Here is a 288,358-nt window from a genome sequence, read left to right on the forward strand (position 1 = left end):
TACAGCAAGTCATGTAGCATACAGCAGGACAGGACCTGACACTGGGGTATGCGTTGAATGAATTGTGCTTAGATCAATGAGGCAACGGAAAGGTGCTGTATGCAGATACATTCTGTCTTAAAATGTTCATGGTATTGAAAGGTGTATTTTGCACTTCTAAGGAAGAAAAGTTTAGCACACTTAGCATCTCCAACCTGGAGTTTGATATGTAGTCCCACAGCAAACAGAAGCTTTCCAGTGAATTCATGTGACTTCCTTGTTTATTTGGGCAGAAAACTCTGTCTGAAGACCACTATTTCTGAAACAACTGCCCCAACTTTTCCAAAGTTTCACCACAGGCTTTCAGGTCTTATTAACAGGAGCACTTGCTTTACAAATCTAAACCTAGACAGAGTTGCATAAGATTACACACATATAAAAGAAATAAAAGTTCCCCCAAAACAGGCTGCATTTCAGAAATCAAGATATTACTTAGAGTATTTAATTAAACAAGTATTGTTTGAAATACATTCAGAGACAACTTTTTGTTCATAAGCTGACTGGCTTTTTTTTGGTCCTTCAAGGGTAGACATGCTTCCCCTCCAAAACAAGATACTACATCCAAGAGTATGCAGAATGAATCTTAACAAGAGCAGAAGTCTTAGTCTGTGTTCTCAGATATTTGGTCCTAAATATCCTTACTTCTTAAATAATGCATTTCTAACACTGCCAAAAAAAAACCCACTATGGTAGTATTTTTTTCTATTTTACTCAGTCTTTCGCTGAAGATTATTTTTTTCTGGTTGAAAGAAGTGTTTTTCAAGAGCATTGACCAGTTCATCTAGTTCCTTCTTCAATTGCTCGACGTCACTAAAAAATGAAATCCACACAAATACAGAAAACGTTGTCAGAGTAGAGAAGCTAAAAAGAACATTTACAGCCTGATATATTGTTTTAGACAAACATTTTCTATCAATGATAAAAGTATATATACTTGAGTTCTTGAAGTGACTACAGGAGTAGTATTCAATAATGAATAGCCCTTTCCCCACCAAAGCAATACAGAAAAACCACTCAGCCCCTACTGCACAGCATTTACCCCTGTAAGTGACAATACCTGTTTCCAGGAGGTGCACAAAGTTCAGAATAGTATTTGATTTTGGGTTCTGTCCCACTGGTTCGCATCGTGGCCACTCCTCCATTAGCAAAAGTGAATGTAATCATTTGGCTACTTTTACTAGTGGGAAGTATCTAGAAATAGTAAGAAGAATATATTTATATATATTTAACATTTAGAAAGGGACTATACTGACTTCAAAACAAAACCCATGACCTGATGTCATATAACTAATGCATCAGCTAAAATTAAGTTTTGTTCCATTTTCTTCAGCATTGTGGTCTTGTGACCACAACAGGCAAATGACAGCTTTACCCTCAATCTGGTAGTAAAACTGCTGCTAAATATCACTGCTGGGTAGCTTACATCAACTCTAGTCAACATTTTAGCTGCAAACAGGAATTGCTCTATGATGAGCTTCCCCAGGAGGAAAAAGAAACATGGCTCATGGAAGGCTGAGGAACCCCAAACCACATCTCAGTAGACTGTCTAGCTTACACTTACAATAAATTAACTTAAGACTGCTGCGGCACTACAGCAAGATCCTCCTCCCTCCCTCTACAGACTGCCACCTTGGAGAGTAGAGAAAGAGGGGAGATGGGGAGAGAGAGAAGGAAGAAAAAGAAAAGAAAGGAAAAAAGAAATCAACCTTGATTTATTCCCCACTAAAACAAAACAATCATCCCAAACCTAACTCATCTTAGACTCAACATTGAACATAATGTGTTTTAGAGTATTTCTCTGTAGAATATTTTCAGATGTGTTTGCACATACATACACATGATTGTGTGTAATAAAAATGCACTTACAGCTTTTTGATCTGGCTGGCTGCTGTCATACCCAGTAGTTAGATCCCTTATTCCAGAAACTTTAAATCTACCACAAGATTTTGGGTATGTGTTTTCTCCATCATAATTCCTGAGGTTGTCAAAAAGCTGTTGAATCACTTTAGGATCGTGACAGATGAAATATGAAGCTTTGGTAATATGGAGGCCGTATCTGTGAAGACATGATACTAATGAATATTAGTCATATAACTAATAACTAAAGACAAACCAACATTCATTAGAATATATGCTCTATAAAGCAAGAATCTATACTCATGGTCACGCAGCTGTAGCATAACTTCACCCCGTTACACTTTTTAAAAGGCTTTGACGCCCTAATAGCCCTATTTTACACACTTTAAGAGGGAAAGGTCTCTGCACAGAAATTTCCTTAATGATCGAAAATGAGAAAATTTACTTTGAAATCAGAAGGAAAAAAAAAGATGCCATTATTGCCTTGAGAAGATCTAAACACCACAGGAAGAGAAACGAATATGTCTAAATAGGTCCCTTGACTGGATGCTAGCTGACCTCTTCTGAGTAAAAGTAATTCCAGACCTTTTCCCAATCCAACTTCAGAGGCTGCTCTCCCATTAAAGTCTTTCTATTGAACTAAACTGTTCCCGAACATCACCTCTTTATGTTATCTATTTGCTGCCAGATGGTATGATGCAGAATCTGCATTAAAAACAAGTTGCCTGATAATACAGACTTTTCAAAACAGCACGTTATTGGAAAGCATACAAGCCTGGGCTGCTGCTTTAAGTGAACTTTTCCTAAAGATGAATAGTTGTAGAGTATCCTTGGTGCCAGGGAAAGTCTGAAGGGCAGAAGCTTTCGCTAACACTAGGATGTTCATGCTAGAAATCTGGAAAGCTTTTAAAGTAGCAACACATTTATACCTAAATGGAAATCTTGAATGTCAATAGTTGTTAAATCAGTCTTGAGAATCCAGCAAGGGAATTAAAAAAGCCTATCCTACATTTGAAAGAAGTAACGAACCTGTTAGGACTGTGTCCTTTTCCTGATCTACCTTGGCTTTGAGAGGTAACAATGAGAACAGATCCCCGTACTATACCTCCAAAATACAGAGTAGAGTTTCTTCTGCTTCAACAGCAGTTCACAAGACAATCCTGACCAGGAAAAAAAGAAGTAAAGGAGTAGAAAAGTGGAACACTATACTGGCCACAAAAACAAGCAAACAAAAATAACCCCAAAGCAAGACAAGAAAAGCCCCACAGTTACCAAGCATCTGTTAAGAAGACAGACTTGTTTTCTGATCTGTAGCTTTTCCATGAATAGTGGCCATGCACATTGACATGAACAGTCTCACTCTGAGGTGCATCTGCAGGCTGCTTTTACGCTAAATAAGCTATGACTTTCAGAGGCCTCTTCAGTGGCTATTAATACAGCGGCACTGTGGCATTGCTAAGTTCCACTCAGCTACATTTTCTGATTCTGAAGGCAAGCTGAAGCAGGTGTTTGTTTACTGAATGAGCATTTAAAAGAGCACGTCAGAGTGTCTAGAGCAACTAGCAGTTAAGGGAATTCCCAAGTCAGATACTGTATTTGCAGCTCTAGGCATGATTTTCTCTTCCATGTGTTTGTCTTACTGTTTCATGAACCCACCTAAACTACCATGTACAACAGCTGATAAATTCCACAATTCATGCATTGGTTTTGCCACCCGATTCCTTCTTGACCGGTTGATAAAACAAGCTTGTCTAGTACTGCACACAAGTGAGAGCTCTGAGGACTGGTGAAACAAGCAGCACAAAGGCTAGAGTTTTCCATGACTCTTTCTTCAGGTTCCACCAAAGCATTGTTAGTGATGCTACCAGACATAAAGAGGTGGAAAATATCCACCAGCCTGTGCTGCTCCTTCCTTTGTAACTACAAACCCCAAAACCTCGTAAGAAACATGCCCTGCCCCATGAAATCCCCAAACCATCTCAGCTATTGATTTCTGCAGGTCCTAGAATATATTACAACAAGGAGTAGCACCTAATATTGAAAGCTCTCTGAGGGACATCCAGCTGGATACAACAAATAGAATCAGTTATAGAACTTCAGCTGAATCAGCTCAAATATCAGTATTCAGGAGCAGAAAGCCAAACCAACATATACCATTGATCCAAAAATGAAAGACAGAATGATATAGTATAGCTATACCGCCACCTAGAATTAATTTAATCACCAATAGCCCTGCAAGCAGAACAGAAACAAGCTGGTTTCAATGGGTAACATAAATATGCCAGAGCTACTTAGGCACACTCTGCTGTTAATGTTTTTGTACATCTAGTATGTTTAAGCAGCAAGAAGCACTATGAGTTCCACAGTGCAACAATACTACTGGGGAAAACAAAAGAAAACAGACAAAAAACTCCAGTCTTTTGTACAAGAAAGAGCCCAAGAGCAGAACTTCTCAAATAGAGGAAACCCTTCAGAAAAAAACAAGCAAAAATGCTATGAAAAATCTCATTAACAGATTAGGAATTAGAAAAGTAATTCTTTTAATAACTTAAAACTACATAAAAACAAGTCATATGTGTATTCATACCCATGACACAGGAGAGCTTTCTAGATCACTGTTACCATATTCCTGTACTACTGTTTCTTCATGTACAGTAGGTTACTATCAAGTCCTGTTAACCAATGTATGTGTCATGGAGAAAATCTGGTTATTAGACAATTATAATCAAACTCACTCATCATAGACTGCTTTCAGCTGCTGAGACAAAGACATATTCCTGGTTGCCAAAAAACTAGCCATCTCTGCAGTTATAACAGCAGCGCTGACACCATCTTTGTCCAGAACAGCAGGACAGCACATATATCCTAAACAAAGGAAAATTTAATATATATTATTTATATATTTGATTGATTTTTATAAGGAAAGTAGATAGTATGGGATACAGAAGTAGCACTGGTGGAGGAGGGGAACGTAAGAGGGGACATTGTTCAAAGGAAAAATGTATATTGCCATACTACACACATTTTAGAATTAAACCAAAAATTTTTTCAGCATAGCCTAGGATTTGAAAATTGTTTACCTTCTAATTAGCGTTAATTTCAATAATCAAAGTATTTAATGAATTTTCAGCACTTATTTGTATCTTATCTGTGCCACGTGCTCCTGAGTACTTTTGGAACTCTCATAAAAAGAAATGCACACTATAGCAAAAATGCAAGTATGGCGCTTTCTCTTAAATGTGAGTACCCTTACATAGTAGCATATGTTAACACTGGGAATTATCCATGAGGTAGTCACATTTCCTCTGATTTTCAGGCACTGAGATACTTAAGAAATTGTATTACATCTTTACAACCTGTCTCACATACTAATAGCTTTTATCCATGTCTTTCCAGTTTACAGGTATTGTTTGGAGGAGTTTTTACTTTCATGTTTAAACTTAAGTGTCAGCTACACATACTCAACTTGAAATTTAAAGAAATGTGGTTGGTTTTTTTGTTTGTTTTTAAATAGCTTGTAGGGAATTTGCAGTCCAAGTCTACATAGCCATTACCGAAAATATATCCACCTAGTTTGCATCACCATACTTGGTGCTAAACAGAGATTAGGACTGCATACTAGTAATATCAATCAGCCAAATGGATGATATCAATTACTCCTATTAAGTTGAGGCCATTTGGCTACGCAGCTATTTTTGGCAGTAGTCCACTTTCACTATTTTACAGGATTCTAGAACGCAATATTCTCTTTCATACCTATAGCCTCTTCAAATGCAAAAAGAACAGCTTTTCCCTGATCCATGAGCTGCTTGGCACGGTTCCCCATCCACTTAAAACCTGTCAGTGTTTCCTACAGCAGTGAGGAAGAAAAAAAAACACGTTAAAAATAAAAGCAATGTTTGACAGAGATAGAGGACACAAAACACTGTGTAGGAAAGCAAATAAAAAGATATAGAATAAACTTGTAACAGCTTACCTCAAAGTGAAAACCTTCCTTTAGTGCAATTGCTCTCAGGATTTTGGAAGAAACTGTACTAGATAACATGTAGACATCTTTGATGGCACAAGAATCCCTATTCTGATTTTTCCAGCAAGTGAAGATCCACCATCCCAAAAGAGCTCCCAGTTCATTTCCAGAAAACACCTTCCATTCACCACTGGAGAAAAAAAGAAAAAAAGTATATGAATTCAAAGGACAGTACTGGAAAAAATCATACATGAATACTAGCAAATAAACCCACCACATTTTAATTCCAAATAACAGTAACATGACATTTTGTATCCATTAAGAAAAAAAAAAAATCTTCCCCAAAGAATTCTGAAGTTATATTCCTCCTCAGTCATACGTATCAGCTTATGAATTTATCCAAAGATGAAAGTGATATTTCCAGCGTATTTTAAATAAATAAAAAAAAAGCCAGTAGATACAAATTAGAAAAATCAATGGCACAGACGTGAAAATACAATTCTCAAACAATCAGTAGTTTTCGTCGACTTGGTAACAAATACATAGATCTGTCATTAAGGAAAATTGGAAAAAAAAAATCAAATAGTTTAAAAATATATACATTAAAACTGACCCATTGTTAGAGCAAGAAAAATTGAAGGAAAAAAAGGAAAAAACAGATAGCAAAATTGCCCAAAAATCCCAAACATGAAAGGGGACAGAGGAACTGTCAAATTGGCAAAAATGAATACCTACAGAAACAGTACCTGTCATGAAAGAGAACCAGACTCAGTCTCCTGCATTTATTGATGCCATCAGGCACTAAGCAATGCACGGTAACAATTAGCCTAAGAGAGCTGAGAAAACGTGCTCTAGCAGGAGTTTGTGTCAAAGCAGACATACAGATACTATGGAAGCCTACATTTGTATATGATTAGTGTACGAATAGCTGCAGTGGAATTTGAAAACGACGCAGGACCAAAAGTTAGGTGACAATTAAGGCTTGCTAAACAACTAGCAAAGAGGCAGTTGAATGAAAGCACCATACTTTCAATTGTGGTAATTACAATAAACTTAAGAACCCCACCAAGTCTCTGGTAGCTATGTTTTTAGACAAAATAATAAATAAATAAATAAATGAGTGGTTTTCCATTTTTTTAAACCCATCATAACCAGAACAAACTAAAGCTTTTTATGTATCTTCCTCAATGCTGAATTGCCAACTGAGGCCAAAACCAAGGATATTCCAGCTAAAATATGGAAACAAACCAAAAAAAAAACGTGAAAGAAACACTGCCATCTTTGAAGGTGGTACCAGATGAAAACAGGTTATCTGGTGAGCAAAATGGATACTTGCACTGTCCCCTTCTCCTGGGCTTTTGGAATTTGTGGATGACAAATATTTGAGCCTGAAATCAGTTATGCAATCACTGAAGATACCTTTCAAGAAACCATTTCATGTTTTGGGTACCAAGGACTGTTGCCATGATTTTATCTCTCTTTCTCGTGTGTAAAAAAGAATGAGTTCATTCATACTACATATTTCTGTGTCTTAGTCCAAAGAAAAAAGACTACTGTGACTATTCTGCAACCCAGGTAGCCAGAATACCTCAAATCTGTCTGACCTTTAAGTCCAAAATGGTTTGCATTTATTTGTTACCATACCTTTCCTGTTTCTCAGCCACTGCAAGTCGATCAGCATCTGGATCATTTGCTAAAATGATTTTTGCCCCATCTTTTTCAGCCAAAGCAAAAGATAACGTCTGGAAACAATGATAAGCAACATCAGAGAAGCATTAATACTCCCAAATAACATTTTTGCTTTCTTTACAGACTTTAAATAAACTTTGCTGGTTTATTTAATCTCAAACACCCGAAGTCATGATGTGTGTCTACAAACAAACAAAACAACAACAACAAAAAAGACACTACCCCAACCACTTCATTTACATTTAACCAATTCACAGGATATAAGCCTGGCAACAGTTGAGCATGAGCAGGATATTTAACTTCACCGACATCTTTCCACTTTTGTAGCCACCGACATCTTTCCACTTTTGTAGCCTGATTCGAAAGGTAATTATATTCAATAGGGTCTTTAATAATAAAATGATCATACTCATATCAGAAATTCCAGCCTCGTAATGATCAGGATTGCCACTGTGGTTTGAGAACAATTTAGTCTTTGTATTTCAGATGTAAACTAGAAGCTTTCCAAAATGGGGGGGTAAAGATCTTTTCTTTTTATTTATTTATTTTTAAAAGGAACTGTATTACTTTGCTCTGTGTGCAGATGCTGTATATTCTGATAGCAGAACAAAGGACAGTTTAAAGTTACAGCTAATTATTACCTGACTGGTTCAAAGAGAGTTATGAATTTTAATGAAATGATACAAACAAAATCCTTGATAAACGTAAAGATATAAAAACAGAAATAAAATAGATTTTTAACCAATATTTATAACCATGACTGCTGGCAGAAGGGAGACAGGCAAGTTGCTTGACAGACTTTGTAACTATTAATGTATATATATATTTATAAATATTAATAAGTAATATATATATATTTACCAGAACACCTTTGCCTTCTTCAGGATTTGGATACTTCACTGTGGGAAATTCTGGATCAGGATCCTTCTGCTCCGGAACAGCAAAAGGAGGTCTAAGGTCAAATGCCTTGAAGGCCAACTGCACAAATTTATGACCTACACCATGCACGGAAGTATGAACAAATTTCAAGTTTGTTTCCTTGTTGATATTCCTGAAATAAAACAGATTAAAATTAAACTTGAATATGGCAGAATATTCTACATGAAAATTCACTATGTTTGGGAACTGATGTGACTCGTTATTCTATAGCACTGTTAACATGAAAAACTAAAGGAGGTTGCTTTTTAAAGGTAATGGCTTCAAAATTGGTTTAGCCACATTTTTCAGCTCTGCAAGTTATTGTAGATATCTAATGTTCTGGTACATGGAAACCACTGGAATAAAAAAGATAGTACACTCCATACACCTCAAAGGAGGTGAGTGGAAAACAAATACAACTGACTAGTAAGACTCTACATCCCCGACTCTGGCATTTAAGCCATCTCCAAAGACTGAACACAGTAAACCTAGAAGAGCATGTCTCATTTGAGCTCATTCATTTTTATAGATTACATTGCTAAAAATGTGAGACATGTAAAGACATTCAAACTCCTGAGACATTTAACTCCTATTCAGAAAAAAAAAGCAGCCTTTTTTCTCACTTAGGCCTGCCTTTCTAGTAACATTGACTTAGCTTTTAACCAGTTACTAGTGACTACTGGTAGTTAAAATTTTGATGCAAGTAGGCAGATTAACAGGCTGTTGCTTATCTAACCCACAAATTGATTCTACCTGATAATCACGAAGAGAAACATCCACTTCATTTCGTTAGGTGAAGTTTATGCTGAGCAAGTGACAGCAATACACTGGTGCAAGGCTTCCGAGGTTACCAGGAGCACATGCAAGGCTAGAATTATAGAGCAAGATCTTCTGTCAAAACTGTCTGAAAAGCCTGGGTCACCTCCTCTCTTAACAGTTCATTTTAAGGCCGTGATTCAACAGCATTAAACTGGATAGTCAGTGGCAACCCTTAGCTTGCCTCTAGCTGCACAGAATAGTCCCAATCTTCCAGCAGCATTTGGCTGATGCATGGCCACACTAGTCCAGGGAGAAAATATAATCAGAAACTAACTTCTGCTGGGTTAGATTTCTGCCAGAACAACTTCATTAACTTGCTTGCTATGTCACCATGCCACTGCCAGTACTACTGCAAAAGATCACAGGAATGCACAGACAGAACTGAAAAACACAACAGAATTGTGGCTGCCCTGAGTTTGATCAATTTAAACTGCCATGCTGACATACCAGATGAAAAATCCCGTACCTTAGCAGAGTTAACATCAGTTACCTGTGAAAGCACTGTTTCTGTATGTCTTTGAAGTATTCCTTATTAACAGTGGCATACGGGTCATGAAGTAGCACGCTGCTGTCAATTAGTTTATCATCCCAAGCCTGAGGCCATGGCTCTTGATTCTCCTCAATAGCCTGAGAAATTCCTTTGTCGTGAGGGGAAATGATCTGAGCACCATTTTCCCAATAAACCTAAATGATAAACGTGGTAAGAGAGTATTTTGGTCGTTAATAATGTAGGATAGCTTTGCAATTTTCTGTTGGCTAAGATGTATTTGATAGGATATTACAGTAAATTCAACTAAAGTATACCCAGAATATTACTCTGTTCATATTCCCAGTGTTTCCTCTCAAACCCCATTTTTATTCTACAAAAAAAAGCTATTATATTTCATCAGAGCATATTGAAGTTGATAATGAAACACAAAACGAGGCTCAGCTCATTTACTGAGAAGATTCAAATATCAGTCTGGCTGCTAGCCTTGGAATTGATGATATTGAATTCCCCATGATATTTCAGATACTTTCCACATGATTTTGAGATATAATTGTTATATGTAAAAGAATTCTTTAGAGAAAATAAGTGTCAATGAAATGCACTTATCACAAAAAACATTAAAGAGAAAGGCACAAAACCTTGTAGCTGCCTACTGCAGCAGCCTTGCCACAACAGCAAGCACAAATTCAATTAAGTTTCAAGATGTTCATTACTTTAGTCCTCTGTTGTTTTTGTTAATCGCCTACACATCCAACAGCAGGCTTTATGTTTTATGTATAAACAGAATTATGTTTTGATTTTTGGCAGTTGTTTGCACAGTTCCTCCTACTGATGGTTTACAAACTGCAGATTTAAGGAAAGATACCTAACAGCATCTGGGTCATGTATACATGTAGCTCAAATAACAAAAAACATCAACAAAAATGAAGTTATTTTAAAAAGTAATTGATAAAATATCCAAATGGATGTGAAAAAGCTATCAAAAAGAATACATGAAACATTAAAAAAGAGCAATTCAAACAACAAGACAAGAAGTTCTGAAGCAACAGGCAGCAAGAAATCCTCCCTGTTAATAGCTTCTTTTTCTAATAAAAAGACAAAAAAGATTTCCTAACCTCCATTTTTGTGTTCTTAACACAGCCTGTATATGACTAGTTCAGCTAAGTGATTGGCAGACATGCAACTCAGCCATGTTTTTTTTAGTGAAAAACAGACTTCCGTCATTTGTTTCTTGAAATACAAAAAAAAAGGCACACTGATAATTGCGTAATTTAGCAAAACAAAAATACATTACATGAAATTAATGGAATTCAATCAAAATGATTTGTACAAGCAACTCATTGTGTTCAACATATTTTATTATTTGTATTTGTAAAGGTAAAGACATCTTTTTAAAATCATAAATTGGAGAAAGGACCAATGTTTTTTGAAAAGAGGTCATTTAAAGTGGTCCAAAAGTTCCAAAACTATACTGACCTTTCTGCTTTTTAAAGCTAAGTAAGATATTGTGTTATTACTCACTACTAGCTCTCAATACATATGTCTAGATCAGAGATCTCAAGAATCAAACTACCTATTTGTTTGGTTGATAACATGATAGGAACTATACACAATAGTATTAGTGTCTCTACATGGAAAAAATTATTAAAAAGCAACCAAAATCCAGAAAATAGATCATACAGGTTTACCTTGTAACCATTATCTTGTTTTGGATTGTGGGAAGCCGTAACCATAATTCCAGCACAAAGCTTCAGATGGGTTACTGTATATGGCTGTAACAAGAAAAGGTTAACTGAAGTTGAATATGAAAAATATTATAGGAGGTTTTATTCTCATTCTTATGAGAATACTTCCATACTGCTAAATAAAAAGGTCAGGATATTATTTCTACAGACTGACTCCCTAAAGCAGAAGCTAAGCAGTACTTGATCCACTAGTGTGGAACAACCTTAGTCCTTGCCACTTCTTGTGCTTCTTTCCATTAATATATATTATATATATTTAGCACTGTTTCAGATACTTTGTGGCTCACTAAAGTAGCGTTTTGATAGAGGGAAGCTGAATGCATGTGTTGCCTGCTGCAGAATGACTTGAGATACCTCAGGTCTGTAGGAGTGTAAATGTTTGGTGACGTAATGACAGAACTCTGTGTACGGTAGAGAGAATGAAAACTGCAGCGTTCTCATCCATACCTTCTGTTGAGAGCAGGCCTCTGAGCAACTACTCCATCATGGTGTAGAAGAAAATTGTTTAGGAGAGAGCTATTCTAAATTAATCCAAAACAGATGGAGTGAATAACATAAATAAAGCATTATTTGTGACCGAAGGTCCAGTTCGAATTCACTTCTGGCTCTCTATTTAATAGCAAATAAGATCAACTGTAGTTCTTGCAACACTGCTTTAAGCTGTTCCACAAAGAATCTGGCACTGTATCTACCAGAATTTGTATCAACACAAGAATGCTATACACAAAGTCTTCAACCCTCTATGCTCTGTTTCCAGCATTCACTGGAGCAACTGTTATCAGAGGAGAAACTGTTGCACCTAGTGTAACAGTAAGTTTTTCTCCATTATTCTAGAGCACTGACCCTTAGTGTAACGTACACCTAGATGTCTAATTTACACCTAATTTACACCTGTGTACGTGCAGACACATTCAGTAACTTCTGGCATAATGTCACTGCAATCTTAACAACCTGTATTTTCAGAAAGCTACCGTGGATTCAATATCCTAAAAAAGAAAAAAGAAAATCATGAACTAAACTTCAAAGTTTCAGAAGTTTCAAACTTCTTAGTTTCAGTCAGACTTCAGACTCCCCCAGCATCTAGCTCTACAGCTTCCTCACGAGGGGAGTGGAGGGGCAGGCGCTGAGCTCTGCTCTCTGGGGACAGCGACAGGACCCGAGGGAATGGCCTGGAGCTGGGACAGGGGAGGGTCAGGCTGGGTGTCAGGAAAAGGTTCTGCACCCAGAGGGTGGTTGGGCACTGGGACAGGTTGCCCAGGGCAGTGGTCACGGCACCGAGTCTCTCGGAGTTCAAGAAGCATTTGGACAGTGCTATCAGACACATGGTCTGATTTTTGGGTGGTCCTGTATGAAGCCAGGAGGTGGACTCAATGATCCTGGTGGGTCCCTTCCAACTTGGGATATTCTATCGTTCTATTAAACTAGAAACTATGAGATGTCTTCTACAGGAAATATGCCTGGAAGTGTGAGTGAATACAAACATGGCCCATTGTCACAGGTATTCTACTAAGCTTCTTCAGTCTACCGCTGTGGATGTTGTAAACCAAATCTAGATAAACAAGCATAAAACAAACTGAAGTTAAGCTTAAAAAGTCAAAAGTGATTTGTCTAGTTTTCCTTAATGTATTATTTTTTGATATCTCACAGAATTTGTGTGTATATAAATATGTTATAGAAAAACCTACCACAAAAGGAGTTGGTGTTATATCAGAGAACAGATAAACTGGAACTCCCTGGCTGATGAAGGTATTAGCAGCAAGTCTTGCAAACCTAGTTAACAAGAAAAGAAGCTGTGGAAATTTATTCCTTTTCTCACCAATTAATTTCCTAGAATTCACAATTTTTTCTCCCCTCACTCCAATTAAAAAATAAATCCAAATATTATATGCAACTCAAATGTTTTCACTCCCTATTCCCAATGGACAAAACACAACTATAAAACTGCTTCGGTATTAAGAAAACAAAAATACTATAAAGCCCTCAAATTAATTCATTCTAGAGAAAGAGAATATATTGTTGAAGTAGTTATAAGACCTTAACAAACCATGTAAGACATCTACAAAATAGTTAGTAACTAAAAAGTACCTTTTGCTACTACCTCCACTTGAAAGATGGGCACGAGCATCAAAACCAATCACAACTCCTCTCTTTTTCAGGTCACTGAAGTTCTTTTCAAGGTATCTGCAAAATCCCTGAAGACAACAACAAATCCACTTCATTAGCATAATCGTAATATTTCATATATCATTGTATAAAGACAATCACTAAAATGTTCATATCTTAAAAAGATAAGCACACATCAGCTCACTGAACTACACTGCAATGCAATTCATCTAGGACCAATAAACACCGGTACCAAAACCCTTCAAATCAATATAATGATGTTTGACAGCATTTAAGCATTTTTCCAAAAATGAGAACCAACTCCAGAAAGAAACACTTAACACAATTAGGCTGAACTGCAGATTTTGAGAAATGATTTAGTTCTTTTAGGTCTCAGATGAGGAAGTGAACAACTGGCCAACATTTCACTTTCTGAATTGAATCTCATCCTTAATAACGACACCTCTTTAGGGCACAATCAGTCCAGGCAGCAGTAATTTTAAGGACTGATCTACTTTAGTACCTACATGTGTTCATACATATTCACTGCACTTATGTAAATTTACATACAACATGCACGAAGTTTAGCTGAATGCTGGCTACCTTCTTTTTTGTTGGTTTGTTTTGCAGTTGTTATGCCAGGACTAACTCATCCTTAGCTTAACTGCCGTGTATGAATTTAATTGCAAATCAAATCTGGAAGATAACTTATTTTACCAGCTTAAGAGCTTCACTCTGCATATTTTTGGCGATCAGCACTAAAAAATTATTTAAATAACTTCTGAAAATTGGGAGAACAGTAAAAAAACAAACAAACAAAAAACTTGTACTTCCACAGAATGACCATTTGCTTGTTGTGAGGCCCTTCCATTCCTACATACACCCAGCTAAATGAGATAATATGATGAACACAATACCTGTGTTGTCTGGATAATAGTCAAGTCATTCATGTGAGAAATTCCTGCTCCCATGGCAGCCCTGAGCCCTGCTGTGCCAAATTCCATCCGCAAGCCAAAGCATTTCTGTAGTTCTTCCACATTTTCTTCAGCAAGCAGTTGCTTCACTATTGCAGAAGTTTTTGGATTCTGCAGATAAAAAAAACAAAACCAAACAAATAAAAAGCATTTCTAAAATATCTGAATTTTGTGGGGTTTGTTTTTAAACACCCTTAAGCTTCTTAACAGAACTGACATTCTTCCCCATGTTCTCTACTGGATTACTACAGTATTAAAACTGCACACCACTTCAGGAACCCAGGAACTTTTGCTACATATTCTGAATTTAAAGTCAGTACAATTTCAACTATTCCTTATTTATCTTTATCTCCTTAAGTAAACATGCTGCCTTGGCAGCAGCATATATATCAATTAGGAAAGTGAAAAGATTTCCAAGATGTCAACTTAAGTTTTTCTTGTTTTAAAACAAACCCCAACCTTTGCAGTTCAGAGAATTTTTGTTATCAGAACACAATTACTCTAAAACTATCAGAAAATAAGATAGGCTCCTAACTATGAAATATGACTAAGAAATATTACTTCCACAGTGCTGTGAGTTAGAAACAAACAAAACAACAAAAAACAGATATAGTTGTCTGAAGGTTGGCTAACAAGAAAGAGCAGTAACAAAACTAAACAGACTGGTCAGAAGATAGAGGTAACAATTTACACAAAATATATTTCTGAGTAGTGTTTGTGAAAATATATTAAAGGTAACACTCAATATGAAAGCTTGGCCGAATTCTTAAATACAATGACTGCGCAGAGCACTGATGTGCAGTCTCATCAGGCTTGTTATAAACAGTGAAAAGTTTCTTTTCTAAGTCTTCCTCCTTTTCTTGGTGTATTACTTGCATGATACAACTATTACCAGCTCTTTGTTTCTGGAATTAGTAGTCTTGTATTTCCCAACACCTCAGTAACGTAGGATTTGTCAAGTTTAACATTAGTTTGCCTCTCTGAAAACTGATGAGCCAAGAGGGCAGACGGCACACTCCAGCCACTAGGCAACGGCGTTATGCAAAGAGGCGGCATGCTCCGCAGGTTAGTCACGGCACGATTACACACACTTTACACTGGAGTACAAAGATTATTATTTCCAAATGATCATAAGCTTTGACTTCTGGTCATCCGAATGACCTCATGAAACTCATAGACTTTACTATTTCCTGGATAACCCAGGCATGCTTAGAGCAAATGAAGGCATATCATCCTGGGCAGAAATAGATTTTTTTCCCTGCATCTCCAGAAAGTGCTGAAGAACATACACAACAGCAGTCATCTGAGTAAACTTTCATAAAAGCATGTAAGTATTCTGCGCATCAAACTGAGACCACAGTTTGAACACCTAATGAACAAACCATGTTTTTCTTAGACATCATATTATGCTTACAGATTGTGGATGCCTCCTGCCCCAGTCACTGCACCTGTTGCCGAAGGGCAAACGTGATAGTTTAAATAAATACTCAGAAAGCTAATAAGGCTTTGCTGCAACTAAGCAAACTATATAATGCAGAATAAGCTGGACTCATTAAAGAAAAAAGTTGTTTTTCCCAGGTGCGATAAGCAATTATGAACCCCTGAATTACTGACTTCCAGTTTAAGAATTAGCAATTTACCAACCCAGGAGTGCTGTAACTGAACCCTCCTTGTAGGAGGCTCAACTTAATTCCGATAACTTGATAGAAAAAGCTTGGTTGCTTGACTTCAGTTGTTTGGGCTATCCACCCCCCCCATCAGAAACATTACAAAAATATAATGGTAAAAGTTTAGCCCAAGTCTCTTTAATATAGACCCAGGGTTTTTCCAGAATTACTATTATAATTGTTTATGGCTATGTTCTCCTAAGAATCTGCTTTTTTTTTTTTTTTCCTCCCCTCTTTTTGACTGTACATACTGTTGTTCCCATTTTATTTCAAGCCTTGCAGAACTCTAGGAGCATTATAATGCCAGTGTATATAGTTAGGGGAAAAACAAACAAACAAACAAAAATAAACCAACTTTTTAAAAGCAGAAGAATCTCTATAAAAGGACCCAATTGTATCTGAAGGATGAAGTGCTGCTTTTTTTCATTCCTCTTTGGTTCTCTCTTTTTTCTATTCTCAAACAAGCTGGATAAGATTATGAGAATACTGTCTCTGACTACAGCAGCAGGTGTTATAATACAGAATTAATACCCATTACTGCAATTTGTTTAAACATCACCTTGTTACATACGAGTTATTTATACTAAATGAAAGCCCTAGAGATGTTTCCTCAGTGCAAAAAGTCCTCTCAAGGTTTTAAAGTAGAGGGACAGCTACCGACTAAACAAGTTTTGTTTGTAATAAAAAGAGAAGCTACCTTCTATCCGTAATTTTATGTTTGATAATAGAATGAATGAAAAATATGATGCTTATGTAATGAATACAGTGACGAAAAGAGCCTGGTAATATGCACAGTAATTGTTACCTCCAGTGAAGTCAGCAGGACCATTTCCACGTGTAAGGGTTTGCTCTTGCAAACTATTCTTTTGCAGAAACACTCAGCTTATCATCATTAAAAATTAACTTCTCCCTTCAAATTCAAAAGCAGTCCTTCCCATGAAGTTTTTTTTTTTTTTTTTTTTATTTATATCAGAGTGAATGGACAAGGGTTATATCAGATTAGGCTGTTGCTCAATGCAAACACGGTTGGAGCTCCCTGAGAAATGAATGACAATACCTTCCTACTTTTCAGCAATCTGCAATGAGGTATTGCATACTGGTCAAATATTACTGCAATCAAAGACGCAACTGTTAACAAAGAGCTAACCTTCAAAAAGGTAAAGATAGTTCAAGGGATGCTGAATTTCACAAGGGTTTCACAAAATAATTGGAATAACCAATTAAAATGAAATGATTAAGCAGAAAACTGGAATATAATTAACATTAGTCAAAGAAGTTATTTTACTGAAATAAAGCACCCTTTAAAACCAGACTGTTCTCTCTAAAATCAATTAAACTGAAAAAAATTTACACAGAACCTGATCTAATACCCTAACAACTCTGAACGAAGGGCTGGTATGGCACTGCAGCATCATTAACAGGAATAGAGCTGTCAAACAATCTTTAACGAAGTATCACAGTACTTATTGGAAGTAATTCCAATTATGGCCTTTAGAACCTGGAAGTATTTGTTAATATATGTGTGTGTGTACTTTGTTTTCATTAATGGTCTTGAATAAGCAGAATACCACCTACCAAACAAATATGTAGGTTACACAAAACCTATACAGTATTGTACAGTGATAAAAAAATAAAGGGCAGTCATTGAAAGCAATATAAGGGAGACAAACGGCCAACATGTTCCACTACAGCCAAATGAACAAATTTCACGTATATGGACAAAAAATGCAAACCACATATAGCAAATGCAGACCTGAATCTTAGTGGGAAATGCAGCAACAAGCAGCTACATAAGCATTTCCAAAACACCCCCATGGCAAAAAGTTTCTTTAGACATGTAGAACATAGAAATAAACAGATGATTTTACATCTGTGTACAGTACTACCCAGATTAAAACTGCAGACAGAGAGATGTTTTAGGGAGTTTAAGCACCTTCCCAGGAACAGATGAACTGCGTACTAAAGCGACAGCAGAAAAAGGGAGAGAAAGTGCCAAGGCACCAGACCGCCGTGGAGGTTGAGGTTCAGCCGTCACGTTACTGAAGGCAGGGTCGCCAAGCGCTGGCTGCCACTACCACGGTGATGCCTTCTGCGTCTCCTGGTCCTTTCGAGGCAAGCCTTTTTGGAAACAGCATTTGAGCAAAGGGAAACATGGAGGTACCCGGAGGTTTTAATACTTTGAGACAGACAACACGGCAAGTCATCCTCCCCTTGAGCGTTTTACGTCTAGGAACCTGTAAGAGGAGAGGTTAGGAACAACGCGGAAGGGAAATTCAGAGAGAAAGCAGAGAAAGGCGTGCAGCAGAGGCTGTGTCAGAGGGGGCTGCTATGACCGGGGCAGGGTCCCCACAGCGGGACTGACAGACAGACAGACAGCATCCCCGTTGCCTGAACCCCCAGGAGCCCATCGCCTCCCTCCCCAAGCCCCCAGGAGACCAAGACCCCCCTCTCCGCCCCGGGCCGGCCTGGCAGGGCCCCCGGCGCCCCTCACCTTGTCCCACAGCAGCCACTGCTCCGCCGCCCGCCTGAGCGCCGCGTCCCCAGCCATGATGCCGCCCGGCCGCCTCAGCCTCAGCCTTCTCAACCGCCCCGCTCCTTCCCTCTTCCGCAGCGGGGCCGGGCCGGGCCGAGCCGCCCCACCTCCGCCCCGCCCGAGGCCGGGGTCAGGGCCGCCATGTCGCGGTTTCCTCGGCCCGGTCGCGGGGGCTCAGGGCCGCGGGGTAGGGCTCGGGGCTTTCAGCGGCGCTTTCGTGCGTTGGGTACAGAAATCGGCAGGGTCCTGCGCCTGTCTGGGAGGGCAGAGCCCCTAGCCAGGGGAAATGCGAGCCGAGAGCTGCCTTCGCCTGCAGGCAAGGAGGCGAGCAGCCCGGGGGCTCTGCTGCCATTGCTCCCCCCCGGTGCTCACTCCCGCATGCTCCAGAAACAGGAGTTTTGCACAAGTCGGGGTGAATCCTGCAGTGAACCGACCCGCAACTGTTTTTTTGTTTGTTTGGTTGGTTGGTTGGTTTTGTTTTTATTTTTTTATTTTTTTTTTCTCCTTAGTGTTTAATCTCAGACTTTGGACAGCACCCAGCAGCATGACTCCAGCAAAGCCCCTTCCAAGATACCACCCAAAAATATCCCGGAGAATTCCTGCTCAGTGTTGTGAGACGACTGCTAACTCCGTTCCCACTCTATGGGACTCAAAATCCCATTCGCGAAAAGAGCTTGTTAATTGTGAATGTTATTCCCATTAAGGAATACTTTTTGTTTGTGAATACATTTTCTACAAATTACAGCGTCAAGTTTGATCTGCTCATTATCTGCCAAAACATGCATGATTTCTATGTGTTATCATGTATACTATAAATCAGATATTAATGGCAGGTAAGACCAATAATAAAAGAAAATAGACCAAATATAGTTAGAATAATGAGTACAAAATTTTGTAAATTTTGATGTAAATAATAATTTGTAGAGATATTTGGAAAGCTTTCAAAGTTCGGTAGTATGTTACCAGAATGCATGCAAACAAGAAAAATCCTACACATCATTTTCAAAAATGTTAATGAATATCCTTCTACACTAGAGATCAATATAAACATCAATTAAAATACCCTTTTGGAAAAAGTCTGAGATGAAAGATCAGTTGAACCCAGCAGAAAGGAAAGCAGACAAAAGTCTGTTGCTTCACTGCTTTTGTCTGCTCTCCTCTAGCGCTTTGGTAATGAACCTTTGGCAGCAACTCGTGGCCAGTTTGATTTTTTGGGACAGAATAGCCCAGAGCACGTTGAACCCTCTTTCTTGCATAACATGACACCTGGCATCAGCTTTCCAAAGTATTAATGGAGAAAGCAGTCTGATTGCTGAGTTTTAGGGGCAAGGCACTTGCTGTTCAAGAGCTTTTCCCTAGATTTTGTCAACCTCTGTCTGCATCTGAGCCAGACCGGGTGCCACGTAATTCCAGAGAGAGTTGAAAGGAGTGACAGAGATTTTCCTGCAGCTGGCTCAATTCTGCAGTACAGGCCAATGTCAGGGAAAATCCCTGGGGATGATAGAAATGCAGTGTGTATCACTGACGGAATGAGGTCCTGGGCAATGCGATGGCACTGTGAAGGTGACATCTAGGAAGAAGAGCAGACACCCTGGAGCCAGGAGCGTGACTTGCTGCCAAGTCCTGAATCTGAACTCACATGAAGGATATAGCTATTCAGATGTTTTCCAACAGTATTTCAGTGGGAACAATTTGAGCATCCCCTCTGTCCCACGTTTAAAAGGATGAGGCAAGTGAGGAAGTGGCTGCCCTTTGTCAAAATAACACTGAACTTCTGCTATGCTTCTCAAAGGCAGCAGACAATAACCACAGGAAAAAACAGCATTTGTGTAAGTGAAGAATGATACATTAACCAAGACTTTGACTCTGCAAAGCCGTCTGTCAAAGTACTACAATTGACTCAACTGGAGGAGTGGTGGCAGACATCAACAGATCCTCAGAGTGGCTCCTTTTTCTCCTTATAGCCTCAGTTTAACTATAAATCAAACATTTTCTTCTAGAAGATGGAGGAAAATGGCCATCAGGATTTATCACATAGCATAGGTTCAGCTGTGTCACTGAAAATCCATTTGAAAGTCCTTGTCTAGTACCTCCTGGGACTACTCTGAACGAAGTGGACAGAACCACTCAACATGCCAAGTGCATCACTCCTAAAAACTTAATTGTCTAATGGGATTAAAAGATGCTGAAAAAGAAACAGTCAACTTCTGATGCATTTTCTCCTGTGATTAACATCATTTTCATGCAATTAATACAATCCAAATAATTTCAAAATGTCAGGCAATCTAACAATCAGATCCTTCTTAGTGACTTTTCCCAGAGAACAAATTTCCAAGAAAGAATTAGAAAACCAACAGTAATTCATGAGAACATGGAGATACTGGGTTATCAGAGAAAAGATGTATTTGTTTGACCACAGACTGAAAAAAAAATAAAACACAAATAAAACCAAGTCATAAAGGATGGTGTCTTTTTCCTCTCTTTTTTCCAGTTGTTACCTAAAACAGTCAAAGTTAGCAAAATGAAAAAAGAAGAAAACAACTCAAAAAAACAACAATTAAAATAAGTCAATTTGCTGACCTGATGCTCTCCAGGAACTTCAAATACTGTAGCTAATTTTACTTGCATCTTCTTCATGTGGTCCCATTACTAAATTCAGCTTTATGCTAGAATTTCATTGGAGGACTTTCTAAAGTTCTTAAAGCATCCCTCTTCACTGACACATACAGAAGCCAAAAACTTCAGATGAATAATGGATTTTGTAAGTCAGGCTCTCTATGAGTCTACCTGTACAGACTTTCTACCTCATGCATGAACTAAACAGCATCTACTTGTTAACTGTGTTTTTTGTTGGTGTTTGTTTGTTTGTTTGTTCTTTAACTGACACCACAGCAGTAAACTGCTTTATTTAATTTGTAGGCAGGGAGACAGATTCTGCCATTAAGAAAAATGAGTAAAATGATTGATATTTTCTGGCACATTTTGAGTTTTGTTATGCTTTTTGTTTGTTTGTTTTGTTTAGGGATTTGGTCCAACATTTAGAGAACCAACAAGTCGTGTCTTGATCAAATAACATATAATTTATTTTCAAAGAATGGCAGTCAGGGAACATGCCTACTCCCTGAAATAATAATTACAACAACAACAACAACAATAATAATAATAAACTGGAATGAATCTAAATCTCCAAAATCACTCATGACCCTGTCAGCCTCAACACAGGACATCTTTGGATCACGTCATACTGTTCAAATCATACTTGACTGAGTGACTGCTGCTTTTGGTACATTTTTTTTTTCTCTTTTAGTAAAGTAGTCTGTCAGAATAGTCTTTGTTGTCAATCAGAAGAATAGGAATCAGTCTGCAACCTTTTGGAGAACATTTAGGCATAGTAAAAGGACATTTCATAGGGAACCTTCTGTGCCATACTATGTGCCATACTATTTGGCACATGCTGAAACAATATGAGAAGTTACCAGCTAACTGGAATCAATAATAATTAAATAAAAAAATAAAAAAAATCTATTTGTCTATGACTAAAGGTTGCATAGAGAGACCTTGTTAAAGTATAAAAACATCAGAAGGGAGGGTGTAGGAGGACAGGGCGAGGCTCTTCTCAGTGGTGCCCAGTGCCAGGACAAAAGGCAGTGGCACAGACAGGAGCACAGGAGGTTCTTTGTGAACACCAGGCAGCACTGCTGTGCTGGGCAGGTGACAGAACCCTGGCACAGGCTGCTCAGAGAGGCTGTGGGGTCTCCTCCTCGGAGATCTCCAGAAGCTGCCTGGACGTGGTGCTGGGCACCCTGCTGTGGGTGTCCCTGCTGGAGCAGGGGCTGGAGCAGGTGCCTCCAGAGGGCCCCACCGGCCTCGATTGTTCTGTGATTCTGTGATAGGTGAGATGCTGTGTGTTCTGGCAAGGAACCTACATTTTTCATTGCTGACTTCTTCAGACCTGTGATATAGCTGTAGAGAAAATTTGTATAATTGTAACAGAAAGTGCATTTCAATTATCACAATCAGTGATAATTTCCTGTTACATATGTGGATATTACATTTAGACTCTTCTACCTGGTTTTACCATTTTAAATATGCTTTTAGTGCATAACTACTCTCCATTTACTTTAAATTGGGACATAGTGATTGATATTTGTGGTACATAAAGAAACAAAGAAGACAACTAAGGATTATAGGATATTACTATTAAGAAGTTCAACTTAGCTGTAGCTTCTTAAAGCTTAACCTGCATAAAGGTTTTCCTACTTTGTGCAGTCTTAAAATTTCAAGCTATTTTATTACTTTTCACTTCATTCATTCTCCAGCTTGGAGTACCAGTGGGAGGTGGGAGAGAGGAAAGCTTTGTTTCTGTACCACAGATTGACTGGCAGACGGTGGCATACATGGCACATTTAAAAGAGCACATATAGCACTCACAATAGGATGTTATCTTAAATACAGAACCATTCTCGTAACCCAGCGAGAGGGGAGGGGGAAGCAGGGGAAGAGAAGGAAGGATGTAGTGGAAATTGTATTCCTGGCTTGAATTTTAGTATTTGTTCTGCATTTCTGTGGTCTACCAGCTAACCCAGGATGTGTCAGGTTATTTTTTATTTCCTCTTGATTTTTTTTTTTCTCCATTGTTAATTGTAGGCCTCTCACAACCAAGGGATATTTTCTAATTTCCACAGTCGGGCATAAACTCCTGACCTCTGGCAGGCAGGAGATCTTGGATGCCGTGGCAGCTGAATTACCAAAACGTGCTTTTTCTTTCTTGTTCCAGACAGCAGCCAGTTTCCAGGTTCAGGGACAGACTCGGTTACGTTAGTCTGACAGACAGGACATAGTTAGAGCTAACGCCAGTTCTCTTCAAGTATATTTTGGATTGCTGCCCCTTTCCTAGATGTTACTTCACTTTTAAGCCCCCAAATGAGAGTTAATTAGTCAGTTACACTAAAAAAAGGCATGATCTTGAACTCGCCCTTTATACAAATGACTTAAGTTTTGCTGTGACAAAACTGAAATATTTAATGTTTTGGTATCACAGAGTTAAAGAATAATATGCACAGATTATTTTGTCCCAATTTCTTTGTGAAAGAATTGAGTGGGGTACAGTACTTTATTATATATGTTCTTCAGTTCTGCTGTGACTGTCAGTAAAGTTTCTTTCCTTGTTAGGTAGCTTTCTGGGCACCTAATTACACTTACTAAGCCTACAACCTATAACTGTTACAGGAATGGAGCTGAGAGTGATTCTAACAGTTCTCTTGCACTAAGTTATGAAAAAGTGTCCTTAAGCAGTATTAGTTATCCAAAGTAGAAGCAAAAAATCTAAACTGGTCACAGCCTGAATATACTGGAAAGATACCTGCCTTAACAACAGTATGTTGTGAGGGTTATAGGCAAGTTTCCCAAAATGTTAAGCTCCTAAAGCTGACTTTAGCCTTCTAAAGAAGCTATTTCTCAAAACTGCTGAACATGCAGCAGTGCCCATTGAATGCTCAAGCTTGTAAATACATGACTGAGAGGTGGGACAGCAGTATCAAAGGGGAAAGGAAGTTGCTTATTTAAAAAAAAAAAAAAAAAAAAAGGAGCAGTATGCTTTTATAATATGTATCTACACTAGCCAGCAAAACTGAGCTCACATGCAAAGAATTTCTCTGATGTCCCACTGATAGAGGAAATAGTATCTAAAATATGGAAAATTGGTAGCTTCACATTTGTGATAAAAAGCTGTTCTAAGTAAAAGGTACTGCTAAACGCCCTACCTTGCTTTTGCTAAATAAATAAATCTGAAATTAAGGAAATTATTTAAAAGAGGTAGACTCTTATTATCTTGCAGATTATTTACTCTTTGGAGAGGAGATAAACCATGCCTTACTGAACCCATAAAAACACTAAATGAAAGGCTATACTGAGAAGTTTGTATGGCAGGCCTTACAATGGCCTCAAAGAGCTGGGTGGGTGAACTACAGTCTGCTTTTTAAACAGTTTCATTTTTAAACTTCAAAAACTTTTAGTTAAAATGCAGAAGAATAATTTCAAAAATTAACTAGGTTCTTCAAAAGCTTTTCTTAGTTCCGTGTTCCTGTCATGATTCCATAGAGAAAGGATGCCCTCTGTCGGTCCTAGCAGAAATAATTACTGAGATAATACTTATTGCTGTAATTGCTGAGAGAGCTGCATTCACAGTGTCTTGCCTTGTCAAAGAAAAATATTTCTTTCAGATAACAATTATTCCATAATTTATTGCTCCTCTTCCTACAATTCTGGGGCAGGAGTTTTCTCTCCTCATCTCTAGAGCTGTGCAATAGAAAACAAATACCGAGGAATAAAAAGGAGCAGCACTGTTTCTCACCCTGCTACAGCATTCCTGTTTCCATGATGTTCCATCATCAAGGAACGGAAAGAAATACTGAAAGCATAACAGCAACTTCATGCATTTGGAGAACTACCAGCTTTTTCTGTGTAAAGCTTTGAGTCAAAATTGTATTCAACTAAATTTTACTTTCTGATGTCCTATTATTAATATATGGAAAACTTAATTAACTTATCATAGTGATATTCTTCAGCAAAGACTCCGAAGCTTCACCTTGGGCCCAGGGTTTTGGTTTTGGTTTCTACCTTCTGTGCCAAACTGTTGAAAAGAATAAAAGTCACCAGCTCTGAGAACAATTTGCCTCTGTAACCATTCCTGTATAAAGAGATTTTTCTGGTGTCATGTGCTTGCTCAGTAAACACAAATAACTCACTAGGTATTTGGCTTGATGCCTTCACCACTTGAGATATTGTCTGGAGATTGGCTTTCTGATTTGCATAATTATGCTCATTTTTATTTTTGATTTACTTGCCAAATACTCAGACTCAAAGCAGCTTCCCGCTGGCTCACATTTTGTAGGTGATAGGCTAGTCACAGGCTGCTTGTTTTGCATGGAGGGATCGCAGTGATACATGATGAATAACTGGGGTAGGAAAAGCACTATAATGTCTTGGAATTCTACCCCATGTCCTAGAACGGGAATGCACTGAAAAGGTTTGAACATGTCTGATTTATACTACAGTTTCTTTCTTATAAAATAAGAAGAATTTCATAATATCACAAAGAGTAATTAACTCTTTGCAAATATGCTGTAAGTGATTCATAGTATTTGTTCCCTCCAGCACAATTTTCTCATACCGGTAAGTGAGACATTTCTGCCTTGTACAGGCATGTGTGACCACCATTCAGAGTCTGAAATTTAATTATATATATATTTGAAATTGGTATTTCATAGCGTAGTGCCTCAAATCGTAAGGTAACCAAACCTTCAAACAGACAGACTAGGAAAAAAAGTTTTACAAAACACTTACTCTTATGATTATAGCATATCCCAAGTTGGAGGGGACCCACAGGGATCATCGGGTCCAACTCCTGGCTCCACACAGGACCACCCAGAAACCAGACCTTGTGTCTGAGAGCGTTGTCCAAACACTCTTGAACTCTGGCAGGCTACTGCTGTGACCTCTGCCCTGGGGAGCCTGTCCCAGTGCCTGAATACTTTCGAGGAAGAAAAGCACTCCTTACCCAAAAAAAAGAAGACTCCTCAGCCACACTTCTTGAGAAGCTTGAAATCTGTCTGAAACTTCTTAGGAAAACGTAATGTAGTACACAACCAGCATTGCAGAAGCCCTGAAGTACAAGTTCTGCAAATGTGACATTATTGATTTTGGTGACCACATAGACAGGAAATCACTGCCATTCAAACCACTGAAGATGAAGGGAGAGAGCAAGGTTTATGTCAGTGCCAAACGACTGTATTGAATGACGAAGTTTCAGAACTACTTTCTGAAACCTCTTCATTCTTATAGCACTCTCCTGTTGTTTTATTGTACATAACGCTGTTGTATTGTCATACAATGTTATTGTAGAGGAAACTGTACAATTTCCTTTATACATGTAAATATTTGCCGGAACAAAGTCTTGTTCCTGACAAAAACACCATTAAAGAATTCCCAAGTAATTCAGCATCAATAAATGAGAGTATGTCCCTCTTTTTTAAGACTTGCTTTAAAGCAATCATTTGTTTTATAGATTAAGCTTAGTAAATCTGAAGTAAACTGGAAGATTAAATCCCACATACAGCAAATACTTATCTACTCATATAATCACTGCTGGCGAGCACACGATGCAGGCACAGACAACGGAGCAGCAGCATGTTTGGCCACATACCCGATAAATGGTCAGACAGAGGAGCTACTGAGCACACTATTCTAAATTCTTAGCCGAAATGATTAAATACAGCATTCAGCTCATGCTTTAAAAACAAAGCAGGCAAATACACTCATAGACAAAAGTGACTCAGTTCCCCATGCTACACATTTTGAATCACGCAGTAGCTGCAGCTTTATTAGCATGTCTCAAAGTGTATGGTGAATACATTTTGGGTGCTTCCTTTTCAGATACGTAACCTCTTATTTTCTCACCCTTCCCTATATGGTGTGAGCACATGTGTGAGCATACATTTCAGGAAATTTAAACAGCATTAAAGGCTTTACACACAGCAATCTAAAAGTAACAACTTTGTGCATTTCAATATCTTTTAAAACTAACTTTGCAATTTTTTAAAGAGATATGACTCTCTTCAAGTTATTTTCTCAGCTTTCTTGTTAAACATTGCAATTTTAGGAATCACTGTTTTTTTATTGCTTTAATTGTTCAAAAAAGAAAAAAAAAAGATTCAGCTTGCGTATCTTAACAGGGAAGTTGATTAATATTTGTGGAAAAATCGGGAAACAAAAAACATAAGGAAATATTTTCCTTCCTGTGCTTCTAGCAGATGGGTGCTGTCTGCCTGAGGGATGCTTGCAGGCCCTGTGATGAGATCATAGAAGATCACAGAATCACTAAGGTTGGAAGGACCTCCGAGATCATCTGGTCCAACCATCACACTACTACCAATGTCACCCACTAAACCATGTTCCTAAGCATCAGGTCCCACCACCCCACTGCCAGCTCTGAGCCCCACTGGCTGCAGGGCTGCAGGGTTTCCACTGGTCCAGGGAGCCGAGTTAGTGCCTGCTGGGCTCAGCGAGTGCCAAAGCAGGGCAAGAAGTCATGACAAAAGAAGGAGGCCTGTATAGTGGAAAACAAACAAATAAACAAACCCTTTTAGATGGACTTCACCATCTAGTAGAAAAATACTTTTTCACATAATTAGGTCTGAAATAGATTTTTTTCAAGACATATTTCTATAGTCAGCAAAAAAAAAAAAAAAAAAAAGATTGGCGAAAAGATATATGGTGACCTTTCTCTGGAAACAATGTTCTAGATTTTAGATATTACAGTGTTAAATTATAAATTGATTCAACTATTCGCTTCTTCATTTCCAACCGTTGTCACGTAGGCAGACCGAGTGGTGAGGCAGCTCAAAAGAGGCAGAAGCAGGGTTCTGGGGGGAAACACAGAGATAGTTGAGGAAACAGCAGGGAGATTTTGGGGGAAGCACAGAGAATCCTCAAAGGGGTCAGCGGAAGATTTTGTTTGGGAAACAATTGGGTACCTGAAGGGGACAGTGGCAGGATTTGACAGGAGGTATTAAGGTGCCCTCAGAGGGGACAGAAGGAGCTGAAGCAATGAAGAAGTGTCTGCAGAGGGGGTTTAGGTGGGAATCAATGAGGAGGTGTGGCGGTGTCAGTAGGAGAAATTAAGGTGGGGCTAAGGGAGTGGTTTTGGCAGGAATTGCTGAGGTACTGTTCTAAGTAAGGCAACAATATATGCTGAAGACAAAACTCAGTCTTATGTTAATTGACAGTTACCATACTTCTGAAAATACCTGAAATGTCTTCATTACTCATACAATGAAATTTTAATTGGAGCTTTAGACAAGCTAGTTTCATGTTTCGCCTATGATGCTTTTAGCGTAGAAGCTTATTCTGATGTGGACCTGATGCCAATACTGAGGTTAGCAAAGCATTTGTATTTCAAGTGGTGTGAATTTCAATGAACATTAACTCAACTTACAGAGTGGCGGTGGATAAAAGTCATGAGTTGCCTTTCTCTACCCTGACTCTGAAGTTACTCGTTGGAGACTAAATTTTGCCTTATGTTGTCTTCACTTTGAGGACCTAAAGTTTATCAGCTAAATCCTGATGGAGTGACTTATTTTTAGTGGACAGAAGCTCCTCAGAGAAACAATGAGCCACAATTTCCATTTCACATCTACTGGAAGGCTTACGAGCTGTTTAGAAGCCTTTTGGGTTGCTGTGACAGCTTGCAGGCTCCTGGCAGGTTAGTCAGCACTGAGGCACCAATTGCAGTGTCAACATCACTGTTAAACACATGGGGAAATTTTAGTTGCCAAAGAAAGGAAGGTGCTTTGACCATAGCACAAGCAAGCAAACAAACAAACAAAAAAAAACCCTCTCCATCATTATTTGGGATATTTGCAAGTATAGTCACTTGTACAGACAGATGAATATAAACATACAGAAAATACAGTCAGAAAATAGAGGAAGGGACTGGAAGAAAGAGAACGACTGAATGAAACAAAATCCCATGTGTCAATAGGGCACTTCTCCACAGATTTACTATAGGTAGATTTTATCTTAATCGCCTGCTGGAAGTATTGCTTTGAACACTGAAACAGTCAGCAATATAAGCTTTAACTGCTTGTACAACTAGGGGAAAAAATAAACAAAACCAAGAATGCACAAAGGAGCAAAAGCAAACCCTTCCCCCAGCAGAGCAGCACCCTAGGTTAGCCTGAAAACACCACTACCCACGGCCTGAAAAGGGCTGCAAGCAGACCTCGGTGTGAGGATCATGTGCCAGCATTTCCTCAGCTGATTAAACCACAGCTCCTGGCATGGCTCTGTTGGAGTTCTAACCTTTTCAGCTGCTAAAATAAATCTGTGTTGCTATTTTAAGGTGCAGAGATGCTGCTTCTGCAATGCTCAGCTGAACTGATCTTGCTGCCTGGCCTTATCTATAAGCTGCCTACCTTAGGAAGCAGCTGTGGGCTTTGTGGCTACGAACTGCGACAGTCAGATCTCTGCTGCAAGAGTCAGAGCTTTGCTGAGCTCTTTCAAAAGCAGCAACCTAAACCGGTCAGTGTTTTTTTTTTGGAGAGACAGACGTGCAGCTAGCATTTCCTCTCCTTTTCTGCAGCAGAACGTCCTGCTTCAAAAAGCGGACTCATTTGGCCACAACCAAGTTTTGTTCCCCTTCGTTTTCATGGGTTCCCACAAACACTGTGACGATGTGACTGCAGTGTCGTGTTTCCATATCAGCTGCAGCGATGATGACCACTGACAGTGTGCTGGTGAATCACCCCTTCCTCGGTTTGTTGCTCTGATCATGCCTCTAGGCTTTTCTTCAGCTCCGATACTACCAGCGGCCCTCCAAGATTCACCAAAATTCATCTCTATAATTTGTCTCCTAATAGCAGAACATCATGCAAATTCCTGTTTACTCACCTACCAGATTTCAGGTGCTTTTCAACTATAAATTGCTTGAAAGGCAGAGCAAGAAGCTGTGTTGCTTTTAAACACAAGTCTGAACCTATAGCAAATGCAGACTTGACTCGCACCCCTCAGACACTAACTGGTTCTCCAGTTATTTTGGGCTGCTTCAGTGGCGAGGTCCCTCCTGCTTCCAAGCCCTCCCACGCCACGTGATAGCGGCCTGGAAGAAAGGCAGGAGCAAGAGCTGAGAGGGAGGTAGCATAAAGTACCGATGCTTAGTTTACAGACTTACTGTCTGATGGTATTTTCTCTCAGCAGAACTTACCTCACCATTTGAGTTTGATTTTTATTTCAGAAAAGGGTATTTCATATTTTAAAGGCAAAACAGAATCCTCTCATCAGAATTCCTTGCAGTGGAGAATTAAGCGAAGGATCTGACCTTATACAGCAGTACTGTTTTGGTTTGGCTTGCACTCTGTTGTTAGTGTGGTGCATGGGCAAACACCATTAACAAAAATGCCTTTGCTTTTTTCAGTCAAAATATTTTGAGTTGAAGGAATGTGGAAATGTTCAACAGGAGCTTCTTACCTTTACCACAGGACCTCGGTAGCTGAGACAAGATTACATTTCACAAACATCAGGTGGAAACCCTGATTATGGCTTCTGTTTGCAGTGTGCTATCATCAGAGGCAAATATTTGGAGACACAAGGCCTTTTGTTGACTTAACACTCTTGAGAGATGCTGTGGAATAATTTAAACGTTTACTTTAGGAGGCTGAATAAAGGTCAAATGAATCCTTAGAAAATAATATCTAGCACCATATTCTACTTATATGTTGCCTGTGAAGCAATTTAAGAGTCTGTGATTTTTAGCTAACATAATTCTAGGCAATAGTATCTCTCTATATTCTATATTATATTATTATATATGTCATAGAGAGATGTATCAGTCTAGGCACTAATATAATTCTAGGCCATGACTTTCCAGAGGAAGGCTGGGCTAAATATTGTTCCTGTAATAATGACCGTTAAGGATATAATTGTTGCAGATTAGTGCTTGGCGTACATAGTGATTCATATAAAAAACATCCTTTTTAAGCCTGTCCTCATCCTAATGTATTAATATTATTTGCACTCTTTTGAGATTCTGCTTTGCAAGTCTAGGCAAGTCAAGCAATTTTCTTAGTATGATTTGTTCCATCTCCCTACCCGCCAACATTTCCTTTAGTAAATACTCTGGCAGGAAGAAATTGGTTTGCTTTATGTTAAAACTGGGAGCTTCCCCCCAAACAAACAAACAAACAAACAACTTTATAATAACCATTTGATTTAACATGAATTTAAATAGTTCATTGAAGATATTAGTAGGGAAAAATCAGTTACGAATTTTGGAGGAATTTCCTTTTTTATTTTTTTCCTTTTCCAGTTGTCCAGCATCTGCTATATTCTCCTAGAATACAGAAACAATGTAGTCTGACAGTGTGTGTGAAGTCATCAAAATCAACAATATTTTGAGATAGGCACACTGGTTTAAGCACAAAAATCTTTAAATAATCATTGAAGTGGTAGGAAAGAAAGACAATTACTCTGTATCTTTGTGGTTAGGACACAAGATACTGGATTCTAGTTTCTGCTGCTGCAAAGATTTGGCTGGTTGTGTGAAGCAGAGCAGCATCCACAATTGAGAAGAGCAGCCAGCCTCAGCTTCCATAACCCCTTGATTTGAGGCTCTGTTTGACAAAGCAGGACCTTTGGATTTAAGCCATTTCAGACCCAGAAGGAAAGCAAACAACTTGTCCACACTGCAAAGGCAGGCTAACATAGCAGGCTTTTGGGTTAAACAACGTCTCCTCCCTCTGCAAATGAATGAACTTGATCGCACCTTTTGTAGTATGTTTTCTATGTCAACATAGTCAAACAAGTTTGACTGAATTTAATAAAAAGTTTAGGAACTTCTGAAATCACATATTCTAGGAAATTTAATATCCGCCCCTCAAAAAAAAAAAAAAAAAAAAAAATTCTCCCTGTCCATAAGAAGCTCACTTGCTAAGTCTTGATGTGTATGGGGCATGTCATGACCAAAAAATAGCCAATTCAACTACAAGATGTTTTTCATATTAATTTAATTATCATACACCTTTTAAAATCCTGTAAGAGATCCTTCCACAAAATGCCACAAATCTTGTGGCAAGGGTAGGCGATATGGCCAGTAAACAAGACAATTAACAAGAGCATGCGCTCCACACAAAACACAGAAGATGAGCAGTTCCTTTATCTGCTCCTGTCTGAGAACACATCCTACTTGTTTCCATTAAAAAGAAGAATGCTGCTTGCTAGTAAAAAAAATAATCCTTTACTAGAATTTGTATTGAAGTTAACAACTATAATTTTTAAAAGCATGACGCTAAAGATAAGTGAACTGTACAGTGGTCTTAATTTAACCAGAGCAGGCCCAGGTTTGTGGCATTCGGTGAAAAGCAACAGAATCTTGCCTAGTGTCTCTTCAAAGAATATAGTACCACAATCTATTTTGCTTCCTGAGCCTTCTAACTTTTCCCGAAGTGACTGTCAGCACTCAGATCTATGCCAATAATTGTTTCCTGGTAACAGTTTTTTTCTGTCCCTAGTGAAAATTGTATTTCATTTAAAGCAAACTAACTAGAAGATCAGTCTACAAGTAAATGATTTTTTGGGGGGGGGCAAAAAAATGGACTTCTCAGATTTACATATTTTACATTTTTAAAACTTTCACCAACACTGATTTTTCATGAGTTGTTAACCAAAAAATATTCTTACTCATGCTTCAGATCTCAGATCTGTCCTGATATGAAAGAGAGAAAGCTGTCAAAACCTTGAAAATCCTTACAGTCGGGGACATGATTTCCTGCCCAGCTTTGGGACACCATTCCTTCCATACAGAAGTCTTCCCTAGACTCCCAGCTGTTCATATCCAGACTTTTAACTGTTCTTCATATCCAGATTTGTGGGTAGTTGATCCAACAAGGTCTTTTCAATACAATGAAAACTTTGCACACCAGATATCATGTAGGATTTCAGTAGCTGTTTGCATTTCAGTCCCTGACAATAACTCTTCTGCCTCTTCCAGAGAAAAATATTTCTTAGCTGCAGAGCTTGTGCAAGTGTCACGAAGGACTAACCTAACAGCTTGAACGTGACATGTGGAGAGAGGTTGAAGGAATTGGTTTTGTTCAGCCCAACAGGGGAAATCAAATCACAGTCCTCTAATATCTAAAAATGAGCTATAGAGATGAAGGTACTTTCTTCACAAGGATGTGTGGTGACATAAGAGGCAACAAGCACACATTCCACTGCTGAACTTTCCCTATTCACTTCTCTGAGACTTCCCATTTCAGCTCCAATTACCAGGTAATTAGGTATCCTGTTAAAGGATCCCATCGTGCTTTTGACACTCCCAGTGAAGTGTCAGCAAAGGAATTTCTAATACTGATAGCATTTTAGGAAGTCCTAAGCATTTTCTGCCAGAAAAGGACCAAAATAATGCCTATTGTATTGCATTCAATAAGCATCCACACAACCATGTCTGTTGCATATCTTACTGCATTCCAGTCTATATATTTTTCTAACATTGTGTATTCTCTGGCTGTGAATGATTGGTGATCTACCAGGGATTATACCTATCAATAGAAACATTGTTGTAAACAAAGGAATTCAGATCACATCTGGAATTCAGATCACATCTCTTCCCTCTCCTTACAGTTTTTGATCTGTGTGTGGCTTCTTATCTAAGAGTTTCACATAAAAGACAGTGGGAATAAACAGGCCTAACAAAATTTGAAGTTTATCTCAACAGATCTATTCTTCACTGAGTTTTCAACAGAGCTTCTTGCATGCAAACTTGACAAGTCCCTTTTTTTTTTTTTTTCAGAGCATACTTCTGAAATGTTGGAAGAAATAAAGGCTATCCTCTCCACACCATGATACTGTAATTTAGCAATTGCTTACTTGCCTCTGGAATTTGACCCACATAATCTAACCATGCTTCAGGAGTTTAAATATGGTAGCTAATATTTTGGTCAACCAAGTCTAACCATGTCAGGCTAAGAGATCACTTTCCAGATTTCCAAGCCATGAAAATATTTGAGGAATAATTACCACTGCAGCATGACTTATTTTACTCTAATAGCTCCAGCCTCGGTATTATGTTCAAGGAATGTACTATTCCAATTGCATAGCCAGTATGCTCGAAGTAGGGCTTTTCATGAGGAGGCAAGCCTCTAAGTTATTAATTAAACCACATAAGTTTCTTTGCAGGACCTCTCTCTTGCAGGCCTACATCCTATTTTCTTCCAGGAAACGAAGTTTGTAATTCCTAGAATAAAATTCCTAGATTTTCTGAAAACTAATACTTCAGAGTGACTAAGTCCTGAGACAGCAGTCTCTGATCGGAGGATTGAGAAATCCTCCAAAGTAGTGAGGTAGCATACAGTTGAACTTAAATGTTTCTGACAGACCAGAATCATAAACCTTGAAATGTGAATGCCAAACAGATATATTTATATCTCCTTACTAGTTTACCTGGCTTTTGTTATTAATACAATCTTCAGAAAGTTATTGATGATGAAATATCAGAAGCTAAGGTGACTTCAAATCTTACCTGAAGTTTTGAATGTAAAATTCATCTAATATGAAATAATCCCAACTGGCAGATAAGCTGTTTTCATAATAGAGACAAAGAAGATGAGGATAACAAATATCCTTGAACTCGATGAAATGAATAAATAAAATTTGTCTAATTAGAACATCCAAGCTTTTCAGTTTGTCCTTATCTTCTGACTTGGCTCTGGGAACTGGAAAAGATCTGCATGTGTTGAAAACATCTGCAGTGTAGCACACCCTGCAAGTCTGCCTACGCAGCAGCTGGGGAGGGACTCTGCTCCCAAGTACTTTCTGCACCCCCCGTACACAGCCAGCCAAAGTCACTGCAGAACTAAGAAGCAGCTCCAGGTTTCCATGAGGGTATCTCCATGCACCCCTCCTGCTTCTCTGAAATGCAAGAGTGACCTTCCTCAGTTACTTCGATAGTTTCGCTTACAGATGTTGCCAAAAGGAATGAATGGATTTCTATTAGTAGAATATGCATATTTCTAAATTCCCTTGTATATATATATATATATGTATGTATAAATATAAATAAATATATGTATATTGTATATATATTTAGCTTTAGGCACATAGAGGTGTGAATGTGCTATTTGTATGAGGCCATTAATGAAACCAGCTCTTTCATGCCTTGTGACTTCATGTAACATTATTGGGCTTAGTTTTCCACCCACCTGTACTACCACTGAATTCCCTGATAAGTATTGTTCAGCTGTGACAAATTAATTTGTAACAACTTAACAGCACGTAATGTGAACCAGTGGATTCTGGTTTCATTACTATAGGCCTTTGATTTACTTCTCATTTGCTTAAAACACGCATTATGATACAGAACCTTAGAGCAGTTACATGCTGACTTTTCCTTACTAGGTACTGTGTAAAAAATTCCTTAGCATCTGTGGCAGCGTAAAACCAAAAGGAAAGCCGTCATCTGGGTGGCCGTGGCCTACCTTGTGCTGCATCACGTTCCACATCTGCCACACACCAAATAAGCCACGCTATGCTGCGTATTTACAACATGGTTCTCCACAACATTCAAAACCACCAGTCTTCTTTCACAAATCCTTTCAGTTTAGGATGAACCTTGTTGTTTTCCTGTAATCTTTTTGTCAAACTCAGGCATTGCTGTGGTACTTCCTCGAGCTCCTCTGTTTTCCCTGTGTCCCAAGAGACCGGTCTAACAATAGCCTGTACATCCTCATACTCCACTGAAGTCCAAAGCTGTTGATTAACTCAGGAGGCACCTGAGCTTCCTAACAGCCATAGCAGAGCCTTTAAAGCTCCCCAAATATTTGAAGGCACATCTGTTTTGATGCTTAGGACCCAGCTAACACCGAATCATGCCTAAACCCGATCAGAATCCAGATCGTCAACATTCCTGTCCTTCAGCTCCCTGAGGAGAGCTCCATCTGCCAGGCTTTCCTGGGGAACACCTACCAAGTATCAACAGGATCTGGTGTCTCAAGAACATAATGACAACCACAACAGTTTAAAGAGTTAAAGCTAATTGCACCACTTCCTTCTTTATTCCCTACCAAGATTGCTCTAACGCTATGGGCTGGCATCCTAGAGGGAAGTGCTAGGCTCCAGTTCTTGTTTTTAATTGTTTTCTTCCAATCCACATGCAGATATTTGCAAAGAATTGGCTCTGTCCTTGGGACAGTGTCTATAGCCTTGTGGTCTTCTTCTCAGCCAGGTAGCTTAATGATTGGCTCCAGAATCAAGTATTTTTTTATACTCACTGGTCCGAAGAAACAGATTCTACCCTCATCAGTGGGACCCACCACAAACAAAGGGGAGACAGTCCTGACTAAACCAAATATCTCTTTCCTCAAATGGTGAGAACCACAACCCTGACCTCACATGGGTACAAATAAAATTGAAATTGAATTCCTACCGACAAAGAAAGTCCTGCAACCTAATTGCATTAGAGGGACAGAATCACGAAAGAAAGAGACAGGAAAAGAAAAAGAGGGAAAGGGAGATTGCATCTAGAAAAACACTACTTTAAAGGCTTGGCTTGTTTTCTCAACCAGACAGGATGAAATATTGTAGAAATGGACAATTTGTTAAGTATAAAGTTTAAAATTTTAGAGCAGAACTGCATTTTCTTTACAGTTCTGCTGGCTTTAGAATCTTCTTTTTCCATGTGAGTCAGTGCCTTTCAGAAATACATTTACTTCCATCAGTAGCAACAGCTGCATGTTAAGCAAAATAGAAAGTAATAATTAGGTTAGCTTTCAAACAGCTTGCTGAGAATGTCCCTTCCAACTTTATTTATTTATTTATTTATTTATTTATTTATTTATTTTTGACTAGGGGCTTGATAAATGTAGCTGCCTTAAGTTAGAGGTATCATTTCCAAGGTAGGTATATTGTCTGGGTCCAAGTATTTTGTTTCAGGTTAGCTTTTATTTATTTATTTATCTATTTGTAATATATATAATTTCTTAAAAGCAAATACCCAAGATGTCCTAGTCCTCGTATTTGGATATACATACTAAGAAATGGTCTCAGCCCTATAGAAATTTGCAATTGCTCTTTTATAAGTGAGGAATCGAGCCTCTGGATACGTAAAAGTTCTGTCAGAAAACCAATAATTAAACTTGAGTTTTATGAGTGTCTAATACCTGACACATGAAATTACTTTGTTTTCTTCCCATCATCCCTGTTCCTGATGTTAATATCTCTCTTACTGTTCTACATTATTATTTGGCTCACTCTGGTCTGTAAAGTAAAACACTGTCAGGTAAATTACTGCTACCAAAGGCTGCCTCTTTAATATACGTGGGTGTTTTAAACACTGCTGGCATTTGGATGCAGCTTTAAAATGTTTTAGAAGTAGTCTTGCTTTGCATGTATAGGTAATACTAGATAATACATATGATTTATATTTATTTATTTTTTTTTGGCGGTTGAGCGTGAGGAGGTTAGAAAGAGCTCTTAGAAAGCAGACACAAAGAAGCTTGTGTCTTAACTGTGATTCTAGCAATAAATAAAACTGAACAATTAAATGGTGTGGAAACACGTACCATTTTAATTTCAAAGGGTATTTTATGTGTTCAAGCTTTACTTGCAGTAGTATTGGCTAATTTTACAATGAAATATTTGTGTATACGTAATCATTTTTATACATGTTATGGGATTATACAGCTGTGAGACTAGCACCTTGATTAACAATTTTCAAGTATCTTGTTAAGTCATATAAAAGAGACTGATGATATGACATTTCCAGTGTCAAAATAAGATATTTTCCTTGTTTTGACGTTCAAGACCATGTTGCTTAAGATTTCAGAGCAATGGCTTCTCTATCTTCTATTTACTGCTGCAAATGTTTTTTTTCTTTCTGTAACTTTTACAGATGAGAGTTGGCTAGTTGTTTGTTCTGTTCTGATATTCCTACCAACAAAAATGAGACGCGGAAAAAGTCTTCTAATAAAGAAAGTCAACAGTGGAACAATAATGAAAAAAATTAAATTAATCAATAGGACAACTTCTCAATAACATGTAACTTAGTGTGTGACTGAAATAAAAATAAGAGGCAAAACAAGTAATACTTACTTGCCTCATAGTTATAAAGGTCAAGTAAAGACAAATATTTTCCAAATTTCTAGTAACAGTAGTGAGCACTTCTAAGGGAAATGCAGAAATGAGTAGTAATACATATTGGCAAAACTTGAGCTCTTCAAAGTGCATGCACAAAGTACAAAATAGGATTTTTTTTTTCTCAATGGTGTCAACAATTATTAGTAGGCAATGCCAAAGGCTATTTAAACAAGAAAATTCCTCGACTGCTTTGCATTAGAAAAATTGGTTGCATGCTTCCTAATTCATTGCTTTATCTGCTAATAGGAACATACTAGTAGGAATAAGTTAATAGGAGCAAACTAAACGTTACTAACTATTAATAGGAAGAAAACAAAGATGTATTTTAGAAATCTTGAGGAAACAGTTGACATAGATTGTGTTAATTAAATCTTCTCGCAAGTTTTGAGTCTGTTCAGGAAACTTTATGGTTTACAGTGTTTTTAATGAGGTTTATTATTGTCTGTAGGAGTCTGTGGGTAGTTTCACAGATCTTCTAGTGGCAGAGTTTCCCAAGGGCATTTGTTCCAGTGGCTGAAGAAGGCCAGGAAGTTGCTGCCTTAGAAATTGTGCCAACTCACTGCTTGTGGGCTGTGTTTTAAACTGAGATTAGTTCTCTAATTTTTTTTTTTTAAAGTACAACCAGTGCTTCTGAAGTCAGAAAGAGACCCTGAGAGAGGGACTTCCTCTGGATAGCTTGTTTCACAGAGGCAGATGTGGTTCAGAAATTGTGCTGAACTTTGTGGATAACCTGTCAGCTGGGAAATGGAGTTTCATACTTTCCAAGCAAAAAAAGGAGCATCCCCCCTTTTCCTCACCTCTATCTCCCTTAGGATGCTAAATGCAGTTGACAGAGAACCACACTGCAAAAAAAGAAAAAGTCACGATTTAGGTGGCAGAGAAGAAGCTACTCAGGTGAGTAGCAGTACTTTCTGTAGGAAACCTGAGAGGATCACAGACATGTTTTTGAAAGTTTGATTCCCCCCTCCGTTGAAAAGGACACTTTTGTTCATTCCTTCTTAGTTTTCCTTGCTAATAAATGAATAAATCTGCAACCAATTGTTCAAATAAGAAATCTGAGACTTCAAGTTCTTGGTTATCTACTGGACTCAGAAGAGGCATTTCCACTTATAAGCACTTAAATTCTTGAACTCCTTCAGGCTGAATACACAAGTAACCCTTGGCAAAAAGTTCAGCCATACCTAGTGATACTGCTTAGGTACTATATTCCACAGTTGTATTTTTTTTATTAAGCTTTAACTTTTTATTTTCTATGTCATAACTGTCTCTGATGGCTTAGTCTATTCTCAGGACTGCTGTGTTGCCTTTCCTAAGGCTGATGATGGGCAAATAGCAGTCAAACTCAGCTAAAGATAGAAACAAATTCTGAAATATAGTATTCAACCTCAAATTGTCAAAGGAATTGTAAAATCACTTTAATAGATGCTAAAAATGGGTACCTAAACAAGTATCTGAACAATCAGTAGAGCTCTGTCACTGGATTCAGAAAATGCTTATTCTTTGAAAAGTATTTTTCTCTTGCTCCCAAAGAAGGAAAAGAGAGCAGTTTTCACCCTTACTTGTCAACATGTTTATCTTGGGTGTTAAATCATCCTGATCTTTTCATACATGTATCTCTGAAAAAATACTTTTATGTACAAATAATGGCTACAATTTGTACCACGAACAGAGCTGACAGTCAAGCACACAGTAAAAAGATTAAGACTGGTTATTTCCAGAGTTGCGGTTTCCAGTGCACTCTGTCAATGGTACTGATCTACTACTTTTAAGAACGTGATTTTCTGCATATTTTCTTTACCAAAAAGGATGATGGGGAAAAGATATTAGATGGACTAATTGCTCAAACACAAAGGTGTCAATCTAATGTACTTGATATAGCTGAGAATAGCTCTAGTCAATAAAGGTATTTCTGCCCACATTGTTGGTACTAGATAAATAAATAATTCCAGCATGTGTATGGCTTTATAATTATTGCAACATTGTTTCTTAAATTAATGGTATTTTTTGCTTAGGTATTTAAAATGAGTAAGAGCAAGTATAAATAAATAATTTAGATCAGAATAATTTAGAGTAATGTATTTGGAACTAATGGGAAGCTGTAATTGCCACTGCCTTGATGTAAGAGTATGATTTAGGTTTTTTGCCATGACAGCAGAAAAGTCCAGTTATAGATGCTGAAATACAAAGTGGGCCAAGGTCTAAGCATGTGAGCTGGTTTAACAGGATGTAAATCTATGCTGGAGTTGAACTGTGAAGAATCAAGGTGTACAAGTACAAATTTGAGGTCTCATGGATTGGAAGAGGTAAAAAAGGGCAAGCGTAGGAGTGGTGCCCTGTGAGCTAAGGGCTAATTAATGAAGAGTTGCATGAAGGTTATGAACATTTGTGAGCCTCAGTGTGAATACTGAGGCAGTGGCACCTTCACCATTGCCATGCAGGCCCCTACTGCCCCACCATTACACTGAATAGCTTCAACTGGCTCTGGTAACCAGCACCGCTCCTTGTGGGTGTGGGGCAGTCCTGGTGCAGAGCGACCATCCCCACCAGATCTCCTCAGCCTTTGTGCCATGCCCTGGCAGTGAGGGTCCCCCAGGGGCAGTGGTGGCAGAGGGGTCTTCTCCAACTGTGGCTGAAACCCTTGAGAGAGATGCACCTGAACCAGCCCTCCTGAGATGCTGTGGGCAACCCCAAGAGCTCGGCATGGCACCTAGGTGCTTGGGAGCTGCTGCAGCACCTGATCAACACTAAGCAAGTTGGGCAAGGAGCAAACTCTACTGGCCTCAGGGGCTGTTGGGCCACGATGCCACACTTGGCAAGCAGCCCTGCCTCCACCTGGCGCTAGCACGGTGCTGCTAGGGGTGAGGTGCTTCGCGGGCAGGGAGCGGCTACAGCTGTCACCAGGGCTAGAAAGCCGTCCTACGGGCTTTGCTGTATGATACCAGGCTGGTGAGGCCGGCAGGGCCCTCTGGGCGCACCTGTTCCAGCCCCTGCTCCAGCAGGGACACCCACAGCAGGGTGCCCAGAGAAGCTGTGGGGTCTCCTCCTTGCAGATCCTCGAAAGCCGCCCGGGCACCCTGCGCCAGCGCTCCCTCACCCCCGCTAATGTTATCTACGAAGGGGGCGAACATCGAAAACTCTTTATAAGGGCGCACCACAAACACCTTCCCCCTCCTTACAGCCAGGCAGAAAGCACCGGTCCACCCCCCTCCGCCACAGCACCGCCCCGGGCCGGCGACCCGGCGCAGGCGCCATGCGGGCCGGGCGCGCCCCGCCGCCGGTGGGCTGGGCTGGGCTGGGCCGGGCTGAGCTGGGCCGGGCCCGGCGGCGCTGCCAGCGCGGAGTCAGCGGGAGCGAGGCGCAGGGATGGCTCCGGCAGCGACCAGCGGGACCCCGCCGGCTGCCCCCTCGCAGGGCCCGACGGTCGCATGGCTCGGGGGGCACCGCTCCGCTCTCGGTGGGTCGCGGCGGGGGCGGTGGGGGGAGAAAATGGGAGCCGGGACCCCCCCCCCCCATCGCCCTCGACCGGTCCCGCCGCTGCTCCCCGGGGAGCCCGGCGCTCTCCCTGCCGGGCACCGGCTGCTCGGGGCCCGCCCGAGCCCTGCTTGGCCCAGCCGGGGGAAGCTGGGGTGTCCCTTGCCGGGGGGAGCCGGGTGGGCCCTGCCCTGCTGCTGCCGGGATCGGTGCGCGGAGCTTCGGGGCAGAGCGGCTCGTCGCGTCCCTGCTGCTGGTGTGGCCGGGAGCCGGGTGGGAAAATGGGGGAAAAAAAGTAACTAACTGTACAAATCCGGGTCCGGTGACTGTCCTGGAGTTGGTTCGCTCAGTGGGTGACTCACGGAATAGGAGCGGGTCGAAGAACTAACTGCTCCTGCTCGGCTGGCTGCTGTGCAGTTAAACCTGGCGTCGTGTTTGGGGTTTGGGAGCTCGGTTTCTTGGGGCCCTTAGGAAGTCTGGAAGCTGCTCGGGTGCATGCAAGCTCCACAGGAAGTTAGTTTTTAAGTGACGTTTTCTTTGTTTATGTCTAACTCCAAATGTTGTGGTACTGATAATCTCGGAGAGAAACTGAGCTTGTCTGTCCTGTCTGGAGTGCAAAACACACAGCAAACGTACTGCAACGTGCTCCTTTCTGCGCGGGTCTGCGCTCCTCACGCTGCCCAGGCTGATGCTCGTTTTGAGGCGGCATGACTTTGTGAGTGCCTTTATTCCGCTCGGGTGGTAGGGCACCGATAAGAGTGCACCGGGCTGGTCGAGAGCAAACACAGTGGGAGCAGTTAAGATGAGCGTGATTATTAGCGTGAAATTGGGCGCTGCGTGTTTTGAGTGCTTTTATACTTACCTTTGTAAATGGGGCATTACTGGTTGGCGCAGGCTGGCTTGGTCAGGAAGGGCTGAGATACCTACCACCTACTATTCCTTTTTCTGAAAGAAAGAGGGTCGGGAGGCTCGTCGTCCAGTCCACCCTTTCTCTTCAGGAGAGCAGAAAGTAGTACCAGTAGGCACAACCGGGACCTGTAGGATGGTGCTGAAGGTATTAACAGTATCAGACTTCTTCCTCCCTCCTCCCCGCCTCAGTCCAACTAGTCAGTTTCACTGAAAGAGGCCAGCCAGCCTGAATTTTAGGTCTGTGTTGACTGGTAGTTGGTATGACGAAAAGATGGATATATGTGGGCTTGTGCTGACTCTTTTGAAATGTTATAAACAAGCTTGTTTCACTGAGCTTGAAGGCACTTATACTGAGGAGCCGTTAGTATGCCACGTGCGTTGGTAGGATTTAGTGACTATACCTGTAATTTAGACTCGTAAATCAGATGAATAGGGCTGTACTTCTGAAAGCTGAAAGTTGCGAAGTGTAACAGGAAATGCAAAAGCTGTGAAAGAATGGGTCTTTTTTTTTTTTTTTTCCCTCCTTCCTCTGAGGTTTGTAAAATGCTTTCTGCTGTATCTTCACACAGAAGTTATACTGGTTTTGATTAAAATTGATTTGTGACAGATCTCAACTAGTGTGAATGTTTGCACAAAAGCACTGATTTGCTGTGTTTGGTAGCATTGACTTCATGCTGTTTGCACTTCTAAATTTACCAATAGTGTGGAATAACTTCAAATATCTGATATGTCCAGGAGGGTTTTTTTTGACAGCCACATCGGTTAAGTGCACTTTGTTAATTGCATGGAGTGCAGGCTGTATTTGAAAGCTGAGATCTGAGGAAAAGTGTTCCCGCAGAAATGCAAATGCAAAGCATCAGTTCTGCATGTTTTTGCAGTATGAACTCTCGGCTGCTCACATAGTGACCCAAGCCATTACCCCATAAGCACTGCAGTTTTAACACTGGCAAGTAGCAGAGCATAAGGTTTTTGTCTCAGTATTTGCTCGGTATTACCAGCTGCATCTTGTATCACATACAAGGAATGGACTGAGCCTCTCTTCCTGCTGTTCGTAGCATATTTTTTTTTTTTGTCAGGGCTGAACTGCTCTAGATATTTTTGTCTTCATTGGTTTTGGTTTTGAATTCTTAATAATGCCAGATATCCTCATGGTGTGGTTATTTGGACAGACTGGGCAACTGACAAGATTAAGTTTGTCCTTTCTTCTGAGCTCATAACAAGCTCTGTCTGGGAGTGTAGAAATTGCGATGGTTTAAAATAGCTGAGAGTTACACGCATTGTACACTGATGCTTTTGGCTATGCTTTGCTGTTAATGGGACCTGCCCTTGCTTAGGAGCTATCTCCTCTCTCAGCTCTCCCCCCAGCTTTCAGGGAAGCCCGTCTAAAAGTTTTTGTAGACAGCTTGTCGAAACAGTGTTTGTATGGCATGTAATTGAGAAATAAATAGGGACTGGGAAAGAGTTCATCCTGGCAGAGACTTAACTCTCAAAGTTCAGAGGAGAAGGCTTTCTTTCAAAGACCTACTGCAAAATTTGCCTTTGCTGAGGTCATTACAAATCTTGTGATAACTTTAGTGAGCCAAAAACTCAGCCTCTAACTGAAGGGCTCTAGCGGGATCCAACATGAGGTACTGTGAAAGACTCAGTTCTATGGTTTTGCATGTGATGTTGGGTAGTGAAGGTGCTGCTAGGTGTTTTGTAAAGACAGGTCATCCCTGAGACCGTCTGCATGCATCTGACTGTTAAGGTTCAGGATGTGGAGCTAGTTTTGGGTGAGGAGCCCTGGCACAGGCTGCCCAGAGAGGCTGTGGGGTCTTGGAGGTCTTCAGCAGCCGCATGGACGTGGTGCTGGGCACCCTGCTGTGGGTGTCCCTGCTGGAGCAGGGGCTGGAGCAGGTGTCTCCAGGGGGCCCTGCTGGCCTCACTGTCCTGTGGTTCTGTAAAGCAGCGTGGTTGATCCTTCTGCTCTCTTGTTCGAGGTACTTCTTGTGACAAACCTAATGAAGGTTTTGAAGTCTGTTCGTAAGTTCCTGACAGCAGACCTTGAACAACCTTGCTTAACCTCTAAGGCAATTGGCAGTACCGTTACGAGTTGTCATTATGTTCTGTCATCATGTGGCTTCCTTTTCTCATCAGACTTCCTGCTTATTTCGCTTCTCTTTGTAGCTTCTTGTTACTACTACAAGGAAGCTAAAAGCTAAGCGGAATTCACAAACTTGCTGAATGTTCCTCCTAGATGATAACATTTGTTGTTCAGTTTGTGGATATTCCCTAATGTACAATTTCCGTGAACAATAGGTGAAGCAAATGGTAGGCAACAGGTTGTCTTCCCTTACAGTTTTTCCTTTTGGAAAAAAAGCCTTTTTTAACCTGTTCCTTGCAGCCTTTTCTATAGTCTACCCTGGTCTCTATAGCTATGATGATACTAATAAGGCAGAGAAGCCCCAAGAGTCCCTAAATGTATGTATGTTTTGACTTGTGACCAAAACTTCTTGTTGTTTCATCTGCTTAGTTATGCAAAGGAAATTTGACTCAGAATAGGAAAATCCTATTTAAATTAGGTAACTCTTAAAAAGTGTATTTAATTTGAAGTTGTGGTAAACCGTTCTGGCTAGGTTTACTGTAATTAAAATAACTAACAGCCTGTATTAAATCAATGCATATTTACCATCAACGGTCTGTGGAAAGTCACTGCTCAGTGTTTGAATTGTGATTCTGAAAAGTGAAATTACTGTGACAACAGCAACCTCTACTGCATTTTATTTTACTTATCTAAATATGTTGAATGTACTGAACAAAAGTAAAGAGCTGATTTAGAGCTTGTTTCTTTTAAGAAAATATCCACCGCTTCTGAATTGCTAAGGGACATAAGCCGGCCAGTTCGTTAAGTTCCCTAAAACGTCATTACCTTAGGGAATTTTTAAATGTTTTCTGAAGATCTTAAGATTGAGATATTTAGCATGTATTCAGGAAATTGAACTAATAAACAAAATTTTTGACTTATGTCTGAGTTTAAAAGTATGTAATTGAATTAACAAAAGTTTTACATTGAATCATGCTTAAAATGAGTGCTTTATATCAAGGTGTACATCCGTCTACCTTTATAGATGTCCAGCATGGAGATGGGAGGTGTCGTAGCTTAATCCTATGTAAGAATACTTCCACTAGAGCCAGGAGAAAAAGAAACACGGGGTGTGATGCCCAGCTGCCTTTCCCTTGCAGCGTGAGCCTGTCAGGTTTGCCTGCCCATTTCTGGTGGCATTGCTGGGCTGTGCAGTGCTTTCATTGTGCCTGGTAGATGTTTCTAGGATCACATGGTGAGTTGAATGGGAAAGTGGTTCAGACGTTAAAGAAAGAAAAACAGAAAACGCCCGAGCATTAAAAAAATAAAACTATATAAAAGTATATAAAACTATATAAAACTATATAAAACTATATAAAAGTATAAAACTATTTTTTTATTTAAACTATTTGAACCCTGGCTGATTCCCCCTTTTCCACAGATGAGTGAACTGGCACAAAAAGAAGCAGGGAGAGAATTGCTTAAAGTAATGCTGCTAGTGAGGTGTGTCTTCCAGCTACGCTAAGCTGAGATGTTTAAGCAGTGTCTTTTCTGAACATTTCATTTGTCTTGTACTGCACTTCAGTAGGTTGTACGTCAAGCATACCTAATTTTTCCAACAATTCAATTGACATTAAGGCCAACAATAGTTTGTTTCTGTATATTGTGAGATTGAAACCTGTATTTCATTTTCATGCCTGAAAGCAGGAAATATGGTCATGCAACTCCTTGAACGGCATGGATATGGTAGTACATGTGTATGTAGTTATTTTTAGCAGATTGATTGCTAGAACAATCCAATTCATAAAGTATAAACAAAGCTCTTTAAAAGGTATGCTGTAATATTTCAATATGGCATGGGCATAATAGGCAAAACCTGATGTAACAGTCGGATTTATCGGCAGAGCAGAGAGATTACATCATTGTTTATGGGTTTATTGCTATAAATTAAACAATGCAATAAGTGGAATGTGCTTAAAGTAGTCCGTTAGGATGTGGCTTATACTTAAGTTCAGTATGGGAGATTCAGAAAAATGAAGACAATGCATTATTTTAATGATGTTTCATATTACTTATAACTAAATGGTTATGTTCTTTGCTACAAAAAAACAAACAAAAAAACTTTTCAACAGACTGAGCTGTTGTTTAGGGAATATTAAATCTTTCTAGAGATTTCACTTGTGCTTTATGAGAAGTCTGAGAACTGTCTGTTTAGATTAACGCTGACGGCAAAGCTTTTTGCTGAACTGGAGCTTATCTCAGGGAGTTGAGAGCGATTGTGCTAAATATGAAACCTTTTCATGCTGCAGCAACCAAGGAGAGCGTAATTCTGTAACCTGGCGCAAGCAAGATCTGGTATTGTGGCAGTAGGTACTGAGGAAGGACTTGTTCTGCCCCTCTGTTTGTGGTGAGAGGGAAACCCGTACGTGTGGGAGCTGCTGCCCTTGCCGGCTCTTTAGGCCCGGGTGGCCTGCGGCGTGCTGGAACAGTTAATCCTGCTGGGGACACCAGCACCGGGTGGGGCGGCCTTGCCGAGGTGCTGCGGTCTCTGTGTGCTGTGAACCTCGGAAACTTGAAGGGGGAAGAAGGTTTATTACAGAGTACCTTTGCGTACGTAGTCCAGTCCAGCCTCATTCTTCTTACAGCCATCAAGATGCTGTGGTCACAGAGGTTTTGTTGTGGTCAGACATCGTTTTGCTAACGTGAAGTGTTTAACTAGAATGTTAATAGGCCTGGCTAGGCCAGGTAAAAGGTGTAATTTAATGAAAGATGAGGTATTTTTTCCTTAATGTGCCAACTTCTTTCCTCATATGTTCTGTTTCCTAAAGGTTTTGTAAAATATTCTTGAGCCGCTGCTGAGGTGGAGAGGGAGATCACGGTCTTTGGGTGTGGGTAGTAATGCTAGAACCAGTATGAAGGTTCAGCCTTCATAAAAAGGGCTGGGAGCGTTAACCTGAGGAGTGCCTGGTGGCTTGCTATTTTTTTTTTTGAAGGGTGGGGATCAGCTATAGCTTATAAAAGACCTGTCCTTCTGAAAACGTGATGTGGCTCTGTCGTTAGTTTCTTGTGAACTTGGGGTTGGCTTGAGTTCATGCAGAGGTTCTTGTTCGCTGTGAGCATTCAGTAGCAGTTGGGATCCATTTTCTTGTTTCTTTTGCATAATTTTTCTCTTCTGTTGCTCATGTCCACCTTTGGTTAGCTTTGCATTCTAAATTGTATGCATATCTTCGGTGGCTGTCAAGTTGATGATCTAAAAACAATTATGCAGAACACTATTCGTTACACGTAGTTTATTCCCCCCCCCCCCAGCCCTTTATTTTTGTAGACGTCCTGCAAGACCATGGCTCCATGTTACTCCAATTACTTCAGGAAGGCTTGTTCTAGAGATACTCATCTTTCCTTGCCCACGGATGCTTGTTCCTCCACCTCAGCTTGCTCGGTCTCTTGATGGCCTTGATAGAGCAGTTTGCCAAACCGCAAGTATACTGATTCACTCAAGCGACTGCTTTAAAAAGCAAATGCTACTTAAGGCATTTTTTCCTAAACCTGGATCATCTTGGTGGTCCACTTTAAAACTGGTTTCAGGATAATGGTCTGTCAGGAGCAAATCAAGTGGGGTAGGACCAAGGGGACCTCACAAAGCAATTTTGCATCTGGAGCCGCAGTAATGAACCACAGCTTGGAGAGCTGGAGGCACTTGCTCTCTGGTTTGAAGTGGGAATTACCTACTGTGGTTATGGAGGAACGTCAGGAGATATAATTTGTTAGGGTAATGCATGCTGCTTTTGCCACAAAGAGGTGGAAAACATTAAAAAACAATTGAGTCAAATTCATTTTGTGGCACTTCTCATTTGTCCTTCCACCTGTTGGTTTTGTTAGTGACTGCTGATGTCCTTGCAATCATGCGCTGCATCTTTCCCATTCATTCTTAAAATGGATAACATGCACCAAAATCAAAGCGCCTGTTTGCCTTACAGTTGAATGAATGCTAATTTATTAATACCTTTTTGAGCTTGTGATATATACTATTTCAGTTGGATTTCTTAGGTTCTGAAACATTGTAGTCATCAAAATAAAGATGATATGATGGCTCTTTGCCTGCCTAGGAAGTAAATTCTGTGATGAACTGGAGAAATTTAAAAGCCTATTGTTTTAAGGTCGTTCCCTTCCCCCCTCAAGAAAAACAAACACATTTCATTTTAATATATTAAAATGTGAATTAAAAATTCTTAGAAAAACAGTGAAAGCAACTTTTTCAGTTATTTTTTTCTTTTGTTTCCATGTAGTGAGTGTAAAAGAATTGCAATTTCTGTGTTAGATTGTGTATATGCTGATCAGTTGTCCTATCTTGGCATAAGTTAGAGCTACTAAAGGGTAGCTACCTAGTAAGTTCGGCATACAGTTATCTGTAGGGTAGCTGGCTTCTTTAAAAAAAAAAAAAAAAGTTTTGGTTTTGTAAGCAAGCTAGGCCATTTGGCTTTGTCCAAAGCAAACATCCTGAGATTTTATTTTAACATTTAGAGTTCATTCAGCCTCCAGATCTATTCAGACGTTTATTTGGATTTCCTTCTGTTTTCCGCATTCCTACTATCGTGTAGCAAATTGGTTCAGAGAAATGCTTAATGCGTTTTTTAAAGCTAAGGGAGGTTTTGATCAATTATTTCAAAAAAGTGCCAGTATTTTTCACTTTGAGCAAGTCTTGTGTATTAGTTATTACTGAACTGATATTCAAAGAGTTCTGAAAAATTCAGAAATACTTTAAAAGTAAATGGATAGTGTTTTGGTATAAAGAAAATTTAAGATAAATATCTAAATGCAGTTTTACGTATCTTTTCTTAGCTATCTGTCACCATACTGCTATTTTTCGAATACAACGTAGTTATGTAGCTGGCACAGTAGACGTGGTTATGGAATAATGCTCTTTCTGCAATTTTCTGGAGATTATTTTTTTTTAAATGAGGATGCAGATGGTTTTACATATTTCTCTTGTGGAAGCATCAATATCATGTAAATGGTTTTCTGATGAGTCTTCATTCCTTCAACTGATTTAATAGAAAAATTATGAATTGCCTCGTCTGTTTTAAAATAAGTAGGTAGAAAATAGGCTAAAATACAATGTTAGTTTTTTTATTGGTCTCTTTTGTTGTTATTCTAAAAATGTTTTTCAGCTAAAGTCAAGGAGAATAGAAAGTAGAAATGCAGGAATATTCTTGCATATTGAGTAATATACAAATCTTTATAAATGAGGTGTATGTGCCTATATACTCTAGGGTCTCAGAAGGAATTTTGAATATGTGAATATATTTTTTGGATTTAGCTGAGCAGTCGAATTTAGTTGCAATCAGATGTATACTTTAATATCTGATGTATAAGAAGGTGCGGAGATTTTAAATCTGTGTATTTGCCCTAAAGGTGGTCAAATATTGGAACAGTTTGCACAGAAATATAGAATCTCCATCCTTCAGACTACGTGGGTACCTGAGCACCCTGATCTACTCAGAGCTGCTTTTAGCAGGGTTTGGACTAAGGAGCTTCAGAGGTTGCTTCCAATCTAAATTCCCTATGACCTTGTAATTCAAAAGGCCAATCTTTAACATGGAATATATACCCATTAACTTCATAGTTTAATATTAAAATGCCTATTTTTTGTTATTGAGTTAGTGTTTGACCATGCTACAGCTTAAATACTGACTGTTACAGGGGTGAGCTCTAAACCTAGAGTACACCTTGCCCTTCCAAGTCATTGCAGGAGGTACATCCCGTTAATGCTCTTGGGATTTGGCCATACTCACAGTTTTCTAAAGGCTTCAAAGGCATTTGTGGTCTATTGTAAAAACTGTGTTTATTCCATTACGCAGGCAACGGAGAGTTTGTGCAGGTCTTGGAAAGCCGCGGTTTACAGACAACTACTGTGACAACTGGCAACAACAGCACGCCTGACCATCTGGAGTATATTGCCTTTGCATTGGTTCCTGTTTTCTTCATCATGGGTCTCTTGGGGATCCTCATCTGTCACGTCCTTAAGAAAAAAGGGTATCGTTGTACAACAGAGGCTGAACAAATAGAAGAGGAAAAGCCTGAGGAGAAAATAGGTAACCAGTGTGTCTAATACACATCTTTTTATTGTTCCTGTATGTTGCAGCTAACATGGAATAACCCATTGTGAGGCTTCTGACATTTCTCTGTCTGGATTAGACATCATAAATATTAAGAGAAGTATTTTTATTACTGTTTATAATGTATATTATAATATGGCTATTTAATATGTCTATTACTTTTTGATTTTTGCCGGTCAAAACTAAGCTTCCTCTAGCTTCCCACACAAGTTCTTTAGAATGGATTATGAGTTTACAGAAGGTTTGAAGTATCCAACATATTTGTTTGTAACTGTACGCTGCAATTGGAGTCCCCAGTTTGCTTTTGTGCATTCCACTTGCTGGTGGTAACAATGTATTGAACACTGAGGAGTGACAAAAAGCTGCTGTTAAAAGCTGAAAATCTTAGGTTTATGTTTAGCAATCTTATTCTTGTGTTGTCATTCTCATCTTCCATCTCATGATAAAACTGAGCCTTTGGGCTGACTGTCTGCATCCTTCTTTTACATGGTGCGCTGCTTACATTTTTTCTTAAAGATACTTCTTTTGTGCTCTTGTTTTATGGCTCTTTATTCCCATCTTCTCTCGGGGGAAAAAAAAGAGCAAGGAGAGTGTGTTATGTACAGCATTTGGCTTGGTAAAAGGGGGGCTGAATCACTTGTTGTCCTTTCTCCCAGTTAATTGACAGCCTGTCAGCAGGTCCATAAGATCTGCAAATTAGAGTGCCTCAGCCGTAAGGTAGAGCCCATGGTAGAGCCAGGTGTTGCAGTGATGATGTACTGCTGTGTTCTTCAGCACTCACTGCCTGGGGCATGCACTCAGCCAGAGGGCATGTTTCATCCCGTAGCTCGAGGGAGAGGTGACACCGAGGTGAGTGGCAGTGAGAGGGGACAGGTTCTAGGTCTTAGCGGGAGGAAGTAGCTGTGTAAGTTGCATTATAAACTTGTAGCCATCAGGATGAAGAAGCCGAACGGTGGGTGAAGAGACAGGGAAGCCCCGAATTCCCTTCTTAGAGACAAATTCAAGGCCTGGCCTATCAAACTTGCCTCCATCCTGTGATGTTTTTCAAGGTAGATATGCCTATGGACATTGTCTGTTAGGGAAGGACAAAGCTGTGCCTCTTGCTTTTTTTTCCTCCCCAGTCTTTCAGTGTTCTGTGGGTATTCTGGGGAAGCTTCCAGTATTGTTATTGACAGCAGTCAACCCCAGAAGTATTAAGTATAGTCATGATGCTTCTCTCCTAAATCCCTTCCTCCTGTAGTCATATGCGAATCTTTTATATATTTATAAATTAAAAAAAAAAATCGTTTCATGTCCTTGTGGTTGTGGAGAAAAGCTTAAATGGATCCTTCTTATACTAGAAGTCAATAATACTTATTTTAAAATAGTGACTTGAGACAGTTTAATGATTTTGTTTGTTTGTTTTCTTCCCTATGTTTGGGATTGTTTGTGTCTCCTAAGTAGCTATAAAAAGAATTTTGATGTGTGTTTATGAAAATATTGAGCTTTTTCAAGTCTTAAATGAATGTTAAAGCATTTTTTTAAAAAAAGTATCTTTAATGTAACATCTTTTGTGGTTTTTGTTTTTTTGAAGGTGGGGTATTTTAGTGATTTTTTTTTTAAATAACTAATTTTTTTCTTCTGAAAGGCCAAGCTATTGACAACATACTTATTTCCTTTTACAGAAATGAATGAAACGGCACATGAGAATAGTGACACTGTGGGACAAATTATTAACTACATTATGAAAAATGAAGGTATAGTACGATGATATTGAAGTTAGGAGCCTTTGTGGTGGTGTCTGATAAAAGCTTTTGAAAATATTCAGAAGTTTGATATGCACATATGTTTTCATTTAATAACCTTTATATAAATGCTTAACTCTTTGAGATTGCCTTCAGGAGGTGATCATTTCAAACAAAAAGGAAGTTTTTTGCTTACCTGAAAATAATTTTGTATAGTAAGTTTGGTTCAAATGTTTTCTTAATCCTCTATTAGGTGTTTATTTTTTTAAGCTTTTTGCTTATTTTTGAAGTACAAGCTCAAGCTTGTTTTCTTAATATTTAAAGCATGTCAGATTCTAATGTTTTGACCAGATCAAGCATTTTGTCTCAAAATGATTCCTGGAGCTGTTCTCTGATGAAAGATTTGTATGTAACTGAAAGAGTAGAGTAGACTAGCTCTGACTTTGAATTTCAGACGTGATATCTTCATGTGCTGTATGCACAAAATACGTGATAAAAACGGTATGACTGGGAAAAGTAAAACCACACAAGCAGCCTGAGGAATGCTTGGTTAGTTCAGAACATATTTACTAGTCAAAGAAACATGTAGGAGACCATAATTTTACACTATAAAAACCTTTAGCCTTTTAATTTTACATTTGTGTAAATCAAAGGTCTCCTAAGCATTGAGTTTACTTTGAGTTACCTGTGAATGAAGCCTAGCGTTCTGGAAAATGTGTAATTTTATTTTTCCCCCTTTAATAACTCTTAGGGCTTTGAGATTGTGTATTTTTCATCAAGGTTGGGATTAGGTCCACTTATTTTTTTCCTTAGAACACGTGAGCAATATGTAGTTCATGGCTAGTAATTATTTTGTATTTTTGTAGGGCTCATTTGAACTGGTGCTTTTTACCTTAAGTTGCTTTATACATAAGAGGTGATGATGCACCTGTGATCAAATGGATGTTTTAAGATTTTGGGGGATCTTGTTTTAGGAGTTTTGTGCAGATGGCTGTTACATGACTTGTATTGGAGCAGATCTTTGAGTACAATGTGAGCTGTAATTTGAGTAGCTTCTGTTAAGAAAATTCCCTGTTAAGAAATTCTGTTAAGAAAATTCTATTAACATTTTTAGCATAATGTTCTCTCTTGCCTTTCTGGAGATATACGTAGTGCAGCTGTCTTCATTCTAGATAAAAGTTCTTTGAGCACCTTTAATTTTACTATTTGCTTTTCTAAAAGTAGAGCTGTACAGTTTTGAAGAATTCTTTCTTCTCATTACAGCAAATGCTGATGTTTTAAAGGCCATGGTAGCAGATAGCAGTGTCCTTGAACCTGAAAGGTAATTGCTCAACTTTTTAATGTGTGTTTCCTGAGGCAACTAAAAATGTACCCTTTCAAAGGGTTTTATTTCCTATGCACTTTCCTAAGACTATATCACTTACTGTAGTTGTCAGCTAAGAGGATAACAGTTTGATTTCCTTGTCGTATCTTTGAGTCACTACATTTTAATGTAAGCCCTACTATAGTAACTGGCGATTCTGGTTGTATGTTCTATGTCTGTAAAAAGCATTTTATTGCTTCTTGGGCTAAAGATTTACAGAGGCTGCAAATAATTGTTTACTTTAGGGTGCGGTTAATTATGAGTCGGTGTAGTCCAAACTTGCTGCTGATTTGAAAGAGTGCTTGCTTCGTTGCAAGCAGTGCTTGCTTCGTTTGTATGGATGCCTGAAGTAGATACCTCTTTCAATGTCTCCTTCTGTTTTAATCTTTTCCATTATAATGGTGGTAATACACATTGGCTGGCATACCTCTTATTTTTTTCCACCGCACATCTATTAAAAAATTTACATGGAGATAGTAGTTTAGCCCTTGAGCTGCAGACATATCATTCTGTTTACATACAGGTATAAGTACTTTTAAGTATTTTTAAACTGAGTCTGTGTTACTCTACTCTTTATATGTAATCCTATTCAAGGCAGAGAAGACGGAGATTCAAGTAGTGCTGTCACTAATAAAATTAAGTGGGAGCATTCTTTTAGCAAAACAGAGTTGAATGTGCAACCATTTATCTCCTATCTTAACGTGAGGGGCTTGATTATTGAAGAATTAATTTGAATTTAACAGAATGAGTTCTTAAAAGTAGGGATTATTTTGAAATTTTATACGGTCCAGCAGAAATGTTTGGTTCAATTTCAACTCAGACATTTTGTGTAGGTCTGTGTAATGTTACTTGAAGAGTTTGACTGGTGAATGAAAATATAAAAAGGGGAAGGGAAAAGGGTCTTATGAGGCTACTGAAAGATATGATGGTTTGCTCTTGCATAATTTGTCAGATGCTTCCAAAGCTTTAGTAACTTGAGTGCAAATCCATTACATTTTTTGTATGTTCAGTCCACTGTGAAACACTTCCTAATAGTAGGAATAATAATAGCAAAGCTAAATCTGCACATCTGGCATTTAGAGCCATTACTTCTTGTCTTTGCTTCAGACATGTTAAACAGATTCTATTTCTCTTATAAAATTCTTTTATTTATTTTAAGACCATTAAACGTCTCCTGTTGATATTTTTATTTTGAAAATAAACATCCAGGTAATGGATGTTTACCATGGCAGGTTTTATGTCTTTGTACTTTTGTTTTCCATGGACTCTCTTATTTTCTTGAAGTAACATTCCTAAAACTGGATGCTGTGTTCCATGATCAAAGCTTAGAATTGTAACTTTATTAGGTTGACAGGTTGTGTTCTTATTTCCATGGTGAAATTTGTCCCTTTAAAGCAACAACATGCTAATAATTCAAGTTCAGCTCGTGATTTTTACTTTCTTTGTCTGAAGAATTTTACCTGGCTAGCTGCTTTTTAATCAAGGCTTTTAAAGTTTTTTGTTTTTCTGCTAAGGTACTGAAATTTATGTTGCAACACACCTAGTATTTTTGATAATATTTCTGTATGTGTGAGTGTGTTTCTCACACTTTCCTCTGATCATCCTCGTTTCTGGCCTTGTTCTCTACAGATACTATAGGTGACCCAAAGTTCACAGATTCTTAGCTATTCTTCTATTCCATTACCCAAGGAATTATTTAAAACTCTGACTATCATCAGGACCAGAATAACTGTGTTTAGTATGTCTTTCCAGTTTCACAGTAATCTACTGATATGTAACTTTCTGGTATGTCTTTTTTAAACAGGGTGTGCTACCTTAAGCTATAGTAATTTCACCTGTAACACACTGAGTTCTAGCTTGCTTTGTGAGAACATGTTGTAAGGCAGTGTCAAAACTGATGCTTAAGTCCAAAAGTACGTTTTTACTTTGTGTTGTCTGCTTTTCTGTTTTAGAAGAAAATCAGATTAATTCCATTGGTTATTCTCTATAGATGCATTTTTGGTTGTTGTAATGCCTTTTCTTTTTTGTTTTACAGGTCCTTTATATATGCTTTATAAAGCGTTTTTCTGAAGCTTAGACTGAGTGACATGTTAATTCCTTTTCTCTGATAGATATTTAGTTTTGCCTCTTTGCAGTATTGTAGGACTATGTCCTTTTCCTGTGAGTTCTTAAAGATGCCATAACAACAGTGAAACACCTTTATTAATTCTTCAAGTGTAAATTTAATCAGCTGATTAGATGCTTTCCTCTGTATATGTGCAATTAACCTATTTTTCTCTATTTTAGCCTGATCTTTTTCACTTCCTTTTACTTTCTAGTAGTTATATTAACCACATGACTCCTGAAGAATTAATTGATGGAAGTGATTTTTAACTGCAAAAATATACTGGAGGGAACCTTAAACCCCATATCCTCAGAAATAAACTGTCCCTCAAAAAATGGCTATTAGATACAACTGAAGGTTACACTTGATTCTTTTTTTTTCTTTTTTGAAACAGGCTTTAATAGTAAACTCTGCCTTTCCTTTATACTTTTTCATATAGCCCTTCATCTCCTGCCACTCCTGGGAGTCCAACGAGTCCAGGGTCTCCTTTGTCACCTGGTACTGCTCCATTTAAACACAGCTGCAAAGGCCATCACTTCCATACTGTTGGAGGAGTAGTAGAAAAGGATGTTTGTACTCGCTGTAGCCACAAACGATGGCATCATATAAAGCCAGCTCACAAATCCAAAGAACACAGAAGAAGTCGTCTTGGAGAGGTTACAGTACTTTCTGTGGGAAGGTAAGATTGATGCCACTTTATTGTATGCTTTCCTTAGGGATGCTACAGTGGTCCATGTTGGATCAGCTGTCTATCGATTTAACTCTATAGAATCAGCGATTCTGTTTTTTAGAGTAAATTCTTCTTTCTTAATTTGATGTTTCTTGATTAACTATGAGCTATAAAAATGACGTAATTCTGCTTCCAGTTAGGAATTAAAACTATCTTATATTGTAGTTGTCTTAGAAAATTACTGTTCTTAGTAGTATAGAATCTGTGGGATTGTTTTTAAAAAGCAGGTCCCTGAGAGTGCTGTTCAGTAGCAGTGTGTCTTAAAAGTATGCACAGGTAATAGAAAGGAAGATTGCTCTGAAGTGGAGCTGGGTATGCATGGGCATGTGCTCTAACGTCTAGGTCTTCAGATGCCCCTATCTAAAAACATGTGTATATCCATATCTTGGATACTGAGAATGATCTAGCTAATATCCAGGGAAATGCAACTGAATCTCTCTTTTGGACACTTCAGATTTAGAGTCACAAAAGTGGAGCACAAATCCAATTCCAAAGAACGGAAAAGCTTGATGTCTGTTACTGGAGTGGAGAGCGTCAATGGCGATATGCCTGCCACGCCTGCCAAGCAGGAAGCAAGAGAAGCACCTGCCACGCCTGCGAAACAGGGGACACAAGAGAGGAGAAGCTCAGAGTAAGCAGCAGGTACCAAATGTTGGGGACTAACACCGAAAGTGCTATGTTGTGAAATAACTAAGGTAGTCAGTGAGGAAAAATAAGGTTGAAAGGGTATCTGAGCCATGTGAAAAATCATTGGGCAATTTTGGAAGTTTCTATAAATGCCTGAAAAAGTTGTTTGATCAGTTAACAGTAAATTGGTGAAGCCTAAAATAGCTATCAAATTCTTATCTAATTGTTTATTTAGACTTTGAAATCAGGATAGATATGGAAATTGAAAGCTGCTTTGTGGAGGTGGCATCCCTGGTCCAAGAAATAAAACATATGCATATTAATTATCCACAGTAAATGGGCAGTTCAGATCTTAGTGACAATGTGCTGCTGTCCCAAAAGAAACAAATGCTGCTGACAGCTGCTTCACTGGAGTAACTGTAGTGCTGCTTCCTTATGCTTGCTGCCCTGTGCTGTGTGTATCAGCTGACTGCTTACTAGATGTCTCCCTGATATGTCAGTGGAGTTTTGGCTAATAAGAATGGAGACACATGAAAATGCTCATTTTGCAGGGATCTGGTAGGTTACCAAACCAGGAGGAAGGGATTTTCTTGAGTTGTTAAAATTCAGTGGATTGCTTGAAGTATCTCATTAAGCACGTTGAAAATGTCTGGCATGTTTTTGGAATTCACCCCTGACTACTTTTTTTTTTGGACAGTTGACAATGTATAGGGGGTAGAGATATGTAAAAATAATACGGTTTCCTTCTTACTGATGACCAGTTAAAGGGAAAAGGCAACTTCGCACAATTGTGACATGAGAGATTGACTCTTGGGGAAGAAAGGAGTTCTGGCATAACAAAATAAAGGCACTAGATTTGAAGAAAATGAGCAAGTGTACAGTAACAAACTCTTTCTATGGAAGAGCCTAAAGTGGTGTGTCAGCTCAGCCCAGTTTCAGACTCTCAATAACCTCAAATATAAGAAAGCACACAAATGAAAATTGAGTGTGTTTAAAAAAAAAAAAAAAACAAGAAACCAAACTACTTGAGCGTGTTAAGGTAGAATTGTGAAAGGCCAAGGTGTGAGATGAGGGCTTTCCGTAGTGTTCCTTAGTATTCATTAAAAAAGCATTCTGTAACTCTGCTAATTTATCATGGAAGACAAATCTGAGAGCTGGTTTGCTATATGGGTTACTTCCTCCCAACCTTTACTGGCAGTACAGAGATAAATGATTGTTAAACTGATTGTATTTGTCTGGACACCATGCCACAGCATTAAAATACAACCCCCGTATTATTTCTTTCAATCATTCCTACTGAGAAAGAGGCTTAGAGGTGTGCTATATTTCCAAATACTTAAAAAGCTGTGGTGGGAAAATTGAGTGAACTTTTTTTTCTACTCAGTGGGTAAGAAGGTAAAAAGCAGGGTATTTCGTCGCTAACTGCACTGGTATCTTCATGTCCATCTGGGTTGTTTTGTTACTTCTGCAACCTTTTTCTTTCCAATATCTCCAATGGGAGTGTGATCAGGCTTAGTAACGTGTCCTTTGACTAATGGGAAGATAATGTCTGTCTTTTAACAAGAAAAATAGCAAGAAAGAGGCATATATGAAAATATAGTTAATTCCAATGCACTTGTGCACTTGAAAAGATTATTTTTTTTCCCCAAAATAATCTAGAAATGTTATGTACTTCAGTTTTCTAATTTCCTTTCTCTCCTAAATAAAAGAAAGCCATTCTCTAACTACATAAAACTTGTTCCCTAAGTTTGAACTATTACTACTCTAATCTAAAAATAGGCTGCTCTCTAGATTAGAGGATAGCTTAAAAAAAAAGTCTATGGCAGTTTTCTATTGTATAACCTCCCTTAGGATTTAAAATGGTGCTCTTTCTGAAAACAAATATTCTAATGGCAGAGAAATAGCTCAGTGGAATCTGTTGTAAAGTTCTCTCCAGTCCAACAAAACTATTTTGTCAATCTGGGAAACTAGCCAGGCTTGTTTGCTCTGTACTACAAAAAATAAACAGCTTTTGCTTGAAAGCCTACCATTCTCTTCCCTAGCATGGTTCTGTATCAGTTTTTGTCAACTGCCATGAGAAGCTCTTCATACATAGACAGATATTAGCTAGACCCCTGTTTCAATAATTTATTAGAAGTTGAAATAAGTAACTATAGCTTAATTTACTGAAATTGAACAGATAAGCAATGTTTAGGACTTCTGTGTCTGTAGCCAATAAATGTTAAAAGCATATTATTTTAGAGAATTTGGCTCAGATCTTCAGATGTGGAGGAAGAAGGAAGGCACAAATGTGCGTGTAGCTGCTGCCAGAAAAGGTTTGTTACAGCTTCTGGAGGCAGGGGACTTGTGCTTTGTGGCCTGGCTTTAGCTGCCGTTACTGAGAGTTCTTGTACTTGGAATTTCTGAGTGGGGCAGTACTTGAATGATGTAATGTTGCCAGCTGCTTGTGTTCACTGCTACTCGAGTTCATTCCCCCGCCCCAAACTGATAAGTTCTTAGTACTTTCCTGAAATGAGCTTTGCAGTGTTTCAGCTTATCCTAGCATTTTGCTGTCTGCATCTTTTACGTTTAGCACATCTTCTCCAGATCTCTGAGGTCCATGTTGTTGAGCAGACTGCATTTCATCGTTTCAGTTTACTTAAATTTTTTTAAGTGGTACATAAAAAGGAGTACATATATGGCAGATACTTAGTCCAAATTCTGAGTGGAGCTCTTGCAGTTCCATGGTAAACTACTAAGAAGACAAAAACTGAAGTTAGTGAGTGTTGTGCTGCAGCTATGTCATGTTTTCCATTCCTAGTATCCCTTTCAAAGTTGTGTATGCTTTGCGCTGCAGTGCGATTTATCAGTTTGTCGGTGTTTTTGTCCATCTTCTTCATGATTACCAGCTGAATTTTTAGCTCCTTTACTTTCTAACTTCCCATCCTAAAACTTGTAATGCATAACCACCGTGTTATGTAATTGTGGCATTTTTTTTTTCCGTTCCAGAGCATCTGCTGACTTTTTAATTGGCCTGCTCATCCTAAAACTAACTTTTCTAATCATGCTTATTTTTGGAATTGCTTTATTCTTTTGCAGGTGGAGCTTCTAGAAGAAATTTGTCTACTAGCACTTTGGAGAAAACAGAAAACTCCCAAGAGACGCGTACTATTTAAGGAAATGTATTTATGGCACCGTAGCATTTTACAAGTTGTGACGGCATCCATGCAAGGTTGATGGTTTTTCACCAGTAAAATCAGTAAGATTTAGGCACTTACTGTTGAACCTTGTGGACCTCGTACCAAATGTTGGGCTTCATCTTCGAAAGAAAAAATACGTATACATTTTTGGACAGGAAAGATTTAAAAAGCCTTATCAAATAGTGTTTTTTTAATACTTAGACAAACACTTTTTTTTTTTACTGAGCTCAATATTATATGTAATAAGATTACCCTATGGATGAGCTGTGTTTACCCCTCTGGTCCATCTGGATACTTCTGTGTTCTTCCAGAGTTGACAAGCATTCACTGAAGATAAAAGTCAGGCTTCAGAAGATGAAAATACCCTGTTAATCTAACTGTTAGTCGCCAAGCAAAACATACAAGGAAATAAGCAGTCACCCAGATCTGCATGTGTGCCTTTAGTATGTAAGCCCTCTGACCCTGTGAAGGGGTATTTTAGCTATATGTAGTTTTTAAATGATACTATTGTCTTTTTTCCCCCCTTGATAACTACTTAACATTAGGCTAAAGAGTATCTTTTTCTATGCACTTGGGTGAACCTTTGGGAAGGTCACTTTCCTCTAGGCCATTTGTTCTCCCATTTTCTTGTAACTGCTTGCTACTGTTTGAAGAATGCCTAATAGTTTTGGCTTTCTCTTTTGTTTTTACCCACAGGTTCCTTATTAAGCTAAGGCAACATATTTCAACCATTAGATAAGAATATGGAATATATGGCATTAAAAATTTATGGACTATGTACTAAAGTACTTCAGGGTGGCTTAAGTGGACTGAGGGTAGCAGTTCTCATTGGCATTGAAATCTTAAGCCATTGTTACACTACCTTAATATTTTAAGTGTGACCTACTGCTAAAAATGGCAGTGATGGTTTTGTGATGTTATTTTTGTGTCCACTTATTATGATCTCTTTTGTGTTTTTTTTTTTTGGGGGGGGGAAGTGGGGGGGGACTATTGCAATACTTCAGCAAACTTTGCTGTGTAAAAGAAACTGAAAAATAACATTTGCTCCAAGTGCCTAAGAATATAAGCTGTTGTGTAATGCGTTTTAGTAGAGATTGCACTATATTCTGAGAACTATAAAGTAATTTAATCTGATCTATGAACTCCATGAAAATCAGTGCTTGTTTTGAATTTGGTATGTTTTAAATTAATGCTTTCAATCCTTTCAGTCTGAGTGCTCTAAACTGCGTTTCTCTTTCAGACATGAGAATAAGGTTTCTTCAGCGGCTTGTGTAGTCTTAACAATCAATGTGTACAACAATTTAAAAAAAAAAAAAAAACACTCTTGTTTACCGTGTTAGGTACTGCCACATCTTGTCAAGAAACATGGAGTTTGCTTGACAGTTGCTGGAACGTATGTGCTGTGGTCATCTTCATTTGACTTGTATCGATATCGATAGGTCTAATCAGTTTATACTTCTAACAGATACTGTATTTAGGGAAAACAAACAAAACCTAAGCCCTTGGAAAGAAATAGTTGTTTATTGTACCTTGTAAAATTCATTATTTTCAGAGATAACTGTCCATTTTTGAGTACCTAGAATAACTTCGACCACCTAAAATAACTCTTTGACCAGGACTGGTACTTGAGTGTTTAGCATCCTTGTTCTTCTTAATTTAAGACTGGTTTATAACATCTCTTCAACATGTAAGTATAACATAACTACCAAACTCACCTTATAGGCATACATTTGTTAGATTCTTGCTTTTTCTTCTTCGAGCTTCGCTTGATTTCTATAAAGATCTAATTTTTCTAGAATAATTTAGTCAGTGTTGGTTATAGTAGTGAACTTTCAATTTCTAAGAGATTGAGAGCTATGGTATAAAATGTTATTGGAAAAAGGGAGTATTGGGCAAAGCCAAGCGGTTTTAAATAGCTTTCAGAAAGGAGATATGCAGTTATAGACTGTCCCAAAAGCTTTAAAAAAAGTTTTTAGTTTGATAGTACTGTGTTTTAATGGATGGTGGGATATACGGTAAGGTAATAAGCCAAAAGGATTAAAGAAAGCTTAAACAGAAATATCCTATTTTTTTACTTAATTTAAAAGCCACTTCTATTTTGATTCCATTAGAAATATGTAGAATAAAAGAAATAAAAATGTGGTGGACATGTAAAACATTGTTTACCTGTATGAAGTACTTACAGAAGGCATTATAATAAGATCTGGTATGTGCAAGAACCTAATTTGTGCATTGCTGCTTTGGTAAGAGGATTTAGAAACTGTGCCTGTTTTATTGCCTTTAACACTACACTCTGCAATTTTGTAGTGATATGGATATTGCCATATTAATCAGCCTTTCCTAATTTTGCATATCAGATGTATTTTTAACAAAATAGTTTATATACAACTTTTGTACTACCAAGCAGTAAATAAAACATCGATTCTTAAGCTTGCTTGTGATTTCCTTAAACCTGCATCCGTTTTATGAAACTTAGCCATTAAGCAGTCTGTCTGAACTCCTAATGTGTAATGCAATCTCTTTGCACTGAGTTTTTGTGTATGGAGGTAGTTGTGTGATGTACTTGAGTTCTCTTTTCTTGAGAAAGAACAATTGCAACTGCTACTTGTTCTGTACTTTGTCTGAGGAAGAAGAAAATCTAAGACTTAATCAAAGCTGTTATCTGACTGAAGACCTTTACCTTTAAGGTATCAGGACTTTAACGTCAAATACAATACAAAGTTAAAACTTTTTTTTAATATGCTATGTTCTCATTATTCTCAATTGTTTTTTGTAAGGTATGGAAAGAAAAATTACAAATGACAGGAAGCTCTTTGCAATTGCTTCCTCTATGTCTCTCAGTGATATTACAATGCTTAATTTGTTACATTATGTTCTCACAGATGACTACAGTCTGTAAATGGCATTAAAATGAGTTTTGCTCTCTAAACAGGGTGAAGGAGGCTCAAAGCAAGGTGTTATGGCTAGCTGAGATGTAATTATCAGTGTTCCAACCATCCTGTTGGCAGTTTTTCTGTTCGTTATTCTGATGTTTCTAGCTGTATTGCACAAGGTCTGTTTTGCGGTCTGTATCTGTTGAGTTTTAGAAGTTTAAAAGCAGCTATGGTTTATATTCAGAATTTAAAAAATAAAAATAAAAAATGGGGGGGGAGAGGGGGGGTAGGGGAGAATCCTTCCAGGCCTCAGCTTTCTAAGGGAATTGAGACACTGCTGGGAGCGAATTTCTGGAATTTGAACACACTTTCTGATGCCAGAAAAGATAAGGATGGTGGTTATAATTGTATAATACACATTCTTTTATTAAATATGCACATATGTTAAACAAAAAAGGATTGCTGTACTGAATCTTGAGAAATGCTATTATAATTGGACTGACATATTTCAGTTCTCAAAAGAAATGTGAAGGTTCTTTTTCCAGCCCAAAACTTCTTTACATGGCTCGTATTTTCTTCCCAATATACAATTGTTATTTTTTCGCAGAGGCATTATGCCAAAATTCTGCAGGCTACCTCACTTTACTGTAGCAAAACAGATGAGGAAGCTACTTCTGTCTTTAATAAACCCTGATTTTACAGGTAAAGAGTGTGTGTACAATTCTTGAAACACAGTAAGGATTAAACAGTTTCTTTTCACGTTTCTGATTTTCTTTGTAACCAACACTCAGTTGAATGATGTACTGTAGTGTACTTGGTAGCTCTTCATTTGGTCTTTCTCAACTCCTTCCCTGTTTTTCCCAGGTACAGAAACTCTGACAAAATTGGTACCTCATAAGATCCTTGTACTGACAAGTGTTTGTGTCCTGTGTGGAAAGACAATGTAACTTCATCCAGCTGGTCTCATTTAAAAAAAAAAAAGTGAAAGTGTCTTTCAGCTTGAAATAAGTCTATGGGTGGTTGTTTTATCTGTGTGCTTTCTGTGGAAGCTAACCCTGGGCTGTTCCTGTACTCCTGAAGTGTGTGCACACAGCTGGGGCCTCTCCTAGGACTGGGGGGGAGATGTTGCTGGGTGGTAGAGTCAGTCTGAAAGACAGATGGGGAGATGGGTGGAGACAGTGTAATGGGAAAAGACTGTAGAAAAGGGTGTCAGTTTTTTAACATAAATTGACCTGGTACTTCACTGCATACTGATACAAAATGATGTGGATTTAAAAGTGCCTTACTCTTAAAAGTTCTAGTTTCATGTTGAAGGGAGCAAACAGTTTATTTTGGTTTGATAATACTGATGCCTACTGGGGTGGAACATGAGCATCTGTTTTTCCTAAGGAGTTAAATTTCCTGGATGTATAATGGATGTTGAATACTCCCACCTGTGCTCTGCAGGTGGTTTGCAGTACAAATCAACTTGTACCTATCTAAACCTGGCTTTCTGCACTTTAGGGCTCTTCTTTCCTTTTCCTTGCTAGGCATGTAGTACTACTGCTAATGAATAAACAAGGAAACTTGGTACAGAGTGATTAAGCTTTGGCTATCTAATATTAACGAACAAAGCATGGGGCTTGGCTAGATAAAATCTAAAACTCTAAACTGGTTTTTCTTTTCCTAATATTTTGTGAAGTCGTGTCTTTGGGAGTTTTGCTTAGAGTTTGAAGCTGGTTATCTTCTACAGACGTTAGATGGAATTTCCATTTCTTTTTCTTGTTTTCTCTACATTTTTTTTCTTCGATTGTCAGGCATGTACCACAAGGTACCACCAGTCTTTTCCTCTTGCCACAATTTGGTATCATCTTTTGCTCTGGATGCGCAATTTCTTCCCCTTGCTGCCTAAGAAGCACCACCTGTGGCAGGGCTGACTTGATTTTTGAACTGCCCCTCCACAGAGCTGCAAGGTACCCAGTTGGCCTAGGAGCTGCATTGGATCATCTTCTGAGGCAAAAATAATAAAAGGATACGTAAGGTTGAATCAAGGAGAATGGGGGAAAAAAGCTGAGCAGTTTGGGACAGTAGGAACCTGCTCTCCTGACCCTCAGAGCAGAGAAGATAAGGCAGGAGAGATCCCGGGCCTGTAGTGCTGGAAGGTGGTGGAAGCCTGTGAAGAGACGTGCTGGCAAGGCTTGGAAACTGCTGGAGTGAGTGAGTGACTTCTCAGTTATTCGGGAGCAGGGGGGTGTGGGTTGGTGGTGTGTTTTGGTGGTGAGTTTGGATTAGAAGTTACCTGTGACAAGGATTGGCCTTAGCACAAGGGTTCACAGATGCCTGTTATGTGCTTAGAGGGACTTAAAGCACCATCAGAGCTTTTGGTTGACTAAATGTGTGGGGAGTCACTAGTATACGTAGTCCAGGTGCAATCAGTTGATCTGTAATTATTTTTTGTTGTTTTAAATATCCACTACTCTTGGTTCCTCCTTTCCTCTCTCCAGGTAATATGGTGTGATGTTTGCATGGAATAAGATATTTTGAAATCATCACTGAAAAGTAGTGAATATGTGAAAATACTGGTCTTCAGTATCTTGACTTACATTCAAAATAACTATCCTTTAAAAGCAACAGCTTTAGGAGAGTGTTAAAATACCCATGTAGTGTATGCTATTTTCTGTTTTTCAGGGTTTTTACACTGTGTGAAGATGTACGGAGGGATATGGGCAGGAGTGTGATCGTCTGTAGGCAGGGAACAGGTTTGGGGTAGAGCAGCTGAAATACGTATTTGTTGGCAGCAGAGGGAGCTATTGACGTTTTTATTGACAATTCAAGAAAACTTTCTAAAGTGTGTGTAAGTGTTAAACACAGTAGCAACAAAAAGCTCTAATTTAATCAGTGGTACCTCAGCAATTGCATTTTGCTTCCCCGGGCTGAGTGCCTGGGTCTCTTGTGCCCCAGGAGCCAAAGGGGTGAAGTAGGAGCCGGGTGGCCTTGGCTGGTGGCAGCCCTGTCCCTATCCCCATCCATGGGGCTGGAGTCGGCCGGGAAGTGGCTGCTGTAATTATTAAGAGGAACAACGTAACTTCTCCTGAAGCCAAATTTTTAATCAAAGTGATGGGCGAGAACAGGATATACGTGGCTCATGTCAAAACAATAGCGGCATGCATCAGCTGCTAATTAACACAATGCACAACTCTGGAAAAGTAATTTGCAATTGGGGTGGAATCTGTGTATTTATTTTTATTTTGATTAATGTTGAGTCTTTTCTTTTTTGAAGATGCTAACTGAATGAGTTTCATATGCAAGTCTGTATAAACAGGAGATTAATCACTAAAAATTTTTAATATATAACAATAACCAAAATCAGACAGCGGCTTTGTTCTGGCAAAACAGGCTGAATACTTTTTAGAGTAACCTCTGTATCACTTTTATCTACCAAACTGAAACTTGTTGGGTTAAAAACCTGTAATATTTCCTCAGTCCTGGAGATTTTTTTTTCTTTTTTTGAGGGCGGGTGGATAGGCATTGTGAAGAAACTTGTACTGGTTTTGGCCACAGCAAAGTCTTTTCATATAGCATATCTTGTATCAGAAATACTGAAATTTGCATGGATTTTTTTTCCTGAAGATTGCATGGAGAAACTAATCTGATGAATGACCTTGTGGTCATTTGATACCATCTTGTTGCTGGAATTAGTTCTCAAATGAGAACTAGAGGAAAATAAAGCTTTATTTAGATATCAACCCTTAGACATGAAATGGAAGCAACCTGTGTTATTAATTCCAAGAGATTCTTGGCCAAATCCCTACAGTTTTTCATCAAAACTTAAACAGTATTTTAATTTGATACATTCATGTTGGTCGTAGTACTCAGTTGCGTTGCCTCTGTTGCTTACCTTCCTCTCATTCCAGATAAGTCTCGGTAACTTACTTGCTGTCTCATGGTACAGCTATAAGTGTTAAAAGCCAGGGAGAGCATATGTGGGCACAGACTATTGGAAATCTGGCCATCCTTGAGGTTAAGATGAGAGGCTCGCCTTGCTCTGCTTCTGCAGCCTCATAAAAATGAAGCTAATCTCTGGCTCAGTAAATAGCAGCGAGCTCAGTGAGCAAACAAATTAAACTGCAATCTTCATGTGACATAGTTTTATTGTGGGGTTGGTTCAGTACTTTTTGTTAAGTCATCTGCCCCCTGACGTAATATCAGGATGGTGTATTTCCCGAAAGACTAGTTTTGTTGGTTTTACTACAGAATAATTTGGTTTTTTTTTTTCAGTTAGTACGGAATAGAGTTGTGAAGTACAGCAAGAACCTGTTAAGTCCTGTTTGATCTGTAGTCATTTCACTTGTGATTCAAAGCAGGGAATGGTGCAACCTCCGCGCAGTTTTTTTCACGATGATGGCTGTGAGATGAATGCTTGTGAGCTGTATTTCAGGAACTGGGTTAAAAACAAAATAAAGATATCCATCGTTTTTCCAGATTCATTGAGAGAATCCTGTTCTCTGAATCAAGTCGTACATGAGAATATTGTTCTTCTCTGACTGCAGAAAGGGAGGGATGGGGGAATGGGTAAAGGAGTTCAGGCAGTAAGTTGGTTGCTCCCCAAGAGAAGTGGTGGCCAGGCTGGTTAATAAAAATCTGTTGTGAAGCTGGATTAAACCATGTTTAAAAAAATAAAATTGTATTTAACAAAAATGAATTAACTGCTTGTGTTGAGGCATAACATCGCTGTAATCAATATCAATTTCTTAGAGAATCCATGGTGTGCATCTAGCATTTTTCAGAATTTCAGCATCTTGTTGCTTGAAATTGAAAGTCCCAAAGCAGCTAGAACACTGCTCACTCAGTAGTAGCTGACACAAGAGTATAATCTGTAGGTGCAGACTGAGTATTTCCTGGTTTTCCAATTTGTTCAAGGGTTGCGTGATCTGAAGTCTACAAAGTGACTGTGAAGGTTCAGAATGAAGGGAAGTTTAAAAACAAATTTCCCTGAGACCCCAAGTGAAATTGTTAGTGGGGAGAGTCCTGAGATTGAGTTGTCTGGCTGTGTATGAAGTTTGGAAAGCCTGTCCAGGGAAGTTGCTGGTGAGTTTCTACTTTGATTTCACGATGCTAAGAAAAAAAATCCTTTGCCAAGGACAGTTCTTGTTGGAAAGACCAGTGAAAATTTTTATCCTACTTCTTCTCAGTCCTAAACACTATATAAGATACAGGTGCACTAAAACCCAGGACACAGTATCTCAAACAATTCTGTTGATGATAATAGTTCCTTTAAAAATAAATTATTTTTCTATGTAGAACACCTTTGATAAATATACTTTCTTGTTTACTCAGCATGTTAAGGAAGTTCTAATACATTTAATTTTGAATTGCTACTCTTGTGCAATTTAGATTCCAATTTCCATCTCCATGCAAGGAGGGATGTCACAGTTCAAGATAAAATGTTAACAGAAATCATTTCAATGCAATTAAAATGTACAACTTAGGCATTTGAATAAATGTATGAAATGCCATATACACGGACCCTGATAAATGTTGATATATTGTATTCTGATTTAGCAAAATGTGGTACATCAGCAAGATTTAATCTTACGGAAAATTAAATCACATTCAGGAAATTAAAACTGCACATGCAACACAAGGGCAGGATTAATTTTTATATTTTTAAGTCAGTGTTTCTTGTTTCATGATTTACATGATGATAAAAATTCATGTTTTTAGATTACTTAAAGCAATCATATCTGAAGTATCTTTTAGCAAATAGGCTATTTCTAGATTTTAATTTTTAATGGAGAGTATCCATAGCAATGCTTCCCCAGCCAATTGCCTTTGTTCTTTAAAATAATAATAATAATAAACATCTGTGTGGAATTTATTTATATCCAGGTTTCTGCTTTCCTGCTCTGATCCCGTTTGCTGAAGTGAAGAATTCCACAGTATCACTTCAGTTTCTCTTGTTGCTCTGCAAATGAACTTGCCCCATAATGTTTTCTGTAGGAGTTAAATCAATTCACTTCCTTGAGTTGGGTGGACTGGGCTGTCTTCCATTCTGGGTGACATATTTGGGAATATTTATGTAGTTTTTGCGAGAAGTCTCTACATACACAGTTTATTCTAGATTCCAGAAACTTCTTTGTTAATATCTTGAGAAAAGAGAAAGTAAACTTTATTTTCACAAATGTCTGACCTAAGTGTTCAAAAGCCAAATGTCTTGTTCAGGCTGGCAGTGTTCACATTTCTTTGTGTCAACATCTGAGAAGATTGAATAAGACTTGTTTCTGACATGATTAAAAGCTGATTTCTAATAGAGGAAATTGTGGAATTTAGAAATTATTTCTGAAACAACCGCTTCTCCTGTATGCTCGCTGTGAAGAGCATACCGTAATGTGAGAAGTGGCTAGGGGTTCTGGCCACTTTCAACTGTGAAGTGGTGGAGCAGAAGGGAAATAAAACTATATATATGTGTTTTTAATATATTCATACAATAACCTGCATACTGTTAAATAGGAGATGAGGAAGTCTGAATGTTGGTGATCCCTCATTTTTGTTTTAGGAAAGCTTTCCATATCCTGCAGACTTGAGGGATGCAGGTGCCTCCCTGACATTTTTGGTGAGGAGGAGCATTGGCCGGGTATTTTCCATGCAGTGAATATACTCGTTTCACACTGCATTTCATCCCTCTTGCAATAGAGGCAATGGGAACTTGGCCCACAAGAAATAGGATATTTATGGCCTGGATGGTCTCCAGTGGAGGATGCAAGTGCAGTGCCCTGCGTTAACGGGCATTGGCCCTGGTGGAGAAGCGTGGTCTGGCATGTTTGGGGAGCTGGTTTTGGTTTGACCATCCCTCATGGGTTTGCTTTAATTCCTGGGCAGCAAGATAAGAAACTGCTCTTTATTATTATTATTACTTTTCTTCTTGCTTAAATCACATTTTAAGATTCATATCATGTTGTGGCAGGCCTTGGCGCCTGTTCTCAGGCCTGGCAGTGCCCTCAGGGCCCTGACAAGCTTCTGGAGCACACGGAGGCCTGTGGTGCTGTCGAGTTGTTCCCCTCTGTCCTGGACACCTGTCCCTGCCACCTCCCTGTGCCCTGGCATGGTGTCTTGGCATGACTTTGTGAGGGGCTGGAGTGGCTGAGGGGAGGACGGGGTTTCCTCTTTCAGCATCAGAGAAGTTACACCACAAAGAAGAGGATGTGCTGGGAGTGCTGGAGGTGGATCTGATCCAAGCCGAGCGAGAAGAGGTAAGGGAAGTGTCCACTGGGTCCACCTTGGCCTGGTGGCCGTGTCTTTGTCGTTCTGTAAATGCAACATGCTGGTAGTCTTCCCCTGTCCTTCGGCGTTACGTGAAAATGCTTGGGACTGCCTACTAAAAGCTGGTACTTAACGTTGCTTCTCAGCCTCGCGGATCTGTTTGAATCTGTGTGGTGATTTACTATTCATGTATTTTTAAAAATCACAGTTGTACGGATAACTCCCACTGAAAAAGGAGGAAAAGGGTAGAGGAATCAGATGGTAAACCATACTGTGATTCTTGACATAGAAAGCTTTATTTTAAAGGTGAAATGTGGTGACATTTTAGTCTGTTGTTGACTTTAAAGTCTCAGCTTCAAGAGAAATAATCTTTCAGTTGCACTTAGGAGTATCATTTATGTTAAGAGGAATAGAGATCTTTGTTTCTACTTGCAGTATTTGGATGAAAAGAGGAAATCTGCATTTAAACAAATACTTTAAATATTTACTCATTACTTAAAATGCACTTTTTTAACACTCTCATAAGTGTTAATGGTTAGACCAGCATTCAGCATATACTGTTGGCAAATATATAGTTGATGCTTTTTATGTATCTAATGAATTTTTTTTATGTAACTGTTGTATAATCAGAATATGCATAAAGTACAAAAGCCACCAGATAATTCTTTGTAAGTTTAAAAAAAATTTATTGAGTGCTTAACAGGCTGAGAAACCGTGAAATCTCAGTACAAAGTTTTAAGCACTTTCTCTTTCAACCATTAATATCCCACTTTTGATGAAATGACAGCACCAAGTTGGTCTCTAACTCCTTTGCTTTCCACAAGGAATACACCAAAAGTAACCTACTAGTCTGAAGATCAGAGAAATGGTAGACATACCAGGAATGCAGCTCTGTTATTTTGAGGTCTCATGTTTAATTCAGCTTGTAAGCTCGATCCCTTTTCTGCTGTAAGTTTAGGGACTGCAGATAAGTCCACAGAGATGGGACCACGCTCATTCTTCATTGTTTGCACATAAGCAAAGCAAATCTTGCTGGGGAGCCTAGAGAGACAACCAGTTTGCAAACAGTCATGTTAGGGCAAGTGACGTATGCCTGGAAAATTTAGCAGAGTTGAGAGGTCTTGGGTTGTAGTTTCACAATAGTTTAAATCTACGAAACGAATAGGACTGAGTTTTGGTTCCTCTCCAGCACTTCTGATAGCATGTGTGCAGTTCTTATGAGCTACTTCAGCTCATTAAACCACATGAGTTAACCACTCTTGAATTTTACTAGGTTTCTGTTGCTGTAATTAACTAAAACAGGTCACTGGGGTATCAGATTAAGTCTGGGGGAGGTATAACAGAAGAGGTAGGGTTATTGTCCCAATCCCAGATGTATGTGCACAGATTTGGGCCTAATCTGGAGTAGAACCAAAAGGAACCAAGACCATGCTGAAGTGCAAGCCACACTGCCACCCCCATTTCACACTGCATCCTAGAACTTTGGGCCAATTTTGCTTGTGCTAACGTAATGAAAATCTGTACTTTCTGTAGTTCAGTTTTAAATAATGGAGTTTCTCTGAACCTGGAGCACACGGTGTGCACAGACCCTCATGAAAGTCAAAACTGAAGGAAACATTTGCATGAGACCTTGTGAGGTGGGGACACAGCAGAATATCCTGTGTGGAAGGAATGATGCTTTGCCCTCCTGGTTGGCCCTGTAGAGAAGAGCGTATCTCAGGCAGTAGGAATTAAAAGGCTGTGTAAAACAGCTGAAGGGACAGAGATTTAGTCCCATCTCTTTTTACATATGCTGTTTGTAACAGCTGACTACATGTACAACACATGCATTCATGTAGATCCAGAAATAAAATCTGGATCTCAGCCAGTGTATTAGAAAGAAACCTTCATCTAGTATTCATCATCATCCTCCAGGTCTTCGCCTGCAGTCGCAGCTTCCAGTGCAGCCAGAGCTGCTGCTACTTCTGCGTCTTCCTCCTCGATTTCTCCGTTGATGTCTTTGTGGCTGGGGTGTGGGGGTGCCTGTAGTGCTGTGGTCACAGCTGTGGCAGTGATACCATCAAGAACATCCTCGCTCAAACCTGCAGAGTCAGTTTTAGAAGGTTCAATACTGCTTTCCTTCGTATGTGAAGGTGGCGTTACACAGAGGCCCTGGACCTGTGTGGCTGAGGGCCTGGTGACTTGGTCTGAACATGCACGGTTGACCGGAAAGCTATCTTTTTCAACATAGTTCCTGAGTCTGTTGACGTTTTGGTGATAATCTTTATCTAGCAGCTGTATGGTGTTGTTTTGTGTCTCCAGCATCGCAGTTCCTCTGAGAAAGACACTATCTTCTGCAGCCTGGGCCTTCCCATCCTGAATACTGTTTGGCTCATTGTGGGCTGCCTTCTTGTGGCTGCCTACTCCTAGGTCAAGCTCCTGGCCACACTCATTCGATTGAGTATAAAAGTCTCTAGTGCTGGCTGAAGGAGGCTCTGTTGACTGGCTGGAGGTTCCCTGCTCACTGGCTTCTTTCACTGGGTTTGTGTTGGGACCGGAACTGGGGGGCGCTCCAGCACATGAGCTGCCACCATTGACTGCAACATCAAGCTTTGCAACGCACCTCCCGAGGCCATCCTCTTGAAAAGCATTGCCTCTGTGGTTCCGGAGAGTTCCTTGTGTGCTATTTACCCGATTCTTGTGTTCTGTTCCATTTAGCTCATCCTTCTGGAGTTCATTTTTGTGATCTTGAATTTCACTATTCTGCTTGAATTTGAATTTGTTACTGCTTTGCTCATCCCGTTTGTAGCTGTTGACTTCATGAATGCATCCAGGTGACTGTACTTCTTCTGGATCAAAAATATAGCTGGAGTAAGAAAAAAAATACAGAGGAAATGTTAATCGTTTTTCCAGTTCCTACTATTAACAGTGTAATTATGCTTAATTTTTAGCTGGAGGCCTTGAGGAACCTAAACTGAATGGTCATGTTGGGCCATGCTGTAGTCTCCTGGGAGTGACAGGGACTGACCCGTGCAGTGAGGTTCACCAGGAGCATAGGAAGATGTCAGAACCTTCTGCTGGTTAGTGCATGCTTCCAGCTTTGCTTATTTTTTTTCGTCTGGAGGGTGGATTAGCCAATGATTAGTCATCATATAGATAATGATCTATATCATTAATTGATGTGCCCTCATGTAGTTGCCAAAAATACTTCATTTTTTTTCTGGTGCTCTTCCTCTTAAGTCTTGCCTTTTTGTCCTTTTTCCCTATTTGTCCCCTCTTTCTTTTTTTTACCTAGTTTTCCCTTCTGCTCTTAACTGTTCCTCGACTTATTCCAGAGCCTCTCTTTTATTTCTCTCATCCCCTTTCTCTTGTAGGACCAGTTTTCTTCCCAATTCCTTACCTGTTCTAGAAATGTGGCCAAGGGGAAGAGTAACTGTCAAGTGGGGCTGCAGTGTTATTTCTAAAACTATCTAGTCTTCCTCATCAGGAAGACTTTTAGTATGGAATTGTTCCCACAGCTAACTATATAAAAAAGCTACGAAGGAAGCATGGGTCTGTAGCTCATGTTCATTGTTCAGGAGAGCAGGAGGATTTGACCAAGCCTGTGCTCCTCATTCTGCTGAATTGAGGGGAAGCTTGTGTTATCTACATGAGAAAAATCTTTTTGGTAAAGTTGAATTTTCAGTGCTTTACAGTTCTTCTGTGACTCAGGAATTATAGAAATGAACCTCAATTACAATAAATTAAAAGGACATTCAGGGGAAATCAGTATGCCTATGCTCTGGCATGACTTTAAAGATACTGTAGACTTTGGGAAAACTTAAACCTTGTAAATGGGCTTAATTTGAGCAAGAGGTGTAGAGGAGCACAAACATGTTTCAATCTTTTTCTTTTATTCAGTCTAAGCAACTCTCACTCTGTTGTACCTTTGTATCATTTTGCAGCACCTGCACCCCATCTGGATTTTCTTTAATCTGAAAAGAGAGAGAGGGAAGGCAAGGGAGAGGGGAAATGAGTGAAGCGTTATGAAATTAATGCATGGGTAATTGCATTGAAAATGATGCTCATGTTTAGAAATGTTTTATTAGCTAAAAAGAAACATGCCTACGCAAGAATGGATGCAGTACCGTTCAAGGTCTTTGTAGCTTGCTATCTTGCATTGACAGTGGCCTGTAGTTGGGGAAGAATTTAGGGAAGAATTTGAGTTCTTTAGCAGACAGTGGTGTTCACCCAGTATGTTTTCCTAGTCTGCAACAGTTTTATGATTTGACGACTTCTAAGGTGGAGTAGTAACGTGTTTTTCCTGTTTGTTTTTGTATTTGATAGCTATTGATGGATTTCTCTTCTATAAATTTATCTTGTTTCAAGTCTTAGTTGTTTTCTGAGCTCAGGTAAATTGCTTGCATCTACAGCATCCTTTAGTGAGGAGTTGCACCGCTCAGCCTTGCATGTGTGAAGAACCACCTGCTTTTGTTTGACTCGAACCTGGCTCTTACTGGCATTATTTGATGCCTCCTACTTGGTGTATTGGAACAGGCAGTGTACATCACACCCTGGTGTCGTGGTAGTACAGGTACTGTACTGCCACCTTCAGCTCTGATACTCAGCCTGAAGAATCCTAATCTGTTGGAATGCTCCCGTACTCACATTATTTCAGGCCTTTAGATTCCCCTTGTCCTTGCTCTCTGGATCTCTTATGCTTTGACATCCTTCTTGAATTAAGGGTGGGAACCACAATGCTCTCAAGCTGTGGAGAGCCACAGATTTACTCTTAATTACTGCTGTCCCCATTCACTTAGGAGCTGTCGCAGAGACAGCTACTGAGCACCGGCATGACCTTGCTGTAGATCTCTCTCTTAATCCTCTGGTTAGACACGGACGTGTTGCTGGGGTGGGCACTTTCTTACAGTGTTGTGCACCTGTGTTTTACTACAGTTTGACTAGAGCAGTCAAACTGCTCGTGTCCTGCTACATCTCTTTATCTTGCAAGCTTTCTGTATATGTTTGTCATTGTCTGATCCAACAAGATGCTGAAAGCCACCTGTTAAGTGGTTCATATGTCAGTCTTTTGTTATGGAAAGAAGTAATTTGGACCCTTGAACTTTTATGTTCTCAATCTAAAGTGAAGGCACAGATCTAAGCATCTGAAAATCCTAGTAAGAAAATTATTCTTAATTTTACAGGTTGGGTCTATCTTAGTTCAAGTTGATCAAGCCAGGCCAGTTTGTTAGTGGTCTGTCTGTTATTATTCAGGCTCTTTCTTTATCTCTTGATGTTCTACAGCCTTACATACTTTTGCTGTTGCCTAAGGACAGCAGCTCACTTCCCATAAGACAAATCAATGGCATAAGGTCGGGGTATTTTCTAGAGTGAGTTATTCAACAAAGGAAAATAGTATTGATTTATTTGTACTGGTTCAGTTTTCCCCCAAACTGCCCACCAGTGATTATGCTAGCAGAAACTATAACACTGTGTCAGTTTATTGTTTCAGCTTTGCCCTCAAAATCTGACTTCTCTGCTGCTAGCACTGAACGTAGTGCCTGGAGGCAAGTCCCTTGTTCCTTGGCCTGGATATTCAGCAGCTGGCTTTAGCTAGGACGCAGCTGCTCCTACCCATGCTTTTTGTCTCTGTGCCTGAACTCTCCTGGAGCAGGAACTTTTTTAAAGGAGAAAGCAGCTTGGTGTAGCTCGGTGCCTGTCAGGATGGTCTGCATGCCAGCTGCTTTGCTTCCTCTCGGACTGGGGCTGCTTCTCCCTCTTCCTTAAATGCATTCTCCCGTGTTGCACCCCCAATGATATCTTAACAGGAGTTCTGAGGCAGGGTTTTTTGTCTGAAGAGTGTGCAGTGACCAGTTGAGGTGACCATGCCCTCTTTGCGTGCATCGTAGAGGCACTGGGGCAGGTTTGGCAAGCTACGAGGCTCGTTTGAGCTGGGGCACGCAGAGGTCTTAATTTGCTTTGATTGTTTTGAAAGCTGAATTAGTTATAGCCCTTCTTTAGTTTAAGACTGACTTGAAGCTTCAGTAGAGCTAAGCTGTATGCTGATGCTTTTGACTGACATCTTCAGTTTTAGCTTAAGCCTGCTTCTAAGCCTGAAGAACAAAAACTGCTTAAAACTGACCAGCCCTTGATAGGCTCAGCATTCAAGTCTCGGCGCGTTAGGGTAAGTCGCAGTGACTGCGTGATCTCCCTTCATGGGAAAGGCAATGTATGTGTCGTATGTTGAGCCTCTTTCCATACAGGCTAAGCTGCTACCATCCCTGGCATTTGTCATAGGCTAACAGCATGCAAGTATTCCGGCTCGGGTAAAATCACGATGACTTCGGTCACTGTCAGTCACCACTTGAGCCCACTGAGCTGCCCACACACCCCTGGTGCTTCACTTTAAAGTTACTGGTTTGGTGAAACCAGCCTGGGTCTGTCTGCAGCTCTGCGAGCAGATCCTGCTGCTTCTGCTTAATCTTTGCCCTGACAAATTTCCTACTTAGTGCTGATATTTATAATGTTTTAGGATTTTTAAGAAGAATCTCATTTATAGGTTTTAACTATTGGGAAGTGTTAATTGCTGTCCTTTATTCTGTTGTAAAGATGTTTATCTTCACTGAAAGCAATTATAAATGGAAATTACTGTTGTTATTTTTATAAGAAGCCCTTTCCTGTTTGTGTTTTTTAATTACAGCTACTGTTTGAATTATCTCTGCAGCTACTGCATTTAAGCTTTTCAGCTGATTAGTTACAACTGTATTTGTCCTCTGGCATGAATGAGTTATAGCATATGGATATATTTTATGCTGCATTTTTATGCTTATAAATTATTTCATATCCCTGAAGTAGGAATACAGTTTTACAATGTCACTGTCTAAACAACGTTGTTTGTTTTTTCCCCTCCTTGCCCTTCCATACTTATAATAATCTTTCAAGCCAAGGTTGAAAAATAATTCTGGGGAACAAATTGCTTTCATAGCATGAAAAGACATACTTTAATCCTACTTACTTTGTTTTAGGTTGCTTGTTCTAAAGACTTCGGTATTGTGTGAGGTTCATAGTTCCACTAACAAACAAGTAGTATCGATAAGCTCCTGTCTGGAGAAGTCTGAATCGAGCATGTTATGCAGATTTGCAGCAAAAAAGGGTTAGAGAGCTCAAGCGATGGATAATTATCTGTGACCGAGTTTAAAAAGACATCTAGAAAAAGACGTTGCATCCTTTTATGTTGTTCCAACTCTGTCTTTTTATAAAATGTTCATTCTGTTGGATATTGTTATTCTGTGCTGTTAAATTAAGATGCTTTCAGATGAACGTGACATGAGCAGAATACTGCCTTGCAAAACACTTTAAGGGTTTAGTTAAAAATAAAAAATAAAAAGCTGCCTCTCAAGTGGCAATAAAATGCTTGGCCTTAACATTTAGATCCTCAGAATTCAGGTCAACCTGTTCCTAATCCTGAACATCATTCTTCCTTGATCGCAAAATACTTAAAAGCCTGTACATTTCTCAGTGGTTGTTACACAGTCACTTAATTCTGAACATTAACACCTCACTTGGCATTAAATCTCTACTAAAATGTTAAGTATAGATTTACAGATTGTACTTATTTATTTTTTTAAGACTTGCACTTGGAGCATTTAGAGGGAAGAATTGGAGCTGTTCAGGAGAAAGGGACGAGGGAGGCCTAGGTTTAAATTCTTCCTCTCTGCTCAATTTTGAACTTCTGCTTTTCAGCTTTGAGAAGCTGCTGAATCTTCTAAAGGTCTCTGAAGCTGAGCTTATACCAGTTTCTTCAAAATACCAGATTCCTGCAGGATGTACGTTTTCCCCAGCTACCCCAGCAGACCCTGAGCTGGCCGTATGAAAAGATACTCTAGATGTATTATCTTGGCAGTGTGTTAAATGAGTGTTCACAGAGACACCAGGAAGACTTGATGTTATGAAAGAGTGAATTTTTCTTGAAGAAAATTTTATAGAAAAACAACTACTTTAAAATCAGTGGGGGAAAAATGCTGCTATGGCTGTTAAAGAGGTTGTAACAGGATTTAATCCGAGGAGAGCAGAACACCAATCCTGTCAGTAAAGTGCATGCTGAAAAGGGGGAGGCTGTAAATGTTCTGCTGGCGGCACCTGCTAGGAGAATGGAACGGGGCTTTCCTTAGTGTGAGACCTTGCTGGGGATGACACGAATGGATGGTGTCTGACTCCACAAATGTGAGCTTGCATTGCAAGGCACAGTGTGCTTTAAGAGATGTCTGCTTTGCTTCATCAGATCTGAGAAGCACAACGTGTCTGATTTTTGGTGATGTAATAACACAGCTTCTATTGTCTATTTAAACTGAAGCTGTGTTATGAATAAACAAAGGGCAAATGATAATGTCATGAAAAGGGAAGGGCGCATGTTGTAGAGATAAAAATGTGTTGACAACCTTTCTTGATATTCTTGGAAGTTTACATGGAAACAGAAGAAGGCCAATATAATTTTTTTCTTCAAAAGAACAGAAGTACTACGCACCATGATTTATTTTTAATCCCTCCAGAAGTGGAGGCATAAAGGTAAGGAGAGAGCTTTTTTTTTTTTTAATATTATAAAATGTGAACATTTTTTGTCCCGAGTTTATAAATTCTGTCTCGGTGTCTCTTGATCTGGGTCATTCTTAAGCTTTTTTTCCCTTCCCTCAAGTCTGGTTCTTAATGAGCTTTTGCTGTTTCTTCACCTTTTCCCTCTCCTCCCTCATTTCCCACTCTAGATTGCAAAGTAACCTGTTTTTTTCCTGAGTGTGTTATCCAGGCTGCTGAGCCTGGGTGCCGCATCTCCCAGCGGCCTGGGATACGCGCCTCTTTCTGCTCGCTTTCAGGCAGAGGCACTTCTCACCCTGGGCCCTGCCGGTGTCTTTCCTGTCAGTCTGCTGTGGTTTCTGCTCCTCAGTGTAAACTTGCCCAACCTCTGGGTACAAAAAAAAGACACTTTTTTTTTGAAAGTGTCTGCAGAGAAACATGTATAGAGGGCATATTAAGGAACTGGGGTGGGAATAACCTCAGACAGCTCTAGCACTTGGCAAGCTTCTCCTCACGGGAGAGGCACAGCTTGCCTTTGGTGCTGAGGAGGCATTTCCACCTCTCGGCAGACTTCAGAGGCTGTCCGCAGCATGTGCCCAGGCCTGAGAAAGGCTCAGGTGTGCTGAGGTGTGGAGGAGGGACGTGCCATGTGCTACTGAGGGGTGAAGGCAGCGGAACAATTGCTGTGGGTGGCAGGTAATATAAAAGAAGCGTGGAAGGACTGTGGGACAGATGGTAGGGCTGGGAAGAACTATAATTAGAAATGTAGGGAACTAGTAAACATACACCAGATAGAAGCACCAGCCTGTGGTAGAGGAAGAGAAGGATAACAGGGAGAAGGTTGTAAAGGAAGGAAGAGCAGAGAGAGAACTTCGTTAGTCACTCTGTATGCAGGCTGAACACTGCTTTTGGGTGAACAGCATCTGTGGGAATTATTCACTTCGCATAAAGTACAGACAACTCTTCACGTCCTGCTTTTTTCCTGACCTTACTCGCTCTTCTGAGGGCAGACTGTCTCCAACAGGAGTGAGAATTGTTCTGGGCCCAAAATGCCTTTCTGCTAATGCTTTGTGGAAACTGCTACCACTTTGGAGCTGCCAGATAAGTGTCTTCTGCAAACAAATTGCTTTCCACAAAACTCCAGATCAGCTCTGTACCCGTACCTGACAGTCACAGCACAACTTAACTGGAACAGCCATGTTTAGCATATGGGTGACAGCCAAAAAAAAAAAACAAAGTGAAAAATGAAACCATAAAGCAGGGCTGATGTCTTTCAACGAGTCTCTGGATTCTTTGGCATCCCTTGCCGTAGCGCAGTTGGTACGAAGGCGACAATTTGATAACAAGTCTGTGCTTAACTCTGCACTAAGGCCAGTACTCAGAGCTGGGCTGAAATCTCTCTGCTTTCTTCTGACTGATTCTGGGTCTGGCAGTTTGTTTTAAAAGTGCTTCAGGGAGCAACTCAATCGTCACATAGCATCTGAAATAATGAAGCAACCTGAGGAGGTATCAAAATATGGTCCCTTATAGAAAATAGGTCCCACCTCATGGGTTGTTTGTACTTGTTAGCTTTTCCATAGCTGAATTGCTTTCAGGCTCCTTGTTCACACTTCCTTTAACTGTAGTATTGAAGTATCAGTCCCAAGTTCCATCCGTCTTGCAGCCCAGCCCTGGTGGGACTACATGCCTGTGCCGCCCCGGTCATGCAGTAAGAACTGCAGATTGACTCTCAATTCAGCTTCTGCTCGAGGGAAAGAAGGCTCTGCAGGAAGATCTGGATAGGCTGGACCGATGGGCTGAGGTCAACTGCATGAAGTTCAACAAGGCCAAGTGCCGGGTCCTGCACCTGGGGCGCAACAACCCCAAGCAGAGCTACAGGCTGGGAGATGAGTGGCTGGAAAGCTGCCTGGCCGAGAAGGACCTGGGAGTACTGGTTGATAGTCGGCTGAATATGAGCCAGCAGTGTGCTCAGGTGGCCAAGAAGGCCAACAGCATCCTGGCTTGCATAAGAAGCAGTGTGGCCAGCAGGTCTAAGGAGGTGATTGTCCCCCTGTACTCGGCTCTGGTGAGGCCGCACCTTGAGTACTGTGTTCAGTTTTGGGCCCCTCGCTACAAGAAGGACATGGAGGTGCTCGAGAGAGTCCAGAGAAGGGCGACCAAGCTGGTGAGGGGTCTGGAGAACAAGTCTTACGAGGAACGGCTGAGGGGGAACGGCTGAGGGAGCTGGGGTTGTTCAGCCTGGAGAAGAGCAGGCTCAGGGGAGACCTCATCGCTCTCTATAGGTACCTTAAAGGAGGCTGTAGCGAGGTGGGGATTGGTCTATTCTCCCACGTGCCTGGTGACAGGACGAGGGGGAATGGGCTAAAGTTGCGCCAGGGGAGGTTTAGGTTGGATATTAGGAAGAACTTCTTTACCAAAAGGCTTGTTAGGCATTGGAATGGGCTGCCCAGGGAGGTGGTTGAGTCGCCATCCCTGGAGGTCTTTAAAAGACGTTTAGACGTAGCCATTAGTGATATGGTTTAGTGGAGGACTTGTTAGTGTTAGGGCAGAGGTTGGACTAGGTGATCTTGGAGGTCTCTTTCAACCTAGACGATTCTGTGATTCTGCTGTCTACACTGCTCTACAAGAAAGGGAAAAGGTGCCAAGTGCTTCTCCTGGTGCAGCCTGGCTTATCGTCCTGTTCTGAGGATGGCAGGCACTATATTTGGGAGTAAGGAATGTCAGAGTGTCTGCCAGAGAGATCCTTGTGCTGTCCTCCTGCCAGCACAAGGTTATTGCCAAGGTTGCAGTTGCCTGTCCTGCCCTCTTTACTCCTCCCCCTCCAACGTGCTCTTTTCCATTTACTTTACAAACAAAGCTGGGGAGCTGCTCAGCCGAGCAGCCACTTTCCTTCTCCACTGAGGCCTCATTTACCCACTGGACTGTTTGCATGCACTGCCAGTACTGCTACCTGCGAGGATAGGTTGGTAGAGGGACCCGCTGAGGACCATATTAAACTTCTTCAGCCACAGTGGTAACTTAGGGCAGACACCTTTAGCTGTGTGTGTCTGGTGTTCTGCTTGTTCCTTTTCAGGTTGTTTCCCCTGGTTTTCACCAGTAAATGTCATCACTGCATGAACGCAAGTAATCCTTCTTACATGACCTGCAGCTGTTGAGAAGAATCCTTACATATTTTTAAGATGATTATTAGAATTGAAAAGGGAGAGAGGTGTCAAAGGGAGTCACACAGGCAACTGCACCTTCCCATTTTTATGGGAATTTTTACAAGTATTATCAAACACATTTTTCTATGAAAATATCATTTGTGATTCTATTGTATTGTTGAGATTTCTTCATTTTTATAATAAAAAAGTATTCTTTATGGCTTGCTTTTGTCAAAACCCCTGCTTTTGCCAAGGAAAAGTCAAAATTATTTCACGGCATTTCTTTAAAAAAATTTCTTTTCAGAAAAAATCAGAAATCAAAAAAATCTCACACCATGTCACTCAACAGGACTATACCCAATGTATTTTACCATCTGCTGTCGTCCAAATTTATTTAATTCATCCATGCTTAGAGGATCTTTTAAAACTTCTGACTTATTGATTCATTCAAATTTATCTGAAATGCTCATATCCACACCCTCACCCTTTAATTTTTCTTGAAAGAAACAGAAATTGCAACAGTGTGACTACCCCGAAATCTAACCTCTGCAATCCAACGATGAATTTTCCCTGCTGATCCCCTTCTTTCCTCCCTTGCCTGACTAAATTGGGCCTGGGGCTGTTAGCTCTTTGGGGCAGTGACCTGATTCTTAGTGTTCCTGCGACCAAAGTGGCAAATCTCTGGCTGATGTTACCCACTAGCACTGTGTACAGACAGCAGCTGTTTGTTTCAGTGAAGGAGGAATTTTGAGTATTTTGTGTGCTGTTCAGGGCACGAAGTTTCGGGTTGTTTCTGGGTGTAGGGACTTAGGTATTATGTTTGCTTATTCCCAGAGAAGTCATGAAAGTGATTTAGACTGGTCGTTTTTTTTTTGCAGGGGGGAACAGTGGCTTTATCCAGGGCAGGTATCAAAACCTGGAAATTGTTGTGCCTCAGAATCGTGCATTGCTCGTTATCTGGGACTTATGGGACTCTGTTATGGCTTCATAAATGTTGATGCGTTGTGTTCTGATATAGAACAGGTCTCTCACTGAAGAAGGGGCTCCAATGTCACAGTGCTGGTTTTTCAGCAAGGTAACAGCTGGCACCATAACAGAATCCTTAAATGACAATGCTGTGCAAGCAATCGTAGCAAGGGTAAAAACAAACCGAGTCACATTTAAAGAGAACTGTTTCTAATTAGTTTAGCCCCATACTTTTCAGGAAATTAGAGCAAAGCAATTTAGTATGAAGAAACACTTGCCTAACAAACACTGTGCTTGCCCAATGAACCATCACTCCAGCATCAGCTAATCACCAAACTACGGCCTACTTACCAAATAACCAGTGGGAGTAATGTTATCATGATTTTAACATCTATCTGCCTGTGGCATCTGAAATATGTGTTTCAAGTGTTTCTCCAGAAAATTTTCAATAGTAGTTGACAAAAAATTTGTTCTTCATCCTGGGATCACATTAGCAGTAGACATTAATTATCATATACACAAAATAGTGCAAACTGTGTTATATAGCCTTGGATTATTTATAACAGCATCCAAGGGAGGGAGCAGCCGCCTAGCTGAAAGGTGCATCTCCTGTGCAGGAGTTAACCAAGTCTCTACTTGTGGTGTTTCTCAGCAATGGGGAAAAGCATCTTGCCAGTCTGACGTTCAACTACAACCTGATGAGAAACAAAACTGGCAGGCAGGATGCTCAGAGCAATGGAAATACCTTCTTACATTCCTATTCCTACTAAAGAGCCGAGAAAAGGTCAGACTTAGCCTGACTGCTGATACCAGAAAAAATATGTGCTACTTAGCTCATGTACACATAGTTTTAATACCAGTACAGTTGGCAGTGGCAACACATGCTGGTGTAAATACTTTGCTGGAATGGGGAGCACCTGATTTCATGCAAGTGCAACATCAGAAATGCTTCCCTTCCCTACCACAGCTCTCCCCAGGCCCTCAACTACCTAGCTACGTCTTCATCAGGTCCTGATGGTACTTCTGCCCTCACCTTGCCCCCTCACCTCCTTGTTTTTCCAGGCAGCAGCTTTGCACCAAACGAAGGCGCAGAGGCAGGCAGGCCCCAGGGCAGGGAGGTTTGAGCGCTGCCAGCGCGTGAGCACACCTGCACTTGTTGTTTGCAGGTGCGCTGGCAGACGGGGAAAGGAATGAAAAGTTTGATGCTATCAGGTTTACAAAAGGTGTTTTGTTTTGAGTTGTGACTGCTGGTTATTGCCTACGCAGACCTTCCACCACGTGTAACAATATGCATAGCTGTGTTAAGTCCTGCTAGCTCCTCCTCAAAACGTCCTTCTTCCCAAGCCAGGAAGGTCGGCCAGATCTTCTGCTTTCCACCAGTGGCTTCCTGGTGGTACTGGGCAGTACATGAAGTCCCTTGTTTCGTTCTCATCGTAGCTGTTCCCCTCGCCTTCATAGCAGGCAGCTTTCCCCTCTCTCCTGCAGGCTGTTAAAGGATGAGATGTGCCCCGGCCCAGCATCTTCTGCCTCTCATTGCTCTTACATGTAGATGAAGCTATTCTTCTCACCTGCTGGGGTTGGGTGCTCAGCTCCCAGCCTGTCTTTAATAATTTCTCCTTTTCCAGCCCGTCATCCTGGTCCACGTTCAACAAACAGGCCCTGGTGCTGCGCCGCACCGCTGGGAGCAGCAGGCCTGCGGGCAGCCCCTGCCCTGCCTCGCTCAGCTCCCTGGTGTGCCTGGCCTCTGAGAGGCACCGAGGCCTGTAAAATGGGATTGGGTCAGTCCTCTTCTTCCCCTCTATCAACTCTGAGGTTGTTCTTTTACTATTTTATTCTCTGATCTCTGTGGCAGCTGCAGGGCTTTGCTTTAAACGCCTCTGGAAAGGTGGAGCTCCTCGTGAGGCCCCTGTTACTGTGGTGTACAGGCCCGCAGTGCACGTGGGGCATGACTTCGAGGTGATCTGAATGTGCCCTTTTTCTCTTCTGTTACCCTCCTCACAATTGATTTTAAATATTGAGAAGACCTTTAAGAGGAAATGCATTCTCTCTGGCTAGTTCCTCATTGCTCACAGCACTAGGTCACGGAGCACTTCCCTACCGCTGTTATTTACCACAGAAAATGTTTGTTTTATTTCTGGTGATTAAAAGGAAGAGTCGGGCAAAGGGTGAAACTCTCACAATCATTAGCCAGTTTGCACAAAGGAAAAACAAATATAGCTCGCAGCATAAAAACACTCATTTCCTCCTCAGCCAAGCTTATTCCCTACATCTGTTCTTCCCCAACTTACATCACTGTCTGGTGTTTAAGTTACTGAAGTTCATATTTCCTGTCTTTTAAAGTCGTTAATCTTATATATTATACTAATTTGTTCTGTAATGGTGCCCAAACCCCAAGTTGTATTTAGGGCCATATTGTGCAGACACCAACGTAGGAATGCACTGTTTCCCAAGGGATGCGTGGTCTAAATGTGTGACAAGGCAAAAAAAGGGTGTGATAAGCAGATGGTCATGTACGTGTGAAAGAAGCAATCGGCAGAGAAACTGTGTTTAGGGACACAGCTGGAGCCTCAAAATAGCTGTAGCCAATTTTTATGCAACTGAGAGAGACTGTGTCTGGAGTCTGATCTCCTTCTGGATGTTAAAGTGTGTCTCTGCAAGCTTTGTGCAATTATGCACTTTGGAGAACAGTCTGTGGTTCCAACCCTTGGTCTGAAAATCCCTGGTTATATCTAACGTCTTTTTAAAACTCTTAACGTAGAAGCAGCCCTAGAAACAGGGGCTGAGCCTTCTTCACATGCTGTTGAAGATGTGACTTTGAGACTGAGGATCAAAGGGAACCAGGGCTCCTAATTTATGAGGCAATTTGCTAATTCTTTGAATACTAGGTAAAAAAAATCACAGCCTCCCCGGTGGTTTTGACTGGAAGCTGCAGTGGCAGCTGTGTTTTAGGTTGAACATTGTGCTCTGTGTCTGAGCGAGATGTGGCCTTAGGGCACCTGCCTGGGTTTGTGGCCTCAGCACCACATGGAGTTTCAGGCCACAGGAAATTTGGCAAAGTCACAGCCTACAGCAAACTGAGAGCTTATGAAGCCCATAGGGAAACCCAGCTGAAGTGCCTCATCCCTCCTGGCCTACATGCATGTGGGTGCTTGATTATAACCCTTTGCCTCTTAGACTCCCAGTCCTATCATGTATTTGGCTGGGCAGCCTTTCCTGAAGCCTGATACAAATAGTTTCTTATCTTACAGTGCCCAGATGAGCTTGGCAGGAGGTGTTTCGCTGACACGTTTTAAGGTGGTAACACGAGGCTGCATCCTGGTTCTTGGTAGAAATATCTTTACTTTGAGCTGTTACCTAGGGCCTGTCCTTGGTGCACTGCACTAGGTGCTTTCCCCCTCGACATATCAGCTGGAGGATCAAATACCTTAAGTTTAACTGCTCTATCCTGCTTCAGTGATTTTCTGTTTCACTTCCTTCCTGTTCAATGACCTGGCCTGAACAACCTGAAGACTATGAGCCTTTTGCCCTGCGTGCATCCATGTTCTGCGTGCCCACATGAGAAGCAACTGTACCCTGAAATCAGTGGAGACCTTTTGGCCTCCTTGAAATCTTGATGAGTCCCTCCATTGACTAATTAAGACTAGTTGACTATGTCACTGGAAATACTGAGGTTTTTATATATGTGCTCTTGTTCTTTAGGCTTTTTTTTTTTTCAGATAAGAACTGAACTATTTCCTAAAGCTACATACAATTCAAAATTTGATGTCCTCCCCTACTCCCCCCCCTTTTTTTTTTCCAGTAGGTTCATCAGAGCTATCTTTAAAATAATAAGGAAATGACCTAAATTAAAGGTCTTGTGATAGCCTCCTTACAGATGCTTCTATTTCTGTGTACAGGGTTAGCTGGAGGAGTGAAATTTCAACCTCTGGATAGAAGGTGAAGTAAAGAAGAAAGGCTTAAAAACTTTACAGGACTTGACACGTTTAGGTCTCTAAGAGACAGAGAGGATAGAAGCACGGATAGGCATGCTAGAGGATGGAGAGAATAGAAGCATGCTACTTGTTTCATCAGTATATTAAAAGCTGTGGTAAATTATATGAGCACAGAAAATTCAACTGTTGCTGGGAGATGCCAAAGGCATCTGTTAAGGACAGTAGCAGTTGAAAGATACTGCTGCCCCTGGTGAAAGATAAGATTTAGCTGAAATTGAGAAAAGGCAGATGCTGTGGTCAGAAAAGGTGTGTTTGGGGAAAACAAAGTATGTCAGGGGCTGAAGTTGTATCTGGCCCTCGAAAGACTTGCTTTTGGCTATGTTCCTTTTTGGCTGCATGTGACTTGAGAAAGCTCAGGTGAATTTAGAGTGCCTAAAGAGGCATAGCCAGGTTATCTCAATCGCTGTGTGCGACTGAACCACACAGTAGTGCCAAACTGAGGTACTCAGCAGAAAATGAGGGCACTGCTGGTCACCCAAGTTGCTGGTTTGAACTGGTATGGCAGTCCCTAAGATCCTGTAGTGATGCAGGATCCATGTGGTAATGTGAATACAAAGCAGATTCTCTCCTGGTTCTTTTGTAACTGTGATGTGGCCTTAGTTTCCTGCACCCTTACCAGAGGGGACCTGGAGAATGCAAATAAGGGCAGAACTTGCCTTTCAGAATATTTATTACTTCTGGGGCTGAATGAACCAGAAAGTGCACAGTTTGATTTCCTTTGCAGCACTGACAGGAAAGCAAACAAATCCTTTGACTTGAATTTCGTATGTCAGCACAACTGGCTGTGGAGCTGCTTGTTTTCTTCTCTTCTGTCTCAGAAGTCATTTTTCCTTAGACTTCCATTTGCAGAGTCAGCCAAAGACTTTGAGCCTGTTTACATATAGAAGTATTTTCTAGATGTGGATTGATTCTCAAGTGAGTATTTATTTTTCTCTGTTTTGTACCTTCTGGAATAATTTAATTTTTATTATGTCAATCATATGGATACTGAAATCAATGAGAAAATTCTACTTTGGACATTAGGAAACTGGAAAATATCGGACAGTGAGTGTGATGGCTAAAGCCTACTGCCGCAGGATGAAGTCTGTGAGAACAACTTGGCAGGCCAGGCTGGTTCCCTGCTATATTATGTGATTATGCTATGACACTGTCACATAGCTGCCACTAGCTTGCAGCATAGCAGCACACTGTACATCACTATGAATCAAGGTCCTGGATCTTAGATTTCATCCTTTGTCTGCTGAAAACTGTTGCTCTATTTGCTTTGTGAGCGAAAAAACAGGGAACAGTACTGGCCTTCTGCAGCAATAGGGGGGCTACCAATAGCAGAACCTTTAAAAACAAATGCTGTTGTAAGACTTTGAGCCTTCAGGTGGTCTGGGAAACACTTGGAGAACAGAGGAAGAGGAGAAAGGAGAGAAAGTGGAGACCTCATGTTTTAGATTTCATAAAATTCTTGTAAGCTGAAAGAAGAAAAAATACAAAATTTGTGAAAGCAATTATTAAATGTAAGTGCACTGAATGGTACAAGTTAATTCATATGTAACTTTGGTATCTTGGCTTATTAAAAACTTATTTTTTGTTTGCAAAGCAGTTTTGTGGATAGGCTCACTGCTTCTTTTTCCTTTTTGTTTTGGTACTGGGCATGAAGAGACACTGCTGGAATTTAGCAGGCCTTTATCCTTCAATTGTGTCATGCATTTTTACATGAGGGAACAATATTCTGAAAGTGGGCTCAAATGCCTATGGAGATTGCTTCAAATAGATATTGCATATATGCCTTTAGGCTTGATCGAGGCCAGGTAGGATATGTGATCTCAGCTGTGCTATTCAATTGTAGCTTTGTGTCCCCAAAATTATTTTGCCCTGAATATTTCAAATGCTTCTGGTTTGTTTACATCATCCAAAGTATTGCTAGTGGCAGGTGTTGTAGTGGTGGTATACTGTTCTGAACATCAGCCTCGCTTAATACAAAGAGAATTGGATAAAGCCCTAAGCAGTTAGCATGACTCTGGTTCTCTTCTAGTAAAATAAAACAAAAACACCCTAAACCCAACAACAACAAATGGTTCAAGGGGCTTGCTTAAAATTGTCAGGATATTGGGTTTGACCATTTGATGGAATGACCTGCAGCTCTTTGTAAGGGGGCTGCTAGAAGTCAATGTGCTCTCCCTCTTCAGCCAAATCAATTCTCTTGTTTTCCAGTTTGGTCTCTTTCCCCAAATTCCCCTCTTTCTTTCCCACAGTGCACTAGTTTGTTCTTCCCATCACCTTTTGCCTTCCTTTCTGCTTTTTATCCTTCCTCCTTTTTCACCTGTGTTAACTGACCTGTCAACTTTGTGTTCCTGTATTTCCTTTTTACGGTGTTTAACTTTTTCTAAACTTCAAAGTGGAAATCTGTCACTTGTTACAACAGAAATATTAGAGGTTGGAAAGAAACAGTTCAGAACCTGCTCTGTCACCAGTGCCTATAGCTGCAAAGCATCATCGTTAAAAAATAAGGTACTGCAGAGAGAAGAATAATCTGGTGACGTTCTCCTTTGTGGAGTGATGAAATTACAACAGTGAATGACCAGTAAGTCTTAAACCTACACAAGAAGAATAAAAAAGAAGTCTTACCTTTCAGATTGTACTCCATCCACTGCTGGAAAGGTTTGGTTTAAATATCTTCATCCTGCAATAGTAAAGCAACGCTTTGAGAGTGGTTTCTTTGTGTGTCTGCGCAAGTAGGATATGCTGAGGAGCAGGCTGCCTGCCACAAACAGTGTGGAAGTATAACATCCTCCTCTTCATTGTAATTCATTGTTATTTCTTAATTTACACAGTGACCAAACAAATCACTTGAGTAATATGCTCATCCCCTTGAGCTGAACTGGAATGCTAACCTGCTTAAAGTGAGCATGGGCTTGCCTGCTACAGTGGATTAGGGCTCATGTAAAATGTTTACACTTATAATAACAACAATAAACTTAGAAAATCTTCAAATATTATGGGAATTTTTTTTCCTTGCTGGCACCCAGGATATTTATAGTATCAGCTAAAACTGCAGTATCCTTGTTAGAAGTTTCTCCTTCAGATTTTCATGAACTTTGAAATTTAAGAAAAGCCTCTGGCATTGCACCAGTGTTCAAGGTATCTCGTAAAGCTATTGTTCTTTCAGATATGTGTGCCCTAGGCTAAACAGAAATTTCAGTAAAATGTTTTCTATTAAGGATTTAGAGAGAGATAAATTTGAGAGATAGCGATAGAGTTAAACTGAAACAGTGCGGATGCTTTTTCTCCTTTAAAAATATTATTTTTTTTTGTGTTTCTTGTTAGGGAAGGGAAGGTGGACATATGCCCACATGGATCTGTGTGTGCACGCAAACCTGTAACAAACATTAATCCCTAAGTCAGGGCCAGATCTGTGAAACGGTCAGTGTATTTTGCTGCGGGTTCAAAACTTTTGCTATGTGCTTCCTTTCATCTTTAGCATCTCTCTGCCTGGGTAGCAATAACTTGAAAAATCTCAGTGCAGCTTACGTTACAAGCTTTGACTCCAGGTAGTTATGCTTGCACCACCAAGAGAGAGGCTTCCAAAGCCTTTGAGATCCCTTTCAGCAGAGCTCTGAAAGCCTGAAATATGGCTGAAAACTAAATGCTCTCTGCCGAATTCAGCAGCTTGTGGTTTGGGACCAAACTGAGGTGGCCCCAATATCTGCTGTGAGTCATTGCTAAGGAGAGCCTGAGCACGTTTGATTCATTGCTCTGCTCTGTTGCCCTACAGCGAGCCACTTAACTTGTCTTGTATGCTACCATTTCACATCCTTCTCAGAGCTTAATGTTTGGGCAGCACTTTGGAGATTTATGGCGCTATTCCATCTCGTTATAGTGTTGCAAAGGGCTGAGAGTGTTTCTATGCATCTGCTAAAGGTGCTGTTGGTACTTTAGGTGGAGTAAAGAATAAAGCTTACGAAGACTGAGTCGTTGCGTCTTCCTATCTTTATGTGACTTTTTTTTCTGGGGGTCTTCTTGTCTCTTTTTACCTTAATTCCATTCTTGTTTGATGTAGCTGTCATCATTAATTACAAAGTAGTTTATTCTATTTACTTTTTGTTCTATTTTCTAATTAATCTTTCTTGCAGTGTAATTTTGTCTCGATGTCGTTATTTGCTTTGTGTAAGCCATGCCCTAAATGAAAGCAAAAATCCCTGCAAAAATGAAAAGCAAAATCCGTGGCCTCCTGCCACATGTTGAGAGGATGCAGATTTTATTTAACAAAGGCAAAAGATGTATCCTGTTTAACTCAGTCTTACAGAGCATTCTTATCCCCTGTGAATTGCTTTTGTCTGTTGAACAAATTCTGAAATAGTAGGTCAGCTATAGGGTTTTCATTAATTTTAATTGGGTTTTGTGTGTTTATTTTAAGTCTACTAGGAAATATGTTTCTAAAATTCCCTAGAAAATGAAAATTCCAAAAAGGAGAGCTGATACAGCTTACCAACAGCTATAACTTGTAAGCTTACCCATTATATTGTGTCAAGTGATAACTGATTTCACTGTGATGCATGTCACTGGTTTTTGATCTAAACATAGAGTTGTTTGTTTGTTTGTTTTAAGGAATGAATTACTGAAGCTGCTTATAATGTTAAAAATGTGCTGAAAGCTCAGCATCAAATGCTGGATGCTTAATGGAATAAAATGTGCAAGACAGGATTTCAAGTGAATCAGTAGTTCATTTTCTCTGTCAGACAGGATCAGACATAAACCAGTCTATGTTTATACTTAAACGTGAGTTAAAAATATCCTCTTTTCATTGTATTTGGAGCTTTCTTCTCTTTTACGTAGTGATAGCTTGGAAAATGGTTCTTGTTCCTGCAAATTACACTCAGACATCTTAACTAAATACTCTTTTTTACCATCATCTTTGCTTAGCAACATCCCTTTTGAGATATTCTTGGAAACTTAATACTTGTCTGATGTGTACAATAGCGTTCATAAATCAAGGAATGTCGCCACATCCTGCTCTCTTACATTGTTTAATACTTTTCATATTATTGTTTCTGGGAGAGAAGCACAAAGCCTCACGCACCCACTCACTCCAATATATTGCAGGACACAACTACAAATGACCCGAGCCCCAGCCTCTGGAGCACGGCTTACCATGGTGGTGCAGGTTGTCCCAGCGCGTGAATCGCATCTGCAGGTTTGTCATGGACCCAAGCAGCAAGGAGCTTTCACATTCCAAAATATCCTGGAATTTAAACAAAATCATTAGGCTCTCTGTACTTACGTTGTAGAAGCTCCTATTTGCATTTTCCATTTCATTTGGTTGCTGAAAACAAGCTATTCCAAAGTCATATAGTCAAAATCTAAGTGCAATACCCTAGGCCTGTTTTGGCATAGCTCCTGGCTACGCTTCAGGTCCTGAGCATGCTTTTTGCTGGACAAAATTAACATTTTGGGAGCTGTAAGCAGTTATTTCCAGATTTACCTTCCCGTTCTGCTGTTGAATCCTTTGCTAGGCTTGCTTTTAATTTTTATTTTTAATAAAGTTGCATTTGTAAATGCTGGACAGCTGTTTCTCTGATCTACATACTTTCCCACTCCATTAGGAGCTCCCAGTGTGAAGTTTTCAAGCACCATGCACAGGTCCTGTGCTGTAAAATGTTGTGTAAAGCCAGCCAGTACTTTTCATAAGAAAAGAGCCTTCCTCACCCCAAGGATCAAAGAGGAGCAATGTCTGTGTTACTGAGAACAGCGATACAGGCTTTGACTTATTCTTTCCAGAAGTCATAACCTGCTCCTCCAAGCTGATCTGCAGATCAGCTGACTGTAGACATTTCTTCTTTTCTTTTGTTGGTCAGAAGTAATAGAACTCAGTGCCGTACCCAGCAGTTTCAGAAAAAATGTTCAGCTGTCATCCGTGGTTTTAATTTATGCCCTGAGACTTGCACCCCCCTCACAGTTTCCTTCCCTGCTCTGTTAGCCTTGGTCCTGCCCCCCGTGTGCCTTTGTGGTATTGTTCAAATACTTTCTCTGCTGCAAACTCCAATAGCTTTTAGGGGGATCTTTTTGATCATTTCTACTCGTCATCTCAATTCAAAGTTCAGTGGAACGAACCTCTGATTTACATGCATTCTTTGTGTTTCTGCCCATGTGTTTCTCTGTAATTGTTTGCATATGGTTGTGTTAATGTGCTCTTTCCTGAAGACAAGCTGAGATGGGTTTCGTATGAGGGATCCTGAATGAAATGTAGACCCACTGCTTGTTCATGGTAAAACTGTGGCTGACCTTGCTAGGAGCGGAATCAAAGCCTTTAAGAGTCAGTCTGTTGCAAGATAATGAGAGGGAGAAATGTTGTGAAATCAAAGCTGAATTTGAAAATCCTAGATTGTTCCTGTGAATGCTTAGAGTCCAGAAACAGCCTTTCAGCTGTGGAACTGCACACTTCTCCCCGAGGCTCTGTAGGGACGAGGAACAGTAGAAATGTAGAGAACTGAATGTCTTGCCTTACTAGGGAAATTGAAGAGGGAGAGAAATGAGTAGTCAGTTTTCTTACAAAAAACACTTAAGAAGTCAAATCAGGTTGAGGTTAGTTATCCTCGCAATCGTTTTTGCACTCAAAGAGATTTCCAAGGCTTTTAATATATTTATCAGTACACTAGTTCCTGAATACTGTCATTGTGTTTCTTGTAAATATGAAATGTGTCACTGAAAACAAGAAATATGGAAACAGGTGAGATAACCATGCGTCAGTTAACATGTAAATGAGCACGTTTTAATAATTCTCTGAGATCTGATGGGTCTGCTTGATTTGTGGAGAACTTGAGCAGTAACAGAAAAGCTGTTTCCCGAGTAGTGAAAACAAGCTGATGAGAGGAGATACCTTGATCCACAATTGAAAATAGAAAAAGTAGGCTGAAAATAGAAAAAGTCTTCCAGAAGAGCCCTGTGGTCTTGCCATTTCCTGGGTGCATGGGCTGAGCTTCCAGTTGCCAGCAGTACGGGTTGAGTTTTGCTCATTTTGTTGTAAACTGAAAGGTCATAAACTGCTAGCGTGTTGAATGGTAAGAAGCGGTACGTTCAAATAAGCGTGGGGATTTCTGGAGAATTATCACCTTTCCATTATCTAAGACAGCTTAGGATGGTGCTGTCTGTTTAAATGATCTTGCAGTCCATTATCACGTGTCTGTTGGTGTCCAGATACAGGTTCTTAGCTGTAGCTATCTTTTTGTGAGGCCACTTTAGATCTCTGGTGAAGAGAGAGATTTTTATGTTCTATTTGTTCCACTGCTTTTGCAGATCATGCTGGCTACTGTGTTCTACCTCTTCCTGGCAAGTAATGATCACGAGCTATTTCACATGGTGGTATCTGTCATACAAGGTTTTCTGCTTCCTGGACCATGAATCACAACAAAATAAATTTATGTTTTATGAAGTGTCATGCAGAATCATAAACTACTTCATTGGAAAGAACCTCTGGAGTTCATCCTGCCCAACATTTACTCAGTGGAGGTCAACGTAGGTCTACAGCTTTCTGCAGAACATGCAACACCTACGTTTAGCTCATTAATGCAGGGGAAGCTTTGATCTTTATTGGCAGTGTCCGCTGGGCAGGTGGTGTGGTGTCAATAAACTCCGTCTATGTTTGTGTAGTTCTTTGTTAGCAAAGATCTCGCAGAAGTCTAGGGTGAAAGTTCAACATCTGAGGTTTTCCACTCCTGTAAAAATTTCCTGTTCTTAGATTGGGTGTTAAATTTGTGTTCCAGTTCCTTACCTCCAGATTTCAGCCCAAAATGCTAGCAATCTGTCTCCTCTTTAAAGAACCTGGAAGAAGAAAATAACATATTGAGGTCTTGCTGAATATCGGTATTGACATATATTGTATGTGCTGTGGCATCTTCCCTCTAGAAAAAGTTTCTGTTCTGTTCTACTTGTGGCAATTTATCTGGGTCTGTTGTTAACAAGACAGTTTATCATTGTTGCGATAGATTACAGTTTTTCTCAGATACCATTTGTCTCTCATTTTAAAGTTATTGTCAAGATGACCAAAATAATGAGTAGATAAGCAATGTCTTTTGAATGGGACCTTTGAGAGCTTCATCCTACCGGTTGCTTGGGCACAGAGATGTTTAGGTACCCAGCTCCTGCAGGTACTATTCAGCCAGCACTGAGAAGCCGTGTCAGCGGGACAGACAGTTTGCTGTGTGGAGCACCTTCCTGTTCTTTCTAGAAGATGAGGACATGCACAGCCTTTCATATGATCAGAATCTGAGAAATCAGCCTGCCCAGATGCTTAAAAATTAATTAGGGGCAGAAAGAGCAAAGCCAGCTCCTGGTTCCTGCAGCTGTCAGTGCCCATAAATCAGCTGTGTTTTTCCTTTTGAAACAAGGCAAGAGCATGAATTTAATTAATGGGTTTGACTTGCTCTGGAAACACAGAGTAGTCATCCTCTCCACACCTTTCACAGATGCTGCAAACATACAAATGTTATTGTGTATTTACTCATGAATGCCTTCCAGCATCATTGTGCTAGACACAGTTGAATGCCTCAGGCAGGTGGCAAGCCAATGACTGCAGCAAAGCCTTGTTCTTTGGGCACCCAGATCGGAGCCACAAAGGAGCAGCAGGTTGGAAGTGGCACTGCCGTGGTTCCACCCGAGTTCTGCTCAACAAAGGCATCGGTAATGGCTGCTGCAGAACACTGTGGGGAGAACAAACGGTGGGTTTGGGCTGCTTTGCATGATTGGGAATTAAATTATTAAAAAAAAAAATCACGGAGATATATCCTACCGCTTTGTTAAACAAACAGACCCAAAAGCTTATTCTAGGTTGTCCATGAAGTTTCCATCAGGAAAGGAAAGGATTCCATCAGGAATCTCTCTGACTGTATTGTTTGCTTTTTCTTGTATTTTTAATTCTTGTTACGTGTAAAGAAACACAGAAACTGTCAAACTTGATCAGACTCAAGTTCAGTCCTGTAGTGAGCATCAGATACCTCTAAAGAAGTTGCGAAAATGCCTGTCAGGGAGATGCTATTGTGCAACTTTTACATCCATCAAACGTGGCTTACGTCTCTTGAGTTTGAAGACTTACATTATTCTAAAAGTTAAATCTTTTTTAAACTTATATTTGATTTGGTCATACTCCCTGTTGTAGCATAAGTCTGTTGTTTTCCCTAGAAACCTTTTTATATTATTTTTCCTCAGAGATAAATGTACAGATACCAATCGCCCAGGCCAGTTATGCTAGAAGAATAATTTTGTTTGCTCGATTTTGAATTAGGCCCTTTTTTGGTCTGTTTGGGTGTTTCCTGGTATTTATATTATGTAACCCTATATTATATAAAAGGATTATGTATTATCCCTTTAGTCTACAATGCAGTATATGTTTTCATTGCCTCTCTCTAGGTGCCTAGAGAACTTTGAAAAACATATACTACAAAACACGGCTTTCTTGGAATAAACAGTTTTTCAGAGCATTATTTGATCTATACAGGTTGGTGGTTTTGGCTAGTGTGGATGTTTCTGAGAGGCTGAGCTAATCTGCTAGCAAAGACATTTGAAAAACAATGGTGCTTTATTCAAACACTGAAAAGTAAGCCTGAAAATAGGGAAAAATGGTTGAATGTTGCCTTTTATTCCCTGTGTTGCCTACAGGTGTGAGAATACCCTGGAAGCTCCAGAACAGGATGGCGCGCACTCTGCTCTGATGACTTGAACCCTGAGATGTCGTGCTAACACCATCAGTCCTAGTTGTTTGGTCTTTCTGTCTTCCTTAAATCTAGGGTTTGGGGGCAGGACCTGTCTGGGGATTCAAGGAGAATCAGGCCTCTAAGTTTCAGAACAAGATTACCAGACCTGCGATGAGTGCATTTATGAATATTTATGTGGAACTTAGGATTCAGAGCGAGTGTTGAGCGCAATCTGCTGCACATTTTAATCAGGAAAAAACCTCAGACCTCTCTTCCTTTCCCTGACATACCTTGAAAAGATTCACAGCTCTCAGTTTTTAAACACTCTTGCCAAAACAAGAACATCCATAACAAGTTTCAGTCACAAAATGGGACTTCATTGCTAAGTTTAAGTGTTTAAACACACTTAGGACTGTACTGGCCAGCCCCTGACATTGGTGATTCTGGGAAATGTTCACGAAGAAAGCCAAACACCAGGCAACGGGTGTGCTAGGTCTTTGTGTTTGTTATAAGAGAGCATTTTTTCATCTAACTGTAGAATAAATATTTTAGCTTTCTCTATATATAGCAGCTTTAACCAAAAGACTTTAGCCATTTCTTAAGTTAGCATTACAGCTATACCTGGCAGTGCTTTATTGTGTAAAATCTTCATCAACCCAATTTTATCAGCACAACTGCCTGTAAAGGCTGTGTTGCATGCTCTGGGATCCTTCATAAGGATGGTGGAAAAAGGAAATAGTCTTTCCTGCTGTTGGCCTCCTCTCATTATTGACAAAGCCCATTTTCAGAGTAAGGAAAGATGGAAGAGGCTGTGTTTCTTCTACCCTTTTTTAACAAAGTTCACAGCACACGTTAATGTGCACCCAAATTTATGGCAGCTTAACCTTCGTGCTGCATGGTCTGCCATGGATCTGCAGTCCCTTGGCGTGGATCTGCTGCGGATCTTCTCCTTGCTTGTATTTGCTGGGCAGCTTGTGTCCTCTACGTTCTTACAACAGATTATTTTACTGGTGGGGGAGAAGGGGAGGTAGGTACACTGCCTGCTTTGCTTTTTTCCACTGCCTTCCTTAAAATTGTCCGGTGCCTCTGATGCGCCATACATTGCCAGGTGCAAACGTGTCCGTGTGATTAGCCAGCCTAGGCAGCTTTGATCTGGGTTGCAGCTATCTTGCTTAGGACCTGGATTTTGCAAGCAGTACTCCAAGACACCCAGTCATCTCCCAGCCTCTGACTATTTTCAGGCAGTGGTGACAAAGCAGAATCTAATTTCGCTACAAAAATTCTGAAGGTTTCTGAAAAGCGAATGTACAGTCATAAGCTCTTCTGCAGGCAAAGAGCCATGGGGAGCCTCCTGTGGAAATGGGATTTCCCTCCGTTCACATTTCTGAGGATGTGGAAATGGATGACACTAAATCCTGGGTTATAATTTAGACAGTGAGAAGATTGCAGGCTGATTCCATAAGTAGAAAAATCCCTTAAGTAAACACATAATGTCTATAATCCTGTCAGTCAGAAGATTAGAGATGCAGTCAGATACTAATTTATATAAATGGCTTAGCAGCAAAGATTGTGCTAATAGAGGTAAGAAACACACTGTGCTGAAGGCCAGGGAAATGGGGGAACTCTGAGGAATGGTATTTCCTGTATAAGCAGACGTTGTAACAAAATGTTCTGAGCTAAACATGACTCTCCTAGTGCAATATTTGAGATAACTGTCGTTATGTAGATTGATGGCTGAAAGCAGCCCGCTGTGCTCAGCTTTCATTCATATATTTGGATAACATATGCAGCCTTTAAGGCCCCAGCTTCAGAGTGGGACTTGTTCCTACAGTTCCCAGTGGTGTGAATATCGCACTGACGTAGCTGAGGAGCGAAGCGACGTGGGGTAGCGGCACTTCAGCTGCCATTTTAAGGATTCAGTGCTATCAAACACAGTCTTGGGAGCAGGCTTTCCTGATCACTTTTGCTATGTGTGTAACATATGTTCCTTGTTGCTGTGGTGAGTGCTTGGAAAGCCCTACATCACCAAAGCTAGTTATTTTATTTTTTAAGTACGTATTCCTCCAGGTAGAAAGAGCAGCTGTCCCCAAAGGCCAGAAAGTGGTATCACCAAAGCAGTCAACAGCTCTTCCCTCATCTCCTCCTGGGCTGCATGCTGCTTACAACAGACCAGGACCAGCCTGCGGTAGGGTAGCTCTTCTGGGTGAGAAGTCTAGGTGTTTATCATAAACCTTAATGTGCACATAATGGCCTTAAAGGTACATAAAATCTTGCCAAAGGTAACTTCTGGTCCATTTTGAAGTTCTAGCTTCAATAATGGCAATATTTGCAGCCTCCAGCCAAATGAAAGCCCAGGAGAATGTATCAGTAGAGAGTCCTCTGAGCAAAGCAGGAAATAACCAAGATGAAGATTTTGAAAACAAAAACATTTCCCTAATGTGGTCTTTAAAGCCCATTCAATGTGGGTAGCAAAGGTGTTTTTCAGGCAAACTACTGCAATTCAATTAGACTGACCTAATTTTTACTCCTGCTCTCTCTGCTGCAGATTTCCATGCTGATACCATTTAGCTTTAAGACCGCGTTGTGGCCTGGGTGAGACTTGGGTTACAGCACCACTGACTGCAGGAGTTTAAATACAGGAGCTGCTGTCAGAATGGGCATCTTGTGTGCGTGCTCCTCTCAGCTAAGAAAACTGAAGGACTGTTTTGGTTTGGGCAGATGAAACTCCTCTTAAAGGAAAGTAAATGCTGTTGTAGCCCAGAGCAAATGCTACTGGCTATGATTTATGCAATTTGTATACTTTTTTAATTAAAAGTGGAGGCTATAGGCCCATTCATCTATATTTTACTTCATTATCTTTGTGCTGACTGCTCACAGTGACACACAAAATGGCACACAAGTCTCACTAAACACCTATCCACTTAGTTGTGTGCATCACATCCCACAGTTAGCAGAATTGCTTATGCATTTCAAGCAGTTTTATCTAGAAATAGAAATTCTTACTGGGCATTTCTTCAGCAGCATCTGTTTTCTTTATTTAACTTAATTAAAAGCTGCTTTAAAATGCATTGACGACATCAACATTTGGATAAGATTATGGAGTGATGGTTCTGGATTCCAAGCCTTTGAAATATAAAAAAGTTCTTTTCAAAGCATGAAATTACTTTTTCTTGCAACCTATTCCTTAATTTAAAATTGATCCTATGAGAATGATAGTCCAAGCATCTATTTAAGACTGAAGCCATGTTTGCCCACAGAAATGGCACTGTTGTGAAGCAAGAGTAAACTAATCAGCGTAAACCAATTTTAAATCAGCGCGTCATTCTTATGTGGAAAATTGCTTCAGTTTAATTCTGCCAGTGCAACACCATGCTTTCATTAGAGCAGTGTGTGTAGTATGCAGTGCTCTTTCCGTGAGCAGCTCTGAGTAGTGGGTTTGCAGCTGAAGCAGTGTCACTGCAGCACCTAACCTAGGCTGGACGCTCACCTCTCCTCTGCTGAGACACCCACGGTGCCCAGGTGCCAGACTGGGTTTGCCAGGTGTTGGCATTTGCTTGCAATCTCCACGTGCAGAATTGATACAAAAGTGTTAGCTTTAAATGATGAGAGGAATCCTCTTCGTTTGCAGTCTTTGATTACACCGTCTATAAAGAAGGCCTCAAGCGTAGGCATTTATTTTTCTGTTGTAGGCTTAATTTGACTAAACTGGCGTGATTTGTATGTATTCCTGGGATTGTAAGGAAACAATGTGAAGCTTAGTCAGGAGTCCTTTTGATTTTACACTGACTAACGCTATGTAACCCATTTTGAATCAGCTTGACTTAAGTTTTGGGAGGTGGTTAATGTCTAGCAAAGGCTTGCATTTTCTGCGAGGTACAGCCATTACTGAAGTTAAGATATTCTCATCAGGAAAGACTGATACCAGTCCTTCAGTCATGAGATCTGTTTCTCGCAATGGATGGCTCTCTGCATTTTACAACCATCAACTTTTTAATGTTAAAATCGGTTAAAATTAAAATCCTGGGCCTCAGTAACACATCCCAAAGCCAATATTGACACTGTCGTTCTTTTACAAATCACCTTTAATTTAGGGTCTAAGTAATTTACATGAACTAACATGAATATTATTCCCTATAATAAGAACTTCTTTCCCCTCAACTGCTCAAGTTTCTGCAGGCCCTACTGGTAGGAATGTCTGTATGGCCTGGGAACACTGGAGCACGTAGGGGGCTGTGTGGTCCCTGACTTTTCTTGTTCCTTGTCAGTCTGCAGGCTGATTGCCAAAGACCTGAGCTTCTGTCCTGGTTTGGATCAGTGTGCTGGTAAGAAGAGATGGTGAAGTGACAGGAAAGGGGTTGAGTTTCTGATGGAGACGCAGATAGCCAGCCAGATTCTATCAAATCCTGCCTTGTTCATGTCAGAAAGACGCTAGAAGTCATTTCAGCTAAGATAGACTGGCAAATCTGCATAAAAATGTAGTTGTTGCTTTCCTAACCCTCCTGCTATCTGATAGAGTTTCAGTCTACACGGCTCATTGTGGTGAGGCGTGGAAGGTGTCTGAAGAAATAAGATATTTTTGTCCTTTACAGGCTTTTTCACACTATGTTATCTAGGTTATTACCTCTTGAAAACCTTTAAATGTATCAAACTTATATTTTTTTATTTCCTCTATAGCAAAGCTTTCTTTCAGTAAAAGTCATGTATGAGTGACTTGTGGTGTAACTTCCCTTCACAGCTAAATTTCTGTGATGCTGAACTGCTGCCAAGAGACGGCCCTACTCTCACCAATTTCTTTGAGCTGTTCTGTATGTGTGAAAAAAAGAAAAAAATATATATTTAAAATTCATGATGGACAAAAGTGCCCGCTGGGAAAAACAAAACTAAACGAAAAAACACACAACAATCTGCTGCGGCTAAAGCTGCTTCTAATCTCACAAGGTGAGAAGAGCCTGTGAACCAGAGGCCTCAAAACCACTGAAACCATTGCACCGTCCTAGGAAGTTGGGGTGGGTGCCAAAATGCTGTCCCCTTGGACATTGGCTCTGGAAACAGCCTCTGGTGGCCACCAGCAACTGTGGGGAGGTTTTCCCTGAGAGGTGAGAGGACACAGAGGCAGCACTCCACTGATCTCCTCCTTCTTTCCTCAAACAAGAACTCTCCCTATTCAGGTGGCAAATAATAGTGAGAAAACAACAAAGGAGTTTGCGAAACAAATCCACTGTTTAATTTGCAGTGCCTGCGCTCTTGTGAAATTGGGTGAAAATGCCAGCCCTGCTACAGAGAGGCGGGGAGTGGAAACCCGTCATTGCTATTGCCTCCAGAAAGGAGTAGATTGTGTGTAATGTTTTACAAAAGAAACAAAGTTTGGTTAGCGTGTACTACTTTGAAAGATCCCTGATATTAAATATATATATATATACATAATACATTATATTTGTAATATATATATATTGCTTTTTCATACAGTAGAAAGTTTTACAGACATGAAAGGAGTGTGGAAGCTTGGAAATTCAGGCTTAGGGAAAAGACGTCTCCATGGGCAAAGTCTAAGGAGAAGGAAACAGGTGGCAAACATTAATATTAGGGTAATTAGCTGTGTGGGTCCGGTGGAGCAATGCTTGGGGAGGACAGCTTTGTGGCTAAGAGGCCTGACTGACACCTGGCAGCCTGCTTGTGGCCCTGCTGTGGGCACCCTGGCCCCAGGTGGGCTTCAAGAGCACGGTTCTGGCCCCCAGCTCAGGCAGCAACCAGCTGCCACCCTGCTGTGCTGTTTGGGTTATCTTAGTGCCTGTTATGTGCTAGGTCTTGCCCCACAAAATCGGTGTTGCTCCTTAATGTCCTGTTACTGGATGTGACAGTGGTTTGCAGCTGGCAGATAGCCTTTTGTCTGAGCAAGGCAACTTGATGTTCGTGGGCCTGGTGTTTCCTTGGCCTCAAAGAGCCCCTGCCGCTGGGTGAGCTCTAGCCCCCCTCAGGTGCATGGCAGGCATCAGACCCCACTGCTGCCAAGGCAGCAGTCCCCACACCTTGTGGGGTAACCTCCTGAGGTCACCCATCCCCTGGGATTTTAGATACCAGTGGTATATGCTTCCTAAATCCAAAGGGACTAAAACTCAGAGTTTTTGCTTCTCAGGGATGGCGTATCCTTTACTAATCCACAGAATGGGATTGGGCTGTTCAGACTTGCTGTCCCAGCAGCAGCAGATACCAGAAGTCTGGATCCAGTGTGGTGCCTGAAACTTTCTCTGGCAATATTTAAATAGGGTATGTCGTACAGGTGGCTCTGTGACAGCCAAAGCAGCACGGCCTTTATCACCTCCGGGGCCTGTAGATGCTGCTGTAACACAACCAAGGAAACTGTAAAAAACTGAAGGCAGCTGTCTTGTTCTTGATGAGCTGATCTACGAATTACCTACAGCCCTGTTAAAAGGGGAAATCTTATATGGCAGCTGCGTGACAAGCTCCTGGAGGAGAAGGGCAAGGCCCTGAAGCACGGTGGGAGCTGGGTGATTGCGCCCTGCCAGTGAGGAACAGCTCCCTTGTCCAGGCATCTCGCCTGAATGCTTCAAAAAAGGGCATTCGTGGAAAGCTTTGTGGCAATCAGTTGCGATCTTTGCTTCCATAAAAAGGTCTTCAGGCCTCCTGGAAAGCAAAAGAAAGGCGTGGGGAAAGAAGAAAGGTGAAGCCCAGGCTCTGCTTCAGGCATACCTTTGTTACCAGGCCTTTCATAAGTGCTCATTGACTCAAGTGTTAAGCCTTGTTTGTGTGGCTTTTTGTTGGACTAGAAACACTGCCTTTCTTACTGGGAGCAAAGTGTACTGACTCGGTGAAGGGATTTTCTCAAATCAGGCTTTTCCAGGTTTTATGGTGCTCTAGCCTTTATTTTCTACATGGGTATGTTATTTTTTCCCATGGGAGGAAAGTAGCAAAAGATCTCTGTGTGGGAAGGTGGCATGGGAGGAGGGTGAAGATAGCTCTGCAGACAGGCTTCTTTCAAATACCACCCTAGAGAGACACTGCAGGTTTTTGGAGACTGGGCTCCATGTGGTAGGTGGGAGGGGATTTCTGTGCTATTGATTAATTCCAAATAGTGTGGGATTTTCTTGGCATAAATGAATGTGGTGTTTGCCAGTTTAAGCTTAATTTTCCTTCTGTCAAAAGAGCTACGAGAGCTATGTGATGAGGAAGTTTTGAGGACAGAGGGCTCCTGAATATGCAGGGCTTGATGGAGTTAATCTTTCCATTTGCCTGGGAAAGGGAGCCCAGCTTTTTCTGGGCGGTGGTATATTTACTCACGCAGTTTCTGTTGCAAAGTTTCCAGCAGCCTTATTCAAGAAACCCTGTATATCTCCTGGAGCACAAAGGGCTTTTTTATATCTTCAGATATTATGCTCCTTACCGGGGATGCCATGGAAATGAGGAAAACCAAAACAACCAGCATAAAGTAGAAATCCTGCACCTTAACAATGGAGCCTTGCACAGATCGAGAAACAGAAGGCCACATTTAGAAAACAGGTCGCTCTTGATGGACTCAGACCTTGGATTTGAGATTTTGTGCCAGGTGAGCTATTCAGCTGCATTAACACCATGCTGTACAGTGAGCTCTGTGGACAGAAGAATATTGCAGGCTGTAGGAATGTGAGATAAAGTAAAATCGAACAGGCCAGAAACAATCTGTTTCACTGAACAAAGAAATCTCAGTCTATGATTAACTTTATTTCGAGTCAAGAGTAGGGCAGATCTAGGCTCTTTCATGGCATGATAGTGAACAATACAAGCCCTGTAGCAGGGAGAGCATACCACGACTGGATTATCTGCGCTAAACATACTTCAGAGAAGTTCCATCAGGTTTACTTTATCCCGACAAACGCTCATTTAATGCAGTCGTTACAGCAGTGCAAACCACAGGTTTGCAATAAGCCATGCTTGTGGGGCTCATCTCAGACGCTGGCCTTATGAAACAAGTTTTGTTAGCAAATTTGTCTTTTTGCATCAAACTGCAATGATATGGAAAACAGAAAAGAATTTTATAAGATTAGAAGAATCAATGATTTATGGACTCCAACATTGTGAGACGAAGACAATTTAACACGTTTGGCAGCTTAACAGGTTTGGGGGAAAACCATGAAACTTGCGTTCCTTGTAAGGCAAGCAGAACTCTTAGGGTAAAGAGTTTATGTTGCTTTCATTGTTTCAAAGGAAAATTAAGTTAAATACAGAAAAAAATGGCATTTTGTATGCCTGGCAGACTGGAAAATATTTTGGGAAGATTTCAGTTACAACTGGATCTTCAAAGTGAACATAAACAGAAAGAAACGATACTGAAGCCCGTTTATAAATAGCTTGAGTTTGCAAGAGTTACATCTTTGGTTTCTTACTGCTAGTCTAAAGTGAATCCTACACAGAGGAGTAGGTATGACCCAGGTGTGCTATAGGTATGCTATAAATTTATTGCTCAGCCAAATGTATTTTTTCTTGGCCAAACTGAAAGAGAGCACCATGAATTAACAACTCAGCCTCCTGCCCAAAGACAGACTAGAGGGTCTGAGAATCAGAAGGCACGGGGCTAAGGCATGTACAGAAGGATGGAGTGGAAAAATAAATGTAAAGACTGGAGAACAATGTTCTTGGTACAGGTGAGGCTTTGAAAGAAAAGATTGTCTTTGGCCATCTTAAAAGCAACAACTTGTTGTCCTGTATAAAAGCACTGGTAATACTGAGCACTTTGATCATGATTTCTTATCCTCGCTGGTGTTTCATTGGATCAAAAGATGACGTGCAGCTAAGTAATACAGCTTGCGCTGGGACACCTGGAGAAGACCCTTTCCTCTGAAGAATTTGATATGTTGTGGGTGCAGAGATGACATACTTAGTGGGCAAAAAGGTAGTATTGTTAGTTATGTCAGATATTGGTGGTCCACAGTTCAGATGACTGCCAGTACTAGCATGTAGGAGTACCAGATGTTTAGTGGTATTTCAGCGAGTGGTAAGGCTCTGCTGTGCCTGGCTTAAGCTGTTTTTTCTGAGATTATTTTGCATCCTGAACTGCTTAGACCTGTTCAGCTCTGGGTATGTTTGAGAAGGATCAAATATGTAGAATAAAAATAAGAATAATTCTAAAAGAGTCTAAGCCATATACATTGATTTCTTTGTCAGGATATACCTGTATCAGACAGCTTTCAGTCCTAACACAGCCTCAAAGATATGTAGCCTCATGCACCCGGTGCCTCTCTTTTTATTTTTATTTTTTTATTTTTTGTCCTTTCCCTCCTGTTCCATTCCTCAGGACGCTCCCGCTACATGGTCCTGCTTCTATATAATAAGTGTGGGAAACATGCTAGGATATTTTTTTACCTCATTGTTCCTGAACGTTTCACATGAAGAATGGTGGGCAGAGAGCAGAAAAGCAGAGGATGGTTTGGGCCATGGTTACAAAGCACTGTGAAAGTGGGTAACAAACCTTTTAAAACAGAAAGATACAGAATACACTAAAACTACTTAAAGCCACACTCAAAAATCTTCAAGAAAAGCCTCTGATACAATACCTTAATAAAGACCCTTTCATGTGATGTGACTTTTTCTCTTACATGAGTTCTTTGCGACTTAAAGGGTTTTTCTTTTCTTTTAAATACAGCACTTAGATTAATGTGTAAAACATAGAGGTAATTTAATCTAGAGATGTTTAGAGCGCCTGTGAACTTTTCCATTTGGTTATTTTAAACCAATTTCCTTAGCAGACATTGAGTGATGATGGGTGGCTAAGGGAATGATTTGGCGCAATGATTTTGTGAACAAGAGTGAAGTGTTTTTATTTAGTGATTACAATAATTATTTCTCAGCAGAAGGCAGGTCCAAAGCATTGACCACTGCATTAAAAAGGCCCCGAAATGGCAAAGATATGGTAACGGTGAGATAGCAGTGAAATACGGATGCATTTCTGCAGTATTATTGCTTATCTTGATTGCATTTGCAACCTTTTTCAGTCTCATTGTAGAACAATACTTGAAAGTTATAGAAAGGTATTCATTCCTCTGAAAGACTTAGGGTTGTCTGGAATCAGGCCAGCTGAGTAATCTTTTTTTTTTTTTTTCCCTTTTCCTTTAATCCTGTGCAAAAGAATGGGCTGCATTCACCAAAAACTATCAATGGAAATTGCACAATTAAGTGTGACTTGTAGGACTCTGCCTTCGCAGCGGAGCAGCTCCCGATGCTGTGCGCTGACAACATGCTGACATTTCCAGCAGAACTCCTTGTTCCAGAGAGCTTATGCCACGGCTATAAATGGTGCGTCTCAGGTAGCTCCATCGTAAGGCAAACGTCTGCTGCCTGTGGGTAAGAACCTCGTTTATTGGCCCGTCTGACATACTTCCTCACGATGGGAGAGTTATTGACGGTGGGCTGGGACTTTAAAGGGTTACTCTCCAGAGGCAGATTTGGCTCTTAGAGCATTCAGGAGACTTGGATTCAAATTCTGCCTCCAGCTTGGGGCTGATTTAGCTCCTTGCTTCTCAAACCTGGTCTTCCCCCATACAAAATGTGGGTATCATTGTGGGTTCTGAGCTAAACGGACTCACTGTCTCTCTCCAGGAGGCACATCCAGCCACATTGTTTTCAGTGGTGCCACAGTAAAGCTTTATTGTGGAAGGATGACAGAGAAATGAAACACAACTAATGCTGTAGTCTGATGAATGCGTGATGCTGGTATTGGCCATGAAAGCATGCAGCTTTCCTTCCCCTAGCTCAAGCTTTGTCTTTGCTCTGTCTCCTTAAGAGGTCTTTGGGCTTTTTCATCATCTGTGCATCAGCAAATCTGTCTGTTCATACTCTACATAAACATAGAATGGATGGAAACGTTTTTATGGAAGGTAATGAATTGGATAATTGCAGTGAGCATTAGTTTTTAATGCATATTGGTAAATACGGAGTAGCCTTTTAGCAATCTGAGCGTATTCATCCAATGCAAGGGAAAATATTCTCAAGTGATTTCAATTTAAAAAGAGATGTTAAGGATGGAAATGGGACATTGTACATGGTTGTAGTGTCTCAGGCCCCTGGAGGCCTTCAGTTTAGGGCTGATGACTGTAGCTTCTGTTTCATTTACATTGCAAATGAAATCTTACGGTATTTTTCTTCTTTATGCATGTTTGCCTGTGAAACGGTGCCTGGCAGTTGAGTCTGTATCTTTGCTGCACAGACACAGCCCGTTCACTGCTAACGTTCAGCGGAGACACGCACGCATTCAGGCAACAGCAACACAGGGCTGCTATCAAGCCATGCAACATCTGCTGAATTCACATGGGGAAAGGGAACATGAAAACAAATACACAAAGGGCACAGCTACTGAGATGGTAAATATTGTTTTTTCCACACCACACCCAAACCAAAAATAGAGATGGAAAGGACCTTAACAAAGCTTTATTCATGTAAGTGGAAGATGACAGAACTGCCTTCTTTCTTTCTTTCTTTCTTTCTTTCTTTTATTTTTTTTTTCCACTGAGCTCTACACAGTGAGCAAGACCATCAGCTTACTTCAAAAACCTGACACCGTCCAAGCCTTATGCCTGTTTTTCTCTGAGTAGGTCAGAAGAGTACTTTTACTATGAACAGATCAGAGGAGTAGCTCCTTGGAAATAAGCCACGTTAAAATCACCCAAATCAGATCGCTATCAGGCTTGCGTGCTGTAAGAGGAGTAAGAGCTGCTAACACTTTTTGGGGCGGGGGGAAGAATCTGCAGGTAACTTGCTCCCAGAGCTGGGACGTGCCCTGGTGTGGGCAGGGGCATGGAGGGAGAGATGGGGAAACTGGTGGGCTGTTGTCGAGCTGTCAGGGCACAGGCCCTGCTTTCTGCATCCCTGGCTGTTGCACAAAGCTCAGCTGCTTAGTAAGGTAGATAATGCTGGACACTCCCAAACCTGCTGCTGATAAAACAGAATTGCCAAGTAGCTGCAGGATGAAGGGGGAAGGGAATGAATACAGAATGAATACAGCTCAGGCAGTAAATGCAACCATTGCAACAAATACAGGGAGAGGATGGACTTTCAGAGGAGGAGGGGACCGACAGCCTGGCAAGTCCCCAGGCTCCGCACAGCTCATTTGGGACACTCCTGCCTTAAAGCAGCCTCTGGAGCCTCCACATCAAGAGTGCATGGGCATTAATCGTCTGTGGGCATTAATGCCAACCTGCCTGGGCAAAGTGCCTTTGCACCCAGGCGCATCGGGCTGTGTATTTTCCTCCTGGCCTGTGTGTGAGGATTTGACACTGCTCCCACTGGAGCCAGTCTGACAAGGTCCCAGGGTGGACTCCAGGCTGAAAGGTTTTTCAGTCGTTTTGTGGGTGTGTTTCCTATTTCACTAGGGGTACTCTCCTCCTTGTTACTCAGCTCTTGCAGAAAAGTACATTGCCTGCTATAGCAAGGCACTGGAGCTTGTTTACATAAAATCAGAAGATTAACTGCTCTTTAATAGCAACACACATCTTTCTTTAATAGTTGGGGAATGATTCAAAGTGGAGCCAGGCCCATTTGGTAACGCCAAAAAAAGTAAGCTGCAGGGAGATGGCTTATTCCTTTCTCCCAAATGGAAAAGTAACTTATGTGAATTAATAATAGAATATTTGACCACAAATACTTTTCTAACCAGAAAGCATCTGTGGCTTTGCAGCAAACATCTGTGGTTAAAGTGAAGAATTGGAAGTTAAATAAACTTGTATAGAAACTGCAGACAAAAATGTCACACACAAAAGAAAACGTAGGTCTTTTTCCCCACCGCTTCCTGCTGTAACTGATTAAATGTTTAGTTTCTAAACAATGTATTCAGCTCTCAATAAAATTTTAAAGTTCCTCCATATGTCCAAGTGAAAGTGACTCAGAGGGGAGCTCAAGGAAAATTGCTGTGTTGTTCCCTCTTGGCAACAATCCCTTTTGACCTTGCTACCAAAACTCATGTATTTTGTCCATTTTGATATCAAACTTTTAATAGGTAAAACTACATCATGTTTCATACCTATTCTCCATGGCAATACATCCTGCTTGCCAGCACTCTTCTTCAATAGCTCAGCAAAACCCTAAGTTTTCCAAGCATCATTGCTTGCACGTGAAGCGAGCACACTCAGGTGATAGTTCAGGTGTGAGGAGGCCAGGAGCTGGGACCTGGCCTCCCGCTCTTGGTTCAGCCGTGCCCTCCCTGCAATGCGTCTCAACGCTGCACATCCACTGAAAACCAGATGTTTCACTGTTTCATTTCAAATGGACCCCCCATGGGAGTGCTAGAACAACCAACCTGTGCTAAAAAAAAAAGCCACCAGCGTATTTTCTCTCATGAAAGGAAGGAGGCCCAACGATCGTGTACATTTTTTCCTGTTGTTAACTTTTTTTGGTGGAAGTCTCAGTCGCACTCTGCTGTAAGGTGACTGTATGTAATCCTCAGATGAACAGGTTTTGAAGGAGGAATTGTAAGTTTGAAACAAATATTTATTAACTGACTAAATCTCATCATATGTCAGTGTGTTGCGTGTGTCAAGTCCCATCCCCACCAAGTCAACGGTGAAACAGTGGCAGTGCAAGACATAAACAATGCCAAGGCCGTGTCTGACTGGATACTGTGCAGACACAGAAGGCCACCCCTTCCCAAAAGACCTGAAGGAAGGCTTTCCTAAGGTGGTACGATAGGATGGAGCCAGGGGAGGCCCTGGCCTCCTGTGTGGGCCCTGCCTGTTCCAAGTCCTCCTGCTCTTTGTTTCTCCACAGCGGGAAGGAAAGGATTGCACCCCAGCCTGTATGAGGCACCTTGGCTTTCATTTAGTTAAAGCCTTAGAGCAAATACTTGCTGTAAGTATTTCCTTAAGATCTGATAAAAACAACAGTGTGGTTAGAGAAGGGCCTCAGCACTCAGAAATGTTTACCTTGCTTGCTGACCACTTTCTAGCAGGTTTTCTGAGGAAGCCACAGTTCCCTTCACTTGCAAGTTTTGCTCTGTCTTCTCACCTGCCTAGAGCTGCGATAAAATCAGATTGATGATTTTCAGTATGAACCTTAAATCTGGTACAAGTTTCCTGAGATTTGCAAGCATTTGTGAAGAGGTGGGTTGGCTTTTGAGCAGTGCTTTGCTTAGCTTCGGTTTGAGGGGAAAGAGAAAACTATTCCAAAGTTGTGGAAGTGTTTTCATTTTTATGTTTGATTGATTTCTCCCCAGGATCAAAGAGAAAAATTCAGTTGGGTTTCCGGTGATCTCAGTTTCCGATCATCTCTTTCTTTCCTTGTGTATGAGAAGGAAGTCTTTGATTTGTGTGTCCTCACCATGAAACAACACTACATTTGACTATGCTGATGTGACAAACTGAGATAACAGGTTGGATTATTTCACCAGAAATTAAATCAGTGCAGATTCCTGTAACGACTGTAAAATTGTTGCTGTAAAGAACATCTGAACTGCTAGAGTGCTAGCAGCACACTCCTCACTTGTGTTCCTCTCCTCTGGAAATGAGCGACTTCTCGCCTCACTCGGTGCCTGTTTGCCCACAGAGTAACTTTAGCATTCCTTGTATCTCCCATCCTACAAAGACATGTTGTGCAATCAACCTTCAGCAGCTTTAACGCTGTAGCTATTAAGTGCAGGCTCTCAGTGACCCACCCGATTTGTACAAACATTTGTTAAAAGAGACTGGCTGAGGCCGGCTGTTCCTCCCTCAGCAGGTGCAGCCTTCCTCGTCGGTGAAAGCCTGCGTCACAGAGCAGCTGTTTGGGTGGGAGCTCGTGTCTTCCCCACTCTCCCCTTATATTTCAGTTTAGCTTAGCAAGTAAGAGCTACTGAATAGATTTTTAAAAACTAATTTAAGCTCAGAGGTCAGTCACAGTAATGTAGAATAGTTATGTTGAAGCGTGGTGGCTTCTTGCTACATTCACTATGGTGAACTCCTCTGCTGGGAGGTGAGCAGGTCTGTTGGCTTGGTAAAAGATTTTTGATGTCTTGGGCTGGACAGACCAGGCCAAAGTGGGGTCTTGGCCCTTCCTGACATTAGACCTACAGTAGTTCGAGATGGGCACTCTGGAAGTGCCTGACTCTTTATTTCTTTAAGCACTAGTGATAAACTTGTTGAGGCTCAACCTTTCTCAAATGTACTTGAAGTACTGGTAATGATAAAGCAGAGAAAGTTGACAGCTTATCAGAAGCAAGGTGCTGTAGGTATTGTTATTCTCCACTTCTTTTTGGTATCCACTAGCATTATGTGGGAAGAGGAAAAAGAGATGGGTTTTATAGAATAAACTGAGGAAAAAATACATTGCTTGTAATTACCACCCAACCATCGTAGGAGTAAAACAATAAACACCACTTGCTCCTTTCATGCAGTGGCAATCCCCAGGGGGTGGAAACCTTCTGATGCACTCAAGATCTTTGAGTAAATATAGATTTTGTACCTCTACAGAATGTAGACTACAACTAAAATCCTATAAAGGGATGAAAATGATGAGTTTGTGGAAACCCGCCTGAAAACAATTACAGTTTAGAGAAAAACTGTGATAAGAAAAAGGTCTTTGTGATACAAATACTAATGCTGTACCCCGGAAAAAAAAATCCTTCAGAAAAAGTTAAAAAAAATAAACTCTTGCAATTTTGCCAGCAGCTTTCACTGAAACTTTATCACTTACTGTAAAAACAGCTATGCTTTAATACAATTTAAATTCTCAATTAATTGGGTTTTAACTGACTTTCTTTGTACTCACCTTTTTTGTAATTTTTTCTGCTTTTATAGAGCACTGAAAAACTGAAGAACCCTCCTCATCTGCCTTTCATTTGCTTTTGCAAGATTTTTTTTTTCTTTAAAATGCACCAAATTATAGGAGGAGAACTCAGAAATCATGAAAGTCCAGCGAGGAAGCCACATCCACTAAATTACGCTTTCATTGAAGGGACTGAAACAATGTGCAATTCATGGCATAAGTAAAGTCAGAAGAGCTCTAAATCGCTTTGATTCAGACATCAGACGCATTAACACCCCCTTCACCTCACATACTCTAATGCAGCTGTTTCAATAACTAAGAAATCTTAAAGAAATATGACTTTTTCAGCAGTTACATCCTGTTTAAGAACGCTGTTTTGTTTGGATTTCTGCTGAGCCAACTGTGTTTCCAAGCATAAAAACATTGCTGATTCTACAACAGGTGAAACAAGAGGGGTCAGGTATTTTCCAGATAAAAGTATTAGATTATTCTGAAAGCTGAGAAAGAAAGAGAGTACAAGATATGCCCTGGAAACATTTTCTCTCGAAAGCACAGTGCTGTAAGTTTAAAGGAACGAGAACTTTTCCTACCTGTAGCTTCTGTGCTGATCAGGAAGTGTAGCTTTTTTCTGATTGCAATCTTCCATGGCTTAGCGTGGCTTCTGCATTTGAATGTTAAATATGTAAGAATGCCTTGTTTAGCTTGGGAGTTCGCATGACCTCTTAATGAGACACTGTAGTTAGTGTCATTGGGTATTAGGGCGTCATGTGACTGCAGATGAAAATAAAATCCTTTAAAGTTTGCATTTAATACTTCCTAGAATCTGTAACCCTTTACCTGCAAGCTGGATAAAAACCTGACAGACCTCGCTGCTTTCTGGCCAGGGTTAGAAGCAGGACAGGAGAGAGAGCACGTGCCAAGCAGTTCCCTTCCTCTGGGACACTCGCTTACGACCACAACAAAGTCCAAGGCTGGCAGTGTGTTAATGCTGTCATTTGCATGTTCTTCAAATTAAATCTCCCCATGTCGCAAGCGGTGCTGAAGGGCTCTGGCAGAAAGTTCCTCTGTTACATCAGAGTTTTGCCTAGCAGTGAAATTTAATCCCCGCTGTGCTGGGTGATGCTCCATATAGGAACCCGGCTTTAAGGAAGGTGTTTGCAGGCACCCCATCGTATTTCCTGATGAAACTTGCTGACTTCCCTGGGCTCCTTTTGGTTTGGGTGTGGTGTTTCCAAATGTGCTATGGAAGGTGTTCTGCTGCCGCAACCCAGTTGTGAGAGTGTTCCCTGTGCAGGAGGTGAGATTTAACTTAAGCAGTATCTTCAGGCAGCTGGCTCAGGTGTTTCCCAGCTGTAACTTTAACCTGTATCAGTGTACCTGGAAACTGTAAAAAAAAAAGCCCTGGAAAAACCTGGCACCACATTACATCAGCTCACTGCATGGGTCCCTGGCTGGGGGGCCAAAGCAGCGCAGGCAGAGGTAGCCTACTTGATAACACTTCGGAAATGTTCTGCTAAATCCTTTGTCTGTCTGTGGTTATGTGAGGTTACTGAAGCGGTTATATGTGGTTCGGCTGCTGTACCGGTAGGTGTGCTGATCTCACCCCAAACAATTGTGGACTTAGGGTTGCCCCCCCTGCCTGGCGGGGCTTGGAAATGTGCCGGAGTCCTGCTTGCCTTCCTCAGGCAAAGTATTCTCCTAAAACCCCACTTCATCCGCGAGCAGGGTTTGCCTTGCGTTTCCCCTTCCATGCCGCGCGGTGAGCTGAATGTGAGTCTGCCAAACTTGTGTCCGGAGCGGGCCGGGATCCTCAGGCCCGTGCCGGGGCAGCAGGAGCACCGACTGCACCCCCCAGCCCCGCGTGGTGCCAGGTGCCAGGGAACAAATGCATAAAGGCTGCTCCGGGTACACTCGTTTTAAGCAGAGCTGTGTCAAAACATAACGCCAAACAGCATCCACAGGCTGGGGGTTAGCAAGCTCCAGCAAAGCTCTGCAGCAGCTCTTTGGCAGATTTTTTTTTTTGTTTTGTTTAGGACATTCCTGTTGAGATAGCAGTCTACCTAGAAAAATTACAGCCCAAGAGGTAAACTTTGTAAGTTCAGATACCATCAACATTATCTTACAGTGGGAACTACTGGGCACTTTCCAAACATAGAGTAGAATAATGGAGACAAACAGCAGCAAACCGTCCTATTTAACCAATCTCCTGTTTTCATCTGTGCTACAGGGTGCCTGGATTTTTGTTTCATCCCTCACCTTGTGAGTGTTATGTATTTCACTTCAAGTCTGTTGACTAGAACCCAAAATGCACGTGGAATCGGAGCGGTGGCATGAGATCAGGGAGATGATTTATTTATCTCTGTTGCATACTTCTGTAAAAGTAAGAGCTGTGCTGGGGTGGTGGTGTTGTGTGGTGAAAGCTGTGCTGGCAGGAACATGTGGACGTGCCTTACATCTGCCTTTGCATATTCCCTGCTCAGGCTGGAGATGGGACTGCGCTGCCACAAAGGCACGCACTGTAGGTGGAGGCTGTGTCATGGCTGGGTGTAATTTGGGGGCTTTGCAAATGGGACAGGAGCATCCCCACCCAGGCAAGCAGGAGCAGCGTGGGCCTGGGACAACAGGGCAGTGGAGGCAGAGAGAAGAGCTTGCTAGGAGCAGATTGTAACAGTTGGTTTGGGAACCACTTGTGATTTTAAGAGGGTATTCTGCTGGAGTGGATGTCTGAGAAGGTTCTCTCACACTCTTCTGGTTATTGCCCTATGTTCTCAAGTAAATTTACTGTTGTGTAGATGAAACTTTAGCATTCCATAATGAAAGTCTCTTTTCCAGAGAGGGCTGGTGGTGCAAACTGCCCCTCCTGGAGAAGCATCTGGTACAGTGCCTCATCCTGCCCTGGGGAGGATCATAGAATCACAGAATAACCTGAGTTGGAGGGGACCCACGAGGGTCATGGAGTCCAGCTCCTGGCTCTACACAGGACCACCCAAAAATCAAACCAGATTCTGATAGCACTGTCCAAAGGCTTCTTGAACTCTGACAGGCTCGGTTCTGTGACCACTGCCCTGGGGTACCCAGTGCCCGACCACCCTCTGGGTGCAGAACCTCTCCCTAACACCCAGCCTGACCCTCCCCTGTCCCAGCTCCAGGCCATTCCCTCGGGTCCTGTCGCTGTCCCCAGAGAGCAGAGCTCAGCGCCTGCCCCTCCGCTCCCCTCGTGAGGGAGCTGCAGGCCGCCATGAGGCCTCCCCTCAGCCTGCTCTGCTCTGGGCTGAATAAACCAAGGGACCTCAGCTGCTCCTCATACATCTTCCCCTCCAGGCCCTTCACCTTCTTTGTTGCCCTCTCTCACCCTTTGACCTCTCTGTAGAAACTGAGAACTGAGATTGTGATTTAGAGCCATGCTGAGACCTTCAGTGGCTTTGTAAAAGTCACAAGACTACCTCCAAAATGTAAGGAATGGTGTTCAGTGACCAGGCTGGAAAGGTAAACCGAGGGAAAAAATGCAGCTCCGTCACTTTCCCTGCAGCCAGGTGGTGCTCCAAAAAGGGGTGTTAAGTAACATCCTTAACAGGGTGTAACAACTTCAAAGTAGGTCATATTTGTAGCATAAATATGTGATAATGATTCTTAATAACATGTCCTTGATAACCCAAACTATCTAGAGGCCCTAATCCACATTATGATGTTTACATGATCATTTTTGTGAATACATCAAAAATAATGTGTGAAAAAGCAAGATGCCTTAATGTATAAAAATACTTTTCCAAATTCTGTCCTTTTACACTCTTAATATTTATGTTAAAATGTTGTATTAGGTTTATGTGGCAAGGTTTTGGTAGCAGGGGGGCTGCAGGTGTGGCCCCTGTGAGAAGACTCCAGGAGCTGCCCCATGTTAGGTAAGAGCTGTTTCCAGCCTGGGTGGATATGCTATATATATTTTTATTCTTAATTAAAAAAATAAAACAATATAGATGTTGCTCCCAGCCTAATGATATTGACCCAAAGGACCCATTTTATGACATATCACACAGATTCATAAGAAGCATCACATCAGTCAACCTGCCCTGAAGAACTTTCAGTAATCTTTATAGAGTCAGGGTGAAATCTCAGGATTTTAAGCTGATGTGGGGCTGAAATAGTGCGTACACACACATGGTGTAAGACTGCTCTTTTAGTGATGGACATTTGTTGGATATTTGTTTTAAACTCCCTTTGCCAAATGGCTAAAATTTCTGTTACCAGAGGGTTCTGTATCAAACTTGCATATGCAGCATGAAGAAATCAGGGCTGAGGAACCACTGGAACCTGAATGCCTCCTGAATGCCTGTTCCAAGCTACCTGTTAACTCACATTTTGATGTTATCTGACAGTAACGTGAAAAAAGTTAAATGGCCACAGGCCATATGAAATGAAGTCACGGGCCGTGCATTCCCCAGCTGTGGTGCAAAGGAAATGACTGATAAAAATATTTTTTCTAGCTGACCTCCGGCTTACCTTTGTCTGCCAAAGAATTTCCGGCTAATTCCCCACTAAAGCTTTCTTGCAGCTACAGCCTATTCCTACAGTCTTGCGTGTCAGAAAATATGGACCCCATCTGAGCCCGTTTATTGAGGCACTTTAGATAAAGAATGAATGAAAGCTTTGTTCTGGATATGCAAATAGTGCTCCGTAAGAGAAAGTAAGTAAATTGCTCTGTTCCTACGAAGGGATAGAACAGCACATAGCGTTTGGGTCACTTGCTATCAGGGAAACTTTTCTCCCTGCACAACAGTGTGGAGGAACTGGGGGTCAGATTTGCGAGGGGACCGTGGAGCACTCAGTCTTGCAGCAGCAAGTATTTGGCTACCAAGCAGGTAAATGTCATTCAGACACCCATCTGCTGCTGACGCTCAGTGCACGTGCGGAGTCTGACACCTGAGAGAGAGATTCAGAAAGCTGGAAACCTGAGTGAGGTACAGATGTACTGAGACGGAGAGAAATTATAAAGCATTCTCAGTGAGATTACGAACCCAATCCTGGGCAAAAGGGCTGAACTGGAATAGGAGTCACGTTCATCTTTCTCACTGGTTTACAACAAAGAGAAATAGTGGTGCTGCCCCATGCCTGCTGTCCTTGTTCAGAACACAAGACTAAGGTTCAAAACCTGACGAGAGCACCTGTGCCTTTTTGTATACAGCACTAACACTTTCTTGTGCCAGCCTATTGTTTTGACAAAGACCTAAAATCAATTCCCTCTTTGGCCCGAGACAAGGGGAAGACTGCTCTCACTGGTGGGCTGGTCATCTGTTTTGCTGGGGACTATCTCCTGCCCCAAGAAGCCGTCCCACTGTGCAGAAGGAGACTGAGGCAGAAAACAAGAGGAACAAATCTGTGTACTCCAGCAATAAACCACTCAGCTGAAGTGGGCTGGGCAGGGTTCTGGTACTGCTTCCCGACCAGGAAGAGTGTTCCTCTCTATCTGTGTTTTGCTCTGTTTCTATGCTACGCTCAGTTGCTACCCAGTGTTCGCCACGCTCCTGGCAGGTAGGAGACCACGTATTTTAACTCTTTCAAGATTGACATGAGCGCGTTATACCTGGTTTTCAAAAGAAGTTGGAAGTTGCTTACCTTCAGAACAGGATCCTGGGAGGAGTGGATCCCTGAGCCACTTCTTTCCATCTCCGTGGCTCTGCAGGGGAATGGGATTTCAGGTGTCCCCCTCTCTTCTGTGCTTTCTAACAGATAGGTTACACAAGTTTTGTCTGTTGACTTGCACACTGGCAGTGTGCAATCTAGTCATAAGCAGCATTTTTTTTTTTTGGTGAATTTCAGTGGCTTTTGAATGTTTGATTTAGTTAACTGTAGGGTGAAAAATATTGGAATTTTCCTTACAAGCATAGCCCTTAAAAACATTTAAATACAGGCTAATGGGAGCTGCAAATGTGTGCAGCTGTGTCTCTCTGACAGCATGAAATTTGCTGTTGTGGAGATAGCCAATATATATTTTACACATCATTCATTTAAAGTCTCAAGAAGAGCTGAGAATGCCACACTAAAAATGCAGTCTCCTACTGGGCTGTCCCTAAAATTAAAACTCTGCAAACATGCACAGGGGTCTGTTTCCTTAGTTTATTAGTACAAACAATGCATACACAAGACTGTATATTGTTTGAAGACTGCAATAGATTTCTAATTTAACAACTCTGTAACAAAATTTAACTAAATTTGACATTTATGAAAATATAAATCTCTGATTGGGTAGGTTTTCCCAACATTACAAAGTTTACATAAAAACATTCAGTATGATCTATTAGTTGCAAACAAGTTAGGAAAAATCATTCAAGTCACTTAATATACTATATTGGCTTGTACATAGAACACTCACACACTACATTAAGTTCTAGCTTAGCATTCATTTCTTGGAAATTTGTGGCATGGAGTTCTCATTTTAAAAACAAAATTGGTTTGTTTACATCATTTGAAAAATTTTCCACAGATACGCCATCTTTAAGGTACGTAAGGAGAAAAAAAAAATTATCCTTTCAGATGTTGTCCAGTATTTCTTTTACTTGGGCAAAATGGAGTTTTTTTTAAGCATTTGTCATTATTTCATGTGATTATTTCACAATTTCTGCCTTCAAACTGATAAAACTGTACAAAAGGCTCAGAACAGTTCTAAAGCAGAAAGTGAAGGTAGTAAGTAAGAAAAACCCATTACAAATTGGAACAATAAAGAACCTTTGGACAGCCTTTGCATTTAGTGGAGAATTTTAGCACATATACAAGCAGTCCCAGAGTGTTTGGTCATCTGATCTGCATTTATCATGGGAAAGAACAGAATTGATAGTAAGGCAAATGTTATCAAGAATAAAACATGGCATGTCTAAAAGCTTTCTATTAAGATTACTTTGGGGACATAGGAGATATTTTAGATTTTCTTACAAGAAAACGGATAGCCACCTTTTAACATAAAGAAATTCATACGTTTAACTGTTTATCTGCAATGCCCTTTCTCTTTGAAAAAGTTTTCTTTACGACCTGTACTAATAAACACTGCGAAGACAAAAAAAAATCCCCAAACCAAAAAACAAAAACCCAAACCATATACTCCTTTTATGACCTAGTTATTTTTTTTAATCATTTTTATCACAATACAGAAACCTGAAATCCCTGCATGCAATTAAAAAAAATAATCTTTCAGTCCTTTCACTGAGGTGAAGTATTTATCACCTCACATGTTGACATGTTTGCAGCTGACTGATGCCTACTCCTTTCAACCCAATGATTAATCCCAATTAACAAAAAAAAAAAAAGGTAGGTATATTTTAAATGATGATGGAATGTATCAAGTGTTCCAGGTTGGCAGGTGACATCTTGTCATTGCACCATCAAGCAAGAAAAACGCATTTTTGCAAGTGGGTATGAAGTTGGCTGTTAGCTATACACCCAGCCCTGACCACCTCTAGGCGACTTGGTTTATAAAACAGTGGTCTGCCTTTCTCACTGGTCAGGTAGAGCTTTAGCTCTAGTTGCAACAGTTTGTCAATTCCACGTAAGATCACCTAACTTCTGTAATAGCATAACAATTTTGATAGTATTGCTAGAAATTTTTGATCAAGGCCCTGGTGGAAGGACTGAACCTTGTATTCCGAAATTTAAAAAAAACCCTGCAGCCGATTGCTGATATATTTGCTTCACATTTGCTTTTTTTTTTTTTTTTTTTTTTTTTGTGTGTGTGTGTGTACGTAAATCTAAGAATATTTGTCAAGGAAAAAACAGCTGGTCTGCCCTCTGCTGTTTCTGTCTGTCTTCCAAGAAATGCACTGATTTTTACTTGAATTCAGAAGACAAATCTATGCATGTATACTATTACTCAGGTAAACTAGTCCAGACGGATACTCAGTTGTCAGCAGCAAAACTGTGTCCTCTGCAGTCTATGGCTGAGCACACTTTTTCGTAGCAATAGTTGTGTTTTTTGGTTGGTGTTGCTTCACTCACCTCCGGCTCTGTAACTGTAATGGGGCTATCCCTTGCAAATACTTCAGTTGATTCCCTCCAAATGCAGTCTGCAGTCACTTTGAAGCTATAATTGTGACATTTTGGCCTAATCACTTGTGTCGTGTTGTTGAAAATCTGACGGCTGTTTGAAGTAGCAATTTTAATTTTCAGCGCAGCGTCAACTCGATCCACTACCGTGTAAGTGCCTATACTTCCGTCATCAAATCCAATAATAATATTTAAATGTCTCTGTGAGAGTGCAAGGAAAGTGGGAGTTTTATAAAGAGAGCAGGCACCGATGTTTTTGCCATCTGCTAGCCTCATTACAATTAAACTGGAGATCGCACCGTTGTCATCATCTTCCTCACCGCGAAAACAGATATACACGAGATAGCGGCCATCACGAGACAGCCTTTGCCTCCAGATGATACCGGGAGCATGAACCACACGAAGTTTTCCGCTGTGTAGATCAAGCACATTGATGTTCTCATCACCACGGGTTATAATTCCTAGCTTGCCGTTTGGGGACATTTCAAAGTCTTCCAAATTTTTTAAGAAATTGTTAGGCAGTTGTACACGCCTGCAGATGACTTCCTCTGTTAGGCTCCAGATGTTCACTGTTTCAGTAGATGTTATAAATACTATAATATCTGGGCAATCCGGTATCAGTTTGATGTCCACAATGCTTGCACCATCATCGCAGCAAAACTTCTTGGTTATACTGCCTGTCCAGAGGCTCACTGCCAACACTTTATTCTTCGCCATTCCGACTACAAAAGTATTTGCAGTTGTTATAAATGCGTTCTGTAAGGCAACTAAAATATTGCAAACCCGATGTCCTGTGGCCAGTCGCCAAACTCTGGATGCATTTTGCTCACAGAGGGAGACTACAAATTGGTCATTATGAGTGATCATTAGCTCTGAGATTTTTTGCCCATTGATGCGAAAGATGTTTTCGCCGCTAACAGTGTGCCATACATACTGGCTGCATTTATCATCCGATGTAACCATTATCTCTCCAGAAGAGGTCAGCACACAGTTTTCAACAATTCCTTCGTGCTTGAACACAGCTTCAATAAATCCAGTGCTGAAGTTCCACTTGTGGACAGAATCTGATCCGTCCAATGTGTATATTAATTCCCCTCTGGCCGGCAGCACCAGTCTTTGGATAGGTTTGCCGGATTTGTCAATGTTGGACATAGCAGTTATGATGTCTATATCCCAGATAGAAAGGACACCACTGGTGGATAAGGATAGCAGCATGTTATGATGATTTGATTTAATTAGCCTGACTATAGTTCCTGAGATTTCCTGTAAGCTTGCCATGCACTGTCCTGTATCTCTTCTCCAAACAAAAATGGCTGAGGTATTTTCCATTGAAGCAATTATACAGTTGCCATTTTTGGACAACACGGCAGATATAAAGCGCTCATTGTGTTTAGCTCTAAACTTTTCGGCCACCTTCCACACACGAGTGTCAAGAAGCTCAATGCTGAGAGCCTTACAAATTAAAATTGCACTTTGGTCTTCAGAAAGCTCTATGCTGACAACCTCGCTGTCTTCTCTCCTGCAGTCAAAGTCATCCGTAAGCTGGGGATTCGCGATCTCCTCTGTATTCCAAACAGAGAGGCTACCCTCGTTGTCCACCATCACCATTTCTTGGGCTGTGTCCAGAATAAGAAGGAATTTCACAAATCCACCAGAAAATTCGGAGGTCACGGTGGCCAGCTTCTCTCCGCTGCCTAAGTGAAAAATGGTTGTGGTGTTCAAATACTGCCCACAGAAAGCATAAACTCCGTCCGGAGAGCACTGCACGCAGGTCACTTCGTACCAGCAGTGGAAGTGATAGAGAGGCCAGCCGTAAAGCAGGTCTATGACGGTGACATCTTTGCTGGCCTCCAGCCACGCGAGTGCATGGTTGACCGATAACGTAAACCCATTTATAAAACTGGAGCCCCCCACTATTCCACAATGTTTTGACCCCTTAATTTCCATTTCAGACAAAAGACAGGAATTTATGTTATCGTATATCAAAAGGGTGTTTTTTGTTGTAGCCACTACAAGATACTTTTCGTCACTAGTAAGTTTCATCCCTAAGATAACAGATGGAGCGGTTGTAATCTGCCTCAGGAGCTGGCGGGTCTCTACGTCCCAGGTGCTGATGGAGCCGTTTTCCAAAGCAGCGATGATTGTGCTGGGATTAAAAGTGGGCAGGATTTCCGTGACGTGCATGCAGCTGGATGACAGCGGCAGGCGCTCGGGGCTGTAAGTCACGTCCATGGATGAATGCAAAGGGACGATAGAGCAGTACTTGGGCCCGTCCTTGTCGCATTCTAAGAGGAGGTGTCTGAGTTTAGGCAATGAGCTTACTACTGGCAGAAGCCTCTGCTGCAACTCAGCGGAGAGTGACCCTGGGTATTTTACTACTTTGAACTTTATACTGCGGAGGGTACTGGCCAGAAACTTCAGCTCCTTTTCTTGCGAGCAGGTGTAAGCCAGTTCTATGTCGGAAAGCGCTTTATCAAACTGCCCTATCCTAATCATGGTGTACAGCCAGCTGAAGTTCATAATGACTCCATACAGAAGATCATCTGTTCTTCCACATCTCGTCAAGTGATGAATAAGCTCCGTCATTTTTCTGTGATTGATAAAAAAGATATCGGGCTCTAAGGGATTACACTGAAAAACCCACGGCTGATCAGGTGCCTGCCTGTCAAAAGCAATCTGATCCATGCAGTGCTTTTCGTCTTCATTCAGGCCTCTGCTGTCATGGTCAGGACAGCCATTCAGATACTGGTCATTGCTGTAAAAAGGTTTTCTTCGCCCACCTGACCAAACACCAAGGAAATACTCTGCCATGACTGTGTGCATTTCCTGCAAATCTTCTTCATTGTTCAGGTACAGTTTCTGGGCAATTAGTTGCAGGTGCCTATTTGCCCAAAGCAGCAGTGTTACATTTTTCACTTGTCGCTCTATTAAGTATCCCTGTAAACCCTCCTTAAGCCTTGCAATGTATATGTAGGGAATTCTCAATGGGTTACTTTCTCGGACACTCTCACTGAGTTCATACATAACGCTGTTGTCAAGGGCTAAAATATCTTCCAGTTCCATTTCACTCAGGCCAGATTTGGACATAGTGATGTAGCCAAGTGCTCTTGACAGTAGTCGTGATCCACACTTGTTTTCCAGCGACCAAAACAACTGTTCTATGCTTTCATGTACAGTGACACAGAGGGAGGACTCGTCCACATCTTTGTGAGATCTCCAGTTCCTGACCTCCCTGAAGGTTAAGTTCACAAACATAGGCAGTGTGCACTTGGAGAATGCTTCATTGACGTAGATCTGTTGCCCTGATGTTACTTTTCGTTTAACTCGCAGCAGCTGATGTTTCAGCACTTGGCTACACATCTTTCTGTCCCTTGCAGTCAGTTCAATGTAGTTGTCTTCTTCATGAATAAGGCACCTCAGTTTTTGCAGGATCCCATGCTTGTTTGGCAGTGTTGACAAAATTATCCGTACTGAGCGGGGGAGGTGAATGGGAAGCCACCAAAGCTTCCTAGCATCATCGCTATCCGTTAGCTGTTCTAGGGCATCGAAAATTATCACCAGTGGCCTGTGGAATGAAGACTCATTCAAAAGATTTATGAACAAGTCCCGCAGGTCGTGAATCTTTTTTGGGTAACTTTGTACGAGGCAACGGTAGTTGACTGCTAATTGCTCACAAACGCTTTGAAGTATGTTCTTCAGATCGGTACTTGTTTCGGTGGATCCCAAAAATCTTATAACTACCACAGGGTCAGAATCAGGTCCCATCTCTTCCTGCAGCCAGGAATAGGCCTAGAATGTAGAGCACGATTTAGTTAGTATCTAAATGAAGCACAGTAACAGAGTTTATAAATAGTAACTGCCTATATTTATATATATAAATTTTTTTTTTAAATGTTACTGGTTGAGTGGAAGTGCTCTCACTAGCAGTTTGAGGTTGCTTTGATTTATGTGCACTGGGTGAAATTTATATCATATGTCACCTTTGTTTAGCCCAGGTTGTATCCCAAAACACTAAGACACAGATCCACAAAGAGGATCTTACATCTATGGGGACCTGAGCAGAATTTAGTCTGTAAATCCCAGGGTACTCTTTGCAAAATCTGTGTCTCACTTCTGAAAGTCAGTAGGCAGATGCTCTTATTAACAACCTTCCTTAGACACTGAGCGATCATCCTTGGCCAGGCAGACCTGCTTGGCACCGAAGCTTGCTTAATATTCATTCACAACAGAGTTATAAATACATGCCCTGATGATTTTGGTGGACAGGGATGGGAATACAGGATTGCCCATTCCTAGCTGGTTATGTTAATTCCTGGACCACTGAAGTATGCTTTCTCTTGGTGCGCTTGTGGCTCTAACACTGCCATAATGGGTAAAATGTATTTCTTGCTGTGTTTTTGTTTTTTTTTTTTTTTGTTAGCATACTCTAAGCAAGTGAGGAATGTGGCTCTAAATCCTCTCAGTCCGTGCAGGCTAACTCACTCAGTTCTCTCACATGCTAAGTCTTTTCCCCTCACTTAAAATATTACAGAATATTTTAAAAGAAAAACATAACCAGAGCCTCAAGGTTAACTTATGTACTGGGATCTGAAATGAGATTTTAAACTGTAAATCCCAATTTCATGTAGGCAACTGATGTGAATCTAGGAAGTCACATTTGGGAAAGAGATAGGATTTTAAACATTATTGTTCCTTACTGTATTTCCTTCTGGCTGATATGGCTGTTTCCCAGCCTACTGTGCCAAATTCTCTAAGCACACTGCAGGGAACTCGAAGTTGTGACTTCTAGCTAGAGAATTAGGCTTAGAGATGCCAGCCTGTTTTTTTTTTCTTTTTTCCCTGCATCTGGTCCTGCGTTGCAGTGTTTCCCTCATGTCCCTGTAGTACTCAGCTCAGTGGCTGAAGCAGCATATGTCAGCTAAACACAGGTATTTTTGCTGGTTATTGCAGATAGATTTCTGGCAAGTGTATTTGTAGCAAGCGTATCAGTCTAATTCTGGAGTAATTTCTGATGAGAACATAAAACAAGATAGCATGACTTGGAAAGACATGCTGTATTTGTGAATAAGACTAAAAACAGCATATGATGTTTAGACGGTTCCAGATTTATAGGACCTCTGTGGAACAAAAGGGAAAAAGATCACTCTGAAATACAGGTTGATAACTCAAAAATATGTTGATCTCTACTAGTTTTTTGAAAGCTCTATAAGCTTTTGTTTCAGTTGGGCATTATGTATACATGTTGCTAGTCAAAGGAAAAGTCTTTTTCTCAACATGTATACAACAATAAGCAGTATGTCAGTTTTATAATCTTTATTTTATGTATTAAAGACTGATATATTGTCAAGAGGAAGAATGAAAATCTAGCCTTCATGCACAAATGCTCTTGGCATCACCAAACTATGTAAGGTATTTATTTACCTTCTTTGCCACTTCGGCTAATAGAAGAGTTTTCCCTGTGCATGGTCCTCCGTATATGATAAGAGGGTTAATGTGTCCTATTTTGCTAGGTAGAACGTATTTGTGAACTATATGCAATGCCTCACATCTGTATTCATAAAAAGTGGAATATGTTTTACATAGTGATGAATGCTGAAGAACTTCATCATACAACAAGTCTGTCTCTGTGTCAAAATTCTGCTGCACTGTTGCCTGGATAATATCGATCATGTCTTCATAGAATTGTTTACCGAGTCCTTCAATGTAATGATTCTCCACTTCTTGGGAGTAGCCCAGTTTCATGTCACAGTGAGTGACGGACGTGTACACTCTCAGATTGGAGGATGCGACAATGGTGGGAATGAATTCATCCCTGAGCTTGATCAGCTTCTCATGGGCTTCAGGATCTCGTAGAAACTTCCCAGCTGTATGTACCACATCCATGTATTTTCCCATCTCTGGAATTTTAACAAAACGCTCGATGTTGGCAATTTTCCGAATGTAGCAAACACACTTCTTTAGGAAGGCTGGTGTTTGTTTACCCAAGGCAAAATCAAGTTCATCTTCAATAGCTGAGGATGAAAAGAGAACGCAGAGTCTCTGTTACCTTTTCTTTATAAACAGTTCAAGACCCCACCCCCAACATGCAGACTCTTAAATGATTGCATCTGTTTTCTGTGAAAAGAAGAAAAAGCACAGAAAAGTTGCTTGTCTCAAGCAAGAGCAAGAAGCATGTTTTCCTCTTCGGTTAGGTGAGAAATGCCAACAGAAATATATTTTCATGTTTGTGGAAAGGTTGATAGAAAAGATAATAAATGAACACACAGAAATAGTAAGTCTTAACTTTACCAGAGGAAAGATATCTCTTTGCTTGGCTGTGTTTCATTTTTCCTTTCTCATACAGCAATTTCACAGCGGTCTTAAAAATCTTCTTAATCTCTTCTGATATATCTTGCCATTTGTTCTCATTCATAGAGTTTGAAGAAGATTCCATCTTTTAAAAATATCCATAGTTAAACAGTAGCTGTAATACATCTACAACTTCAAAAAGTAAAGGCCTAATATTTAAGGTCATAAATAACACAGTTAACAGAGAAACACATACACTAAAAATAAATAAGTTCAACTTTTTTATACTGCAGATAATCATAATATATTCTTTTATAGAATTATAAAGACTATCTACTTTGAATATTTTCTCAATTCCTCCTGTAGGCAGCTGATGCAATATTCCTCATGAGTAAGACTGAGAAAACCTTAATAGAAGAAGGGTTTTGAGAACCGGAGAACCAAGCCTGAAATAATGATAATAAAGAAGCGGTCTTATTTTTCCTATTAAAGAGAAGTAATAATAATTAAAACTTGGATTTCAAAACTGAAAATGAGGTTCCTGGTAGTGGTAAATAAACACCTTATATTTGAAAAATATAGGTTTTCCTTAAGGCAGCTGGTAGTCACTGCTGCATGACCTACTGCAAGTGACGTGTTTAAGGGGTATCCAGTTTTCCTGGCGGTGGGAGGGTGAAATAAGAAAAAGGGTGGCCTTGAGGGTTACGTTCCTTAGCAACTCTTTCTTGACATGTTCAGAGCGGTATGTCTTTTATTATTTCCAGTGAGTTTATAGGATGTAACTGTGTTAGCTTTAAGTTATGAATATCCCTTTGACTACTCCTGTTGTGTCAGTAGCTTGAGGAAAGGTACAAAGTTTTAACAACAAAAAAAGCCAAGCTTTATTCAAAGGACATTGTGGGCATTAGCAAAACAACACATGAAGTTACAAAACTTGCTTCCTCCCTTGCAGTAAATAAGTCAGAATTAGCCACATTATACTGCATTCAGCTCATTAAACACTTCCGTGTCAACGTTTTTCATGTTTTCAATGTTTTTTCATGCAACAAATACTACATTCTGCTACATGATGGGTGAATGCAGTATAACAGTTTAATTTCATTCTCTTCTACGCTGCAGTACGTGCTCAAAACGAATGTTTGCTCTGTTACGGACCTCTCTTCTCTACGCTGAAATCTGTCCTTGGATATGTAGGATGTGTAGGAAGGCAGAACTGAGCCCTGGGTGATATAGTCTTTATTGTCACCAGTTAACGACAAATGCATGTTTTAAAAATGATAATTAATGGTGTTCAAAAATCTTCTGTTGGAATATGGTTAGGAAGTTAATAGTATGCGATCTGCCCAGGGACAGCATTAGGCACTTCAGGACTCTTGAAAGGCTGTTTTTCAACTGATAGGAATTTTTTAGGAGGTAAATGTGACTTACCGTATTCTGGTAGCTCTTCAGCATTTCAGATTTTGGCCTGAGGTAATACGCTGGTGGCACTGCGTTCTCATCCCTGCAGTACCACTCCTCTAAAATCCTTGTCTCTAGCTTAGCCTCTAAGGCAGCATCCAGGATCATTTCAAATTCGGCTGACTCAACTTCCCCTGGTATTCGGATGTTGCCATACTTCTCTCCCAGTAAGCCCTGTGTATTTGCAGGAAAGTAGGGATTACATTTTTCTTTTTAGTGATGCCAAGACCCTCCTCAGGATCTGAATTTCTTAAAAACCAATGTGGTAACTAGTTTCACGACTTTGAAATTACTAGAAAGGCAAACAGATATAGTGTAAGATGAATTACTGTTGAGCTACATCCTACTACTATGACTTGGTAGAATTTCAAGTAGGTGCATTAGCTTTCTTAACAGTAACCGGTAATAAAAATACAAAGGCATTCAAAAGATGTAATTAAAAACACCCAACATTTTCTTATCACAGTATCGACTTATGTATTATTGATTCCCATTAGCTGGCATTAATCACACATGTAAAAGTGAATGTAGGAATCCTGTTCTGTGGACTACAGGTTAAGGATGCACCTCTGAATTCTTTACCTCTTGGTTTTATTCTTGGTTTCCACTGTAACGGAACATAAGATTTTATGTTCTGTTTGGTGAAAATTCACATGAATTTGTGTACAATTCCCATTAGTATTATTAAAAATGTGGCTTCTACCAGAAATACCAAGATCAATGTTGTAGAACCACAAGCTGCTTTGCTGTCTCATATTCCCTTACTGCAAACAATGTTCAATGTCTTTGCCCCAGTAGCTGTCCAGGGAATGAACAGTGAGGCAAGGGAAAAGAGTTTTGACCAAATACCAAATAGAAATGGATCAAAGCTCATTTTAGTACTTAAGTGCATATATTTGGTATAAACGTAAAGGTCTGTGGATGTTAGACCACTTCTTTTTCTTAAACTGTGGCACATAAGATTTGTTACCTAAGTAACTGAAGTTTAAAATATTGGTTATGATGCTATGAGTACATTTTTTATAACTTAGTTATGTAGTTTGCTGCCTATAAATATTAAATAAAAAAGGGTTGGGAAAAACTTTTTGGAAGATAGAGCTGTAAGACACTTCTGCATTCTTTCTACAAACTTTTTCACGTTTGTGACTATCTGATTAATTCTGCATTCAAATCTTGGTCCACAGAAGTAAGTGAGAATTCTCACTTCATTTAAAATAGAATTCCATTTTTTCTTTCCACATTTAAATGTATTCAGTAAAGATTCTGAGTTAATGAGAAGGAGTACTTAATGTGGAGAGGAACCAACGGTATCAGCATCATGATTTGAATTGGAAAGATGCCTTAGCAAAGTTATGCTAATGCAAATACAGTAGTACCCTAAAAATGTAAATGACCTTGTTTGTAAATAATAAAAATCTAAATATTCATTTTTAAACCACTCATCATAATGAGAAGCTGTTTTAAACTTTTTCAACTGTAACTAAACCCTGAAAATCAATAACTGATGGTGATGAAGCTTGCTGCACAGATTATAAAAGTGTGATGCTGCAGATACCCTTCTCTGAAGCCAGTTGTGTTGGCAGAAGGTACTCATGCAGCTCATCCTGCTAGATGCTGCAGCCTCAGAGCACAGACATCCGTGCAGTTTACATAAACACTTCCTAACCTCTTTCAGGCAAAAGCACCTGGGCTAGCTTAGACCACAGCTCTCATTGTAACCTGGCTGTTTTTTGCCTGGAGCTGACTGGGGAGAGCTCACATAAACTACAGTGCTGGCTCTGATGGCGAGTGGTTGGCCTGAGAGCCCAATAATTTTGGAATTCTGGAGCTGCAGAGGTTAAACAAAATATAATATTATTTTCCTTCTTTTTTTTTTCCAGTGAGGTTAATAACTCTATCATGCTGAACTGCAAGCCCTAGCACATTCAGAGTGATATAGAAATCTCCTAAATTTCTCTCAGTGGAGCTTTGCTATGGAAATTTTGCCATTACCTTGTGTAGTTAATTGTTACTTAAAATTCATTAGGCTACACTTTTTCTGAATTTAAGTCCAATGGATTCATTGTTGCCTGAGCAAAGATCAATAGCTGGGCCTTTCACTAACGATATTAAAACGTCAACATTAAAATGTCTTGTTTTAATGTACTGCATTTAATCAACTAAATTTGTTTTGGAATTATTCTGTGTACTTTTTGGCTTCTCTGGTACAGTTCATGCTGTTCTCTCTCCATTGAATAAGAGATAAGTAAAGAAAAGCATTACTTTAAAATTGAAAGACGGGTTTTTTTGCTCTATTTTATCTGTCATTGCAACAGACTTTATGTAAATAATCTTGCACTAGGGAACATCTTCCTGACCAGTTGAGCAAAACACATTAAAAGGTTTTTTTAATACAAGCAGAATACTAGAATCACAGTGGATGGTTTTATCATGAGCTTTTAAATAAAACTGAGGCCTACACAAAAATATTATTTGAAAGCCTTTACATTTTTTAATCAAATGGTCTTCCATAACTGTGCCCACTACATGCCAGAAAACCATTGTGGGGATTTTGGTAGAAGTGCTTCATGAGCGGCATGAGTTAGCCATGCTCAGAGCACACCTCTGAAACTTGGCTTTCTTTAATGCAGGAATACTGCTTCGTATGGCTGGTCTGAGCAAGGAAGGACTCAATTTTTTAACCAAAACACAGGCATTTCTGTAATTAAAACAAAGTTAAGGAGCAGCAGAACAGAGATTTTGAGGACTCTTGGGGCACCTACTTGGTGAATGTGTGCATTTAGAAAGGCAAGTAAATGCATTAATAACTTGGAGGTTCTTATACTGTAAGATTAACAAGTAAATAATGAGGAACAGAAATAGGAACATGATAGGAACAAAAGAAAAGAGAAAAGAAAAGAAAAGAAAAAAGAAAAGAAAAGAAAAGAAAAGAAAAGAAAAGAAAAGAAAAGAAAAGAAAAGAAAAGAAAAGAAAAGAAAAGAAAAAAGAAAAGAAAAGAAAAGAAAAGAAAAGAAAGAGAAAGAAAAGAAAAGAAAAGAAAAGAAAAGAAAAAAGAGAAAGAAAAAGAAAAAAGAACTGGAATGAAAGGAATTGATTATGCAGGCAGAAACAGCAAATCATGAGTAGGTCTACCATTTAGAGCAGGGCAATCCAAGGCACTTCACTGCGTTGTGTTCCTCTTGGAAGCTAAGGTTCTGGCATTAGTATCCGATTCTGTGTAATCATTCAAAAATATTCTTGGTAAAAAAACTTCTTTGGTAGAAAACTCTTCATGGAGTCATTCCTTTGCTGCTTGATAACTCCAGTCTAGCCTGAATTTACAGCCCAGTTTCATTGGCCATCAAATTGAGGTACTGAAACACAACTTCTTTTCATTTTTTTGGAGAGGACAAAAGTAACTCACACTTTCTCTGAAGGACTCTGGTATCACATCCCATGACTGCAGTAACAAACTCCCAGCCAACCCCAAACTTGTATGGGATTTCCTGCTCCAGCTGGATGCATTTAAGCATATGGGACCCCATGGGTTTCATCCCAGGGTACTCAGAGAGCTGGCTGATATCATTGTGAGACTTCTCTTAATTGTTTTTCAATGGTCTTTGGGATCTGGAGAGGTCCCAGTTGCCTGGAAGCTGGCAAACATTGTGCCAATTTTCAGGAAAGGCAAGAAAGAAGACCCTGGTAATTACAGGCCTGTCAGTCTCATTTCAGTGCCTGGTAAAATTATGGGGAAAATTATTCTGGGAGTTACTGAAAAACACCTGAAGGACAATGCAGTCATTGGTCACAACCAACATAGGTTCATGAGGGGAAAGTCTTGTTTAATGAACTTAATTTCCTTTTATGACAAGGTTACGCACCTGGTTGATCATGGGAAGCCAGAAAATGCAAAATTTTTAGATTTCAGCAAAGCTTTTGATACTGTTTCTCACAGTATCCTTCTGGACAAAATGTCTAGCATACAGATGGACAAAAACATAATGCAGTGGATGAACAATTGGCTGATGGGTTAGGCTCAAATGGTTATAGTATATGGGATGCATCAGGCTGTTGGTCAGTCACTAGTGGGGCTCCATTTTAGGGCCCATTTTAGGAGCCATTTTTAGCTCCATTTCAGGGCTCCATTTTAGGGTCTGTTCTCTTTAATGTTTTCATAAATGACTTGGATGGAGGACTTGAAGGTATACTAAATAAGTTTGCAGATTAACACTAAATTGGGAGGAGCTGTTGACTCCCTTGAGGGTAGACAGGCCTTGCAGAGAGATTTTGACAAACTAAAGGGCTGGGCAATTACCAACAGTATGAAGCTGAAGAGCAAGGCTGAACACCTGGGATGGGGCACCCCTGGCTCTATCTACAGACTGGGGGATAGGAGGCTGGACAGCAGCCCCATAGAAAGTGATCTTGGAGTTCTGGTTGACATCAAATTGAATGTGAGTCAACAGCGCGCCCTGGCAGCCACGAGGGTCAACTGTGTCCTGGGGTGCATCAGGCATGGCATTGCTAGCTGGTCAACTGAAGGGATTGTCCTGCTCTGCTCTGTGCTGGTCCGGCTTCATCTCAAGTACTGCACAACATAAGAAAGGCATAAAACTATTAGAGAGCATCCAAAGGAGGGCAGCAAAGATGGTGAAGGGTCAAGAGGGCAAGACATACGAGGAGCAGCTGAGGTCCCTTGGTTTGTTCAGTCCAGAGCAGAGCAGGCTGAGGGGAGGCCTCATGGCGGCCTGCAGCTCCCTCACGAGGGGAGCGGAGGGGCAGGCGCTGAGCGCTGCTCTCTGGGGACAGCGACAGGACCCGAGGGAACGGCCTGGAGCTGGGACAGGGGAGGGTCAGGCTGGGTGTTAGGGAAAGGTTCTGCACCCAGAGGGTGGTTGGGCACTGGGACAGGCTCCCCAGGGCAGTGGTCACAGCACCGAGCCTGCCAGAGTTCAAGCAGCATTTGGACAATGCTCTCAGACACATGGTCTGATTTTTGGGTGGTCATGTGTGGAGCCAGGAGGTGGACTCAATGGTCCTTCTGTGTCTCTTCCAACTCCAGATATTCTATGATTTTGTGATACTATGGTTTGCATGCAAGGGCCGTGAAAACTCTATCTTCCTGTGCTTGGACATGGTGATGAGGCATGGACATACCTCCTTCTAGCTGGTACCAGGGACTTGCCACCTCCCCTCTACTCCTTTTGATTTATATCTGTCTCTAAGTGTATCCTATCAGGACACCATAAAACCACCCAAAACTTCAGATGCCTAAATGAGAAGCTCAGAATCACACATCTTTCTCCAGGGGCTTCTGTGTCCGAGCTGCACCTACACAGGAGGCTTGCAGCAGCCCCTGGAGATGTTTGCCCCTCTCTCTATATTCCCTATACATTCAAGTAGGAAAAATAGAACAAACAAGTTTGAAGAAAATATAGTTTCTCACAATCTTCATGTTGCTTCATGCTAAATGCAAATAAGAATATTGTCATTTACACCCTTTATGAAAAATACCACAGTACTGTACAGTAATAAACTAGAACTTCAATTTGTGGTAACAACATTGGAACATTTTGATGATTATTATAGGAAATTATTTTTAAAGGGAACAGTAATGTTTACACCACATTCAGTACCAAGAGACAGTTTTATATGCAGACTTATGAATCCAATGTCCCACCTGATGAGTCAGTTTCCTTTAATAGTAAAACAACAAATTAAAGATTCATTAGATTGCAGGTGATTGAGCTGTTTAAAGCGATCAGGCTGGCAAACATGTATAAAACCCTCAGCAATGAATTGTGTCTGACAAAACTTTATAGAATTAACACAGAGCAACCTCAGCAATAGTCTTGTTAGCTTTGTTGCGCCTGAAGCTGATGTTAAAGGAAGATTATTAAAGGCAGATTAAAAAATCACAGGCATAGTCACAATAATGACCAAAAGGAGGAAACTAATGAGGTTTGGATTTGATCCTGAGATACGACGGATTCATAGTGCATGCCACGTTTTAAGTTCAGACATCATTACTGAAACATTCATGAACCCTAATACCATACCTTATATCAATAAAGAACAAGTTGAAATTTTAGATATATTTAATTTCAACTAAGATATTTAATTTCTCTAGTATATTTAGTGGTAGATAAAAACAAGCCATCAAATTATCATAGATTCATAGAATCGTAAAGGTTGGAAAAGACCTCCAAGATCATCTGGTCCAACCATCCCCCTACTCCCAATGTCACCCACTAAATCATGTACCTAAGCACCAGATCAAGTTATTATAGCAAGCTGGACTCATTACTGATTGTTTTCATCTTTTTTTTTTTTTTTTTATTTTAAGGAAATTATACATTAACATCTGAAAATGTCACTTTAAAAGTCAGATCTGTAATGGTTTGTGATTTCAGATACTTTCCACCTTAAGAGCAGCATTTTTTTGCCTCTTTGCCAACAGAGAAAGCTACGGATTCACTGAAAACAGTTTTGTTGCTGATGAATTATCTGATCCAACGATCTTTTGCTGGGCTTCATGGGATCAGTCCTACCACTTTTACTGCTTGTCTCTGTAAAGTTGCACTTGTAACACTGAAACATATCAAAGTCCTCTCTGCCTCATCTCAGACAACTCCTTGATTGCCAACTTTTTGAAGAATAAATATTCAAGAAATCGCCTTTGAAGGAATTAAACTAAACCATAATTAATTTTTTAACCTAAGATACCTCTTTTTGTCCAGATCTAAGCACTTAAGCAATTTGTTTCGGCAACAGCCAGGAGAGATTCAGAAGTATATTGTCCCCATTTCACCTAGCAATTAGGTGCAGGGAATTAAGTCTGGGCAGGGATTCAGACCTGTGACAGGTCTGCAGTGTTTAGTTGTAATGGGATAGCAGAAGCTATTGTTCCTAATTGTCAGCCCTATCATCTTCACAGGAACTGCTCACTGCTGAAGTAGGAAAGCCTTGCCCACTTGTGAGTTAGATCCTGAGTGACTCATATTTCAGCCTGCTAAATTCATGTAAGCTTAAACTGAGATCAACTAATCAAAGTGGAGCAGCTCCATTAGGAGAAAGTGGTGAGGATGCAGTGAATACTTCATACTCTGGGCTGGAAATTGCCTGCAGGCACCCAACATCAGCATTCAGGTGTCACTGAGACCCACTAAGTGGTTCCTCAGGCAGATGCCAGACTTGTAGGGATTTAAGTGCTGTTAAAGTGCCTTAGGGCATTACATTGTTCATCTGTTGCTAGGGGTTTGGCTGCTCCCACTGATGTCCCAGAGGTGTCCTTCCACTCATCCCTAAGGGAACTGTGGCCGTCAGACTGATAGAAACTCACACCATGCCTCACCTCATGCATGACTGACAGTAAGGCCGGTAATGAGGCAGCTCACTGTGGACAGAGAGGTTTGTTTCAAAATCTCTCCTGAACTGAAAGAAGGGCAAGTTTGTGGTCAGCAGGTACGTACCCAAATCATCAGGCTTCTTGGAAGCTCGCGAGCTTCCTGAGTCTGCTCTTCTAGGTTTCCTTCCATGGTAGATACATCTTTCTATGAAATAAAACCTTTTTTCCCCTTTAAAGCCATACATTTCAGCCAAATAGCCATTTTGCTCAGTGAGTGAAATGTTCTTATTGCACTAATGCTTGCTGTGATGTTATTCTATCTATTAGCTGATAAAAAGTATGTTACTGCTATAGATAGAAAAGAAATAACAAAAATATAAGTAGAAGATCAACATTTCTATTTAACTTCAATTTTAAAAGACCTTAGACATTCTAAATGTTCTGTCTAAAAAGCCTACTTTTATAATCAAATGCTAATACCCAACAATTTCTTTCAATTGGTATGTACACATATATGTATATGTATGTGCAAACTGAAGACAAAATCACCAGCACAACAACAGGAAATGCTCTCTTGTTTTCAAACCTTACTTTTCATATTTATACTGGCTACATACTACGTCCCATCTTTCATCCTGAATTTCCATGAGATAACACAGCGCATTCCCATGTCCATCCTGCCTAGAAGGCTGGTTCCAAGTCAGGAAAGGACCTCAGAATTTGTAACATACAGCCCTATTTACCCTCCTGGTCTGCAGAAATGTGGGCTTAACTGATATAAGCAAATAGACAGGTAAATAATGACTTGAAAATCTGGAACAAAACGGTCAGGATATCAATTTTAATGGGCCTTTTATTTAACATCCCATTGAAAGAAATTTAGTACAACTAGAGGTCTTTTTGGTTTGTTGCCAGTGTATTGTAACCCTATTGTAGCAGTACCCTATAGAAATTACATATGCAATATAAGGTGATTAAGATATCTCAGGCACAGCCAGAGATATTTTGGGCACAAAGATAAAATAAAATCAAAAAGCACAAATATAAAAGGCTTAGATGGACCTTGTTTCTGAGAAATAAATATTATTTGAATTGATACTACTTGCTACAAACAAACAGAAAAGAAATGCCCTTTATTTGTTCTTTTATTCCTTGAGGGAACAATAGCCAATTCCTCTCAAACTCAAAGCAAAAAAATGCTAATGGCTAAACAACAGTGAATCATCTGAACAGAAACAAGAAAAGTATATTTGCTTAAATTTATTTTCACTGCACTAATGATTTCAACAATAAGAAAAATAAATATATGAATCCATTGAAAATCTCAACAGAGTATACATGTTAACTGCTTGTTAGGCTAAACTGCAAGGAATTAAATTAAACTGATCTGAATTAAAGTGAACAACTGAAAGCAAGATGGAGAAGGCTGTAATAAGGCACTTATTACAAACCAAGCTTTAGGAAGCTGGAATTCCAGGGTAGCTGGGGGCTAAAAGATGTCCTGAAAATAGTTGCCTCTACTTCTGTGTTTGCTACCTGTATTGCGGTGCAGTGTCAGTGCCTTCTGATGCTCTCACACGGATATGCACTGACAGAATATTCTTCAAAATCAAAAATATGAAGGAAAAAACAAAAAGCCAAAAAAGTTGTAACCTGTCATTTCCAAGATGTAACTGCATTCAGAACAACTCTTTTTGTTGTTAAGTAGAATAGTTCAGTTGGAAGGGGCCTTCTAGTCCAACTGCCTTACTGCCTGCAGTTGTAAGGCCATGCAACTTAGGAGACAGAACATCAGAGTTAGTGCAGACCTTTTAAATTTCAGTCCTTCATTCCTATTTTGCTTCATTTCAGTGTAGACGCTGGTAAATTCCTAAGGCTTTTGCCACTAACTCGGACTGCCTATCTATAAAATGAGGATAATGACAGCTTGCAAAAAAAAGCCACAAAATCCACAAACAAACAAAAAACATTTTCTGTTTTGACTGCTAATAGCAAAGGATGTTGTATATTTATGTATCAGCTGGGATGGGACTGTCAGTTTACGTTTGTCTTGTTTGTTTTTAAGAGAAAAATGATACATTCAGAACAGTAGCAAATATTTTAATTTGTTTTTTCCCTGTACCTGGTGATAATAATAGTGTCCATACTCCAATCCTTTGGTTGAAGCTTGCAAGTAAATATATTTATTTTTAGAACTTCACCTGACTGCACAAAACATAAAAGAAGAAATTTATTTTTTTCTTACTGAAATTATTAAAGTGAATGGAAAACTGAAAGTATAGCAAAGATATTTCTGCACTGAGAAACAGATTTTTTTTCTGCCCTGCCTAGATATGCACTTACACTCCCTGGCTTGAGAAATATTGCTGTGTGCTGGGTCGCAGAGGTATGCCTTAATTTCTCTCTTTTTTTTCCCTGGAGGCACTGCAGAAGTACATGGAGGTGGTGGTAGCGGTGGCACAGCTATAGGTATTTCAGGAAATTCATAAGGATACTGCTTTTAGCTCCACGAAAAACAAAAAGGGGTTGTTGAACTGCCTTGTAAGAAAACTGACTGTAATTGCGGCCGGAAGTATGCGGTGCAAGTGCTTAAGTCTTTTGCTGTGAGAAATGTACCTGGCATGAGGTGTGAGAATGATGGTGGAGTTACTTGATCCTTAGCCTGTCTTTCAGGAAATTAAAGAGAACAGCTGAAGCTGAGTAAACCAATTCCCTCAGCTCTGAACTTCACCCACAGTGCAATATTTTTAAATCTCAAAGCTTCTGCCTAGTGGTAGGGAGTTATAAAATAATGGTGAAAGACTTCTCAGGATGTGGTGGGTAGGAGCTAGCAGTCCATCATGCAGGGAGATGTGCTTCTTCAGAAGAAATTCATTACCTACTTCCCTGACACACTTTGCTTCATCAGAACTCTCCTTTCTTCTGGATGTGAAAATATCAATGGCGCCCTTCCTCCACACTCTTCTGTCTCCTGTGTGGTCACACAACACCAGTTTAGTTCATTTTGTAGCCGCTTCTTTCACTGCCACTGCTGGGTCTTCAAGCTCAAGCTCGAGCGTGGGTACAGGTGAGAAAATCAGTCAAAAAGCATAAAATAAGATAAGGTCTGTGAATAAAGATAGGGGAAAGGACTGAAGAAGATTTTGCCTACCTCTGGCTGTACACTTGAGCTCTCACTCACTCTGATTTGCCTTCAGACAAATGAATCATTTTCGCTTTGCCCTTTTTTTGAAAATGGGTGGGAATCTTCTTAATGGGCATGCACACTTTTCCTCTCACATAAAGCGTGGGATCTGGCAGGTGACTTCTACTGCAAGCCCACATTCCTGTAAATTCTCTGACGGGTCCCACAGCAGTTTGTAACAGTGGAGCTGGACAGAAAAACAAACTACAAGTGCGAGATCTAATAGAAGATTTCAGCAACCAGCCCCGGCCTGGAGTCAATAACCTTGCCTGTGGAATCCCTGCCCTTCCTGCAGAGGGTAGGAAAAGTACCCTTCCTGGAAGATCAACCCTGTCTTCTAGATGACAGCATGGCTGTGTAACTCCACTTCGTAAAATAATCACAACACTCACCCAAGCAGGGAGGAATCAAGAAAGGGTCTGAAATCCTGTCCTGCATCTCTTAGGTGAAGACTGGGTAATGGAGAAATGATTCTTCTGCCACTGCTGCCTGATGTGCCTCACTGAGCAGCCAGGGATACAGGCATCATGGAGCCGGAGAGGAAGAAGATACCCTGAGCCTAGGGCTGGGAGGACAGGACATCGGCTTCTGGACACCAGCCCCAGGGAATTAAAATCTAGGACTCCTACTGCCCTCTTTGGTATGCTTCATATGAAAGAAAGGATGCTGCCTCCTGCTGTACCCATGCACCTTCTGAAAGGAAGGGGCCACATTTTTATACTCTGGGAAATATGATGTCTATAATGTCTATAGGAAGGGTTGCTTATTTTCTAAATTCCCATTCTGAGATGATATTTAAGATAAGTGATGAGCCAAAGAGCTTAGGCTGAGGTAATTTTGCGCATGGCAAGACGAGATGAATTAGGTACCTACGGGATAACACAGAGGCCTCTAGTCTGTAGTCACCTCCAAAGCTGCAGCAGCTGAGGAGGAGTTTTTAGGACTGCGAAATCTATCCATGTTGGGCACACGCACTCTACTGGAAGTGGACCTGTATCTTTCTGTTCAGTAACATAATTAAGCTGTGTTTCTCAATAACATATACAGCCACTATAAAGGTATTAGAAAGTGTTAATTAATGAGCATCATCAGAGGCAGAGATCACTGATGGGATAACATTTTTAATAACACCCCCCCAACTTTAGGAAACCTATAACTAATTTTAATATGATGTGACATTTCACTGCAGATTTCTTTTTGCTGTTTTTTTTTTTTCCCCTTTCTTATTAGAACTAAACAGATTGGTATTCATTGAGAGTGCAAATGAAAACCTAATTTTGTAATTAAATGTCAAGAAAATGTTTTCACAAGTTGCACAGAATAATACAGTCCTCATGAGCCTGACACGACCCATGACCGTGTAGTGTGTTGTAAAGCAGCTAAACACCATTAATAAACATGTTTTGCAGGGATATAAAACAAATGAAGGCCCAAAGGCAAGCTTTTAGTGTAGGGGACATTAGTTCTAGCAGACAATAATGCTACCTCTCCACAGCACCCAGAATTCAGTGTTTATCACTGTATGCAAAACAACGTAATATAGTTAAATGACCTCTCTGATAACTTGAGACGTGATTTTTTTTTTAATGCACAATTTCCTTCTTTTTATTCAGAGAAGAAAGCTGAAGTTAAAATTAGTATTTTTCAGCTTTCTTGTCAGAGGCAAGGAGTGTATTGTGCCCTATGATCTAAGTCAGTCAAGGACTTCTAGTAAGTGGTACTTGTAGTGTCTACTGCGTGCATGTTTTGACAGGTAACTTCAAACATCCAAGTAACACGCTGTTGTAAAACTTCTCAACACTGTGAATAGTGACTCAGTAAGGAGCTTTAATAAAAATCTGTTTCTATTTTATGTCTGATGTCTGTTACGTGAGAGACTCTTAACTCTATCTCAGCGTCTCTATCTCCCTCCCAGCCAAAACCAGGACACCCATAAAGGCAAAAGCCATGACAAGGAGTGAGACTGTTTCCAGATAGGACTGTAGGAGGTCAGGAAAGGAAATCTCTTCCTTCTTAAGGGAAACAGAAAACTGGTAAAAATCTAGATGTTCTTTCATGGAGGAATGGGATCACAAAGAGAAATGTCAGCTCTTTTGGGACTTGAGAAGACCAAACCAAAGTTTACACAAGAAATCACATGGATTTGACAAAAGAAGCTAAAATTAAAGCTACAAGGGGTAAATGATTATTTTGATGTACTCCATCCTATGCACTGCATCTTTTACGTGACTTGGCAGACTCAGGAAATCGTCCTCTAATTTGAATTTAGAATAGACTAAAGCAAAAAAAAGAATAATGCTCTTGTCATTTAATATATTTTTAAGAGGGAGATGATGTAACTTTAGAGAATGGATTTAATGCAGAAGAACACTCGGGAAGACACAGAGCCTGAAACCATTTTTTTTCAAATGAATATAATCTCAGGACATTATTCCCTGCCTCCAATAAGACCAACTGGAAATCTTATCCCTGATGTTTTGGGAATGTAAGAGGTTGGAGAAGAACAACTGTCAGCCTCTCTTCACTGCAGATGCTACTCATGACATGGTGGTACTTTGTTGTTCACACAAAAAGTGATTCTACCTCTACGTTAAAAAGGAAAAAAAGAGGAGTTAATAGAATTGTGATGCACTTTTATCTTTTCTGAAATTGATATATTACAGGTGAATTTACCCCCCCCCACACCCTAATGTAATGTTTCACAGCTGTAGCGTCAGTTAGGTACGATCCCAGTAGATCCTTTTAGCAACAGAAAAACACTCTAAATGTCTTTAGAAAGTCACTGACTTTACAATGTCAAACTTCCTAAGATTTTGCTATGAAAAATTATGACTGATTACAGAGTAAGATTTTTTTGTTATTGATTACATTATTGATATTTGAAGTAAGAATGGCATGATGTTAACAACCTTGCTTAGAACTTATCTGGCCTAAATGATTTTTTCAGATGGTTTTGCTGATCTTACAGCAAGCTGTATTCGATAATGGTTTGGGGTTATGATTCCTCCTGTTATGTAGTGTCAGCAGAAGAGAACGGGGGGTTCAAAGGGATAGTCTTCTATCCCTTCAGCAAAAGAGAAACAGGACTTCTTTGGGAAGACTGAAGACGAGTCCGTGCAGAGAAACAGACTGGCTATCTCCTATTACAACTGATAGCAGGGATCCAACAACAGCCAAAGCTGGGCAAACCAGGAACTCTAATATGGGCAAGCCTTAGCCAAGCCTCTCTAGTTATTGAGGATGGTACAGTATAATCGCTATTTGATTAGTCTTTCTGAGCATGAGCCTTGCTATATATACCAGGCCTAAGACACATCCTGGGTAGGGGGCCACTCTTATTTCTGTGAATTTTTATGAACTGATGTAACACCAAATCTGCTTTGCAAGTACATGTGGAATGGCCTGGATTATTAATTTTGACTAGTTTCTGGATTTTTATGACTTTTATTTATGATTTTTTGTATCCTTATTTGCCATTTGTAATGAAACATTCTCTTTTCCAAGCCAGCTGGCAGTGGTTTCAGGCCTTGTTTGGACAGTTGGTGGCTGGTATGCTCTGAACAGATACTTCATCAATCATCTTCAAAGATGAAAAGAAATGATTAGATAATTCCTTGCACAAGAAGAGATATAGAAAGACTATAATTTTCCTTCCACAACAATGTTAGCAGTATGGTGGCCCAGTAAACACAAGACTGATACAGAAGTATCAGTCAATTCTGCATGGTCTTACATGACTTGCATCTGTGTTCCCTACCTCTCACACGCCTGGAGGGGAAGAACTGTTTTTCTGGTTTATTAAACTGCAATAAATTTGAAGGAGGCTACACAGGACATTAGCATAGCTGCAGGCTCTATGGAAGGAGCTAATAATTTAAACTGCAGTAACAGTTAAGGAGAAAAAGTAAAAATATGGAAGGGATCTCCAAAGAAACTGACCTGAAGCAAAAAGAGGAGAAAAGGCTCTGTCATTTCATGGCTGGAGGAACAAACTGACTGGACATTGACAGCAAATGTGATGATGAGTGGGAAATTGCTGGAGAACTATAGGAGCTGGCATTTCAAGTAAGCGTATTGGCTCAAGTTCTGACGCCCAAAGTCCTCTACCATTCTCTGTGCAAGCTAATGAAGAGCACTCAAGTCTAGTTTTAGTGCACCAGTCAGGGACCAATAAAAATAAAAGTGTGATACTCTTTGCAAACGCTTGCCCACGTACATGTGCCTCATCTGTGTCTGGACAGAGCTAGCATGTTTCCTCTGGCACGGTATGGTCTTCAGATATTCCTCCTCTGTTCATGCTCACTAATCATGTCTAGATTGGACCCTGAACAACCCACTGAAAGTGACTGGAAGGCTGGATTTCCAGTCACCTGGGTATTCTGCATCACTGGCCATCTGACAACATTTTTTGTTGTTGTTCTGAAGATTTATTTATTTTTTTAATTGGAAGGACAACAAATCTTTTCTCAATAATGTAAAATCACCAATGGTCACAGACTAACCACGTAAACTGTTAGTTACTTGGAATGTTACTTATTGCATGAAAACGTGGTTGCTTTAAGTTGAAGTGTCTTACAACTTCTGTTGTGACTGCTATCACGATTTGGAAAAATCATGGATCAATGATGTAATTAGGGATTTTGGATGATAGAACAATTTCATCCCATTTGAACAATCTAAAACAGCATCTAAGGAAAATAGAAATACACACATCTTATTTTGTAGCTTAAAAAAAGCCACATCAAATGGACAAGTATCTTAAAATATTCACTCTATTGTTTCCACTCTTATTCTTTATTTAATGATGTCTATCAAAAGGAGACAGACTAAAGAAAGCACTGTGAGAACAGAAATTAAAACTTTCCTTGCCTTCGTAAACCACATCCTTTAGACACCTGACACAGGTTGCGACTTATGAAAACAATATTATTTGAAGTATTAAGAGTGCCAGCAATTTTTAGTCAATTCACATTACCAAATATTAAGAGAATGCTAGCCCTAATAATTTAGTTTATACGAAATATAAACCCATTCTTTCATAAAGTCATCTTCACAACTGCTACATTTCAAAATCTGCTGTTCTTCAATACTACCCAATATTAGTTTTCCATTTACAACATAGTTTAAAAAAATCACCTTTACAAATCCTCTTGGCTTGCACTTGCTATACTTCAAGAGTGAAATAGGTCAAAATAAAACTTCAGCTGTAGTAGCTTTCTAGTGGGTTATCTTTATGCCTTTTCTAACACTAATTTTAAACTAAAATACATGTTGTACAAGCACTAAATGCTAATACTGACTGCAAGTAACAGGTCAACTCATTAGCCAAATGTTTAAAAGTTCTGTAGCATGGAAATGAATAAAAAATAGCAAAGGACTTTAGGTCATGACACTTCTCTCAGTAAAAATACTATTTTGCCCATGCCATGAAATAGCGTGACAGAGAGACAGAGTACACGCTCTGCTAAACGATGTGACCAGGTGATGTGCTGTTGTTCCAGCCATGAGTAGCACAAGTACTCTGTAGTCTTTTTTAAAAAAATTAAGTATTAAAATAGTTTCTATACTTTGAGAAATAGTTGAGTTTGAGAAATATGTAGTTTACTCATAATAATTGTGGTCTCTGTAGCATTCTAAGCAAGTGTTCTCTGCTTTATTTTTTCCAGGCTGAACAGAGTAAAAAACTAGTATGAAGTTTTTCCAGCTATGAAAGAAAGAAGTATATAATATTTAGCTGCTACATGGCATACTAACAGAAGTATGCCATGTCATACTTCTGGCATGTCATGCCAACTTCAAAATAAGCACCTTGCACTGAAAGCAAGTATGTTAAGAGAAAAGAAGAAACAGTGTATGGATGCATGTCGGCATCACCATGATGATCACTGATACTTTCTCTTATTTTTTCTTTTGTAAATTATTATCTTTCCTTGAAGGAAAAAGTACCCTTGAAGAAAATAATATGCACTCTGATTATCTTTAAAAAAAAAAACGTGCTGCTGATACCAGCATTTTAGAATATTCAGACTGGAAAGTGAACTTGTTACCTGCTGGGTAGGTCTTTGTGGGTATGTTATTGGAGAATCAAAGAATTCCTGAATCTCTGGATTTTAGAAAATGGAAGGTGCTAGGTGCTAGGTACGAGCAAGAGTAATAAGAGTTCTCTTTGAACTTATCAACTACAAAGTTGACAGTAGTATACCTGCTACATACTGTAAAGTACACCGTTTCTTTACATAGAGGCGAGATTGGAAAGTTTAGGACTTTTTTTCCCCTCTCACTCATGCAGAATAGCTCATGTTGGCTTTCTGATATACTGTTTCATTTACAGAGTAGAACATTACATCTAGTTGATTAGAATACTACCTCAGAAGACGGTTTGGTACAGCTCTTGAGGCTCCAGAGAAAAATAGATCTCATAAATCTCAGGCAGCCTATTTCTTCCTCTGCACATTATGAACAGAATGAAGCAAATTTGAGTTTACGCAAATCTCATTCTCACTAATATGGTCATTCATATTAAATATCATACTTAACCTTTCTGGAAGGCAGCACCAAAAATTCCAATTATGTCCCAAAAAAGAAACACAGTGACTTAGTACAAATCATGTACAATCTTCTGCAGGCTTAAAATGCGAACTATTTAAAGACTACATCAAGATACAAATGAAAAACATGCAGTTTTGATGTTGCATGCAAAAACTGCCTGATGAATCTTGTAGCTATTTTCAACAGATTATGGTTGAAAAATGGATAACAATTTTTAGGCCCTAAATTTTAGATTTAGAGAATCAGAGATGATTCACAGGAAAATACATTCACAGACCTAAAGAAGATCAAGGAACTCACTTACAATAGCTTAATCATATAGTATTATCCTGCCCTCGATTCCACTTTGTGTGTATATGTGTTGTTCAGAGACAAACACCAGGGGAAGGGTTATCCACTGTTGGCCTGTTAGTCTGAATGAAGACCAAGGCTTGCTGAGGGGACAGTCACATACTCTGCCTTTAAAATGTAATTACTGGTTCCATTTTGAAGGGTTTTAAAAAATAGACAGAGCTCTCCTTTGACGTTCACAAAAAAGTCTTTCCTGTCAGTTATCCCAAAACAGGATTAGTGTCTCAGACCTCTACTTAATGCCAACATTAATGCCAGCAAGTCATATGGAGCCGTTCCTGATACGATGTATGACTCCAAACCCACTTATATTAGTGGGAATTCTTATTTGGATGGCTTTCAAATCAGATGCTGAATGAGAAGAAAATTCATGGTTTGATATTTCTTCCTTTGAGTATACGTTACTGGGAGAAGTGGGCTGTTGTGCTTACATCTGGTTTCAGCCATTTCTCCTCATTCATTTAAAAACTATAATCTAGATCTGCTTCCTTGAGGAAAATTAAATTCTGAAATGCACTAAGCTTTTCTAACTTCTGCTGAATTCCTTGGTGCTTAGCATTCCCCCTGACCTGACTGTTTTAATATAGACACGTTTTCCTGACTTCAGTCTTCCTAACTTTAAATGTGAGGATGTTTTCCCCAGAGAGCAAAAGCAAAATGTAAATCAGGTGTTTCAGAGCCTGTATGTATTAAGTTTTCGCATCAGGAATAAATCCTAAGGTAATACCAGAACTGACTTGGAAGTGGAATATTTAAGAATTGGGAGTAAAACAATTTGGATTTTTCTCTGAGCTGGAATGCGCTTAGAATTAATTATCAAGCTTAGCACCAAGCAAAGAAAACCACATAGCAGTGTGCTTCATAGAATGATTCAAGCATGTATTATACTGCAGGAACAAAAAGATCTGGAAATGTAAAAACTATTTTGTTCTTGATTTTACCATATTTCATCTTCAATTTCACCTCAGGGTGATTTAAGGACATGCCAAATATTGTAAATTGCTAATATTCATTTAAAATCCTAGTGGAAGCCCAATTTTATAATGTTAGGACTTTCTTAACAGCTCATTAATGCTGAAATTAACAACAAGCTGTCAATAATTTCAGAGGGATAATGTAAATTACAATCTCTGTTTGTACAGAGCAGGTAGAAAATTAAAAAGTAGAAGAAGGTCTGGTCTTCTTTGGACCAGATGATCTGAATGATGGCTGGGGAGAATCTCTTAGATTTGTACCTGTCTAAGCTGAAAGTTCAGTCTGGATTCATTTAAGTATTTATTTGCTTCATTTCTAGTCAGTTGCCAAATCTACTCAGTGTTTTCTGTTATTTGATTTAGTTATTGTGCTTAAGCAATAGCAGTCATACATCTGCTTCATAAATCTGCCCCTCATCCTTACTGCTGGTCAACTTCAAATTGCATTGAAGTTGTGATTTTGTTTTTCCGGTATAAATGTGTCCAAATGAAACACATTGTAATGAGAACCTGTCCAGAACCTACTTTATACAAACAACTTATTATATATCTAAGTTGCATCCCTCCTTATATTATTATAAGTATGCTGACCTTAAGGGACAGCAAGTAAAGTTGAACATGTATCATTAGTATGTGATAAAAAAAGAAAAAAAAATCTCAGGAGTAAATAAAATATTATTTTTTATTAATTTGGGATCTTGTTTTACCTATATGATTTTGCTAAATAGTAGCTGGCCTTTTATCTGACCATAAAAATGAACTGAATTTCTAAGCAAATTAGTCAATGACCAAGAGGTCTGATGATATTCATATGACACCAAAATCCTGGACACTTCATTTGACTAAATATTTAACTGAAGAAAAAAACCAAACACAGAAAAAGCATCAGAAAACTAGGGGGCCAGGCCAGAACCAAGATAGTATGGTCTGTATTTTTAAGAGGAGTCACACAGAAGGATAAATCATAATTGATGAGGATCCCACAACGACACAATACATGTTTGCAGAAATTTGCTTCCAGTTATGCTGGTCCTATTTTTTTTTTCCCAGAGAACTAGTACTTTTTGGAAAAAATACCTGCAAAAGCTCATCCTCTCGTAATTACACATTCAAAATGTACTTGAGAAACTTCAAAGTTCATGCTTAGACTCACTAAAATTTGGTATTAGTCTTTGTACTGTGTTGACTACAATTCTACTAAGACAGAGTCCAAAGGACAAAGAGTCCTTTGCTGTATATCCTGTTATGAATAAGGAAGTACCTCTGAGTTTTTGCCATGTCTTGGGAGACTATCATTAGTAATGCAAAACACAAATCATAAGCAAAGATTATCAAAAGCTCATTAAGTATTCCCTTTAGACAATGAATGGGAACACCTGCTGAACTTTCTAATCTGGCTTCTCTTTTTAACAAGCAGATTACAACCTACCCTATAACCAAAAAGCCTGTATTTTGGACTAGGACTTCAGTGAATGCATCAGGTGAAGAGGAATAAGAGGTTAAGTGATCTCCCTTTTTACAATGTGCTCAGGTTTTAAAGACAGAATAAGCGCCTTTATTAGTACTGTATCAGTAGTATTCTTTCAGTGCAATGATTCGGTGCTGCATTTTCCAATGACTTTTGAAATGCAAGGTTTTTGTGTCTGATATGCTACAATTCAATTTGAAAGTGCTGGTGTAACCAGCATTTACGCACAAATTTGAACGTGTTGAACTGAGCAAACTGTTGCAGGCGACAAACTCACACTTCACTGCTATTTCTCCCTTTCATTTTACAACTGCTCAGGATGTGCTCATGCAAGAAGAGGAGCTCAGGCAGAGACTGCATGGTGCTGCACAGCTGGACAAGAGCACCCGCATGTTACAGCTTGCAGGGTGCGTTCGAAGAGGAGGGCAGAGGAGCATGCCAGTTCTTTCATCTGTACCGAGGCCAAACAACAGCAGGTTAGTACCGCCTACTAGTTAGGGAACCCCAGGAAAAGGGCAGTAAACTCTTTCTGCAAATATTCACTATAGTTTAACAACACTCTAAATATCAAGCACTGCACAGCCTTAATATCAAACACTGCACTTCTGTTCCTCAATTAGCAACTAATTACCTTCTCATGTCTCTTTGCTGCCAATGGAGAAATAGGTGCACCTCAAGAAGATGACTCAGATATTACTAGAGGTAACTACACCTTTCTACTGGTTGTTAAAGGTGTATAATCTAGATTGAGAATAGACACAAAATGGATGAATCCTGTTCATGATCATTACTAGCAATGGGATGATAACATAACAGTCATTGTCACTCTAATGCCTTGACTGTATTGCCATCTCTTATCAAGTTACTGGGAAACATGACCTAACAAAATGTAAAGGTCCCAGTGATGCACTGCAGACATATTTATTTGATCTTGGTTATCATTATGTACTGCAGAGTTTAGTAGTTCACAATGTAAAAAATATACCGCATTTCAAACCCCCTATCTAAAGTACAGAGACAACCAGCATGATTTCTGTACAAAACTTGTATGGAAAATATTTTTCCTACAGAAATAGTACTTTTTTCCCTCATAAATCTTCATAACTTTGTAGTTCAAAAATACCACAGTATGTATGTACACCTACAGTAAAGGCTATGAGTTTCTAAAAGATCATGTATTATAGGTACTGCTTTTACATAGAAAAAACAAACAAACAAACAAACAAGAACCCAAATGAAAGCCCCAACAATTCCCCTCTCCCTTAACTGGATCTAGTGTTGATAGAGCTTGGGTACCAGGTAAGTTGGGGACTATACGTTCCCAAAGAAAACGCCACAGGAAATGAATTACCCACTTTTTTTCAGAGCTGCTTCCTCCTTTTCGTTTATGAATATATTTTCTTTTTTTTGTTGTTGTTGTTGTTTTTGTTTTCTATCTGAAGGAAAGCTTAAGACTTCTAACTTCCACACTTTAATTTCATTTTCTCTTCATCTGATATCACAATACAGGCACACTTACTATAATCATTTCATATCTGTTAGTTAATTCTGAACGCTGAGATTTAATCCCAGATCTGAGTTTGAATTAAGGAAGCAGCAACTGAAAAGTAAGAAAATACCCAGCTGAATGGAAATGGCAAGCTTTTCAGAACTTTCTCAAGAAATGGGAAGTTGCCCAAAGTCTGCATTGCCAAAGTCAGTTTTTAATTATGTCACCATAAATTAGAACTAATTATGCTTTCTGGAATGGAATCATCTTCAATTTGTGTTGTAAATGAAATAAAACCCATCCCACAAAGGTATAGCAGAGGAAAAAACAAATGTGCATAAAGAGATTTCTGTAATTTTGCCAGTCTAGACATTGGGAGAGCTATTACGCCTGTCCATAGCTGGAAAAATTGGACTTAATATTGAGGTCTTTGGCTCATTGCAACCTCTTTGCTGACTGTTTTACTCTGTTTAAAATTTCTGGTTTGGCTTGATTTCTCTTCTTTCTTTAGAAACAACGTCATGCAGGCAGTTCTTAATAGTTTCAGAATTCTGAGCTGCTAAATTATTCAGCAATGGTGTATTCAGACATTTCTTTCACTGAGAATTCAGAACATGCATGTTTAAGAGCCTACATGGGTAATTGCAGGTGTTGCTGAAAGAAAAATGCCATGCCTTTCTGCTCTAAGTCAGTAGTACGCTAAACTGAAGCAACATTGTTTTTTACTTTTAGACCAATCCTTGAAAGTTGGTACAAAGGTCTGTAATAACAAAATGCTTGTATTTTAGTAAAACTTCTGCTAATGATCAGTATAATAACTGACAAAATCAGTTGAGCAGGATTACGCATGCTTACTTGAAAACATCTGGTCTGATTACAATAGTTAAAATAATGTTGGTTGTCTTCTTAAATGCAAATGAAGAGTTTTGATAGAGGGCAATTTAACTGGAAACTTACCCTAACATCTCCACAGTCCTATAACTATACACAGAAAAAAATGTCATAACTCCCCCATGTATTTCTCTCAAAGATGGAGACTCAAGGCAGCTGATAAAGAATTAAATAAGTTTGGGAATAATAGAAATATTTATCTTTTATAGAAGTATCCCTGACCATAGCAAATCCTATTCATTGTAGTAATTTTTGTACATTCTCTGAAGTCTCCCTTTCACATAGTACCTCTCATATAAAAAATAAGCCAACATTCTTCCTAAGTCATCTTGTCTTTTGCTTTGATACTTTAATAGATGCTGTTAAGTGTACAGTTCATACCACTGAACTGCCAAAGTCATTAGAGACTCCCTCTCTAGAACCACCCAGAAAGTTCAAGAAAAACATCCTTACTCTTTGCAGATAATGAGGATATGCAGCTCTCCAAACAGCTGGCAAAATGCATTTATCAAAAGCCAGTATACTTTTTGTCTATGCATTGAAAATTAATACAGTCAGCATACCAAGCACTAAACTGCTCTTAAAATATTTTTCAAGTGGCCTATGTTCATCTTAAAACATGGCACAAATCTTTCTAAGCACAGCAGAGATAACAATTCACACTATTCTGAATTGTATAGTTAATACAAAATCAGTGACAGCAAAATCTATTGTATATGATTCACTGGGAGGGAGAAAAGCATACCTACCAGGATTATATACAGTCTACTGTCAATGCCTTTCAGTTGTTCAGCCCTATGTGGTGTTTGGCATGACTTCATAAATTCAAATTGCTCCAGCTGAAGAAGCTGTGAGGAATAGCTGAAAACTGTCTGTTGAGCTTGATATAAAACAACAGGTTCATCTACTGAAAGATACCTCTGACATTAAAAGAGATAGGTAAAGCTTTATAATGGCTTCTATAATGTTTTGGTCTCTCCTTTATGCCTAATAAAAACAGCCACTGAAAATATATCCTTTTTGTCAGTTTTACTGACTCTTTTAAGAATCCTGAAAGCAGTAGTCTGGTGAAGAGAAGGCAGCGAACAGGAAAAATCAAAGAATCACATTCTCCTCAGGTTGTCTCTGACCTCCAGTCTTTTCAGATACTAATAAATGGCATCCTAACTTGTCCTGGGCTTACCACACAAAACAGCAAAACCCAGATGACAGCAGATAGCTCCTGCCTGCTGCTGCGCTTCTACAACTAAGTCCTTCTACGCCAGCCAATAATTCATGTCTGAGAAGTGCCAAGAATTAATTAGCGGTGGCCTCCTTACACAAGCAGTCCGTCTTCATCTGCTGTGGTGGTAGTAAAATCACATCTTGTGGTTTTTAAACATAACTTGCTATAGGGACTGCTCATGAAAGATCCTTCCCTCCTCTCCACTCATGGGGAATGATCACAGTTACTGTACAGTGCGGTGTAGGGAAACTTGGTTGCAGTACAGGAAATGTACAGTGAGGAGTATCAAATATTCAGAAAGAAGAAAAGAATACATTTGTTACTGAAATGCACATGTTAGGATAGCTAATAATCTACTATTGTTGTAAAGGAGAACATTATTTTTATACCCACAACAAAACATGGACCTGCAGAACTTTTCAGGCAATCTTCTAACAGCTTCATGCGAGTCTTCTGCAGCTCGGGACTGTCCCATTCATCTGCTTCAACTCCCCAGTATAAGTCTATGACCTGGAAAATAATAATTTGTAACATTGTTAATGTATCATATGCTCTTCCTACATATCAGATTAAAAATTGACTTTGACAGCATGTTGTGTACTGCTAGGCATTGTTCTGCAGGGCTGTGAAAGGCAATGAGATCTATATCCAGTCCTCCTGTAGGCTGGCAGGGTTTCCTTAAGTAGTAACAATTTGAGCCTCTATTTTCCCTCCCAGATTTTTTTTCTGTTTAGATTGTAAGTACACTCTAGGACTGGGACAGGCTCTCATTTCACATTCATATTTTTGTGAAGAGATTAGCATGACAAGATCTTGATTTGATGTAGTCTCTATTTGCTACTAGATTGCATATAATGGATAGGTAAGAATAATGACAAAAGCATTGATAAAATCCTGGCTTCACGGAAATGAATGGGAGTTTTGCTGTAGATCACATTCAAGACTACGACTTGACACCCCATGTCACTTGTAGCCACAGGATATAAAACCATCCTGTGCGCATGGCTCAGAAGAAAGAATATGTGCAGTTCTGTAATATCATGCTTCCTTTGTTGGCTGGTCTTTGTCACTTTGGAAGCAAAGATTGTACAGATATGCAACGGCAGACAGCTTGCTGTTCAGCCTTTCATTTATAGCCGCAGACTCAGCTTTGTGATGGTAATGGGATGCAAACAAACTCCTGACAGAAACTGGAATAGCGATGTTAAACTTATTTGAAGAAATTAAGCGATGAAGTGTGATTTCACTACACATTTTAACTAAGAGGCTGAATTCTTATTGTGGATAACTGAAATTAAAAGAATAGGGATCATACATATGCGTTTATAAATTTTGGAATAAAACTTATGGTACATGCTACTACGCCCTAGTTTAAGCTGCTGTTGAAGTTTACATTACATATATACCTTGAACAAAGAAGTCCAAACTGCCAGTTTTAAAAAATAAAATCAAAATTGTATTGAGATAGGAATACATCACAATATTGTTTATTATAATATTATTTGTACTGTGGGAGCACCCTGGTCTTGCTGTGAGAAACACAAACACAAAACTGATTATTGTCTAAACAGATCAAAAAATCGGCCTGAAGATCTAATATAAGAGCTAACAGTGGGTTGATGTAAAATTCACTGGTGTGTAGCTGGTTAATCTCCTTGGAAAATTTCTCATAACAATAAATGACAAGGTTTAAGACCTAATCCTAGAAGTATTTATGCCCATGTTTAATTTTACTACCAACAGCCTTGTTGGTTATTTCAGGCAGAAAAGTTTGGGACCTGTGTCAGCATTTGCTGGAGTAGGAGCTCTGTTGCCAAACATACTAGGTGATATACTGATCATGAGTGAAACAGCCCTAAGTATAAATGCATTGTAGCTTACACTGCCAAGAAAATACACTTAGCATCTTTATTTTTTACAGACACTCTGTTCCAAAATTTTGTTGGAACAGAGTCTTCTGCTTTATAAAATCACATCTCAAACAGCCTTCCTATCTCCCTCATTTTCACTGATTTCTTCTCTGCCCTTTATCTTTTAATCTGATTAGGAAAAAGAAGTGTTCTCTGCTTTCTCTCTCCTGTCTGTTATTTATCTACATGACTTCATTCCTGAACTTCATATTGTATTCAGCTGTCTGATTACTTGAATGATGTATGATAGAGCTTAAGTATTCTAGTCATAAAATTAGAGCATCTTAGCATACAGTCAAAAACATTTGAATTAGTGGTTGAAGAAATTTATTGTGCTGCTCAAGTTCATCTGAAACATAGAGGCAATTTCTATTTTAATTAACTGTTCAGAAATCTGATAACACTGTAAATGTGAAGAGGAAATTCTCTGGGATATTGTATATTGTAGGGGCTCGGCACCTGCCTTCCAAGTGTTATAAGGTTATAGATTATTTTTATTGGGTAACATAATTTTGTTGCAAAATATCTTAATGTCTTATAATTTGTCCTGCAAAAAGAAATGTTTTAGCCATCAAACCTCTGAAGGCACCACCAATTTCAAATGGAGGAGTTTATCAGTTATTCTTTGTGCCAACTAAAATAAATAGGATATACTAAATTAAAGAAATGAAACAGGAAGACAGCTGTGTCTGCTGTTGAAGTATATTTTTACATACACTTGGAAGAACGGCTTGACCCCACTCTTACATTCAGTAAGGCTGTCACAGTGAGATGACAACCAGTGCCCTGTGCAAAAGCCAGTGCAACAAGATGGGCTGACACTGCTCGAGGTTAGTTCCACATGAGTCACGTAATGGAGACTTCTCATTCACGATTCAGTGCTTCCCCTTGTTTCTTTTAGCTTTTGTCCTACCAATCTGATAGTTTCATAGATTTTTCTAATTAAATGGAATAATTTTCTCTATCACATCTGACTGCTTACAGACACTAAAAGTTTTCATTCATGAAAAGACTCTACTTTCCTCACACATGCATCACACAGTGAAAATGATTTGAAACAGTCCCATTGTTCCCAAGAACAAAAGAATATGCTGTTAGTTAACTACTGCTAGTTATCCTCCAAAATTTTTCTATTACAACTACTTCAACTACTCTGTATTCCCCCACGCCCCCAAAATCCTATATTCCAGGTATAAAATACCATGCATTCTGGAAGCATGTTTCTCTGCTAACTTTATTTCTGTCTTAACTGATACCTGCTTTTCAGCAATATTTGCTGATTCAAAAGAAAAGGAAGTGCATTGAACAATAAAATCCACAGAGCGATTTAACACATTCTGTTCTGCTTCTACGCACAGGTGGCTATCTTCCCTAACAGCTCCCACCAACTTTAGGATGCCTGACAGATCTCATGCCTTGCAACACCTGCAGCGCTTATCAGTGGAGCCAGATGACTCAGTGGTAGGTGGAGCAATGAATGTCTTGGAACGCATTTCACTTAGGTCATGATTTATCATGCAGAGGGTGTTTTCAGAGCAGCCTATATAGTAATGCCTTTGTGGTAGACCTTTGAGGTCGCTCACGTTTGTTCAGTACAGGATCATGTAACAGGATGCAAAGTTATGTGTTCTGGTCTGCAGAGGGAAATATAAATCTATCTCTGTAACTGAAAAGTACGTGATACTTTCTGGACACCACTGCATTAAAATCAGCAGTGTTGATTTTGCATGCTAACACAAGAAACATCACAATAAACAACACAAGCCATCAGTAGTAGGAAAGGCAGAAAAAGTCTATCTCAGGGCCTCCCCCAGAATACCTTACTATTTTCCCGTGGTAATTTTGGGTGCAAGTTTTTCTACTTTGCTTCCTCAGTAATGTGATAACTTTCTAGTTGTTTCCAGAAATGTGTCAGTGGAGCTGTCTCTCAGACCTCATATCACATATGGACTCTCCTGGTGTTGAAACTATAAGATAAAATAATTTGCTTCCATGAATATCAACTAGAGTAAACTTAATTATTCCTCCCCTAGAGACTACATTACAATTCAGCTGAAGACAGACATGCTTTCTCCCACTAAGAATTCAGTGGATTATGATCTGTTTGGAGGAGACACTTCCCTCCTCTCCCTGACATGTCTCCTTAAAGATGACTGAGAAATTAAGATGCTGAGAGAGTTTATATTGGCATTTTCCATGAATATCACGTGGTAGTAACAGGAGAGAAATGTTTTATTATTTCAGTATCTTTTGATATTCCTTGCATGTACCACTGCACCTGGGGCTCCCCAATCAGCTGATGAGCTAGGACCTTCAGAGGAAGTTCTTATATAGCCATAATCAGAAATCACTCTGGAATTTACCACCATGCAGACTCAGCAACTCCATTGTGACTCAGGGAATTAAGACCAAATATCCTAATTCAAGAACTTGTTATTTTGATTAAAAGCCAGCTGCACGTACATCAGGAATAACACACTGTGAGGAACAGGATGCTATCTAAAAGGCAATAGTTGTTGTCAAGGAAGCTATACTCAGGAGAGATGAGTTTCTGGGGTCAGTGAGATGGGATGCTAACATTAATATGTGAAGAAGGCTTGAAGAGTTACAACCAGATTTTTTGAAAAACCAAACATTTTTACAACATTGCATGCTGCATTTGTTTCTCTTAACAGAGAGCTAGTTCAAGGCACGCTGACGTAAATGGGTCTGATTGACCTTACTGGACTGTGAATGAGGATATACCTGACTTAAAACCATCAGTAATGTAACTGCAATGCCAAACTCGTGCATTTTAAATCAAATGTAACTGTACTTTTTTACTAATTGGCTCTTACCAAATTTGTGTATGTGTCTTCCACAGTACAAAGGAAAATTTGAATTGAATGAAGCAATGGGAATGTTATGACTGACATTAAAGGAAGCAAATCCCATAGTATAGGAACTATAGGTGCTATACTATAGGCACAATAGGAATTTTGTTGAAATATTCCACATTCAATTCATTTTTTAAAATCAGATTTTCAATATTCACCTGGTTAAATCATTTTCCACATTAGAGTAGAAGACAAACCGGTAAGTAGCTAAAACAATTAGGGGACTATGCAGATGATGAAATATAATGCTGATGACATGAAATTAAAAATATATCGCAGGGATGCAATTAACTTTCGTATGGTTTCTAGAATCAGAGCACAGTATTTCAGCTCTGATATTATTTATCCTTAAATAGTTAAAATACAGATGGTTTGATTAAGTTTCTAACGTGAAAGTTGTCACTTGGTTGCTGTATTGCTTGTACCAACAGTGAGATATCGTGCTGTAAAACTGTTCAGTTTTTTCATCTGTTCTGGATTTACCTCAAATCTGCCTGTAAGATAGTTTAAGTACATCGATGCAGTACAATTCATATATATGAAATATAGTTTTTGTAATTTTCTATTTTACCAGTGATAAGACAACAATTACAATATTCAGAAACATTATACATTCTGAACAGAGTTAATTACAAGAAATAAATATTTATCATAATGCAAGATTCAATGAAACCTACCTGAAATTCCAGGCCATAGTTTTCCCTGCAGAATTCTCTCAGCTTAGGATACACATGCTCTCTTAGTGCATTCCTTTCTGCTATTGTATCTGTGTTGGGAAAAAAGATGTTATTTATATGAACTCTCTGCTTTCAGTCAGAGATACTGATTTATCCACATAAAAAGAGCCCTTAAAATTCACAAACACAAGCCTGATGAAAATGTAGTGTTGGGATTTGATCTCCAAACTGTATGTTGTACTTTGTTCTGTTTCACATAAATGCGTTTGTGTGTGCAACACCAGGTTTAATACCTATCTTCATATGCAGTGTATATTTCAGTAAACTGCAGCTGAATTCATCTTGCCATTCAGCAATAAAAATTTCTTTATCAGTTTGACTTCAATGTAATTTTTAGGAAGTTGGATTTTACTAATTAGAAACATAAAACAAAGAGATACACCAAAGATGAAACAGACTATTGCACTTAGAAATAAACTAATAACATTAGTTAATGACATAATATCAAATGCTATCACTTTCCTCAACAACTTCAACCTGATAGTACCTTAAAAGGCAGAAAGAAATAATAGCATCTTACTTATGGTATTTTTTGGTCCAGGTGATTCCCGATAGCATACTAAATGTGCAGTTCTGACATCATGTTATTCTCACCATGCAAAATGACATATTTTGATAATAAAGTACAATATCGTAATAGCATGCCAAAAATATTACTACATTCCGTCTGTCCAAGTTAGTCTGAACACATTCATATAAAACATATCACTCAAGAAACAGCCAGTTGGATTTGAAGTAGATTTGCTTTGTAATTAGACCTTGTATAGATAATATATCTTATTATCCCTCCAAATAAGATTAAGTTATGTGATGGATTTTACTAGGCCTAGATTGTGGCCAGTGTTGCCTGCGTTAAGACACAGAGGGCTGACACTGTTGCTAAGTTATTTTCACAAATAAAACACAACTGTTGTAAACCACTAGTTCCAAGTGCTGCACGATACAAAAAAAAAAAAAAAAAGGCTAACTTATAGGTGATGGAGAACACCTACTGCAGTTAAAGCGATGTTTGTATAACTACACTAAACAAACTAATAGATTAAAACTGATTTAACAAGTCCCATATTGTTGTAAACCAAAGGCTGGTGTTCAAGTCTAATAATATTTTATTTATCACAGCCACAGTCGATACATTTAAAGTCACAGGTCTGTTCACAGAACCAAGGCCACAGATTTATACTCTTTTTCTATTTTGACAGTTCTAGGAGATTGTGTAATATTTCAGAGGTATACTAAAATACCAAGGAGGAGATTAAGAATTTAGCGTACTGAATTAAATTATGGATTTCACAAATGTGTGGTAAAAATACCATTGTTCTTTATAAACAGAAAATAATCCAGAACGCCTCCAGAGAAATTATTTCTTGTGAAATCTGCATTCATGTAAAAAGGCTATACCACAAAGGCTCAAAAGTACAACCGCGAGCTTAATCCACTCAATCTGATTTACCACAACCCTTCCTCCACAAGCCTTTCATGTGGAAGAAAGTCAGAGGTGTGGCAGTTTTCATAAAACACCCTAAGTACAACAATGTTATGTATTTACGATTTCTAGCTTTAAAATCCACTAAACATGCTAAGGTTTTCTGAAGACAAAGAATGGTCCAGAAGCATAAGTCATGTTGCTCCACTGTAAAATTTCTATTTGACTGTGGGCACACCGTGCAAGGGAAGATCCTAAATCTGCAGTGCAGTTTCTGTACGTCTGAAGTGAACACTGGAAATGGGGCAGACGCTGTTCTGGGCTACACTGAGAAGCTTAGTCTCACTCTCTCATTTCCCTTTTGGGAAGTTATTACCCTCTCCTTGGCACTGGAGAGGCCACATCAGCAGTGCTGCACCCAGTTCTGGGCACCCCAAACCAGGAGGATGTGGAGGAAACTGGAGAGACTACTGAGGTGGTCAGGGCCAAACGCACAGCCCACAAGGGTAGACTGAGGGATCCGGCCTTGTTCAGGCAAAGGAGGAATCAGCCCCAGCCTACGACTGCTTCTAGGGCAGTTAAAAAGATGTAGAGCCAAGCTTTTTTTTGCAATGTCAGCACAACAAAGGCAACAATGACGTGCTACAGCTTGGGATGTTCAAGTGGACATTAGGAGAAGCTGCAGCTGGCTGTCCAGGGGCTGTGACTCTTTGTCCTTGGAGCTTTTGAAAACTCAACTGGACACAAAAAGCCCACGGCTGACCGAGTTGATGCCAGCAGCACTCTTCAAGAGGGAAGTTAGCCCGGATGACCTCCTGAGCTCCTCTTGCAATCAGCAATCCAGTCTCTCAGAAAAACCCATAGGTTTGGCTTAATAATCTGGACTCCCTGTTTCGGGGGATTTCAACCCCATTTGGGCTCAACCCCCACAAGTATTTGGACTACATCAGACCCGCACATCTTTTTCATCCAAAAGAAACTCAGTTCATGCATACCAAGACTGCTCTGTGAGTCGAAGTGTATTAGATGGTGATGATCTCAGAAATGTGCTCCAGATCTGGATGAACACGGATGCATCCTGCAAATGTTTAGGAAGGGAGTGCAAAAACCAACGCTTACAGCCCAGAGCTGCATAAATGAGCACGAAGGATGGATGAGTTGCTCCCTCCTTGGGATCCACAGTCATTAATTCTCTCTCATACCCTAGTGCCTAAGTCAACCTTTTCTTACAGGATGTAGTACACAGCTAACAAGGCTAATTAGCCTGAGGGTTGCAGTGTGCCGACGCAGCAGTGCTATTTCTGCTCCAAAGCAACTTCTTTCAGTACTTGGCTGGAGTCATTGTACTGCACAGTGTTGCTTGTAACTTACCATAAAAGCTACCCGTGTATTTCGCTTCATTTCATATACTTCACATTTTTTCTTCTTCCCCTCACAGCTACTGAGGCCCTTAGATCAACCATTGATACAAGACGATATATTCTATGTTCTTTGCCTTAACACAGGCATGTTTTGTCATGCAAGTCTACCAAAACACAGAGCGTCGTATCTTCACAAATGAGGAGAATAAACTTTGTTGAAAACTGGCTTACTACTCAGTTACTGAGCTAAACCAAAAATGATTCTTGTCCCTTTGTAAACTGAAATTAATCACAACCATAGCTTTATTGTTCAGGAAGCAGCAATTCACTATTACTATACACACTTAAATGATCAGCATGACAGAAGACAGTGTTAATGGGGAACTAAAATCAGCTAAGCTGCAGGAACAAAAAAAAAAAGTTACTGAGAAAAGGCAGAAATTAAGAGGAAATGTGACTGAATGATAGATGGGAAATACACTGTTATAGGTATACAACAGATAAGCCCTCATTCTGCTGCTTTCCACTTACATCCCCAGGACCCACCCTGCAGAACCCCACCAGCTCTAGTCTCAGACGTGGTACTGCTCCCCGCAGCATCACTTGTAGAGGCTTCCTCAGAAAATGAAACAGCATGCTGCAAGAGCAGTGCTACATTTCTAAGATCCTAAAAATCACATGAAAAGAGATAAAACATTCCTTCAACTAGAAATGTGTTCTGGATAAGACACTCAGCATACCTATCCTGTATTCTAATCCTTACCTCCAACTCTAACGGAATGTGCTTATTTAATTGGAGTCTTGAGTCTGGTGACTACATTAATGAAACTGAAGAATTGCTGTATTCATAATAGCTTGTGAAACTTTAAGGAAACAGAATTGCATCTAGTTAAGAGGAGCTACAATAATTAGTATGGATGGCAGAGAAGCCGGTTTAATTAAATAAAATCTAACCTGATTTACAGTGACAGCAAATCTGTGAAGCTGGCAGTTCCGAACAACAAGAATGTCACGCAGGCAAATTCCAGCTTCCAGGCTGCTGCTACAGATGAATGGATTAGCTGAATGACATTCTTCTAGCAGACAATGTGAGACAGGAGCTGCGAGACGAGCTTTATGCACCTTCTAATGGTAATTCAGATGCTTATGAAATCCAAATGATAGCCCACAACAAACTGTGGTCATGAAACTGTATCTGCAAAAACGTAAGCCAAGACATAAAAATAATAACCCTAAGCTCATCTCCAGTGTTCAATCAACCACAAAAGTGGCATTGTCTCAAGTTAGACAGTGTCTTGGTGAACCCACACCTTTCCTACAGGTGCTAGCTCTTGCTGACTGCTGCCTCATAAGCCAGTCCACCGCCACGCTCTCCTTCCTACCTGTCCTGCACTTTGCCTCAGCTGCAGAGTTAACCTTTTGTCAGTGCTCGTGATTAGAAAGCTGATCTGAAATTCGTTTTATTTTTTTCTTAACTACTTTTAGGTAGAAGACAGGCTCTTTCTGACGTGCTGTATAGGCAATGAAAAACGACAGCTGGCTCCAGTGGGTTTAGACCTGCTGGAGACCCTTAGAAACCAGATGCTTTGACGAGGCTGAACGCTGAGCTGAGACCACCGTCAGGGCCCTCCAGCTCTCTGTGCATCCCCAGTACAGTTCTGAGGACAGCACCGAATTAGCCACGTACACATTTACAGCCTTTCTGCCAAATAATAGGCAATCACTGTTTAAGCAGGACTGTTTGTGTGAGGTGTGATTCCTGAAGGCTTGCAGCTCAGTCAAATCACTGCCAATTTTCATTACAGTACTCCAGGGTGCTGCTTCTCAGTGTGAACTATTTCCATGCTGAAGTCTGACCTTCAAACACAAGCTGTTTTCCTATTAAAGTCACTTTTATTTTTAATAGGGAAAGTACATATTACATTCTCATGTTAGTAAACAGATGATGTGTATGTACAAACAGTTGCCGAACATTAATCTCTGGGATAAAATATGTCATGGAAAATCGCCCAGCTGAAGATAATTCCAAAACATACATGGAAGCGAACAGGAGTTAACACTGAAGCCCTGTGAAAGGGCCTGTTTGAAAGCACCAGATATTCTGCCCTCAGAGTGCAGACTGCCCAGCCTCTCTTCTCGCTGATGGTTGTACTGGTCAGAGTCGAGCCACAGCGATGAAAAGGCTGCTTCATGTGCATGGGCTGCAGTCCCACCACGACTTCCATCCAACCAAGGCTTGACACAGCTCCGTAAGGACGTTGCTCACCATCCTGTTACCATGTGTTTGCACGGTATCGTTACACCTCTGGTCACCCAGGGGAGAGCTGCTTGCTCCTTGTATACACCAAAGAAACAATTCCCGTGTCATTTCTCTGTGCTCGGTGTCCCAACGCTTTGCAGTGCATCGGTACAGAAGCTTGAGTGGAGATCCTGACCTCACTTCTTTCACAGCCTACTTCTTCGCTAGCTTAGTTGCTGGTGTAAATGCACACAAATAGGTTTATTTTAACACAATGCTGGGATCTGTTGTGCATCCACAGAGGTCTGAAACCCTGGAGGAGCAGAGGACATCTTGTAAGCAGTCCTGAATGCATATACACTAAGAAACCTATCTATCCTCTTCCTTGAAGTATTCTAAATGCTTAGATTTGCTGGGTGGGTAGGATGGATTCTTGCCTTGGGATTTTTTAAATGCATTACGTTATTAAAAATGTGCGTTTTATAACCTTTGTCTACTAACTGCAGTGAGAATTTCTGTACAAGAATTATCTAAGGATATGATGCAAATAAGGTTAAAAATTACTTAGCAGCAATACCAAGCAAGAAAGTGGCTGCCAAACCTCTTAATGCTAGTATGCTCTTGTCACATACAACTATTCAACTGAATTATTCCTTTTAAACTGCCTTTTTTTTTTTTTTTTTTTTTTTACTAATACTGCACAATAGCATTGTGTATTACCCCTGTAACTAAAAGCTTTGAATACCAATAGGTAACAAATGTCCCTAAATATTATGGAAACCTTGTATCTGAAAATAATACCATAATAATGAGTCATTTGCATTTCTATAGTGCCTTTCATCTGAGAATCTCAGAGCACTTTGCAAACAATGAGTTTGAATCATGTAGCTGCTAAGAGAGGGAAAAATGACTTGAGTTTCCCAGCACCCTGACTTCCTAGAAAATTAACTCTAAACACTGTTGACATTTGGTTCCTTTGGGATTTCTGTGTCTAGAGAACATTACAATAGGCATCCAAAGCTCCTCAAGACTCTGTTTAGGTAGACTGGGAAGGGAACAGATTGGTCTAGGTTATTTCTTCCAGCGTCCCTTTCCCAAACACCACCACCAAGCTTCAGGTCTCTACCTTCAGGTCTCCAAAAAGGGAAATGAGAAACTGGACAGACTGAAGGCCATCCGTTAACCAAACTAAAAACCGCAACGGATTGCAACTCTCCAAATTCTGACTAGCAAAACAGTGCAACACTACTGCAGCGTTGCACACCGCTGCTTGTCCTAACATGGCCTGATGGTGGGTGCAGAATGGGTTAGCGCTCTAGCCACCTGGCTATTGTATAATAACATTGGTGGCATCTCCCTTTCCTCAACCTTCACAGTTCTTAAAAAATAAATAGAAATACAACAGTAGGCTGAGCATTCGAGCCAAAAGGAATGGCTACTTGGCTTCAAGTCAGTAGAAGTAATGGAAAACAACATTAAACTAGCAAGTAATACTGAAATGTGTCTCTCAGTTAAGAAATGACAAGGTTGAGCCTACAAATTTGTGATCAACATCAGAATGTATTAGCTCTTCTTTTTTAGCCCCACATCAAACAATGGCCCTTTTTACTGAGATGCAGTTTTTAAACATATTTGTTTGAAATTTTCCCTTCTATCAGTTCTGTGACATGACAAATTTAAAACATATATAGAACATTTATTTATTAATTTTTAAAATATACACTTTAATAGTTGGCTACACTTCACAGTGACTTCTTATAGAATACCTTACATCTTGACTGTTAATGTGATTAACCAGTGCCACCTATTGGCTTAGCAATTACACCCAGCTGTCAATATATATGTATTAAAAAAGGAGGCAATTAGTAAAATAAAAGAGGTCACGACCCATGTTAAAATACAGAATTTAGGGGAAATATCAGTATGGAATTCACATGACAGAAGGGAAAAGTTGTTCCTACATCCAAATACCAGTAGTCTTTCAACACAAATATACATATTATTCACCAAGATAATTTTCCAATGTAAAACAAATGTTATTTTCTGAGAGTTCTAAGTTTTGTTATGGGTGTAATATGCTTACACGCAACAAATTTGGAGCCTGATCCAAAGGTCAGTGAAGTTAATGGAAAGATCTGTTAGTCTCAGTGAATCCTAAATGAGGTTCTATACTTGTGGCACGAATTGGAATGCAGCACCTTTTGATGTCTTACTGGCTCCCGTAGAGTTTGGATTAAACCCTTTGATTCATAAAAAAAAAAGTAAATAAACATGAAATCTAGTGGGTATGGTATTGGTGAGGACTCTGAAGCTGAGTTTTATCCTTACAACCAACCTCACATTAACCCTGGGGGTCAGAGCTGCCCTTCCATGTTCTTAAAGTAAAGAGAAAAAAAAAAAGAGGCTGCCCAGCAATCCTTTCCAGACTGCGCAAACAGTTCCTGGATTGTAGCTTGGGTGCCTGAGCATCCTTACATCCCTCAGAAATGACGTGTAGCGAACCGTGCAAATGCAAATATTTGCACGCAGATGCCAAAGCACAGTGGGAGCTTTAGCAGCACCATGGGCTGAAGGCAGAATCTCTCCAGGAGGGAGAATGCTGCATTCTGCAAACTGCGCAAGTGGAAGAATTCAACAAAATCTAATTCTTTCATTTAATAATGCAAACTAGGAAAGGCTCTTGAAAACATGACAATTTACAAGCAATTATTGTCATACAATTAAATGATGTGACAGGAGAAACTGAAGACACAGCACATTTAGAGACACCAAAATTAAGTCTGAAAATTACCTCTGCAGAACACCAAAGCTTATTACAACTAAGCAGTGGAAAACAGCAAAGCCTGCAAGGACTTTTTTTTTTTGCAGCTATAATCAAAATTAATGTCAAAGAAAAACTTCTGAAATCTAAAAGAGGATCTCTGAATGAGCTGCGCAAAGCTGCGTAGCAGAACATATACAAAGGACCAGTGCAGTAACAAAGATATATGCAAAAATCCAACTCATTCATCATAACAAAAAAAGTTATGGAATTACCTATAAAACAGGAAAAAAATGCTGTACAATACTAGAAAATGTTTTAAACAATTAAGTTGTGTGTGCAGTGGTAGCTGTACTGTTTCTTTCTGCCATCACTAGACCCAAGAGAAACCGATCAGGCTATGTTACCGAAGCGCTTGAGGGAAGGATGTGGTGGCGATCGATATGACCCCGGGATCTCACAGACATTTAGTCTCCTCACCACCCTGCAGATTCAAGTGTTGGAGGCAAACAAAATACTATGTTGCAGGGTTTGGGAAGGCATGAAACAGGAGAGCCATAAAAACAACAAAACCAAAACCAAGTGAAAGCAAGGCCCACACATACATTTCAAGGTACAGACCAGTACAGGCCCATTAAGCACATCTCGTTTTGAAGAAATTCCAATAAATGCTCCTGCGTGGCTTTACACCTGGCACCATGAAGCTATGGACGAGCCCTGTGAAGCCGTTGGTAAAGCTGCGCCCCTCTTCTCTGAACTTGTTCCTCAGGTTGGAGAAAACGGCCGTGCCCTGGGTCACTACAACATGGCTGCAGTCTGGTGGGCCAGCTGGGAAAGCCTGGTGGACAAATGTAGCCAACTGTGGGGCTTTGACAGTGATGGGCGCTGAGATACCCACATAAGTGACACTCACTACTGGGGAGCTAGGCCTACATCAATAAAGCAGGAGTTTTCTCTCTGCAGCAGTTCTTTTCTTAATACTACGCAGAGAGGACTATCAAGTAACATCACAGCACATTAAGAGCAGCACGTGGCTGCGGCAGAAGCAGTTACTGAAGAAGAAGAAACTACCCGACGCTGCCGGCAAGGGAGAGCATCTGCAAGAGAGCAGGCCTGGGTGAGAGGAGGGGTGCCAAAATTCAACCACGCCTTGTCTAGAGGAGAGCATCTCCATGGATTTGTCCCGCCCTTGCACACAGACAGGTTCTGCCGTGCCACAGCCACCCCCGTGGCAGTGCTGTATGACAGCGCCCAGCTTTGAGGCCGAGGAGAGAACTCCAGGCAGGGCCTACAGCAGAAGCCACCAAGACCCAGGACCCCGCACAGCTGCCTCCCTCCGACATGGGGTGCAAGCCCCCAAAGGCACCCAGCGACTGACAGACACAGCAGGGTGGACTGACTTCTTCTGCCCCTGTTCCCCCTTCCCGATTCTCATGATTCATCTAAGCATGATCTTTTGCGAAGGTTATGTAATCTAACCGGAAGGGCTGTTTTTAATAATTTTTCTAATGCATCTATTTTTATGATTCCACTATCTTTGTGACTCGATTTTGTTTCCTCCCTGATTTTATTAATTTTTCTTGCTACCCACAGTTAGTTGATGACTTATTAAGATAACAGCAAATTTGTACGTTAATAATCTTGAGTTAGCAATTGAAAAAGAACAACACACGTACCAATCACTTGCTCCTTTTGAGAAGATGTAATCAAAACAACTAAGTTCAACTTCTCGCAAACACCTCCCAAAGGTTTTTACCTTTCACAAGTGTGATATAGAATATAACAATTGAAGAACATCCAGAGGTGGCATACCAAGTTAATTACTTGGTGACCAAACTCCAGGCTGCCTTCCAAACTAGTGCTTTGGAATGACTTTAGCTGTCTTTCCCAGCTTTTTGCTTTTATTTTGAAAATAATGATATGAATATTAACTATTATTCTTACAGAGGGGAACTTGAAAGTACTCAGAGTGTATTTTTCACAATGGTTTGTTTGCAGGAAGTCAAGGGGACGTAAAGAAGGCACACGGATGGTTATGCCTCAGAGCACACAGGTTGGTGCGTTCAGTCCCTCTGCTGCTACGGGGATTTTGTGCCCCCCCCCACGACATCGTAACTGCGCTGCAGCAGGAATGTCATGCAGCACGTTCAGTGCACCATGTAACGCAAATTCAAGTTTTCTACTAAGCCCCTTTGTGTCAAAATGATGTGAGTGTAAATGTTATGTTTCCCATACGGAAAACAATCCCATTAACTAACAATCTGTGCAGAAGTATAAGAAAGACAAGCGAAGGCATTGTAATCCAAAAGTCCTTTGAGACAGGAAAACCATTACAAACAGAAGGAGTTCTGAAAGAAACGCAGCAGTTAGCGCTGAGATGCACACCGACCTATTCACACGGAATATTCTGACCGGGGAATTTTGATGGATGCTACCCCATGAGCCACGATGACCTTTAAAGGAGGATAAAGATCTTTTATGATGCTATACTCTCAATAGCAGTGTGGAAGATGGTTGAAAGGATGGACTCGACTTCATTTCCATTTCTAGCACTGCCAGACACTAACGGTCTTCAACACAACCTATGAAGGTGTTTGTACCTTGGCCACAGAATAGATGAAAAGACAATGTGCAAGTCATACTTTCCTTCTGCATCCACATATGGTTAACCACAATCTAGCCCACAACTTGGGATCTCATATCTTTTATTTGAAATGATTCTGAATTTGCATAATGACTATGAGGAACCGACTGTGGTATTAATGCTAGAATAATACACCAGCGGTGGAAGTGCTCAATGGAATTACATAGTATTATGCACAGTTGATTATAGAAAGCATAAACCAGAAAATCCATAATTAAAACAGGTGGTGTCTAAGGAGATCATTTTTACCTCTTTTCTAAAGGAAGGAAGAATACATGATGATCTCTCTTATACACCCATCTTCCATTGTCTTTTGAAAAAATGTTTTTAACTCATTGACTGACATTAAACAGGCCTGACAAAATGATATGAATCCCAAATATTATGAGGATTCTAGATAAGAACAGATAATCAGCTAAATATGAGAAATCCTGTAAATGAGTCTCCTACTCCCATTCGTAAATGAACCCATCAAAGGAAAAGCAGTAACAGGAGCTATTATTCAAAAATGCCTCAATTGAGGGAAAGCTTCACCTGAAACATGCACTCCACTGCAGGACATACATCTGTGGTAAAATAACCTTTATGGCAGATTATTGCTTTATATTATTATCTATATTTTGCTCGGAAGCATAGAGCAGCTTCCTGACACGGCAAAATAATGAACAGGCAGGAACTGGATTTGAAAAATTTATGAATAATGACATTCACTAGTGAAAGCTAATGAAATTCATTGCAGGCAAGGAAATTTTCAGGGAATTTTTTATCTTTGGTAGTTTTTATTGACTAATGAGCTTATTTTCTGCCTGTATATGTCACTATAAGCACTACCAGTAGTGCTATGGAAGAAACAGTGCAGCTGTACACTGCATAGTCCATTTTCCCGTGTGTTTCCTTAACTGGTATGGAGACGGTGGAGCTGTCGTGAAAAGTTAGACCATCTTCTGTGAGGAATGGCACAGGTATGTTTGAACCTGCCGCAGGCTGGAGGAGAAATCCAAAGGCCACAAGAGGTCCCTTCCAGCCTCCTCTTCCAGGATTTGCAAAACAATAAATAGCTGCATAACAAAAGAACTGCCTGGGGTCCTCTGTCCTCTGCCTGGGGTCCTCTGTCCTCATAACAGAGGTCCTTTGACCCCTGATACGGTGCTGTGGTCGTATTTCTGGTTAAAATGGCATGTCATTTAACTCAACTGCATTCATTTTGCTCAGCAAAGAATGCTTAATTCTTTATAATCCCATGTTGTAAATAACTTGTATTTCAAAGTAAATCGTCATACAGACTTTGCTACTGCCTTGATATGCCAAATACAGGATTACATAAATAGAAATGCTTCAACAACATCGCATAAATCTTCATCACTTTTAAATGTAATCCAATGAATATATAAGTAAATCAAGACCATTACCAAACAATAATGGGATTTCATCATTCTCCTAACATTTACCAGTAACTAAAAAGGAATCTGAGAACCAAAAAGAAAGCCACTGCTTACTGTTCACTGGTCTCAGTGTCTGAGCTATTGCAAATATGATGGGGTGGAAAATGAAGAAGAAAAACAGCTGTTTTCTTCAGAAAAAATAACTTAGTCTTGCCAGAACAATATAGACTATTCTCTATGATGCTAGCCACCAGGATTATTTATCAAGGAAGAAAATATTTTCCCTCTGATTTCTAGAATTCACGCGGCCTTTATTAAACCACAGCAGGTATGAAAAAATAAAAAGACGCATCCTTCATTTTAAGGAAAGCATTTATAAAGCAGTCACACATGATTTATGTTATGTTTGACGATCACGGTAAGGCAAGATCCTCCAGATGTCACCTGCTGGCACAGGAAGGTGAGGAAAACTGTTAGTAACAAAATAACCCCTAGATTTGATTCTTAGGACACACAGGACTCCTTTAGATTAGACTCTGTACCTTAGACTCCTGACATTATTGAACACTGTCATTTCCTTATTTATTTCTTAGTATGGCTCCATTTTCATATATGGAAATAAGAACATTCAGATAACGAGGTCTTCACAATTAACCTCGCTCCCCGTGTAAAGATAGACAAAAATGGATCATTTACAATGATGCTTGTGGAAAGAATTACTCTCTTAGGGAGATTTGTTTTTAGGTACGCCTACTCCACAGATATTTCCACTTCTGTATTTTGAGATCTCTTTGGCTGAATATGCACTGCCATGCTCGTACAAAATTCACACTGAAGTGAGTAGGGTAAGGCATTTCAGTGAGCAACAGACTGTTTCAAAACTTCCAACATTTCAAAGGTTGTTGCTAACACCAAGACTATTGACTAATTAGTGAAACAATTAGACAAACTCATGGAAGCAAAGGATCTCACGGATTATTAAACACAAAGATCTTTGTCATTTTGTCCCTGTGATCTCATTTTCTTCTGTTGTGCATCTGAAACCGTCAGGAAGAATAGCAGGCTCCATTGGGCTCGCTATGTCTGACCTTACTGCATTTGCTTCTTGTTTATCTTAGAATAGCTGATGTGCATAACTACAAACATGGATAAATTCTCTCATCAATGAGTATTAAACCCACGTGGTTATTTGATGGCTCTCCATCTTAAAAGAAATCTCAGTCTAATAAAATCCAGTCAGTGAGATCACTTGTGAATACATGTGCAAACTGAGGCAGTGTCAGGGCTTCTGTTACATTCACCCTAAAGTGCCTATGTTGCACGGTCAGGCACCAGGCTTGTAGAACACAAATAAACAATACTAACTAGCAGATAATATATATTGGGACCACTATCCTAAAGAAGGGGTTTAGAGGGTTTGCACAAAACATTGAGTTTGCCATTGATTTTTAAATTTGTGCTTCTTTATGCTTCCGAATGCCTATTTGGTACTTTTATAAAGTGCGTGCTGTGGCTTCTAAGAAATGCAACTGCTCTGTAATAAATAACATGAACACATTTAAGGGTCTAGGCATCAGCACTGCCTGGCCCAGAGGCAACGCTACAGCTGGGGAGTTGCTTGAAATGAAGGCTGTCCAGACAGGGCTCTCAGTCATTAATTCTCATTTCATCTTAATGTTCTGTAAAAATGTTACTCATTATAGACTCTAAATATTCATCTAATAAATAACGTTGCTACGCATCATACATGCACTGCACTGAGGATGTGTCTCAATACCTGCTTCAGGAAGAGTAACAGAGGGCTGGCGGACAAAGCTGGAAGTTTACAATGCAGAGATGAGCCTTGTTTGATGAACCTAATTGCTATTAAGAGTGAGATGGACTCTATTAATAAACATTTTTGACTATTTAACCATACTACAGGTGTGTGTTACTATACTGAAGACTGCAGCTATGCCACCCAAGCAAGCAAACACTATGAGCAGGTTGTACAATCCCATTTTCCAGTCTTCGACAATTTGAAATCTCATCTCTTCAGCTATGTGATGAGTCCCAATGGCTGATATGCAACAGCATGGCTCTGGATTAAGTCCTGTGTGAAGTCCTACCATTTCCTAGTCTTTCCTCCTTGATAAATCTAGTGTGTAAAAAAGACTTTCTTCTTGAGATCCGGATTCTGCACAGGAATGACTGCAGCTGACCAGTAACAACGTCTGTGCAGCGCAGCATCTCGTCTCTGAGAACGGGTCTCAGGGGGTGCTCACAGAGGTAGTTTAAGAGCAGGTGGATGAGGGACAGGTGATCGTGGTGGTGTCGGGGTGTTACAAGAGGGGTGTGCAGCACATCTCATTGCCTGATGCAGTGGCACGCACACCACAGCCTGCAAGGACTCGGGGCTCCCTCCACAGTACCCTGCTGCACTCCCCACTTTCCGCTGCCACTGATTTAGCCCTACTCCTCTTTTGGCTAAAGATTTTGGAAGTAAGAGCCTCTCTCTGATACAAGACCTAAATTAATAAGATTAGCATCAGGCCAGTGGAGTTATTTTAGAGTTGCACTGGTACAACCATGATTAAATTGGGTTTTCTAATTCTATCTGTTATTCTTCTTTAATTAAAATTCCAGTAAGGGGATAAAGCAGCTGTCTTGAACCCCACTGCCTGCATTAAAAACTGCCAGAATTTTCTGTATTCCTTACATATGACTGTCTACAACTACATTATATCTACCACATTCAGTATATAAAAACCTTAAATTATTGGTGGCTAAATATTGGCAGTGTATTATGACTGCAGCCTGAAAGGATATCCTATCAGAAAACACCCAGATGAAAAATTCAAAGAAATTTCCATTGTTTCACATGAAAAAACCTACTGTCATAGCTTGAGTTAGAAGCTCAGTAACTTCTTGATCCGAAGTTTTCCTTCTGTAATAAGTATTTTAAAGGCTAATGTAGGATTTTGTCTTGTGTGTTCACACTTTGTGAACACGCGTTTGCCCACACAGACATATATGTAGGTTTACTAACCGGAGTTATTTCAGTGCATAGCTTCAGAGAGAAGACACCAAATGCCGCACCTGTTGCAATACACTGTTCTTGTCTTGGTGGGACATGAATCCCACCACAGAAGACATGTGGTCTCCTTAAAAGCAAGCCGTAGAAATCCTAGCTGGCCTGCTGCACAGCAGGCTGCTGCTCAGCTGAAGGCCACCGCGCTGCTCCTGGCCGGGCAGCAGAGGAGCTGCTTGGTGCGGACCAGGAAAGGCAACGTGATGCTGCCTGCGCATCGCTGCCTCTTGTCTCCTGCCAGGTCTTGCACCTTGCTGGGGGAGAGGCTCACAGCAACAGCTCCACTCCGTACTGCTGTTGTCCATCAACTAACGTAGTATTTGCGGTATTAGTATCACGTGGAAATTGCACCTGCGTTTCATATTCCCTCGCTCTACTTACATACTGCGTGAAGAATACAGGGGCCTCAAGCTCCTCGTCACCTGTCATGGCAAGGGTGACTGTTCTGCTCAAGAGCAGGGCAGGCTCCTACACACGTCTTGACTGCGCTGTATTCTTGTTTAATAAAAGGATGCGGGCATACAATACATAGAACTAATCATGCAAAGATATCTGAAGAAATAAAATGGTATTAGTAAAGTTACAAAGTAAGAAAAGAAATGGTAGGTTCTGCTCTGTTTTAATATGATTTTTTCAATGGCACAAAAAATGGTTATAGAACCTAAGTTGTAAATGCATACAAACCTGAAGGTTTACAAGTGTACTTCTGGATAAAATCTAAACTCCTCTGTAAGGCTCTTACTGCTACAATAGCATTTAACACAACCCAGTCTGTTCTTCAGTATTGCTAGTACTACAACGGTGAGTGTTGCCTTTTGAACATAAATACCCAGTTCTCATGTGCTAGCAGCAAGTTTGAAAACTGCCCACAGCACTGAGGTTTGTGTTTTTGTACATACATTCATACGATTTTATACACTTTATATGATTCCATAGAAAAAGAAATGCTAAGTGTTTTTTAATGTATTTAAATAACTGTCATGCAGTTAAAAATGTTACGTCCTGTTTATTTTTGTTTTGTTTGTTTGTTTTTTACCTAGGTGGGGTAAATACCTAATGTAAACTTTTGGAGCTCACAATATCAGATGCTGCTTAGCAGGAAAATGACTGGTTTTCTGGTAGTTTTGCTCAGCAAAAGATTGCCTAGTACTGAGTCTGGTTCAGATGTACCTGCCCTGCCTTGCAAAAGGAGTTACAGCCAATGTGAGACTTGGTCCTACAACCAAAAGGAAAGTCAGACCTTGCTTTCTGCTCAACTATGCTGACAACAAAGGTGGTTCTGTGGCATAAGAGGAAAGAGAGAAAAGTTCGCATAGAAGTAGAAATACTGAAAATGGCCAGCTTTTTTCCAAGCTTACTGAACTGTAGGTGTCTGACCACTGGGTCTCTTTACGTAAGGCATACTTCAATCAGGGCTTGTACCAAAACCAGATACTTGAATCATGTTGCTCTCCTGAACACTGAGATATCTACCCAAGTTTGCCTTTAAAAGTGTTGATTTTTTTTTCCAAGTGTAGCTGGGTTTGTAGCTCTCAAACACTACAGTGATGTGTGTCACGTAAAACCATAAATAGGTACAAAGTTAGGTAACCAGAACTAACACTTAGCGTAAAAAAAGTCCTGGAGTTATTTGTCTCCACATCTCCGCAACACCTCCCTTGCAATTTCATACCCTTGAACATCTGTGTTTTAATTTAGCTAAGGAATAAATTCCACCCAGATTATATAAAATTGTCTTTATAAAAAGATCTTCATGCAACGTATCCAAGCAGGGACACCATATGGGATTTTGGGGCTGGACAAAATGGACCATCATTAATGGTATTATTCTGGCTTTGGAGTATTAACATTACCATTGCCTTAATTATATTTTTCTTAAGAGAAGCACAAGATTTCAGGTAAAAATGTCATAATGTGGCTGGAATATGCTAAGAATCAAAAGTTATACCTTTCTCTTATCACATATGGGAATTACATAGCAACTAAAGCAATCACAATTCTTCATCTGTTATGAGTTATCCACCCTTATGTTCATTAACAGTGAACCACAAATGCACACAACATTTTAGTTTTCCTTTCCTGTTTACATCAACGTGTAAAAATACACGTAATTCCTGCAAAGCAGCCTGTAACAATAGGTCCAAACAAAAACATTACTAAGACTCATTTCTGCAGTCATCAGTTATAGGAATGATCCTTGTCTAGTCAACAAAACTAACTGCAGGTGAGAATTTTGCCTTATGTATCACGAGAAAATACACAAATTGGGCACCGAACATTTGTGCTTTATTCCAACTAAGTGTTTTTCATATTAATACAATGTCCAGGATTAAGCATGTCACTGGAAAATAAGCCAAGTTGGACAACTTGTAATAACTCAAGAAACTCAAACTCATTCAATAGTGTAACACAAGGAAATCTCAGTCTAAGGGGAAACTGGTGAAGTTCAAAATGTATACGTTAGTTTTATACTGTTTGTACAATGGAGCCATTAAAAAACGATCGCAATCTATTATTACCCCTCCAACGTTATAAATAGTTTTAATATTTGAAACTTTAAATGGCCATGGGAGGAACAGAACCCATGAGCATAGCCTTTCTGTATTAGAAGGGCTTTTAAAACAAAGTTTGTTCACGATCTCAACACAATTGCTTCTGTTGCTACAGGCGAAATGTTTTGAAAAAGCAGCCTTGTCAAGACCCAGACGTTAATTGTCAAGACGCAGAAAAAAAGAAATTCTGTGCTGGAACTTATGAAGTATTCAGAGGCACTGCACAGAGAAGAGCGCTGTAATCAGCTGGAAGAATGGATGGAAAAGTCAGCATCCTTCCCACGTGAAGTGCTAGGTGCAAGTTAATCCCTACCTACCCTTTCAGGTAAGGGTGGCTGACACCACCTATGTCAGGACATATTCAGATGCTACGTGAAGGCATTATCAATCTGTCTTCCATGAAACCACCTGTGTGTAGGATTTGGTTTTACACACACCCCTCTTTAACGCATTCATTTCTCTCTGCTATATTTGTGTCTTCCCAGACATGAAAGGCTCCTTCCCAACTAAAACATAAAGAGCTTGAAGTAAAAAATGACTGATGTCTTAACTAATTGAAGCAATAACTAGACCCTAACTAGAACTAGCAAAGGGCTAACTTCCCTGCTGCCAGAAGAGCCACGAGGAGTTAAAATGATCTGAATTTGACTGTATGTCCCAATTCACAGGACTTCATTTCCAAAAGGGAAATCCCTAACTCTGCTGAAGGCGTCAGTTTCAACCAGGATTTGCATTACCTTCTACCCTCATATAATTTCTCAAAACAGCAAACTTTGTAACTTGATTTTCTGCTTCAAGCAGTGACAAGAGTCATCGGGATGGTCCGAATCCATATAGCACTGCTGTCACTGCTCAGCATAAGGGGGGGTTGTCTGGAAGTTTGCAGATTAAACATGAGCTGTACATCAGTGGAAGGCATCTCATAGGCACTACTGAGCAGTAAATAAACTGACATTAACTGATTGCCGTGACAGTCCACAGATTCCGACAGGAAACAGCAAAAGCACTTATTACAATCAGACGAATGTAACTTCCCCTCTCAGCTTGAAGCAACCAAAATATCTTACGACAAGTGATAGATATTTAAAGCAAAATCTTCAATGTCTCTTAGTCCAAAGATGTATTTAAAATATGCCTGATTGCTTATATCTACTGAAACAAGAAAACAAACCTATTTATATTCAAATAATAAAGGAGCCTTAATGTTTCTAAGGATCCAATCATCTTCAGTGATATGGAGAATGATTAATTAACGCCAACAATTTGAGCAAGAAAATATTGCTAATTGCTAGAGAAAAACACAGTTTGACTTATCTACAAAATTTGGTCTAGAAGACAAGAGGCTGTAAAATGAAGTAATTCTGTTCCTGTTAGTCATGCTCACTGTTGCTTTTTGTTTTTAAGGATTTCTGATCTATTTTTTAGGGATTTCTGTTCTATTTTACAAATAACCACTTTCCTAGTTGCATTATAAAAATATATTTAAGTCATACTAAGGTATGACCTTAAAGAACGGACCAAGCCCTGATTCATCAGAGTTCTCCAATATCCACTTATTAAACGGATGCAATTCAAGAGAGGTGTTATTTTAAGTCTGTGCAAAGTTGGAAGTCTTCCTGCGAGCGGCAGCAGTGTTAGTCCCTGAGCTCCTCCGGCACCGCCGCGCACAGCTGCCGATGGAGGTGGGGGGCTGGCAGCCCCCTCCTTCTGTCCTGCCACCCTCAGCGCCACGAGGAAGGGGCACCAAGGCACTGATGGGCTGAAAATTAACAAGGAAGGCTTCGGAGGCGTTTGCTGTAGCTCGAGCATGCTAGATGGTTTACTGAGTAGGAAGCATTTAACCTTTTTATTTCCCCCAACACTCTTGCATTTTGAACTCTTCACGGTTTTTTGCAAAGAGCACTTCTGCTTCCAAGTAGTTTACTAGATGATATCTAATTCCCACCGTAGACGACTTTTGCTTGTTTATCAATACAGTCTTTTCATAAGGTCACATGCAGTTAGTAATACTTCTGCGTCAGTGCTATCATTGATAATAAATAGTCATGGCTGCTCCTCATGCCTTGCAGCCCCTAATTCCTCACCCATGTGTCTCACTTTGGTAATTAAAATCCGTACCCACTCTGGAATTTCTATCCCACACTATCATTTCTAAAAGCAGGAGGAATGCTGCAGATAAAATTTTGGAAATGAGGGGTGTTGATCGCTGTGACCATGCGAGCCTACAAAGAAGCCAGTGCAAATAATTCTCAGGCGACTGAGTTATTTCCTACCTCTTAGGGTTTTTTCAGGTTAAAATTTGGAAATAACACCACCAGGGTAAAATCCTGCAAACGGATATAGATGGCTTGAAAACTCCACTTTCAGAACGAGTTTAGTGTTTTTTTAGCTTAGCAAGTATGCAGCCAACATACCAAGCTAACCTGACGATAAATGCCATTCACGTCAAATACGGAGGCACCGGCACCGTGGAGGGAATGCTGGCAGAAATCCCATCTCCAATGAGTAACATCCCGTCTAAAAATTCACACCAGTTTTCTTTCGGAGCCAATTAAACATTTTTTTCCCTGATTATCACCAGTTATATCTTTGCTTAGCTTGCAACAATGAGCTGCAAGCATTTTAATGCCCTCCTTAAAGGAAGGGCTCTTAAAGCACGCAGGGATCTCGGATACAAGAGCCGAGAGCAACTCGGGAGAGCTGGAGGTGTGGGATTAACTCAAGCCAGTGCGATGCCCACTTTTTTTGCTCATTGAAGTATTTGTGCCAAGGCAATTTTCACTTCAGAAATCAAACGTTTTTGTCATTGCAGGCATGATTTTCAGATCTGCGGTGTTTGCACAAAGGGTGACAGTGCTGTTGAATTAGAAGCGCTGGGGGGGACGGTGGTGGGTGGTGGTGTGAGAGAGAATTGTGAATACAGCCGGCTTATCTTTAGAGGCAAGAAATGTCAGAGGTGCCAACGCCTGATTTATGGTTTCCTCGCGCCGGGTGGCAATACGCTCCGGCAACTTCATCCTTACGAGTGGGACAACACCTCCGGGCCGCATGCAAACAGCCGGTACCACGGGCTAACCTTAAAAAGGGCTTTCAGCAGCAGGAGGGCTAATCAGTTGTAATATGTGACCCTGAATTTATGGCATTAGAACTGCTCTGTCCAAAAGAGCCTCCCCACCACCACCATCACCACAACCAGTAGCACCACCACAACCAGTACCATGACCATCACCACCACCACCACCACCACTACCAGTACCACCACTACCACCACCACCACCACCCCTGCGGACCCAGGCCGGGAGCCTTGATCCTCCCGGCTGCTGTGGGGACGGGATGTGAGGAACCCCCCCCCGGGGCCGGGGCACGGGGGCCGAGGGGCCTGCGGGCGGCAGGGGGAGCTGCGGCGGGGCCGAGCCGAGCCGTGCCGGGCCGGGCCGTGCCGAGCCGGGTGGCCGGGTTACCTTCGGGGTTGGCGCTGATGAAGACGCGGACGCTCCTGCCGCTCGGCACCAGGTGGGCCGGCAGCGCCGCCAGGTTGCCGGCGAAGGCCGCCCGCCGCAGCGCGGCGTCCCGCGGGCAGGGCAGCCTGCCGCCCGCCCCGGCCGCCCACATGGCGCCGCGCCGCAGGGCTCACGGCAGTCGCCGGCCCGCGCTGCTGCTGCTGCTGCTGCTGCTGCTGCTGGCGGCTGCCGGCGGACGGGCGGCGGCGGCCATGCGGCCCCTGCGCTGCTCTCTCGGCGGCGGGGAGAAAGTTTGGCGGCCGAGCCCCGCGGCGGCGTGTCTGGTCCCGGCGGGGTGGGCTGCGGGCAGCCCCGCGGCGCCCGCCCTCCTCCGAGCGCTTCAGGGCCCCCGGGCCGGATTTTTATAGGAAAAGTGCCGGCGGCGCATCCTCCGGGCTCGCAAGAGTTCAGCGCCCTCCTTGCGTCTTCTGGAGCCGCCCGCGCAGGAGTCCCAGCTGCGGAGGTACAACGGCAGGATGCTCGTGCTGCTTCCCCCTTCCTTTTGTTCTTTTCCTTTTTAATCAGTTATTTATCGGCACGAATGCTCTGAAGAACGAAAGGGGCCGGTCGCAGCGAGCGGCGCCGGGCGGCCCCCGTGCAGCAGCAGCGGGCGGCGGGGCGTCCCGTCGGGCGGCGCCCAGGGGCGGGCGGCGGGGGGGCGGCGGGCCCGGGCCGGGCTGCACAGCTCGGGGACCGCCCGGGGAGGGGCCCGGCCGGGCTGGGGACGGGTTGGGGTCGGGGTTGGGTTGGGGTTGGGTTGGGCTGGGGGGGATGCGGGGGGTCCCGGTCCCGGCGGTGCCGCCTTGGCAGGCGGGTGTGGAAGCGCCTGAGCGCGCTGGAAGGGCTGGAGGGAGAAGTGTGTGAGGCGGGCGGTGCTGCCTATATAGCCCATCGCACGTGGGCAGCGCCGCACGGGGCTCGTGCGCGGCAGCCACGCGTGGCGCAGAGCGGGCACGGTGCGTGTCGTGGTACGGACCGAGCGTGGTGGGCGCCCGGCTGAGCTCTGCTTCAGGGCACGGCTCCTGCCCCAACACGGCCCTGCCCTGCTGGGACCCCCTGGGCAACCCTCAGCCACCCCGGGACTGGGGGAGCAGAGTGCTCGGCTCCCCTTGGGGAACGGAGTTGGGGGCCAGGGGGTGCCCGGGGCGCTGAGCACAACTCTCTTGCACCCTGGTTTCTGCAGGGCGTGCAAAGTTGCACACCATGCGTGTTTGCATGGGCGTGCAGGGGAGTAATTTTGCTGCCGTTCGCTCGCTGTTGCTTTTATCAGTTCCACACCCCGTAAATTTGGGGCCAATTTCAACCGAGAGGCAAATTTTAAGATATTAACTCTTAGGTAACGTTCCTGTGAGCTTGGCTGGGCAGGGGAGAGTGCATTTATGTGCAAAGAGTAAAAGTATACAGCGTACATCTCAGCCATTAGTGTTGCAGTGTCACCGGACAGAAAGCTTGTGGTGGTGTCGTGGAACAATTTCAGAGTGCCTAGGAATTGGAAAATCCCCCTTTCAATCAAAAAGTCTATTCCTGTAGGATTCTGGGGTGTCCAATAAGGATCAAATCTCACTTGAAGCCTTTCGTGGTAGGCGTGCGTATTTCCCTCCTCTGTGGGTTGCCTGATGCTCCATATAAGACAAGCCTGAAGCTTTGGTATAATTCAGTTAAAAAATCTGACAGTCATGAGATGCAATTCCCTAGGAAATGAGGCTTCATATGTGTCACTGCTTACACAACTATCGGGCTTATCTGCGCTTCGCTTACCCTTTGTGTAGCCACTGTGCTTAGATGTGCCTTTTTCTGGCTTGTGTCACTAACAGGTAATTTCTTTAATACAGAGCTGAAAAGCAGCTCCTTGAGGCTGCAGACAGTTAATGAATGCACGAATTAAATGATTTATAGCGTAGGCTGAATCACGTCTTACGTACTTTGCTGGGACTGACTGTCGGCTGGGCTATCTGCTTTGCTCCTCTGACACAGTGTACCAGGTGGTCCCTAAATACGAATTTGGTGGGGGAAGCAGCCCCCAGTAAGGACGCAGACTCTCACTTCATATTGCTGCTGCCTTAGAGCTATCACCAACAAATTTCTCAGGCAGTTTCTTTGGAAGATTAAGCTCCTTGGGCTGCCCCTTTACCATGCCAGCCATAACAGTGGTTTTTTGAGACTTTTGGGCAGTCATTTTTACTAAGTGGAAAACTTGAGCTTGCATCATTTGAATTCCTTTGGAATTTTGTCTTTGACATCACTGACAGTAGCATTGGCTCTTAACTGAATGCATCGTCCCGCAAGCCCAGGTTGGATGAAGAGGGACCTGGCTCATCATTTCCAACCAGTTGCCAGCTTCCGTGGCAGGGACAGCCGCACTGCACATGAAGCAACCAGTCCTCGCAGCTTGCAGGCTCCTGCTGTGCGGCTCCGAGCCTGTGCTAATCCCAAAATTGCCATTTTGAGCTGTAAACTGTAAACTGGGTTGCCTTTATGCATGACTCAGCTTCCTGCTGTGGTAGCTGCGAAGGCTGAAGTGATCAGGTGCCTCAGGGTGGTCATCTCCTCAGCTGCCCAGCCTCAGCCTGCCTGCCATCGGGGCTCTGCATCCTGCGATTCGGCCCCTTGGAGTATATATAATGCTGGGAAGGAAGCACCGTGAGGCTGAAATGGAGAGGGCAAAGAAATGAGTACAGAGAAACTAATTTACTGCTTCACCTGAGACTTTGTCAGTATGTAGGCACTCCAGGCTAACTCAGTTTGGAGATTAGTTGGTAGCTTCTCTTAAAAAATAAAAACTTTTTGTTTTAATTCAACAAAAAGAATATCAAGGAATGTCATTCACATTAAAATACAGATCATAAAGAGGATACTGCTGTGTTTGCCATAAAAGCATACATCAAAAATATCTTATTAAATTTCATATTGAATAACAGATTTTCTAAATTTCATAGTTCAGCAAAATATGCTACTTTGTGTCTGAGTCCCAAAGTAGTTAAGAGGAAGCTGCCCGAGCACAGATTTGCATCCTTTAGGAACATTGCCTGGAGGCTTGGTCCCCAGACTTCCCCACTGACCTTATTGGCATGGAACAGGTCTTTAGAGTCTGACATTAAGGTTGGTGGCTCACCATTGTGCCCAACAGGAATAAAACCAGACCTGTGATTCTCCAAGAGCCTGTGTATAAACACCCATGACTACTGGCTTGATCCTGAAAAAACAGATTAGCCAAGTGGCAGAGGATCTCTACTGGTGTGCATTCAGAACGCATCTTCCCCTTTCACCTGAATGTTTCACAGTGATCATTCTGTCCTTATTTCCTCCAAGTTCGGGTTTATCTGAATAAAGCTACAGAAAGCCTCCCTTGGTAAAACACATGAGAACAATCGGGTTATTTTGTTTCCTGATGGCTTGATCCTGCATTAATTCACACTGAGCAGCGCTTTACCTCTTGAGAAGTCCCACAGGCGAGTGTAGCTCAGTAGTACTGATCCACAGAGATCAATACAAAATGCACCGAGTTGTTTGGCTTAAACCCAGCATGAATAAGGGTTCACAGCTTACAGACGGCTGTCTGGGGTAGCATGGCATTCTGAGTTCAGTTTTGTGTAAAACTGAGTGCTATAGGGTCAGCTCTCGTAGTCTGAAGAGCTTGGGCAGTAACCTGGGCAATACGCTATGGGCAGGGTTGCGATAGGTGTGGGAAACCAATTTATTCTGCCTGCAAGCTAAATTTACGTTCTTGTGCATATGTACTTCAGTGCATGTTGTGGGGTGTTGAAAAGTGCTCAGCAATGGTCTAGTTTCACTCTCACAGGAGTCAGCGGAGACACACTCAGCAGTTCTGCTGAGGTGAAGGCAGACCTACAGTCACCACTTTTGTATGTAACGGGGTCATAATATCCGAGTTTTTTATGGTATCTTTCAAGTGGAGCGCTTTGCCCTGCACTAAAATACAACCGCTGAGCTAAGACCTAGGTACTTAAAATACCCCCTCAGGTGTTTAGAACCTGGATCTGCCAGGGGCAGCATGTTCAGCCTTCCTATTGCCTTCTTTCCCAAACTCTAGTTATTTGCAGTGCTTGGCAGGGCAAAGTTTGAGGTCAGGTCAAAGATCCAAGTGTAGGAGTCAGCAAATTGACCACTTTCACGCAGAAGCTGAGGGACTCCTGTGCAGAATTGCATCCTCTTAGTGAATACTAACTTAAAGCCGGGCGGTTTTTGCAGCTCCCTAGCAAGCTGGCCCAGTTTTAGGAGCAGGCAGTTGCCTAGAGCGACAGACGAAAGGAGGCAATAAAATCACATTTTAAGCAAGAAAGAGACCCTGTGACTCTGCGCCTGTTCCTGCCTGTTTAATGAGGGCTCGGTGCATCCCCCAGGCGTCATTCTCCCCAAGCTGCTGAGGTGCCAAGGCCGAGCAAGCTCCTCACCACAGGAACCGTGGCCACGGTCGTGTTGTTTGAACATCCCAGCTATTTGTTCTCGTCTTTGCTTTAGCTTGCTGCTGCTGAAACTGAGGGGAGAAACTTTCTGTGTTCCTTCTCTGTGCCTTCTTCTTGACAGGGCTGTGTTGCTTTTGCAAGGGTGGTTGGATTGGCAGGAGAGCAGGGGCAGATGTGCTGAGACGAGAGCTCATAGAATTCATGCTTCACTAAAAAAAACCCTGTTATTATTATCCTTGCAAATTAGGAATCACAGGCTGCCTAAGCTTACTGGGTTTATATTTATGTCAAGAAGCTGATTGCAAGAAATAAGATATGTCCTAGCAGATCTTACATGGTACTGGGTTTCTGTAAGGACCTTTTATAGCCATTTCGGGGCTCAGTTAACTCTACTTGATTTATACTTCCCGTTTCTACGTAGTTCTGAGTGCTGAAAATATGTGTGTGTTCAATTTTGTTAGATTTTGCAACTTTAGTCAGTCGCTGCATCACATCATGAGGAGAGCTGTGAGAGGCAAATTGGCCCACATCGGCCCACTGCGATGTTCTTCAGCTTCCTTTGAAACAGCTGGTTGACAACATCCAAAAGAAGATGCTAAACTACATAGGCTTTGGTCTCATAAAATGAGAACGAGTTTGAGTTTGTGTGTTTTTAGCTCACAAATACATTTTTCCTCTAAGTGAGTCTGTAATGAAATCCTGGTAACTTCTCCAGGTTCTCTGCACAGTTTAGTAATAAAAAAAGTTTTTTTCTTCCATTTTGCTCTTTTGTATTTTGAATATACAGTACAGAATATGTGTCATAAAATAATTTCTGCTCAAAAGAAAATGGATTTTACAAGTGACGTAGCTCCAATGTTGGTTCCTCAGGGTCTATTTTCCTGCCAATAAATTTGGATTTTGGAAGTAGGTGCATAAGGTTTCATCTGCTTGAAGTTTTAAGGATACAAAACTTCATGATGGCAGTGACTACTCAAATAAGGATATGGAACATGTAATACAAGGATGTAGCATCCGGCATTTGCTTTCTTCTAGAAAGTCTGCATACACGCACGTATCTAGGTACAAAAGTAGCTACCCTGAACTTAAGTAGAAACTGGGCACGAGCTCCTGATTTTGTTGAAGGCAGTGGGAGTTTTGCCACTGACTCAACTGAATGGTTATACAATCTGAAAACCTACAGGATTCAGGGTGAACATTTTCTTCCAATCTTAAAAGCTGGAGTAGAAGGAGCCATTTTTGGAAGTATTGTAATAGATGGTGGATTTAAGTTTCCTGCATGATAGTAAGCATTAAAAGGAATTAAGAGGAGGTCAGAGACTGGCAGCTCTCAGAGTAGGAAGGGCATGGAGTGTGGAGAATCAGATACAGGCTTTTTGATCAAAGTGCAAAATACTCTACTGGCCTCAGCTGAGACTGCATTTCCAGTTGCAGGGAGGAGCTTGGATGTCCCACAATTAAGAGACAAATATCCTTCTTTAATTTTTCCACAGCAGAGTTTCCTTTATATTTCCTTGTATGCCATTGTTATACCATTGGTGGATCTGCGTATGTTCTTACCAGTATGATATTTAAGCCTTCAAACCGCATCATTTCCATAAGTGCTGAGGAGGGAACTCTAACCTGGAGGAAGAATTTCCAAACAGAGAGGCGTAAGAACAGTCCTGGTTTTCAGGAGCTGCCATGTGGTGTAATTATACACTAGTACAGTATACAGAGTAATTTATATTTCAAGGAAAAGGGGAAGATAATACCTCCAAGCTGGTTAGTTTTGTGTCTTTGTAAGCACAGGAGTACTTCATTCTCACCTCCAAGTCCCAGTCTGACTTGCCAGCTGGCATCGGCAAAAGGACTTCTACTTTATTCTAAAAACAGTGCACCACCAGGAGCCTGGCTTAACACCTGTAACGACAATGGTCTGGGTATGAGAGGTTTGCTTTTCTTTCATTTTCTTCTTTTTGAGGTTCTGTAGAAACTGTCTTTGCAACCTAGCAAAGCAAACATAGCCTTTTCTATTAAAACGTTGCAAGTGGCTGCACCACACCACATCTTTATTTTTATCTCTTATGTCACACTTGATTGAAGGGTTCTTCGCAGCTAAAATAACATGATGAAGGCATGGAAATTATTTTTGTCTTACTTTCTCCTGGAAGCTTAAAAGAAACCCATTTTCTCACACAGAATTCTCATACATAGATGTACGCTCCCCAGGGGTACATACCTGCACACATGCCCACACACACTCGAAAGACACAAAAGGAGGTATGTATTGCTAAATTCGCACAGGGAATATGAAGTGTTAAGATTGCAAAGTTAGTCATTCAACTTTGTTCATATAACTAAATTTTACCTTGTTGCACATACACGTTATAGCAGTCCTTAATTAGCTGACCCGGTACTCTGTTTTACCACCCTTTGATATAACTGAGTGCAAAAGAGGGGTTCCTCACTGAATAGTGTTAAGCTCTCGGTCAGTGGCATACTTGTCAGTGACATATGTGCTCAGTGGCACACTTGCTGCTCACTGTTCAGACCCCGTCTGCAGATAGATACAGCCTTTTTCTCCTCAGCTCTTCCGTGTCTTTTCCCAAGTTCGTAAAGATACTAAGTACATAAGCCCTTCCAAAACCTGAATTCATTTTCATAACACCCAATGCAGAGAAAGTTTCATTACTGTAACATACTCATTAATACCAAAAGTATCTGTTAATTTTGGATGCCCTTTCTGAGATACCAAGGACTGCTTTTTTTTTTCAAAGTAACTGGTATTAGATACCAAGTACAAGTAGCAATTTTTATCCCCATCAGCTGTAGCTGAGAGTGTTCAGGTTATCTGTGTTCTAAGCTTCAGACTTTCAAGTCAGGTGCTCAGAAAAGGAAGAGCCTACAATTAGTGATCACCCATGAAAAATTTAAAAGATGTAATTAGCATCCTGGGAAATCCGTGGTGGAGGCCAGGATGGAAGGTAATTCCCTCCTCTCTCTGGAGCAACATTCGCTTTCTTAGCCATGAAATAATTTTTTCCTTTCCTGTAATTCCTTGCCTCATTGCTGCACCTTCTAACCTCAGCTAAAAATAAATCATGGTCCTTTGACAGCAATCTGCTTAGTTTTACAGTCCTGCCTCATCCTTAAAGGTTATCCATAGTTACAACAGAACAGGCAAAATATCCTCCCATGCATTTTTAACTTCTTACTCAATAAACTATAATTTCCCTCCTCAGCGCACCATCACAGATCTTCCCACATTTCCCCCAGAAGGAGGGAACCTTCTGTGTTCCAGTTTGTGTCCACTGCCTCTTGCCCCGCCTCTTGTCCTCATCTTTTTTGGCCAGCCGCTCACTCTTGGCTTTTTTGTCCCTGTGCTTTCTATTGGTCACCACTTTGCTCGGCGTTTTTGAGCTCCCCTTCTCACCAGGTCCCCATCACCCTTCCCCTTCCCCTCTGCCTGCTCTGCTCCCTGGCAGGGGGTGGTGGAATGGCCCCTACCCATGCTGCTCCCTGGTAGGTGCTTCTAGCATCTAAAAGATGAGCTTTAGTCTTCCAAAAATATGTACCGGTGGTGGTGACAGGCATGCTAAAGTTCCACATGGTGAGAACTTTTGAGATATACCTAATGGCTTCTAGGTCTAGAAAATGCTTATGGCAGAAAAGAACATGCACATTACACTCCCTCTGAGGAAATGAAATCCAAAGAAAAGCCAGAACGTAAAGGAGGAGGAGGGACAGAAGGCTGGGATGTTTCTCTGAGAGTCGGTCCAAGTTTCTGTGCCACTGCTTTGCAGAGATTGTTGTGGCAAGTAATCTTGGACTCGTGTTCAAAGCAGCAATTAGGGGGAGGCTGAATCGAGTGAGCATGTACATGTCTGCAGCAGAGTTAAGAGAGGGCCATCTGCTGTGCAGCATTTTGTGAGTGTTTTCTAAGTGAACTACACCTGCTGCACATGTGGTAATTAAATTTGAAATAGAAGAGTCAAAATATTCCTGCTGCAAGGTTGTTGATGAATAAGGCTTACCAATCTGATTATAGACATTCATATATTTATTTGTGCACATTACATGACAAATAAAATCACCACTCTGATTTGTTTGTGCTAATAGAAAATAGACCCATTTACACTCCATTGTTAATGTGATTTTATGGGATTTATTGACATGGCAAGTTTATCTTAGACGTATGAAGACATATGAAGACCCTGGAGAGTGGGATTGCAGTAGTAATGTTAATTTGTCGTCTCAGTGCTAAGAAGGAAGGGAAAAAAAAAAAAAGCAAAAGCTTGCAGAGCTTTATTTTACCTGCAGGGGTTCTGAAGGAGCAGCTGTCACTTTTTTTAGTCTTATTTAATATATGCCATCATTTTTCATCGTGCTCCCGAATTGATACTGCAGCTATGCTGGGGGAAAAGGAAGCTCTCCACCTGCTCCAAGTCCAGAACAAAGTGCTTAATCTTGGAGACAAGCACTGAGAGCAAAAGGGAGTTTCTCTGTATGAATCTAGTTGCTCTGCCGCAGAAATAATGGCAGTGGATTTCTGTCTCTAGTCTACTGTAGCTAATACTGATTTCTGTAAGCTGATGGAGCGTGCAGTACCCTATTACCAAATGCCATCACAGATATGTTTTGCAACCACTGCCATGCCACAGTTGCACAGTGCTGTGCTCTGAAGTGTTATGAAGGCCCTCGGGCAGCCTGAATGTAAAAACATTTGGTGAAGAATTGTGAAGACAACTATCATCATCTGGGGGGGGGTGGTTAATTTGAGATAGGCTTTATCCCCAAATAAAACCTGTCATTTGGGTCACTGCTGCCGTAGAACAGTTATTTTTTTTCCTACAGAAACAGGAATAGTTGAGACTTATTGTTAGCACTTAATCATTTTTGGTAAACCATTTAAATAACTCAGTAAGCCTGTTTCTTGAGTTCTGTATGCCTCGTTACAAGGAATGGCTCCAGAATCTGCGCTTTCACCAGCATGCAAAACTGCACATCCAAAAAGGCTTCAGAGCTCCCAGCTGCATGCTCCCGGTTGTATCAAAGGTTGCTGTCAGTGTGGGGTTTCCTCTTGTGCTTTTCTCATGAAGAAAATCTTCGTGTTTGGGGCTAGATGGGAGCAGCAGCGGGCACTAGATGGGGACAAGTGCTCCGACACTCACCGCCTGCTTCCTCCAGGCACAATCATCCAGATCCTGCTTTGTTAAGTGTCTTCCGAGCAGGTAAGTGTGCTGAGCGTGCGATTTGATAGTATCTTATTCTCTTGGCTGAGCTGCCTGGTGGGTGCAGTCACTCCCTTCTGAGGTTTCCTGCATGAGACGGTTGGCAGCTGGTTTTCCAGGAGGCGCTGCTTTCTTCTGTTTATCTGGGTGCCAGCTTAAACCGTTTGGACAGCTTTAAATCTTTCATTAAGTGCTTCTTCAAGTAAAAGCTTTGTTTTAAGGTGTCCGACTACCCACAAAAAAACTAAAAATAATACATTCTGTCCTGTGCCTGCGCAACAACTTGCTTTACTGACTTTTCTGTGGCCCTTTTCTGTTGGCAGGAGCAGGGCCTGGGGATGCTGAGTGATCATTCGGGGATGTTTGGGGCACATCTGGGAAGCTGAGCCCCACATTCATGAATCTTAATGGAAGTGAATGAAACTCAAGTTCAGTTCTTACCCCTTTTCTGTTCAAAAAAAAAAAAAAAAAGAAAATGAAAGGAGCTCACAGCCTTTTATCACACCGCCTAAATTCCTTTATTCGTGAAAGCACATAAAAATCATGCAGGCTTAGGAAAAGTGCCTTCCTCAGAGGCCATGAGCAGCCCCGTTGATTTCTTTAGGAGACAGAGCACAGCTAGAGCTGGGATGAAGCCCTCAGCCTCCTGCTAGGTTGTATCTTGCTTGTGCACATTCAGTTAAACAAATTGCTAAATCTGAGTCAGTTTTTATGGCTTTGTAGTTTTGTACAAAGTATTCAGGTTGCAGATTGTTACTGGAGTTGAAAAAAATATGTTATTGTGTGTAATAATAAAGAAGACAGTAAAATGGATTTCCTTTTAGGTTTTCTTTGCTCCAAATATGTACTATGTATTTTCTTCAGCTCACTGAGAGAATAGTCTACTGAATGAGGCATGGTCAGGGTGTCAGGAGCCTTGGATTTAATTTCCAGGCCTGTCAAAGTTTTCCTGTGCAATGACTAAGCAAGTCCATTAGGACTAGATCTGCAGAGAAATTTAAGGCTATAACTCCAGGTGACCATGATCCTTTTTCAGCTGCTGCTTAATCCTTTATTCCATAATTGCTAATTTAGGTCACTCAGCTGTATGATTTCTGAGAGTAAAATTCCTAAGAAAATAATTCTTCCCATGAGTTTTCAGGAGCCAGTGAGTCAAAGGTGGGACTGAGGACTGAGTAGCTTTAGAAGTAAGCTTATATACATAGTTTCCTTATTCATGAGCTGTGAGGGTACTAACATACAAGCTGTAGTACCTCCTCACCCCACAGGGGTGCTGGAAGCATTAGAGATCACGAGTCCCTTTCTGGGCAGAAATGTGTTACCTCTGGGTACTTCTGTATGTCCTTACAGAGTTCAATGACTGTGATCTATAAAAAAGAAGAATTTAACTAAAATTGAAATAATCCAAGTCATCAAGCCAGAGTTTAGCCAAGACAGTGGATTAAATCTACTACTTTCAAGATGATTGCTTTTGATGCTCTTATAATACAAGTGCATAAGAAGTTATTTAGGTTTTCACCTGGAAAACAGCATTTCAATCCATACACTGTGCTAAATTCATCCTGTGGTATTGAATCAGTGAGAGCAGATAGGCACTACAAGTTACCATGGCACCTCCCGGGCGATTTACCTCATGGTTCCCTTGAGGAGTGGTGTCTCTCATGTGAGTGCACACACCGCTTCCTAGGACAGCGTGTTTGTATTAATGGTGTTCCTTTTTTGTTTGTTTGTGTTGTTTTCAGATATAACACCAAAACCGAGCTTTTCAGATCAGCCCTTTTTCTCTGAAGACACAAGCTTCCTGTGTGAAACATGTGGGCCTGACCCAGGTGCTGAGGCTATCGGCATTGCTGCTTCTGTCAGCCTCCATGGAGCTGCTTGGCAAGTAATGTGGGCACAGTCTGATGGTATTTCGGGAAGCCAGTAGCTCCCTAGATGGCTTTCCTGTATTTAGGAATGAATTAAAGTTTCACTCTTCATATTAAGGATATCACAGAGGTCACTTAGTGATCTCCAGAGGAGACGGGCAGTTGAACTGTGCAGGAGATAAAAGCGCACTGCCAGATAATCCATTGAGCAAATAATTGGCTGTGCCTTCAGACTGCCGTGATACCATGACTGTTAGGAGAAAACATCACTGGAAACGTCTGAGAGTGGTAAAATCTCACAAAATTAAATCTCACAAGTTACAGACTCAGGTATGACAATCAAATGCATGAAGCTGCTTAATTCTGTACTCTTTACTTGAGAGCTTTTGTAGCATTTTGCACCAATACAGAAATAGGTGGCACCTCAGAGCTACTACATTTCAGAGTCTTGCTGAGCGTTTCCAGGAAGCACTCAAATGATCAATGGAGACATTTTTTTCTCTTAGTCATAGACATTTAATTTTATGTGTATTCCATATAAACAGGATTAGGTTTAATCAACTGTAGTTTTCTTAAGTGTGAGTTATTTTGCTGTCATACCTGCGCTATAATTTAATTAATGTCTCAATGGATACTTAAATCAATATCTCTTGGTCCCACCTGCCCTGCTTTCTCTTGCAAATAAACAGCCATGCTACAGTTAACAAATCAGTGGATGTTTAGGAACAGAGATGCCTTTTCTTCTGTGGTGTGGATTAACCTTGCAACCTGGAAATGGCAGCAGCAGAAGTGTAGGCACCCCTGTGTTATGGTGGGCTCACACATGTTCTTGCTTCAGTCTGAACTCAACCGCAGTTTTGAGATATCTCTCCCAGTTGTCCCCACTTCCTGGGTTTGGTCTGGCATCGTCAGTAGTCTCGGGGTGCAGGAACTGGAATCACCTTTCAGGTGATACTAAACTGAACGGCAATTGTGGCATTCAGCCCATGGGGCCAGACTGGAGATAGTTTGAAGTAAAGTACCAAAATCTAAAATGTGTGTGCTGTTGGTATCAAATCCTCTGCATCAACAGTTTTACTCTACAGACCTACTGCTTTTGGTCCACACTAGTTGCTAATGTAGCAAAAAGTACAGGCTTTTTTTATTGATGATTTCCAGATAGCAGGGAACAGAAAGTATCCCTCATCTATAGAGTGACACAGAGACTTCAAGATTCATATTTTTTCAGTAGTCAGAACAGAAATAGCATTCTTATGCATTATTGCTGATTTATTTAAGTTGCACTATTTGAATTATTGTGCAATTGAAAGATCAGAAATAAGAATGCCAGGAAATAGTTTAATCTGCTGATCCAGTTTCTCTCTACTGCTAGATAATCAGTTTTTGATTGAAAATGTGACAATTGTGTTGTCAGCGCCTTTGACTTGTTTAATTTTAGTTTCCTCTGTTTCACTGTTCATGACAAATGAAATCACCTATAATGAAACTTATGTAACAGTGCTTCTGTGCAGCCCAGCTATGTGCATTGTCTGCTTACGGCTGTGATAAACATGGGTGATAAACTAGGTGATGAGGACTACATAATACACAACCGCATGCACACACTTGTATATACATATTTATGATATACACATAGGGCTAATCCACACTGATTGACGACATCAATCCAATATATTGCAGAGAATAAAGTCAATGTTAGGCCTTATAAATAGAAATTTTTTTCATGAAACTTTCACCTCTTACACCCCGTAACAGGGTGTCCATAGAATAAAATGCAGAGAAAGTGTAGTCTGTATGTTTAATTCCTCATGAGGCAAGAGAAATCATGTTCCCTAGGTCCAAATCAACCACTGTTGCATTGACTTCAAACCATTTTGGCCCTATAGGATCAGCTCCTTTGAGTCCTAGCATCTGCCTTACTGGGACTGGCTTCTGTGTCTGGCAGGATGTATTGCATCTCAAGGAGTATTTTCATTATGATTACTCAAAAGGCCATTTCTTTATAGGACATGTTATTTTCTCTGAAACCCTCTTTTCTTGGACCCCACAGGAAAGCATGAGAGTGAGATATATCATAAATTATTTTTTGGAGTGACTGGGTCAGGCATATGGCAATAGTTTATTCTAAGTGCAAAACGGTGTGCAATGAATAGAAGCAGTTTGATATGATTTTCTGCTTGTAGTGGCTTTTCAGTCTCTAAAAAGCAAAACTGAGAGTATATATTGAAGTAGAAGCTCAAGTGTTTTCCTATTTTCTGAGTTGATATGAGCTTTATGTGTCTTTAAAGCACAAGGCTTAGGAAATACTCTTGTTATGAGGTGTCTGTCTCAGTACAGCCAGGCATTCAGCTGTGCCTGCAGTTTTCAGAAGATAAGCGCATGACTGAGGAAGACCTGTCAGGAAAACAAGCTGGGGGAAATCCAAGTTTTCAGGAAAAGAGTCTCTGGACCTCGGACCTCCTTATGGACTCCTCAGAGAGAAGGCCACCTGGGAGGACTTGCAGAGGGAGATCCGGACTGTGGTCTAAAAGAGGTCTGTTTTGGCAAGGACAAGAGAGACGGCTTAAGAATACATACAGCTGGAAGGGTTCCTGGGAAACAGTAAAGCAGGTCAGATTTACTGCTGGTAGAAGTAACTTCCTATTGATTTAGGAGGCTAAGTCTCCAGTACTACACTGTGAACATAGTCCTCATCCCCTGATACTCATATGGCGGTGGTGGCAGAGAGGGACTCCAAAGCTCTAACAGAGGCTACCAAACCTAGATATAACAGGAGAAAGGCCGCCCTGAAATTTGGGCTTACTGGGAACAGCCAGTTTGCTCTGTGTGTCTAGAATGCTAATTTTTCCTTGGAAAACAGGAAAGCATATTTGAAGACACTGTAAAGCCAGGTAGCATATAGCTGTCATTTATTTGTCAGGGAAAAAAAAAGGAAAAATCTATTTTTGTTCTTGAGCAATCTTTTCACTTTCCTTCTTTTAAAACACAATGACAGTTAATGATTAATAGACACAGTCCACAGTGCTGCCAGCAGGAAGCCAGCCTGAGTGTGGGGGAAGTCTAAATAATTGAAGGGAAAAGGTGACAGAGGCAGCCATTAGTTCTTCTGGATAAGAAAGGCTTCATTGCCTGGCTATTTGCCCAAATAAAAGGGAAAATTTACCATTTGAGTAGTGTGATCTGTAGATTTCATGATGGACTTTTCTCGGGGGCAAAGAAAACGACAGGGCTCAATGTTTCTAAATCTGTAGAAATTCATGCAAAACCTCCTCATTTTTAGTTGCATTACAGCACTTACAACATAACCAGCTTGTCAGAAATAACTGGGCAGGATTCCAGAAACAAAACTGAGCACCCTATAGCAGCATAGTGAACGCCCTATAGCAGCATGAATCATGTAGCACTGGCTAGCTGCCTTCACAGAGTGACTGTTCTCCATGGGCATCCTGGTGGTTGTGGGAGACCCTGCATACTTGCAAAATCAGGTCTGTAATTTTAAAGGGCTGAGCAAATCGGAGTGGCAAGTGTCAAGCAGAAAACTAACTCCAGTCTTCTCAAGCTGGGCAATGAAAAACAGGTACTCAAAATAAATAAGCACTTTTCAAAGAGTAGGTTTTAGTTTGTTTGCCGAACTGCATATTCTGCAGCTCTGTGTCATGGAGATAAGTGGAGGGAGGATATTGTTTCAGATTCTCTTCAGGAGAGTACGAGAGGAACCTTTCCTTCAGTTTTGTGGACTACTGTCTCATCTGGCACTTTGCATAATGTAGTATCCTTTCATTTCTAGGCAGAACTTGCGAAGTGCCAGGAAACAAGCTGTCCTGTCTTCTACAGGAAAAGTTTCCTAGAGCCTAATTAGTCTTTCTGCACAGGCAATAACAATAAGGCAATTGTTAAATGATGGCATTTAACTGGTGATGTAAAATGAGATGGTGGTGAAATGAGAAGCCATCTGTTGGCTCCATGTGGTTGTTAGAACTTACAGCAGTGACCATGAAAGGATGCAGGGGCCGTGCACTGGAGCACATGAACTGCATGAACCATTTCTGGGACATTTGGACATCGAGCTCAGTCTCTCCTAACTTCAGGGCTCTCCACATGGCCCATGACTGTACTAGATACCGTTCAGCTGTGCAAGGCCAGAAGAGCATCATACTGGAATATAAAATTCTTAGTTGGAGCATGACAGGAATTTCTGCTGAGTTGATCATGAAGAAAGAAGAACACAGCTTAGATTTCTTGAAGAATTTGTGTCTGCTAATATCCCTCCTGATAAGGTCTTGTAGCTGTATCTTGTTGCTCCTTACAGTAACTGATTGGCCCTCTTCTGTGTAACTTTTATGAGAAGGGGCAGATGTTGCCCAGAGTCTTGTTTTGGCTTACATTTGAAGGAATGTGTGGAATCTGTTTAATGAGACCCCGTTGTGCTAGGCAGTTAGGTGACTGCCTAACACCCTGGTCACGGAGGTGACTGTGAAATGCTGGAAAGATTTCAGAACAAGTTTTTTGTGCACGTATACATTACCATAACTCAAAGGAGCTTCCTAAAAAAATCATTTTCCTCTAACATTTTTCATTGTGTCTGTCACTTGCAGGTGGCAATGAGCTAGCACCTTTTCATGTTGAGATTCTCACTCTTGAGCCATTTAATTAGGACAGTGATGTTGTGTGGAGAATAAGAATTGGAATTAATTTTTATGACTTTCGCATCCAGTAACTCCTGAATGTTTTGGAAAGAAAAATCTGTAAAAATGCAAGGAGGTCTGCCAAATGACAGCTTGTACTTAATATCCTGCTGAAGAGGATATTGTTATTGCAACACTTATTTCTACACCAGCATTCAACTATTTACAGACATTCACTATTCTTTCATCAACCTGTAACATTAAGTGGCTCTCCATAGACAATGTCAGGTGTGTGCTGAAGTGTTCCCGAAAGGTATTGAAACACTATAAAGGAGTGTAATAGAGGCTAATGACCTTTTCAAGTTTTGTTTTGTTTTGTTTTGTTTTTTAACATGAAGGGGAATCACAAATGTATTTTGGATTTGTTTCCTAAAGGCGTCACACTCAGTCCAAGTGATGAGAATAGTAGGAACGAAGGCTGAAGAGAGAAATTGGAGTTAAGGGGCTTCGTGTGAGAGCAGAAAATACTAATGATTCCTTGGATGTCAATGAGAAGGAAAGATGTCAAAAGAGAGAAAAAGAATTAATTTAACAAGCAAAGTCAAGCAAGAGAAGGTCATGGAGAAGAGAAGAGGCCATGGCTGTGGCAGGACAAAGATAGCTGAAGGCACAGGAATATGAGGAGCTTCATGATTGAGACTCAGAAGCATTTAGCTAAGTTACAAACAACAGCTATGTATGAATGGAAGTCAAGGATCTATTCTGTCTACTATATCCATAATAGTATTGCCTTGAGGCATTCTGCTTGCAGAGACTCAGGAGGTAGCAGCTACCTTCCCACAGTGTAAAAACTGCAGGGAGGTTGTGTCCTGATCCCACAACTACTTCCCATCTGGTAACGCTGAGATGATTTTCCCTTCCCTGCTTAACAACCTTGCATTGAAAGGTGGCTGCTGTCAGATACCAGAGCGGTGCCTAAAGGAAGGCTCCCAGGGGACATTACAAGGTGATGCGAGGGAGGAGCAGGACTCCTGCCAAAAAGCAGCTTGAGGATGAAGGAGGCACCAGAGACAAAGGCTCAATCTGAGGCCATCCGGGTGTTAAAGAGGGAGGGGGCACACCTAGCCCTAATGGAGGGTGAGCTGGAGACTGGTTGCTTTTGGTTGTCTGAAGCAAAACTCACGTATCTACTGAGATTTTTTAGAGGAAGAGGTATAGAATTATTTCGTTTGAGCAACAGTTTTTATTCAGAGATTTTGTATATTTAAGCTCTTGACAGCAGTTCTCATGTTCTTGCTAATAGAGTTAAATTACAGAATAGAGGCTTCGTTTTTATTATATAACATATTGTAAGTCTGCAGTGGTTCTGAGTGAGACTGGGGGAAAAAAAATGTTAAGTGTGTGACCTGTTTTGATTGCTACATCTGTCACGTTTCTCTTCCAATCCTGATTTTTCTTTCCACTATTTTAATATCTTTGAGTTTGATAGATTATTTCTAAACACAGGAATGATGAAAACTACAAGAATTCTCCCTAAGACTGCTTAGTTACTGTACTGTGTGAGGATAGTTTTCATTAATACACCACCTATTTACAAAATACTCAGAAGCTGATTTATTACATCTCATAAGCACTCTGCATTTCTCCATGGATATTTTCCTTAGCTCCTGTGACTTCTGGAAGTCTGCTGTCATTTTGGACTGTGAGAAACTGATGTACCAACCAGCTTGCTTCAGCTGCTGAAAAAGTCTGTGTTAGAGGTAGGTACTACCAGATCTCCAGTCCCAGATTAATCTTTTAGATCTACATTAAGAACTGGACTGGAGCCATTATGGTTTTTGAAATTTTCCATGGAATTTCTTAAAAACATTAATGTATTTTCAGATTTAAATATGCTTGTTATATACTTTGGAGATATTATGTGAAACCAAAACTCTCGCCAAATTTGTGGTGGCCAATAAAAAGAATGCTGAATTCAATGAGCTGCTGTCTAAAATCCCAGGGTTTGTGTTTTTGGCTAGAGGTAGGGATTTGAGATTCCAGAGCTAGAGTCCTGGGTTTATTCATCCAAAGATCCACCCTGAAGGTGTGGACATCAAAAAAAAAAGCTCCTGACTTTGGGGAGGTCCCAGTGATGGCACATCTGGGCCATCGAGGACTCTTGGTTGCACTGAGTTTCATGCCTTAGAACACTTGTTCAGCGTTTGGCAAAAGCTCATCAATCCATAGGTATTTTTGCTAAAACAATTTGTGTTCCACATTTTCTGACAAGCATTCATCCGAATGTATCTAGCGAGTTTAATTGCTGAGTAACAGGAGCCATAATATTTCACCAAGCATTCCTACAACAATAGGATATATTTGGGTCAAACTACAGCATGCATCTTCAGTGCTAAATTAATATCCTCTCTGCTATTGTTAGTTCAGGCAGCTTATAGCTAGCTGAAGTACAAGAGAAGCTAATATTAAAAATTACTGAGCAGTGGCTAAAATGGCCAGTGAATTGGTAATGTCATGTAATTATCCTGAATATTTGTGGAGGCACTTTTACTATTTATTCAAGTTACATATTTTACATATATATAGAAAACCACTGCACTATGACTTTGGACTGATTTACGTGGCTTTGTCTTGTTGGAAATGAATGCAAGTTTTATGAGAAAAGTAACCTTGAAATGTCCAACAAAAATTATTCAGAATGTTCCAGTATTCAGAACACAGCTTATGAACAAGGATAATTCTTTGTTGAATTAATTATAAATGATGTAGACAGTAATTCAAACATGTATTTCCTTGAGGCACCTAAAATCAGATTTTTTAATACTTTTATAGTAGATAGCTGTAGGTTTTCTAGGGAATTAAGCTTAAGTTCCATATTGTGTTATCACTGCCGTATGGATTATCTTTGCCTCACCCACCTAGACACCACAAATTGTTGGTGACAACATCCCTAGCTCCCGCTCTGATTCCGTGCTAGATTATTTTAAAATAGAGATAGCGATGTTTCAGAATTGCCTCTTGTAGATGTGATTCTGCTGTGGGAGCACAGCCTGACATAATAGCATAGCTACTTTACTATATTGCTTGGAGGATAAGATTTTAAACACCTGTTCAGATATGAATGATACATTTACTTCTCGTATCTCTACACTGAAAACTCATTTTGCTGTGAAGATAGAAGTAGTTCCTCCTGCCAAATCCCTGAACACCCTCATTTCCATCCAGGAACCTGTTGACCTCTCAGAAGCAATCTGTTCCTCCCAAACTCAAATCAGCTGGTTCCAGATGGAATGGGTCCATGCGTTGGAGCAAGTTTTTGAAGACGGTGATTGAACTAAAACTACATGCATGCCCTGGTTGTTACTCTTTAAAATTGCCCCTAATGTATCAATCTGTTTAGAACAGATACCTACTGAGTAGTTAGAGCCTGCCTATGTGGTAAAAAATTATTTAGGCCTTTAACGGGAAGTATGTTAGCCTTGTCAAGAAGTTATGAAACAGGATGGAAAAGATTTATTATGTACCTGGAGGGCAAGTCACAAATATGCTGGAGGCCAAATGCTGGATGAAGAACAAGCTGCTTTGATCTCAACAAAGTTTTCATACTGCATCATATTTTTGACTGTGTGCTCAGATGACCCCAAGTCCAGTGTGGACCCCAAGTCCAGTACCATAAACTCTGGTAAGTACATATGATTTCAGAGTTGTGATATAATTAATGGTGAGAAGCTAACTGTGAGGAAGAGCATACAATACAAGTGAAAGTGTGTTTTTGAACTTGCATTGGGTTAAGCTCTGCATGTACTAGGCCAGACCTATATATATAGGTATAAATCTATAAATAATACGAAAATGACATCTAAGGGGTATACTCTATATAGTCTATGTCTGTGGAAGTAATTCACACTCTGTAGTACAGAAAACAGAATTTAAGAAGCTACAAGAATGTTTCATTCTCCTAGGAATATCATTGCTGTTATGAAACCAAAGTCTCCATGTTGACACTCAAGTTTCTTTTCTGTACACTAAATGTAATTTAGGGTGCAAACTTTCTTTAGAAGTCAGAAAGCTTTTCAGAAGAAAAAAAATGTTGGCGAGTTGGATATTGTTAAGCTAAATCATACTGTGCAGACCTTCTGTGAAAAATTAGCTCCAGAACTTAGCGTACTGCTTAAATGAGGCCTGTAGTTAAAAGCAAAAATATTTGCACTATGAGCAGATTAATTCTATTCTGCAGGACGTGCCTATAGTGGGAATAATTCTTCAATGTCAGTTTAGCAACATTTTTTTTGTATCTGTACCCCTCTTCTGAGATAGAGCTGGTAATCCATCCCATTAAAGACTTAAATACTTCTTTTATACTAAAACGTTTTTCTTTATTCCATAAATATCTGGTGGTGCTTATTCTGAACTGAAGTGGGATATACTGCTTCATGTGACATCGTCAGCTCTGAACTCGGAGCCGATGAGTGATGTCAAAGTGTGCCTTTTTCAAAGCCATTATTTTGATAAAATTTTCTTTAATACATTGTGTAGGCCTATTAAAAGACCTGTCAACACTGCAGAGGCCCAGCATAAATTTTTCATTTCCACAGACGGATTTATCAGAGATAATGGATAATTTTAAAAATTTTGTTTCAGAGACTTCTAGCGGAGCTAATCCCAGCAGAACAGTGAACATAGTGCTGTGTGGTTCTAGCACTTACCTGAGCATTTAGCCACCATTTCTGTCTCGACCCAAATCCCCAACTGCACTGACCTCAGCAAGGGCTGGGCCTTTAGGATTACCTGAAAGGGCATTAAAGATAAAGCAGGAACTGAGTTTCCACTTTAGCCAACATGTAGGACTCAGCTGACCTTCTTTTGAGAGATTCTCATTAATTTCAGTGGATGTTGAAGTACAGCATTTCTTTCTCCTCCCCAAACTAGACTAAACCTTCTTCCTCACCCCTGTTCCAATATCCCAAAATCAGGGGAAGAAGTGCGGATGGGGAAACTGTCCTCTTTCAGATTTCTTGGAATGGGATTTGTCCAGTCACCAGGTGGAACTTATGTCTCCAGCTTCTTAAGATAAAATACAGAGTGTCAGCAGAAGCAGTATCATTGTGGTAATTGTATTTATATGCTAATAAATGCATAGTGCTCTTGTTTTACAGTAAAATAGAAGCTGCATTTTAATTTGATCTTAGTATTGGTCAGATGAATAAATGTATCATTTCTTCATCAAGCAGAAATATTACAGAAATTAAGTTAAATGGCATTTGGATGCACTGACTTTGTATTTATGTGATTTTACCTGAAGAAAAAGTACATGGATTATGTTGCTGTCGGGTTGCTGTCCATGGTAAGGTGTGAAGACAAACTGGATTAAGGTAATGTAAGTAAAATACAAGACAAATGTTATTTCAAATACATACTGATATTTACTGAGATGTTGCAGAGTCATCATTAGATTTAATTCAATATAAAGGACATTATAGAAACAGCAGCAGTAACTCTTGCAGTGCTGCTGTTGCTGACTTGGGGATTTTATGAACGTTACAGAACTTTTAGGAAAGCTCCAGAACTTTTGCCAAGGAAAATAAAAGGCTGGAGCAGTCAACTCAGGGTGTTGAAATAGAGGAAAATAAACCAAAATAACCAGGAATTGTCAACTTTTTACAAATCAATCTTATACTTCAATTAGGGAAAGAAAAAAATGCTAACATGTTTGACTATGTGCTAAGCATGCTATATAAAGTCATTTATTGTCACCTATTAAAGGTTATTTTTACAGAGAGAAATTGAAGGGGAGTTTACCAATGACTTCATGTTAGATATTAGATCAGATAAAGGGAGTATTTCAGACTTACGCATTTGATATGCTATGTATACAAGTTTATGTGGACTGTTTTAATGATGTTCACTGTGTATCATCTGTTTAGAACACAAGACATCACCACAACAAGTACTACCATTTGACAGTTCTAGATATGCTTCAGGATGGAAATTCATGAAGCTCACATCTTTTGGAAATCCTGTAATCTTGGCTTTCATTGAAGTTTCTAGATAGTTTTAGATAATTTTTAATGACAATAAAACCTACAGTGGTTTGACATAAAGAATCTGTTACTGATTGCATACTTTCAGATGAACAAGTGTCAATTCAATACATACAGTGTGTCATTTTCCAGCAGATAAACCAATTTTTGTGCTATTTAATTCACCAAGAGGTGGCAGCCTTCACTTGATTCCCTCAACACTTGTCCTCTGATTCAGGTTGACCAGATGTGTGTCATTTATACGCATTGAGGCATTGATATGCTTGTACAATGGTTGGTGGATGTCTAGAGATGTATTTTCAGGCTGTGCCAATACCGTTGGTATTCTGTATCATTGATTTGATAATAAAATAGCTGGAAGAAGACAAAATGCGTAAGAAATTAAGTTGTGACCTTTGTTATGAATTGAAAGAATTGCCCAAAGGAGGCCTTGTTTTGAAGATCGAGCCCTACTTCACTTCGAGCCCCTTTGCTGCCAATCTCAGTCCCTGCAGAAATCAGGATCAGAAGATTTGTTCTGTTCTCCCTAAGGAGAATAGGAATGTTCCTCTGCCTCTGGCTGGAAGTTCTGGACAATGGTAGGTACTGGATGCATTCATAACAACACACATACAAAACATTAAAAACTGATTTACTTGTTCTTTTGTTAAATATTCATTATTTTTAATTGCAATTAAAGCTATCAAAAAACACATCATGCAATGATTTCCTATCAGATTCTTTTTTTTTTCTGGAGGAATGGTGGTCGCTCTGTGCAGTTGTAATGGATGTGTCAGCACGGTGTCTGAATGCCAGCCAGCTAACAAAACTGTCCAAATATGTACCTCTATGATGACACACTGACAAAGTATTGGTGATAACGTTTATTTACTAATTATTTCTTCCCTCTGGGAAGTTTTATGGAAAATCTAAGATGAAGAGTTTAGGTAGTTTTTTTGTAGGCTTAGTTTTCTCAGAGTGAGATATCTAACTTCAATGAATTATTTGGGCTCTTGTTTATGAAGAAAGAAAATATCTCCACAGACTGTATGTCCCAACCTGAGAGAGTTTAGGGTAGGTGAACTGAATAGCTGGTTTAACATACCCATGTCTCCCCACAGACTATCAGAGGAAAATTAGATCAGAATTTGAAGAATTAAAGTGAGACGACATGAATCTTTGTCTTTAAAATCTAATTGAAGGAAGGCATTAGTCTTCACAATTCTTCTAAGATCTTATGGGAAATGTGAGTGAACGAAGTACACAGAAACAAAGTATTCTTGCTGATCTTTGTTGCCTCTTTGTTGCCTCTTCCATCAGGAAGAGGTGGTAGAAAAAAGACATCTGATTTTTGGGGGGTGTTTTGAACCTCTGAGATGACAATGTTTAGTTATTTCATGAAGAGTCTTTAAACTTTATAGCTAACAGATGTTTCTAAAACATGATTAAGGCCAAAGAGATCTGAGGCAGAACTATATCTTGTGAGATTTTGATTCCTTATCTTTTGCCTTCACATTTGTGAAGAATGTCACAATTTGATTTTAAATTTCCCAGCCTATGAGGAGGAATACTGATAGGAACCAGAGTGAGATAACGGTGCTGTGTTTGTGTTTTAATCTCCCATATGCCTTTTGAAGTCAGATCAGTAATTTTCACGATCATTTGCATTAGCAGAAATCTGGAAAAACACGTTAATAATGATTTCTTTGTTGGTAATAACAGTCCTCGACATCTGAAGAATTCCTTTGGTAACTGAAGGAAAAAATCACGAAGGAAACAATAGAAGGACAGAGAAGTTGGCACTGATAGACAAGATGCAGTGACTGCAGGAATAATGCAGCTGTATGTGTGTGCTGCAAGTGTCTCGTTCGATCACAACACTCATCCACTCTTTCTGTGACTGCCATTGGCACTGCTTACAGCACATTACTAGTTTTTATGTTATCGCGGTGACATGGAGGTTCTTAGAAAGGTGATTTAAAACACAGCATGTGTTTTTTAGTTTTTAAAATATTTAATCATTCCTTGGTTTGAACAGTTGCAGTGTTAAGGAAAGAAGATGTATTTTATTTGTGATGGGGATGTTTTATTTCTAAGATGTATGTAGTATCTGCAGTACGCATTTGTACTAAGATACTCTGAAGTATGCGCACAATGTTCTTGGTCTTATTTGTGTATTTAGAGGCTTCCTATTCTGACTGGAGCCAACATACACGTCTTAGGCTATTCAAATAAATGAATGTCTGGGCTGCAATAATCTGCACATGGATGAAAAAGAGAAGAAGGTTAAAAGCTAAATGAGACCGTTTGGAAGATTTACAATCAGCTGTGAAAGATGTTTCCCTGCACTAAAGCTAATCAAGACAATGAATTTTCATGTTTGTCTTGTACTACCGAGGAAATTGAATCAGACGTCTCTGGGGGATTCCTTTATTATTTGGTATTTGCACACTGGCACCCACACTTTTTTAGCTTCTGGCAATAAGATAACGTCAATGCACATATGGTAACTAGGCTTCTCGCAAGGAAGTGAAGAAGCAACATTTCCCAACAACCCCAAACGTATGTTATCTAACGGAAAGAGATCCGGCACTTCCACATTGAATGTGTTCTTTTCCTATCTGTAGGGTGGTCCAATTTTGTCAGCTGCGAGGGACAGATTGGGTTTTAGGATGCCTTGTGGGCTGTGTTTGGTTCTCACTGCTGGGAGTGGGAGAACTAAAGCAAGGAGCTGGTTTGCCTTGCCGGCTTGTAGAGGGAGCTGGACTGGTGCCTAGGGGCACAAGGCGAGGGTTTACTGCCCACAGCAGCTGCCTCTCTGCTCCCCATGGCCAACTGTGGCTGGTGGAGAACCAGGAGGAGGCACAGCTCAGGCTGAGTTCACTGGACAAGATGCTTTCCTTCTCCCTGGGGAGGAGGAAGCAAGCTGGGGCTGCCAGTTGGACCATGGTGTATAAAAATTGTGCATTTTTAAGTAAAGGAGAACTAAAACACATTCACAACTACAATATGCTTTTTTTTTTTTTTTTTTTTTTTTTTTTAATTTTGAGAGGTACACAAAATGAAATGACCCTTGTAAGTGCCTTGCTTTGGCTGAAAGAAACCACAAAGCCATAGTTCAGCTGAAAGTACAACACAGAGGTTCAATTACAGTAAGAACTGGCACAGACCATCTGTTTAGGTTAGTCTTGTTTTCGATTAACTTGCTCTGGTGCTAGCACATCATGTTTTCATAGCTAAGTCTTACTTCTTCAATTCCTTTCTGGTATCTCAAGCTTCATGAGCTGTATACAAATCTATATACAAATCTTCAAATTTTTGGGATCTACAAAAGGTTTAAATCAGTAAAAGACTATTCAGCCCTTCCTGGCACATGGAAACACCACAGATTGACTCTTTGGTCCAGAATAGATAATTAGGGCTTTTTTTTTTTTTTTTTTTTTTTCCTGCAAAAGGAACAATATACTATCTTACTAAACAAAAATTGCTCCAGTTTACACGGAACCACAGTTTTCATAGATCATTTTAAAATAATAATAATAAAAAGGGAAATAAATTGAAAAAGAGAAAGAAAAAAACCCAAGCTGTAACTTCATCACAGATAGCTATTCAATACAAGCACTTTTTAAAAAAAGAATGCTATTAGCTTCCTCCATTGTAAGTGAAATACCTATGGAAACTGGGCAGGATTTTATTAAAATGATATTACTGACATTCCAGGTCTTCCTAAGACACACAGAGAAATGAAACTGCTGTGAACTTATTTCCTGAATAGAAAAATATAGGCAGCCCTCCCAGGTGTTCCCCGTCTGGCCCTGACAAGGTGGGTGGGTGAGGTGGCACCTGAACCTAGAAAGGAGAAGAAAGGCCTGGTGCTGGTTCTATGGCTTCCTAAGGGTTACCGTGTGCTTTTTGGCTCTCCTGCAGTTACAAAGGTAAGTTTTGCTGGCTTTGTTTTTTTGATAGGACAGAAATTTCTGTCTGCTTGTTATATGTTGCTTGAAGAAGAAAAGGATGAGTAGGAGCTCGCTTACTGATCTCTCTAGCATGTGAGCAAGGTAAAGAAGCAGACAGGAGTTGCTAGGTGTAGGGGCTGTGGCTTTCTTACTGAGAAAAGCTCTAGGAGAGAGGCTTAGAAAAACAATTAAAATGATAGGGGATCCTGAAGGTATAGGCATGTTTATGTTGCTGTTGTATGTTATTGGAGTATTCCGATATATCCTTCTGAAGGAGGGAGAGGTACCTCATGGATGTCCATGCTGCTTTAGAGGCTTAGAGGAATGTGGGGAATGAGCCAGCAGTATGCCTATGGTAAAATAATGTGTGACTCTCATCTTCAGGTAAATTAAGAGGTAGTACCTGATTCCATTAAGAGAAGTCAGGGAGCTATGTAATTAAATATGCAGCTATATGAGAAAAGAAGCTGTAGCTCGTTTGTGATAAAGTAGATGTCAGCTACTGGCCTCTAACGAGGGGCTTTCTGTGGAAGTAGAGGAAGTAGGCCAAAGTGAAGGCCTATAAAGGTGTTCCTGGACAAAGTTTTCGTTATTTCCAGTTTGAGGTAAGATCACTTGATAATAATGGCCTTTTATAGGAATAAATTACAAGTCTGTTCTAAAAATGGATTATCTGGTTTGTGGGCTTTGTAAAATAGTTACTCTTTATTAAAAAGGGTTATACAACTGTATCTGACATCTTTAAGTGGCACTGCTAGAAGTATTGTCCGGATTTAGACAGATGAGTCTGTGCAAGTAGGCAATTCAGTCTAAAAAATCTGCTTTTTATTTAAACAACAACTAGAGGTATAATACCTTAATTGTATGTGAGCAGCCTCTGGTGGTGGTGTTTTTTGCTAGCATGCCTACTATTGTCCCTTAATGACTAGGAATCTCAGTAAACTGTGGGGTGTTGAACAACATCTTCATCTTGTGTCTGTGCTCTGGTTTGTTGGAAACATGGTGAGATGACCTTGGAATTCCATAATCCTGCCAGCAAGAATAGTTTAAGTGAATTTGGCTCTGTGGTATGCTCGCAGATTCTCTGTGTGCTGTAGGAGAGAAAACTCCTCCTCCAGCAGGAGGAGACAGTGAGGGAGAGGGGAGAGGAGACTTGCTTGGTTTTAAACCAGTGTTTAATGTATACTGAGTTGTGCTGACTAGCCAGTTATCCTCACATGACTTTGAAATGAAATCTTTGTGTACTTTTCTCTGGTAGCTGTCTTAATTCAGCATGTTTTACTTCATATTGAAGTCCAGATTTCCTCTGTCCAGGGCTACTAAGATGGTGAAGGGCCTAGAGGGGAAGACATGCGAGGGGTGACTGAGGTCACTTGGCCTGTTCAGCCTGGAAAAGAGGAGGCTGAGGGGAGACCTCATCGCAGTCTACAACTTTGTCACAAGGGGGGAGTGGAGGGGCAGGTGCCGATCTATTTTTCTCTAGTCACCAGTGATTGATAGGACCTGAGGGAATGGAGTCAAGCTGTGACAGGGGAGGTTCAGGCTGGATATCAGGAAGAGGCTCTTCACTGAGAGGGAGGTCATGCGCTGGAACAGGCTCCCCAGGGAAGTAATCATGGCACCAAACTTGTTGGAGTTTAAGAAGCATTTAGACTGTGCTCTTAGGCATATGGTCTGAGTTTTTGGGTAGACCTGTATGGAGTCAGGAGTTGGACTCTGATTCTTACGGGTCCCTTCCAGCTCGGGATATTTTGATTCCTAAGCAGACATGTTAAGCCCTCCTCTAGTGTAAGTGCTTTGCTTGTCCTGTTTGCTTTGTGTGCCTGCCATATGCCTGACTTACTGAATCTAGAGGTTGGATTGTGGAAGAAAGAATAGAGATAATGTTTCAAGTTATATAGAATGAAGTTGCAGCAACTTGCTGAGGACTGCCCCGTTTTTGTAGAAGGTACTTTGTAAGGTTGTAAGCAGAACTTCCAGCTCCAGCAAACAAACCCTTGGTTGTGTATGTTGTCTATGAATGTCCATCCTTTTTCCACGTCTCTTCTATATCTGCAAAATAGCTTTGTGTGGTCCACAGGTGTCTGAACTGAGGAATAATTATTTTCTTGTTGTAATATCTTTCCTGTGTCTACCATGTGTTGCTGATGTAACAGGATGGTGTGGGGATCTGTTTTGCAACAAGTGTGTTAAAATTAGCCAGGTAGTAATGCAAAGAGGTGCTGTCCCCAAATGAACTGAAGGTACTTGATTGGAAGACAGAAAAAACAATTGCCCAGTGAGAGGTGAAGACATGTTACTGTTTAGATGTATAGTCTAACTCTTACAGACAGAGTGATTAAAGCTGTCTTGTATTAAATTGTACTCTGCAATTCTACCAATAATGCAAATATTTATCTCAACCTTTGTGCGGCTTTTTCTATGAAGTTGCAAAGCATTCAAATGCCACTTTTGGAAGCTTGTTATGGTATAAATAGTATGAATATTCCTTTTAGGATAGGGGGTGAACTGTATTCAATACATCAGGGAGTACAGTGAGTACTTTAGTGTCTTACTATCTAGATGAAATGTGTATTAGTGCTAAAGAACTTCATCCCTTAATTTTCAGAGGAGCTGTATACTTTTTGAAGGTAATTAATACAAAAAAAAGGTAGTATATCATAGTCTTTTTTCTTTTTTTCAATAAAAATCTTATTTGTATGATTTTTAAACCTTAGAACAAAGCACAGAATGTTAGGCCTATGTGGAGACACCTGCCATAAACTTTTATTTTTGTCAGGGTGAACAAATGCGTTACTGATATTTATTTATTAAGGTAGGTGAAGTGGAAGCTCTCTAACTTGTATCACTCTGCAGCTATTCCAGTAGCTTTATCACACTTACAGGATGCCGAACTGGGTAGGAATGCGAACTGTTTGAGATCTCTTCCTAAATAGGTTTATAGAAGGGGAAAAATTGTTAGACTCAATTTTTGTTTAATTGGTTTCTAGGGAAGGGCTTAGTCCTTTCATGCATGCCTGCTGTATCTTTCTACCCCTTTCTGTTATTTCAAGGCAATCAATGGTTTTAGAGTGCTTTTAATGCAATATGGAATAATTGAAATAAAAGTAGTTTGAAGACTTCAACTTTAATGAGAGGCTTCTGAGATCTAAAATGAACTCTGCAGTTACTTACAACATGAAAGAGAAATTAGCTTCATACTGAAACAGATTTTTCATAACTTTCTCATAAATATTTGATATACTCGTTCCATGCTTCAGTGGAGGAAACAGACTTTGAGCTGGACCTGTCTGGAGAAGTGGCTGTTCTGCTGCATCCACTATGTGAGCTGTCGATAATCAAGGTCTTCACACAGGTTATTGTCTTCAGACAAACAGGCTTAGTAAGCTCACAAGTTCAGACAGGCTTTCCCTTTTCATTTCTTTCTCCCCTCCAATGGGCTCATTGACTGTTAACTTGTGATCTAAGTGTGCTTCTTCCCTCCACAACGTAGTAAAGTGTGACTACTCAAGGTAGTCAGGCTGAAGAAACAGGTTCTTCTGATGTGTTTCCAGCTAGACTTGACTGAATCAGGTAGGACTGTAAAATTTGAGACCACCTGTTTGAAAGCATGAATGTTATTTTTCTTACTAAAACAATAAAATAGTTTAAATAAAAAGTGAAAAGTCTAATTAAAAATTTAAAAAAAGCTCTTCAGACTCTGACATACTATATCTATATATCTTGCCCTGAATGTCTGTATGTAAAGGATGCTGGACTTTTAAACCTGAAATGTGTCTTCCACTAATTTCCAAGGCAAAGGTACAGACATGTCATCTAAGCAGGCACCATCAGGCTAAGGACAGTGTAGATAGTTAATGAACAAATGTAGGATTCGTGTTTTAGCCCACTCAGTATTTCCTTCTGACTTTCCTTTCATGTCACTTAAGTGACTGCCATACTTGTACCTTTCCTGACCTCCTGCAGAATCCTTATGGGGTGCTATCAACTTTGTCAGTAGAACTTGCTAAGTCCTGGGGGTGGGGAATACATACATATATTGACCATAGTGTAGCTACTGGTGTTACTGTTGAAAGGTGACATTTGCAAAGGACTGGTCCTAGCCATACTTCCTAATTCCTGAAAGATTGGACTGCTTGTGGTAATGTGGGTATGTTGCTGTGTTTTCTCCCCTGCACTTGTGAGATACCTACAAACTTAATTTGTCAAAAGTAGCATTGCAATTTTACTACCACCTGAGATTCAAATGGTATTGCCCAGACCTGTGCGATGTAAGAACATTTCAGGAAAACCTGCTTTATTATGAAATTGTATTGCAATTTCTGGTATGATTCAGCTTATGAAATCCAATCATATGGTCTTGGATGTTGACTTTGACAGAAAAATCTTTTCCTGGTGGCTGGCTGAAATGGACACCTGTGAAGTCTTCATGCTGGCCATACTTTGGTGTCAGTGTATTTGAAGTAGGCATCTAAGAGCAAAGAAATGAATGATCAGTAAGTACTGTCTTGTCAAGCTGTTGTTATAAGCTACCAGTTAACTTCAGTTCTTTTTCTATTACCCAGACTTCTGACTAATCTGATATTGAATCAGTGTAGTTCTTCCTAAGCTGACACAGCAGTATTGAAGGCTCTTTTTTTACTCGAGTTTGTATCTTGTTATTCTTTGGAAATGACTCATTGCTACCTTTAGTTGATAGCTATAGATCTCACCTGTGATGCCAGTTGTCATACTAGACTTGAACAGGCAGGGTGCCATCTTAGCAGGATGTTTGAAGAAGCCTCTTAGGAAAAGAGAAAAGCAGTCAAAAATAGAAGTAGCATCTTGATTTCTCTTTTGAGTGCTGTAATGACCATTGATTGGTGTATTCTGGGAGTATAAGAATCATTGGCTTATTTCATAACTAAAAAAATACCAGAGTATTTGGAACGCTGATTGTAAAAGTCTTGCATCATACTTGGAGTGTTCATTAAACTGAGCATATTTATAGCGTGTTTTTTGGAACATTGAGACATTTTCTAAGTTTTCACATGAAGACGTATGATATAGAAAAGACTCTCTGATCTCAGGAGCTGACATGCTATGGAGGCTGTGTTGTGTTGGTGATGCAATGATAATTTCTCTTCTAAGGATTTCCTCAAATGCTTAGAGCAATAATATTTTGAAGTGTTCCTGAGGCCTGTTAATGAAGAAAATTGAAATAGTTCATAGTGACCTTTGTAGAAAACTCAAACCTGATTTGAAGAGGAGCCTTAAGGCTTTTTCTAGCCTGTCAAGCTTGACCTTTTCATCATAGTCTGTCTTGTTTTGAGCACAGCTTTTTCACATATCTACATATTCATGTAAAATGCTCCCAATGTCAGTTACCAAGTCAGGTATTCAGAATGGAGTAACAATCATTCTCTGGTAGCTGGAGAATGTTTTTTTCACAAGATGCCATCACCTAACAGAGTAAAATCTCATTTTAGCGTAATGCCTGTTGGGTATCGTATAGATGATGAGTAATGTGCATGTTGGAATAAGTAGTTTTAAAAACAGCTTGAAGAGTAGAATAAGCAGTTTTAACTTTAATTCTTGCTATGGGCCTAAGCCATGAAATGTAGCTTTACTTCCATATCTTTGTATTTCTGTGAGGCTGCTTTAACAGGGCCAGATGGGTAGCCTATGAAATACAGTATGGCTATGAAGAAAATAAGCTCTCATCACAAGCAGCTAGTCATAAAAAAAAAAAATAATGAAGGGCCACATTAGTCTTCATATAAATGTGTACATAAATTTAGAGTAACCAGCCACAGTGCTGATAGGTGCGTGCTTGGCTAGCTCCAAAATATTAACTTTTACTCTACAGTGAATTAGCTAGGGGTGAAGCTAGTTCTTGTGTTTAAAAATGCTTCTTTTTTTGCTAGCTGGAGTAATAAAGCAGGTGTGCTTGCTTTCTAGCAACTAAAGTCATGACTTTGTGCAGCTGGTGTTGTGGCAAGATCAGTGGAGGAAATTCACTGACTTTTGAATACTCTTGCACCTGAAGAACTCTAGCTGGTAAGACAGCACTCCTGGGTGGATAAAAGGATGCTTACTGCATATGTAAGCACTTGGAGGCTATAAATCAAAAATGAAGTTAACGTATTACAGTTGGGTCATACAGCAATAATCTGTTGTTTATATTCATGTTATACCTAGATTTTCTTATGCTGAACTGTTCAGAGTTTTGCAAGAAGACAGCATGTGTTTCAACTGGTCGTCGATGTTCTTTTGTTTCCATGCAAGGTCTGTGCTCTCCTGATTTCACTAATTCAAACACTGTTGCCCTTGCAGTGACTTACTGTGCAGTCTTGTGCTATAAATCTGGTGTTTGTATTGAGATTTTTTCTTCAGTGGTGAGGCAAAAATGGAATTGTGGATTCTTTATACATGTTTATAGGGATATGCTCTTTCCTGATGTTTCTTGCTGAATTACTTTCTGACGTAAGTAAAGGTTCCTTCTATGTTCTTGTAAAGAGTCTATGAAAGTCCTGTGAGAAGTGCAACTACCAAAAACTAACCTCAAGTTCTCTGCTGCCCTTCTCTATGGTGGATGAAGAGACCCTCACTGAGGTTTCCCAAGTGCTCTGCACTTTGTTCTTGCATCCAGTTCCTTCTGCTGCAACTAAAAGAACCTTTAACCCTACAGTGCAATCTGCAATCCCATGAAGACTATGCTTTCCATGTTCTTGTTTTTGTGTGTTTCTAGTAGTCCCCATAACTTCTGTGTTCACCCCAACAATGTCTTCTGCATCCCATTTGGTCTGCCTTCTACCCAAAGGGTAACATGCCCAACAACCGTTTTAAGTCTAGGGTTTGGTGATTCTGTCAGAAGCCCTAAAAAAGGACTTTTCTGGGGGCAGAAGGCTCAGCAGAGAATTAGACTAACCTATCTGTTGACTTTCCTGAAACCTGAAGGGACTTAAGGTTGCTGAGACAGCTCTCCTTTGTCAATTGAAATTGGTTAGGGCTCTAAAGTTTACTTCTTTTCCTTTTAGGCACTAGCAACAGATGCTGAGAGTAACGTTTTCTTAAGCACTCTGTTTAATTTTTCTATCTCTTGGAAGAAGTGCTGATTTTAGTCAAGGATGCATTATGAATGAAATAGCCAGCTTCGTGCTGTGTGATAAGTCCCTTAACTCTAGGGGAGCAGATCCTGAATTTTAAAGCCATACACTGAAAGCTGCTTGTATCTGCCAGGGAATCAGGCTGCTGCCTGAGAGGTACACAAGCAGGTTATTTTCTTTAATGTCCTGAAGCCACCAGAAGATTAATAGAGGATATTCCTGTCTGTAGGGAAACCTATGAGCTTGTATGATGGATGCTTTTGAACTGAAGGATTGCTGCATTTGATTCACTTTTAGGATTAGGTCTGAAGACAGGCAAGTACCAAAGCATGTATGGTTTGTCAGTTGCAAACACTTCTGAGAGAGAAACTGTGGACAAGAACAGATTTGAGACAACAGGTCTAACATGCGCAGTACTACCAGCCCTCGAAATAAATCAAGGGAGATCTCTGTAGGTAGAACTTTATATGACTCTAAGACCTCTGAAAGCTTTTTTATGTTAATCTAAACTGGAGCTGAAGTAGAATTTCAGAGTCCTCTCAGATGTTGCATGGATTAATTTGTAAGTCCCTGAACTCATGGTGCTGGCTAGCTGGAACAGCTAAAGTTAATAACTAAATTTGCAATATTATGCTTATGACCAGATGAAGAATCAGTTGGTGGAGTAGTACTTTTTAATAGGTGTCCAAAGCTACAGTAAAGCTTCCATATAATCTTCCATTTTGCAGTAAAAAAAAATAACCTCGTAGGCATTAAACAGGATGTGTGGGGAAAAATGCAAGATTTCTTCCACTGGTGCTTTTTTATTAGAGTAGCATTTGAATAATAAGCAAATTTAATCTTCAGGTTGGATGAGGCAGCACTTGAATTCTGTATTTAAAATGGCTTTCAGCTGACTTAATTTTCAGATGTAATCTGGAGTTGTGGAAAGGATATAGGGAAAAACCTGAAGTAGTGATGCCATTTTTCTAGGGAATTAAGCTGTTTCAGGACAAACTCCACTGGCTACTGAATCGTTTCCCAGGAAAGGTGTTTGCAGAGCATGGGGGATTTTTTTTACCTGTTCTGTATAATAAATTCTCACATTGAAATCTAAGTGTGGAAGATTTATGCAGCCTACTGAAAAATATGCAGGGGATGACAGTTTATATTCCTTCACTGCAGCAATGTACCCCCTTCCCATATTTCCAAAAGTACATGGTCTTTTCTGACTAAATAACTAATGTTTACTTCAGATTCTACTCATACGTCATATATGCTCAAAGCACTGGGAAATATCTGCTCTGAAGTGTTTCTGATAAAACTATAGAAATTTTTCCTAGGACTGCAGAATGATATCCATGCTGTGTGCATATTCATGCTAATGTTATCTGCTAAGGAGTGAATTTCTCACAGGAGCTGTTGACAACTCACTTAAAAGGCTATTTTTCACAGATCGTATTATCTGCTGAAGTGACCATCTTCACCAACTGAATGGTGAAGAGAGCCGGCTTGAAGATGTCTCCCTACTTTTTTATCATGCAGAAAAAAGGAAGTTCCGTAGTACTACTGAATAAAGAAGGTACTACTGGAGATGATGAGCCTAGTTCTTCATCTGATGGCACCTGACTCATCTAAGTAGAAGTTACAGTTGGCATTTGCCCCTATTGCTCTGATAAGTGTACAGCACAGTCCATCTGCACAGGTAGAAGTGGTTCATGAGTTCATGTAAAGTGACTTGAACTTCACATGAGTAAATCTAATTGCGCAGAGCAAAACCGAGCGGCAGCTTGTTGCTGCAATTACTACCAAATTCTTCTTAATAGTTAGTTTTCCTTCATTGTGGGTTTCGTGTGGTGAACTTAATTCTGTTTAAGTGCCTAACAGATGTGTCCTGAACCATGTCTTAGGACTAAAAATTAAATGGCAATGACTAGCTACTTTAGGGAGGCATTAGTTGTCTTTGATCATACTTGTACCCATGGCATTATGCAATACTTTTCTAAGAACTTATGAACTTGTCACAGCTGAGTCAGAAATTACCTAATGCTAGATATGGCTAGCTCCTGTTACTTGCTATCATTAGTATAACTCCAGCTGCTATTGTTGTTTGAATAAATGGCTAGTTTTTGAAGAAGCCTCTTAGCCTGGGAGGTCAGGGCTTTCACAAAAACTAGAAAACCATGCAAGTATGTATAAGGAAAAACAACAAAAATACTCATAGATATTTCAAGATGGTCTGTTGTTGCTGTGAATAAATTAAGTAGCGAAAAATCCAGTTAATTCAATGACAGTGGACTTGGAGGTGTTTTTAATTAAAAAAAAAGTTTATTCAGTAGGTCAGTGGGACTGTGCCGCAAAAGCCCTAGAGCAAATAACAGCAGAAGGATCAATGCTACAAAGTATAGTCGGGGATTGATCAAATGTTTGTCCTTGGTACCACCTTTTTGTTGTATTCCTTGGGTCTCAAGATTATTATTATTTCATCTATGTAGTTGGTGCCTACAACTAAGTTGAGTTTGTAGAGAATTTGAAGAGCAAAATTCCCACTTCAAGAAAAGCAAAATCCTCACTTCAGCGAAGGCTTTCATGTATCTGTGTTTAACAAAAATGTGATGGAAACTCTCCATCGGTATCAGGACAAAAAAATCAGAAATATGTGAACAAAATCCAAGCATCAAGGTTTTTAAACATAATGATATCATGGCTGGGTTATCCCAGAAGTAGTTGTAAATGCTGCTTGATGTGGAGGGGGAAGAAGGTAGAAACCTTAGCTGTGTGAAAGTCAAGTCAGAGGCAAATGGACAAGCAAACTTTTAGAGGCAATAAAAATTCAATTACCCAGAAGGCGTAGGGTTGCCAGTTCGTATTAGTTTTTAACTGTAGGAAATGCAGCACTGCTGTGCTTGAGTCAGGAGTATGAACTGCTTATAGGATTCACTTCTAGTCTAGTGAAGGGGTATTATTGTAGGATCCAGTCCAAGCAGGAGGAGCTGTGCCTGTTTTCAGTCATCTCTCAGATATACTGCAGTAAAGTCTTGCTCATAAATGCCTGTATAAAGAAGGGGTGTGAGGCAATCCACTCTTTTGCCTGAATTGTTGACTCCTGTATCTGCCTAAATTTTAGGGTTGGGCACTTTTCTAATATTTGTTTACATAACAAAAAAGCAATCAAACAAAACATGAAAGAACATGTGTAAAAAAAATAAAAAAATAAATCAAAAACCACAGAAGCTTTTCTATCCAAAAAGTTCTTACCTTCTGCTGTGGGTGATTTCCACCCTGGAGTGGAACTGTGGATGGAAGTGGAAGGGGTATGCCATGGCAAAGAAGTTGGGGGGGGATGCAGGGGGAATGTGGGACACAAACTTTAAGTCTCCAGAATTGCCTTTTTTTAATGGTGTAAATATCCCTGAAATTTTCTGAAAATTAGCCCTGCATGCTAACAGAAAAGCAGGATAGGTGCCAGAGGTCAGGGATGTGATGCAGCAGCTACAGGTCAGCTGTATCTCCTCATTGGTGTGCAGGTGCTCAGCAGTGTGCATGCAGGATTCAGTAAGTGTAGTCCCTGCTGCCTTTTTTGTCTGTGAATTTCTTAAGCTATGAGGAAACCTACAATAAAGGGTAGAGGTATATTTCAGCTGAATACTAGATTAGCCAAGCTTCCATTTGTTTCAACACTGTATTAAGGAGGAGTTAGGCATGAAAATAGATCAGCTATATAGATATAATCTGGCTCAAGTAGCCCAGCAGAACTTTATTTATAGGAGCATATTTACATATTAAATCGAACTTTTTTATCTATAATCAGAACTTATTTGCAGCCACATCAGTTGTCCATTTTTATTCCCATGTTGTTAGCAATACTGTGTCCAGAACACACCAAGTAGTTTTGATATCTCGAAGCTACTAAGCTCGCTCACAATTTGATATGGATTTTTTTGATTGAAAAATATTTTAAATGCACATACAACATCTAGGGGCAGGGAAGAGGTGACCTTAGTAAATCTCATGGAACTGATCCATTTAGTGCAAGTAGAAACAAGGGTTTATAATTGTCTCATGTCAGGTATGAATGGAAAAATTTATCACTGATGTAAAACATAACCAGAAGTGAGGGTTTGCTCATCAACAGAAAACACATCCCTGGCACTCGCACTGCCTTTCTCAAAAGCGCAAGAGGGCCTTGGTTCACAGCAGGAAAAACAAACCAAAATATTTTCCACTCTTTTAAAGAAAGTGGCACCAAAGGTGCTCTAAAAGTTGATCTTCTAAGTTAAAGCTGGATTTAATTATTTTGTTAGATCAGATTTTCGATGAAAGATTTGTGGAAACTGCTAGCAAAGTGTTAGCTTCATGGCTGATAAGGAGAAGCAATGTATTTTAAATATTATCCAGGTTTAGGGCATATGTGCTGAACAAGGAGCCAACACTCCTCTGAATACTACCTTCTGCTTTTCAGCAGGGCTATTTATCCCCAGTGCTATGCTCCTGTGATGCATCTGTAATTGTGTGATAATCTAAGCACCCTCGCACAGATTTACAGAGGCACTGCATCATATTGTGTGGATATGCTCTCAGGTACAGCCTAAATGACAGTGTCTGGGAAAAGATAACACATCACAGGTGTTACTAAAAAGGCAGAACAGCAGCTTCACCCACTGCGTTTCTTCTTTTAAATCAGTGAAGACTTATGTTGGGCTTAGACTGGAACCTATTTCTTCTTAGGGAAATTCTAAGTGCTAAGCATGTCTGTGTTCTCTGTTCTTAGCAATAGCCACAGTAATTAGCAATTTCTGTCATTATGCATGATATAGCAAACATGAAGCTGTCCCTATCCTGACAACTCCACTGAGGAATACTACATACATGGCTGTATCCAAGTAATTGTTGATGGATTTGAAGTTAGACTTGGAAGCCTTTTATTTGTTAGGTGTGTATTGAAGTGCAGTCTTCAGCATAATGGCAATGGAAGTAGGGGGAGGATGGAATTAATTCATTGCTTTGGGATCACCTGATATAAAACTGGTTAGTGAGGCTGCTATGTTGATTTAGTGCATTTGATCCCGGTCCCTGTCTGTAAGTTAAATATCTGTAAAATAAACCAATCCATATCTGTATATAGATGTCCTTGCATAGATGATTTAAAAAAAAAAAAAAAAACAATGCTGGAAAAGACTGCCATTTAATGCAGGTTGCTTTAGAACTTTATTTTTCAGAAATGGTGGAGGGTGATGGGGGGGAAAAGTTTTTTCAAAAAATCTGGACCTAAATATAGAGTGAAACTAATGGTTGCTTTAATGGTCTAAAGATTTGAATGCACTCAGATTTGGAGATGCTCAAAATAACCCCCCTAAGATTAGGATCAGCATCATTAGGATTATAGTTCTACTTTCATAATTATCTCATAAGCAAAAAAGTTCACTTCCAAATGAGAAATGAGTTAAGATATTACCTAAGCTTCCTGAAGTGCAGGCATGAGTCACTTACAGTAAATTCATTTTATGTTTGAGCATTTAATCCTTCCAAAGGTTTTCTGTTAACATTCCCAAAGTTAGTAAATTTGGTCCCCCATATGGAAGTGGGGGTTTTAATCATGATCCTACAGGGAAAAAACGGAATAGTATTTTTGGCTTTGTGCTGGTTTGCAATCAGTGGTTTATTCATTTCTTGCCTTTCTTGTGTTATTTTTGCTGATAATGATTTTGGTTACATATGACAGTTGTCTGCCTTTTTTTGTGTTGTAACTAAATGCATATCACAACACATCAGTCACAGGGAATAAAGAACGTTTCCCGAGAGCCTTTTTACCTGCTGGTGGCCTGAACAATGGTCAATAATTGCCAAGAATACTGTGGACTTGAAGATACAAAGTATAAATGCCTAAACACAGAGTCCAGATAGCTCTAGGGAAGGGCTGTGAGAAAGTGGCAACCAGTATGCAACAGGAGGATGGGGAGGTTTTCTGTCCTAAGTTACTTTCTGAAGGTTGTTACTGGAGCTGACAGGAGCCCATGGAGCTGTCATGATCCCCCTCTCCCACTCCCTATTCAAGGGGTACGCTCTCTCCTCACTGGGTTGCTTTGGGGAGATTACCGGGAGGACAGATTCCTGCTCATCATTTCTGTCCTCATGATGTGGATTTACCTTTGTCTTTTGAGTTTGCTGACATACAGTAACCCTATAAGGTGGGATCTAGCTCTTTGGATGTCAGGTTTTGAAGAACTAGGAGTTAGGCCACCCCTTCTAAAGTCAGAGGTTGAGTAGTTTATTTCTCCTATTTCATCACCACTTGAAAAAAAAAAAACCACAATGATTCACTTCATTGTTTTGGGGGGTACAGAGGGAGTGTAAGGGGAATACTAAAGCTTACACCAGAGGCATCTCTTTGTCTGAAAGTTAGCTGAAGTGAATCTCAATCAACAAAGGCATTATTGTACATTGGTTTATATTTTTTTCTATATTGACTTAGAAAGTTTGCCACTGGAATGGTACCAGTACAGCATTTAAATAACAATAATACCCCACCCTCCACCCCAAATTCTCCACCTAACAAGGAACAGAATTGTGGTGTGTGTTCAGCCTGTGTTTGTTCTGGACCCTGTCTTTCAGGCAGACTGAAACAGTTTCAAAAGCAAAAATTTATATTCAGAAGAAAGAGGAACCTGTAACAGTCCAGGAGGAAAGACTGATGAAAAGAGGGTCTGAAGTTGGTCTCAAGAAGTTGCTCTTTAAGCGTAAGACTTAAGGAGAAGTAGCTGTGTACGTAAACGTTTATTTAGAAAATTCTAATCGGTATCTTTTTTTGTCTTAAGAAGAACTTTGCTTTAGGAATTTTGTTTAGCTACTGGATGTCACTTTGTCTTAGGAAGTTTTAGTGGCTGGTTGTCATGGTCAGCCCTTCCAGAGGGATGGAAGAGATGTGAATCTGGAAGAGAAGTGTGGTCTGTTGGGCTATGTCTCTGCCCAAGCTGACCACGACCATTGTGCTCAGAAAAAAAGAGCTGGAGTGTAAGGGGAACAGATTCAAATACTTCATTTGCCTTACTACGTTAGTTTCAACTTGAGATTACCCCAAGTTACGTTGAATTTGTATTATCTGCACATTGGCCTTCAGCTTTAACTTTGAGCCAACTGGCTGCCTTAGCAGTATTGCTCAGCAAAAGCAAGTGGGGGGGACTGGCATGCTCTCAAACTCAATTCCTATGGTGGTGTGAAAGAAAGGCTCAGCTAGTTGGCTAGGCACACCTATCATTGAAGCTTAGACAAAAAGATTAGAAAGGGCTTGAAGTGTGTGTATGGAGTAACTCAGTAATAGTGTTTTGTTTCTCTTAGTCTCTTAAATTCAATCAACTTCTAGAAAAGAACTTTAGAAAAGAAAGTTACAGAAACATTTTTCTCAATGTTTCCACTCTTGAGGGATTTCTCATCCAAGGTTGGAAAGAAGTGAAATTTCTTAAAAGAAAAGAATCTGTTAAGTATTGCTAAGCAGCTGTTCAGTATAAATAGACTGAGGAGACAAAAATTTTAAAGTTCTAACTGGAGCAACCACAGAACTTCTTGGAGTCACCAGTTGCTAATACAAGTCATGCTTGTGCATTCTGCTCTGTCACTTGAATTTTATTATTACCTTCTACTCATGCTGAGAATGAAAACTCTTTCTGACTTTCAAATATTGGAAAATGTGGATTAAATCTCTTCATGCTTTGGTATTTATGACATAATAATTGTTCCAATTCTAGTAAAATACACAATATTGGCCTTGAGGAAAAAGTAATAAAGATTGAGAAAACACCATATGGCTTTCCTGTAGCTGATTTCTACAGTGCAGGTGCTCACCCTCTGGTCGCGGTTGTGTGCTTGAGGATTTGTTTCCAGTCCTACCTTTTCTGGGCATTGTACTTGCACATTTTTGCTCAACTTTGGACAAAATTTTGGTACAACTGGCTTTTTCTGGCTGCCAAAATGCTTTGTGGTATAAACAACCTCACAATTTGCATAACAATAGTATTAGGAATTATGTAGGTGTTATGTACTTAGGACCTTATATCTTTATAGGGATCATCACTGCAAACTGCTGAGGAATTACCAGTGTCTATCTTATGGAAAGCAAATATGAATTAAAATAACCAACAGTATCTGCAAGACACTTGGAACTTATGCTTTTAAAAAGCTGTAGAATACTTAAATATATCACTATCAATAAGAACATCATAAAAGCTTAAATGAAAGGTAATTGTTAAAGGAAACAAGCCTTGTGGCCTTATTTCAGACTGACAATGTCTTGCATGTGCTACTCCTTGAAAGATTATGGAAAAGATGCAGCATGTTTTCAGGAGTGCCCAACGTAAAAGAATTGCTCATTGTTTAGACTGTAGCTGTTTGATATCTTTATGGGCTAAAATGGTCCTTTGACTTAGCTGTCAGTTCTTGAATCAGGTTAATTTAGCTTGAAACAGCTGTGGAGTGACTTTGGGTGTCATTCAAGCAGGAGGTTGGAGATGCTCAAAACTCTCCCCTGAACAAACTGGCATTTGCACAGGTGAATTCTGACTATTTCCAGGAATAGTTTCCACAGCCACTGTGGGCAACCAATTCCAGTATTTGACCACTGTCATGGTAAAGTTTTTATACATAAGCAGAATTTCCCTTGTTGCAATGTGCCTGTTTCTGTACAGGCAGAAACAGACAAGAGTCTGGATCAGTCTTCTCTATACCTTCCCCTTACTTAACTGTTATATAATTGCATCTTAAAAACGAGAATCCAACTTATAGGAAGCAGGATAACAGAAACATGCAAAGTAAAACGTGCACACAATATAAAGCTAAAGAAACAACATTTTAGGTTTTGGGTAGCCGTGCTTGGTCATGACCATACTGGTTTTGCAACCAAAGGTATGTATTGGTTCTACTGCTAAGTGTATCTGTAAATAGATATCGGATAGTTAGCATTTTCCCTGCTAACTATCTAAATGCAACTAAATTCATATCTATGTTTACATGAGATAGAACAGTCTCCAAGTCTTCTGCATGGAAGAATGTACAAGTATTTCTTCGTGTTTGGTGGGGGCCCGGGCAAATGTAATGACTTACTATTAGTTTTAAAAAGTATGTAAACCTCACTACTCATCAAAAATCACTGCTACATCTTGTAGTACTATGGCTTTGCATTGGTAGTGAATCTGGTAGTAGGGTTTCTGTCTATTATCAGCTCTAATCCCTTGAAAAATTGACTGGAATTTGCAATACTGGTGAGTATAGGCTTTCTTTGAAAAATACAAGGCTTCAATGCTTTTCAGAATAAAAATATAAAGAATGTTTCAACTAATATGAAACTATAGGTGTAATGAATGCGTACTGTATTTCAATGCTATGAACTCTAATCTACTACTCTTCCAGTCTGCACTTTGAACAACCTCAACTCAAAGAACAGATACTTTATGTCAGGGCAAATTTTTATCATGCCCTAGAGCCCTCAGGACTTCAGGGACTTCAGCTCTTATAATTTTCTTTCTGTTCTTTTTTTAACTTGAATTCTTGATTCATGTTATGGTCACTGCTATACTTACTACAGGTTGAATAGTTTAATCAGGTTATGTTCTTAATAGACAGTATTCCCCTTACACAATTTTCTTAAGCCAAAGTGACTAAGATTTGTTTAGTTTTTCTAGTTTTTAGTCTTATTAAAATGTATCACTTGTTTTATAACAAATGTGAAAAACATCTCAGTCTATTATGTTGCATGAACAGACTTTGTCTGAAAAGGCACAAAATACATGCCTTGCAGATAGGGCATAGAAATAAGGTAAGGAATGGGAGGGGAAGGACTGCAGTCGAAAAAAGAAAAAAAAAATCTTCTGAACCTAAAATTTTAAGGTGAAGCTTCCACAGATTGGAGGAAAAAAAAAAGGAAGAGCAGCTCATAGGAGCAAATTGGTAAAACATACATTCTTGGAATGTTTATAGCTGTGATCACAAAGGGTGATTGATAAGGGTGGTTTGAAGCATCTGACAAAGGTCAGGCCGACATATGCTATAATTAGTATATATGTCATTATATTGCTTTTCCCAGTGTCTATAGCAAAATGACTTGATTCTGATTATATAGATTTTTAAGATCTTTGGAATACAATAATATTGCTAAACTGGAAAATCCTACGGGAAGGAGTAAGGTGAAGTGCTGAATGCAGGGGAGATGGGGAAAGATGTGGATGCATTCAAGTTGCAAATTTCATAAAGGCATTTGTAAAAAAAAAAAAAAAAAAAATGTTGGTTTTGGAGATTGCTGGTAGCTAGGCCGAACAATACAAGCAGGCAAGAGAATTTAGTGTTCCTCATGAGGTCAGTGCCTGTTCTACCCTGTGTATGCTTTGCAGCTCTTAATTCAGACCTGCATGGGATATGAACCTCCTGTGGGTTTACATCAGCTGGGGAGAGCAAGTCCTGTCTGTTCTCTTACTGAACTTATGCAATATGAGGTGAGTTTTGAGGATGGGAATAGATATGAAATTGAAGCTGAAAATAGAAGTTCCTGGGTAGGAAAAATTATATTGCTAGTGCTCTGCAGCCCTTTTCAAAGTGATGCACAAGGCAATAGAGAAGCAGTATTGGTTGATGCCAGGTGCTCTTGCTGCAACAGCTAAAAAGCCAATAAAAAGGTTTTTGAAGTCCTGGTTTATAACTCATATTTACACATAATGAAGCTGAAGAAAAGCTACTTTCCCAGTAGCTTTTGAGTTGAGCCCAATACATTTGCTGTACGAGATGAAAGCCATTTGGATTTACACTGTAGGGATAATCTTTCTCTTATAAGGGATCCACTGACATCAGGCAGCATTTGTTTGTGTGATGTGAGCTGCCTGACAACTTCTTATTTTCTGTTTTTTCTTATATTCCAGCGGTTACAGGATGTGACTCCAGGCATGTGATACAGATTTTGCTGTCTGTTGCCATGAGCGATGTTACACAATGTCTTTATACAAGCGTGCAATCTGCAACATCAGTAGAGTTACTGTGGCATGTCACTGTTGCTGAGTGTTGTCCTCCAACAGGTGCCTCAGGCATTGCAGAGAGAATAATATATAGTTTACATTATTAATAAATTCAAATATTTCAACTAACAATTACTGTGGAAGGTTGGTCCATCTCTAACTGACCTCACATCAAGATCAAATTATGCTGCCTGGAGAAAAGTTCAGCAGTTGTTCATTGATGTGCTGTTAGCTCCCCACACCGCAGCTGAAGGTAATTAAAACCATCTCACGTGGCTCAGGCCACGCAGTAATTTTTTAGGCCATGGTAAATGGTCACAAATCCTAGCCTGGAAGAAAAAACACTGATAATAAAAAAAACACTGATAATTTGTGTTCTAGCTTGTTAATGTTACCTTCTCTGGTTGAACCTGCAACCTTGCATGCAACTTCCAAGAATGATGGTGGAAAAGGCTGTGGCTCTGTCTTCACTGCTATCTTCCCCAACATCACTGAAGTCAGAGCACCTGAGAAGCTGCAGAACCTCTCTTGAACTGAAGTTGTCTAGCTTGGATTGCAGTAACAGATTTGTTGTTCTAATGTTGTAGGTTGGACGCTACAGTGTTTGGCTCTTTTTCCATTTAATGTTCTTGCATGCTGGTGGTGGGGTGGAGTTCAGGTCACTTTGACCTTACTGCCTGCTGCTTTTATCCCCTGTTAAGAGCCACTCACCTCACTGAAGGTTTCACACAGTCTTCAAAATAAATAAAAATCAGCTTCTTGCACTTATTTAATTAAAATTAATTAAACCCTGTTTTCTGTAAATGGATTTGAGCAAGAGGGTATGATTTTTTTTTTTTAGTGAGCTGTTGAAGTTCCTGCTTTTATTTACAATGGTGTGTTTATCCCAGTCGGGGAGCTGTATGCTCTCTCTCTGTGGATAATGACTTATTCTACTAGAAAGTCTCCTCAGGATTATGGCCCATCCACTTGACTTTTTTGACTAGGTCTGAGGCACCTCAGAAGATGGTCAATGGGTAAAGAATCACTCCGACAGCTTGGCTGGCATCTTGTGCCTTGCCATGCTACCAAGGGGTTTAGGTGGTAGGCAGCTTACACATAGCAGACTATTCCATTTTAATGATGGAAGAGTAGCCTGGAAAACATGCTTTGCATACATCCGTGAGAAGTAGTATCTCTTCCTCAACTAAATGCTTGGGTGTACCTAAATGGGCTATAAAATAGCTATGAAATGAAGCCAAACCCCAACTTGCATTAGTCTTGGTTTAGAATAGGTCTGTTACTTCTGAGCATCTATGAAAATGAGATTAGATTTGTGTATCAAATGTATGTTCTTCATGAAGACCTCTTAAAAGTGGTCCAACAGCTGCAGAAAACTGCAGTGTTCCTTTGTGTTCAGGTAGTGTCAAACTGGTAGCTGCTATGAGACACCAACGATTTCTGTGCAACAACAAATTCTATGCTTTGTGAGACCCTGTGCAAATAGTAGTTTTAAGAGTGAAGGAAAATAAGCAGAAACTACTTCTCTGAGGACAGGTGATGTACAATATGGATGGTTATAGATGTTTTTTTAGTCCTTGCATTATACTTTTTTTCCCTGCAAAGTTTTTGTGATACATAAGAACAGATCCTGCTGAGACTAAAAAAGGACTCAGCAGCTCTTCTGAGCTAAAAATCCAGGAGTACTGAGTTAATAGCATTTATTTATACACAGGATCAAAAAAAATTCTCTTCTGAAGTCATCATGTAATTAAATATTTATGAAATCCTTTCTTTGGAACACCCTGCTTGGTCTGTATTTTTCATTCAGTACCAACGGGCTGTCCATCCAGGAAGTAGTAGTAATATGCTTGTGGGGCAGCCCCTCTTCTACCTATCTAGAGGACTAATGGGAGAACATCTTGCTGGTGTTAAACAGGCAAGGAGTTTCTGTTTAGTTTGAATTAAGAAATTCATAAAGTGATAGATCTTCCAGAAACAATGAACTATTGGACTTCAACTTGAGTGTAGTAAGACTTCCTGTATTAACATGGATTCCAAGTTGTCATTTGAGTAATGCTTCAAACTTGTTTCTCTGAAGTGCTGCAGTGACAGCAGGCACTGAATTTGCTGTGGCAAGAAAATCTGTTCTGGATTGCTATATAAGGTTTGCTCTTGGTGTTCGTTGTGGGAGTAGGCTATGTGCATTTACAATGCAAATGAGAAGGGACTTCTTTCACATGTCTCTGAGTAGACATGTAGCCTTCACATTCGAAGGCTAAGAAAACAAAACGTACTGTCTGCACATGTAGTACAATAGAAGATCTTACAGTTCTCATTGATCATTTTCCCACATACTGAAATATTTTATCCTGGTTTAAAATTAAATGCTTAGTTACTAAACCTACTGTCTGCCCTTTACAGAAGGAACATTTACTTGTTTCTGTTAATTTTTTTTGAACACTCATGGGTCTGATTTTTAAAAGGCATCTACCTCTGCAGCTAGGGAATTTCATTTCTCTTGGTTTATTTGTGTAATAAATGTTTAGCAGTTATTAAACTTTTTTTGAATGTGAAGTGTAAAAATGAAAAAGTAGGCCTGAATGACTTGGAATGAACACTTCCTCTATCTGATCTCAACAGATGTAGGGAATTGTCTCTGCTTTGAGAACTTTCAGTACCGATGCTGCGAATGAGCTCTATAATGATTTGTAACCAAATCACAAATCACTTTTGAGATGGAATAAGCAGCTTGACAGAAGTATGTTTTTTTTGAGGCAGATTTATGCATTGGCAGAGTAGTGACTACAGAGAAGCAAGAAATGTATCATTCACAGAGGGCAGGAAGAAGAAGCAGTGATTTTTGGGAAGCTGACTACAGGGAGGAACTCTGTTAGAGGAGAAATAGGAACATAATTGTGGCTAGATTTTTCACGTTAATCTTCAGCATTTGCTCAGCTAAATATTGGGCTTGAAGCAATGTGACTTATTTAAGGTTGACCAAAAATAGCTCTCAGGAGGAATTTGAATGAGAATGTGTGTGGGAGGGGAATGGCATACTGGAGTGGAAGGCTTTCTCTTTGCGGAGTGGGCAGTGCGGAGGAAGTGTGAAAGTAGCAGGAGAAGGAGGCAAAGAGGCATTTCTGAGTAAGCTGTCGTGACAGAAGGCGAGGTCCAAGAAATAATTTAGGATGGTAAGCCTTTAAGACCAAACCTAACCTGATATCGTAATGCAGAGAAAAGTACAGTAGAGGGTAAAAAAAAAAAAAAATGGATGTGGTTTGAACGAAGACTGGTTGAACAGCTGCTTATTAGAGCTTATCAGGAAGCAATGATAGGAGTACGGAGATTAAGTTGTGATGTTTAGAATATGAATGCTTATGTCCATGGGACAAAGAAAAGGTTAGATAGCCTTTATGTTGGCGAGAGTTTACTAAATGTGATATAAAACACAAGGCTCTGTTTTGCTGCAGGAGTGAATAATGAAGAAAAAGGGTTTGCCAAAAAGTAATGTGGGGAAAAAATGTAGAAGGTGCTGCTGGGAGAGGAATTAGGTCTATTTTGTCTGTGCTGAAACTTAGCTGGCTATCACTCATTCAAGATACATGCCAGTTCACAAAGGACAGAAGGCTGAACTGATAGGTGTGAGAGCATCAAGAATGAGAGGTGTAAAGCAGATAGGAGAATCTCACATGAGAACGCAGTAAGTGAGAAACATCAAACTTGTGAGTTCTTAGGACAGAGCTGTAACAAAAGCTGACTTACATTCTGCTGCCCAGCAGCCATTGTCACCTACCTCACCTTTTTAATATCTCAGTTGCCTCTTTCCTTGATTTTTTTCCTTTTTGTTGTCTTCATTCTCGCATCCAGGACAGATCAATATCTTGTATTAAAACAAATAGTGGTTTTGATGCAGTTTAATTATAATAATTGAAAGCCAAACTCATAGCTTTTGAAATATTGAAGACCTGAAAACTATACTCTTGTTTATTACCAAGTCTGTAGGCAACTTCAGGGCTGTAGTTCTCGTAGGCTCAGATTTCTGTAAGGTGATGGAAAAAGCCTGCTCTAACTTCTTTTTGCAGGCTTAGAGCAGTGAGTACATATGGACATCTTTGGTCCACTAGAATCGCATGGAGATCCTGTTTAGGTATCTAGGTCCTCCTAAGGCATCTGCACCAGAACGGGGCTGCCCTGGATCCTTGTTGGTGCTTGTGACCAGGCATGTGGGATATGCACAGGCTGTCAGTGGCCCTACATGAGACTCCCTGGTATTTAACTGTGGATTCTTTCTAAGGCCAACAGTTCAAGTTAAGGACAAGAAAATGTGTTCTTGCAATAGCAAGACCTTCCCTTTCTGCTCTTGAAGGATGCTATCTATTAAAGCTTTGTACCAGAAACATCAGCTGGGTGATTTACCTCAGTCTCAAACTGTCAAGCAGCTCAAAGTACATGTAAAGACCTGCATGTAGGGTGATACAGAAGTGCTATTTATCAAAGCTCTGTGTGATGTTAACGGTTATGTGGTACTTGCTTAAAGCAAATCTGGCTCTGACTTGCCCAGAAATAAAAAACAGAAGATTTCCTGGAAGGAAAGTTTCTTACTTTAAGATGGAAGACCCTGAACACATGGCAGCTGAGGCAATATTTAGCTCAGATATTTGTTGCTGTTTCTTTTTTTTTGTGCCTAATTATCTGTGTTTTTACAACTCATGTCTTATATACTTTTCCCTTTGTTTTCTTTTTAAAGATCTTCAAAGTTAAGAAGAGCCTACCATTCTAACTACTTCCTTGAGTTAGATACTTCTGCTATTTAATTTGAACACACATAGCTGTGTGTTTATCTAATTCCATTTCTTGACATAAATAAACCTGATGCAATTTAAAATATGGCTTAAATGTAAAAGTGACTGAAGACAGCCAAATAAACTTGGAAAATGTATCTATCTCCTTTTCTGGGAAAACAACCACAGGCTTTTAGCAAACCTTAAGAGGTGCCTTTTATTTGATTACATACTGTAATATTCCATTAAGGAAACATTTTAAAATAGTGTTAGGAAACCATTGGATCTTACTAGGTGACTTCAGTGGGACTTTGTGTATGTGAGTTTTTAAAGTGAACTTGGAAGCATACAAAAGGGTTGCAGGGTATTACCTTGAGTCCTGTACCCCAGGGACACTTGAAGCCAGATGAGGGCCAGGAAAGGCCTGACACTGTGCACCCCCTTGAACGTAAGAATGACGGCTGGAACAACCCCCTTGCCTGAATTCTTGGGCACCACACAGGTAACAGCGATGAATTGATGTCTTTTGCTTTATATTCCTCTGAAACCAAAGAAAATTGGACACCCACTGTACCAGCTTTGCATGCATATTTCAGTTGTATATACCCTTTCTTATTTGTAAGAGTTAGTGAAGGAAAAGAGGAACCTGAAATATCTATTGTGCCTGTGTCTGGCAACAAGATGCTTTGTCAAATGGCATCTGAGCGTGCTGTGACACAGACACATCGGCTTTGAATTCAATAGAGATCACTGACATGCTTCAGAAAAGCCACTCAACAGATGGTAAATTAAAACAACTTCTGTCCCCTAACAAGCTGGGATGGTTTTGAATTTCTGGCCTGAGGTTAAAAAAAAAAAAAGCTGTCAATTATTCAGACTGAATTTACACTTCTTATTACCACATACTACATTCCTGGGCAGAACCTGTTAGCTCTGAGGTGACCAACACACAGAACAGCTTCTAAAGCTTGCCTGCGCTTTGGTCATGAAAAACTAATCAGTTGCAATGTTTCTTATTCATCTTAAGTTTTTTTATACTTTCTTGTTTGTGTTACTGTGTTTTCAGTTTAGAGAACAGTGAAAACTTTTTTGCAGACTAAAGAAACAGATAATTTTGGATGTTCAAAATACCCCTTATAAATATCTAGCATTGGACAGAAGGGAGCCTCTTCCTCTGCTTGATGGAAATCATTCTTCTTATGCCTGATTTGAATTTTTGTGCATATTTACAGCTTACTGTAATCAATGGATTATCTGTATAGCATTTGCTGTGGGTTATAGAGGGTTAATGTTCTTCATTGGTGTTTGCCTGTAAACCAAAAGGTTGGGAAGGTAGGTGTGTGTGTGTCCCAGTCTTTAATCATCCACTGTCATTGTGCTGTGAAAAGGCAATGAGAAATCAAATCTGAGGAGTGTTAAATCACTTGTGGGAGACAGCATCTGGATGCTGTAGGACAGGAACAGGAGACATGCCTATCACAGCTCCGATGTGCTTCTCTTTTGAGACTTGACCCTCCACAGCCCTGGTACTGAAATGCATCGTTTAAAAAACAGAAGTTGTATTAATTAGAACTGATTGACTACTAGATAGCTACTGATTGAGGCTGAGACTGTATACATACACACACTTGGAATATCACTGAGGAAGGCACCTTCTTCACAAAGAAAAATAAAAAAAATAAAATGTAAAATAAAATAAAAATAAAAAAAATATAAATATAAAATAAAAAAAAATAACCTTTGTTTACAGTCTGAATGCCACTTGCAGGATGATACCTCTGTTATTAGTCTAACTTGACTTTTTCTCCCAGCATTTTGCACATAACTTTTATTTTGTGCTCCCTTAGAGTAAGGGTTTTCAACTTTTTCCTTCTGCAGATCAAGATTCCACATAGTACCTAAATTTCCTCAGACCCGCATTTTTTCCTGAAATGCTGAATTGTGAAAATTCAGGTTTTAAAAAATAATAATAAAATCCAAGCACATGGCAGATGCTTAATTTGTCTACCTTTCTTAAAAATCATATCCTTAAATGAAGGGAAAAACTTGGAAAGGCAAAAGTTTCAATCTGGAACACCAGACCTCTCAGGCACTGCTGAACAGCTGTTGTGAGACACCAAGAGGCCTATGGTACCATGCAGTGACCTATGAGAAGGGAAAAGATGTGAATAAAAATGAATATAAACGTCAATGCTGATGAGTAGAATTAAGGCTTGTTTGCAGACCATGTGGAAATATAATTTTAAGTTAAAAATAACTTGCATATATATGTAAATAGGAGCATATTCAGAATATGCAGAAGGGAATGTGAAGAGTTGTGTGAAGAAGTGTTAAGAATTGTACAAAACTGATGACTGAGCAAATAAAAAGATGCCATAAATAAGTAGTTATTAGGCATACTATGAAATGTTTAGATTATTGAGCTAAATGAAGAAACTGTTACTAACCAGGAATTCATTAGTTGGAAATAATAACATGATGTAGTGGTCTCTTAGTGTAGATATGTTAATATGATGTGAGCAAACACAAAAGGCTACTAAATGTTTACAGATCATCTTTGATATAAATAATGCTAAAAGAGGGAAATATATAAATTGATATTTCAACTGAAAGCTATGCATCCACAGAGATTTATAGTCTCTAGAGAAAGCTATCTTGAAGATTCCCTATCTTGTAAGCACAGACTCTGAAAGAGTAATTTTAAATCCCAAATACCTCAATCATATTTTTAACTGCTGAAAACTGACATGGCTCTGCTATCAGTGAAGTGTTGTTCCCTTAAAACAGCCAAGAATTTTAGACTTCAGTTTGCAATATCCTTTAGCACATCTCTTTCGTTGTGCTTTAGGGAATAAAGGCCTTTATTTACACTTACAGGGTATAACCAGGAGAATGAATGGAATAAGAGTGTTTTATTTATACTTGTTTATTTTTCCTAGTCCTTTTCCATGAAGTAAATCATCTATGGAGATGCAGAAAGCAGTGCAAAGTACTGATTTTTTTCTACAAGCAAAACACAATGTTTTGGCAACAGTTTAAATCAGTTTTCAGAGATGGTGAGGAATGATTGTTTTTCAGTGTACTACAAATTATTGTAAGTTTCAGTGAATGATAAACAATACAGTACACTTGGTGGAAAAAGAAATCACTGTATTTTTTGGTTAAAATGCCTTTTTCTTTTTGAATAGAAAAATTTGGTTGTGCAAACCAGTAGGAGTAACTTGAATTTTATCACCCAGTCTCTCTGGGATTATACCTTTAAACCTATATATCTTCTAAGCTCTCATAACGTCATGTGTTTTCGTTTGAATTATTGAAGGAGATAAACTTTACAGAATATAAACCATTCTAAACATTTTTCTGAAGTGATATCTAATTTCATGTCTTTGAACTGTATTTTAGGAACGTGTATTGTTGAAAGACAACTACATGTGCACTTAAAACATGGTCATATTTCTTCTAAGCTCCCCAACATTTTCTGTCTACAACTGCAATAAGGAATTACTGAAAATAAAAATGACCTTGGATAGTAAATATCTATTATTTTGAACGCGTCCTGTTATATCTGATCTAAATCCTGATCTGTGTGGGAGAGGCAGAAAAAATAAAATTGCTGGGTGGTGTGGGGAAGAGGCCATGCAAAAACGGGAGAGGTTATTCTAAAAAGTAAACAGGTATTTGAATTGTTATAACATGGGTTCTAGGATGACCCACTAATACTCATCTGAAAAAATGGAGTTTTAGAGAAATATCCGTTCCGCAACCTGATGTGATTCTTTTTTCATGTCACCATTCTTTTACCTAATCTATATTTTGCCAGTTGAGAAAACAAAACCCAGGGGAAGATCCAGATCCCTCTGGTTCCTTTTCTTGGTTTTGTGTATAATTGCATTAATCAACTCTGATTACTGGAAAAAATATTTCTCATATTTGTGTTTATTGTTCTGCAGGGAGAACTGTTAAAGATCCCCTGAATAGTTCGACATTGTCATTATTAGGAACAGACATTATTTATTGTCATTAATGCTAACTGTAGGCAGAAGTACTGCATGAAGTCTGCAATTTTACAAAACTCTTTAGAAGGTTTGCAGAAATATTGAAAATCAATACTTCTTTTTTACTGTAACTTAAAAATCTTTTTAACTCCCCCTTTGGGGTATTTCATATTTGTTTTGCAGCTTAGAAAATTTTTGTGTAGAGGCAATGTCTAATAAAAGTGATAACTTTAACCTACCTCATTCACCATACCTTTATTGGATGTGTAATATCAACTTGTGTGTGTGCTTCAAAGTATAAACTCCTCCAGTATAAAGAAATTCTTAAATAGCTACAAGCAAAAATTTAGACTTTGGATATGTACTCCCAACACAGGGAGAATTAAAGAAACTTTGGCAGTGCTAGGTTAAAGGTTGGACTAGACTATCATAAAGGTCTTTTCCAAACTAAGTGATTTTATGGTTCTATGTCAGATAACAGAAGTGGGGCAGCTGTTGGGAAAATATCTGTTCAGGAATAAATTGGAACATCTGGGGTCTTTAACTCATCAGTACGAGGTACTGTGTTCAACTCTTAGATATAACTCTTAGATATTTTGCCTATTCATTTCACTTTCATTGTGTTGGGCTGAAGATATTAGAATTCATTCACTTCACTATCTTGCTCACGTCTGGGTTTTTCAGATCACATTATTCATCTACTCATCTATGCCCTTAGGGGAGGAGCTGAATGGGAAGGACTGAGGATTCCATGCTTTTGACTTTTGGACGGTGGTTCTGGTTTACATTTAATCACTTCTTTAATCAAGCTATTTGCAGGTGCCTGGGCAGAAATTACTTGATGGCTACATTTCCTAGTAAGCATAAGTGTGAAGTCTAAAAAACCAAGTTTTATATAAGTGTACTTTCCCTATGAAAAAGACAGAAAATATTCAAGACTGTACTTCCATATCTATTGCTGTATGACTAAACTTGCAGATATACTTGGAATCGTATCTAACTATATAACAGCTAGGCTTTCTTTTGGCACTGCATCTTGATTCTACTTATAATCACAGGATGGCTGGGGTTGAAAGGGACAGCTGAATGTCATCTGGTCTAACCCCCTTGAGTGATTTAGAGTAGGTTTTCCAGGACTGCATCCAGATGGCTTTTGAAGATTTCCAGGAGGTAGACTTCACAACATCTTAGGGTAACTTGTGCTCGTGCTCAGTCACCCACACAGTACAGAAGTGCTTCCTGATGTTCAGAGGGAACCTCTAGTGTTTCAGTATGTGCCCACTGCATCTTGTCCTGTCATCATTAATGAAGAATTTAAAACAGATTGGACCAGACTGATCCATTGGTATGCTGCTGTTGTTGGCCTCCAACTATACTTTGTATATCTTTGTTCACCATACTCTGGGACTGGCCATTCAGCTAGTTTTCTGTCTACCCCACTGTCTACTTACCCAGCCCATATTTCAACAGCTTTTCCATGATTATCTTATGGGAGACAGTAAAAAGCCTTACAGAAGTCCAGGTAGACTATATGCCCTCTAGACTATATCTGCCCTCATCTACCAAGCGAGCTATTCCATTGTAGAAGGCTATCAAGCTGATCAAACATGACTTCCCCTTGGTGAATTTAACTACTCTCAATCAATTCCTTGCCCTTTGCATGCCTGGAAGTTGTTTCCAGGAAGAGTTGCTCTATCACCTTCCCACACAGTGAGGTGAGGCTGGCTGACGTGTAGTTTCCTGTGTCCTCCTTCTTGAAGATAGGAGTGATATTTGCTTTCCTCTAATCCCAAGATACCTCAGTTGCCACAGTCAAAGATTGAGACTGGTATCAAAATATCTGCCAGCTTCCTCAGAAGTAATGGGTATATCCTATCAGGGCCCATAGACATAAGTATGTCCAGCTTGCTTAAGTATCCCTAACCTGATCCTCTTCAACCATGGTAGTTTTTTTCCCTCCTCCAGACTCTCCCCACAATCTTTGGGCCTGGATTTCCTTGAAGGCTGGTAATGCCTTCTCAGAATAAGGTGAAGAAGGCATTCAATACCTCCTGTGCTGTTCTGTGGCTGTGGTGTACTTGTGTACTTACAGGAGTCTTTCTTGTTGCTTTTGATATTCCATATCAGAGTCAACTTGAAGTGGGCTTTCATTTCATTCAGTGAATGAACTTCTAACCCTCTTAAATGAAGGACCTGCATTGCTTGTATCACTTGCAAGAAAACATTTAATGAAATATGTAGATTACTTTCTTGTACCTCTGTTAAAGCTAACCCTTGCTTTATTGTTCTCTGTAGACACACGAGCTGTGATTATGAAGAAAAAGTGTATAAAGAGCTTTTAGTCAAATGAATGCCTTTGACAGATATTGATTTAACATAATGCACTTATGAATCCCATATGCTATTAAGAGGATGTCTTCAAAGAGGTGAAAAAAGATAAACCTGGAGAAATGTCACTTATGAAACTGAAAAGAATCATAATGACTTGCTGGTCAGGAGCATTGAACAATGTAAGTCACTGAATAAAAAAATTGTTGACAGCTATTTGTGATACTGTTCTTATAATCAGATTCCAGAAATTCTGAAATGAATGTCCTCTTCAGTGGTGTAAAAATGGTATGTATGGTTACTTCCTCCAAAAGGAGATCTATTTATCACAGCAGCCCTAAAACTTATCAGGAACTGTTGTCTACAGTAATGAAAGTTTCAGTGTTCAATCTAGTCATACTCTGGAAAAGACTGTTCTGTCTCTACAGAAGAAACATGTGAAGGTATCTTCAGGTAGAAGGTCTGAAGGCTTGCCCATCTGCTTCTCATAGTGGCTCAAGAAAGGATTTGGAAAAATGCTATAACAGAACGTAACTCTACACAGAACTGATCATCTTTTAATGCGCACATAAAATGAGAAACTGAGTATATTTGCTACAAAATTCCTCTTACAATGCAGCCCTGTCTCTACTTCTCAGGTGGAAAAGCATACTCTCATGTTTGAGAAATCATTATCCCTAGAACAAACGTAAGATCTCTGCTTCATGAGATTCAACTTTTGGTCTTTTTGGAGGGTTGCTGATCAGTGGTAAAGGAGGGAAGCAAGTTATCTCCTCTGTTTGCTGTGTGTCACTTATTGCAGCTTTTACTTTTGTTATTGAAAAGTGGCTATTAGGATAAAGTTCAGAATATGGCATTTAGATTGTTAGTGAGTCTTTGTTATGGTTTAATCCAGTATACAGCTAAATACCATACAGCTCTTTGCTTATGTCCCTCCACCCTGACAGCCTAGCCCTTGCCCTCCCCCCATAGGATGGGGAAGAAAAGTGAAAAGTACAAGAAATCGTGGGTTGGGATAATGACAACGTAATAAGGAAGAAGAAGAGGAGAAAGAAACAAAATAAACAAAAGTGATGCACAGTGCCATTACTTCGCACCAGCTGACTGATGCTCCGCAAGTCTGTGAGCAACGCCTTCTCCCCCTGGTCTTGAATGACTCCTGCAGTTTCTGTTGTTCAGCATGACCCTGTATGGTAAGGAATATCCCTTTGGCCAGTCTGGATCAGCTGTTCTGGCTCTGTCCCTTCCCAGCTCTTTGTGTACCCCCAGCCTCCTCGCTGGTAAGGCAGCACAAGAAGCTGGAAGTCCTTGATTCAATGTAATTACTGCTGTTCATCAGCTGTTCATCAACAACTAAAACATCAGTGTGTTATCAACACTATTTTCCTCCTAAATGAAAAACACAGCACCGTACCAACTACTAGGAAGAGAACTATCTGTCTTAGCTGAAACTAGGATGCTTGGATTTTATCCTATCCACAAAAGAAAGGATGGGATGTATGGAAAATGATGGTATTCTAGAATAACTGCAGCATAAGCTTCAAGAGACTTATTGAATAAATCCATAATTAAATGAAACATTTATAGGTATAGAACTGTTTCTGTCTACCACACTCATTTATAAACTACATAGTCTCTGATACTTGAAACTTTTATGATTTAATTTCTTTAATAGTGCTGTATACAAGAACAGTACATTTACTGTTCTTCAATACAGAAGAATTGTTAGCACAAGCTAGCATCAATGTTGTCTGTGAAAAATCATATTTCTTTTTGTTTTGTTAGCTGAGGATCTAGGATTGATGTGTGCTCAGTGATGTATAATCCCTGAGACAGCGTGCAAAGTGGGTACATGTTCATTTAGAGCTCTGATACATGAGCTTGATGAGAAAAGACGGGTATGAATTAGGAAAAGGTCAAATCCAAGAGGGACCGAAATGCTATAACAGTGTGTGTACACGCTGAATACACAGGAAACCTTGTATCATCTATATATACACATATATTTACACCTATAAAATTGAAGTGCTCCAGCAGCTGCAGATGCTTGCTGCATCATAAGCTTTAATATAAGGCAGAGTCATTCTGGGTGACTGAGTGCCTCGCTGAAGAGGGACAAATGTGAAAAAGGTGAGGAAAAACTTGGGAAATAACTATCGTAAACTTCCATCATGCCCAGATAGAGGGGGTTTTGGTGGTATTTGTGAGCTAGATTTCTGTCTTGTCGCACCTAAGTATTTGTTTATATGCATGGAAGTAATTGAGGAAAATGTGTACATCAAGACACACAATATCTAAAAAGATAGTATTTTCTGTCAAATTAGCTTGTAATTTCACAGTACTTCATTTTTTTGTTGTTTTATAATTGGAAGATTAAACTGAATTTCAATAGAACAAGACAAGATACACGCTACAGAACTGCTGCCTTTAAAGTTACTAAAACTTCAAAAATCAGTGATAGGACTAGTATTTCTGATCTAAAAACGACTGCTAAGGATTCTCTAGAATTCAGGACCTTCACCGCAGTGTAATGAAATCTTCAGTTACTTCATTAATAGTAATAGTGTATCTCTTGTTTACAAGTCCTTCTTCCTATTCAAATCCTAGAAATAACACTGTTTAGAGGACTTGGTCTGTGGAAAGCAAAGATGAAATTTTTCTGGATTAAAATAACAACAAAACATGAAAATAAATTTACCGTGCTGAGAATCTATTCCAAGACAAAATTTTTGCAGGCAGCCTGACACAGGAACATACTGAAAATGCAACGCCTGCATTAAGATCCTGGACATGTATCTAACAGGTAACATAAACATTGCTCCCTGTGCTGCACTCCTCATTGCTGCTCTATGACCTGGTTACTACACAAAGGAAGCAGATACATGTGAGGGGATCATAGGCCCCTAAAACACATCCCAATTTACCTGGAGGCTTTGAAAGTTTCACTCCGTGAAATGAGTCTACAATATATATAAACAGAGTCCTAAAGCCCAAGTGATGCTCAGAGATGGTTGAACTTTTATGCTGCACCTGCATTCACTGCAGGTTTCTGACAACATGTTTTGAGCTTGGTGTCTGTGTGCTAGGAAAATTTGGCATGAAAGCAATTTATGTGCATACACTTGGTCTGTTTTTTGTGTGCAAGCATAACGTGTTAATGGGTATGTATGTGTGTGCACACTCTCAACAGCAAGCACTTCAAACTGTGTGTTTGAATTCTAAGTGTTTATGGAAAACAATGTCGATACGGGGCAGGAAAAAATACTGTGAGTAGCCATATTAGAGTACTGTGAAAGGGGGAAGCTTCTAATCCTTAAGTTAAAGGACTGTCTACAGTCAAACAAAAACAGTAACAACAGCTCTACTTAATGTTGGCAATGTCAGGCTTTACTGGCTGTGAGATCAGCAGGTTTCAGGATACAACTATTAACTACAGAATCATAAATCATAGAATGGTTTGAGTTGGAAGGGACCTTAAAGACATAGTTCCAACCCCCCTACCATGGGCGGGGACACCTTCCACTAGACCATGTTGCCTGAAACTCCATCTAATCTGGCCTAGAACACTTCCAGGGATGGGGCATCCACAGAATTTCTTCCTAATATCTGATCTAAATCTACATTTTTAAAGTTTAAAGCACTTGTCCCTTGTCCTATCACTACACGTCCTGATAGAGTGTCTTTACCCTTGTTTCTTGTAGGACCCCTTTGAGTACTGGAAGGCCACAATGCGGTCTCCTTGGAGTCTTCTCTCTAGGATAAAGAACCCTAGTTCTCTCAGGCCCTCTTCACAGGAGAGGTGCTCCAGCCCCCTGATCATCTTTGTGGCCATCCTCTAGACCTTCTCTAACAGATCAATGTCCTTGTTCTGAGAGCATCAGAGCTGGATCTCTTACTCTACATGGGGCCTCCTGAGAGTAGAGTAGACGGGAAGACTCACTTCCCTCGACCTGCTAGCTACACTTCATGTGCTGCAGCCCAGGACAGGAATGGCAAATCACAGGTAGGATTTATTTCTAATATATTTTAAAAATGACACAGATGTGAACTGTCTTAACTATTTCCTCTTACTGTTGCAACATTTTGGTGATATTACTGGTTACTTTCATGGTAGAATAAAGTGATGTTTTGTGCTTTGACAGTTCTTCAAAACAAGGCAGGGTGCTTGGGTTGAATTGAGTTGGTCTAGGGTCTGTAATGCTTTGTTTTGCTTTTCAGAGATTCAAGTCTGACTATTTTGTTTAAAAATGTGCTTCAAACTCTGTTTAGTGAAGGTTACTGCTGGTAGTATGGAATCAAGTTATTTTGAGGCTAGTTTTAAGTCTCAGTTGAAGTATTTCTCGCTGATTTCTATGGTAGAAATCTAATGGATATCAATGAATTCAAATGAATTCAAAGTGGTGTTCCAGTGTCCTTGAAAAAAACATCCACTAGCCTTTTCATTGTAATGTATCTCTTTGAGACAACATACATAGAAGGTTTATTTAGTTCAGCCAACTTGCATATTGGGTGTAATTATTTCTTTAAGTCCACAAGCCCATTAGAATACAGCGAAAGAACAAATTCATTTACTAATATCTATATAGAGAGATTTTATGCTTTTATGCATGATTTGAGGCCACTCAAAAATATGTTGCGGATATCAAGCAAGCTAATTGTGAGCTGAAGAAATTGGTGTCACTAATCTTGGAGTAAGTCACTACTGATTATGAAAGCATCTAGATGAAAAATGGGGCAATCATTGTGAGGTACTTACATCCCAAAATACTTTCATAAGTACTCACAATATATAAGAAGTATTTGCAGTACTTCACATAGATATTTTTGGATCTGTTTTGGAAATGGGTGAATAAAAAATAAAATAGAGTAGTAATTATAATTCTAGTAGAAGTAGAAAAAGAATTGGGTTCTGAATTCCTCTTTGTCTAGTTTTAAACCTTATGGCAGTGTCCTAAATTACTCTTTGGATTGATATCAAGAGTATTCTGCCACTGAATACTGGAAGATGTCTACTTGGTCAATGGATGATTTCCAAACTCTTTGGGTAATGATTCATGCAGTTTTAGAACTGATACTTACTGAACCAACACTAACACTTCCAAAAGTGCTTATTTTGTCCCCACTCTGAACTGTCTAGAAACAAATCTTTATCCACATGGAAGCCAAAGGGAAATCTGCATAACAGTGTTCCACAGTTAAAAAGCCCTCTTTTTCTTTATTTTTTTTAATGATGGACACCTTTACACTGCAGACACAACTGCCCTATGAGAAATTCATCTAGTTAGGTGGAATTGGGGAACATGGACACACAAAAGCTTGCACAGGTACACACCTTCCTGTTGTTGTATCAGGATTGCCCTCCTGTGGTGAATGTACAAACACTACCAGCTTGTTATAATTACATTCTGCTACAAATTCTATTTATTTATTTTTATGTTTAGGTTGAGAATTGGCTTGCAAATGATGTTTGTTGGGTCATTGTGCAAGTCAAATGTTATAAAGTAGATGCATCTACTCATAGCTTGAAAACATTCAATGAACTAGAAGAATGGAACCATTCTCTTGGGACTAAAGAATTGTGGATGCTTTTCTGTTGTTTACACTTGAAATGTCTGCATGTGCAAATTGTGCAATACTTGCATATGTAATCTGAAAACAGATTTTATTTCTAGAATGATTCAAAGAAACAAAATGCAGTTCTGTTTGATAAGGTGGAATTTCTAATTACCTTATAACATGGGATCATTTATGCAAGAGAATATTGTATGACAAAGTTATGTATCAATTGGATAGTGTTCTGGGAACTTTAAGAAGCTTATTTCATAGGTATTAAAAAGCTAGGAAGAAGTGCCAAGCTCTCTAGTTTAATTTTTTATGTTGCTGTAGTAGAATTTGCAGTTCCGCATGTAATTTATGATACAATGGTTTCTTCTTTTGTAATCTCTCTACTGCTCTCATTAGCTCCACCTGTTTCTCCCAACATAAACATATGTTAATATTAAGGATTGTAATCTGTTTTGCTGTAATGAAAGGATTTAATATTAAAAAAAATATGTGAATGAGTTAGAGCTAAAGGAAAAAAAAAAAGAGCATACCAAACCTCAAAATAATAGTAATTACCACTGTCATCTACATCATCTACATTACCATCAAAATAATGATCATAGATCCTTATTTGGCACTGAGAAATTGACTAGCCACTAGTTAGAGTTGAGCGAAGTGAATAGGTAGATAATTTTTTGATCTTTTCTAGAAACAATAAAAAAAAGTCCAAATGTTTTATACTGAAAGGGTTGTTAGGCATTGGAATAGGCTGCCCAGGGAAGTGGTTGAATCACCATCCCTGGAGGTCTTTAAAAGACGTTTAGATGTTTAGCTTAGTGATATGGTTTAGTGGAGGACTTGCTAGTGTTAGGTCAGAGGTTGGACTAGGTGATCTTGGAGGTCTCTTCCAACCTAGATGATTCTGTGATTCTGGGATACTGAAGTTTGACCAAAAAGGCAGACCCTTGCCTGTGATTCTTGTTGTATTGCTACATGTTATTGGCCAACTATCTTAACTGTGTGTGTGTTTATACTTGTTTGCCCCATAACCACTCCCCTCAATTTTGAAAGAGGAGACAGTGAGATGGGAAGATAAATAACAGATGGTAAGACTTTCAAGATGTGAAAGTAATTGTTTGTCAATTGCTTGTACATATAATGTCTGTTATCTTGTTTTAGTGGATCACTAGACCAAATGATTCTTTTTTGTCAATGTCCTCAGCATGTCAATAACTTTTACAGTATGGCTCTTACAGTCTAGTTCAGCTGCAAGCGAGTCCAGTGCAGTAAATGATTGACTGGGGAGCTCAGCATTTGATTTTTTTTTGTTGTTGTTCTTGTTGAATTGATAATATTAGGAAATGTAGATGGCAAATGCCAAGTGTTCTGTGGGATCGATGTGGGTATAGAAAGCTGACAGTTGATCTGTAGAAAGCAGACATTGGAACAGTTGGGATCTTGATCTTGTTCTGGGTTGATTGAATGATCTGAGTTCTTAAAATTCCAGATAGTCTTGAATTCTTCTTCTATATTAGAAAAGTATTTTGTCATTAAGTTCTGGCATTAATCTTTTAAATAGACAGATTTAACCTGAAATTGTCAGTATTTCTATTTTATTTTTCTATCTTAAATTTGGCTTCCTACAATTGTATTAAAAGCTATTTATTTATTCATTTAATTTTTCAAAACTGCATGAGAAACAAAATCTGACTTTTTTTTTGAGCCATGAATGATTAGCTACTGATAAATACTGCCTTTACAATCGCATTTAACTGCAAGTCATTTTGAGCTTTGAAGAGGGGTAAACATTCATACTCAATCATCCTGACAGATTTTTCACAGACAGTCTTTTCTGTAACATCATAACCTCATCTAAGTCACAGTAAAGACATAATAGGTAAGACAGAGGAAGGCCACGGATCTTTCTATATTCATTGTTGTTTCTTCTCAGAGATTTCTTTGTCTTTGGTGATTTTTACTCACCGGTGCTGAGTAGTGGGGATGTGGCAGAGATTCAAACAAATAAATTACATCAAGGTTGCATGTCTTTCTTGAGCTTGGCAAACTGGAAACTTTTTCTGAGGATTGTCTAGCTACCACTTCTATATGTGTTGGACAGAATGTCCAAGGTGAGGGAATATATATTTTAATTTAAGAATACAAGGTAGAACCACCACACTGGATTTTATGAGGTACTAGAAAATTTCACTAACAAATTTCAAGCAAAGAACTACTAAAGAAATACACTTCCCTTGAAATTAACAGAACTCAGGGACTTCTGTTTGTGAGTTCTCAGTTAATACTGAACTAGAACATTACTCTTGTTTTTGATCTTCACTTATTTGTAGAAAGGTGTGTTAGAAGGATCTTATAGCAAAACAAAAATTCGACAGGAAAATCTACCTCTAGAGTTGCAAAAACAAGCTAATGATAGCTATTCTTTGAAGAACTATTTCTAGATTTTCTTGCTAAAGCGTTGTAGCACACTAATGATAGAACACTTTTGAAGATGTTTATTTCAAAGTTCCTTAGAATCTGTCCTGAGGGAATAGGGATGGAAAATGAATGAGTTCTGTGTCTTCAGCGTAGGGCAAAAGGTTTAGAATATTAAATATATATTTTTCTCCTGGAGTTTTCTGAGATGTGAGCAGCTGGGACTTAGATTTTAAGCATCAGCCCAAAGATAAAAGGTTGGAAATCACATCATTAAAAAATTATAAGCAGTAGGTTATAAATTTTTATCACTCACTATTGTTAATTAACCTTTAAAAGCTGATCATGTAGAGAGAGCCTGGGGTTTGGTTTCTGTGGGAACACTTTTTAGTAGTAATGAGCACCTGAGGATTCTTTTCTCTCCCAGAGTGAACATGACATTTCAGTTCTCAAAGACGTGTGTGTGATGCCAGCTCCTTTCAGCTTTCAGCATGGCAAGAAAGCATGGTATTTTCCATATAGATGCAGAAAGGGCAGTGATTTTCTTCTACAGTCCTTACTTCCTGCTTAGGCTGGATGTGATCCCAAACTTTCTATTCTCACATTCAAGAATTAGTCCCGTGAATAGCACTCATTTTCAGAAGTGTTGCTGGGAACCTTTTGATGACATTTTGCCATCAGTAAGAGCAACAATGAAGGCTTGTAACAATTACTTCACCTTTACTCGCATGTATTTAACTCTATATGCTTGCATTATTTAAACTGTTTTAATATTCTATTTTCTTCTTTCAGGTAACTTTAATTGCACTAGAACAAACACTAGCAATAATGGCAAAAGAATACTCTTTTTAGGATTTTGATTCAAGTTGCTTCAGGTGGTGCAGGAAGATAGTTGGATTATTGTGGTTGTATATGTAGTATCATCTGGATCCTGCAAATGAGCCTGACCTATACTGAAAAAAAAGTCTTTGGCCTGAAAGAGGCTAGAGGGACAAGATCAGTAACTTTTTCTTTAATGTACATAGACATGATTGTACATGTGAGAAGACCCTTTGCTAATCTCCCATGCCACAAACATTCCCAGATTTGAGTGGGACCATGAGTGAGAGGAATAGTTTGAATCTGAGACTTGGGGTTCTTTTTCAAGCACTTCTTCATGATTCTCTTCATTGTGTGAGGCTCTCTTTCAAAATGCTGAAGTGTAGTTGAAGTTTAAAGAATTTAATTATAGTAGCATCTACTGAGTACCAGCCAAAATTTTCCCTGTAGTCAAAGGAGGTTTTTGATGCATCTTTGCTTCTTCACTGTTTAAGAACACCTACTCTTTCTCAGCTTTTAAATTAACAGTAGCAAATGCTGAAACAAAGTTTGAGAGGTTGGAGAGGCTTTGTCTTGCTTATAGCTGCATTTCTTTTCTGATAACTTCCTGTAGGAGATACTGTCGAAAAAGGGTAAGCTTGTGGTAAATCACTGAGGAATGTCCCTTAAAGAAGACCAAGATCAGATTTATTCTGAAGTGTAAACAAAACAAAAAGTTAATGGTGGAGAGCATAAATCTCTTCTCACTTTATTTCTGTAAATACTCTGAAAGAATAGGAGAGGGTTACTACTACATAATATATAGGTAGCAGTAGTAGGGACAGGTGCCCTAGCAGCAGGGCATTTTAACAGACTTGCCACACTTTGCAGATGTCGTTGCCAATGCCATAAGAGCTGAGCTAATGACAGCGCTACGAATACTGACAGCAGCCCATTGAAGATACCTGCAGAAGTCCTTTTGGTCACAAAGGCAGTTTTCTGTGCAACATCTCTGTCAGTATTATATGCCTATGTGCAGCAGCTTATTTAGCATGTTGGCAGGAATGACTTTTTGCATTTGGGGAATTGATTCATGTGATATAGATTACTTTTTCTGAAGTTTACATGAAATAAAATGTCTTCTCAGGTCTGGGCTTGCACTCTTGGCACACTGAAACACTTACTATTCAGATTTCCAAGGGCATTTCTACGCCTAAGTACAAAGACATTTTCTCAGATTGATAAATGCAGAAGATAACAAACTTATCTGACAAACTTTTTGGATGGTTCTTGAGTGGGAAATGCTAGAAAATAAACACACCTGACAAGGATCAAAGATTTTCCTTCAGAAGCCCTTGGAGACCTTCACAGCACCAGGGGATATCATCAATTGTAACCTTTCTGATATTGATTTTATCTGTCACTGGTTGGAAGCCAATAAAAACACTCATCGGTTTCTCATCTGCATGTCTATGCATCCATCTGTGACTTGCAGCATACATGTTTTCTTCACTTAATGCATTTCCATGCCAGACACTATCGTGTATTTCAGATCCTACTTAAGTAGAATCTTAAGCTATTGCCTGAAGTTGCTTTGCATGTGCTATTGGAAAAGTGATAGTGGTTGTGTGATGTGCTTTTTTCCTTGGCTCTTTTATGCTAATATAACCTGTAACCATTTAGCTGCTTATGGTATCAAGGGATTCTTGCAAAGCTGCTGAATTAGTGAGAATTTTGTGGTCCCCCTCTGCAGCTGCAGACCTCACAACTGCTGAAAACGGTTTCTTAATGTCTCGCTTCTGTAGACAATAATCTTTCCCCAGCTCTAACTTGTATGCAGACTTGGGTTCTACATTTACTATTACTGAACTGCTGCTTTCAGTTGGGGATGGGAACTAGCTGGAAAACCAGAAATAAAGCAAATTCCCTTATTGCTTCATTTTTGTCAGAGTGAATTTCCTGCTAGCTGCCTCAAAAGTGATCAGCTAAGATTTTTTTAAACTTAATCCATTCTAGGTTTTTTCGCAGGCTCATATATAGGATCTCCAGGGAATCTTTATGTATGGAACAAGAAGGAAAGACTGTCCTTTAAAATAGAACAAGATCAGATATATTTGATCCAGTATGGTCTGTTCTTCCAACGACAACATATACACGACTATAAGACAATTAGTTTCTTTATCTTATTCCTGATTTGGCATGCACTTATGGAAGCAGCAGAGGTGATTGATCTCAAATTTTGCTCCAGTGCCTGTTTGGGGGTGTACGTAAACTGTGTAAGCAAAGATGGAAGACGGTGATCTCCGGCCACCGCCATCTTTTCTCTTCTGCTTCATGCAGAAAGGAAATACAGGTGGAGGTATTCTTTTTGTGACTTGCTAATATTGGTTTCCCTAACTGTAAATGTATTAAGGACCTGTTTCATTTTTTTCCCCTTGCTTTATCTATAAACAAAACAATAAATGAACAGACTCAGTTAATTCCTCTTTGAATGAGAGAAGGTAAAGGCAAGTCTTGCTTATTTCTCCCCTGACAGTAACAATTTTTCTTCCAAGTGCATGTCACCTGTCTGCCAGCTAGTGTTGTGACATGATGGTACATGAGTTATTGTTTTTCAGCTTTTCCTGGATGTCCGTATGTGATTTTAATTATGGTGCTTTCTTTATTGTAAGGTCTTAGCTCTTTACATGTAATGTTCATAAAGACTATTTCTGTGAAAGACACAATTTTCTTTTCCAAAATTTTTTTCTTACATAGTGCAAGACCTCTGTAATTACTACAGTAGAAGCTTTAAAATCGTTGCATGAAAGCAACCATCTGTGCTTCTTAAAGCTTCATCTCCCAGTACATGTGTGAAGGTGCACTTGTTTCATGCTAACCTTTGCTTTTACTTGACTAGAAAACAGAACTGTATTTAAAAGCAGTATTTGCTAAATACCATTTTCCTCTTAATTAGAGGTCACAGACATCTGAATTTGGCTTTTGTTTTACTGCTGGCTGTAGGAACATAAACAGTGTTATACTCCAAGGTGTTAGTCTTACTATAGTCCACAGCGGAGGAGGGAAGGAAAACAACAAAACCTACCTGAGCCATGAGCTCTTGAGGTTGGTCTCAAGTTGGGTATGTACAACATGACAAATATTACAACGTATACCAAAAGTTAGTAAAAATAGGCTGATTCTTTGCTGTTTCGTGAATGAATTCAGTAGGAAAATGTAGTATTTGTATTCTACTCCAAAACAGACAATGCATGTATGAACAAGTGTAAAAAAGCTCTAGGTAGATCTCCTCTGAGGTTTTGCATTATGTAACACATTAGTGGAAATCAGGTCTAGAGAAACTTAGTTATAATTTTAAGATGAGAAATTAAGGCTGCTCAGGTTATCTGAGCAATACAGCCTTTTATTGAATTGTTGACAAAAACCAGCTGTACTACAATACTCAATAATGTCTTCCTTAAGAGATCTGAGAGCTGATGAAGGAACTGGCTTTCAGTTCTGTAACATTTCAAGCCCATTTTTAGAACAAATTTCCACAGAGCTTGGAATTCCTCTCAATTACATTAAAGTAGTTCAGCTCAAGTCAACAGAACTGCTGCTGCAACTGTGGTGCAAAATGAATGAGAGAACCAAGTTCTGTGTTCAGAAATCCACATTCTGGATTTTTAAGGTTATGCTTGAATAGTGAAGAGCTAGCCATTTCTACTGAAAACACAACCCATTTGGAAAAAGATGAAACTGAGTTAATCAACTTAATAGCAGTGATGTTTTGACATTCAATCTGAAAGAAATTGAAAATGATCACTCTCTTACTAGACTGATTATCATAATGGTTATAAAATGGGCTTAACATTGAATAGTCTTGATTGGCTTGCAATAGTTTCAAACAGTGACATTAATCTGACATAACTACCAGTTCTCATCCTGTACAGCCAGTTAGCCCCATCAGATTATTGTAGTAAGGACAAGGTAGAAAAGAACATTTTTTTTTGGCTTGCATATTTACACGATTTTGAAGGCTAGTATCAGGAAATTTACAATATCTGAAAGAGGTGGGAGTCACCCTTGAAAATATCCTAGGACGTACTACCCCCAGTTAATTTTTGTTCTATAATTTTCCATAAAATAAGGGATGAAAAAGACTATACTGAACATCAGATATCAAAAGCAATAGAAATAAAGTGACCCCAAAATCAAGAAAACAAAGATATCACTTTGTTTGGTCTTAAGCATTGTAGCTTGGCTAGGTTTTGTCTCTGAAGATTCACCTTGCATTTCTGTCTGTTTTATATGAGCAGCTTATAAGGTCTTTAACTAGTGACATCTTTCGTCCTTATTTTAGTGGAAATGGAAAAGATGGGGTCTGTGTTACATTAGGAAAGGAAGAGAATAATCACAACTGACTAGAGGAAAGCTTAAGGGATTCTGAAGATCCAATTAACCTTCAAGTGATGATCTGGCCTTAGGAGTAGGCCCCCTTTGTCAAGGAGAGTATCAGTCCATCTGACCCCAATAAGGGAATGTGAAGCAAGTGCTGAAAGAGCCAGCTGAAACTATATTTGATCAAGGTGGAAAAAAAATTAGGATAGTGAAATTTTAGTTGTTTATCTAGGGCCATTGAAGACAAAAAAAAAAAAAAAAAAATAAAATGGTTTTGCCTTACAAAAATGACACCTATCCAATGAGCTCTGAATAAGAGGTTATTGCACTTTTAATTACTTGATTTTACAGTGGCCATTCAATAACTGAAACACAGATGTACTCAACTGTTCTATAGCAACAGAATTTCAAAGTATTTCTGCTCAAGACAATCACTGCTGGAGTCTAACATCTTAAGTTTTAAAGATCTCTAAAAGACTTCTATCTTGAAGTTTTGTTACTTAGAATTATTGTGTAGTCAACCATGGAAGTAATACAGGGGGTGCTATTATTGGGGGATCTTATATGGGAAGCTAGAACCTGAGGATTTTTACCCTTCTAAGCATACTGAAGGTTGAAATACACTGAGAATTACTTGTTTTATGTGTATTCACACAACCTGTTTCAGTATTACAGTCTCTTTATTAGCCAAGTCCATTAAATGCTCTTTTCCCAATGGCAATAAGCAGACTTTCCAATAAACCTGTGTAACCTAGTTTATTTCATAGCTCAGAGTGTGATGCTGAGATCTCATGAGGAGAGATGTGCCACTTTCTTGCTATTTTGGGAAGCACTATCTGGAGCATTTTACCAGTTTGTAACACAAACATGCTAACATTTATGCTGTTACCTAAAATTATTCACTTATCCACATTAACAATGTGGGTGGCCTATTTAGATGGGCTTTTACCTTTTTTTTTGACTTAATATTTTTTTTTCCATTCTACATTTTTTCTTCATCTGTTATATTTGGTTTTCTTTCACTTTCTCTTAAGATATGCTTCAGATTACACTCTGTTGTATGTCTCTGATCATGTAGGAAATAGAATGAACAGCAGAGAAAGACTATGTGGGCGAAAAGACTGTATTCATAGGTCCCAAGGGATTATTAGGATTTGACTACTTCTATTAGCACTAGAATAAGTATTAAATACTGAACAGTCAAGTAAATGAGAATTCCATGACTTATCTAGGATGACTCATTGTTTGACTGTAGCCTAAACCTCATTTTTCTGAAGATAAGTAAATGTTTTGTCTTCATAAACGGTCTTTGCACATGCATAAACAGTTTTCAGATGTATAGCACTGAGTATATGACAAAGCATTGAATTCTGGGTGTTCTCAATGTGCTCGTACACCGTACTTCAGAGTACAAAAACATAAATAGAACACCACAGGAGGCTTACTTGTCCAACTTGTTAAAGCTTCAAAATTATTCAATTCATTTATATAGAGATGATGCAAGTATAAGTGTTAAAGATCTAAATGAACTGATAAGACCATTCAACTGAGTACAACAGGGACTACTGAGAAAGTGTATAAGGATGTTATTGGTCCTTTGTTCGCCTGATGTCATGTGACTTTTCAGTGACTTTTTTCTAAGCATTCAGAGTGGGGCATGTCGTGATATTGACCTACTCAGAATACTGTTGCTATATTTTGTTATAACAAAACTGTTTGCCGTTTAAACATAATGAGTGGGTCAGAGCATAAGCAGTTGACTAGTCATTAGAACTATTAAAAGGTAATTCCCTAGCTCAATCATTTTTCATAAATATTCTGAATATTGCTTTTACCACCATAACAGTTGTGTAAATTAACACTTTGGGAGAGCTGGGTTCTGTATATGGGGCCAGTTTTCCTGTCCCCACTTTCTTCTTTTTTCTTTAAGCTTTCTTTGTGATTCATCCCAGCCAATTTTAGCTGCCTAAAAGTTGGGAGTCTCGTGTAGCTGGCTTCAAGACAAGTATTTCTCCTTGGGGTTGAGGGGATGAATAACTGGGAATTAATAGTTTTCTAATGACTGTTTAGGCTGTGTGCTAGATTATAGGCACGTAAATTTTAGATGATTAAGCTTAGCTAAACTTATGTCAGGAGGGTTCTACTGTTATTATTTTCATGTATTTCTTAAGAAAAATGCTTTAGTAACACCGGTGAAACAATTTCCAGAAACTGAATTGCTGGTGATGAGTTTATTCTATTAGTTAAGAAATTGTTGCTTATTTTGCACCCTTTGTCCTGTTAGTTTTTCCTGCTGTAAGATGGAGTTTGCCTATTATCTTTGCAGAAATGCTGAAAGGGAGGGAGGATAGACAAGTTACTAGAGGTAAAATATGATGGAAGGATAATATGTTTTGTCCAATCTAGAGTCTTATGTGCATTTTAGGCATTCATGTAAGATGATGGTGTCACTCTGCTGGTATTGTTTTGCTTTCACTTCAAACCTTGAAAGTCTGTTTTACCTGTCTTGTAGCTAGCAGGGGGGTTTACTTCTTTTCTTCTGTCTCTGCAATAGCTCTTTTGGGGTGGGGGGTGGGGAGAACTGGCTAGGATGAATTTTTTGAGGCATGGGGAAAGAAATTCCTGTTAAACTGTGGCTATTGAATGGTCATAGGAAACTTTGAGAGGAGCTTTCCTGTTCAACTCAAAAGCTTCAATCTTTATAGCTTTGAGAAATCATGGGATTTGTTTTTTAGCACTGTAAGGCACGTAAATTAATAGGTCACCAAACTACAACATATGTGTAACTTTTAGACTATGTAGCATAAAGACAATGAGCTTCTGTAGTTTTGTTTTTGTAGTTCATAGCATGGCTTCTCTTTTCCTCCAGAACTTTTATATCATATAGCAGTCAGTTGATAATCTCTTTCCTGATGGTCTTGCCAAAAAGATTCTTATTGTATTACTGAGCTAACAGCCTTCTTGAGATTTTGTTGTTGTTTCTTTCAAGAAATATTGTATATTCCTGAAATAGGCTGATATCCTCATAAATCTGAGGGACATTTGAAAAAATCTTCAATAAAAAGTGGTTACAGATGTTGGTCTTCCAAGCAGAAGAATCTTCATTGGAATGTGTGTCAAATGGGTATAAGAAAGGTTAAAAAAAAAAAAAAGTCAAAGGGAGGAATTGATAGGTAAGTGGAATACTTTTTGATTGCGCAATGGAAAAAAAAATAGGAAAAGAAATAAAGATGATCTAGTTATGCTCAATTGCAGCAGCACTGAGACAGAAATGCAACATGTTACTCCCTGTAGCCAGACTTTTAAATAGCTTGGATGCCCTCCAATAATTTAAATGAATCTTTAGCATGACTCATGGCCAGGCTGAGCTTTGCCAGTTTCACTGTAGGGAATTCCTTCCTATGTGAAGGTGACACTTTGTGGCCTGTATACTTTTTGATGTTCTGTGTCTTCTTGCCAACCAGTCATTTCAATAGGAAGATGGTAGTACTTTAATATTACTTCCTATGCTTTTTTATGTAAGATTATTGCATGACTGAGCTTGCAAAATGATTATGGGATAAAATGGAAAAATATTGAGTTATTAAAATTTTCCTGTTGTTACTACTAAATCACAGTGCTGTATACTTGGAAGTGTGCAGGGGAGTAAGTTGTGAAATTTGAGCTTCTACCCAGAAGAGAATTCCCTAATTACTGTTATTGCACATTGGTATTACTTTTGTGCATTTTTGCCTTAATTAGTTAAGAATTTTGAGATGAGAGTTTTCTCCATATTTATTATATTTCAAATTAAATCTTCATCTAGAGTTCTGTTTTGTAACTTCATTAAACAAATTAGATGGGTAGTTTTGGACCAACTCTGACAAAAACTTTGAATCACTTGGTCCAGTTTGAAACACTTATCTTTCACAAACTGCTTCAAAAAAGTAAAATTGTCTATAAAAAAAAAAAGTACATTCCTAAACATGCTTCTGCCTTTTTAAATACGTTGAACATACTTCAGTTATCAGGGTGAATTAGGTTTTGTCTGGGATGAATGCATAGCCAGAAATTCATTTCTCTATCTCATATATTGCCTAGTTTGCAAAGTGAGGGCACTTTGAATACAATTACATCAGCTCCTGGCCCAGAAGAGCGTGGGTCCACCACTAACGGGGCCGGAATGGGGACTGGAGCTGGGAGCGCTGTGTTACTGCTGTGATCTCTCCATGGTGCTGGAAGTCTCAAGACTACAAGGCCCACAGGGAAAAATGTTTCCAATTTCCATTTCCTGCCTGTTTGAATTAGGTTAAAGAAAACATCAAGAAAACAGTGCTTCAAATTATTTTTAATAAGTGTAAATCGGTGTAGTTTCCTTACTTTCAGGTATTGCTACCAGTAGTGTATTACTGGTATTCATGCTATGCTGGTATTCATGATATTCATGCCAGAAAACCAACCACAAGCTCCTTGCATGGTCTAAGCCAGTGGGATAGATCAGCTGCAATCTGCCAGCTATACTACTTAATAAAGTCTTTTTTGTACCTTAGCTAATAAGGCTCTCCAAAAGCTTTACTTTGATGGGGACTACAATAGTTTCTATCAGTTTGAAAAACAGAAAAGAATTATCTCCCAAATAGCACAAAGGTATAAGCAGAGTGAGTTAATCTGTTTATGAAGCTACATCTTTACCCTTCTTCTTCAGACAGAATTAAATTTACAGCTCAGGCAGGTAATCACAAATCTTCCCTCACTTTTGATATGGAATATTGTAGCTATTTTATAATAATGTTTGGCTGAGTTGATCAACACTTCTGACAGTGAGTTTTGTTCACTCAAAATATCACATTCATGTGGTTACACTACTTCTATCCTGGAAGTGGTTGCCAATGACAACATCATTTGTAGCCAGGATGTGTGGATCTATCTGCAAAGCACTGTAAAGGAAACTTAGGACTTGGAAATGGAGGCTTTTCTTGGTCTGATGTTAGATCATTTGATGCTGATCCATTTACTCTATGTAAATATGATTGGCTGCCAGGTTACCATTCTGTATGTTTAAGTAGGTCTGAATTACTTGAAGTTATGTCATCACAATATATTCTCCATAGAATTAAGCTAATCACTCAAACTGATGCTGTCAATGAGTTTTGTGAGCTTTTTAACTTTAATTGTAGAAAATTCAACCATTGTTTTAAAGTTTTGTGGTTCTCTATGGCTGAATGTTAATTTTCAGCTGAACTTTAGCGTGAGTAGAAACAAGTAGAGTATTCTGGTTACTTGGAAGACTGCTTTTGCATCAGCGCTTGTGATTACCTGAGCTAAATTTTGATGTATGTGTGCTGTTTTTTTTTAAGCATTGCCTTTGCAATAAAGGTAAATTGGTTAGAACTTCTCATGCTTGGTAACAGATCTTCAGTTCAGGAATTTGCTTGAATTTGTATATGTAGAGAACATTTACATCTATGAATTCAAGTATTTCTCAAATGAAAGAGACTCATGTGGACAGGTTAAATGGTGTACTTGCAGAAAATGTAGCCTTTCTATCAAGATACTTGGATTTAACCGTAAGTTTAGGCTTAATGTGATCTCTTTAAAGGGTCTTTCTAAATATTCTTTGGGAGCTAATTTAGTGATATATGTGGAAGCCTGTTATGGTTACTCAGTAGGTTAACCTAATACATATGTAATTGCTGAAAATACAGCAAATGTATCATGCATCGTACTTGGTCTTTAATACTTTTTATTGGGCTGTTTTTTTCTTCCCATTGGATAAAATCTTTTAGTGATCATCCAGGCATTTATCAAGTCATCTAAGAGGGTGACTTTCCCTTCAGAAAGTCCTCTCTCTTGATAATGGAGGTAGGCCAAACTATTTTCTTGATTAACTGTTCCCTTCAGCTGTTGAAAGGGGACAGTTGATTCTTTTTCTCAAATCTGGGAGATGTTGTCCTATAGTAAGGCATTTTGATATGTCACAGTAATACTCAACAGATGGAAAGGGTAAATCATAGAGAAATACAGTACAGACTAAATTTCTGATGAATGTGTCCCTAATTAAACTCCCACAGTCTTCATTTGGGGCTATACTTTTTAATACACTATTAAAATGTATTCTGGTTACTCACAAAAATATTTGGTATATTTATGAATATTTTGAATCAGGCTTTACACAGAACGTCTGTTTCTGAAACAAGCTGTTCAGAAATAGGGGAGTTATTTAATATTGTTAGAGAAAGCAAAATGCCTTGTTAGAGAATTACACTGAAAGCAATTTAAAAACAGTCTTATAGACTATTACATGAAAAGCAAGTCTTCTAAATATCTCATTTTTTACATCACGAGGTGCCTGTTTATTATATTGATGGACACAGTACATGTAAAATTCATGACAGTCTATCTGGAAGTGTCATTCACCTAAAGCATCAAAATTTTACAGGCTGCTAAATAGTAGGATAATATTCATTGTACAGTGGACATCTATGTGCTCACAGTGAAGGTCAGTGCAAACCAAGGGGGCAGCTTAAAAGACTGGGGGAAACAAACTGATTTAAATCCATATGTAGGAATGGATGTGTACAGTCATCTTTTGGAAGAAAAAATCTTTTAAAATGACGTCCGGCAGCTTTAAAAGTAAAGTGATGTATTTAGCTGTCTGGATGTGGATTCGTGTGCCCAAGTTTTAGGGTCCACAGTGTGTAACTATTGGTCTATATGCTCTGTGGGAAGTGCAGCTCCTGACTGCTTGAGGGAAGCTGTTCTCAGCATTCTGTTCAAGACGTCTGTATTTTTCTTCTCAGTTTGCTATAATATTTTTCTTCATTTTTCAAACTGTTCTGTATAAATGTCTACTATAAAACAGATGGCTGCACTTCAGTGGTAGATGAAGTGCTGCCTTATATATCTAATTTGTAACCCCAAATGAACAGAAGCTATTTATTTGAATTACTGATTTTCCTAAAAGCAGCTCAAATCAGTTCAGTAACAGACTTTATATAATGGTACATAGCCTGAAGTAAAATGGAAAATCCTTTTTTCTTGTTGTTTTGCCTTTTTTTTTTTCGGTGGGGAGGGAAGGTGACACCCACTAAAATACGAATACTGTACCCTTTGCATAACCTTCTGTTGGAGTCAAGGGATGAGTTTTTGTATTACCATTCTAATTAGTTGTCCTGGATTTTAGTGGCTATACTTCCATTTTCTTCAGAATAGAATCCCATACTTTGTCCCATTGTTGACATGAAAAAATCACATTACATGCATGGCTTACCAGCATAATGCCTTCAATGAAGTATCTCCTACTTCTTAGAAGTTATGCAAATTAGTCATGGCTCAGGTAGTACTGAAAAATCATGGCTGAAAAAAAGGTTAGTACACTTGTAGGTTAAACATTTTTCTTATGGCTCAAGTAGCTCAGTTTAGCTCAACTTCTTGGCTGAGTGAGGTAGACTGGAACACTGTGAGACTGCAGGTTAATTATATAACACCTGCGGCTTTAGGATTCCTTACACAGAACAAAATATTATAAAGAACACCAATGGATTAGCTTCATACTAGCAGCAATAAACCACTGCCCAACAAAAAGACTCTGATATGAGTATAAATGTTGTAAAAATTTTCAATAGTAAAATCCCTATAGCATAGCCTTAGTGGTTAAGAATGCAGTATATGTTTGTCTGGCACAGGTCAAATTCACATTATAACAGTGCATAAAGCTGGTGTCAAACACTGCAAAATTGCAGCTTGAACCCTTCTACATCTGTCCATTCTGCTTAAGTAATGAAAACGATTATTCACTAACTTTTTCCTATTTAAGAGCTTTTAGCTGTGTACTGGAGCTGCTACTTACTCACTTGCAGATCAGAATACAGATGGGGTAAGAACTTGGTAAACAATTAACTTTTGTAGTCTGGTAAGAACACTGACTATTGAGACTAAGAAGGGTTGTACGTTCTTGTTTCATGGAAAACCTACCCCTTCCTTAGCAAGCTGAGACTTTCTTAAAATTTCCCTGTGTTCGCAATCAAACAGCTTGTAGCTTATACATTATAGCTTATACATATACGCAGCGATACGAGCGATACGTATGTATGCATGTATATGTATGTTGTTCTTGTATTCTTTCCTGCCTTTTAGGAGAGGTTATTTTTTAATATACACATTACTTTTGGAAAAAAATCCATAAGGAGAACTAGAAAATTCCAGTAAAGTTAGCTAAGAAGATGAGTTGAATAAGGAAAAATAAATGACCTCAGAATGGCAGATCCTGTGTAATGTCATTATGTCAATAACAAATCAAATTTAAAATACCCTACTATAGAAGTAAATGGGAAGAATGGAGCACAGGAAGAACAGGAGTTCCTCAGATATTTTTAATGAATTTAAACATAGATGCATATATCTAGAGTTCGGTGGAAAATGCAGAAATGACATTTTAAAACATCATTTAGTTCCTTTTGTTCTTGCTTGCCTTTTGAGTTTAGATGGGATAGGAAAAAGCAATGCATTTGCCTTCATTTGAGGCAGAGAAAGAGGTTTGCATGTTTGACCTTAAAGACGTCGATATTTTGCATAAGGGTTTAGTCAAAGTGGATCTTAAAGTTTTTGAAGTGTGCTAAAATTTCGGTGATTCTTAGATTCTGCAAAGACTACTGCCAGGTGAGGAAAAGCAGGTTCTTGCAGTGCCCTGTTAAGTCACAGTTTTTATATCATTAAAAAAATAAATGTATCAGTGTAGTTCATAGCTTCTTTTATCCCTGAGGGAAGCATATTTCCAGTGTTGTGGTTGTGGACAGCAGTTACAAAAACCATGGTTACCACAGAATGCTTGTCACTTTAATAACTTCCTAACTCTTTGTATGTTGAAGAAACCCATGTTACTTTATAAATAATTGCTTGGATCAGGTTTAGGATTGCTTCTAACTGTGTGTCTCAAAATTACATGAGACTTTAGAAACCTATGTAGAGTGGTGTATACAGTGGGATTAGGCTGAAGTCTTGGGAATTCAGTGTATACAGTGGGATTAGGCTGAAGTCTTGGGAATTCAATTTTAGACTTGAACATTTTGTATTGTATCATCCCGATAGCTTTCCATCTGCGCTCATCTAAATAAAGCCTGGAGTAAAAATTGAAAGATCATTTCTTGATTTCTTGTTTTGATGTGGATTATTAGATATGTTCCTTAACTTCTCATTCCTTCTGTGTTCCCCGACCAGTAGTGCATTCCTACCAAGAATGAAAAGAGGATTTCAAAGATTTACCGAAATGTAAATGAACTTTTTCTCTCAAGCTGATGCAAGAAGGAAAGGCAAGTAGGTAGGAACAGGAATATAGATGCAGTCAGAAACAGAGGTGGGGAGAGAATTGTACTCTCCTTGGTTGTTTTGGAGCCTCACAATAGAGGAGATGGAATTTATTTACCACCATCCTCCCCCTTTTTTTTCCACTTGAAGTAATTATTGATGTAGTATTGTTCTTCTTAAGGTCTTGGAAAGTTTGTGTGTGTGTACAACTGTGTGGAGAAAGAAAGAGACTGAATTAACTTTTTCTTTTAGTTATCATACGTTTATCATTCCTTTCTAATGCACCATTCGTTCAAAATGAGTAATGCTTGCTACATAGCAGCACTAAAGTCAAGTCTCACCGATTTATTTCATCTTTATTGCACTGATTTTTATGTAACCTTAAGAGTCTAAAAGGATGTAAAATTGCACCAGACAGAAGAATGGGTCTTGTATTGATTATCATGATTTGATAATCAAGAAACTGGCTGAATGAAGCTGAGTGGCACCTGACATGTCATAGTGCAATTTCAATTATTCATGCTATTGTGGGAGGCATATTACCATGTCTACTGCTGCTGCTTGTACAGTGTCAAATCTCTGCTCCTGACATGGTTATACATCGTTTCTTGGAGGTAACATTACTTCAAAGATGAAAGCAAGTTATAACATACAAAACTTAAATAGCATGTAACTAGGGAGTATGTTCATGATAAGAAAAATACAGCCATCTTTGAGGTACCAGTTGAGGACTTCGGAATGACAGCTTATCACACCAGGGTGTCTCACAATCCCATGCACAGTGCGACAGTGAACATGATCACTCTAGATCATGTTGTTGCCCAGTACTTAGAGCATGGTGATGAATGAATAAGTGTCTCTGAAGTCTTGGACCTAAAGACTCCCATTTCTGTAAGCTGTGCATATCATCTGTGTATTTGATCTGTCTTTGTAATAACTCAGTGCTCAATCCCCAACAACTAAGCTGCTGATCCTGGAGACGAGACCATTGAAGTCCATAAGGGTATGTCCCTGTTTGAATCTAGCACAGTGGAAACCTAGGAGTTGGATCCATTTCAGGACAAGGTGTTGGTGGCTACCTACCTTAGAGAAGACTTATCCTACCCTTCACTGTTTTTGTTCAAATGGAGTGTGGGAAAAAGGGAGCCACAAGTTTCCCAGTCCAATTGAGTAAAGGACAACGACTAAAAATCATTGTATATTGGAAGACTTCTATTCCTTCAGCTTTTAGAAATCTATCTGTTCTCATTTAATGAAGTTACAACAGATTTAATGAATTTAAATGTTTCTCCAAGTTGAAGAAATTGTCCTTGTCTTGTGCGTTCTTCCTTCTCTCTTACATTTAGTCTGATTTCTTGCTCTTATCCTTCAGCTTGATCTCTTATATTTCTAGTGAATACTCCTCTGGCTCCTTTGCTTCTTCCCTTTTTGTTTGCTTTACTTCTGCTAAGATGTGTTTTATTTCTGGCTTTTGGGAAAGTCTCAGTGGTCTGTGCCAAGAGTTTGAAATACAGAATTTGGTTAAAGTCAAAATATGCATGTTAAGCTGTTTGGAATATAGACTGTCTTTTGTGCAAAGCCAACAGATAATAATAGTAAATATTACATAGGAGATAACATTCAATTTTTACTGTGTTTTCCTGGCTTGGTTTTAAAATAGTACGTAGGTATTTTAGTTACCATCATCTGGAAAATTTTAGAGGAAGCAGTGTACAAGAGCAATTCTCTTCAGTGAAAATGGAATGTGTCTTAGCTTTTCAGGTAAATCCTACTGCCAGATATTAGCTCAGTTTCCTCCAAGATCCAGATATCAGGAATTAAACACCTAGAGAGAAAAGATCAAGACTTCTAGAAGTCTTCTAGTTGAAATGTAAATATATAAGCCAAACTGGAAAGAAAAGACTAGTGATTTCCCCCATGAGATTAGGGATAGCCTTGGTGACATGTAGGAATATGATTTGGCTCTAGTATTTCTAAGTATAAGAGAATTATTTTTAATAGTTCAGGTCAACAGAAAAAAGAATAATTTCAAAAGATTCAAATAAGGCAAATTCACTCAGCAATAACTGTTGAAACCTGTACTCTTAGCTACGTTTTCTGCTTTGCTCAAGAACAGCTGCTTTCTCTTCCCAGTTTATGGTTTGCTATTTTAAGAACTTTTAAGGGTTAGTATTTCAGAGAATATTATGGGGGAAAAAAGACAGGGATATCTATACTGAAGCATTCATATATTTTTCTCGTATTTATTAACACTATCGTATTTTCCTGTTTTGATCTGTTTCCTCCTTATGATATGATGAAACAATTGTTCTTAGAAGTGATTGATTTCAGGGCAGTTGAAATCAATAATGGGCATATAGTGATGCAATTGTGAGACTTTTGGGAAAGAAGTGAAGCTTTGCTGGATATTAACAGAAGGGAAGAACATTAGCACTTCTCAGTAGTTGGTAATTACCTTTTAAAGAGTGTTGATTTTCTGTTTGAATTAGAGATTTTCTTTGGCGTAAGGCCTCTTGGCTGTCACAGTTGTTCCTACCCTAGTATAAAAATGATTGACTGAAATTTGGAGAAGCTGGGAGAAGTGAAGCTGGAATCATTTTCTACAAGTTAGACAAATGTGGAAAGATTTTATAAGAGCTGGTTTGCGAACTTGGTCATGTTTCTCAATGTGTATGTTATGGCCTGTTGGCAGTCATAGGCTATTGAACATGGTCAGTGAAATGACAGCACCTGGCATGCTGCTGCTTGCAAGGAGTTCCTGGACATAATAAAATTAGTCCAGAGGAGGGTCGAGAAGATGGTCAAGGGGCTGGAGCACGTCTCCAGCGAAGACAAGGTGAGAAGTGGAGTGTTCAAGGCCAAGCTGGATGGAGCTTTGAGTAATCTGGTCTAGTGGTAGGTGTCCCTGCCCATGAGGGGGAGAGGGGGGAATGGGGGTGGGACTAGGTGATATTTAAGGTCCCTTCCAATCAAAACCATTCTATGAAATTACCTGTGATCTTGGGAAAATTTTAGCCATCAATCCCATCTATTCAAGAATACATAAAAATGGCAAAAATGTGTCAAAAAGCTAATTATACCAAAAGTCCTAGTAATTGGCAGCTTGTCAGTTCACACGGGTATGAAAAAATATGCAACATGAACTGATACATTAACATGTAAGCTGCCACCACGTTAGGGGCAGTAAGTAAATCAACTCTTTCCAAATTAGTTCATGAAGTTAATAGAGTATTCACAGAAAAGCGATATTATTGCTCTCTATCTAGAGAGGAATGTTCCACATGGTTGACAAAAGGTGTTGTTTTTCTTCATAGAAGGCGACAAAATTGTTCTCTTACAATTTGATATGGAAAATGTTTCACAGTCAGTTGTTAATGAGAAGCTGTGTAGAAACAGGCATATTTTACAGAAACACAAGGATAATTTTATCTTAAATGGGTAAATGGATAATGGATAGTGTTTTTGAGATCACATCTAAAACAGGCACGTATAAAATTTAAGTGAATTTCGTCTATCTACGTCTATCTACTTTGGGAAAATGAGAGGCTGATTTGAATTTTTTTTAGGAACTAAATTCTCTAGTAGCTTATTGCTTTCAAGATCTTGCATAGTAAATGTTAAACTACTGTCTATTTCTTTGTTTCATTTTCATTACTTATCATATTCTAGTACTGAATAGAATTTATTCTGACAAATTTGTTTCCTCATTTTAGAAATGCCTAAAACTTCATCCGAACAAACAGTTAAATTATAGTTATGCAGTAAAACAGTGCCATAGAGAGTGTTCTAACTGAAATAACATTGTAAGTTATGACAGGTTTTTAAAGTAGGTATGCTTCTGATGAAATCTGTATTAGTATTTGGAATGTGGGATTATCTACTTCATTGAGTGGTGTGGTTATAGAATATAAAAGAAATAACGAGTAATAAGGGAAGTGATAAACAGATAAATCTAAAAACCAGGTGATAAAAAAAAAAAAAAAAAAAAAAACACAAATAAACACACACACACACAAAATACAAGCTACCAACTGATGCAAAATTCAGCTTTATAAAACACTGGTATGTGAATGGTTTCAGGATGAATCCTGCCTTTGTCAAAGATCAGTACTGGAACCCTAAAACCTCAACATGCTCCCGCAAGTCAGAAGGCAAATCTGAAAGCTGTAAATGAGGATCAAGAGAAACAGAGAGGCAAAACTGAATCATGCACAGGTCAGTGACAGCATCAAATGCTTGTCTGCTGTTGCCTCTCCAAGGTTCATATCCTTTCAGTGGTGGTAATGTGGTTAACTTGGATGAACTGGGACTTTTGGTAAGTAAATAATATATTTTACAAGGGCACTACAAGGTGCGGCAAGGAAGTGGGTGTTAGTCTGCAGTTGTGCTGGTCAGTTGTTTACAGTGAGGGTGGCTGAGAAATGGTCCAGGTTGCCCAGAGTAGTCGGGTACCCATCCATGGAGGTGCTCAGGAGTTGCCCAGATGTGATCCTGGGCAATCTGCTCTAGGTGGCCCTTCTTAGGCCAAGGGGATTGGATCAGAAGACATCCAGAGGTCCCTTTCAACCTCAGCCATTCTAAGATGATTCTGTGATCTGGGTGTTAAATAAATTCATTTTGAAACTGTAACTCTCAGTAACTTTGGCAAACGGCATCCTCCCCAAGATTAAAAGTGTGCAGAGTCTGAAGCATTACTGTGTGATTATTGACAGCAAATGTTGTGTTCTGTCCTAATCAAAATTTGTACTGCTTTCATCACTAGTTATCCAGGCAGCTTTCAGAAATGTCTTGCTTACTATTTTTTCTGAGGGGAAAAATAAGGTTTCTATTTAAATTTTTTTTTAAGTTTATACTTGTTGTGGCAAGTATAAACCTAAAGGAATATGTCTTTCATTTTGGTATGGAAAGTAGTGAGGTTTTTGAATGGGACAACTTGCACTAAAGACAACAGCTGTGGTTTGTTACCCTTTTGGTTCCTCCACAAATGAGGTTTACTCTGACAAGTATTTGAGGGGTTACTTTTGAATCCTAACATGTTGCTTTAAGCTTTAATTTGCCTCCACTCTTGAATTTGGTCTAATTAAAAGGAGAAATTAATATGCAGAAAAATATTATAATTTCAGTATCAATATATTAAATATTAACTTTATATTTTTGCTGATTAAATATTTGATCATTTTGTATCCTCCTTGTTAACAATGTTATATATGACATTTCTAAATACTAGAAGAAGCAATATTTTGTTAGCATTAAGAATGTAAAGATAAGAGAATTGCTTTCAAAAAAATTTTTTACATGAAGTAGTTTTTCCCAGATGTGTCAAATTAAACTTCACTGTTTTTAAACATATCTTTATTACTGTTCCAATGCTCAACTAGCTAATAAGCAAATATTCCTCTTTTGAGCATGTGATTCATATGCCTTTTACACATGATCGTTTTTGAACATCAATACATGCAAATAAAATTGAGCTTTTCCAAAGTTAATTTTATAGAGGTCAGCTAGCTTCTATTCACATACAACATGTATTTAGAAAACACAAATTTTAGGGAATTAAATGAAATTGTGAAATTAAACGATTTTTGCTCTATGAATACATTGCTTATGCAAGTTTTCTAATTAATAGTACCTTGGCAAGGTTATGAACATGTTTGTTCTCTTCGCTTTAAAAGGGTATCTAGTAGCATTGTCAAGGAAACTTGTCCGAGATTGGTTCTTTGTACCAGGTGAATGTTCAGTGTTACTAAGGCTTGTTCGCAGAGCTGCTGACAATGAAATCAGCTGACACCATAAACAGCAAATGTTGTTCACAGGCTGTGGATCTAGGCCAGTTATTGATCGGAATGAACTATTCAAGAACAAGATATATCTTAGTGTGTGTCAATGTGAGAGCAGCAGTAATGTGTCCTCTCTTGTAGAAAAAAGACAAACCAGGCAGTTGAAGGCTGTATTAACGCCAGGAAAAGCCTGAGGTAAAAAATAATGTACCTTGTTAGGAAGTAGGGCATGCTACCTTCACCTTGGTGCTGTGTTGGCATGGTTACATAGCTCCTAGGTTAGAGCTGACTTGTATCTGATGGGCTCAAGGACTCGACAGAAAGGCTATAAGTCCTTCTACATCTCTCCCTGTGGACTTGTCCTGTATCATTTGACTGTCACTGAGGTTTAGGGATGGTAGACCTTGACAATATTCAACAGACAACTGAACAGTCACTATGGCTTCTCAGGACATAATTTGTTTTTCTTAATCTCAGACCTAGGTGATGGTCCCAGTTTATATTTTGAAATCTGAAGCAACTATAAGAGACTTAGGAGGAAACATGATAAATCTAAGTGTCATGGCTTATCATTTGCTGTAATTATAATTTACATTATATGCAAGGGTTTAAGAAATAAAAACCACTCTCTCCTTTGCTATTCACTTACCTATATCTTTCAGTTAACAATGCTCTCCTTGTTCCTACCACTAGCATTGTAGGGAATACTGGAATTATTTCCTGTTTGTAGGGCAGTGGTGTGCTGGCTTCCTTTTTCTAAACAGGCATCAAAGAGAGTGCATCCTACTTTCTGTAGTAACCTAACTGTAGAACAATTCAGAAATATATAAGTTCTCAGAAACTCGCTCATAAACTCTGAGTTCAGAGTTTATATAGTAGTAGCCCATTCAGAAGGAAGCTCGTATTTTTACAGGGAGATTTTGCCTCCCATCTGTACCTTCTAAGGTAACTTAGTGTGGTACGTTTGTCGGATTACCTGGTACAACACTCTGCAACAGAGCACTGAATGTGAGTGGTGTGAGTAGGCAAAGAATCTAGCTGGTCTGGAATGGCATTGGATCTGTTGGATTTCTGTCCCTTGTGCAAAGAGTATGTAGGTGGTGGATCAGCACAGATCCATTGATGTATTGCCATCATAGCACATGAATAGCAGATTTTGCTCGTGTTCAGTAATTCAATGAACTTTGATTGTGTCAGGTTTCCAGAGTATGGGAAACTAAAGCATGTCTTCAGAATGGGGTTAGTTTGCTCTGCTCTCAGCTTTTGTTGGGGGGGGTTATTGGGCTGATAAGGAAAATAACCTCTTGCACCTCATCCTTACTGAACAGAGATGATCAATTTTATTATTATTTTTTTCCCACTGCTGCAAAGTTGCTACTGGTCAGAACAGCTGAAATAGCTTTAACTCTCAAAGTAAAATGTCAACAGCTCTACTGTGCTCATTATGGAAAGCACTTTAACTCCACGTCAAGCCACCTTCATTGTCCTGTGAAGGTATTGATTTGCACATTTAGTAATTCCTCTGAGTTACACCGTATGTTAGGAGTGATGTATGTTGCTATGGTCTCTCTTATTTTCTTTAATTAAAACACGGTGCTGGTCCAGGAAATCTTTTAAAATGTATTTTGTTCTCCTGTGTTTCTTCCTCTTAACGAATTGACCATGGAATTCTTTTTCTTACAGCTGCTGGCTTCTGTAAAAGTCATTGAAATACACGGCAATAAGCCAGGCAGTGATTCCTTTTGTGTTACTTTTCTAGCTCCTTTGTTAACAGTTTCTAAAGCAAATGCTATGTTTGAAGTAGGTTGAACCTTACTTGTTTCCATTGACTAATTTTCAGCTATTGTAAGAATAGCAACATGACACTGAGTTTCCTTTGTATTTTCAGTGATTTGCAATTGCTCTTTGCTGAAAGATTCCTTCTACAGGAGAGCACGTTACCTTCCTGACACACAAAACCTTGCTCCATCCATTTCTTTCTGTAAATATAAATAATTCTTTTTTTTTTTTGGATGGAGAAGTTAGAAATCCATATTATTTTCCAATTTAAGCATTTGTAAGTCCAATTGCTAAGTGATGAATTTAGCAGGTTTCAACCTCATGGGAATAACCCAGGTAACTGAGGTAAGAATATTGTACTGTGGATACTGAGAAAGTTCATCACTCTTTTCAGAAGGCATACTAACTGGAATCCAGTACTCAATTCCATAAGTTAGATGACTTCATTAATGATGTGCTAGATTGATTTTTTTTTTTTTGTGTGTGTGTAAATCATGGTGGAATTTGAATGAAATCCTTGCATTAATTTAGTTACTACTTTTTTTTAAGTAGCTACTTGTGATATTGTCTTTTTATTTAAATCATGCATATGGAACATAAACACCTTCAGATCAGAACATATAGAAGTAAAATGATGACATAGTCTTTGCCACAGCATGTTTTTCTCATTGTTTTGACTTTTAGTTTATAATTGTTGTATTTAAACTTTTTAAAATGACTTTTTGTTACTGACAGACCTCCTACTATTTCCTAACCTAGTTTAGGCTTTAGAATCCTTTCTGAGTCCCTTAGTAGCTATAGGATGAAGCTCTTCAGTCTTGATCCTGCAAAATTTTGCATGTACATAAGCTCTTGAACTGCTCATATCAAAATACTTTAATGAGTAAAGTTAATTTCATAAGCATACCTCCTCGTGTAAGCTGCAATTGCATTTAGTTATGCATATATGTATAGAACAGTGTAACATTAGTATTGTAATTATAATCTGTAATTATTATGAAATTACATGTAGCTGTACAAGCCTACCTCAGCTGCTACCCTATAACCTGAGCTTTTAATATGAGAGTAGAAGGCCTCCTCTACTGATAGTCATTAATATTTCTACAAAAGCAGTTCATGGGGCAAGAGAGAAATTAATCCTACTGATTACCAATTCGATTAGAAGGTCTTCAAGTGCACCAATGAACAACAAAATGAAATAATGTCAGAGGTGGCCTGCTTCGCTGAGCAGCCGTAATTCACAAAATGTTGACCTTTAAAGTTCTTTAGAAGTTTTATTGTAAGAGTTTGGTTACTGTTTACAGGAGTCACTTCTGTCTCTCAGACAAAAATAAGAGAAACAGATACCTTGCAGATATGTTCAGGGTAATTTAAGTTCCTCAGTCTTCATATATTATCTTAGGGTCTTTGTGGTATGTAGCACTGACTAGCCATGATCATCGTACTTTTTCACAGAGCAAAAAGCTTCTCATAGAGGGAATGATTTTTTTTTTCCTAAATGCAAGCTTTTGATGAGCAACCCAGGCTGGCAATTGCTGTCTTTTCAAACTCTCACATCAATCAGGTCTCAAGCAGTTAATTTAATCAAAAGTAGAATGTGTTGTCCAAATGAGCCAAAGCTATTTCTAGAAGAAAATGTAGCAACACTAAGCACTGAGTGTACAATAAATTACCTTATATTACTTGATGGATTATGATTATAGTCTTGATGCAGCAGCTTAACAGTAGCTGCTAGCAGTGCAGTCTCATGGATATTTCCCACATTTCATCTATAATAAATGTGGCAATGTGGGAAATGTAAGAATTAAGATTAGAGATGTATCCCCACACCATCAACCACTGCTTTACATCTTTTTGTTTGTTTTATGTTTTGTTGTTGATTTCTTTCTTTACTATTAATTATCTAAATTTCTGTTTCTTCTCTAAGGGTCATCTGCATCTTGAGGCACCAGGCTGAGATAGATACCAACTTACTGGCCTTTTTAATGTGATGTGTGAGCTCTTATAGGTAACAGTGATGGGATACAGCCCTGCACAAATCTGAGTAATTTTTTTGGCAGGTTCCTTGAACTGTTTGTTTTAATTTTTATTCTTGTCACTATTGCCTAAGGCACTGTGAGCAGAGTGACAAAACAGGCAGTGCAGCTCCATTAATGAGCTACCTCGGCTGTTCATACAGGAGAGCAATCAGCCTTCTCTTATTCCCCCAGGACATTAAATTAAGGTTGACAATGCATGCATAACTGCTGCTGAGACTTGATGACTAGGCTTAGTCTACAGTCCCCCTAATTGCATCTATAGCTGTAAGCTTGTAAAATAGCCTGCTTGCACCTGCTAAAGATGAAGCCAGACCAGTTTGGAGCCATGCAGGTACAAAAGGAATGCGTAGTGTAACTTGTTTATTTTGCAGAATACAAATACACAACCTCTTCCTCCACATTCAAAGAAAGTGTATTTTCCTGCTCTGTTACTCTGACAGAGCATGGAGAGAGACCCTTTACCAGGGGGTATAGTTACAGTACTACAAGGGGTAGTGGTTTTAAACTAAAAAAGGGGAAATTTAGATTAGATATTAGGAAGAAATTCCTTTACTCAGATGGTGGTGAGGCACTGGAACAGGCTGCCCAGAGAAGTTGTTGGATGCCTGATCCCTGGAAGGGTTTAAGGCCAGGTTGGATAGGGCTTTGAGCAGCCTGGTCCAGTTGGTGGCATCCCTGTCTATGGCAGGGGGTTGGAACTGGATGGTCTTTAAGATTCCCTTCCAAGCTATTCTATTCAAAAACTATAGCTTGTTTTACTTAGCAACTTGTTTGAAGAGGCAGATTTAAGTATTCAGGCCCATTCAGAGAAACTATTGAAGAGGGAGGCATTGCTAAGCTTATGTACAGTGCTTAGGGTAATCAGAGTATTTTGTCTGCATTAAATTAAAGTTTAGAAGAACCTCATTGGATCATGCTCTCTGCTTTCATGCAACAAGAACTCCTTTGCTCTTTGGAGCGCAGGGAGGTAGCACACCCTGACAAGCACAGTGATAGCCGAGGGTGTTATCTTGGAGCCTGCTTGAGCTGGTGCAAAGCTGCTGGAGGTAATCGGATACAAACCAGTCTGGCTCCATGCGCAGTCCACCTGCATTCCCTGATCCTGCACCTGAATTAACAAGCCATGATTAGTTAGGACTCACTAGCTGTGAGTTAGAAAGCTGAATTAACATGATTAGACTGTATTCAGAACTGAGCTTCAAATCTTCTGCCACCATGGGTTTCTGTGAACTGTTACCTTGTGCATTTCTGTTGTTCTCAGCTGGGCACAGCACTACGCTTAGCAAATGACTTACTGAGGCCTCCATATGAAGCTATTAATTTCTAAAAGCTACCTTCCTCTGGAGAGTTCTCCACTGGTGGTGCATTTTAGTCTTTGAGAAACTTTTTAGTTCATGTGCTATGTCCCTCCACTCCTTACAAGGGGTTAACATGTTTTAGATGGTATTACATCCTGATGGTAGTGATATTGTAGGATCAACTGAAGAGGTGCATTTTTCTTTAGGGATTAGAAATGTTGGAAATATCACTTCTCAACTACATGTGGTGAGAGTGCATAATTTGTTATGTACATAAAAGTACATACATTCCCATCTAACATTTGCAAGGACAAAACCATCTCTCTTAAATTGATCTCCTGGTTAAATTGTTTCAAAATTCCATGTGTAAAACTTTGTTTACTGCTTCAGCTTTTCAGTTGTGTGTGGTGTTAATTTCTTTAGTCAAGTGATTTTTAGTTTTTTATTATAATTTTTAGATTTTGTTTTTTATTATTTTTAAATCAGAAAGGCTCAAATCAGAACAAGACGCATCTGTGCACATCTATCACATTTAGAATGGTTATGTAAAATATCTTTTATATGAGAAACAGCTTTGCTGGAAGGAACCAAATTATGCACTGCAAAAACTGGTGTCACTGAGTTAACACAAGGGTTTTTGCAAGCTTTTCTGTTCTCTCTCCTCCTCCTTTCCCCCAACCATGTTTCGTAAGCTATTAAATTCCAATATCACAGCCTATGGTTTTTTAATGGCTAAATCTAGATATAGAAATTGTACTTTCCACCCCCACTGTGGAATGTTTCTTTCCTTCGTAAGGAAACGCAGAAAGAAAATTAAATCAATCTCTGGCTGCCTGAGTCATAGGGTAGCTGGCTTCCCCCTTAACTATTTGCTTTGTGTAGTGCAGTGAAGGATGAACAAGAGTTATAAAACCAGCAGCATTGCGTTACATTTGAAGGTCTCACACCTCATCTTAGGTCAACTTAGAAAGGAAGAAATGAATCCACAATTTAAAAGTAGACTCCATTTCTTCCATTCACTACTGTCTTGCCAACCATGAAGCATGGTGTTGCCTGTAGTGGGTGGGGAGGATGGGGCAGGACCTCTGCTGCTCTCAGTCCTGATGGAAACTGGTCACTTCGTGTTGTCAGCAGCATCTTGGGAGCTTCTAGATGGGCACAAGGGGGGAAGGAAGAAAGGGGACTCATCACACTGCTTTGTGAAGGAATATTGCCACCTGAGTAGTTTAGGTGTTGGCTCCTAGATGTATTTTGATGTCTTTTGATATTGAAACCAAAGAATTGGAAATAGTATTGTTGGTTATTAAAGTACTAGGAAGAATAAGAGGAAAGGTTTTGGGGGAAGTTGGAAGACTTGCGGTGGTGAGGTTATGCAGTTGTTTATTTTCCTTTGTGTCTTTCTCCCTCCAGGCAAGAAGCAGGTGGGGCTGTCTCAGTGACTGATTTACATTAGATTTTGAGGGTCCAGTTCTGCAAATTTTACAGAAGGGGGATGTGAGGGACATCAAGGGATATTACAGTCACTAGTGGGATGTTTAAATGAGCTTTCTCTAGAAAATACAAATTTACCTGTGGAAGATGTTTATTTGAGGGGGAGTAAGCAATTAAGTAAGCAGTTGAACTTGTGTAAGAACCTATATCTTGGGTACTGCCCAATGGTGGTTATAATGGCAGGTGGATATAATAGTAAGCAGGATCTGTCTTCATGAATGAGCAAGGGGCAGTCCTAGCAGTTCCCAGGTGTGGCTCGTTGAGAGGCAGTCATCTGCCACGAGCACACCTGGCTTTGTAAAGGTGACAACGTAACAGCAGTTACAAACGTGATGGATTGTCAGATCTTGGCATTTTCTGTTTATTTCTTTCAGGGAACTTTTTCAAGCATTTGAGGCAGACAAATATGTTATGAAAAGCAGATAACCTGCTAAATTCACTCTGCAGAGAGCAATTACTTTGTTTTATCTGTATTGATGCTCTGGCATAAGGCAGTGGTGAATTAAACAACAACAAAAAGGATACCCTAAACAGTATATGTAAATAAAGAGTAGTAACCTCAACTGTCTGTATTTGGAAGAGTGGGAGGGAAATGCAGATACTCTTTATATTAACCAGTTATAATTTTATACTGTTATGTATTTGCTTATTTTTAGCTTAGCTACACTGATTGTATATGAGCAGAATGATTTACTGAATCTTGCATAAAATTATATTGTACCTAGGATTTACAATCTGAATGTAGTCAGATACTTACAGAGAAAGTAAGTGTCTTGAGCATAAAGTCTATTCTCAGCAGTTCTGGGAGAAGTATTTTTTGTTATTAATCAGCCTTTTCTTTGTCTCTTCTTTCAGTTAGGAATATTTTTAGCTGTACACACCCACAGAATAACTCTTTGCAGCCATGGTTCTAGAAAGTACAATTCACAGTTCATAGGACTCTTGCTTACAGAATTGTACAGTGCATTAGTTTTATTTTGCACATATAATCTATATGCTGATAGAAGACTTGCAAGTTCTCTCTTGAAAAATCAGGCCTGTAGATCCATCTTCGTTGCTGATTATGGTTAAAAGTAGAGGGTTCACTAGTATAGGAGTATTTAATGAATACTTGTAATTCCTTCCTCACTGTTTTCATATGCATTCAAAAATTGGATATTATTTTCTTCTGTGGAAGTTAATACAAGAACAGTATTCAAAGTAGTTGAGTTCTATTTTAAATATCATTTAAACCTGTTAGGTCATGCTTCCTTAAGAATATTCTACCTTTGTTTAAAAAACTACTACAAAAACAAAAAAGCCCCTCACTTATTTCTGTATATTTTTTCCTAAAAATATCTTTGAATAATTACTTAATGGCACTTTCTCAAAAATCACAAGAGCTCAGGAGAAAATTGCTTCTGTAAATCAGAGTGAACTCTGAGATTTATGATTAATATGATATCCATTTTCTCTCCCTCTTCACAACTTTATTTGAGAAATAAGGCATATCTGCATTCACCCAGTTTGATGTGATTACTGAAGTTAAACACCTTTCATCTGATTATTAATTTGTATTATCAGGATGTGGGGCACTGGACCACAGTTTATTTTTTCTTGAGCACTTGTGTGTTCTCATTAAACATGGAACATCAATTGTGGAAGAAATAATAATAATAAAAAAAAAAGCTCAGAATTATCCATAGTCCTGGATACTTGTGTGGATGCTCCCTCCACCACCACCCCCTTCAGCTTTCCAGTATCCTAATTTTGAAGGTGACCTTCATAGATGTAATCAGGGACTTAGTGGAACAAAAAAACCTCCAACATACTTCCAAGAAAACTAGAAAACCAACTGACTGAAAAGTGCATCATGGCCCATCATCTGTAAGAAATATCCCACTCTGCTTGTCGGGATTGTGTTCTAAGCACATCTGCAAGAGTCTGATGAAACTTGACAAGTGTGATTCTGGAAGGAAACCAGAATTTTAGCCTTTATTTTTAGACCGCACAATATTTTGGAAGTTATTTTTGCAGAACTTTTATTTTGAATTTCACCTATTTACTTCCTGCGTAGTTGAAATCCTGCATCTGAGAAGTGATTTTTTTCTGATAAAAAATAGAGCAGGCAAAATATTTGAGCTGACTCTTGTATTCAACAGCAAAAATGACAGAGCTACAGTTTAGATTTGACCTTTGATCCTAAAGGTCCTAGAGATGCAGTCATGTTTCATTTCAACTTTTTTAAGCAAATGTTTCCTTTTCTCATTTTGTAATTACACTTTATCTTGAAGTTTATCTATGTTTTGATAAAACCAATAAATAAAAGACCAAGTCCCACACATTTCACTTTAGAAGAAACAAATACTGCTTCATATTTACCCCAAACGTTTTTCTGTTTAGCTGAGAGGAAAAATGTTTCAGAAAACCAGCAATCAGAGTCTCTGCTCTGGGAAGTCAGACCAGACTGTGGGACTCATTGCAGACTACCGACTCAATAGTGTAGATAATCTGTGGTCAGCTCCTATCATCTACTGAAGGTTGATTGACTTGCTTGGGATACTTCTTTGTCATCTTTGAAGGATTGTGTTATAGGTAGTGTTTGAAGTTGAGAGGTCTGTAGGAAAAGAAGGTAAGATTTGGCCATTTTTTAAAAAATGGATTAATTTGCTTCTCCCAGCTACCTTTAGTTACTTCTATTAGAAGAGGTATAGTAGGAACTATTGGGATGGTCAATAAAGGATCTTTTCAGGAAACAGGTAGAACATTGCAATTAGTTTATAGGAATTAGACAAGGCTTTACTGAGTGTTTAAAGATCATTCATGTCTTCTCTGTATGGTAATGTTCATTGGTGCCGCTGTGATTCCTGCCCCATGTTATACTGTGCTCTTCTGTTGCACATCCTATTTAATTTGGACCAGGTAAAAAGTCTATTAGAAATCATCTTGTGCCTAGTAGTAGTTGATAATGTCCGTGTAAGAAAAGTGGTAAAAAAAAAAAAAAAATCTTTTAACACATCTTCCAATACTTAACTAGTGTATTAGAAATGTTTATTAATACTTATGGACCTTGAGCTATGACAACGGAATTCCTTGATAATGGAAATTCTATTTCTGGTACTTTCTCACTTTCTCACCATGGAGTTGCTGGCACCCTATTCTACTGGCATTTGTATGGTGTATGTGTTCGATTATCAGTCAAGCTTATGAGTAAGATGGGGCAATAGTTTTGACCCTGTACGCTAGCCCCAAGATACTAGTGTATTTGATTATTAGTAATATTAATTTATATCTGGCCATGATAAAACTTTCTAAATTTGCCTAAGAATTGATAAAAGTGACACAGTTCAGCTTGGGTCATGGATTTGAGGGACCCATATCACCTGATCTTCCAGTATGTCAGTAAGAGCAGGATCAGCTTCATAAAATTGCTTCCTAAAATGTTCCAATTTTTCTCATATTCCTCTTTCTGAAAACTTTCAGAAACCCTGCTTGCAAGGCATGGCTAGAGCTTTTGTACGGGTGTATTGTGGATAGGTAGCTACTGGCAACCGGGTCATAACTTTTTTTTTCCACCTTAAAGAATAATGTAGCAAACTAAAAATAGCAACAAATAGAATAAATGACTTGTACACAAAACTCTCAGCATCAAGTAGTAGCTTTGATGTATTTGTGTAAGGAAGGTCAGAAAAGAATGTTTGAATCATTCATCATGAAGCATGCTCAAGTTAAAAGGTTAAAGGATTTTCACATCTGTCAGAATCCAAAGCCAGAAAATGACTGCAGGAAACATGCTCAGCCAGACTTGGTTTTAACCATTTGGAAGTGCTTAAAATGAAGAAAGTAAAACAAGGCAGCCTTAAAAATTAAAAAGGGAAAAGTTACTTTCAGGTGGATATTTCTTAAGAAAGAATCATTAAATGTTGACCCCCCCCAGATATATATAGCCCTGAAAAAGTATGAATCCTAATAAGGCTGATAAGAAGCTTTAAATGCAGATAGGAGTAACGTATTTCTGTAGCGTGCAGGTTGCCTCTTCTGTGTGCTTCATGAGATGAAAAAGGGTTATTAATAAAAGAATGAGTCAAAGGGCTCTTGGGTGAGTCATGGTGACAATTCAATGTGTCTTTCTGTATTACTACTTGAAATATGAGAGAAAGATGGTGATGGCAGGTTTTACATAATAAGAAGGATAATCTAAGCTTGCCAGAGTATCTGGGGAAATTATAGTATTTGGGAACAGAAGATCTTTATGTGATATTTTACTTCATTGCAAGCTGTTCTAGAGAATTTTTGTTCCCTGCAAACATTTCTGCTATTGATTCTTCCCCCCTGCTTCCTGCAGATTTCCTACCTACGTTTTGCATGACAGCTGATATTGGTTCCATGGCACATACACCTTGCCTTTTCAGAATAAGAACACTTCTCATTTCTTTGTGGGAAAATACTCCTTTGCTTTCATTTCTATGCTATTTTATTTGAACAAGAAAATTGTTAGGAACATAGCTTTTAGATGTCTTTTCTAAAACTATATTAAAAGCATCTCACTGAGAATGGGGAGGTTGCTGGTAGAGAAGAAGGCATGATTATCAAATGAAATTATGGAGTGTATTGTAGATTTGCCTTTGCCAGCTGCGTTTCTGTGATCTGTAGATGGAACCTTGTTCCAGTGAGGGGCTGGGTAAGTACACTGGTACCAACTGGTCCTGTGGCAAAAGAAAGCAGGAGCCACAATGGATAGTGAGAATGGCAGGGCAGTGACAGCTCATTGGCCCCACTTCCTTGACCACCTCAGCATCTTCTCACGATAATGCAGTTTGTACTCCTTGGGCTCAGTGGTCTGCTATGAACCTTATCAATGAGTTATTGAGATACTTAGAACCTATGTATCTAATTGAAGTTGTATGTTAGAATTACATCCTAAATATCTTATCTAGAAAACCCAATAATAGTTAGTTTTAGGTGGGAAACATACTTTGATTTTATGGGTCCTGAAGTTAGGCCCTGAAATTTACTAGATGCATTTTAAACTTCAGATTCTTAGAATCTGTGAAATCAATAAACTTACCAAATCTTTGTATTTTAAGCCACTCACATACAGATATGCATGCAAAATGAATCTACTTCTTATCAAACTAACAGAGGTGCATTATATTCACCTATTTATCTCTGCTTAGACTTTTAGCTCTACAGCAGGGGATTAATCATGTAGGTGAAATATGAAGCCAAATGATTTTTAATACAAATCTGAAGAGAATAGTGAAAATAATAGGAGGCATGAAAAGACTTTCCCATGAAAAGAAGACAGGGAGAAAACATAGAACTTTTTTTTTGAGGATGGGTCGGATATAGGTGAAATAGGGTAGGATTCTCCATATTTCATGTGATGTGAGCTCTACAAAGAGTGAGGAATTCATGTAAATCACCTCACAGATGCGATTAGTCTGTGGGACTTCCTGTGGTGTACTCAAGAGCTGAAAACCTAGTCATGCACATCTTAACCTTTATCTGAATTTGGAAGTTTATAGCGCAGACCTCCACAGCTGTCAAGTCACCTCTTTAGAGTTATTTTTACTTTTAGGACATGATTCTTCTAATCTACTTCAACTGTTGACTTCAGGAAGGTACTATGTTACTATAAGTATGTTTTTTTTCTGATCATAAGGAAGTGTAAACTGATTGTATCAGAGATGTATATCTACTTCTGGCTAGAAAAATACCATCCATTACAGCAGATATTCTTGCTTATCATACCGGTGAAGGGAGATATCTTGAATGGCAGTAGTGCTCTTTCTTCCACATTTTAAGAACGTTCAGCACCTTACAACCAGTAGAAATTTCCTGGTTGTGATCATTGTGATAGATCTTTCTGCAACTAGGATGCATTGCTCAGAAACCTTGAAAGACAGATATTTCCAAACAGTGTTCAATCTCAGGTGTGTTTTGTCAGGCTCACTTTGGCACTGGTATGTTTTTCTTTCTTTTGTAAACTTTTAAGGTTTTTCTCATTAAATTGATTGATCTCCTCATCTCAAGCAGGACAATATGAAAGCCCTTAAGTCTTAAAATCCCTGCAAAAAAAAAAAATTGTATTGCTGGTATTGTTAGCTGCAAGTGTTTGCTTCTTAGAGCGTAAGACATTGCTCATGAACTGCTGAATCCTGAGCCATGCTTGTAAATTATAGGCTTGTTAAATTTATATATTAATGCAAACAAAACCTTGTTGCAGAAAACATTGGCAATCTCAAATCGAAGTGTTTTTTTTACTTGTCTTCTGTCAAGAAAATCAATTTTGATCAGACTGCTTATATTCCTACGTTTTCTCTAAAGTATGTAGTAAAATTATCTTCTCTGAAGTCCTGATCAAATGTCCAAAGTAACACCTAGCTCTGAACATGATGTCATTTTTACAATCATATTTACAAATTCTATGTTTATGTATTTCCATTTCAAATTGATCATATGTATGGTCATAGTTAAGAATATTTCTTTTTTCCACATAATTAATAGTACGTTTGCTATATTTGGGTTTCATATTTATTTTTCTGTTTTAGACACTGTACACTGTTTAGGCTGATGTACAATATTTTGTTATAGATTTCTTCTCATTTGTTCTTTTTCCTTATTTCATTCTCGACATCTAGTACTTTTGCTTTTCATTTTCCTAATGGGCCAGTACTAACATGGGAAAGTCAGTTCTGATCTCTTACATCAGCTTACAAAGCCTCTAGGGATTTACCATGCTGTCTCCATCTTTGACATCTACTTACAGATCTTTCATGAGTGGTCTGAGGTTTCTGTGCAAAATTCCTTTCACTTCCAGCATTTTTTTCCTGATCATTTTGTGTAAAATATACAGTGAAGTATTACTTTAGTCCGCTTCTTCATTGCTTAGGCTTTCTGATTTCATACTCAGTTTTATTTTTTTCATTCCACTGCTCCCCCCTCACGTTGTTAACTTATGTCTTTTTCACTTTGAGCTTCTTTCTCACACTTATCTACATATATGCATTATTTTCTTGTGTTCCTAGAAAACACGTAGAAATTGCCCTCACTGATTTTTTTTTTGTTGCTACTACGTGTTTTGGTAATGACAGACTGTCATTAGCTATGTCAGCCTCTGCACTGTTCCTTTAAAACTCCTAATTTTGCGATACAGAGTGATGACCTTTATCTCTCGCTGCAAACATTCTATGCAAATAAGTAGCGTTTTACCACACCTGTGACCTACAGTTCTATACCTAAACCCTGTACCATTCCGCACTTGAACTTTTGGGAACCCCTGACGTGCTCTTGTGATGGCATTTTCAGGAGCCTGGAAATAATTAAATATCCGAAGGAAGCATCCCTATGGTTCCAGGACGAGCAGCTAATACAAAACAGTGTATTCAAAACACAGGTTTATTCACTCTAAGGAGCTGCAGTGTAGGGTCCTGGTCTGGTCCCCCTGAGTTGCTTTAACTGTCTCAAAGGTTGGGTCTACCTTGCTCCCACAGATGTAACCCTCAGGGCCTTAGATGGCTCTTTGCAAAAGGTACTTTGAGGACTGAATCATCATCATCATCTCCGAAAATGTTTAACTCTTCAGAGTCTACTCAGTTCAGCAGAGCTCTAAGACTTAGGAAATCATCCACATAGTTTTTTGACCAGTAATTACATGTTCAGCTATCTTCATATTTATTTAATTGTTTATTTTCCTAAAGATTTCTGGTATTTGGCTAGTGTTGCATTCCCTCATTTCCCTTTTCCATAGCTTCAGGCAGAGTGAGATCTGCAAAAGTCCTAAAAATGTAGATCTCTCAAATTCTTCACTATTAGGAAGCAGCTTTATGTGCCTAGTTCTTGGCAACAGTAGCTCTCAGAAAAAGTGAAGAGATGGCTTGTGTACATTTTTTCATGGCAAAAGCAAAGCCTGAGTGCTCTAAATAGAAACCAAGTTACAGAATAATTAGGAAATGGCTATTATAACTCAAATTGTGTGTGTATCTGGTGAGGAAGAATTACCGGGAGTGGGGATTGCTGTAATTTCTTTGATGTGCATAAGTGCAAAGTGTTTTCAGAAATGCCAATCACTGCTGAACTCTTGCTAGTAAGTGATGAATACTAGTGTATTTTTCCTACTGCTAATGCTTTCTTGTACCGGCTGGAACTTAACCTTATGCAATGAATAAAACTTCAGCATGTTCTTAACTTTTTCTTTTTTTTTTTCCCCCTTTGGTTTAGGCTTAACCCATACTGTATGCTTCCCTTTTAGGGGATAAGAATATTGTGTTCTCCATGTCACATGTTTAGGCTGGTGTAGAAATTCTGGAGAAAAAAAATCTAAAAATTCTACACAATTTTCAATGTGTGTGTTTTTGAGATAAAACAAGAAGCAATTTCTGCTAGTGGCTAGAATTCTGTAAATGTTAAACTATTGTGTCCACAATAAAAGCAACGTTTGTACTATCTGATTTAATCTGTATGACTATGATCCCTGCACGTGGATGCTTATACCTAGATCTGTTTCTCTTTTTTCAAGGACTGGGCCTAATACTGTATTTTGATAATGCATATCAATATCAATTTAAATTTTATTTTCTTAAGTTAAAAACAAAACAAACATAAAAATGTCCTAGTCAGAAAAATAGTTTGCTGCAACTGTTGCATATTTACCTTTTATTTCTCTTCTGAATTTTGCAGAATCAAAGCACGTGTTTGTGCTTTGGATCCTTAACAGGTAGTGTTACCATTTTGAATGCCCCATCCAGGCTAGATTCATGAGGTTAAATAAGTAATGTACTGGAAAGTCACACCTGGTGGCTGACAGATTTTCTGACTATTTTTGTAGCAAAACTGTTTTCTGTGAAGTATTGTTCTATAAATGCCAGCAAACACTTGAATATTTTGAGGAAGATCTGGCATACAGAACATTTAAAGATTGTCAGGGTTAAAGTATGGTGCCTTTCCCATCTATTAGAAGTGTAATGATTTACAAAGGAATGCTAATGTATTTTGTGACAAGAATGACAATTTCTAGTAACAAGGATTTAATAGAAGTGAAGAGACTATCAAAACCTACCCATTTACTACTCTAAAACCACAACTTTCACAGAAAGATAGTCAAAAATTACATATAGCAAAAATATTTATCCATTTGACAGCACAAAATTACTCATTACCTGACTTCTAGAACGCTCAAATTCCCCAAATTGGCTCATGCTGATTCTTTAAAATGCCTGATACCATTGCATGCTAACTGGCACAGTTTGTCTCCATACAAACTAATTAAAAGAACAATTTTTTTTTCTTGCAGATGGGACAAAATAGAAAAAAATGTTCTTTTTGTACTCATTTTTCTGAATAGCTTAAGTCTGCCTCAAGTAATTTCTCACGCAAAAAGGTGGGGAGACCATGTTGTTTAATTCTTTAAATATTCCTTTAAAATTATGTGATAACTGTGTTTTTGGCTTAGTGAACACATTTTGCTGCAGATGACCTCATTTAATCTGATTTTAATACAGATGACCTATTGCCATAACAACCAAGAGTAACCAAATGGTACAAAGACCACAGAAATATATTTATCCTGAGAGTGTCTCAAGCGGTAGAAAAGCAGTATAATAACAGAAATCTACTGATGGTTTAAAATCCAGAAGCATGAAAAACATCACCATGTTTTTCTTGCTCATGACAATGTGATATATTACTTTGCCTACTCTTAAACTCAGTTAGCCTTTACACTGTTCCATTTTGTCTTTTATTAAAATCTATTTCATTAACACGAAATCAAGAAGAATAATTTTTAATTTTTATACTGAATACTTCAGGGCTATGTCCCATCCAGAAGAAGCCATTCAGACTCTGTGCTCTTGGAAATGGTAAAGCTATTTTATTACTGTTTCCATTATGACACTGTGTTATGGAGACAGCCCCTGAGCTTGTGCTAGGAGGCAGGGCTCCCTGTGTTTCCTCTCCTCTCCAACTCCTCTCCATTTTGGGTCATGCTGTGTGCAGGCATGGAGTGGCTGTCCTGACTGAGGGAAGCATCGGCCTCCCACAGGCCTGCAGGCAGTTGTTTGGGCACTCCATGGTGGGGAGGTAGAGAAAGGAGACCAAACCCTTTCAGTTTGTGAATGATAGGGAAAGACCAAGTCCCAGACCAATTAATTTTTGACTGAATGAAGGGAATTTGCTGTTGAAATCTACCCTTCACAAGGAAATGGTCACCAGCAATGCTGGTGGGGAGCTCGGAGGCAGTGGGAAGCGCAGGTATGTTGATGTCAGCAGTATGGATGTGTAGGGGAGCAATAAGCACAAAGTCACATCTGAACAGGGGAGACCTGTCCTGCTCCATAACTGCAACTCTCTGTGCCTTTTGGTCATCAGAGCACATGTTAATTTCCTTATGGCTGGGCAGTAACTGGCTGGGGGTGGAACTGGGAGAGTGCCCAGGATCACACCTCTCTCTGTGCTCTGTCCCTTTGGCCTGCCCACTTGCAGGGTAGTGCTTGTGCTTCGCTCTGGTGCCTCACCAGAGGCAGTGCTGGGCCTAGGCCGAAAGAGCTGTTCTTTGGGTAGCTGTTGTTTCCTCAGAGTAAAATCCAGTTGAGGGCTTAGTTCCTTTTCATGGTGAAGTAATATAAGTGTCATCTCTGTGAGAGTTATTTACATATTCCAGTGTATCCTGTTCTGCTTACAGACAGAATACTGATGCTTGCTTTCACCAATACATTTGCTGAAATGGGCACTCTGGAAGTGTGAAACAGTGCTTACTGTCGAGTTGAACTCCTAACATGAAATCTCAATTCCAAAACCTTCAGTTTTCTACTTCTAGTGACTGCTGCTTTTCTGTTTGTCATATAATGTTTTCCTGAGACTGTAAAAAATAAGTTGGATGTGGTAGATACACTGAGGCAATAGGCAAAAAAAATATTCTTACTCCACCATACTATTACAGCGGCTTTCTAGGAGGCCTGGAAATGTGACCCTCTTGCACCTGATTTAAAGCTTCCCCCACTGAGTCTGAGAGGTCCCAGGGGATGGTCAGAAAGTCTGTGGTAGACTGATAAAGATTTTAACATCAAACCAACCAAACAATCTTTTACCTTCTATTTCAATAGCAGTAAATTAGGTTATTTGTATCACATACTTTGAATTCATGTCTCAGGTTACTCCATCTCATACTGGAGTACATATTGAACTGATTATGTTCATACTAATCTATGTCAAAAAAAAAAAGCAAAACCAAAAAAACGTGGATCTTACTGCTGTTGTCAGCTACCTAATAGGATGCTATAGAGAAGATGGAGCTGCTGGACTCTTACCGTAGGTGCACAGGTACAGAAAGAATTGGACACAAGTTGTAACAACAGAAAATCCAGATAGATATCAAATATTTCTTTTGATGTGAAAGTGGTCAAATTTTTGAAACAGGTTGCCCAGACATGCCGTGGAATCTCGCTCCTTGGAGATATTTAAAACTCAAATGGAAAAGTCCCTGAAGAAACTGGTTGAAGAGGAACTGATGTGAATTAGGGACAGGAGTAGATGATATCCAGAGGTCCCTTCTAGCCTATAATATTCTGTGATTCTAAGAATCACAGAATGCAACAGGATAACATTTATGGACATTTCTGAATAATTCTAAAAAGATGTTACCTAAAATGAGTAAGGAAAATTCATCACAAATGCTTAACCTCTGCGTCTCTCCTAAAACGTACAGATGCAGTTTTCAGAAATGTTCTGGTGTTCTTTCTTGTAGCTACTAAAGCATGTATATGGTCATATGGATTCACTGAGACCATTCTAAAGAGGCCCTGGCTTGTGAGTCAGGCTAGTTTATTCAGTGCAGATTTTTCTGCTAGAGGAATCAGAACTACCTTAGTAGTTAAAGTTGCAAATGATTACACTGATTATTGATTAAATGGGGAACAGCGTAATTACTTCACACAACATGATTAATTTGATATTAGTGGTTGAAAACCACTACAGATCTGCAGGAGGATGAAAAGAATGCATTCAATATACATGGCATATGATTTCTGGGCTGATTAAGAATTTTTGTGGTACTGAAGCTATACACACACACACACACACACACAATTGCAAATGAAGTCATTTGTTTTCATTCCATTGTACACATATATACATATATTTATAAGGAAGATGTTAAAAACATGTGAAAGAAATATAAAGAGGTAGAAGCAAGGGCAGGAGATCTGGAAGGATGGAGGCATTGTCCAAGTATGCATGGGGATAGGGTTAGGAAGGCCAAAGCCCCCTTGGAGTTGAATCTAGCAAGGATTATAGAAGGGCAACAGGAAAGGTATTCTGCGGGTTTATCAGCAGCAGCGGGAATATTAGGGAAATGTGGGCCCACTGCTGATTGGATCAGGGGACCCGGTGACAGAATATATGAAAAGGGCTGAGGTACTCAATGTCTTCTCTGCCTTGGTCCTGTCTTCTGGAGTTTCAGGTCTTGAGAACAGTGGGAAAATATGGTGTGAGGAAGATGTGCCCTCAATGGAGGAAGATCAAGTTATAGAATATCCAAACAGATTGGACATATATAAATTAATGGGATACACTTGCCAGTGTTGACTGAAGTGGTTGATCTCACCGAGAAGCCATTCTAGACTTTTTGAAAGATCATGGTGAGAGGTTTCAGAGGGCTGGAAGGGAAAGCGAATGTCGTCATTCTATGTGATAAGTGATGGATAACCTGATAAAAGCAGTTGGACAAACTGAGATACAAATGCTAAATATTTTTAGAGGTAAATTAAGAGATATGATATCAGTTTCTTTAAGTCATGCATTGCTTTCTCACTCTGGGCCTCTCAACCTTAAATGTGCATTATCTTTCCAAAAGGTCTCCTTTTTTGTTAGGTTTGCCCAAATTACGATTCTAATTATGATACCTGCTAATCTAAGGTAATTCATTTCAGTTGACATTGTATGAATGTTGATGTACCTTTACTGCCTCATATTTGGTATCTGTGACAAGGTATATATGGTGTGTGTGTGTGTATATATATATATATATGGTACATACCAAACTTTGCCTTTTAAAATTATGTATTTGATTGTTTGTTATATTTTTGTTGTATGATCAAAAAAGGGAATGAACTGTCACATAAAACACACTGTCTAGCAATCCTTTTCTGTATTAGCTAGGATTATAAGAAATTTCTTGTAAGTCAACAAGTCAGTTTGCACTTTGCTTCATGATAGGAAAGATAAGGATAACTATGTATATATATGTATGTTTTTCTAGTAACTTAGCTGCTACAGAATTAAGTGGAAGAAAGATTACTGTATTTGTTACCAACTATATGTTGTGTGGCTACTGTAAAGTGTATAAATATTTAGAAAACTGTTCTCCTGCTTTGCACCTGGCTGGCTTTCCAGTGTGGCTGAAATCTGTCTTAATCAGGTGTTTTGATTGTCATAAGATTCTATTATTTCTTATTTTCTGTTTGTGGTCTATCACCTTCAAGAATGCTCTAAGTCTCTCCATTGTATTTCAGTATGCAAGGAAATAATTCAAGTGTATGCATCATGAGTGGCATATATTTGATCTGATTTTGTATAGATATGTTCAGAACATTGTATTTGCACACAGTATTTGCAAGCTTCAGCATCAGCAACAATTATACCAGATAGTCCAGTGAGTACTTCGGGAATTAGTGGAGTCTTAAGCTGAAAATCTCCCAACATCACAAGATTCTCAGTGAAGGTTTCTTATAAGAACAACTGAAAACTTCTCTTTTAACTCTGCGCTTCTTGTATCTTTGGATAGCGGTACTGGGAATCACCATATGCGGTTGCATCTCAGATGACCTTAGAGAGTACGTTATGACAGATTTTATTCCTTCTGCCTTTGAGCATATTTTAGTGTATGTTCTAAAATAGCTTTCAGCTCTAGATATCTTTGACAATCTCTTTCAATACATAAAACTACAAATAGCTTCAACATCTATTCCACGCACTATATAACTACAGTAGAAGAAATCCTAGTTATTTAAAACAACATTAACGTTGAGTTTTATTTAGGTGAATTAAGATAAACTATGAGACTAGGTGATAAAAGAAAAAAAGCATAGGCTTTAATGCATACTGTAGTGTCCCCAGGTAGGGAGACTTTCAGGAGCTGACAGTTAAGTGTGCGAAGGTGAAAGTAACATTACTTTGGAATGTCAGATTCAGGTGTTTTTGGACAGCATCAGTCTAAACTGATTAAGCTGTGTTTATGATCATAACTTTCTAGAGCTTTTTCAGTGCAATTCTTTTTTTTGCAGATGTCACTGTTGTGAAGATACTTGTGTTAGAAACATAAATTATGCAAATAATAACTCTAGAGATTATCTTTAATCCATGATGAGTGTGACTTTCCAAAATTAATTTCAAGATTCCTGATAATTTATTTATTTATTTTTGGTGAACTGTGAGAACCTGACTCTACTATAACCAAAACATTAAACTGATTTGACTTCAAAACTAAAAGATAAAGCATTATTTAAAGTATGACACAATTTCCCTTTTAGCAGCTGGGGCTTTGCTGTTGTAGAGTGAAGTAAGGTAAAATGATTAAAAATCATGCAATTTAGAGTCAAATATAGTTTTCTGTCCTCAAAGAAAGTGAATGTTGGATCACAAAATTCTCAAGAAATACTGAGTTGAAGTGTGTGGCTTTTCATGTGTTGCAAATGCTGGAATCTCTTTCCCAAGCAGCTCAGGGTGTTTAGGGTGCCGCTGTGCCAGGTTGGAAGAGAGGCTTTGAATGTCTCCAGGCTGAGCTTGAGTTTCTGAAGATCACTGTGGGTGCTGTGTTTCATGCTGTGCCTTAGTCCTGAGCTGGGAACCAAGTTGTTTGCCTTTCCTGTGTGGCTGCAGGTTTGGACTTGCCCTAAAGCACAATTCGGATGGCAAAGAGGTATTTAGCAACAGGCCTGGCAGCAGTTTGAGGGCTACACTTTTCAGTTTAAGGTCTGGAATCTTTACTGGGGCTCGATGTAGATGTTTTAGCATTTGTGAGCATCTGAGTTTCAAATGTTACAGTCAGATATGCTATAGATATGCTATAGGAAATCACATCCCAAGGGCAGATAGAATAACTGCAGTATGAGGCAGTCAGAAGCTAGTATCAGTGTCGGTGATTTTATTTTTATTTTTTTAAATGCAGCTTTGCTACTGTATATACTGGCATGCGTATGGAAGAAATTTGCTCTGTTATTTACCAGAAGCTCTGAAGTTAGGATAAAGTCCTCTGTCTTTGTCTTCAGTGACTTGAGAATTGTACAGTAACTCTTTAAAACATTAGATATCCATTGTGGTGGTGGGTTGAACATGGCTGGCAGCTAAACCCCCACACAGCCACTTGCTCGCTCCCGACAGTGGGATGGGGGAGAGAACTCGAGGGGCAAAAGTGAGAAATGCTTGTGGGTCTAGACAAAGACAGTGTATATGGTTTAAAAAAAAGAAAAAACACCAACCAACTACCTGATGTAAAGGTACTCACTGACCGCTTCCCACCAGCAAACTGATTTAACATCTGTTATATGAGGGAAATTTTTACCAGGAAAAAAATAAGTCCAGGTGATAATGCTCGCTGTATTCATGGCTCCTGGCAGAACCGAGCCAATGGCTGGGTACGGAGCTGCTTGGTGCCTGCAGGATGGAGTGATTCTGGACTTGCCCTCTAAACACTGGCAAAAATTTCTTGCTGAAATTGTAAATGCCTATGGGACATTTGGGTTATGGGATGCCTTTGGGGTTAGGAAACAACTGAGGCTGCAATTTTGGTTTTGAGAATGCTTCTCTTTCTTGCCGTGTCCCTGAGTCCCTAACCCCATTATATGCTATGTCTATCTGTGAAAAATGCAACTATTTAATGAGTAGCTGTTATGCTGTAAGAAGGGAATTGAAAATACTAAATTATTCACTGAAGAATTTTAGAGCCTTACTAATTCTGAGGTTAAAATCCTTTTCTGATCAGGCATGTTATTAAGCATCTATTGTGGGGTACTGATAAGGTACAAAAAATTACCTTTTAAATTACTACATTTAACCTGTGAATACAGTTAACACCTGGGGACTTCTTCACTTTCTGTGAGGATGACAAAGCCTGCCAACTGAATGATCGCTGTTGTGAGCTAACTGTGCAGAATTAATGCTTTCAATTTAATTAGGATTTGTTCATTTGAAAAAAAAAAAAAAAGTGTTCAAGTTCTTACATAGTGGCTCAAACCCAAACACCGCTCTTGTGCTCTGGAAGCTCTTCTGTTCCTCCTTGCTCAGTGAAAAGGCTGACCAGGGTTTTAGTCCGTTTGACACAAGCTGTGATCCTGCAGGAGGATGCTCCCTGCTCCTGATGAAGCCAGCAGAGTAGAAGTTAGTCACACTTACACAACAGAGTATTTAAGGCTGTAAGTTGTCACCTGTTTCCTAAGGAGAGCCAGTTTCTTCCAAGCAGATCCCATCTCAGAATTTGATTTTACAGAGACGTGTAGGAACTTCAAAGCTTTTCATTTGTGTGGTAATTAAGCTTGAGACTTACGTAAGACTGTTGTAAGCAGATGTAAGTAAAGGTTGTATTGTACTGTATACACAAAGGTTGGTCTGATTTGGAATTTTACCACTTTAATTATAAAGATGAACGTATAAAAGTATTTTTCTAGATTATGGAGTTTTTTTCTAATGAAAACTTGATTTCAATCCAAATTGGTTCCTGGGTAATTTCTACTTATCCACTCACATGAACTGAAAAAAGTCTGACAGTCTCATCAGGGGAACGTGAGCATTTACTGTTTCAAAACCAAAATGCCCCACAATCCCACAGCTGCCTCTCTACATTTCTACTTTGTGCTATTAGCACAAATGAAAATGGAAAAGCAGTCAATTTTACTGATCAGCTGCCTGTGAGTCTCTGGTCTGGAAACTGCAATGGCTGGGGTGTGGTTGAGATATGACTGGACCCAACGGAGATGAGTTTCAGAAATCCGCTGAGACTCTTCCTTGGCAAGTGCAACAGAAAATTCATTTGTAGGGGATAGAGAGAAGTACATTTGGTTCAGTGAAACAGCATTTTCAAGTGAAACTTGAGTTTCAAGTGCAGTTCAACTACACTTTTTTTTTTTAAACCTAAATGTATCATGTCTATACCTAAAAGAATTGTACAGGAATTCTTAAAAACAAAACAAAAGAACAACAACAACAAAAAAAAACAAGATAAAAGATGAAAACCATGGCAAATGGTAAAGGTTGTTTGTTTCCTAAATGACTACACATTAATGAATGCATTTTACTAACCATTAGTACAGTATGTAGGGACACGGTGTGTGTTCACTTGTGTCATGGGCTGCTCAGCACCCACAGGTGCCTGCCTACCCTACACCCTGAGCAGGATGGTGGAGAAAATAGGAAGGGGAAAAGTGGGAAAACTTATGGGACGAGATAAAGACTGTTTAATAAAGTGAAGGAAAGAGGAATAAAAACAACCGAACCAGAAAACCCCAAGTTAGGCAAAAGCAGTTCCTTACCACTTCCTGTAAACAGACCGATGGCCAGCCCTTGGAAACCCAGCTGCCCCCTACAACTTTCTCCCACTACCCCAATCTTTATTGCTGAGCATGACATTACGTGCTACAGTACAACCCCTTCACCAGTTTAGGTCTGCTGTCCTGTCTGTGTCCTCTTCCAACTTCTCGCCCACCCCAGCCTACTTGCCGGGGCAGGGGTGTGTAGTGGAGTGGGGAAAAAGAGAGAGCCTTGAGGCTGTGCAAGCGCTGCTCAGCAACAGACCGAAGAGCAGCGTGTTATCAGCTCTGTCTTAGGCACAAATCCACAGCACCCTATGGGCTGCTATGAAGGAAGCCAATTATATCCCGGACAGACCCAGTATAACCTATTGCTACACAGATGCATTTTTGTGTGTGTGTGCATGAATTAAATATAACTTAATTGTGTGGGACTACTGGACGTTTTGGAATATCTTTTAAAAAAATTAATGAAAAATTTCACATGTATGAAGCTGTTCCTTTGGAGCTGTAGTTACTTATTTTACTTCCTGTCTGAGGCTAAATGCAATTTTAATTAAAAGTATGCTGCATTTGGGGCTCTCAAATATGGAAACCAGAAATGTGGCAGTATATGTATTCACTGAAATGCTCTCACAGGATGGATTGATCTCTGCTTGCACTGGGGCGTCTCTGCAATTTAATTCTGTCTTTGCTAGTTGTATCTTTGCATCTTTTTTCGAACTGTTCTCAGAATGAAACATTTTGACCTTTTATATCTGTCGACATTTTAGTTTATAGATTTTGCATGATAGGCTCTGAAGAATGTTGTTTTTCTAAAAATCTTTCTCCAAATGATTCCTGAGATATCAACAAAAACATCCAATCTGTTGCCTATTTTTTTAAATTATTCTGGTGACTGTTTAAGAAAAGTTGTACTTATTCTTAATTTTTGTTGTTGTTGATCTTTTTAGTCTACTTATGTACACTGTTACATTATGTATACTTATTATAAACCTCTAACGATGATTCTTTTAGATCGACGTGCAGATGCTATCTCCATTCATTGTATAAAAGCTCAGGTGGCAGAGCACCCCACTGGATCTCAGTGCTCCGAACCATTGACAGAGCAAGCCGGGATACTGTCGTGGATGCTGATCTTTATTATTACCAGAGTGAAAAGAAGCTGTAGAGGTAGGTGTGTAAGAAGCATAAGAAGTATTTTACCTGGTAAAAGGGTTCTCAGTTTACTGCCTGATGAGCTATTGGTACTCTCCTAAAACCTCATCTTCAAACATCCTTCTCTTGGCAGCCTGTAGAGATGCTATTGTGAGACAGATGAGCTAAAATGCATGCTACTGCTGTTTGTACTGCAGTCCTCCAGATCCCATGCCAATAGCAAAGTAGTACAATATCACAAATTTGTGTTGTCACTTTTTCCTCAGGTGGATTTTACTGGCTTGGGGCTGGCTGGGGGTGTAGGTCTGTAATGGTTCTAAGTACACAAGGGAACAAAAATGAAGGTCAGCTACTCAATGCATAATAGCTGTGGTAAAAACAACTGCTGTCAGGTCACTGGAGCTATACTCACTATTGTCTACAGCTATCTTGAAAATTCAGTTTGAGAGAGATATTCCTACAATGTCCCCTCCCAAAATGATGCTAGTTTTTAGAAACAAGCTGCCAAGCTATTCATCTCTATTTCATTTGGCAATTTATGTCTAGAACTTAACAGAAGTTTTAGCTAGTGCTTATTCTGCATCTTTTCATTGCAGTTTTGAATAATTAACTGCCACAATGGGATTTTCAATTGTGGATGCTGTTTATATATTTGTGTGCTTTAATGACTAGAAGAAGGTTGTCTCGTCTTCTGAGGTGACTTGGCTGTACTCCAGTAGTGGCTTCTGTGTACAGCACATGTTGAAAATGGCATCAGGAGGTGAGATCTTTCGAGCATTATAATATTCTGTGGATTCTACTATGCTGCATTGTAGAAATCTAGTTTAATTTTTAGGCGAGGCTGCCAAATACACTTGGTTCTGAACAGGGTATTGTCCTTTATTAGGGAATTACAGAATTAAATCCTGAATTTTTATTAGCTATTCTATTTATGTATTTATGGGTTGAAGTTAAGAAACACTTTGGTGGTTTTAGGTGTGACGGAGAGCTGTGACTGGAAAAGGCATAGCTAAATGCATATTACATTGAAGGTGAATCTAGAAT

At 39.6% G+C, this 288,358-nt stretch overlaps 4 protein-coding genes and 2 long non-coding RNA genes across 9 annotated transcripts; 3 read left to right on the plus strand and 3 right to left on the minus strand.

The window, feature by feature from the left end:
• Positions 1 to 246: 246 nt before the first annotated feature.
• On the minus strand, positions 247 to 18,913 carry PGM2 (phosphoglucomutase 2). Its single transcript, XM_040556758.1, has 14 exons — positions 18,760 to 18,913; positions 14,545 to 14,712; positions 13,610 to 13,716; positions 13,210 to 13,294; positions 11,468 to 11,551; positions 9,780 to 9,973; positions 8,414 to 8,603; positions 7,508 to 7,605; positions 5,873 to 6,053; positions 5,653 to 5,746; positions 4,632 to 4,761; positions 1,906 to 2,095; positions 1,097 to 1,230; positions 247 to 849 (listed from the first exon to the last, which is right to left on the minus strand). Exons 1-14 carry the CDS (start codon positions 18,814 to 18,816, stop codon positions 747 to 749), a joined length of 1,815 nt encoding a protein of 604 aa, XP_040412692.1. The 5' UTR covers positions 18,817 to 18,913; the 3' UTR covers positions 247 to 746.
• A 22,851-nt stretch (positions 18,914 to 41,764) lies between these two features.
• Positions 41,765 to 63,198, plus strand: RELL1 (RELT like 1). 2 transcript variants are annotated; one of them, XM_040556759.1, is made up of 7 exons: positions 41,765 to 41,938; positions 50,785 to 51,018; positions 52,707 to 52,778; positions 54,030 to 54,087; positions 56,673 to 56,912; positions 57,418 to 57,594; positions 60,669 to 63,198. In XM_040556759.1, the coding sequence occupies exons 1-7, from the start codon at positions 41,848 to 41,850 to the stop codon at positions 60,679 to 60,681; spliced, it is 885 nt and encodes a 294-aa protein (XP_040412693.1). In that variant the 5' UTR covers positions 41,765 to 41,847; the 3' UTR covers positions 60,682 to 63,198. The 2 variants fall into 2 exon arrangements, with proteins under 2 accessions (XP_040412693.1, XP_040412695.1); XM_040556761.1 differs by having other exon boundaries at positions 41,766 to 41,938; positions 57,418 to 57,605.
• Positions 63,199 to 71,127: 7,929 nt separating this feature from the next.
• On the minus strand, positions 71,128 to 113,680 carry C4H4orf19 (chromosome 4 C4orf19 homolog). The gene is made up of 6 exons (XM_040556268.1): positions 113,493 to 113,680; positions 95,268 to 95,317; positions 92,651 to 92,741; positions 90,128 to 90,182; positions 74,787 to 74,834; positions 71,128 to 73,726 (listed from the first exon to the last, which is right to left on the minus strand). Exons 5-6 carry the CDS (start codon positions 74,816 to 74,818, stop codon positions 72,772 to 72,774), a joined length of 987 nt encoding a protein of 328 aa, XP_040412202.1. The 5' UTR covers positions 74,819 to 74,834; positions 90,128 to 90,182; positions 92,651 to 92,741; positions 95,268 to 95,317; positions 113,493 to 113,680; the 3' UTR covers positions 71,128 to 72,771.
• LOC121069804 lies at positions 102,921 to 106,982 on the plus strand. Of its 3 annotated transcripts, none has more exons than XR_005819628.1 (4): positions 102,921 to 104,079; positions 104,569 to 105,821; positions 105,957 to 106,069; positions 106,472 to 106,982. It is a non-coding gene; the product is annotated as an uncharacterized LOC121069804 (long non-coding RNA). The 3 variants fall into 3 exon arrangements; XR_005819629.1 differs by having other exon boundaries at positions 104,569 to 104,746; positions 105,677 to 106,069; XR_005819627.1 differs by having other exon boundaries at positions 104,569 to 106,069.
• Positions 113,681 to 119,003: 5,323 nt separating the features above from the next.
• On the minus strand, positions 119,004 to 178,738 carry NWD2 (NACHT and WD repeat domain containing 2). The gene is made up of 7 exons (XM_040556012.1): positions 178,552 to 178,738; positions 157,599 to 157,687; positions 152,529 to 152,645; positions 128,647 to 128,850; positions 127,219 to 127,363; positions 126,352 to 126,941; positions 119,004 to 124,719 (listed from the first exon to the last, which is right to left on the minus strand). Exons 1-7 carry the CDS (start codon positions 178,700 to 178,702, stop codon positions 120,784 to 120,786), a joined length of 5,232 nt encoding a protein of 1,743 aa, XP_040411946.1. The 5' UTR covers positions 178,703 to 178,738; the 3' UTR covers positions 119,004 to 120,783.
• On the plus strand, positions 178,532 to 191,338 carry LOC121069642. The gene is made up of 2 exons (XR_005819539.1): positions 178,532 to 179,053; positions 189,970 to 191,338. It is a non-coding gene; the product is annotated as an uncharacterized LOC121069642 (long non-coding RNA).
• The last annotated feature ends 97,020 nt before the right edge of the window (positions 191,339 to 288,358 follow it).

The sequence above is a fragment of the Cygnus olor genome, chromosome 4 (assembly GCF_009769625.2).
Source record: "Cygnus olor isolate bCygOlo1 chromosome 4, bCygOlo1.pri.v2, whole genome shotgun sequence".
Taxonomy (NCBI): Eukaryota; Metazoa; Chordata; class Aves; order Anseriformes; family Anatidae; genus Cygnus; species Cygnus olor.

Excerpts from the sequence above, each read along its gene's own strand:
- PGM2 (XM_040556758.1), bottom strand. The coding sequence starts at position 18,816 with ATGGCTGGGGACGCGGCGCTCAGGCGGGCGGCGGAGCAGTGGCTGCTG. Across the intron at positions 9,974-11,467 it reads AACAAGATAATGGTTACAAG|GTTTATTGGGAAAATGGTGC; the intron begins GTAAACCTGTAT and ends TTTATCATTTAG. Across the intron at positions 4,762-5,652 it reads TGCATTTGAAGAGGCTATAG|GATATATGTGCTGTCCTGCT; the intron begins GTATGAAAGAGA and ends TCCTTTGTTTAG.
- RELL1 (XM_040556759.1), top strand. The coding sequence starts at position 41,848 with ATGGCTCCGGCAGCGACCAGCGGGACCCCGCCGGCTGCCCCCTCGCAG. Across the intron at positions 51,019-52,706 it reads AAAGCCTGAGGAGAAAATAG|AAATGAATGAAACGGCACAT; the intron begins GTAACCAGTGTG and ends TTCCTTTTACAG. Across the intron at positions 52,779-54,029 it reads CTACATTATGAAAAATGAAG|CAAATGCTGATGTTTTAAAG; the intron begins GTATAGTACGAT and ends TTCTCATTACAG.
- NWD2 (XM_040556012.1), bottom strand. The coding sequence starts at position 178,702 with ATGTGGGCGGCCGGGGCGGGCGGCAGGCTGCCCTGCCCGCGGGACGCC. Across the intron at positions 152,646-157,598 it reads ACTATGGCCTGGAATTTCAG|GTCATAGACTTATACTGGGG; the intron begins GTAGGTTTCATT and ends ATTATTTTCCAG. Across the intron at positions 126,942-127,218 it reads AAAGAGATATCTTTCCTCTG|CTATTGAAGATGAACTTGAT; the intron begins GTAAAGTTAAGA and ends TTTCATCCTCAG.
- C4H4orf19 (XM_040556268.1), bottom strand. The coding sequence starts at position 74,818 with ATGGGGTGCAGGTGCTGCAAAATGATACAAAG. Across the intron at positions 73,727-74,786 it reads TGCTGCAAAATGATACAAAG|CTATATTTTTGATCCAGAAG; the intron begins GTACAACAGAGT and ends TTCTTACTCCAG.